A 288,358-nucleotide genomic window follows, 5' to 3' on the forward strand; every position below is an offset into this window, starting at 1 on the left:
ATGATTATTTTAACCAAATACAACTGGAACTCTGCAGTTTTGAAATGTATCATTTTCCCCCAAAGGAACTTCTGGGAACAGTGCCCAAATCATACTTTTATCTTCTGAAATGAAACTTGAAATTTAGCAAAGATGAATTTCTTACCACACATACATATCATTATATGAAAAAATTAAGGACATCACATCATCCCTATACTGCCTGGATTGGTTGACTTACTGTTTAATTTTAAATGAGAAAAGGAAATTTTCTTAAAACTGAGAGTTTTCCCCCAAAGACCTAGTTAAAAAGCCTTCCAAAGGTAAGGGGGAAATGTCATTAGATGACAAATAGAATTTTCTTCAGAGAAAGAGATATTCATGATCATTATTTCTTAACCTTACCAAAAAGTCTCTTAATTTTTATCCAGATTTAGATAAGCAAAGATAAAAAATAAATTAGGAGACAGTTTACTTCTTTCATTTATAATGATAATTCTGTATAAACAACCATATTTGTATGTATTTATGTCTTTATCCATATTAATCTTTGTGTCAGTCAATACACCTTTGAGCATTTTGTAACAATCTCATAAAAGCAACATGAGCATTTTGTAACAATCTCATAAAAGCAACATGAATAATTTCTATACCTTTAAATACAAGTATCTTTGGTCATATGTAATCTGGGAACTCATAGGTGGTAATATCATTAAAATGAATTATTTGGAAACTTAACATTTGTAGATGAATTTCAGGGAAGGCTCAGTTTACACTAATTCTACTGCATGGAAGCTATTGAAAATTATTATATATAAATTCCAGCATATATGATTCTTTTAGGTTATTTCTGATTCATTAGGGACAAAGATTGATGTGTACAAAAGTCCTAGTGGAAATAGGTTATGTTCTTATGGATTCTGTGAATTAAAAATAATTCCCACAATTTGTACTCTATATTAACACAAATTAAAATTCTTAAAGTACTACTTTCATCATGCTGTACCTCTGCTCAGAAAAAAAAAATTGCTAACCCCCAAGATTCTACAGAAAAATTATTGCCCTGTATTGAAGGAACTTATTTTACCATATGCCCCAATTTGTCTTTTTTATTTAAACTTTGACCACGTTCCTACATAAATTATCACAAGTAGTCATATTTGTTTATTAACTTCCAAACATTCAGTCTCTTCATTCCTGGTCCTCCAGTTCATCATCCCTGGTGAATCAAGTGTAGAGATTGGCATTTCAGCACAATGGATAGTTTTGTATTCTTGAAGTCCTTGGCCTCCTTTGATAAAAAATCAGTCTTGATAACTTTATCTTTAAGCCCTTCAAAAAGCTGAGCCTTGTAACTCTGAGGGATGCTCATGGTCATTATCACTGAATATAGATAATGTTAACATTCTTGAGAAGGATATGAGTCTACTCTATGGTGTCCTGAGTTCCCATTCATTGAAGTCTTCTTCTCTGAGGTTTTGGGCCCTATTGGACCCCAGGAAATAAGTGTAGACATACATTAGGATTCAAGTCCCTTAATTTTTAGAAATGACTCTCTTCACAACACCAAACTAATTTAATAGTTTTTCATCATTCTTATGCCTAAACCAGAGACTCAAAATGAGATGAGGATGGAAATGGGTGAAGCTTCGTTGAGAAGTTGGAACTTTAACCATTTGCCACTTCTCTCTGCTTTTTCCACAGTAGGCAGCTGTAAATATCATAACACCCTGAATCACACAGAAAGAAGAATCATAAGTTACAAACTAAAAATGCATGGAAGGGACTGTAAAATTACATACTTATGTAATTAAACTTTGTATAAATTCTGAAGTAAGTTTTAGATTTTTTTTTTTATTTCTGGATGGCTCTGTTCAGTTGCCCAAGGCTAAGAAATCTCAGTCCAGAACTTTTGTGAATCCCAAAAGTCCAATTTATTTTCTTCTCTTTACCTTAAGTTTAATCCATGAATGTCACGAAGGCCTATTTTTCTTGGTGTTTGCATTTTAAGTAATCTTATCAGTAATGTGTCCCTTTTACACACATAACGTCTTCATCTTCATTGCAATCTCTGTCATTTTTTCAAAGAGATCTATAGTTTATAAAACTTTATTAATTTATTGGGAGAATCCAATTACATATGTGTAATGTTGGACATAACTGGATCCATTTTCCTGTTTCAAGATGAAGAATTTACCTACACAGCATTTCTCAGTTTTCCAGTCTGTATTTACATCTAACCTGGCTGCATCCATTTTTGTAGTCGGTTTTGGTTGGCTAACAACTCTTTATTTATTTATTCCTCCTGATTTATCTCTTCTTCTTCTTTTTTGTCTTTTGTTTACTTTATCCCTTTCACTGGAACCTGGATTCAATCTGGTATCCACTTATTTTCTCTTTTCCCCAGTCACCCTCTTAATTAGAACAAGTTAGCAATTAGAAACAGGTTTTGACATTAAGAATTATCAAGTCTTTCCTACAGCCAAAATCATATAAATAAAATAAAGACTTTAAAACTTCATACATTTTAAACTAATTTTACAATAGCAATATCAGGGATTTTAAAGAAATATAAAGTACATGATTTATCATTCAGTAACTTGCAAACTAACCAGAAATATAAGGAAGCAAGCACATGGATAGACAAACAGTAACATAAAGCAGAATAAAGACTGGATATTATTAATAAATGGCTCTTGGGTAGGTCCTTTTTGATAATGGAAATTTTTAGTTCTCTTCATTTGCTGAAATTTCTAATATCTGTCTTCCCTTACATGGAACTGATTAAATTAAGCAGGCTTACCATTCAGGCTTTAAAACCAAAGCCTATATATAGGATTTCAGAAGTAAAAGAGAAAGAGTGCAGTTCTGCTTTTCTCATCTTCCCCTGTCCTATTTCACACCTACTCCCTGATCCTAGACCATTAGGACTCCTCAAGATGATGGCTTTTAGGCATGTGAATCCCACAGTTAAGGACACTGTGTATATAGAGAGATTTAGTTGATTTAGATGTGAATGGATCTCCCTTGGCAAGTCAGAGGCTTCCATATAGAATCCTTCTAATTGGGATCCTTCCATACGGGATCGTCCCATCAGCTTGCATGGGGTCTTTCTGTTTGACTGCTCATTTCTTTATGTCAAAGGAATTGTGTAGTACAGATAAATTTACAAATTGTCCATCTTTTACCCTCTTCAAGTTTTTCTGTGGAATCTGTTACATATTTACCCATTATTAGGCAACTGGATCATATTGTACCTGGACAGAACAGGGCCTCTGAACACACTGCTCGGGCAAGACATTACAAGATAGTTGATGGTTCATTTTTATTATCACTGATGAGTTTATGTTTGCAACTAAAACATCTTGTGGTTTTCAGTCTTTAAAAAAAGCCTTGTATCAGGAAAGTACTCATTAAAAAAACAATAGCGAGGGGCTTCCCTGGTGGCGCAGTGGTTGAGAGTCCGCCTGCCGATGCAGGGGACACGGGTTCATGTCCCGGTCTGGGAAGATCCCACATGCCATGGAGCGGCTAGGCCCGTGAGCCATGGCCGCTGAGCCTGTGTGTCCGGAGCCTGTGCTTCGCAACGGGAGAGGCCACAACAGTGAGAGGCCCGCGTACTGCAAAAAAAACACACAAAAAAACCCAATAGCGAGGTATACCTTTAAAGGTGAACTTTTTGAAAGATCTTAGTGCTTAGTATGTGAGGTGATGCCAAGTATTAAACTTAGAGTTAGCAGATATAAAATTAGTTCTGCACAGTAGCTCATCTTTACCTGAATGTCATATGAGTGCCATAATCTTTAAGTGATTTTAAACTATAGAGTGCCATAAATGTAAAACACTGAAATTATTGTTGGTCATTGATAGTAATACGTTTTTATTCAGAAAAAGCTATTTGGTGCAAAGTATATTGGTAAGATTTAGGAAAATCTCATTGTGGAAATAGGTCTTGACATAGGCTGCAAAGGAAAATAAGAGTTGGATAAGCCATTCAGAATGGAAAGATATTAAAGACAGAGAAAACAGGATGATCACAGTCTCATAGTCTAAACTGAGCGGATTGAGCAACAGCGAGATATATCGTCAGCTGGTATGAAGAATGTGTCAAAAGAAGTTAGAAAACATATACCATACCTCTGATTAAAGAGATCTTTTTTTCTAAAGAGATTATAATGTTACATTAGATTGCTATGGCCAAAAATAAAAGAGGGATGTATGAAATATATATTAAATTGTTCCTAATATCAAATATCAGTCAACATTTTAAAATGCTTTCTTTTCCAAGGAAGAGAAGCCATTTATTGCCTCTTGGAGCACTTTTAACAAACCTAGAATGTAACGTATATTATTTTCCCAGATTTACATATAGACTAAAGCTTAAAAATGTTAGTTAACTTGCTTAATGTTACAAAAATGGTTAGGTATAGAGCTGGGATTTGAACTCTGACGTTTTTAGTTTGGAGTACAGATTCTTAATCATAAAGCTATACTGGCTCTCTTGGCCAAAAAACTAAATGATAGTATGCAGGAAACATGAATATTTAGCAGAACTCCCAAACTAACATCGCTTTAATCATTCTTAGGATAAAATATTTCAAATGCATAAACAATAATATAGAATATTTTAACAATCACTCCCATACCCAGGGTTAAGAAATTTTAGTATTGTACTATATTTGTTTTATATCATTAAACTAAAGAAAATATTATAGCTATAGTTAAGGCCTCTGGGAATCTTTCCTGATGCTAATTTCCTCACTTCCTAAAAGAAAGAACTACCAAGAATACAGTATTTATTATTCCCATGCAAGATTATTTTCTCTTTAAAAATAAATTTATTACATAAATTATTATATAAAAATAATATATGATAACTTTTACAAGTTTAAATATTATATGAATGGCATACTAAACTCAGTAATTTTGAGGATTATACATGATTATACATATAGCTTTTGTTCATTCATTTTAGCTTCTGTTGAGTCTTCTATATAACTTCTCTTAACCACTCACCTCTGATGGATAACTAAGCTGATTCCAACTTTTCTGTTTTATAAAGAATTCGGTCATGCATACAAGGAACGCTGCCAACAAAATTTTTTTTTATTGGCAACATTTGCAAAAGCTTCATGGACGCATATACCAAGAGGTGAAACCCCTGGATCCTGGAATATGAGCATCTTCAGCTTTACTACATGTTGCCAGATTACTCTTCAAAGTGAGTGGACCTATTTACACTCCCATCAGCAGTGTATGAGTGTTTCCATTTCCCTAAACTTTAGTCAACACTTCCTATTTTTAGCCTTTTATTTTTTAATCCAATGTAATGGGTATATTATATCACAGTTTGCATTTTCACTTTGACTAATGAGATTGAGAATCTTTTCATATATTTGTTGGAAGACAATTATCCATGGGTCTTTTATGTTTTTGAACATCCTGCAAGTGAGGCACTGACTGCTCTTTATTTAGGACTTTAAATCGATGTTTCTAAAGATCATTATTGGGCATTAGAGACACCATTTCCCTCTGGAGCAAAAGAACAGGTTTTCTTACTTTCCAGTATAATGTCTCCCTCTAGAGTGAAGGGCAGGCATGTTTACTACATACTATAAGAATTTGGGTTCCCTAAGCTCAGGGTTCCTCTCCTGTAATGCAGTCCATTGTATGTGTAAGTGTCATCTGCTCCTCTTTCATTACCTGTGGAAATTTGAGCTCAGGGAATTAGCACAAAAATACTGGCATTCTGATACTTAAATCATTTTCTAAACTTTCTTCCTGTCCCTTCTGTCATGGTCCAAAAGAAATGATATGGAATCCCGTGAGAACAAAGGAAAACCTTTATTTAATTAGTGTTTCTGTTAATTAAGAACTTAAAGGCAAAGAGAAAGTGAGAAATGCATATCTTAATACAGCCACTTAAAAAGACTAACAGGAGCTGGAGGCTTATAGTGGTTTATCACCAATAGTATTCAGTTGTATCTCCCAATGCCCTGGGTGTTTAGACACTGAGACTGTAACTTTATCTATTGCAGAGACTGATGGCACTTGTTACACAGTCTTAGACATGGCCAAAGTGACTTCTTATTTTTTCCTATCTCATTAGCACCTGTTTACGTGGCAAGATGTCAATGACATATATGTTTTCAGTACTCCCTGGGAATATCCAAATTCCCCTGCTCTTTGCCACCAGTGGATAGTTGAGGGTTTAGCCTCTGGCTTCATGCATGTTGATCTGTACCAATGATAGGAGTAGAACTCTGGCAAACTCTGCTTGTTTCGGAATTCTAAGACTCACTGGCTTTCAGGTCCTGTCTCACACAGTGTTTCTGTTCTATGTCTTGACCGCAGAGCTGCTTATCTTTTATTTGATCTCAATTATGTCTTTTAGTTTTCTCCTTTTCTAGTTTGCCCATCCTTGCTATGTGATTATAGCATAGGGGAATATCAAAGCATAAACTTATTATATTATCTTGATTAGAAGCTACCCCAAATATACTTTTTATACAAGGGATATGTGGTTGAAATAACTCCAGTCAATTCTGAAGACAAAGGAAAATAAATTACGAAAGGGGAGTCTGAGGGGCTTTGTGACTATTAAATGAATTTAAAGTCCGTAGACATGTCAAACACACCATCTGAAATATGGAAGGTATTTGGTAACTTTTTGTAATTTCTCTTATTCTTTTACCCCTCATTCCCTCCTTTCTACCTTTCTTTCAGTAGGTTGTAATGGCAGAGGGAGGAGGAAGTGGGAGGTATGCCTAACTGGAGATATATTAACCCCAAGACTCTGAAAATTAGGGTTCTTCTTAGGATTAAATAAAATAATGTAGGTGTATAATATCCACTGTTATTAATTTTTATTTCTGATGCTTCCTTTCTCATTCCCTTTTCAATTCCATCTGATTCTATCTCAGCAAAGGCCAGGTGGATCTTTTCCCCTAAAAGGCAATTCATACCTGAAGAGTAAGTCAATGCCAAGTTGTAGGTGTTCCCTTTGTCTCTGAGGACCTCTAAATTGGGTTGCTCCACTGGATTCCTGTTCTGCATGTAAGAAGCTTGAAGTCACCACTTCATCCTAACAAGAAGTAAAAAGCTGAACAGACAAAAATCAGCAACTCCTCTTGGATCTGGAAGAGAGGGGATGACAAAGGGTAAATCCTTGTGTCCAAGACTGGAGAGACAGACGGGTAATACAAGGAGTTACAGCTTCCCGGAGCATAGACACATGAGTGGAAACTGTGTGGGAACCAGTGTCAGGGTAGGAAAACCTGAACTGTAATTGACAAATTGCTGGAGGCTCAGTGTAGACAACTCTAAGAGTTAAAGACTGTAGAGGACCCTGTCATAGGGGGCCTCTATTCTATTGTGGGAATTACCTCCAAGAGCTTGATGCTGTTTTCAATAGTAAATACTGGAGAAAATTCCCCATATGCTTTCAGCAGGGAAAGAGGAAAAGGAACTATTATGAAATACACCAGAGCACTCTGTTCTTAACAAGGCCTGCCCTCACCTGGAGCTTGTCCTGCTGGGGTTTTATCAGAGCCTAACTTACTTTGCAGGAGGGAAATAATTCAATTCCAGTCAGCCCTAGATTCTATGTGAGAGAAGAGAATTATCTAACTTTAGCCCACTCCAGCAATCCTGTCCCACCTGAGGGGTGGGGGAAGGGAGGATTGAGAAGCATTTGTGAAGTTCGTAGTCTAGGGTTACAACCTCACTAAAAGACTGAGACCTAATTATGGGACTATCGAATGATTACCCTCCTGCCACAACTTCCTACCACATTTCTAAAGGCCTATTTACAACAGTTCCTTTTACCCAGTACATCATGTCCAGCTATCAAGAAAAAATTGCAAAGCATACTAAAAGGAAAAGCAACATAATTTGATGAGACAGAGCAAGTGTCAAAACCAGACATGGCAGGATTATGGGAATTATCAGATTGGGAATTTAAAACAACTCTGATTAATATGCTAAGGACTCTAATGGATAAAGTAGACAGCATACAAGATCAGATGGGTGATTTAAGCAGAGAGATGGAAATCCTAAGAAAAGTCCAAAAAGAAATGCTAGAGGTCAAAAACACTGTGACAATAAAGAAGAATGCCTTTGATGGGCTTATTAATAGACTGGGTTACTTCTCTGTTTATGTGGTCTTTATAAAGACTTGCTGTAAAGACCCGGACATTTCCTTGTTGACAAGATGTACCAGAGCAATGAGGTAGTGAGTGCCAAATGTGTGTCGGAGGGACTTATCCTTGAACACTGGTATATGTTAAGGTGACCTTTCCATCCAGTGTCAGAACTGCAGTGTAGGGTGGCTGTTTAAATACATCATGCTTTTAAAAGTCCTTTTTAAAAGTCCTTCATGTAGGGTAAAGAACCTTTGAAATTGTGAGCAGCTTAACTTTTATTCATGTACTCTGGGGTAATTCATTTCCCAGAGAATTTCTAAAGTTGATAATTCTAAGAATTGGTGCACTTCTATTGGACTAAACCTTGATTACTTGATTTCAACACTATGCTTTGAGTTTGTGAAGAATGAATGCAAGTAAAGCAGTGAAACCTTGAGTTTCTCTCATCACCCATTTGTAGCACTTCTATCTGACCTGAGCCCAAGTGAGCTGTATAGCTGGCTTTCTATGCTTTTTATGACATATAATGTGTACCTCAATGGCAGCATCCTTATCTCCTCAACTGACCTTGAAACTTAGAGGAAACGTTTCATATGCTTATCTTGTCATTTCAAGACTTTGTTGCTTAAAAATTACTTAACTGCTTTACAGAGTTGGCTTGATTTTCTTTATTCACTAAGATCTAAAGACCTGCCAAGTTTGAATGTTATGGCTTTAGAAGATTTTATGTATATTTTTTCTCTGCATTCTAACAAAAAAGGTCAATATTCTTTCCTAAGTTTACATATTTGATAGATAGTTGAGTGGCTTAGTTAAAAATTATAGATAAACATAGGTTGAAACCACAAAATTCTGGAGTAATCACATTAGCTAATTTCTGGAAAAGCAAATCTGGGAATCAAGCTTTTAAACTTTAACTATTGTCATTTGCTTTCCATATTACATAATAATTGGGGTAGGGTGAGCCTTAGACAGTAAGAAAATAATTGGATTCAGTCTTATAGAGTGGACTAGGGAAGATACTAAGAATGATTTTTTTTTTTTTACTGTGCTTCGTTAGCATATGTGATTTATAAACAATTGTATAATGTTGATGTGATTCACTTTCTTTTATGCTTCCCCATGAATGTAACTAGTCATGTGTTGGTAAATATTTAATATTCGACTCTTGGGGTGGGGGCAACTTTGTTTTGTAGAATTTGCCAATTTCTGTGGTGTAAATACTTTTACCATGGCTGATGTCAACAAGTTTGCAAAAGTTCTGAAAATTTATCAGTAAGCTCTCAGAAGCTAAGCACACCACTAAGTGTAACTGGTCTACTTCCATGAGGTGATATAAATCTGTGAAGACATCTTATTTGGTAATGTTATTTTTAATGACATGTTTGTAGATCAAAAATAGATTTGAAGTATTATGAGATCTTTAAAATGAGGTAACTTAAACTCAAAATAAAGCCTAAATTGTATCTCAGTCTATCATTATCTTATTTTTTTGTTCAGTAAAGACAAAGAGATTTTTTTTTTATCCTCACAATGGACTTATTTTATGTTAAAAATGACTTTAGTATAGAGATCAACTTTTTAGAAATTTATATTTAATCTTTTAATTTGGTGGATTCTATATAATTTTGTGATTCAAAATATTGGAGAAGAAAAGAGGACTCATTGTTTTTTGAGAGATAAGAAGATTTGGAACAAGGCTCCTTAGACTGATCTAGTTGTTTAATGGTAGGCTGGCTCAGTGATTCTCTAAGGGTCCAGAATTTTAAAGAAATGAATCAACCCATTATCTTCAGACATGTTCATATTTAGTCTGTACCTCTCAAATTTCTGTATCAAGATTGAATGAACATCAGTAGGACTTGATTCCTTTGGTCAGTAGGTGATTGCAGATGTGGCTTTATTTTCCTCCTTTAGTACTTGCCCAAGCTTTGGTCCCTTCCTAAATAATTATAAGAAAATAATTTTATTTCTTGAACCAAGGAAGAATTACTTTAGCAGTAAAAAGCGTTAGCTGTAGTAGCCAGTAGGATATGAAAAAGTTGAATTTTCTCTACTTCCCTCTACCTCCCTGGTATGGTTGCCTTGTTCTTTTTTTTTTTTTCTTTCAGTATAGTAGGACATAATCCACCAAATATAGTAAAAGCCTGGCTGATCCCATTTTGTGAATTCTTTTAGGTTCTAGAAGTTTCCTGATTGTACCATGCTCCCTAGATTCTAGGCCTTTGCATATTCTATTCCTTCTTTATATACAATTATCCCTTTTCCTTGGTTGGCTAACTGTAATCACTGTTTATTTCTCAGCTTTGATATTGAAAATTTTTTGAAAAATTTTTCTAGGATAGCTTCTTTAATTCTATAATTCCAAGTTAGATACCTATACTGTGTGTTCCCATTATTTCATGTTACTGCTGGTATTGTTATTGCCTATTTGTTTGTCTTTCCCAACTAGTCTCACCTGTACTGGAACAGAAACCATAATCAGTCTTAGTTTTGTTATTCACCCAATATCTTGCATCATGCCTGGCACATAGTAAACTTTCAAAAAGAATTTGTTAAATAAATGAATGGAGATCTGGATAAATTATCTTGGACATTACTTTGAAAGTGATATAGCTTTCTTGATCAGTTATGAAAATTTGTTTCCTTATAATTCTAACTTTCCCTCAATGAGCTTTACCAAATGGAGATCCTCTCATTGAGGATTCCTTATAATTAGACTGCTGTTAACTGAAACTTATAGATATATCTTAATTTCTCAGAAGAGCATATTTGGGGAATCAGTTAACTCAGTTATTTCCCAGTTGAGAGCTGATGACTTTTTAAACAGTGGTTTGGTAGGAAGGAACAATATTAAATGACAAGGTGAGAGAAAAGTAGCTTCAATTTTGTCATTTCCTTGAGATGTGTCAATAAATAGGAAAAAGAAACTGAGATAGACTCAACTTGATAACATTTTCTGAGATAATGTTATCTAGAATGTATTTTACAATTTAAAATATGTTGGGTAACATAGTCTTGCAATTTTGGTAGCCAAATTGTTTTAGAAAAGCAACAAAAATGAACTATGAGATGGTCATATCTATATGCAAGTCATTGATCTAGAGAGTTCCAGATTTTCTTGAGTGGAAGATTTTAAATAAAATAGCATTCAGTATCTCTACTATACTGTCTGGTTTAAATTATTACATGGGATGGCCTATGTGACTATGTTGTCAAATCTCCTTTGAAAATATTGTAAAAATAAAAAATGCATGTGTGTGTGTAGTTTCTGTATAATTTTTAAATTCAATTCAATCTTGGTAGGAAAGTGTAATTCCAGCAAAAGCTACAAGCCTCAGTTAATGGTTAATGCAGCATCTTGCAAGAATAGGAGTCTGTGTTCATAGCTACTTTAAAGAGATAAGGTGTGTTTAAGGCACTGCATCTTATCATCTAAGGTTAGACTGTTCTAGAAAATATGTTCTGTGTTTCACACTTCTCTGTTTGAACTATTTCTTCCACTAGAGTGCCTTACTCCTCAATCATGCAAGCCAAAATATCTTCACGCTCATCCTTTCAAGGCCTTTTTCCGATTCCTTTCCAGAACAATACAACCCCCATATATCCTTGTGTTGTTCTGAACTATAAAATAATTATTTTATTTACCATTATTTCAGCAATTGTAAATTAAAATCAATGCATGATAAATCAACAAATATTCATAAAAAACAAAACATATGTAAGACTTTACCCTCCATAATTGTAATTGTTCACAATATTTTTGTTACATCACTCTTATTGACTTCTATTGTTACTACTTTTCATTGTTATTGTATTGGCTACTCTCATAAAACTTGTAGTTTCCTCCCCAGCATACATTTGAGCCTTCTGCCTTTGTATGGTATCCATGGGATACAGGTGATATTAACTCCACCTCCAGCCTCAGTGATTAACTCTGATTGATTTTTGTGTCATTATAATCTTATTGATTGGTTCAAGGATGGGAAGTAACTGAAGCTTAAGCAGATCAGTACACAATATATTCATAGCTGTAGTGATTGTTTGGGTTTGGTCAGATCATGTCCAAATAGGACTTTGATGGTTGAATATGTAGAAGCCCTCTTTTTTGTGACGTGCGGATATGAATCTGGAACCACTGCAGCCATTTTACCACCACGAGAAAAGCCAGCATGAGAATTAAGCCAACCTAGGTCCCTGATCAAAATTGAAATCTGCTTATACTCTCTATTGGTATTAATCAATAAATTATCTTAATTTTTAAGCTATATGAGTTTTCTGATTCTTGCAAATGAAAACAGCCTAATTGATACAACTACCAAATGGACAGTAGGTAGAACAGGGTCTGTGTCTCATAGTTCTTTATGTCTCCAGCACCTAGGAAATGTCTACTTACCAGAGTTTTACAGTAAATATTCAGTAAAAGTGAGAATATTGGTGAGTTCCAGGCCTCCAGTTTCTAAGTTTATCATAGCTGACATCATTTGGGAAGTTGTCAATTTCCAGCAGCCAATTTCACAAATTTTTCAACTGAAAAGTTTGCCATCTTGCCTGGGACATGTGTGATACAACCTGAGATATGAGAGACTCTATCTCTAAACATATTCTGGGAATGTTCATTTCATGTTTTTCATCGTAGGATTGACAAAAAGAAAAAAATTTGTTGTGATTCAACCTTAATGTATAACTTTCTTATTATGAAACTATGAAGATAAATTTAGTAAAAAATTATGAGAAGTGTGGCCTTTAAGAAGGAACTAATCTTGCCACTTCTAATGAACATTTCTGGTTCACCAGATAGATTTTGACATGCTCTCCTTCTTGAAATCCTTTTAAGGTATTTTAGGTACTTCAGTTTGGGAATGGCAGGCTAGAACTAGCTTATCTTTTTGAGAAAATAATTTAAAAAGAGTAAAACCATATCCAATGACATATTTTTAAGACTAATATTTAGAAACAGTAACATTTTCAATGTTTCAAAAAACATTCTGTTAGAGACATAACGTTTTCATTGTAAATGTAATATATCTATGTTAAAGAATAGAAAATAAAGAGAAAAGGAACCACAGTGAAACTAGCATTATTTGTGTATTTTCTGTTTTTCTTCCTACTGAATATGCTTTTATTGCTTTCTTTTTTTTTTTTTTCAGTACGCGGGCCTCTCACTGTTGTGGCCTCTCCCGTTGCGGAGCACAGGCTCCGGGCGCGCAGGCTCAGCGGCCATGGCTCACGGTCCCAGCCGCTCCGCGGCATGTGGGATCTTCCCGGACCGGGGCACGAACCCGTGTCCCCTGAATCGGCAGGCGGACTCCCAACCACTGCGCCACCAGGGAAGCCCCTTTTATTGCTTTCTTGTAATCAGAGGTAAGTTACAAAATTTAGGTTATATTTTTTGATGTAATCATTCATGTAAATGAACTGTGGTACCAGCAAATTCTTTAGGTCGTCAGACTGCAGATTTTAAGTATGATAGCCTTAGAGGTGAAATCTGAGAAGGACATTTGTTTAGACGTATGAAGATCTTGTTTGCCTTGAGCAACTTTATGGAGCTATGGAGGCTGAAAAAAAAATGGATGACTGGAAAATAAAACACAGAGCACCTCCTTATACAGGTTGCAACAAAGGAAGAAAGCAGAGAAGGCTTTAAATCCTAATAGTCCATTTTTAACTAAAACACGATTTTTATTCCCTTTTCCAAATTTAAATTAAAATAAGCATGCAAAATTATTTTTATTAACTGTATTTTGGTATGAAAATAATTCTATATTTGAAAAACTACCTTCGGGTGGCTATTATATTCCTCCATTTCAGATTGTATAATTTTATAAGGCATAGTAATACTACTGACAGTTTTTTATCCCTAAGAATTCTAAATCTTTATTTAGAATAGGATTAAAATACTTTGTGCTGTATGTTCCTTGTGATGATCTGAACTTTGAAGAAGTACACACACACGCACACAAACAAACAAGTAGGAATAAAAATTTAGTAATGCTGGTATTGTTGATGAAGTAGTAACCTTAGGACTAAATTTGATTGTTCTTTGTACTGGATCACAATTAACTGTTGTTCTTCCCTGTTATTTCCAAGAGAAAAGTAGGACTGTGTATCTCTAGTTTTTTTTTTTTTTTTGGAATGTTAAATCAGCATCTCAAAAATTCCATGGTTAGTTTTTCAATCTTTTACTGACCCCTCTTGTCTTTTGCTGGTTAGTCAGTTATTTCATGAAGTGACTGATAGGTTCAGCCGATTAAAATAATATAAAAATAAAATCAGTGTAATGATTTGGTGTGTCAGCAGGAATGATAAATAAGTTGTGCTGTGCGTTTACTATTACTCTCCTCTCCTGAGTTCCTGAAAGACAAAGATTATCAGTTATGGAGCGTTTTTCAACTGGGCTTGAATATTGAGACATTTCAGTTGGCACTTGAGTCAAGACATATTTGCTGGCTTGATGTGAACCGCAAATTGCCTTTCCAACCCTGGTCAGCTGTCTTGCTTGGGAGAGAAAGTACAGCTGGGGTTAATATGAATGTATTGCCTCTACTAGAAAAAATCAATTCAGAGAGCATGTACGGATGATATATAATCAGAACTGCTGCTGCGTATATAAAGGACACAACATTATTAATGACCTAAACTGAGGGGGCTCTATTGGGGCCAGCATATATGCATGAGCCTAACTGAGAGGACTCTTAGCTAACCTCACTCCTAGCTCTGGCAAAACACTGGGTGAATGCCAGGGAGCAGGGATTTCCCCAGTTATCAAATGATTATATTGAGATTTGAGGCAAGTTATTGAAGTAGAAGAATAGAGAATCTTTATGGTGACTAAGGTCAGTGTCTGAATTCCTTTTTAACCAGAAAAAAATCAGCTTAATACTATACCAGATCCCCTTTTTAATTAGTAATATTTTACACTCTTGTGCTAACGGTACCTATGCCCTTATGCTAATGGTGACCATACTCAATAGACATTTAAAAAATTTTTTATTGGAGTGGAGTTGCTTTACAATGTTGTGTTAGTTTCTACTGTACAGCAAAGTGAATCAGCTGTACGTAGTCATACATCCCCTCTTTTTTGGATTTCCTTCCCATTTAGATCACTGGAGAGCACTGAGTAGAGTTCCCTGTGCCTTACAGTAGGTTCTCACTAGTTATCTATTTTATGCATAGTATCAATAGTGTATATATGTCAATCCCCATCTCCCAGTTCATCCCACCCTCCCTTCACCCTTGGTTTCCTTATGTTTGTTCTCTATGTCTGTGTCTCTATTTCTGTTTTGTAGATAAGATCATCTATACCATTTGTTTAGATTCCACATATATGCGTTAATACATGATATTTGTTTTTCTCTTTCTGACTTCACTCTGTATGACAGTCTTTAGGTCCGTCCACGTCTCTGCAAATCACCCAAATTCGTTCCTTTTTATGGCTGAGTAATATTCCATTATATGTGTGTACCATATCTCCTTTATCCATCCACCTGTTGATGGACATTTAGATTGCTTCCATGTCCTAGCTATTGTAAATTGTGTTGCAATGAACATTGGGGTGCATGTGTCTTTTCAAATTATGGTTTCTCTGGGTATATGCCCAGGAGTGGGATTGCTGGATCGTATGGTAGTTCTATTTTTAGTTTTTTAAGGAACCTCCATACTGTTCTCCACAGTGGCTGTATCAATTTACATTCCCACCAACAGTGCAAGAGGGTTCACTTTTCTCCACACCCTCTCCAGCATTTATTTGTAGATTTTTTGATGATGGCCATTCTGACCGGTGTGAGGTGATACCTCACTGTAGCTTTCATTTGCATTTCTCTAATGATTAGTGATGTTGAGCATCTTTTCATGTGTTTATTGGTCATCTGTATGTCTTCTTTGGAGAAATGTCTATTTAGGTCTCCCACCCATTTTTTGATTGAGTTGTTTGTCTTTTTGATATTGAGCTGCATGAGCTGTTTGTATATTTTGGAGATTAATCCTTTGTCCGTTGATTTGTTTGCAAATATTTTCTCCCATTCTGAGGGTTTTCTTTTCATCTTGTTTATGGTTTCCTTTGCTGTGCAAAAGCTTTTAAGTTTAATTAGGTCCCATTTGTTTATTTTTGGTTCCCAACAGACATTTTAAAATACTTTTCCTTTTAGAAATGAAATCTCAGGACCAAGAGCTATCTGTGACTTAGGTACTTTATGGCCTTTATTTAAGTCCTTACTGGTGAAATTTTACATGTTCTGACCAGATGATAGTAGACTCTGTGTACTTAATTGGGATACCTGAAAGAAAACAATGATAGTACTGTACTCATGTTCACTTCCTTTTGGCTTCATGCTTTCCTCTTCGTTAAAGCTTTAGCACATTCTCCTAGATCAACTAACCAGGACAATTGCATTATCTACAATCATTAGTTTCTCCCTGATTCATTGCTTTTAATTGACATCACCACATTTTGTTAAATTAAATTTGAAAAAGTGTTGTGATTAAAAATAACCAGTTAAGTGAACCAGCTAGAATGAACAGTGATTAGTAATAAAAAAGGTAATGATATGCATTGTGACAGTTATTGCAATGCTTTCTTATCAAATGATCCTTTTAATTTCTCTCCCCCCCCTTTAAAAACTAATTAGCATTCTTTCTGTATTTTTAGAATTGAGTGTTTATTTTAAAACTAGTTGAGTCAACCTGGTTGTGACATTCATTTTTATTGATCCTGACAATGAATTGAGACAAATGGATTAAGGAGCTGTATTTGTAAAAAAAAAATGTAGTCTTCCCCCAGCCCCCGTCACAGTTTCCATTCCCTCTGTGAATCTCCCTGATCCCTAAACATCACCTGGCAGTTTTGGCATTGGCCCATAACAAAATTTTCCACAATTGATCCATCTCATCTTCCAATGAAATATTAATAACAGAGCATAAAGCCAACTCAGTAGAATATGTCCTTCCATAAAATAAAGTTTTTTTTTTATCATTTTTCAATGTCATTATCAATGTCATGGATGTGGCTTACAGCTACACTGCAGAACTATTTGTGATATCAGAATATAGCATTCTTCTCAGGTAACCTACAAAAAGGCAACCTGTCTTTGTTATTCAATCTAATTTTCTGCTTTCAACCTTGAGTCCATCTAACAATTGGGCTGTTATTGTTAGGCACAGTTATTTTCAGAGTATTTTCACCCATTTCGTTTAATTTCTCTCACAGTATTTCTGTAAGTGTTAGCAACTTCGGGATTTTACAGTTATTCTTGGCATTTTAATTTGATGGCATTAGCTATGTCCCACAAGATCAAAACAACCTACTAGTAAATGAATAATACCTGAACTTTGAAAACTGGTTCTAAAGTCCAAAGACATGCGTTTCCCTCTGGATTCTTACAATTACTGGATATGTGACTTTGGATTGGGTTCGTTGGGCCTTAGTTTATTTAGGTTTAGTAGTATACATTTAAGAAGGTGATTTTGGGACTTCCTTGGTGGCACAGTGGTTAAGAATCCGCCTGCCAATGCAGGGGACACGGGTTAGAGCCCTGGTCCGGGAAGATCCCCCATGCCCCGGAGCAACTAAGCCCATGAGCCACAACTACTGAGCCTGCGCTCTAAGAGCCTGTGAGCCACAATACTGAGCCTGAGTGCCACAACTACTGAAGCCTACGCGCCTAGAGCCGAGCTCCACAACAAGAGAAGCCACGCACCACAATGAGAAGCCTGCGCACCACAACGAAAAGCAGCACCCGCTCGCCGCAACTATAGAAAGCCCGTGCACAGCAACGAAGACCCAACAACGAAGACCCAATGCAGCCATAAATAAATAAATAAATAAAAGGTGGTTTTGAGAATCAGTTAAAATAATGTGAAAATGCTTTGTAAAGAATTATGTTTAGCAGCTTTGTTGACTCTCCTGCATTTCACATGCATATGCTCATCTGAGGAAAATTGAGAGAATTCCCAATAATAGATTTATAATTTGTCAGAGTTGCAAACAGTTGTTCTAATGGTGATATACTGATAAAAGATTTTGGATTTTTTCCCCCTCTTTCTGAAAATTGGTTTCCATGTGAATTTCACATTTTTTCTAAATATCCTGATTATCTCTATGTTTACTTCTGGTAAAGATTAGGGACAAAAGAAGGGACCATTTTCTAGGGTAAATACTTACAACAGAGTACACATGGCTAAGCCTGTCCTAAGCTTCCACTCCCAAATTGTACTTTTTGACCAGGATAAAGTAGTTGAATTGAGGTGCTCTTCACTTAACTGGTACCTTAGGATTTGATCCCAGAAAGAACCCGAAAGATCAAGGAGTGCCTTCCAGAAACATAAGAGCATTCCCCTGTGGGGCAACAATAAACCTGCTACAAAAGAAAAAAATTTACAAAAGTTCAGTATATTTACGTACTTAAAATAGTGGGGGGTGGGGGGAGGCAACCAGAAAATGCAGTAGCCCTTCAAAATATTACTGATTTTCTATCTAGTCCTTGCAATTAGTTCTGGTCATGGTTCCCAACTTGACCATGCAATTTAGAGTTGTTACTCATTTTGAGAAACATGTTTGCTTCTCTTCCTAGAGTACCTTTTATCCCTCTTACCAATGGCAACGAATTATCTCATCTTTGATCACTTGTGTCAGCATTCTAACATTTTCCAACTCTGCCCTGAAAAATAGCCCCCGTACGTTCAGGATTTTAAAATCTCTTCTCTTTTTCATTGACTAAACTCAGAGCACTTCAGGATTGAATGCTGTCTGCTCTTGTGACTGTGATCCCTTTCATGCTAAGTATGTTCAAAGGGCTTTAACATACATATTTAAAACGTTGTTACTCTAGCTTTTAAGAGGGTATGCAATATTTTACTGTCACTGCAATGAATGCAAGCTTCTTTGAAGGACTACCAATATCAGTTACTTTTGTCAAGACATATTTATGCACTTACTCTGCTTATGAGAGTCTGTTATGCTCATTCTAAAAAAAAAAGGTCATCTACAAATGCTTTTATTTTTTCCCCAATGAATCAAGAAATTTTACCCCCATTTTAAAGGAAAACTCTGTTAATATTAGAGGTGGAGAGAGGAATAGGTCATTGGAGTGTGTCCCTTGTGAAAGCTGGACAGTGTCTTAGTTTGCTATTATTTCTTCTTTAAAATGGGTGAAAATGGTACATACAGATTGGACTTTTATTTATATGACTGATACAGATGATCCGAGCATTTATGAAATTAAGCTAGGTAAAACTATCTCTCATGATATCTCTAGTTATTTTGCCACAAATATAAACGCTATAATATTTTCCTAGAAATGTGATGGCAGAATTCATTCTTCTATTAAAAAGTACTGATGGGCTCTGTAGAATGTGACCTGAATAAACATAAAAATATATCCACGTTTTAAAATGCTGAATATGGTTGTGTAAATTTCCTATGGCTGCTGTAACAAATTACTATAAATTTAGTGGCTTAAAGGAACACATTTATTCTCTTACATTTCTGGAGGTCAGAGGTCTAAAATGGATTGGCAGGACTGTGTTTTTTCTGGAAGCTTTAAGGGAAAATCTGTGACCTTGCCTTTTACAACTTCTAGAGGCTGCCTGCATTCCTTGGCATGGACTGACCCACGTCACTCCGACCTCTGCTGCTATTGTCTCATCTCCTTCTCTGACTTATTCTTTTGTCTCCCTCTTGTAAGAACCTTATGATTTTATTGGGATAATGCAGAATAATCTCCGTACATCAAGGCCTTTAATTACATCTGCAAAGTTGCTTTTGCCATGTAAGGTAACGAATTCACAGGTTCTGGAGATTAGGATGTGGACATCTTTGGGGGTCATGTTTTGTTTACCACAATGGTAATTTAAACATATGTGTTTATAAAAGATAAAAACACTAAATCTAAGAGGGAAAATTTTTTTGGTCCTTTTTGTGAGACCATTGTAGTAACCAGTTTAGACCGAGGCAATTTTACTTAAATCAATCTTGATCTAAAACTAGGGGAGAAGAGACATAATCATGGCTTATTCCAGGTGTTGTAAATCAGAAGGAGAACGACTTGTCACTTCTTTTAACAATGACTAGTAGCAAAGTGCATTTTTACCGGATATCTAATCTCCAGGTGGAAGGAAAATGTACGTGATTGGGGTTTTGTGAAAGATTGCTTTTTTCTGACTTAATGGAGACGCATGAACATGAACTATCCCCTTCACAGGGCAGGATTGTGTTCACCTCACTGACCACTAAGGAAGCATTTGCCTCCGGTAATTATATGAATAAAAACACACATTCAGTCCTCTGAAAATATCTCCAATAGCGTTTTTAAGATGATTCAACTATATCTTATAGTTGGTATTTTTAAAAACCTGAGTATTACTCTGCCACTATGGCAACTCATTGTGGCACCTCTAATAATGACATCCTGAAGAACATGATTAATGAGTTTTATTTTTTTCCTTTGTCTGGAAGGAACATAGTCCAAAGTTTTAGATCTGTTTCATAAAAGCATGTAGAGTGATTACTGTCACTGTTCAGTTTTGAAATGATATTGGTAAGGAATGAACTAAAGTAATTCAGTGATATTTGGAACCCTAAATCTGAGCATTTGATCATATCCCTATCATCATTCTAAAAGATGAAATATAGATGTACCAGTTAGATTTTCATTATAATTTTTGATCAGAGGAGGGACAAAAGATAGAATTTTAGATATTTGAACTATTATTTTGAGAGAGATTTTTGTAGAAACTTAGGACAATATAAGCACAGTGAAAAAAAACATGAGATTGATGTGTATAGGGTGTGAGGTTCATCTTGCTGGAGGCAGTTGGGTCAAGGTGGTCAGAGGAGGTTAGCCTTCCCTTGATGATGCACAGTGACACCCCACCCTGAATCTCTTTTCCACTGGTGAATAATGTTCCTGACACATGAGATGCAGTTAATAAACACTTCTGAAAATAAAAGAAGGAAAGAATATAAAATTAGGGGATGGAATTACTGGAGCTTAGGTCACTCTCAATTTTATTTTTATACAAATATGAGTATATTAAGCTGAAGGATGAGAATGAGCATGTTTAATTTGACTAAAAATGATTAAACCTCTAAAATTATGTTATTAGGACAAATCATTTGTTTCTAATTTCTAAATCTCTATATGAAAGAGAGGTAAGATTAGAGGCTAGATGGAGAAGGATGGATTTAAAAATAAATTTAGTATGACTTATTTTTTATTTTTAAATAATATTACTAGATATTCTGATTGGACATAGTCACAATTGATGAACATAAATGAATTATATCTGCTTGTCATCCTGATATTGGGTATACAAGTGTTTGTATAATTCAAATCTGTAGTAGGTGAGACAGTAATGCTACAGATATTGGGTGTTATGGGGTCACTCAGATGACTATCAAGGGGCTCTGGTCCTTAAAATCCAAATGAAATGTACCTGAATCCCAAGGGGGCTGTTTACCTTTTTCCTAGATGTCTTTGGCTACAAACTCTTTTCCTAGCAAATTAGTCTGTTTCTGTATCTACTTTGAATTCTCACATATGCTGATATGCTCAGAAAGGTCTCTATCCCTTTCCTTAAATCACACGCATTCACAGTCTCATTAGGTCAATTTTCAAGTGTAGAGAGTGAGCCTTGATGTTTTTGAGCTATGGAAAGGATTTTAAATCACAGGGCAGAGAACTTGTAATTGAATATTAGACGTGCCTGTTCTTAAAAAAGTGTTTTAGTTATTTTTGCCAACTTTAGTCTCTAGCCTCATTAATTCTTGTCAGATCAATTCAGAACCCTTTAGCCCAGTCTTCCAGCTCAGTTTTGGACTTCTCTTCTCAATGGCCCTTTGGCCCTGAATCTCACATTTTCTTTTTCTTTTTTTTGCGGTACGCGGGCCTCTCAGTGTTGTGGCCTCTCCCGTTGCAGAGCACAGGCTCCGGACGCGCAGGCTCAGCGGCCATGGCTCACGGGCCCAGCTGCTCCGCGGCATGTGAGATCTTCCCGGACCGGGGCACGAACCCGTGTCCCCTGCATCGGCAGGCGGACTCTCAACCACTGCGCTACCAGGGAAGCCCTCACCTTTTCTCTTTTTCCCACTCATCTCTCCAAAGAAAAAGGAGCTTGTTTTCCCATTGATATGAATTATGTTTTCCCCCACAAAAAGAATCACTACAGGCAGTTTATGGATTGAAATAACATTTTTGTCTGTATCTTGTCTACTATTTAAAATATTAGTTGAAAAAAAATAATAAAATAAAATATTAGTTGAAGGTATGGTACTGCTGTCAATGTTAGATTATAACCAGTAGAGATAAGAAAAAAGCCTGGGAGATTCAAATGGCTTAGAGCTTGTGACACATGACAGCTCTTTCCGTGTTCCTTAAATAGTGTAAAGATTAAATAAAAATGATTTTGTTCATAATGCTTGGGAAATTGAATAATAGAATATATGTGCAAGACTAATAGAGAATCAAGTTAGAGTTGTTTGGCTGGGAGCTCTCAGGAGCCTTGGTTGCTCGTATTCCTCCAAATATATGAACAGGATGATCACCTTGTACAGAGAGCTCAGCTCCCTCCTAGCTAGTAAAGGAAACACCACAAAAACTCAGCTTCACGCTCACAGAAACATTGCTTTGGGTTCCATTGTTACCAAGGCAGCAATGAGCTGGGACCTTTCTTTAGGTACGTGAAAACATCTGCCATTGAAAGTTGGTATTTGAGAATTTCACAAGCTTTTCCCCAGAAAGGGGTTAACATGGTATAGATACACAATGAATCAAGTATTAGATTCTCTGTTCAGATACTTCCAAGGAGAGGTAAAGTAAATTACTTCTTCAGTATATTTACATGTTAAGTGATAGTCCTTAGATCTTGAAGGAGTTCATGCAACCTTCATAGGAACGTGAATTCAAATCCAAATAGCTGCTTATTGAAATGAGAAGTTTTTTTCAAGTGATTGTCCATTTGTGGCCTAGAAAAGGTTTTGCCTACACAGTTTCAGATTATGCAGTAATTTGACTCAATTCAACAGCCTATTTGAAATTAGGTAGAAAAGATTGATTATTTGAATAGTTTTCAATGCATTGTTTTGGTGACACTTGAGATTAACCTGAGGCAGAAATTTAACCCATAGTCAAAGCCAGTGAAGATAGAATAGCACAGTAGACACAATGCCAGACTTGGGAGCCAGACAGCCTGGGTTTGAACCCTTCTTCTGTCATTCATTAGCTGTTTGAGTTTGGGAAAATTAACCTCTTTTTCTGACTTTTTCATCTGTAAAATGGAGATGTTACCAAACCAAACTTGGGTCTGCTTGCCTGTGCACAGTAAAGCCAATCAACTGACACCAGGTGGTGGTGAAGGAAAGTACAGTTTATTGCAAGGCCAAGCAAGGAGTATGGGCAGCTAATGGTCAAAAGTCCCAAACTCCCCAATAGTTTTCAGGGGCAGGTTTTTAAGACAGTGTGAGGGAGAGGCTTGTGGGTTGCATGATCAGCTCATGGACATTATTCTGATTGGTTGGTTGTGATGTGGTTAAGAGTCAACATCATCAACTGTTTGGTTGCAAACAGTCTGGGGTCTATGTGCTTGTGGTCAACATACAGTTAACTTTTTCCACCTAGTAGGTGTTTCAGTATCTGAAAAATAGCTCAAAGATATGGCTCTGAATATTATCTATAACCCTTGAGGAGGAACTAAAGGTCCTTGACTTTGTTTAATGGCTATATGATTATTATTTTGTCTCGTTTGTTTTCCTTTCCTTTTGCATTTTCTCACTTCTCTTATTAAATTTGTTCTTTAGAACTTGGGGAAGGCCCAGGAGGATAAAGTTTTTCTACAAACAGGAGGCAGGTGAAGGACCAGGTGGGGGAGGTCTGTCCTGGGAAGGCCCCATGGGGTCCTGCTCAGTTACAATCCCCCCTTTTCTTTGGTACTTCTCAACTTTGAGGGGGAACAGATACAGGGCAAGAAAGGGAGTAAGTTTTTAGACAGAGCAGTTAATCATAAACTTGTCAGAGGAACTTGGGTTTAGGGGCAATCAGTTTCACAGATAATAACAGATTCCTCTTCAGATAGTTGTTGTGAGGAATAAATGAGTTACTAAGTAAAGTGACTGGCAGTAGAAGCTTTAAAAACATTTTTTTAATTTATATAGTATTTTATCTATGAAACAGACATGCAAAAACATGTATGGAGAACATGCTAATCTTAAGCTATTTAGATTTCAAAATGCTCATTTCTTTTAAATATAAGAAAGTGAGTGTTAATATGGAATTTTAATTAGACTGTCAGTTGAGTGAATTTTTACCTTTTGGTTATATTTCTAGTTGGAGTAGCATATAAAGTACCTATTAATTTTAACAAGCATTATAGTATAATAAACACTGAATATAGAAAATCTGTCTCTTAATTATCCAGGGCTAAATAAATTCACATAGCAGTGAGTAGAGTTCAGCCTTAGGTTGTTTTCCTGAGACTTACACTGTGTAATAAAGTGTTGCTCATAGTCTGTATTTTTGTTGGGAAAAATATTAATTTAAGAAACAGGAGAATGAAAGCTTTTAATGGCAATAAATAGTGAGAAAATTGGTTTTGCAGTCTTCATGGAAGTGAAGCTGTTTTTTCTCTTTTAAATTCTTTTTACATTAACACAACAATTCATCTGTATTTAAGGGATAGTTGGTTAAATCTTAAAATAGCCTTGAACTGTTGAGATAAAACTGACTACAGAGTTTCCACGAAGGTTAATTTATCTTGTAAGATTAACCTTGTGACAACCACTATAAAATTTCAAATCTATTAATATTTTTGCTGTTTAAACTAAAATAAAACATAGTATGTCTTGAATAGCATTAAGTTAATAAAAATGCAAATGAAAGAGTTAAGTCAATTAAACATTGTAGGTATTCTTCATTACTGCTGAATCATTCAAAAGAAAAACAGAGGCTGATCCTACAAACTTAGTTATATATATATATATATATATATATATATATATATATATATATATATATATATTTATTTATTTATTTTTTTACATCATTATTGCAGTATAATTGCTTTACAATGGTGTGTTAGTTTCTGCTTTATAACAAAGTGAATCAGTTATACATATACATATATTCCCATATCTCTTCCCTCTTGCGTCTCCCTCCCAAACTCCCTATCCCACACCTCTAGGTGGTCACAAAGCACCGAGCTGATCTCCATGTGCTATGCGGCTGCTTCCCACTAGCTATCTATCTTACATTTGGTAGTGTATATATGTCCATGCCACTCTCTCACTTTGTCACAGCTTACCCTTCCCCTTCCCCATATCCTCAAGTCCATTCTCTAGTAGGTCTGTGTCTTTATTCCTGTCTTACCCCTAGGTTCTTCATGACATTTATTTTTCTTAAATTTCATATATATGTGTTAGCATACGGTATTTGTCTTTCTCTTTCTGACTTACTTCACTCTATGTGACAGACACTAGGTCCATCCACCTCATTACAAATAGCTCAATTTCGTTTCTTTTTATGGCTGAGTAATATTCCGTTGTATATATGTGCCACATCTTCTTTATCCATTCATCCGATGATGGGCACTTAGGTTGTTTCCATCTCCGGGCTATTGTAAATAGAGCTGCAATGAACATTTTGGTACATGACACTTTATGAATTATGGTTTTCTCAGGGTATATGCCCAGTAGTGGGATTGCTGGGTCATATGGTAGTTCTATTTGTAGTTTTTTAAGGAACCTCCATACTGTTCTCCATAGTGGCTGTACCAATTCACATTCCCACCAGCAGTGCAAGAGAGTTCCCTTTTCTCCACACCCTCTCCAGTATTTGTTGTTTCTAGATTTTTTGATGATGGCCATTCTGACTGGTGTGAGATGATATCTCGTTGAAGTTTTGATTTGAATTTCTCTAATGATTAATCATGTTGAGCATTCTTTCATGTGTCTGTTGGCAGTCTGTATATCTTCTTTGGAGAAATGTCTATTTAGGTCTTCTGCCCATTTGTGGATTGGGTTGTTTGTTTTTTTCTTATTGAGCTGCATGAGCTGCTTGTAAATTCTGGAGATTAATCCTTTGTCAGTTGCTTCATTTGCAAATATTTTCTCCCATTCTGAGAGTTGTCTTTTGGTCTTGTTTATGGTTTCCTTTGCTGGACAAAAGCTTTGAAGTTTCATTAGGTCCCATTTGTTTATTTTTGTTTTTATTTCCATTTCTCTGGGAGGTGGGTCAAAAAGGATCTTGCTGTGATTTATGTCATAGAGTATTCTGCTTATGTTTTCCTCTAAGAGTTTGATAGTTTCTGGCCTTACATTTAGGCCTTTAATCCATTTTGAGCTTATTTTTGTGTATGGTGTTAGGGAGTGATCTAATCTCATACTTTTATATGTACCTGTCCAGTTTTCCCAGCATCACTTACTGAAGAGGCTGTTCTTTCTCCCCTGTACATTCCTGCCTCCTTTATCAAAGATAAGGTGACCATACGTGCATGGGTTTATCTCTGGGCTTTCTATCCTGTTCCATTGATCTATCTTTCTGTTTTTGTGCCAGTACCATACTGTCTTGATAACTGTAGCTTTGTAGTATAGTCTGAAGTCAGGCAACCTGACACTTCCAGCTCCGTTTTTTGTTCTCAAGATTGCTTTGGCTATTAGGGGTCTTTTGTGTTTCCATACAAATTGTGAAATTTTTTGTTCTAGTTTTGTGAAAAATGCCAGTGGCCGTTTGATAGAGATTGCATTGAATATGTAGATTGCTTTGGGTAGTAGAGTCATTTACACAATGTTGATTCTTCCAGTCCAAGAACATGGTATATCTCTCCTTCTATTTGTATCATCTTTAATTTCTTTCATCAGTGTCTTATAATTTTCTGCATACAGGTCTTTTGTCTCCTTAGGTAGGTTTATTCCTAGATATTTTATTCTTTTTGTTGCAATGGTAAATGGGAGTGTTTTCTTGATTTCACTTACAGATTTTTCATCGTTAGTGTATAGGAATGCCAGAGATTTCTGTGCATTAATTTTGTATCCTGCTACTTTACCAAATTCATTGATTAGCTCTAGTAGTTTTCTGGTAGCATCTTTAGGATTCTCTATGTATAGTATCATGTCATCTGCAAACAGTGACAGCTTTACTTCTTTTCCGATTTGGATTCCTTTTCTTCTCTGATTGCTGTGGCTAAAAATTCCAAAGCTATGTTGAATAAGAGTGGTGAGAGTGGGCAACCTTGTCTTGTTCCTGTTCTTAGTGGAAATGCTTTCAGTTTTTCACCCTTGAGGACGACGTTTGTTGTGGGTTTGTCATATATGGCCTTTATTATGTTGAGGAAAGTTCCTCAACAAAAAGTGTGCCTACTTTTTGCAGGGTTTTTATCAAAAATGGGTGTTGAATTTTGTGGAAAGGTTTCTCTGCATCTATTGAGATGACCATATGGTTTTTCTCCTTCAGTTTGTTAATATGGTGTATCACATTGATTGATTTGTGTATACTGAAGAATCCTTGCATTCCTGGAATAAACCCCACTTGATCATGGTGTATGATCCTTTTAATGTACTGTTGGATTCTGTTTGCTAGTATTTTGTTGAGGATTTTTGCGTCTGTGTTCATTAGTGATATTGGCCTGTAGTTTTCTTTTTTTGTGACATCCTTGTCTGGTTTTGGTATCAGGGTGATGGTGGCCTCCTAGAATGAGTTTGGGAGTGTTCCTCTCTCTGCTATATTTTGGAAGAGTTTGAGAAGGATAGGTGTTTGCTCTTCTCTAAATGTTTGATACAAGTTGCCTGTGAAGCCATCTGGTCCTGGGCTTTTGTCTGTTGGAAGATTTTTAATCACAGTTTCAATTTCAGTGGTTGTGATTGGTCTTTTCATATTTTCTATTTCTTCGTGATTCAGTCTTGGCAGGTTGTGCATTTCTAAGAATTTGTCCATTTCTTCCAGGTTGTCCATTTTATCGGCATAGGGTTGCTTGTAGTAATTTCTCATGATCTTTTTTATTTCTGCAGTGTCAGTTGTTACTTCTCCTTTTTCATTTCTAATTCTGTTGATTTGAGTCTTCTCCCTTTTTTTCTTGATGAGTCTGGCTAATGGTTTATCAATTTTGTTTATCTTCTCAAAGAACGAGCTTTTAGTTTTATTGATCTTTGCTATCGTTTGCTTCATTTCTTTTTCATTTATTTCTGATCTGATTTTTATGATTTCTTTCCTTCTGCTAACTTCGGGGATTTTTGTTCTTCTTCTCTAATTGCTTTAGGTGCAATGTTAGGTTGTTTATTCGAGATGTTTCCTGTTTCTTAAGGTAGGATTGTATTGCTATAAACTTTCCTCTTAGAACTGCTTTTTCTGCATCCTATAGGTTTTGGGTTGTCATGTCTCCATTGTCATTTGTTTCTTGGTATTTTTTGATTTGCTCTTTGATTTCTTCAGTGATCACTTCGTTATTAAGTAGTGTATTGTTTAGCCTCCATCTGTTTGTATTTTTTACAGATCTTTTCCTGTAATTGATATCTAGTCTCATAGCATTGTGGTCGGAAAGGATACTTTATACAATTACAATTATCTTAAATTTACCAAGGCTTGATTTGTGACCCAATATATGATCTATCCTGGAGAATGTTCCATGAGCACTTGAGAAAAATGTGTATTCTGTTGTTTTTGGATGAAATGTCCTGTAAATATCAATTAAGTCCATCTTGTTTAATGTATCATTTAAAGCTTGTGTTTCCTTGTTTATTCTCATTTTGGATGATCTGTCCATTGGTGAAAGTGGGGTGTTAAAGTCCCCTACTATGAATGTGTTACTGTCGATTTCCCCTTTTATGGCTGTTAGTATTTGCCTTATGTATTGAGGTGCTCCTATGTTGGGTGCATAAATATTTACAATTGTTATATTTTCTTCTTCAATCGATCCCTTGATCATTATATAGTGTCCTTCTTTGTCTCCTCTAATAGTCTTTATTTTAAAGTCTGTTTTGTCTGATATGAGACTTGCTACTCCAGCTTTCTTTTGGTTTCCATTTGCATGGAATATCTTTTTCCATTCCCTCACTTTCAGTGTATGTGTCTCTAGGTCTGAAGTGGGTCCCTTGTAGACAGCATATATATGGGTCTTGTTTTTGTATCCATTCAGCCAGTCTGTGTCTTTTTGTGGGGGCATTTAATCCATTTACATTTAAGGTTATTATTGATATGTATGTTCCTATTCCCATTTTCTTAATTGTTTTGGGTTTGATATTATAGGTCTTTTCCTTCTCTTATGACTCTTGCCTAGAGAAGATCCTTTGGCATTTGTTGTAAAGCTAGTTTGGTGGTGCTGAACTCTCTCAGCTTTTGCTTGTCTGTAATGGTTTTAATTTCTCCATCAAATCTGAATGAGATCCTTGCTGGGTAGAGTAATCTTGGTTGTAGGTTTTTCTCCTTCATCACTTTAAATATGCCCTGCCAGTCCCTTCTTGCTTGCAGAGTTTCTGCTGAAAGATCAGCTGTTAACCTTATGGGGATTCCCTTGTGTGTTATTTGTTGTTTTTCCCTTGCTGCTTTTAATATGTTTTCTTTGTATTTAATTTTTGACAGTTTGATTAATATGTGTCTTGGTGTATTTTTCCTTGGATTTATCCTGTATGGGACTCTCTGTGCTTCCTGGACTTGATTAACTATTTCTTTTCCCATATTAGGGAAGTTTTCAACTATAATCTTTTCAAATATTTTCTCAGTCCCTTTCTTTTCCTTTTCTTCTTCTGGAACCCCTATAATTCGAATGTTGGTGCGTTTAATGTTGTCCCAGAGGTCTCTGAGACTGTCCTCAGTTCTTTTCATTCTTTGTTCTTTATTCTGCTCTGCAGTAGTTATTTCCACTATTTTATCTTCCAGGTCATTACCCGTTCTTCTGCCTCGGTTATTCTGCTATTGATCCCTCTAGGGTATTTTTAGTTTCATTTATTGTGTTCATCGTTGTTTGTTTCATCTTTAGCTCTTCTAGGTCCTTGTTAAATGTTTCTTGCATTTTCTCTATTCTGTTTCCAAGATTTTGGATCATCCTTACTGTCATTATTCTGAATTCTTTTTCAGGTAGACTGCCTATTTCCTCTTCATTTGTTAGGCCTGGTGGGTTTTTATCTTGCTCCTTCATCTGCTGTGTGTTTTTCTGTCTTCTTATTTTGCTTATCTTACTGTGTTTGGGGTCTCCTTTTTGCAGCCTGCAGGTTCGTAGATCTCGTTGTTTTTAGTGTCTGCCCCCAGTGGCTAAAGTTGGTTCAGTGGGTTGTGTAGGTTTCCTGGTGGATGGGACTAGTGCCTGTGTTCTGGTGGATGAGGCAGGATCTTGTCTTTTTGGTGGGCAGGTCCACGTCTTGTGGTGTGTTTTGGGGTGTCTGGGAATTTAGTATGTGTTTAGGCAACCTGTGTTCTAATGGGTGGTGTTGTGTTCCTGTCTTGCTAGTTGTCTGACATAGGGTGTCCAGCACTGTAGCTTGCTGGTCATTGAGTGAAGCTGGGTGTTGGTGTTGAGATGGAGATCTCTGGGAGATTTTCGCTGTTTGATATTACGTGGAGCTGGGAGGTCTCTTGTTGGCCAGTGTCCTGAAGTTGGCTCTCCCACGTCAGAGGCACAGCACTGACTGCTGGCTGCAGCACCAAGAGCCTTTCATCCACACAGCTCAGTATAAAAGGGAGAAAAAGAAGAAAGAAAGAGAGAAAGAAAGAAAGAAAGAGAGCAGAAAATAGAAAATAAAATAAAGTAAGGTAAAATAAAATAAAGTTATTAAAATTAAAAAGTAATTAATAAGAAAGTTTTTTAAAAAAGTAAAAAAAAATAAAACCAGACGGATAGATCCCTAGGACAAATGGTGAAAGCAAAGCTATACAGACAAAATCTCACACAGAAGCATACACATACACAATCACAAAAAGAGGAAAAGGGGAAAAAATAATAAATCGTGCTCTCAAAGTCCACCTCCTCAATTTGGGATGATTCCTTGTCATTTCAGGTGTTCCACAGATGCAGGGTACATCAAGTTGATTGTGGAGGTTTAATCCGCTGCTCCTGAGGCTGCTGGGAGAGATTTCCCTTTCTCTTCTTTGTTCTCACAGCTCCCAGGTGCTCAGCTTTGGATGTGGCCCCGCCTCTGCGTGTAGGTCGCCGGAGGGCGTCTGTTGTTCGCTCAGACAGGACGGGGTTAAAGGAGCCGCTGGTTTGGCGTCTCCGGCTCAGTCAGGACGGGGGGAGGGAGGGGTACGGAGTGCGGGGTGAGCCTGCAGCAGCAGAGGCCGGCATGATGTTGGACCAGCCTGAGGCGCGCCGTGCGTTCTCCCGGGGAAGTTGTCCCTACCCGGACGGGAGGTGTGGAGAGTGACCTGTGCTTGCACACAGGCTACTTGGTGGCGGCAGTAGCAGCCTTAGCGTCTCATGCCCGTCCGTGGGGTCCGCTCTGTTAGCCGCAGCTCGCTCCCATCTCTGGAGCTCCTTTAAGCAGCGCTCTTAATCCCCTCTCCTCGCGCACCAGGAAACAAAGAGGGAAGAAAAAGTCTCTTGCCTCTTCGGCAAGTCCAGACTTTTTCCCAGACTCCCTACCGGCTAGCCGTGGTGCACTAACCCCTTCTGGCTGTGTTCACGCCACCAGTCCTCTCCCTGCGCTCCGACCGAAGCCCGAACCTCAGGTCCCAGCTACGCCCGCCCCGGCGGCTGAGCAGACAAGCCTCTCGGGCTAGTGAGTGCCAGTTGGCAGTGATCCTCTGTGCGGGAATCTTTCCGCTTTGCCCTCTGCACCCCTGTTGCTGTGCTCTCTTCCGCGGCACTGAAGCTTTCCCCCTCTGCCACCCGCAGTCTCCGCCCCCGAAGGGGCTTCTTAGTGTGTGGAAACCTTTCGTCCTTCACAGCTCCCTCCCACTGGTGCAGGTCCCATCCCTATTCTTTTGTCTCTGTTTATTCTTTTTTCTTTTGCCCTACCCAGGTACATGGGGAGTTTGTTGCCTTTTGCGACGTCTGAGGTCTTGTGCCAGCATTCAGTAGGTGTTCTGTAGGAGCTGTTCCACGTGTAGATGTATTTCTGATGTATCTGTGGGGAGGAAGGTAATCTCCGCGTCTTATTCTTCCGCCATCTTCACCCTCTTCCCAGTTATATTTTTGTATCTTGTCTTTGAGGGCAGGAACTCCCTCTCCTATTCCTATTCTGTTTTGACCTCACCTACAGGATTCTTGCTACCAATCTCTATATTTCTCTGAGACTTTCTCATCATATCCTTGCACCTTAAATTTCTTTTTTTCCTTTTTTATTTTTCAGCTTCAAAAGCTGCGAAAGACTTTTTGGCAAACTTCAGTAATGTATTTCTAGTTTTGTCTATACCTCAAGGTACCAAGGCAACTCCTTTCTTTTCTCACCTGCCAACCACTTTAATGGACGTTCTACACACTTTCCCTCTATTTTCTCACTTCTCATTTGCTTCTTAACACAGTTTGATTGATTGCCCCCCAATCACTCTCCTGTCACTGCTCTTAAAAGTTACCAGAGATCAGCTTACGTCAAATTAGATGGTCTTGTATAATCTGAAATCTACCAATTCTCTCTGCTGCATTGAACAGACTTTTTTTTAAATTGAGGTATAATTGGTATATAACATTGTGTAAGTTTAAGGTTTACAATGTGTTGATTTGATACATTTATGTATTGCAATATGATTACCACCAGAGTGTTAGCTAACATCTCTATTATATCATGTAATTATCATTTCTTTATTTTTTTGGTGAGAACATTTAACATCTAGTCTCTCAGTGACTTTGAAGTATGTAATGCAGTATTGTTAACTGTCATCACTATGCTGTGCCTTAGATCTCCAGAACTTATTCACCTTCTAGTTGCAAATTTGTATCCTTTAATATCATCTCCCCAATTCCCCGACCCCCCAGCCCCTAACTATTTCTATGAGTTTAGCTTTTTTAGATTCCACATATTAGTGAAAAACTTTTTACATGGTTTCTCTGCTGAGATCTCGTTTGCCTGTTTTACTTCTGGCAACTCTTTCAGTATTTCTTATTCCTCCTACTGTCCCTAAAATATTACTGTCCCCTGGGAATTTACCTGCATGTCTTAGAGGACACATAGACTTTATGTAACTGAAATTAAACTCATGTCTCTCTATTGCCCCATTTGTTTCTCTTCATTGTGACCTCATATTCTATGCTGTTCATTAAGCCAGCAACCTAAGCAGAATCATTGTATGCGTTCTTCTAGTGGGTCATGAACTTTTGGTATCAGCTCTTCTCTTCATCCTCTGCACACTTCACCCTTAATAACAGCCTTCCACAATTTGCTCTGTGTCTGTGGTGACATAGATGAAGTTCAGAAGTTTTTCTGTGACCCTTCCCAGTGGTCTTCTAACATTTTGGCTGGTTCTCTGATTCACTGACTTTTCTCTGATTGCTGTATTTGCCCTCTAAAGGTCCTTCAGAATCAATATTCAGACTTTCTCTTGGTTCTCTAGCCATCAATATCCGGAAGAAGTAAATACCAGCATCCCTTTGCCAAGGACCTCTAGGCCTACGCTCTGCCAAGGTCAGACTTTAAGTGTCTGCCTGCAGAACAAATGAGAGGGTAATGGGGCTATGATTAAAACACACAGTGTCTAACTCCCCCAAAGATACTGCCTCTCTGAAAGCAAAATTAATTATTTTCACTGAACAAAAAATTGGGCCTAGTGAAAAATTCTCTACATCTTTGTAAAGATTACATATGTTTAAATTAGTTTCTAAACTAATTTTAGTTTCTAAAGCCATGTCATTTTGACTCTTTAAGATAAAAATGTTCAAGTCACTTGTTTAGATACAGGATATCCTATGTTGGAGAAGAATTGTTAACATGTTAATTTTGTATAGTGATGGTAGGGTGATCTACTCTGTTTTTTTGAGAGTGAGAAGAAAAGACAATATTTCTTAGTTGTCTACTTTTTTTGATCCTTGAAAGTTAATTGTTAACTTGTGTTATCTTCTGAACATATTAACATAAGTAAATGATTACCTAACAAGTATCATATAGGGGAAAAACTGCAAAGGTGCTTTTAAAATCATATACTAGAAATGAGAATAGCTGCTGCTAAACATGCATAAAATCATGTTCTTTTAGATTATTTTAGGAGGCCTTCCTGTTGCCTCCAGGTCTGATTCCTATTCATCCAATTTTTTCCTTTATGAAAATATCTGAGTTTTTAATAGAAGTATTAGGAATAAATAGAAAGAGCCATTTTGATTATCACAATGGGACCAAGACTAATCCAACATTTATCCCCAGCTTTCAAAACTTTTTTTTTAAAGATTTTATTCTCTTCCTTTAGAACTTAGAACTCAGACAACATTGTTTGTTATTGTCAGTGTTTCTAGGGAGCAGTTTTAAATGCAGTAAATATATTTTCCATATTAATGTTCCTACTATATTTGTCATAATTTTCATGATTGCACAGGGCCAGTTAAAGATTTTCTGTTACTCTCTGGAAATTTATAATTATATAAATATATATGATTTGTACTTAAAGATGAAAAATAAATTTTTTAAATACATTTATTCATGTGACAAACATTTCATTTTATAGGACATAATAACAGAGAAAAACATTTTAAACTAAGAAAGTCGATTTGTAGGAGAGAAAGATCTTTCTGCACCCTCATTGCCTCTGATGATCATCAGGTGTGCAGCAACAGTTAGTGCTGAACTCAATACGTCTTACTTATTGATTCATTTATTAATTAATTTATTCCTGCCAACTTTGGAAAACTTAGTTGTCCAAGAGAATCCAATTCTCTTATATGAAGCTAGTATATATTTGTCATTATAATACATTTACTATTTTTGTTTCACTTTTTGGATTCATATTTATCAGTTCACTTATTGACATATATATGACATATACATACATACATATACATATATATATATATAACGGGGTAAGTCTTGACAGATTTCAAACTGTATCTTCATGGAAATAGGGAATCATTAAAAGAGAATAGCATTAAGAAGAGAACATAATTATAGTTATATTTTAGAAAGCTCAAACTAACTTCAGTGGGTGAAAGAACTAGTTGGGCGTAAGAGAGGAGGGTGAGTAGCCAATTAGGATTTATTGTGATACAGGCAAAGAAATGGTGGGAACTAATCTTAGAGGAGTGATAGTGGGATGCAAGGAAAATGGAAGCTACCTTGTGAGTACAACCAATGAGACAGTGTGAGTAGATATGGGACTGGAAGGCAACAATGCGTATTGTGCAGCTGGAGAGACTGCTCTTCACGTAGACTATGATGGCAGCCAGAGTGGACCCTCACAGATGATACCCAGGTTGCTGGTTTGAGTAATGGAGTGGATAGTAATCCTATTCACTGACTTAGGGAAAAAAGGAAGAGATATTCTTTTAGAGATATAGAAATATTGGGGAGGAGGGAGATAAAGACATAGAGATATTGGGGAGGATAAAGAGTTCAGTCTTGGATATGCTGATTTTGAGGTGTCTAGGATATCAAAAGGTTCAGGACCAGTAGGAAGTGGGATATAGGAGTCTGAAGTGCATAGCAATTTTGTTGACATTAGCTATGGATCCGACAATGTCAACATGTAGATAATATACAGGAATTGATGAATATTTTCAGGGAGAATAGGTAGTGTGAGAAAAGTTGAATGGCAGGACACCCATTTTACAGATAAAATTGGAGCAAACTGGCCCCTGTCACAGTGGTGTTAGGAGTATCTGCCCCTAAGGTCCATGTTATTTTTTATGAAGTCTCTTAGAAAATAGATTGGTAGCATCAAGCTTCTTCTCTTAATATTTAAAATAATTGGGTCAACTACAGTACTGGTTTTGAATATCTGTACTTATGCATAAAAATCGCTCACACTTGATTTTTGCTTTGCTTTGCAGAAAATGGCCTATTCTAGATTAAGTGTCCTTTTTGAAGTTTGTGCTGTGGACATTGAATTATAAGGGAAGATGTGGAATGAAATGATACTGTGTGACCTAGATTCTATCAAGCTACTTTCAAGAGTTTAAAATTTGGCAGCAAATTTTTGATTTAGGCCTTACCATGGCATGTGAAAATTTTCCTGCAGGGCAGATGTTAAAAATTAACTCATAGGGGCTTCCCTGGTGGCACAGTGGTTGAGAGTCCGCCTGCCGATGCAGGGGACGTGGGTTCGTGCCCTGGTCCAGGAGGATCCCACATGCCTCGGAGCGGCTGGGCCCGTGAGGCATGGCCACCGAACCTGTGCGTCTGGAGCCTGTGCTTCGCAATGGGAGAGGCCACAACAGTGAGAGTCCCGCGTACCGCAAAAAAAAAAAAAAAAAAATTAACTCATAAAATAATTTGTTTGACTTCTATTAAACTCAAGGCAAAATGTGTCAAGATAGGTCATGGTTGTTTTTTTTAATTAATTTTTATTAGAGTATAGTTGCTTTACAATGTTGTGTTAGTTTCTGCTGTATAGCAAAGTGAATGAGTTATATGTATATATATATCCTCTCTTTTTTAGATTTCCTTCCCATTTAGGTCACCACAGAGCACTGAGTAGAGTTCCCTGTGCTATACAGTAGGTTCTCATCAGTTATCTATTTTATACATATTAGTGTATATGTCAATCCCAATTTCCCAATTCATCCCATCCCCCACTTACCCCCTTGGTATCTATAAATTTGTTCTCTACATCTGTATCTCTATTTTGGCTTTGCAAATAAGTTCATCTGTACCATTTTTCTAGATTCCACATATAAGTGATATTATATGATATTTGTTTTTCTCTTTCTGACTCACTTCACTCTGTATGATGGTCTTTAGGTCTATCCACATCTCTGCAAATGGCACTATTTCGTTCCTTTTTATGGCTGAGTAATATTCCATTGTATATATGTACCACATCTTCTTTATCGATTCCTCTGCTGATGGACATTTAGGTTGCTTCCATGTCCTGGCTATTGTAAGTAGTACTGCAGTGAACGTTGGGGTGCTTGTATCTTTTTGAATTATGGTTTTTCTCAGGGTATATGCCCAGGAGTGGGATTGTTGGGTCATATGGTAGTTCTATTTTTAGGTTTTTAAGGAACTGCCATACTGTTTTCCATAGTGGCTGTACCAATTTATATTCCCACCAACAGTGCAAGAGGGTTCCCTTTTCTCCACACCCTCTCCAGCATTTATTGTTTGTAGATTTTTTGATGATGGCCATTCTGACCTGTGTGAGGTGATACCTCATTGTAGTTTTGATTTGCATTTCTCCAATAATTAGTGATGTTGAGCATCTTTTCATGTGTTTGTTGGCCATCTGTATATCTTCTTTGGGGAAATGTCTATTTAGATCTTCCCCCCCAATTTTTTGATTGGGTTCTTTGGTTTTTTTGATATCGAGCTGCATGAGCTGCTTGTATATTTCGGAGATTAGTCCCTAGTTGATTGCTTCATTTGCAAATATTTTCTCTCATTCTGAGGGTTGTATTTTTGTTTGGTTTATGGTTTCCTTTGCTGCTCAAAAGCTTTTAAGTTTAATTAGGTCCCATTTGTTTATTTTTGTTTTAATTTTCATTAATCTAGGTGGTAGATCAAAAAAGACCTTGCTGCAATTTATGTCAAAGAGTGTTCTGCCTACGTTTTCCTCTAAGAGTTTTATAGTGTCTGGCCTTACATTTAGGTCTTTGATCCATTTTGAGTTTATTTTTATGCATGGTGTTAGAGAGTGTTTTAATTTCATTCTTTTACATGTAGCTGTCCAGTTTTCCCAGCACCACTTATTGAAGAGACTCTCTTTTCTCCATTGTATATTCTTGCCTCCTTTGTCATAGATTAGGTGACCATAGGTGCATGGGTTTATCTTTGGGCTTTCTATCCTCTTCCATTGAGCTATATTTCTGTTTTTGTGCCAGTACCATACTGTATTGATTACTGTAGCTTTGTAGTATGGTCTGAAGTCAGGGAGCCTGATTCCTCCCGTTCCGTTTTTCTTTCTCAAGATTGCTTTGGCTATTCGGGGTCTTTTGTGTTTCCATACAAATTGTAAAATTTTTTGTTCTAATTTTGTGAAAAATGCCATTGGTAATTTGGGGGGTCATAGTTTTATACATATGATGTAGCAAAGCAAATGTTAAACCATTGGCAAACTACTCAATTTATTTTTTGACTGACCAATTTGAAGTTAGGTAAAAAGAATGGGTTTTCTGATGGGTCAAACTGTGCTGAATATTTTAGTTTTTATTGAAGATTTAAAAGTAATGGGATTGAAGAGACTAAAGAATTGAACTCTTGATTTACCTTTGATACTGCTTTATAGTAAAGGGGACAAGTTCATCTGACACAGGTAGAAATAGGAAATATGCCTATCATAACCTATTTGAAGTATTGAACTGTTTCCTTTTTTGAAATGCTAGTCAAAATAATTAGATTTAAGAAAATCAGCATTTGGGTATTTCTCTAATATTACTCTATAATTTTGTCAAAACTTGGTACCTAAAACTCCTCTCTGAAACTGAGGGTTATACAAGGGTTACCCTCATTGATGATGTTCCCCAAAGCAAACTATTTGTTCCCTCTAATCTCTGGATGTATCTTCCTTACCGTTTACCACAGCTGCCCTTTCTTTTCTTCTGCCAAAGTTAATTATTTCTATTTTTCCAAATACTGATAAGAACGTATCAGTTCTTATCCTAATCCGTTTGTCCAAAATGTATATATTTATTTACTAAGCACATATTCAAGCTGGTGACAGAAAGAGGAAATGCACAGATTCTGTCTTTTAGAAGCCAGTGTATAAGGAAGGACAGACAAGAGTAAGGAAAATTATAACAAATAAGATGGGTAAGAGCCATGACATAGACCCCTGCACACAAAGTTTTGTGGTTGTACAGAGAAAACATGCTCTCCACGAAGCTTTCCATAATTTATGCAAATGATGATAAAAATAATAGTATATATTTATTGATATCTATTATGTGTAAAGGTACCTGGTAAAAATACTCTCCAAAGTGCCTTATGTACATTATTTCATTTAAATCTCACAAAAACCTGGGGGTTAGAAACTATCTACCTCCCTTTTATAGATGAGGAGTCTGGGGCTCAAGGAAGTCAGAAGAGCTTCCCTAGGTCACACAGTTAGTGAGTGAGGTAAGTGTGAAATAAGCACAAAAGGATGCAGGTTTGTCATCCCCAAAGGCTGACCTCTTATCATAGGCAGAGCTGCCTCAAGACAGTGCTCCTTAGTTCTATAGCCAGTGAAGAAATTGCTCTGTTCAGTGCATGACATTTGATACTGGGTTTTCTGTACATTTCTTTGTATATCTTTCTTCCATTATGTTCTGCTGCTTCTCTTCAACAGTGAACTTCTTGAGGACATCACACATTTATTTTGGTCAATTGATTTTGATTACTAAATAAACCTGGACAGAGAAGGATAACAAAAGGAAAAGAGATCAATTATTGGTGAAACTGACTAAGCGAATGAGAAAAATGTGAAGTTACTAAATTTATAAATTTTAGAACTTAAAACGGTTCTCATTTTGGATCAGACTGATGTTTTATCCAGCTCTAGTTCTGCCTTTAACACAGGCACTTTATGAGCCTGGTGCATTAGGATTTTGTGGTAGGCAGAATTCTAAGATAACCCCTAAGATTGTCTGTACTCTGGTGTACACACATCTTCTCCCAGTTATTCAATTAGACATGAATCTAGGTTCCACTGTGAAGGGATTTTGCAGAAGTAAAGTCTCAATTCTTAAAATGTTCGTAGGATTGGGAGATTATAATTAGCGAATGTAATCACATGAGCCCTTAAAAGGGACTGGACTCTTCTTGGAAAGAAATTGGAAGTGTGAGAGGGATTTGAGGCAAGGAAGGTTTTCTGTTGCTGGCTTTGAGGATGGAGGGGGCTATATGACAGGGAATGGTGGGTGGTATCTGGAAGCTGCGAGTGACTTTTAGACTACAGATAGCAAGAAGACAGGAACCTTAGTCTTACAACTGCAAGGAAGTGCATTTGCCAAGAACCTGAATGAGTATTGAAGCAGATTCTTCTCCAGAGCCCGATAAAAATCACAGCCTGGCCAATACCTTGAGTGTGAGTCCCTGAACAGCAAGCCCAGCCAAGCTGCTCCTGGACTTCTGACCCACAGATGTAGAAACAATAAATGAGTATTATTTTAAGCTACCAAGTTTGTGGTATTTGTTACACAGCAATTAAAACATATACAGATTGTTAAAAAACACAGAAAAATCTCAGTCTGTGCTGCTTATTGTGATGATTTTTTTTAACTCCACACTATAGAAAACTTAGCTCTTATTTTCAGTTCATGTGATTACCACTGATGACTTAGGAATTTGGTAAATGAATTATTCATAGTACTTAATATATTTGTTAAAACTTTGTATTTTTAAGCCCAAGAATTCTAATCACTTTAGTCTGTTTGCATACATCAGTGCATCCATCTCCTGGATTTTTTTTTTTTTTGCTGGTCTTTTAAATTTCTATTTTGCTGGTCTTTTAAAATTTTATTTTTCCTGAAGAGCAGTGATTAGACCTGAATAGGAATGCATGTGGTAGACAAAACGGGATTCTATACAAAAGGCAGGATGGTTTTTCTGAATCAAAGAAAGAAATGGAGGTTTAGGAGATTATGTAAAACATAGATGGCATACCACTTCCTATAACAAGCACATTTATTATTACATTTACTACAAAAGATATGTGTTTTACATGTACATATATTTTTTATATTTACTATTGTGCTTTTGGTAGGAAATGGTCTATATATGTAAGTTTTCTTCATTAGACTGTGGAATGATTATTTCAAATCCAAAGACTAGTATTAATGGCAGATTCTAAAAACCAGTATTGAAACCTTGAGAAGATACCTCCTTACTCCATGTCTCAAGAAAAAAGAAGTCTAATCTGTGTCAAGAACCTCCCATTTGTTCACTTTCAAAAGCTGTAAAGGAGTTACAGTGGAGCTGGCTCTGAAGCCTGGATGCTCTTGGCTCTCTTTCACAGGGTTTATTTCTTCACCATTTCTATCATGTGACTGTGCCTTGAAGCACTTCCTGATAAGAGGAGGCCTCTGTAGAAGGAGCCACGGAGCAGGCTTCTTCAGTTGGAGAAAACCCTAGGCCTTAAAGGAGAGGGGCAAAATAAATAAAGCCCACAAGCTCATTTATGGTCTATCTCAGTTCACTAGGGTTGAAGCTTATAATAAGCATGCAGTAAGAGTTCAATGAGTGACCAGATCAGGGGCCCCCAGGACCCTTCCCAGCCCAGGTTAGATGATTTGCTCAGAGGGCTCATAAGACTCAGCATATAGTCATACTTCTGGCTACTATTTTTTTTACAGTGAAAGAATGCAAGGCAAAATTAGCAAACAGAAAAGGTGCATGGAGGGAAGTATAGAGAAAACTAGGCATGAGTTCCAGAATTCTCTCCCAGTGGAGTCACACAGGACAAGCTTAATTGCCCTAGGGGTGAGTTGTGTTAACACATGTGAAATGTTGTCTACTAGGGAGGCTCATTAGAAACTCAGTTTCCAGGGTTTTTCTTGGAGATGGGCCACTTAGTCAGCCTTTGCCTGGCAATCCAGACTTCCAGAAGGAAAGCAGGTATTCTGCATAAACCATACTGTTTGCACAACCAATTTAGGCACAGTGAACCACTCTTTTCAATTAGGGTGGTGAGAAGTCTCCCAAAATCTAAGTTCCCAAATGCCAGTTGAGTGTCAAACTTGCAAGCAGGCCTTTCTAAAGATAAGTCTCAGGCCTGCTGTGTTAACTCTTTTTCTGCACAGTGCCAAAGTAGAGATTTGGAGCCAAGACCTGTCTAGTGTATGCTTGGTCTGTACCCTTAGGAATAGAGCATATGGATTGGTAGCCAGAAAAGTATTTGAATATTTTTATGTTTTAGCCACCTACAGCAATCCAAAGGCCAATAAATATATTTCAAAGGAAAATATGGACTATGGGAGATTAAAATAGGATATATTCATAATGTAGAGTGTCCCTCAAAGCTCTGAATAAGCCTATTCAACTATTTTTTCTTGTCGTGTGCCTACTACGTGTTAGGCATGTTCTTGGCACAAAATTATGGCTTGAGCAAGAGAAAAAAAATACCTTGCCTTCTGGAACTCATAGTGAGAGAAGGCAGACAAATACAAATGAATAAATAAGCAATAATTACTAAGAAAAAAAATAAGGCAGCGAAGAAGGATGGGGGACTGTAGGATGGTAGGGGGTAAATTTTTAAGTAGTTTATTTTGGAAAGACCTCACAAATAAGGTGAAATTAAGTAAAGACTTGAAGAATGTGAAGGAGTAAGCCATGTAGATATATAGGGGAAAAGCATTTCATGTAGAAGGAACCATGAATGCCAGTGCAAAGGTTTTGAGGCGTGAGCATAAATGATGTGTTCAGTGAACAACAAAGAGGCAGTATAGCTGAAGTAGAGTGAGCCAGGGAGATAAGAAATGGTGGAAGGGCCAGAGGGTATAGAACCCTGAAGGCAATTATAAGAGCTTTGGCTTTTACCTTGAGTAAGATGCGAGGTCTTTAGAGAGTTTTAAGTAGAGAAGTGACATGACCAAACTTTGTTTAAAAGAATCCTCTGGCTGCTGTGTTGAGGATATATTGTTGGGAGCAGTGGTGGAAACATAGAGACCAGTTCAGAAGCTAATGCACTGAGATACTGATGACTTGGATCAAAGTAATCATTTGGACATAGTGAGATGTGGTCATATTTTGGATATATTTTGAAGGTAAAGTCAAAATTCTATATTCTGCTTGACTTCTCAGCATTCAGTAGGGTTGAGCACTCTTTCCTCCCTCAAATATTGCCTTAATTTGTCTTCCAAGACACCACACTCTCTTGGCTGTCCTCCTCTCGCACATGTGATTCCTTCTCAGCCTCCATTGCCAGTGTCTCTGGCTTTCAAACAAAGAATGCCTAAGGTTGGATCCTTGGTCCTTTTCTGTGTTTACACACACTAACTTGGTGATCTCATCTGTCATGGATTTAAATACCATCTATTGGCTCACAATTCCCCAAATTAGACCTTCTGCCCAGACATTTTCCCTGACTCGCAGGCTTTTATTTCCAGCTGCCTACTTGGTACTTCCACATGTATATATCTAAAAAGCATCTCATATTCTTCAAAATTAAACTCCCAAGTTTCAACCTGAAATGTGCTGCACTGGCCCTTTTCCCCATCTAGCAAATGGAAGTTCTGTCCTTCCAGTTGCTCATACCAGAAGTCATGATATCATTCTTGACTCCTCTCTTTTTCTTATACCTCATATTCAGTTCCTCCCCACAAATGTTAGAATGTTTCTTTAGTTTTGCTTGTGTTGTACCAAATTGACCAAATTACTTTTTAGTCAAGTTTTTATAGCACTTATCTTCTAAGTTTAAGGACTATGTTAAAAGAAGAAAAAAATATATGACTTTTATAGAGAGTAAGATTGGATGCCTGTTTCCTTAATGCTATATGAAACACAGACGCAGGCATGGATGATTGGCAGAAATCACTTTTAAGTAATTGTACAATTCAGTTAGTGATTGGAACAGATTTAAAGGCTTTATATCTAATGTTAAATCATAATAAAATTTTAATGTTTTAATAAGTTGTTTAGAAAGAGTTCTTTTATTAGTTACATTTGTAAATGTTAGCTTCGATTATCTAGATGGCTTCTTACATCTTCATTGTTAGACTTTAACTTATTATAATGTGAGTCTTCTTCTAAATTGTAACCTTAATTGTCATGAGAACATTGATTTCTTAAAGCCTTTGGACTATAATTGACCTTTACATTTAAAAGAGAAATTTCTTCACCTTCTAAGAAGAAGGCGATACAGAAGGATATTAAACTACAGGAGAGAAACTTTAATTTGAAGTTCCTATATTAAATACACACTCAGAAAGTTAGTTGTGAGGCTGCATCATATATCTCATTCTTGTTTTATACAATTAGCTACTGTTTATTTTGCTGACTAAAGTTTAAAGAAAAGGAAAGCCTTAAATATGCATATTGTTCAACACTGATTTTGTTTTTGCTTTCTCATGCTGAGAGATTCTTTAGTTTTAAGGAAAAGGTCCAGTTATTTTAACCATTAACATTGATGTTTTGGTTAGAGTAGCTCTTTCTATGCTGTCTAAACTAAGGAGTAGGAGGAATCATTATCTAGTAAATTAGAAAAGATACGTAGACTATGTGAATAGTCAAATGAATCTGACTCCCTCCTTTTGAAGATTGATGACACATTTTGTACTCTTCACTAGACTAAATCGTAGACTTGAGGAGGATATCACCTGTCTGAATATTTATAAAGGGTTCAGACAAGGCACCCTTATAGAATCACAGAACCCAAGAGTTTTGGTGAGGAAAGGGTCTTTTGAGAGCATCTACTTACTCAGCTCCTCATTTCATGGGGTGAAGAAATATGCCCTAAAGAGATTCTGTGATTTCCTAATCTCATATATTAAGTGGCAGGGAAAAAACCAAAAACTGATCTCTTGATTCTTAGTCCAGCACTCTGTTTACTACAGAGAAAGGCTGTTGTTGAGGCTGGAAAGAAAAGCTTTAGGTCAAATTTTAAAAAGCTGTATTTTCTATCATAGAGAGTAATCATTTGCTTCTCTGTAAATGCATGCAGACATAGAATAATGAAAAGAAATGTATATATTAATGTAAATAAAGTAGAAAAATATAAATTTAAAGTATTTATGAGACTAAAAATTAAACAGTAACTGCATATTCATTGATATTGTGGAATTAATGTTAATTTATTTTAAGTACAAGTAATGGTATTGTGGTTATGATTAAAAAGAGCCCTTATAGAGATACATACTAAAATATTCACAGATCAAATGAAAAATAAATATAAAAAGTGTTTAAGAGAAAGTTTTGCAGGAGAGAAACATAATGCTTGACTGAGAACTTGGCAGTTAAGAGCTATGTGCCTGCTATGTAGGCAGAGACTCAAGGGAAACCACTACCTTGGTGGGCTCAGCAAGGGGTCAGGATCTGGTTCTCAGCATTCCATGTTCAGGAAGTTATTTTTATATACAAGATTCTGGGGACTTGATTGAAACTATCCAAGCTTACCAGTTTATTCATTCATAGTGAGATGCTTCATTTCCAGTGGTAGAAATAATTATATCTGCTACCCAGGGCATTACCTTTGCAATATCAGAGTACCTGGGAAACTGATTGGAAATCAGAAAGTTTCCTAATGAATATGATGCTAGAGCCAAAAGAGTTGAATAGATGGTGGGATGTTTCAGTCATAAGTTGAACTGCTGGAGACTTGCTCTTGCTTCATTCTATGTCATTGCTTTCTTAAAAAGTATTCCTTTATAAAGATGTTTCCCCCTTAACAAGCCTTTGAATATGCTGAAATGATTATTCTTCACTTCTTGTTGTTGCTTATCAAGATTAGCAGGACTTCATGCTAAACTTGAATGAACATAATGCAAAATTTTCAAGATTACATCTGACTGGTCTACCTAAAGTTAATCCTTGGTCGAGTAAAAAGGATTTGGTGGATACCTTAGTCCCATCATCACCACCTTTACAAAACTATCTTCCTCACTGCGGTCTCTCCAATGCCTGATGTTTAGGAGACCAGGGTCTCAGAAAACTATGGTTAGATGCCTGCTTTGTACAGCCTGTGGGCCAAGAATGGTTGTTATACTTTTAAATGATTGAAGAAAAGCAAAAGAAGAATATTTCACAGCACATGAAAATTATATGAAGTTTAAATTTGTGTGTCCATAAATAAAGTTTTATTGGAATATAGTCATTTATGGTGGAGTTGAATAGTTGCAACAGAGACCATATGGTCTGCAAAGTCCAGATGTCTACTGTCTGGCCCTTTAGGGAAAAAGTTTGCTGACCCCAGAGTAGATAATTAAAATTTATTTAATAAATTAAGGCATCTTTTGGAGTGGGCTACTCTTGCGAATGGCTAACCTCATTTAGATGTTGGTTCACAATTTCTTATTATAGAGGATGGGTGTTCTTATTTACAATATCTGGAGGGTATTATTTATTTTATTCATTCATTTAATCATCATTCCATATTCATTATATGCTTACTACATGAAATTATGGCTTATTGTCCCAGCTAGAGAAATTAGGGAGGTCAAATTCAGTCTCAAATTTTAGAGGTCAGTGTCATAAAGGAAAATATTCCCTTTGCAAATTATTCTAAATAGGACTGTGAAAGTCAGCATTAGACAGGATGGACCATAAGTTTGACTTGGTTTGTCTACAGTTCCTGAATTCATGAATAAGTTATGTAGATCCGTTGTGCTAATGATGCCTGCTCCTTCATTTTTCATTGGCTAAATCAGAGGTAGGGGTAGGGAGAAATTGGAAACAAAGAGGGATGTCTGAATCTCTAGTAGAGCTCAATTATGTGAGTCAGGTCCATAAAGGCTCTGACAGAATCCCATCAACACAGAAAATCAGTTGACACATGTTTGGTGCTCCTGGGTGTGACTGGAATAGTTTACCATTGCATTTGGTTTAATATAGTCAAATAAACTTTTAACTTTAATTAAAGTTTCTATACTTTTATCTTAGGAGACCAAATGCAAAGTAAATTTTCATTAGGGAAAAAATTCCTATCTTACATTTATTCCCAATTCTCTAAACTCCCAGTCACCTAATCTATATTTCTTAGATCTGAACTCTTTTAAAACACTTATATTTTCCAAAGTGAAGATTGAAAGATTGACTCCATGACTGCGGACCACCCTTAACCCCATCCAATTTACCTTCCTTAGAGCTGCTGGACTTTCTTTCTTTTTTCTTTTTTTTTTTTTGACCCAAACTAGGTCATATTTTTCCTTTGCTTAAAGCTTTTCAGTGGTTTCCCAACTCTTGCAATAAATCTAAGCTTTCAACCTTGGCCTGTAAGCAGTGTGACCTGGTCCCTGCCTGCCCATCAGTCTTACACCACTCTCTCTTCACTCCCATGTCACTGTCACCCTGGTCTTCTGGGAACATGGCGAGCTCTTTCCAGCCTCAGGGCTTTAATGCTTCTGGCTTCATCTGCCTGAAGTTCTCTTCCTTGATTCTACACATTGCTGCTGCTTTCATTATTTAGGTCAGAGCTTAAATGCCATCCCTTCATGGATGCCTTTCCTTCACTCTACTTAAAGTAGATGGCAGAGTTTCCCTCTTATTCATTTAATGAATAAGTATTAAACCACACTGAGTGGGAAAAATAATACAACAGTACATTTAATTAGTTCATATCATTCCTTTGTGTGCTGTTCCATATTCGTCCATGGCAGCTATGCTGCTAAAGTGAGACCTTGTACTTTTTATATCCATGGTAAACATGTCCATTCCAGGACTCAGAGAATATTAACATAATCAAATACAATTAAGAAAGATTCACTTTACAAGATTTTTTAATATTAGAGGTAAGACCCCTAAAAAACTCAGGTCCATTCCAGATTCATGAAATCACCAAGGCATCAATGTGACTGTCATAATTAACTAAATCACAACATCCAAGTTGTAATATATTCATTTGATGCAAATGCATCAGTAAAGAGCAAAATGCTACAGTACTGGAAAATCATGTTTTTCATGAAAAAACAAGGATGACTCATTAGGCATGCATCCCACAAAGTCTGTTTTGTATTCAGAGAGCCAAGAAAATATAGATCAGATCTCATTTCTGAAAATTTTATTTTATTAGAAACACTGGTTCTGGATGACTGGCTTTTGAAAGCTGAGATAATCAGAAAATGATGACATCCTTTTCTTAAGGTTAATTGTATTCTCAATTGCCTTTAAAAGATCATGATTTTATGGTAATGAGGTAAAGCTAATGTCAAAAATTCAGATCACTTACAGTGAAGTTTTTAACAAGAAGTGTAATGCCGTAAAGAATAATATGTTCTTTTAAACTAAATAACTTTCATGCATCATATGTTTTTTCCTTAAACACATAGTATGTTTGATTGAGAAGTGGAGCACAACCTTTAAAATCTTAAAATCTTTAATTAAAAAAAGTTAGAATCACATAATTGCTTAAGAATATACAAAGTGATTTATTTCTAATGGAAAAGCATACAGAATTTTGAGATATTTTCACCCTGTAAAGATTTTTTTCCCCTAAATATTCAAACACATACTAGTGCCCTGGTTATTCTAGACTCTATTCTTTTTATCATTTTTTTTTCTTTATACAATCTTGCTAGTAGATCTCACCTCTCCCTTAGTTTGGGATCCATCTGGGCATTTATTTTTTGTTTACGTCCTTATCAGAATAAAACAATCTCATCATTAGCAAGTCAGAGCAAATCAGATCAAGTATGAAGGATAGGAATTCTGGTGCTAGGGCGTAAAGCTACTTGTTCTGCAGGGTTTCCTTAGGTATGAGGGAGTTGAGCTGAATGGATGGAATATCTGGGAAGTTAGGCAGCAGACACTGTGTGAAAATCAAAAGTAGGCAACTGGCACACAAAAAGGAAAAGTGGTGGGTGTGGGGTGCAGCTGGCAGGGTGTAGAGTCAGGGACCTGTTCATGGGTACTGGCAATGAGGTCAGGATTCTTGTCCTCATTCAAAAAATATGTATGAAGCACTGTGAAAGGCACTGAATTCTCTTCATATGCTCTACCCCTCAATTACTCAGTTACCTATGAGTAATTCTCATAGGTTCAATTATATTTTATGCTGGTCATCCAGATGTCTGACTTAACTCAGATCTTCTCTGCTCTAGACTAGCCTATGCAACTGTCTACTTGACATCTGCTCTTGGATATCTCATACACTTATCAAATCATGGTAATGGAACTCTTGACTTCTTCCCACTCCACCCTCCCCAGCTTGTATCCATCTGTTCCTCCCACTACTACAGCACATATTCCCCATCTACACATTCTAAATAGTTTCTCAAGCCTGAGATTTATCCTGCATTCCTTACTCTGTCAATGCTTACATTCAGGCCTTCAGTACATTCTGTGAAATAAATGGCTAAAATATGTCTTGGATCTGCCTTCTTCTCTCCATCTCTGTTGCCTTCATTTTGGTCCAGGTCGTCAAAACCTCTCACTTGGGATCATTTAAATAACCTGCTAAATCTTTCCCACATACTAATCCATTACCCATAAAAAGTGCTCTTCTCAAAATCCAAATTGGGTAATGTCATTTACTTGCTTATAACACTGCAATGGTCTTCTGTTGTACTTAGAATAAAATCTGAATTTCTTACTACAGTTTCTAAAACTATCTACCTCCCTACCTCATTCTAGGCCATGATCCCCTCACATACTCCATTCGTACTCACTGGCCTTTTAAAATTATGTAAATACACCATTTCCTGATTCAGAGCCTCTGCACATACTCTTTATTCTGTTGAGATGTTCCCCCACCACAAAGGCACACACACTTTTTACATAGATATTTCTCTTCCTTCAGATCTCATCTTTTAATTTCACCCCTCAGAGAGAGACTTGCTTTGATTATCCTACCTAAAGAAGGCCCTCCTCTACTATTCCCTATTTCTGCCTCTTTTTTAATCATAGAAATTATTGTAACTTGAAGTAATTCAATTTTTTAATCCCCTGTAGAATGTAATCTCCAAAAGTCAGAGACTTTGTTAGTCTTGTTCACCCTTCTATCTCCAGTGCCTAGCATAGGGTCTGTCACATAGTAGATGCTTCATGAATATTTTATGAATAAACAACTCTTGGGGATACAGAGAAGAATAATGCAAGGCCCCTGTACTCAAGCCATCACTGCTGGGTGAGAGAGTAATCGTAGAGAAACAGCCCACCCATACCTCATTAGTGCTGAATACAGGCTTACACAAAGTTCTCTGAATGCTAAAGGAACTCAAAGTGTACAGAGGGAGGGGGCATATGGAGAAATATGCAGAAATTAGGAACATTTCACTGATTAACTGATATTTTAACAGAGAAGTAATTTCTCTGTGACTAAGATTCAGTCTTTAGGAAGAATATGAGTGATTCTCTGCCCGACCCCTCTGTCTGCTCTTCCCATGGCCCTGGAAATATGTATGTGTAGGAAATGAAATCTATAGGGATGGACACCCAAGCAAGTCACTGCAGGTTAGATATCTCTTCTATAATTTTTTTCTAATCCTCTCTGTCTTTATAAACTTTCCTAATGTGTGGGCAGCCATTATTTCTAATTTCATTAGTTTATTCCCTTTAAAAACTTCATGCATGGTTATCCTTCCTGCCTCAGAAAGAACATTCTTTCAAGCTTTTTTCAGGTCCAGTAATTGTGGACTCATATTTTTCTTCTGCTTAGAATATCAGGCATAAAAACTCAAACAATCTCTGCTGAGAGAGTTTGTCTTCTATTTGTTGTGTCTCCCTTACTCTGATGCCTTTGTAGGGCATAATTATCGATGATGTTGACTTCTTTTCACCTATCTTCATCTGTTGATGAGCCAATACCTGACTGTGTAAGACAGGGTAAAGCTAGTTGCTGTAACAGCTAAACCCTAAATTTAGAGTTTTAATGTGATGTGATGAAACACATTTTATTTTTCACAAACTTAATGGTTATATATGAATGTTCCCGGTGGGCACATCTCCTCTCTGTGGTAGTTCAGGGACCCAAACTCCTTCCATCTTGTGGCTTTGACATCTCACAGGGGCTCTTAGGTCAAAAGAAAAAGCATTAGTGGAGAATTAACATTTGTTTTTTAAAAACTCAAGCATGAAGGTGACAGACATTATATCTGCCCACATCCACTGATAAGAGGTAAACAAATCATTCTTGGATGCAAGGGATGTCTGGGAAATGTATAGTTTCTGGGTGAGTTAATACCTCCTAGCACTGAATCTTCCATATGTGAGGGAAGTATAACGTTTTGTTGGGTACTAGCCACATTGACCAATAGGATAATAGAAATATTCACTTCCTTACTCCAATCTGATTTCTGCATAACAAAATTATCCATAGTAAATTTCTTTTATTTAATGTAAATAATTGATCTTATTACCAATTCCCCAATAACTTTATGTCTTACTTATCTCTCGTGTCATTTTCTTTACAGAATTGATGAGTACTTTGCTTTTCTTCTCTTTTAAAGGATCATGGCAAGGAATGGTAAGCAGATTGGTTCTGCTTTTGGCACAGAGATGAAGTGCTCACTGTTAATGCATAATGCATTGGGTACATCAGACACATTTTAGCTCCCTTCCCCTAGGTAAAATAGGCCAACAGGGTAAGAGAACACACTTTTGGGACATTTTTTTCTGAAAGAATGCCCCTGCAGTGTTCCTTGGCGCTGCATTCCAGTTACAGGAGCATTTACCCGAAGTATGTGAGTCTGTACCCATGGAATTATTATGTCTTTCTGTGGTTTCCTAGAAAGTTATTGAATCAATTCAAGTATCACATGTTTATTTTGATGAGATGTATATTGTCATTGAGTTTTAAAATTATATTTGTATTACACCAAAATCTAATGAAATTTTAAGTATAAAATCTCATGATTTTGTATGAGAATTTAAGTATAAAATGCAAGACCAAATATAAGACAAATGACATTTGCAGCATCATTATTTTCAGACGTGATATAGACAAAGGGAAAGAATAGTATTTCACAAATGGCATTATATTTTTCTGGTCTCAGACTTCTTATCTTGTTAAAAAAAAAAAAAGGAATAATGCAGTCTCTTTCCCAATCTCAGAGAAGAGGATGAGATTGCTCCACTCTTCTTCCTTTAAATATCATTAGTGCAACAGAATATCCTTACATCAATATGTTCTTTCAGAGCTGCTAGTCATTTGCTAAATTCCTAAAATATTTTATTCCCAAATTCTTTGCATGCATATATATTACCAAATCATTTTGAAAACTGCAAAGTGTAATGTAAAAAGTGAGCAGTCACTTCCATCCTCTGCCCACCCCCCCAAAAAAATAGACACAAGCTAATCTTAACTTGATATTTGAGATATAAAGATATTTCTGTGTCTTCCTGAAAAACATTATGACTTTATAGTCCCAATGCATGGCCAGATATATGGTACTTATGGTTAAGATCACCTTCCTAATAACATTTTAAATCCCACTGAATAAGTACCATAGAAGATGAGATCATACCTCTATTTTTCTGAATTGGTCATCCAGTCCTGGATGATAAACAAGCAGAAACATGTACCCTGAGGGTTTGCTTCTTTGTGTCCTGACATGAACACTTTAAAGATTCTTGGCTAAATTTCCTCCACTGCTATTACCAGTGAGCTTGATGAGCTTGGTTCTAGCGGGATGGCTACTGTCAGGGGAGCAGTTCAGCTGTGTAAAATTACATAAAATAAAACCTGTTTTGGCAATAGTAAAGAATGCGATTGCTCAACAGTAAGCTTGCCTAAGCCTGAACAGACGGAAGAAAAGTAGAGCAGACTGCTACACAGATTGATAATAAGCAACAGTTATACTCAAAGATGGGTGGCCTGATCTGAAGAGAATTAAAGAAGCCATTTGCATCAGATGTAGGAACGGTTAAGCCACGCTTGAAGTCAATGAATGTCATTGGAAGCTGCTTTAAAAAGTGTGATGCAACACAGATATTTTATGTATTTGCAAAGCCAGATGGGATGAGGAGCAAGAATTTTAGAGGGAACAAACTGACCAGAAACACTTTTACAGATGTCACAATACTTTATGGAGAAGTGAGCTAATGGGCTTAGGAAAGAGGGAAATATCATGAATATTAAACAGAAATCTTAGATTTCATCAGGAGTTTCCAGTTTATGTGTGTGCATCTTGTTGTCCACACTAAAGCAGAACACACTTCTCATCCCTGCTATCTCATGCTTACCGAGGAAGCTAACATGTATGTGTGCTTATGTGTATGTGTGAATGTTTGTGTGTGTTTTTATCTAGATGCAGATAGATAGATAGATACCAGAACTGAACTTGCATCACTCTAGATATTCTATTTAAATATCTTAAATTAACAAATATATATAAGCTCTCATAGTTACAAGTTCATTTTTAAATAACCTCTTTTATTTCAAAATAATTTTAGCATTATAGAAGAGTTGCAAAGATAGCCCAGAATGTTTCTGTATACCCTTCACTTAGCTTCCTCTAATATTAATTTCTTACATAATCTCTACATTTATCAAAACTAAGAAATGAATATTGGTATAATACTATTAACTAAACTGTAGTCTTCATTCAAATTTCCACTGTTCTTCTACCATTCTTTTTCTGAATACCCAGGATACCACATTACATTTAGGCATTATGTTTCCTTAGTCTCTTCTGACATGTGATTGTTTCTTGATCTTTCCTTATCTTTCATAACTTCGATACCTTTGAAGAGTACTGGTCAAGTATTTTGTAGAATGCCTCTCAGTTTGGGTTTGCCTGATGTTTTCTCATGAATAGATTGAAGTTTTAGAGTTTGGAGAATACCACAGAGGTGACGTGCTCTTGTCACACCATATTGGGAGCGTATGCTATCAAAATGACTTATTACTTTGTTAACTGGATGTGTGCCAGTTTTCACCACTTAAAGTTATTACCCATCTACTTTAAACTCTCTGTATCTTTTATGCAGGAGTTACATATAGGATACAGTAATTATTATCAAGGTACCTTAAACTTTTTAAAGGTTTTTTAGTGGTTTATTGAGAATAACGTATATACAAAAAAGTACATATATTATCATGAACAAATCAATACATTTTCATTACTAATGTAACCTCCACCTAGATCAAGAAATAGAACATTACTAGAACCCTAGAAGCACCCCCTGTGCCAGTTACTACTCCCTCACCTCACAGGTAACCATTATCCTGGTTATTACATAAGTTAGTTTTTTTTCCCTGTTTTTGAACTTTGTATAAGTGGGATCATACAGTATGTAGTCTCTTGAGCCTGGCTTCTTTTGCACAATATGTCTTACCATATAGTAGTTCATTTGTTTTCATTGATGAATACGTCATAATTATTTATCCACTCTACTGTTGATGGATAATTGAGTTGTTTCCAGTTTTGGCTTTAGTGTACATTGCTATTATGTATGCATTACTTTTGGTGCATGAATGTAGACATTCCTGTTGGATTTATACCTAGGAATGAAATTGCTGGGTCATAAGGTATACACTCAGCTTTAATAGGTAGTACCAAACAATTTTCCAGAGTGGATTTTCCAATTGACACTTTCATCAGTAATGTATAAGAAGTCCAGTTGTTCTACATTCTTACTCACTTGGTATTAACAAGTGTCTGAGCTACCTTAAATTATTAGTCATGTTGGGTGAATAAGAAGAGATTAATTTCAATGACATTGACAATAGCACAGAATATGGAGAAAATATCCTTTGCCTCCTGAATATACAAATAATAGAATATGCATATAATCCCTAGATTAGCATTTTAAATGCGTTACATAGAAATCATCTTTTTGATTTTGACATATTCAACATTGCCTATTTATATACAGCAATATTAGGAAATGGAAAATGAGTCCTTTATTACTCTCTTAACTTTTTAAAGTTTGGCTCTTTTTTTTCTCTTTTAAACACAAAACCATTTAATCAGTTCATTTTGGCACAGGTAAACAAGCTATCCAAACAACTGATAACATTTGTCTTTAATTTATCACTTGTTTTGGTGTATATAGACACAGACCCTTGTCATAGTTTATTGAGACTGTAAAGAGAAAAGCAAGGATATTGTAAATGTGCAGAGGCACACCAGTCAGATTGCCAAGGTAGAAACAGAAAAGAAGGAAAAATGTATAAACATTTCTGTAATTCTAACATTTAGTTATTTAAAAACATTTTCAATGCACTTGACAATAAAGAAGAAACATTTATACATTACAGTAACACACAGGTAACTTTCTTTATAACTTCCATGGTTTAAACAGTTCCACAGTGGTGCTGGGGTAATGTGAAGCATTTTGAAAGCTTCGGTTTTAGGCAACTTCCTCTTCCCACCATTTTTTCTAAGCTTACGATGCTAAAGGTAATCAAGGCTTGATCTCTGGGCTTATTTGAGGGGAACTTGTTGACAGTTAAGAGACTTTAGGAAGAAAAACTCTCTTCAAAGTAGATCAGAAGAAACATATGGGGGCTTCCCTGGTGGCGCAGTGGTTGAGAGTCTGCCTGCCGATGCAGGGGACACGGGTTCGTGCCCCGGTCCGGGAAGATCCCACATGCCGCGGAGCGGCTGGGCCCGTGAGCCATGGCTGCTGAGCCTGCGCGTCCGGAGCCTGTGCTCTGCAACAGGAGAGACCACAATAGTGAGAGGCCCGCGTACTGAAAAAAAAAAAAAAAAAAAAAAGAAACATATGATTGGGAAAAAATGAAAAAGAATAAATGCAAGTAATTTAAAAACTATGAGAAAAGTGTGCATCAGCAAATTACTTTTTAATTTGTCCAAAAATCTCAGCTAGCTTTCAAGCCCACCAGTCAGCAACTGACAGTTCAGGATCCACTTTATTCTCGAGGAGAACAGCATGCCAGATGCTCACTGTTCTCAGAAGTTAGTCCCACTGTGAGAGGCAAAGGAGTGATGAGGAGGACAATTAGCCCCTCTAGCTTATTATCTAAGTTCCTAGCAATAGTGTAAGTCAAATGCCATCTTATGTTTCTGGAGTACTTTTAAGGGTTAAAAACATTCTGCCCAGATGATATTTTATTTCTGTTTATTCTCTTACCATCACCTACATTCTTATTCTTATGAGATACTGATTCTAACGTGAAAATTACAAAAATAGTGATTAGTTACCAATCACCATCACATGGTTTTAAACACATGGATTTCTTATTGGAAGGCTCTCTTTAAACTGCAGGGCTGTTAACCATGAACTGAAACTAGTTAAGTTGTTTATGAAGAGCCTCTGTTTCGAAGGTTTAGAGTTTTAATCCTTACTTAGTACCTGTTTCTCCTGATCAAGTTTATTTTTGGACCTACCTCTATTTTTTGGAGGAAGAATGTAAAAGTCAGTACTCTGAAGCATAGACAATCAGAAAGAAAGAGATAGAGAAAGGAGGGAGAGAGGGAAAGTATTAAAAATAGCATCCTTCGAGTGAGCCGGTTGGCGGTAGGAACAGCATCTGCACTTGGACCCCAGCCTAACACACTGTGTGTCTTATAGAGAGGAAATGACCATTGAGAATTTAAAAAGAAGAGGCACTTTACTAAAATCACATCAAGATAGAGAAAGCATAGGGTGATAAACCTTACTTGTTGATTATGTCACAAATGTTTACTTCAGGGTGGCAGACGGGGTACTGTTTGAGGACATGACAGATGTCTGAACAGGAAGCTGTGCTTATCTACAACTGGTATTGAGGGACAGTGGAACAGAGCAAGGAGGCACAAATCATGATACTTTGGCTTTGACATCAGAATCTTTAGTAGCAGATATTGCTCCAGGAAGTAAGGCCTGAGCAAGAGGGATGAAAATATTCCCTGTCTGGTAGCTGCTGAGAACAAAGGTTAGACGTGGCTTCCGGAAGTACTTAGAAGGGATTTGAGAGGCCTGGATTTTTTTATTTTTAATTAAGCAAATAGGAGCAGCACTAGAGAAATATTATTTTTGCCAATGTTATTGTGACCCTGTTTTTTTTTACCCATGGCTTGGGCAAACAAAATACATAAGATGTTTAATTTATGTGCAGTTTTTTAAAAAAATTTTATTGGAAATACGTTTCTCTCTTTTTTTTAATTTATTTTTGGCTGCATTGGGTCTAAGTTGCTGTGTGTGGGCTTTCTTTTTAGTTGCCGGGGGCTACTCTTCATTGCTGTGTGCAGGCCTCTCATTGCGGTGGCCTCTCTTGTCTTGGAGCACCAGCTCTAGGTGCGCGGGCTGTAGAGCGCAGGCTCAGTAGTTGTGGTGCACGGGCTTAGTTGCTGCGCAGCATGTGGGATCTTCCTGAACCATGGCTCGAACCCGTGTCCCCTGCATTGGCAGGCGGATTCCTAACCACTGCACCACCAGGGAAGCCCCTATGTGCAGTTTTGAATACTTTATTTGTATTCATAATCAATGCAGATTCTGTTTTACCTCTTTGGAGTTAGAGATTGAAATTCAGTTCACAGAGATACATGACACAGCATCTGAATCTAGGCTTTATGCATTTAGAGAAAAAAATATTAACAGTAGTACTCTTCTTTTTCAATTCATTTTTATTGGAGTATAGTTACAATGTTGTGTTAGTTTCTATCGTACAGCAAAGTGAATCAGCTAACTAGCACTCTTGAAGGGACCTGGGAGTTAAAAAATTATGCATATAAATTTATGTGACCCAGATTTCCTTCTCTCCTACAAATTAGTATGATTTTTTGGTAAACTGGTTTTAGTTGTTATGGCAAGAAGGAAGGAAAAAAGGAGGTGGGGAGGAAAGAAGGAGGACCAAGTTAGTTGTTTGGTTGACCAGCTTAATTAGTTTTGGACCACCTCAAGTATTTTTTAACAGACTTGACAAGTAAGTCAAAGGAGTAAAACCACTTTGTTAGTCCAAATGGCCCCAGAGGATATGACTTAATGTCCCTCGTGTGAACAGTAGAGTTTGAATATATATAGGAGTGGGGAGTGATTAGGGAAGCATGCATAGCGACTGATAATGGGAGAAAGAAAATTCTAAACCGTCAAACCATCCACTAGTTCTTAGGTGCTACTGAAGAATGAGACCCAGAGCAGAGGACCCTTACTTTAGTAGGATTTGCAGACATCTAGTGTCAAATCTTGGACTGAGTAGGGAGTGGTGAGCTAAATTGATGTACATAATAAATAGAGGGGTCTGAAAGGTGAAAGAGCCTTCTAGAAGAGAGAAAGCTGAGCAGTATCTTATGGCCTGTATTAAAATGTTAAAATGCCAAATTTAGTAAAACTAAAAGTCCTGGTCCTCCAAACCTTTACTGCTAGACATGATAACCCTGAGTGAGTGGGCTGGGAAAAATCAGAGAAAGGGCTAAATTCCATCATACCTGTGCCTTCACAGAGCAGAAGGAAGAGAATGGCTACAAGATAGAAGTCTTAGAATCCACAGGAAACTGAAGAAATTCAGAGCCAGAAGTGGCCATGAAATTTTAGGTCCTAGAAATTATCAGAAATATAGGAAAGACATTAAATTTAACCTTGAATTTTACTTACAAAGGCAGGATGACCTCAGCTGCCTTCTTGGTCTTTCAAGCAGCACACCAGTGGCAGTAGTGGAACAAAGTAGGCAGCCAGCAGCCCAGGGAGATGGTAGCCATCCGGCCCTGCTGCTAATCATTTAACTGCATAGAGTTGAAAACAGGAATTTAGCCAGGAATCGCAGTTTAAATCATTTTCCAATTTTATGTCACTCAGAATATTTTCCTAAAAGTGTCCCAGTCTCAGAGAAGAGAAGGAGCAGTAATAGCACGTACCCCATGACTACTGAGGGAAATGTAGGGTGACTGGTCTTATATGACATTTACTTTTCTTTGGAAAGAGCAATGAGATACCTTGGTTATGAAGATAAATGAGATCAACCACGATGTATCATTTATAGCTCACGTTACATTTTTTTAACAAGCCACATGGACCTGTTAAAACTGAAATTTAAACAAAACTGCAAGGAAATAATTATCTTAAGGTGAATTGCTTAAGAGGGAAATTGCAGTTTGACATGGGGGCTGGGTGGTTTATGAGTGTAGGGTCATAGAAATATTCTGCCCTGAACAAATGAAGCATTTAGCTGCCAGTCCTATTATGTATTTGATGTTACTGATCCTAGCAAAGTTAAGAATAAAAATTGAGCATTTATATACACCAAGCAGAAGAAAGAGGCCTTTAAATTACTTTTCAGACTGTGAGTTTAATTGAACTTTCTCCCATTTATTTCAGCCTAATGACAGCAGGTTTGTTGGGTGATGTCACCATTCTTTGAAAGCTGCTTTGTTCTTCCTAAGAGCACAGGACCTTCGTATTTCATCTTTAGAGAGCGTTCCCAACAATAAGTAATGCTTGCCTATAAATTGGAATGCACCAGAGTTCTATTTAAAGGCCAGCCTCACTGACAGCCTGGCAGGATCGAAAGGGAGAATGTATGCTTTATGTTCATGCAACTTCTTGAGGAAATGGAGTATATACAGTCAGGTTATGATTATGGTATGGTTATGCTCATTTATTTGTCAAGTGCCAAGGAATACACTTGACAAAGCAAAAAAAAAAAAAAAAGAAAAGAAAAGAAGATCAAGACAATATGCCTGTCTCATAAATGATGTTACTATAGGAAAAATAAAAGCTTCTATGAATCCTCAAGACAGATGTATGCCATTATTTCTTTATCAGTTGAGTATTATGTGAAGTTGTTTTCATATTTTTTGGCACATAAAGCTTTCCCCATTGAAATCATTGATTGTCTTTATCAGCTCAATGTAAAATATAGTGGATATTTGCTCTTTAGAGAGGATGCTTCTTATGAAAACTCCCAGAATCACAAGACAATATTGTTTTCCACTCCTGGCTTTCCTGAAAGTCGTATTTCCATCAAGGTATACACGCCTGCTATGCAAGTTGTCTTTTCACATGTTGCTAAGACTTTCTCTCACATTTAATGAGCTCTGTCCTGGCTGGAATATGCCCTGAAACAGTCATGCTAATTCTATCTGAATTTATTTAAACAAATTCTTATATAGTACTACTGTAAGCCCTTTATAAACGTTAACTAATTTTAACCCTCATAATAATCCCTTGAGAGGTATCATTACCCTCACTTTATATATGAGGAAACTAAGGCAGGTACTGCTGAGAATTTACCAGGAATCAGTTTGATTAAAACTCAAGAAGTCTGGTTCCAAAGTCTATATGTTCAACAATTATGCTATTCTCAGGAGTAGTATGGAACATAAACATAAACATTTCTTCTTATCAATGGTATGCCATTCTTTAATTTAAAAATTCTGCTTTCCTACAGAGATCCGTTTCTTTGACTTTTTGTTTACTTCTATCACCAATTCTAAAAGCTGACTTTTGGGTGTAAGGGCGATGGATCATAAGCATTATCACACATGTATAATTATGGTCATGTTTCCACTGCCCAGGTGCCTTGATGGACTGCAGAACTCACTCTGACATTCTGCCCTTTCAACACGTGTAATTCAAATTGTGCCTCATCAAAATTACAGATTACTGCAATGCGAGGGACACAGACATCTACAATAGACAAAACTATTAATGTTAAATCCATAAGTGCCAAGATTTTATTGCTTTCAGTGCTTAGGACTAGTGAAGTGTTTCATTTTCTTAAATGTTTTCTGGCCACCCCCACACAAAATGCAAACATGTACTATTTTCCTTTGTGTAATTCTACTATGGAAAAATATTTCAGGAAGACTTTTTCCTTGGAAGATATTACTCTGCAGTTTCTTCCCAGTAGATGTGAAGAACATGTTTCCAAGTAAACTTACTCCTTTACTTTCATCTATTTCCCTTTCTATCTCCTCTCACTTTCCCACTCATATTGCCTTGTTTGTTTGTTTTTGTTTATACACTATATTTCTATTTATCTTAACTCAGGCCAAGTATTCATGTTACTCTTGTTTTTTTGCGTAGAACGTGTAATTTTATTTATTTATTTTTACATCTTTGTTGGAGTATAATTGCTTTACAATGGTGTGTTAGTTTCTGCTTTATAACAAAGTGAATCAGTTATACATATACATATGCTCCCATATCTCCTCCCTCCTACATCTCCCTCCCTCTCACCCTCCCTATCCCACCCCTCCAGGTGGTCAAAAAGCACGGAGCTGCCCTCCCTGTGCTATGCGGCTGCCTCCCACTAGCTATCTATCTTACGCTTGGTATTGTATATATGTCCATGCCACTCTATCGCCTCGTCACAGCTTACCCTTCCCCCTCCCCATATCCTCAAGTCCATTCTCTAGTAGTGCTGTGTCTTTATTCCTGTCTTACCCTAGGTTCTTCATGACATTTTTTTTCTTAAATTCCACATATATGTGTTAGCATACGGTACCTGTCTCTCTCTTTCTGACTTACATCACTCTGTATGACAGACTCCAGGTCCACCCACCTCATTACAAATAGCTCAATTTCGTTTCTTTTTATGGCTGTGTAATATTCCATTGTATATATGTGCCACAACTTCTTTATCCATTCATCTGATGATGGACATTTAGGTTGTTTCCATCTCAGGGCTATTGTAAATAGAGCTGCAATGAACATTTTGGTACATGACTCTTTTTGAATTATGTTTTTCTCAGGGTATATACCCAGTGGTGGGATTGCTGGGTCATATGGTAGTTCCATTTGTAGTTTTTTAAGGAACCTCCATACTGTTCTCCATAGTGGCTGTACCAAGTCACATTCCCACCAGCAGTGCAAGAGTGTTCCCTTTTCTCCACACCCTCTCCAGCATTTATTGTTTCTAGATTTTTTGATGATGGGCATTCTGACTGGTGTGACATGATATCTCGTTGAAGTTTTGATTTGCATTTCTCTAATGATGAATAATGTTAAGCATTCTTTCATGTATTGGCAGTCTGTATATTTCTTTGGAGAAATGCCTATTTAGGTCTTCTGCCCATTTGTGGATTGGGTTGTTTGTTTTTTTCTTATTGAGCTGCATGAGCTGCTTATAAATTTTGGAGATTAATCCTTTGTCAGTTGCTTCATTTGCAAATATTTTCTCCCATTCTGAGGGTTGTCTTTTGGTCTTGTTTATGGTTTCCTTTGCTGTGCAAAAGCTTTGAAATTTCATTAGGTCCCATTTGTTTATTTTTATTTCCATTTCTCTAGGAGGTGGGTCAAAAAGGATCTTGCTGTGATTTATGTCACAGAGTGTTCTGCGTATGTTTTCCTCTAAGAGTTTGATAGTTTCTGGCCTTATATTTGGGCCTCTAATCCATTTTGAGCTTATTTTTTTGTATGGTGTTAGGGAGTGATCTACTCTCATACTTTTACATGTACCTGTCCAGTTTTCCCAGCACCACTTATTGAAGAGGCTGTCCTTTCTCCACTGTACATTCTTGCCTCCTTTATCAAAGATAAGGTGACCATATGTGCATGGGTTTATCTCTTGGCTTTCTATCCTGTTCCATTGATCTATCTTTCTGTTTTTGTGCCAGTACCATACTATCTTGATTACTGTAGCTTTGTAGTATAGTCTGAAGTTGGGAGCCTGATTCCTCCAGCTCCGTTTTTCACTCTCAAGATTGCTTTGGGTATTCGGGGTCTTTTGTGTTTCCATACAAATTGTGAAATTTTTTGTTCTAGTTTTGTGAAAAATGCCAGTGGTAGTTTGATAGGGATTGCATTGAATCTGTAGATTGCTTTGGGTAGTAGAGTCATGTTCACAATGTTGATTCTTCCAATCCAGAGACATGGTACGTCTCTCCATCTGTTTGTGTCATCTTTAATTTCTTTCATCAGTGTCTTATAATATTCTGCATACAGCTCTTTTTTCTCCTTAGGTAGGTTTATTCCTAGATATTTTATTCTTTTTGTTGCAATGGTAAATGGGAGTGTTTTTTGGATTTCACTTTCAGATTTTTCATCATTAGTGTATAGGAATGCCAGAGATTTCTGTGCATTAATTTTGTATCCTGCTACTTTACCAAATTCATTGATTAGCTCTAGTAGTTTTTTGGTAGCATATTTAGGATTCTCTATGTATAGTATCATGTGATCTGCAAACAGTGACAGCTTTACTTCTTCTTTTCCGATTTGGATTCCTTTTATTTCCTTTTCTTCTCTGATTGCTGTGGCTAAAACTTCCAAAACTCTGTTGAATAAGAGTGGTGAGAGTGGGCAACTTTGTCTTGTCCTGATCTTAGTGGAAATGCTTTCAGTTTTTCACCATTGAGGACAATGTTGGCTGTGGGTTTGTCATATATGGCCTTTATTACGTTGAGGAAAGTTCCCTCTATGCCTACTTTCTGCATGGTTTTTATCATAAATGGGTGTTGAATTTTGTGGAAAGCTTTCTCTGCATCTATTTAGATTATCATATGGTTTTTCTCCTTCAATTTGTTAATATGGTGTATCACGTTGATTGATTTGCGTATATTGAGGAATCCTTGCATTCCTGGCATAAACCCCACTTGATCATGGTGTATGATCCTTTTAATGTGCTGTTGGATTTTGTTTCCTAGTATTTTGTTGAGGATTTTTGCATCTATGTTCATCGGTGATATTGGCCTGTAGTTTTCTTTCTTTGTGACACCTTTGTCTGTTTTGGTATCAGGGTGGTGGTGGCCTTGTAGAATGAGTTTGGGAGTGTTTCTCCCTATGCTATATTTTGGAAGAGTTTGAGAAGGATAGGTGTTAGCTCTTCTCTAAATGTTTGATAGAATTTGCCTGTGAAGCCAGCTGGTCCTGGGCTTATGTTTGTTGGAAGATTTTTAATCACAGTCTCAATTTCAGTGCTTGTGATTGATCTGTTTATATTTTCTGTTTCTTCCTAGTTCAGTCTTAGAAGGTTGTGCACTTCTAAGAATTTGTCCATTTCTTCCAGGTTGTCCATTTTATTGGCATATAGTTGCTTGTAGTAATGTCTCATGATTCTTTGTATTTCTTATTGTCAGTTGTTACTTCTCCTTTTTTGTTTCTAATTCTATTGATTTGAGGCTTCTCCCTTTATTCTTCATGAGTCTGGCTAATGGTTTATCAATTTTGTTTATCTTCTCAAAGAACCAGTTTTTAGTTTTATTGATCTTTGCTATTGTTTCTTTTTCATTTACTTCTGATCTGATCTTTCTTTCCTTCCACTAACTTTGAGGTTTTTTTGTTCTTCTTTCTCTAATTGCTTTAGGTTCAAGGTTAGGTTGTTTATTTGAGATGTTTCTTTTTTCTTGAGGTAGGATTGTATTGCTATAAACTTCCCTCTTAGAACTGCTTTTGCTGCATCCCATAGGTTTGGGATCGTTGTGTTTTCATTGTTATTTGTTTTTAGGTATTTTTTGATTTCCTCTTTGATTTCTTCAGTGATCTTTTGGTTATTAAGTAGTGTATATTTAGCCTCCATTTATCTGTATTTTTGCCATATTTTTTCCTGTAATTGATATCTAGTCTCATAGTATTGTGGTCAGAAAAGATACTTGGTACAATTTCAATTTTTGTAAATTTACCAAGGCTCGATTTCTGACCCATGGTATGATCTATCCTGGAGAATGTTCCGTGTGCACTTGAGAAGAAAGTGTTTTCTGTCATTTTTGGATGGAATGTCCTATAAATATCAATTAAGTCTATATTGTTTAATGTATCATTTAAAGCTTGTGTTTCCTTTTTTATCTTCATTTTTTTGATCTGTCCATTGGTGGAAGTGGTGTGTTAAAGTCCCCTACTCTGATTGTATTACTGTCCATTTCCCCTTTTATGACTGTTAGCATTTACCTTATGTTTTGAGGTGATCCTATGTTGGGTGCATAAATATTTACAATTGCTATATTTTCTTTTTGGATTGATCCCTTGATCATTATGTAGTGTCCTTCTGTATCTCTTGTAATAGTCTTTATTTTAAAGTCTGTTTTGTCTGATATGAGAATAGCTACTCCAGCTTTCTTTTGATTTCCATTTGCATGGAATATCTTTTTCCATCCCCTCCCTTTAAGTCTGTATGTATTTGTAGGTCGGAAGTGGGTCTCTTGGAGACAGCATATATACGTGTCTTCTTTTTGTATCCATTCAGCCAGTCTGTGTCTTTTGTTTGGAGCATTTAATCCATTTATATTTAAGGTAATTATCGATATGTATGTTCCTATTACCATTTTCTTAATTGTTTTGGGTTTGTTATTCTAGGTCTTTTCCTTCTCTTGTGTTTCCTGCCTAGAGAAGTTCCTTTAGCATTTGTTGTAGAGCTGGTTTGGTGGTGCTGTATTCTCTTAGCTTTTGCTTGTCTGTAAAGGTTTTAATTTCTTCATCGAATCTGAATGAGATCCTTGCTGGGTAGAGTAATCTTGGTTGTAGGTTTTTCCCTTTCGTCACTTTAAATATTTCCTGCCACTCCCTTTTGGCGTGCAGATTTTCTGCTGAAAGATCAGCTCTTAACCTCATGGTGATTCCCTTGTGTGTTATTTGTTGTTTTTCCCTTGCTGCTTTTAATATTTTGTCTTTAATTTTTGATAGTTAGATTAATATGTGTCTTGGCATGTTTCTCCTTGGATTTGTCCTGTATGGGACTCTCTGGGCTTCCTGGACTTGACTGACTATTACCCTTACCATATTAGGGAAGTTTTGAACTATAATCTCTTCAAATATTTTCTCAGTCCCTTTCTTTTTCTCTTCTTCTTCTGGCACCCCTATAATTTGAATCTTTTTGTGTTTAATGTTGTCCCAGAGATCTCTGAGACTGTCTTCAATTCTTTTCATTCTTTTTTCTCTATTCTGCTCTGCTCTATTCTGCAGTATTTATTTCTACTCTTTTATCTTCCAGATCACATATCTGTTCTTCTGCCTCAGTTTTTCTGCTATTGATTTCTTCTAGAGAATTTTAAATTTCATTTATTGTGTTGTTCATCATTGTTTGTTTTCTCTTTACTTCTTCTATGTCCTTTTTAAATGTGTCTTGTGTTTTCTCCATTGTATTTCCAAGACTTTGGATCATCTTTGCTATCATTATTCTGAATTCTTTTTCAGGTAGACTGCCTATTTCCTCTTCATTTGTTTGTTCTGGTGGGTTTTTACCTTTTTCCTTCATCTGCTGTGTGTTTCTCTGTCTTCTCATTTTCTGTAGCTTACTGTATTTGGGGTCTCCTTTTCACAGGCTGCACGTTCGTAATTCCCATTGTTTTTGGTGTCTGCCCCTAATGGCTAAGGTCTGTTCAATGGGTTGTGTAGGCTTCCTGGTGGAGGGTAGTGGTGCTGTGTTCTGGTGGTTGAGGCTGGATCTTGTGTTTCTGCTGGCCAGGACTGCGTCCAGTGGTGTGTTTTGGGGTGTCTGTGACCTTACTATGATTTTAGATAGCCTCTCTGCTAATGGGTGGGGTTGTGTTCCTATCTTGCCAGTTTTTTGATATAGGGCATCTAGCACTGTAGCTTGCGGGTCGTTCAGTGGACCTAGGTCTTATCGTTGAGCTGGAGATCTCTGGGAGAGCTTTCTCTATTTGATATTATGTGGAGCTGAGAGGTCTCTGTTGAACCAATGTCCCGAACTCAGCTCTCCTACCTCAGAGGCACAGGCCTGACACCTGTTCGGAGCACTAATACCACACGGCTGATCCCCAGGGGCCGGCAGGGTGCGCATCCCCAGTCTGGCCACAGGTTGGTGTGCTGCAGAAGGGCGAGAAGTGGGCAGGCGCGGGTCACCAGTGCCGTCGGGGATGGGGCCGGCTGAGCAGAGGGTGCAGAAACAGTCCGGTCCGAGCCGCGACTGTTTGCCCCTGCTGTACTTTGTATTTGTACTATAGTTAGATTGTTTAGGCTCTTGCTACACTGAACACTGTTTATGTAGTGCTTTTGCAAATAGCTCCAGTGACTTCTTTTACTGTAATTTTTTCCTTTTTTAACTTTCTTTAAGGCAGTGAGCAGAATGAGAGTTATAAATTACCCTCCAACAAGTCAGTAGTTCTGTAGCATGTGAATCACTCAGGAGCCTATTGACAATGCAGGTTACTGGGTTCCAGCCTTGGAAAATCTGGTTCAGGTGGTTTAGTCTGGGACCCAGAAATTGGATACCACTATCCAAATAGTACTTGGATAACCACTCCAGTGATTCTGATGCACTTGCTCCATGGGAGACACTTTGCAAAATGTTGTTTCACAGTGTTCAGTGCTGAGTCTCCTCCACAATATTATTTCCTAAATAGGTTCCAATGTATGACATGTCAGTTGACATGTACACTAAAGCCATGGGAGTAAGAAAAGAATAGATAGACTTAATTTGAAATTATCTTCTGCCAGTGATCAAGAAATGACTACAGGGACTTCCCTGGTGGCGCAGTGGTTAAGAATCCGCCTGCCAGTGCAGGGGACATGGGTTTGAGCCCTGGTCTGGGAAGATCCCACATGCCACGGACCAGCTAAGCCCGTGTGCCATAACTACTGAGTCTGTGTGCCACAACTACTGAAACCCTCACGCCTAGAGCCTGTGTTCTACAACAAGAGTAGCCACTGCAATGAGAAGCCCGTGCACTGCAACGACAAGCAGCACCTGTTCGCTGCAACTAGAGAAAGCCTGCGCACAGCAATGAAGACTCAATGCAGCCAAAATTAAATAAATAAATTAATTTAAAAAAAAAAGAAATGACTACATCTGAAGTGGTACAGCCACTGTGGAAAACAGTATGGAGGTTCCTCAAAAAACTAAAAATAGAGCTACCATGTGATCCAGCAATTCCATTCCTGGGTATATATATGAAAAAAACCCAACAACACGAGTTTGAAAAGGTACATGCACCCCAATTTTCATAGCAGCAATACTTACAATTGCAAACATATGGAAGCAACCTGAGCGTCCATCAACAGATGAATAGAGAAAGAAGATGTGGTACATATATGCAATGGAATATTACTCAGCCATAAAAAGGAATAAGATCATACCATTTGCAGCAACATGGATGGACCTAGAGATTATCATACTAAGTGAAGTAACCCACACAGAAAGACAAATATCAGATGATATTGCTTATATGTGGAATGTAAAAAAAGGTTACAAATGAACTCATTTACAAAACAGAAATAGACTCACAGAAAACAAACTTATGGTTACCAAAGGGAAGAGGGGAGAGGGATAAATTAGGAGTTTGGGATTATATATAAAATAGATAACCAACAGGACCTACAGTATAGCATAGGGAACTACACTCAATATCTTGTAATAACCTGTAATGGAAGAGAATGTAAAAAATATTTATATATCTGTATAACTGAATCACTTTACTGTACACCTGAAACTAACACAACATTGTAAATCAACTATGTTTCAATAATAAGAAAAAGAATGAAATTTTGCCATTTGCAGCAATGTGGTTGGACTTGGAGGGCATTGTGCTAAGTTAAGTAAGCCAGACAGAGAAGGACAAATACTATATGATATCATTTACATGTGGATTCTAAAAAATACAGCAAACTAGTGAATATAACAACAAAAGGACAGACTCACAGATACGGAGAACAGAACTAGTGGTTCTGGGGTGGGATAGGCAATATAGGAGTTGGGGAGTGGGAGGTACAAACTATTGTGTGTAAGATGGGCTACAAGGATGTATTGTACAACACAGTGAATATAGCCAATATTTTGTAATAACTATAAATGGAAAGTAACCTATAAAAATTGTATAAAAATTTAAAAAGAAAAGACTATATCTGTAGGCTTTTATCTTTCCCTGATCTGTGAATGTAAAGGGATAAGGTAGAGTAGTTAAGAGAAAAGTGTCTCTTCTTTTGAGTATTGGTATTAATAGTTCCCCTTCAAATATTCTATGTGATTTTTACATTTTTATTATTTATTTATTTGTTTATTTTTTAGCATCTTTATTGGAGTATAATTTCTTTACAATGTTGTGTTAGTTTTTGCTGTACAACAAAGTGAATCAGCTGTATGTATACATATATCACTGTATCCCCTCCCTTGGGAGCCTCCCTCTCCCACCCTCCCTATCCCACCCCTCTAGGTTGTCACAAAGCACCGAGCTGATCTCCCTGTGCTATGCAGCGGCTTCCCACTAGCTGTTTTACAATTGGTAGCGTATATATGTCAATGCTACTCTCTCAGTATGTCCCAGCCTCCTCTTCCTCCACTGTGTCCTCAAGTCCGTTCTCAACGTCTTCATCTTTATTTCTGCCCTACCACTAGGTTCATCAGTACCATTTTCCTAGATTCCATATATATGTGTTAGCATACGGTAGTTGTTTTTCTCTTTCTGACTTACTTCACTTTGTATGACGGACTCTAGGTCCATCCACCTCACTATGAATAACTCAGTTTCGCTCCTTTTTATGGCTGAGTAATATTACATTGTATATATGTGCCACATCTTCTTTATCCATTCATCTTTCGATGGACATTTAGGCTGTTTCCATGTCCTGGCTATTGTAAATAGTGCTGCGATGAACATTGTGGTACATGTATCTTTTTGAATTAAGGTTTTCTCAGCATATGTGTCCAGTAGTGGGATCGCTGGGTCATATGGTAGTTCTATTTTTAGATTTTTAAAGAATCTCTATACTGTTCTCCATAGTGGCTGTATCCATTTACATTCCCACTAACAGTGCAGGAGGGTTCCCTTTTCTCCACACCCTCTCCAGCATTTATTGTTTCTAGATTTTTTGATGATGGCCATTCTGACTGGTGTGAGGTGATACCTCATTGTGGTTTTGATTTACTTTTCTCTAATGATTAGTGATGTTGAACATCTTTTCATGTGTTTGTTGGCCAACTGTATGTCTTCTTTAGAGAAATGTCTATTTAGGTCTTCTGCCCATTTTTGGATTGGGTTGTTTGTTTTTTTGATATTGAGCTGCATGAGCTGCTTGTATATTTTGGAGCTTAATCCTTTGTCAGTTGCTTCTTTTGCAAATATTTTCTCCCATTCTGAGGGTTGACTTTTAGTCTTGGTTATGGTTTCCTTTGCTGTGCAAAAGCTTTTAAGTTTCATTAGGTCCAATTTGTTTATTTTTTTATTTTCATTACTCTAGGAGGTAGGTCAAAAGGATCTTGTAAGATAATGTTAAATAAGAAAGTTATGTTTTGGTTATAATGTATTTCTTGAAAACACAACATATCCTGTCTGCAGATCACTGCCTAAAATAAAGACACATTTTGGGACCATTTTGATCCCTGCCTCCTGAAATTACATGGCAACACATCTAACTGCAACTCCAGAGAATTGAAGACATGACCCAAATCTCCAAATGAAGGTTTAATAGGAATTTAATTCAACCTACTGGTAGCACTCATAGTCCACAGTAGCTAATGTGACAGCAGTGACCCATGTTAACAAATGGCAAGTGTAAAGGGAGGATTAGGAAAGGGAAAAGATGCTTTGTCTCTGGCTTGTTTAGTGATTCAGTCTGGAGTATTTTAACACTGATTTAGTTTTTCTGCCTTGGTTCCTCTATTTCCTTAGCCATTAACTATTTCTTAGAGTCTTCACTGGATTAGGAGTCAAAAATAATGAAATAAAATGTTGGCTTTAAAAACATGATGCATAAATGCAGGCTTGGCTTTGATTACCTCAGTCATCATAAAATATCTATAAGAAAATTTCATGATTTATTAATTGTTTTTAAAAATCCATGCCCTTCACCAAGAAACCTTTGTGTGATAAAAATACATTAAAACATTAAAATATTTTAGCAACAACAAACAGCATTACAAAAGCAAAGACGAGGGCTTCCCTGGTGGTGCGGTGGTTGAGAGTCTGCCTGCTGGTGCAGGGGATACGGGTTCGTGTCCCGGTCTGGGGAGATCCCACATGCCGCGGAGCGGCTGGTCCCGGGAGTCATGGCCGCTGGGCCTGCGCGTCCGGGGCCTGCACGTCCAGAGCCTGTGCTCCGCGGCGGGAGAGGCCCGCCATACCGCAAAAAAAAACAAACAACGAAACACCTATTAGGACTGTAGGCCCAGGCCTTTCTAATTGGATAGGTATTCCTGGAACTAATTACTTGGTGCACTGCTGATTGCTGCCCAGAATGCCAGGTCTCAATTTAAATCAGTTGGTTAGAAAATCCTATTGTACGGATTTAAAACACTTGGCCACTTCTGGATTTTATGTAATTGCTGGACCTTACATAATTAATTGAATATTAAAGAAAACATATTCTGTGGGTCATGAATAGAGCTAGGAATTTGTGGGTGGATCAAAGCAAATCCATCATTGTTATTGGAATAGCAGCTCAAAGTGTGAATCCTGACAATGGTAGGTCAGTAATGTCATTCCTGCATATGAGAATAATACAGCACCAGGAGCCCTCCGTCATGATCATTGGGTGTGATTCATCTACCTTTTGTCACTAAACAGTTCTGTGACCTTGATTGACTCACTCCACTTCCCTATAAGAGGGCCCAAAGAAACTTGGTTAACCATATGAAAGTACTTTCAAAAGTTCTATAAAAATGCTCCCATTGCCTATAGAAAAAGTGTCAGTTTATTATGGCCTACATACATAGAAAGTTTCTAGGAATTCTAGACCAGGAAAAGACATGAAAAACATGGGAAGAATAGCAAGGAAGCTGTAAAGCAAGGAAACTCGGTAAAAACATAATTGTAGAGACCTAGAAACCTTGTAAAATTCTCCTTTAAAGTTTGTTAGATTTCTGTTGAGCCACAAAAATCTTTAATTAAAGAAATAATACATGACTTCATAGTATCCACTATATTCTTGACACTCTTCTAGTTCTAGATATTTAACAAAAGCTAGATCTCAATTCTTGAGATGGTTAATTAGTTTTCTGTTTTACCTAGTACCTAGCACTGGGGAGATGACCTCCTGGAAGTGTAATTTCAGGCTTGACAAGACTAACATAAAAAATTTTAGCTCCTGCTCTTTCCTGCTGGTGTTTCATAATCCACATTTTTCTATTTTAAGACTTTAATCTCTGGCAAAATTCAAATCATCTCAAGATTTAGCATGCATGAGTTTCTGATGCTTCCTGAGAAAAGTCTCTAAAGTAGGAAGAAATACAGAAGCTCTTTTTTGAGAGTGTCTAATATAGAAGAAAGGGACCAGTGATCAGAATGGGGTTGGGGGGAATCACTAAGAATTCCAAACTGGGGAGAAAGAATACAAAGCACTCACTGCTTGAAATGAGAAAGGAAAATGGTATGAGTGGGAAAGGTGATGTATATAGGAATAAAAAACTGAGGCTCAAAGACCAATTCCATACTGTATAAAGTTTCCTAAAGCCCTCTACCTTCACGCTATAAAAAGAATAACCTCCTAAGTATGGCTCCTCAACTTACATATGTTTCTCAGTTTTGTCCCATTCCAGTTTTTCTCTGTTAAGGAAAGAAGGGAAAAGCAATAGGGGTAGCAGAAGTTAAACCAAAACTATTAGCCAGAAAGAAGAGAATATTCTATAATAAGCATAATGTTAAATATATTAACTTATTAAATGCACACTTATCAATTGCTTATATACAAGTGGGAAAGACAAGCAATAGACAAATACAAAAGTAAATATAGTGAATACAAATAAGATGGAGATGAGTGCTAGGAAGAAAACTATAGGAGGATAAGGGAGTTGGGAGAATTGGGGCATGGTTGTTGTTGTTGGGGTTATTTTATATGGATTGACCAGAGAGGGCTCTAAAATAAATTGATATTGGAGCAGAGACTCAGACAAAGTGAGGGAAGGAGCTGTGCTGATAGGTGAGTGAAGAGCTTGCCAAGCAGATAGAACTGTTAACTGCAAAGGCCGTGTGGCAAGTGCATGCTTAGTATGTTCGAGGGATGAAAAGGGGGCCAGTGTGAATGGAGTGATGTGGTAGAGAATGAGAGTCAGAGTAAATGAGGTTCGTGAGGCAATAGGGTCCTGATCACTCATATCCTGAGGTAATTGTAAGGGCTTAGGCTTTACTTTAAAAGGGATGAGAAACCATGGGAGGGTACTGATAGCAATCTGGCTGTTTTCCTGGGAATAGACTGTGGAAGGCAGATGCGTGCCGAGAAACCAACTTAGAGATTGATTTGGATCAGGGTGGAGCAATGGAGGTGGTAAGAACTAGTAAAAAATCTTGATAAATACATATGGTCATTAATTCATTCATCAAAAGAAATATTAGTGCAGGTACACTAGTCAAGGAGCATGTTCTATACCAGAGAGATAGCAAAGAGAGCAAAGTCCATGCCTGCCATCAGTAAACTCATAGCTTAATATAGGAAGACAGGTAAACACATGTTTTTACTGCCTGGTATGATAATTGAACCTAGTAGAAAGGAAAGAGCTATTACTTTTGCTTAGAGAATGGGAAGCATCAGCAAAGACTACCCAGAAGAAAAGATTCATGAGGTGGGTAATGAAGGAGGAGCACAAGTTTGGCAGGAGATTAAAGGAAGGCAAAAGAGAAGGCCTTCCACACAAAGGGAACAGCATAGACAGAGGTACAGAGACATGGATAGCATGGCATATTCAGGGGCTGTATGACAGTTGCATTTATTCAAGTCAGGAGTAGTAGTAGATAAAGCCGAGGAGATGTGGGGCAAGGAGAGAGATGTGATGAAAGAACTTATGTATCATGACAAAGCGTTTGCATATTGTCATCCAGATTATGGGGAATCACTGAAGGATCTTACGCAAGGAAGTAGAATCAGCTTTATAATCTAGAAATGTCAGAAGTCTTCATTGATAGGAGCATTTCCATTCAACTTTAATTATACATTTACATTTCGGTAATAGAGCAGTATATAGTAAAAATATTGTATGGCTTCCTTTTCAAACATGTTAATAAGCAGTCATTTGTTGACCACCTACTCTATCAGGTATGGGGCAGAGGGCACTGCTCACATTAATTCATCAGATCTCACTAATACCCACTGAGGTAACTATTGTTATGACTCCCTTTTAGAGGTAGGAAAATCAGTGCTTTGAGAGGTTCAGCAACTCATCCAAGTTCGCACATGACTAGTGATATGTGGGGGTTGGGCTGGACTTTCAATCCAGTGTCACAGGCTGTGCTCTAACCCACTTCAGATACTGGTTTGATGTTCTTGAAAGGACAACAGAGGCTACTAGGAAGCGGTCTCTTCTAAAGACTGATCATGTTAAATCAAGTCTCTTTACAGAAGGCCAATCTAAATTATAATTTATTAATTTAATTATGTATGTTGCAAAGAATAGAAGGAAATGAATAATGTTCTAAGCATTGGGACTGAATTCATTCAGTGTTTAGAATGAATTTATAGATAGATTTGTTGAGTAGTGCAGTTTTCATTAGAGCATAAATTTTGACTTGCAAAGACAGACATCCAAATCCACTATGTCCACTCAAGACAGCGAAGTTTTCTTGAATGATATTTTCCCACTTCTTTACAAGCTGGTTTATTGATACTCTGTAGGGTTTGGCTACAGTCTAAGACATTTAGCCCCTAAACTTTTCTGTTTACAGAAATTCATGGGATAAAGGACTGGTGTTGGAGGGAAGGGGGAAAGGGATTCTCAGAAGTTTGAATTCCACTGGGAAGGATTTATTAGGGGCTGAGGTATAATTACTGATATATTGGATTTGTTATTAGTAATCCTTTCGAATATATTCTTCATTGGCAAAAAAAATTCAGACTGAAAAATTTTCAGAGAATTACCAAGCTCTCTGGAGAATGTCCAGAAATGTAAAATCAAAGATCAAGTCCAAATGTCTCGGAGTTATATTTTCTAAAAAGGAGATCAGTTGGGTGCAATGAGTGATTTTATACTGAAAGATAAAATTCCTAACTGGCAAAAATCTCAGTAAACAAATCTCCCAAATAAGTTCACCTTGCATTAAAAAAATAAATATAAGAAAGCTGTCTAGATTGCTTTGAAAAGTTTTTGAAGAGAATGTTAAAAATACTTAGGGAGACCAATCATGTCTTGAAAAAGTGTAGTTGAAGGTTTAATTTCAGTTTCAATATTTCACTAAGGTAGAGAAAAGGAAGAAAATGTTATTTCAAAATGTTATTTAGACCCTAATAGCAAGTTATCATTTATAGTACCATATCTAAGACAAGATGCATCCTTGATAGTACAGCTAAGTTTTGACAGTGTACCAATCTCTTAATATTTACTAGTATATGTTGCTGTCTGATCTTTAATACAGTATATACTGCAATTAAATTACTTTTAAACTCTCATTCTGCTATTGTACATTATTCTTGCAGTAGTTAGCTCAGTCCTTTCAAGGTTTTAGCTGGTTCAACAAATCTGTCCAAGGATAGAAGTCTTCAGTACTCTAAAAAATGAACGTTTTTACCTGGCTCAATGTCCTATGTTATTCAGACATCAGGAGTAGTTTGCTATGTCACTCCTCATTGCTCTGAAGTCAAAACTGCTTTTATGGAGGTGGTTGGCCAGGGTCTCTTGTAATTGTTCTCTTCTCTGTCTTTATGGAGATGGAGCACACGCAATTTCTTCCCTGCTTACTTTATCATGCTTCATATCCAACAGCACAGTAAACAACTGATTAGGTGACCTACTTAGGTCTGCCAGCATGAATTCATAGACTTCTATTATTTAAGGTGTGCAATTACTTGAATCTTCTCCTATGGTCTAGCTTTTTATTTACATTTTCCTTACATTTTCAGTGTGTTCTTTTTAGGTGGATTTATTTGGTCTAAATACTTTGTTCAATACCTTCTATTAAGGAAGAAGTAGTAGAGTGGGTACCTCGGCTGAGAAAGTGAATTTTAGATTATCACTATTGACACAATACCAAAATCCATACTAATTGAAGGACACAAGTGCAGCATGCCAAAACAGTAGCCTGATATTGTCAGGGACACAACACCAGTTCTCACAACTCTGAGCAGCTGAAGAAACAAAGGGATAGGAGGAAATAAATTTAGTAATTTATTTTCCTACCTTGCTTACTGTTAGAATGAGAGGGAAGAAAGTATAAAAGATTGAGTTATGCTACACTGAGTAGGAAAAGAAAAGTAAGCTATGGACAGCATTATATATATATGTTTGCTCAAAAGAAGGTATGTAGCAGTCTGGAGACCTGAATGCTGAATTTAAATTATGAATAATTAATTATTATTCAATAATTAAAGGGATACAAAAAAAGATGTAAAATGTGTTATCAAAAGTATAAGGATAAATCTTTGGAATGTGTTCAAATTTAAGTTGCTACCAACTTAAAACAGACTGCTGTTTATATAAAATGTTATATGTGAACCTCATGGTAACCACAAGGAAAAAATCATAGCAAATATACAAAAGATAATGAGAAATGAATCTAAACATAACACTAAAGAAAGCTACCAAAATGCAAGGGAAGAGAGAAAGAGAAGGAGAAAGGAATGGAGAGGAACCACAAAAACAGCCAGAAAACAATTAACAAAATGGCAACATACCTCTTAATAACTACTTTAAATGTAAGTGGACTAAATTTGACACTCAAAAGAAATAGAGTGGCTGAGTGGATAAAAAACAAGACCCATCTATATGCTGCTGACAAGAGACTCACTTCAGTAGTAAGAACACACACAGACTGAAGGTGAAGGGATGGAAAAAGATAGTCCACGCAGATAGAAATTAAAAGAAAGCTGGGGTTAAACCTGTATCAGGCAAAATCAACGTCCATGCAGATGGAAATTAAAAGAATGCTGGGGTTAAACTTGTGTCAGGCAAAATCAACTTTAAAACAAAGGCTGTAATAAAAGAGAAATAAGGGAATTACATAGTGATAAAGGGGTCAATCCAGCAAGAAGATACAAGATTTATAAATGTATATGCACCCAACATAGGAACAGTAAGATATACAAAGCAAATATTAGTGAACCTAAAGGGAGAAATTAACAGCAACACAATACTACAGGGGACTTAAACACCCAACTTACATCAATGGATAGATCACCCAAACAGAAAATCAACAAGGAAGGAGCAGACTTAAATGACACATAAGACAAAATGAACTTAATAGATATGTACAGAACATTCCATCCCAAAGCAACAGAGTATACACTCTTCTCAAGTGTACATGGAACATTTCTAGGATATATCACATGTTAGGTCACAAAACAAGTCTCAATAAATTCAGAAGATTGAAATCATACCGAGCATCCTTTACCACAGTGGTATGAAAATGGAGACCAATCATAAGAAACAAAACGGAAAAACCACAAAAATGTGGAGATTAAGCAACATACTACTGAATAATCAATGTGTCATTAAAGAAATCATAGGATAGGGCTTCCCTCGTGGCGCAGTGGTTAAGAATCCACCTGCCAATGCAGAGGACGCAGGTTCGAGCCCTGGTCTGGGAAGATCCCACATGCTGCAGAGCAACTAAGCCCGTGCGCCCCAACGACTGAGCCTGTGCTCTAGAGCCTGCGAGCCACAACTACTTAGCCCACATGCCACAACTACTGAAGCCTGTGCACCTAGAGCCTGTGCTCCACAACAGGAGAAGCCACTGCAATGAGAAGCCCACACACTGCAACGAAGAGTAGCCCCTGCTCACTGCAACTAGAGAAAGCCCGGGTACAGCAACTAAGACCCAAAGCAGCCAAAAATAAATAAATTAATAAATTAATTTTAAAAATCCTAGGATAAATCAAAATATACCTAGAGACAAATGAGAAAAAAACATGTGACATACCACAATCTGTGGGATGTAGCAAAAATGGTTCTGAAAGGGAAGTTCATAGCAATACCGGCCTACCTCAAGAAAAAAGAAAATCCTGAATAATCTAACTTTACACATAAAGGAACTATGGAAAAAAGGACAAAGTCCAAAATTAGTAGAAGAAAAGAAATAAATAAAGATTAGGGTGGAAATAAATGGAGACTAAAAAAAACCCAAGACAATAGAAAAAAATCAATGAAAATAAGAGCTGGTTCTTTGAAAAAGATAAACAAAATCGACAAGCTATTAGCCAGACTTAATGCAGAAAAGAGAGAGAGGGCTCAAATAAAAAAAATCAGAAATGAAAAAGGAGAACTTAAAACTGATACCACAGAAATACAAAGGATCATAAGAGACTACTATGAACAATTATATGCCAACAAATTGGACAACCAGGAAGTAAAAGATAAATTTCTAGAAACATACAGTCTTCCAAGACTGAATCATGAAGAAATAGAAAATGTGAATAGACTGATTACTAATAAGGAGATTGAAATAGTAATCAAAAAGACTGCAACAGACAAAAGCCCAGGACCAGGTGTCATCAGTGGTGAATTCTATCAAACAATCAAAGAAGATTTAATACCTGTCCTTCTCAAACTTTAGGAAACCAGCATTATCCTGATAGTAACAGCAGACGAAGACACCACAAAAAAAGAAAATTATAGGCCAATATCTTTGATGAACATAGATGAAAAAATCCTTAACAAAATATTAGTAAAGCAAATCCAGCAATACATTAAAAGGATCATACACCATAATCGAGTGGGATTTATTCCAGGGATACAAGGATGGTTCAGCATTCACAAGTCAATCAACATGATACATACATTAACAAAATAAAGCATAAAAATGATATCTCAATAGATGCAGAAAAACATTTGACAAAATTCAACATCCATTTATGATTTTAAAAAACTCTCAACAAAGTGGGTATAGAGGGAATGTACCTCAACATTATAAAGGCCATATATGACAAATTCACAGCTAACATACTCAATGGCAAAAAGCTGATGGTTTTTCTTCTAAGATCAGGAACAAGACAAGGATATCCACCCTTACCATTTTCATTCAACATAGTATTTGTAGTTCTTGCCATGATAATCAGACAAGAAAAAGAAATAAAAGACATCCAAATTGGAAAAGAAGAAGTAAAACTGTCAGTCTTTGCAGATGATGTGATACTTTATGTAGAATACCCTAAAGACTCCACAAAAAGCCTGTTAGAACTAATAAATTACTTAAGTAAAGTCTCTAGATATAAAATCAATATATAGAAATCTGGCATTTCTATATACTAATAATAAGCAATCAGAAGAGAAAACAATTTCATTTACAGTTTCATCAAAAAGAATAGCAAACCTAGCAATGAATTTAGCCAAGGAAGTAAAAGACCTGTACACTGAAAACTATAAGACAGTGTTGAAAGAAACTGAAGAAGGTACAAAAATGGAAAGATATTATGTGCTCATAATTGGAAGAATTAGTGTTGTTAAAATGTCCATACTACCCAAAACAATCTATAGGTTCAATGCAATTCCTGTCAAAATGCCAGTGGCATATTTTACAGAACTAGAACAAACAATTCTATAATTTGTATGGAACCGCAAAAGACCTTTAAATACCAAAACAATACTGGGAAAGAAAAAAGCTAGAGGTGTCATGCTTCCTGATTTTAAATTATACTACAAAGTTATAGTAATCAAAACGGTATGGTATTGGCACAAAAACAGACACATTGATCAATGGAACAGAACTGAGAGCCCAGAAATAAACCCAAACATATATGGGCAATTAATCTATGACAAAGGAACAAAGAACATACAATGGAAAAAGGACCTTCTCTTTAACAAATGGTGTTGGGAAAACTGGAGGGCTAAATGCAAAAGAATGAACATAGACCACAGCATCTGTGTTCATCTATTTTGCAGCGTGCACAAAAATTAACTCAAAATGGATTAAAGACTTGAATGTAAGACCTGAAGCCATAAAAGTTTTGGAAGAAATCATAAGTGGTAACCTCATTCACATCAGTCTTAGTGATGTTTTTGTAGATTTGACTCCAAAGGCAAGGGAAACAAAAGCAAAAATAAACAAATGGGACTACATCAAACTAAAACCTCTGCACAGTGAAGGAAATCATCATCAAAATGAAAAGGCTACCTAAGGAATGGGAAAAGATATTTGCAAATAACATCTGATAAGGGGTTAATATCCAAAATATATAGATAACTCATACAACTCAACAACAAAAAAATGAACAACCTGATTAAAAAACATACAGAGGTTCTAAATAGACACTTTTCCAAAGAAAAGACATACAGGTGAACAAAAGGCACAAGAAAAGATGTTCAACATCACTAATTATCAGGGAAATGTAAATCAAAACCACAATGAGGTATCACCTCATAGCTGTTAGAATGGCTTACCAAAAAGACAAGGAATAACAAATGTTGGGAAGGATGTGGAGAAAAGGAAACACATACACTGTTGGTGGAACTGTAAATTGGTGCAACCACTATGGAAACCAGTGTGGAGATGCTGCAAAAAATTAAGAGTAGAACTACTGTATTTCACTTCTGGGCATTTATTCAAAGAAAACAAAAGCACTAATTTGAAAAGATATATGCACTCCTGTGTTCATTGCAGCATTATTTACAATAGCCAAGATTTGGGAACAACTTAAGTGACCATCGATGGATAAATGGATAAAGAAGATGTGGTATACATACAAAGGAATAATACTCAGCCATAAAAAGAATGAAATCTTGGTATTTGCAGCAACATGATGGCTGTGAGGGTATTATTCTAAGTGAAATAAGTCAGATGAAGAAAGAAAAATGCCTTATTTTTTTAAAACATCTTTATTGGAATATAATTGCTTTACAATGCTGTGTTAGTTTCTGCTGTATAACAAAGTGAATATGGGGATATATGTGTATGCCTTATGATTTTACTCATCCTCTTTTTAGATTCCACTCATAGTGGAATCTAAAAAGAACAACAACAAAATAAATCCAACCAACAAAGAAAATAAAACAGAAACATCTCATAGATGCAGAAAAGAGATTAGTGGTTACCAGACGGAAAGGGGGTGAGAGAGGGTGCACAAAATGGGTGAAGGGGGGTCAACTGTGTGGATGTAACTAGACGGTGATGGTGATCACACTGTAGTGTATACAGATGTTGAACTACAATGCTGTATACCTGAAACTTATATAATAAAATAATAATAATAAATAGAATCATGGCATACGATACAATAATACAGTTCAGTTCAAATCCTTGTCAACCAGAGTCCTTTCTAGTGAATAATGTGAACATGTGTCAACATATGACATCCTCTCTGATTTTTAATAGCCTCCAAATAAGAGTTTTGAGAGTGGAATTGTGATATCTGCAAGCACAGTCTTTGGCAACACAACAACTTTGACATCTAGTGGGAAATGTGCAGAGATCTCTATCTGGCACAGGGTATTCAGAATATATGGCCTCTTGTTAGATAACAAGAATGAGACACAGTTGTATGCATCTGGCCCTCCAAAATGGTCTTGAGGTCCAGAATAAAGATCTGTGAGTGATGTCTGAGATGACTCAATTGAACAGACTAGCAATTTCTTCAAATCCTCAAGGCAATATAATAGACATAGATGCACATACACTTAAAAATGATGCATGGTATGTACATGCACACAAACTCCTCTTTGGGGTAGTATATTAAAAATGTCTAAATTCCTTTGAAGCTTCATAGGCACTTCAGTTTTTAATGAGTGGAAGAATATCTTATTGACTCCTTACAAGTCATAGCATATTGACATATTTGATTCTCGTTAACTATTACTGCTGTAACTGCTTCTGGACTAAAAGCTTAGTCTTAATACAGTCTTACAGTGTGTGCTGTTTTTTCTCTATGTGCCTCTCTCCCCTATCCCCAATCCTCTTTCTGCTCTTCTCTGTGCCTGAGAATGCCAAACTCTGTAGAGTAAGTTGCCAGGGCTCCTTGCCTTTAGGGTTCCAAGTGAAGTGGGCCAATAGGAGGCACTGATAGAAGACAAGAGAGCACGAGAAGAGAGAGACTGGGCATTACTTCCCCTGGTTCCTTTCCTCTGGGTCTCCAATCTGCCAGCGGCTGCCTGACCCATAACTCATGGTGAGCAACCCCTCTTCCATGGCTACAGCTCCTACTTTTAGACTCTTAACATAATTTCTCCCCTTACCCTGCAGGTGGTGGTTTCTTACTAATATTAGCTGCTGGGTGCCCACTCCTGTATAAATATTCTGTTACTTATGTACTCTTAGCAATCCTACTTGAATGTGCCTTGTTTTTTGCTGGGCCCCTGGCTAATGTGTGAATTCTCCTTCTCTTCATTATTATATCAAACTAAAATTAGGAACTCTCAGTTTTTCTCAGATACCCACTTATAGGGACAGGGATCAAGATGCAGAGTATAGAAGAAGAGAGGACTAGTTTATCACAAGTAAATATGTTTGAGAAGAGAATCATTCTGCCCCATTCACCATGCATACCCCCTTGCCTTTCCGGCCTTCCCACATTCTCATTCTTTCTCTGATACACAGGTCTTCATGTTTTCTCTTTTCTTTAGATATTCCTCTGAAATATCTGGTGGAAGAGTGGTTTGCCTCCTCACTTCTTTTGGACAATGCCCCAAGTTATATTTTCATAGAGGCCTTCTTTGTTCATCTCAGTTAAAATCACAACTCTTGAGTCTATCCCTGCACCCTGCTTAATTTTAATCAGTGGGATTATTTCCAAGTGACATTATTTATTTATGTGTTTATACTCTGTCTCTTCTCACTAGAATATTTTTTCAATGGTGGTATTTTCAGCACCTGGCATAGTTTTTGGCATGTATTAGTAGCTCCATTTTTTTTTTTTTTTGCATGAGTGGATAATGAGAAGAAAGCACATAATAAGATCAAGTGAACATCTACATTCTTTTTATTATGGAGACATCATAAGTCCTAACTCATCTACAAGGTACTTTGAATTCCTTAAAAAGAGGAGATAAAAAAACTCAATTGCAATTAAAATTTCACCAACATACATCATGAAAGCTACTTTAATTTGTAGATGAAGTAAACTGTAGGTTTTCTCAAGCAATTTAAAAAATATTATGTCATTATATTTCTGCACATTCTTCTAGGTAAATATGAAGAACAACAACCAAAAAAAACTCACTAGCTCTACTTCAGGGCTAAATTGTACTGAGTGTAATGATATGAAGTATAGAGGGAAGGACATAAGCTAGAATCGTGATTTTGACTAACCAGTAGAATTTCCTCTTTTCTTAATAATGTAGATAATTGGTGGATTTGGGGAATTTGGAGAAGCTCATGAGCAGAAACCCAATGAAAATCATACGATAGTAAAATTGTAGCACACTATGGCTCCATCAGACAGATGTGAGTCTACTTGATTTTTAAACATTTCAGTGCAAGAGAGTCACAGTTTTCAGTATTTTTCGTTTAAGAGCTGAAGATTCTTCGTCCTCAGATGTTTTCCCTAACATTTGCCTGCATTCCCTATGACATACACTCTGCTCATTTCATCCTTTGTTTAGGAAGTGTATGTAAATGTTGGTCACTGTCCTTGGTAAAGTAATTCTGTCTAGTGAGATCTTTTATTTACCTTATTTACCTCTCCATTTATCATTCAACCAAAATAGAACCTGCTTACTTAGTGGGTGTTCAAATAATCATTTGCTGAAAGTCAAGTTCAGAGTTGTTTCTCCTACAATTCCTTTACTTTTGCTTTTTGTTTTAATGTCTCACTTTTTAACACACATATTTTTATTTCAATCTCTGAGCCACTCAAAATGCCCTGTCTTTTTTTCAAATTTGGTTGAAATCTGACAAGATTTGGGCACACTTACTATTCTCAAAAGCTTTAAACAGTGGTTCTCAAATCTAGTTGCACTTTTAGAATCACTTGGGAAACTTTTAGAAAAACAATACTGATGTCCAGACCCCAAACCCAGAGAGACCTTTTTAATTTGTCTTTAATAGTACCTGGATATCAGCATTTTTAAAAACTTTCCCGTGCAATTCTTTTGTGCATGAAGGGACTGGTACCGCTGCCTTAGAGGATTCAGGTTCATGGATTTATTTTTACATTAACTTGCAGCAAATTTATTTAATCTGAAAGGACCCCTGATAACAAGATGACCTAGTGGGCAGACAGTATTATGGATGCCTGGATGCTTGTTCACGTGTCTTGAATCTCTGTATGTCATATGGATGCAGCCTTATGTTATCATCCAACAAGGAGGATTAGCTGGGAAAAATATGAACATATTTATCTCTGTCAGAGTGGGAGGAATTATACAATTGCTGAAGTTTATCTTTGACATCTGGAGAATAGGTCACACAGTTTTAAGCCAGCTTTCCAGCAGAGGTGGAAACATCAGACAGACTGCTTATCTGACTTACCCATAATGCTTTAACATACTGTGCTTTTCCCCACTTTTTTGTTCATTTGCACCGCCAAGCATGATGAGTGACAAAGACACACTGTTAGCATTTAAATATTACAATGCATCCCTGTCTTTAACATGTGTTTTCTTTCCATCCATCTCTCTTTCTTTTTCTCCATTCTACCTCATTTTATATCTTTCCCTCCTCCACTTTAAGGAGCTTTTATGATAATAAGGGTTATTTTTAAATAATAAGTTTTAATAAGCAAGTGACACTGTGATGAATTCCTCCATATGATGTATGTAGTGGCACATTGCCTTACTCAAATGATTAATTAAAATTTATCATAAAAGAATGCTGATTTACTGAGACCTCTTTAATACCTCTGAATCCTCTGTTATGAGGGAAAATCACAATGATGTGCAGCAGCAAAGACATTAGTCTTTGAGTGAGGAATCCTTTGAGTTATGGACAGCTACAAGCTTCTCTGAAATTTGGTGCTTTTAAAGCAAGCAACCGAATGTCCTTTGGGGACCCCCTGACAGATTTCATAGGATTTGTTTCCTTTTTCTTTTGGGAAATATAGCAAATACATCTAAGGGAATTGGGTAGACATAAAAATGTATCATTCTAATTATGTCTATATGGATGGAAGATTTATTCTAGTTCTTTGAAATTTTGAGTATATTTCTGGTGTTATATAACAATTACATGACACTGTATGAAATGGTACTGCCTTATCATGGATCCCAGGAGACAAAAGAAATATTGCTGAGGACAGGATTTCAGGCCCAGCAGATCTCATCTTTACCTATCATCAACCCCATTGTTCTAACCAGTTGACTAGAATCCAGCCATTAACATTATCCAGGAATAAAAACCACAAAGTGATTGCTGTAAAAAAAAAAAATGGAAAAAGAAGGAATGGAAAAGTAAATATAAAGAGATGTAAACTATTGAGAGCAAGGATTAAACTTAATTCTTATGTCAGGTATTTTAAATATAAGTCAATAGAAGGGGGCATGATCCTAGTATTATTAATTTATACAGAGGAGAGAAGGCTAGAACTTCATAACCTTTAGGGTGTGCTTCCTAGGTGAGACAAAAAAGTTACAGTAGGGCTTCCCTGGTGGCACAGTGGTTGAGAGTCCGCCTGCCGATGCAGGGGACACGGGTTCGTGCCCCAGTCCGGGAAGATCCCACATGCCGTGGAGCGGTTGGGCCCGTGAGCCACGGCCGCTGAGCCTGCCCGACGGAGCCTCTGCTCCGCAACAGGAGAGGCCACAACAGTGAGAGGCCCGCGTACCGCAAAAAAAAAAAAAAAAAGTTACAGTAAATTCAGGGTGCAAAATCAGTTTTACTGATTATTAGGCAAGTCAGTCCAAAGGGATGATCTAGTGTTCTATTTATTAAAGATATACCCTGAAGAAATGACACAGAGATGGAGGATAATCAAGGGCTCCTCTGTTTTGGATACATAACATCATAATCATCATCAAGCATTAATTGATGTTTGGGTGCAGTGGTAATCACTGGTGTTCTGAACGGTAATGAAGAGGTGTTAGACATATTGGAATAACAATGTGAACAGAAGGTTGAAATCTTATTTTCCAAAAGAAGAAACAAATATTCAAAAAAGTATAAAGGATGGTGCTGTAAGGTTGCAGAATTCTACGTAGTATCCCTGGATTTATAGATGAAGCCAGGACATACTTGGATCAGAATTAAACATAATGACTAAGCCTCTAAACAGAACTACCTCTGCCTCCCATGCCCAAAGCACCTCTTGGTTCACATTTACAAGAAGGAAGACATAATACACTTTTATTTTTTTTTTGGCGGTACGCGGGCCTCTCACTGTTGTGGCCTCTCCCGCTGCGGAGCACAGGCTCCAGACGCGCAGGCTCAGCGGCCATGGCTCACTGGCCCAGCCGCTCCGCGGCATGTGGGATCTTCCCATACCGGGGCACGAACCCGTGTCCCCTGCATTGGCAGGCGGACTCTCAACCACTGCGCCACCAGGGAAGCCCTAATACACATTTTGAAGTAGATGAGGTCATGGGAAAGTATTTTAATTTTTCATTTTCACATACTTGTGATTTGGAAAAAGAGGGACTCATGCTTTTGCTGGAGTACAAGAGGAATTGAAGGAGGAGCAAAGGAGTATCTGGATCTCTTTTTCACTTGAAAAACCTGTAAAGTAAATGTCTTTGAAAGTATAAGTAAATATCCCTAGAAACAGAAACATAATCCTAAGGATAATAACTAATATTTATTGAATGCTTTTTATGTGCAAGGTGCTGTTGTTCTAGGCACTTGGCATAAATTAACTGATTTAATCCCCATTGCAGTCCTATGTGGTAGATATGTACTATTATTATCACCATTGTGCAGAAGAACTAAACCAGAGAGGTTAAGTAGCTAGACCAGGGTCACAGAGCTGATAAATGGCAGAGCTGTCATTGGCACCTGAGAATTTTGGGTTCAGATTCTGTGTACAAAAACCATTATACTAGAGTACCTGGATATATTAGGGTGATTTTTTAAAATCATCCTTGCCCCTGGCTAAGATTTTATCACAACCTTATAAGTTAGTTACTTTTTATTACGTGAATTTCATATAATTAAATGTTCAATGACTACAGTGAAAAGCTGAGCCTGTGTCAAAAAAACAATGAGATGATCATCAGCCATTAGAGGGCACATTTGTATATGGTTCTGAAAGCCTTTGGAGGGAGGGGGCAGGGTGGAGGAGAGGAGGACTAAGGGCACACAGCCTACCTGAATTTTCTTGGACTGTAATACCAGGTTGAGCCATAGAGAGTGTCAGGCAGACTACAGCTTCACAAATCAATGATAAAATTTCCTGGAGAAAAGAAGTTTGATGTGTACCTATGGGGAAAGACTTTATTTTTCAAGCTATCTGAGGCAGCAGGGCCCTCAGGCTATATAGGTTGGTTCAAGGACCAACACAGGACTGAATAAATGGGGCCATAAATGGCTGCTTCTGGTATGTTTTCTCACTATATTACAATGACATTTATTCCAGGCTGTGCTCTGATCCAAGAGATCAGGGTAGTAGCTCTCATTCTCAGGATCATTATGAAACAAACCATTGTATCTATCATATATATACAGAGATGCTAAAGGGTGAATTCCTGGTGTACATCTCTTCAATATAACTAGTCAGTGCTCTCAAATAGTTGGTGGGGAAGCTGCTGTAATTTGTCCAGAATAACAGCATCTAAAACCCTTTAGAGAGGAGGTAATACAGTTCCCCTTATCTCATAAGTTTCAGAAGTCAAAAGTTCTCTCTAGTGTTCAACCAATAACCCTTTGTATAACAAATGTTTTGTAATGCTCCTTTTTAATCTCAAGATTAAATTGTAGATACTATATCCTATGTGTAATATTAAAAAACCAATATAATGATCTGTTTTTATTATAAAAGAAAAACAAATGAAATAAATTTAAGTGAAATAATATGCATTGTAATATGAAAATAGTCATGACTACACAAGAAAATAAAATGAAGTTGTGGGATGCTTGCATCTGTACATGGAATTCCAGACATGTGACTGTTCCAAATACAGGTTGATGCAGGTGTGTTGAACTGGTTATATTGGTGACTCAAAAGTCACAAGTGACATTGCTGTCAGGGATATGATTTTGTGAAATTATGAACAATTCTTTGTTAAAGACCAGATAAAGCAAAATAAAATATTTCCACAATTTGCTTAATACTGGCATTCCTGGAAAAATCTCTATAGGGAAAACCATGTAAAATACACTGTGCTTACTGTAAAATTTACTTAGATTCTAGGCTCAGATTATAAACAGATTTTTGTCTATGTAAATGACCAGCAGGACATTTGAAAGTCATGTGGGACGTAGAACAATTCTTGGTTGGTGTACTGTAGAACACACAGCATTTTTGTCTCTCTCTCATGAAAAACAAGTGGTGCCCAGTCTTGTTATGACAACCCAAAATAGCCCATGCTTAAAAAAATTTCCCCTGTAGGGTAATGCCACCACCCTGAGAAACATTCGTCTGGCTCACACTTGCTTCAATAGAATTTAAGTCTTTTTTTTTTTTTAGTGGAAATAACGTAGTTATTCATCTACTCTCATGTACCAATGACTGCAGGCTGTAGGTACTGCACACAAACGTTATCGTTAAGGTCTTCTTTAACCTTATGAAATGCCAAGGAAGAAAAACAAAAATCTCTTTGTAAAACTGAAGTTGCTTTAAGAATGATTCAGTCATGGCAGGAGTGAAATTCATTTCTTAAAAAGAAAGTGTTCTTCAGTAAAAGTAAATTCCAGAAGGGGAAAAAAAAAGCCACAGATACCATCATGGTCATTTTGAAGGGCAAAGAAATCTAAACTATGGATTTTATCCAAAACAGAAGCACAAATGCAAAGCAGTTTTTCAGAGGGTCAGCGGCTCTTACACAAGATTATACAGTCAAGTCCAGATAGCATGAATCCAGCCACAAAAATCAATGTTACATATGTCCTGTCATAATGACCCACACATAAATCTCTTAAGTGCCAGACATATTGATAAATCCACCAAGCGCTAATGTTATCTGACTCTTTCACAGATAAGATGCCACATTTTTTGTGGTATCATATATTATCTTAGACAGGAATAAATTCCTAAAGGAAAAGAGGATAAGAAAATGAAGATAAAGTATATGCTATTAAATATGTTGATATTTCTTTTTTCTGCATTGTTTGAAAAAGCACAAACTTAGCAACCTTGCATTTTGTCAAAGTAGTTCTAAAGCTTACTTTATCCATGAAAACAAAATAGAGAATATGTATGGGAAATTCAGAAACCCATATGTTCCAATGACTGCATTGATAGACTATCAGGACAATGCCCAAATGGATAAGGACTTGGTCAGACACAAACAGGACAGATTTTCGTGCTTTTATCTTGGCAAACATTGCTATTATTAAGAACTGTGTGAGGGCTTCCCTGGTGGCGCAGTGGTTGAGAGTCCGCCTGCCGATTCAGGGGTCACGGGTCCAGCCACTCCGCGGCGTGTGGGATCTTCCCAGACCGGGGCACGAACCCGTGTCCCCTTCTGGGAAGATCCCACACGCCGCGGAGTGGCTGGACCCGTGAGCCATGGCCGCTGAGCCTGCGCGTCTGGAGCCTGTGCTCCGCAACGGGAGAGGCCACAACAGTGAGAGGCCCTCGTACTGCAAAAAAAAAAAAAAAAGAACTCTGTGAGTAAGATTTCTGAAAGGTTTAAGATGCAGATAGATGCTCCCCCAATATGTCATATATTGACATAGAGTAACCATATATATTTAGTTTACTAAATGTAGTATGTCTTCAAATACATAAAACTTGTATTATTTTTGTATTCAACACAGTAACAAGAATTCAAAAAAGTGAACCTCTTGCACAACAATTAGAATATACCTACCACTACTGAACTGTTAATAAAATGTAATTAAGATTTTAAAAAGTGAACCTCGGCAGTCAGAACTCTGCACTTCTTAATAATTATTAGCCTTGTGTGGTACTCTATAATCATTGCAAAGGATACTGTCCCTGTGAGTACTGGGAAGTGATTTCTTTTGTTCACAGATATATCTGCAGAGTCTAGAACTTGCCTCTCACAACAGGAGTTCACAATACTTGTTGAATTTATTATTAAATATTAGTTGCTCGCAAGAGCCCCAGTGTCTTTAAGTGTATAATGCAATCAGTAATAAAATATACTTATTGTTGGGATCAAGTCAGATAATGTATGTGGAAGTAGCTTACCAACTGTATCTGAATTATTATTACTGTTACATGATGTTATTTTGATAACATGATTTACCTTTTAAAATAAACCCCCAGGTGTTAATCCATAAATGAGTAAAAGCCAAGAGTACTTGACTTCTCAGTAATACAACACATATCCTGAAACAGTCTCTTCTTTTAATTTGCATGATGTCTGGTGTCCCAGATTTCACTGGCCACTTCTTCTCAGTCTCTTACTTACTTTTACTTTTTGCCCTGGAACTTGGGCTTGGATCCCCTTCTCTTCTCTCTTTACCCTTTCTCTTCTGGTGATACTGCTTATTACTATCACTTTATTCATCATTTACAGACTGAGGACCCCTCAATTATGCCCATTTCAAATGTATCCTCATATACCTATTTAACTGCCCACCTGACATTTCAAAAAGAATATCTCACAGGCATCTCAAAATCTCTGTGACTACAGCTGAATTCCTCTCTATCCCACCCCACCTTGCTTTAAATTTCATTCTACTTTCAAACTTCCTCAACTCAGTAGATGTCAGTAGTATCCACTTAGTTGCTTAAGCCAGAAACCTGGGCGTCATCCTTAATTTACTTTTCTTAATCCTCTGCATTGCCCCAGCCAATCTAGCAACAGATTCTTTGAGTCTAGATTTGAAATCTACCTCAGGTCTCTATTTCTCTATCTTTCTCTCTAGTACAATATGCTCTCTCTTCTTCCTTGGAGGGCAGCAAGTGTCCAAGTGGACTTCCTTTTTTCACAGTCTATTTATTTGCCAAGAGGAACAATTTAAACTTTAAATCATTTTTGTCCCCCATTATGCTCTCCCATTGTACATAGGATCTAATTCAAATTCCTTGATACTTCTTATATGGTTCTGATGATCTGACTGCAATCTATCTTTTATAAACTTATTTCATGTCTCTCTTCTCTTCCATCCTCTGTTCTAGCTACTGTGGCATACACTCTGATCTTTGAACAAACTGACCTTTTTGTTTGTTTGTTTTAGGACCTTTATACATGCTTTTGCGTCTCCCTAACACCTCTTTAAATGGCTGGATCTTTCTCACACTTTAGCCCTCAGCACACGTGTCTCTCCTAAGAAAAGCACCTCTTAACTCTTTGTCTAAATTAGTCCCTCTCCTTGTTGTTCTTCATCACTGTACACTATGTTTTCTCCATAAGATCAACTGTGATTTGGAATGATGTATTTGTTTGTTTACTTACACAGTACTGTCCCTCCCTAACAGTAGCCTAGTTCCTTGAGGGCAGAAACGTGTCTAATTTTGCTATTACTTTCCTGGTACATCATGTCAGTCTTCTCCACAAACCTGAAAACTCTAGGACAGAAACTGTGTCTGATTTTGACCACTTGGCACCTAGCACAGGGCCTGTGTTTCCTTGTTGGATTTTTTTTTTTTTTTTTTACTGAAAAGTAACTTTAGATTATATAGAAGGAAATTCTTATCAGATCAACAACCTTAGATTAAAAGTAGCAGATTCAAACCTGATCATCTGACATGTGTAATTGCACTATATTTTTCTATTTACCTAAGAATGGGTCATTTCATTTGGTGTTCATTATCTTAAATCTTCATAAAATGATATTTTTAAAAATTATGCTTAAAATCCTTAAATATAAGAAACTTTCCATAAATAATTCTGACAACTGCCTGATTTCATAAAACCATAGTGTGGAAAACCTTTGCTGAACAATGACTGTCATTCAAAACTAAAAAGTTGTATGACTTTGATAGTTACGCTTACTTGTAATGCCTATAAAGAAAATATGAACTATTATGCTTAATCTCTATGAGTTTTGTTCTGAATTATAGAGCAGTTTTGGAGAGCAGTCTCCCTTCATGAAAAGAAAAAGAAGGTGGATATTTTATTTACCCCTCAAGTTTTATTTATCATGGAGATGGTAGCACCGTAGATTCAAATACTGTGTACTGACTGTATTTCAGAACTTGATAACTTTAAAAATGGAGTTTGTCAAGCTTATGTTCAAGTGTTCAGTGGAGGATTAAATGCCACATTGTTGACCTAAGGTCTCGTGAAAAATGCTACCCCTTAAATTCCAAAGGACTTAGAGTTGTAATTTGCAATTCAGCTTCAGCTATGCGTTTTGCTTTATTCTAAAGAGATAAAGCCTCAAAGCTTCCTTTGCCATAAATGTCCACTGACTTCATTACAATGTCATTGTTTTAAATCCATGCTTTGTGAATTACTGTATTATAGGTAAGATCATGTTACAACATGACAACAACAAAAGTCTGTAGCATTTCTGCTCACTGAACTCTGCTAAATGATGAACTGTGAAGGGATCCTTGAAGAATTGGTGACAATTTGCATAGGTGACAGAAGAGGAAAGAAAGAACCTTGGAGGTGGCAATGAGGATATGTTTACAGGTCAGTGCAAATACTGATCCACGTTGCTCAGAGGGAATATGTGGGAAAGAAAAAGAAATAAGACTGGCTGGGTAGGGAGACCAGTGAGGACTTTGAAAAGCAGGCAGAATTATTCAAACTTGATCCAGTGGGAGATAGGGAGCCACTGAAAGTTATTAAGCAAATAAGAAAGTGCTCCAAAATCATCTAGAATCCTATTTGTGTTATACATGGTACCAGATTTTGCTTTGAAAGAGGTCAGAGTTACAGACAAACAGAATTGCGATGCAATGCTTACAAAAGATGTATCTTTATCTGTATCTATAGAGTGAGAAGGAGAGAGAGACCTTATTAACACGTAGTAGATCCTCAATGCATGTTAGCTTCTAGCCCTCTTCTCTAAGGCTTAGCATCTTTGGACTAGTTAATTCTGCTCCAGCAACATTGTCATTTTCTCTAAAGTATGACAGCTATAACACAATACTTGCCATTTGTGTATCTCACAAAAGCTTTTAGTAAGAGAGCATCCAAACATGCATATGATTATCAAATTTCTGGAGACATATTGCCAAGAGAGATGTATTTTGTACAGGTCTTAACTTTCTGCCAACAGATGACTGGTAATTCTGTACTCATCACACTTTAAGAAAAATGTTGAATAATTGATGCAATTCAAGCATAATTTGGAGTTAGTTAGATATCCAGTTAAGGTTCAGGTATACTTGGGAATCATTAAGGCAAATGAAATTTTCGGTAGTAAATAGCAATCTACCTAGACTCTGTTCCAAGTCTAGTGTTTAGGATTCTCACCCTGGAACGATCCTGAAAGTATAATCCAATGTGCAAAAATCAGAGGTTTTACGAATCATATCCATCCAGATAGGCTTTAAAACTCTCAAATCTGTTTCCAGCCTGCCTAGAGATGACAGTGCAGTCTTGAATACAGTACTGTTTCCTGGGAAGATAGTGACCCAGTTGAGACTTAGAGGTCCAGTGTGGACAGGTAAAGGCTCTTTAAGAGTGACAGAATTGCCACCAGGGTGATGGTGACTAAGCAAACACAAGCCATCTCACCCTAGGATCGATCCCACTGCTCTCTTGAATGTCTCTCTCAACTATTTCAAGTTGTTGTTTTCTTTCTGTTACAGTACATCTGAGGAATAAGATGGCCTGCTCTGCTCAGGAGCATCTGTTCATTGCAGTCATTCACACTCAGCCTGGGGAACAGGGGTTGTCAAGGCAGGTCTCCCTAGAGAAGGTGGAATAAGAGAAATGTTTCTGAGTCCACCTGCCAGCTCTCTCGCCTTTTATGAGTATCAGCCACAAGGCCTGGCTCTAATATTGCCAATATGTGTGAGGCCCAACTTCTCTCTCCAAAATCTGAGGGTGTTTGACTTCTGGTTGTCGGCTTTCACTTGGGTTTCCCCCTGCTGACATCTATGGGATGACTTCAGCCTCTGGCCTGTTCTGACAGCGAACTTAACCCTCTTGTTGTAGAAATGCTGCTTTCTCAACTTGCCAACATTATTACTGACATAGACAACCACTGCTATGTGTAAAATGGCTTAGTAGCGACAGCACTAAATAAAACTGCACCATAAACCGTGCTGTGGCTTTGGCTAATACCCAGTGGCATGTGTATATTCTCAAATTACCAATCTAATCTAGAAATACTAATTGGCCAACTACTTTATGCCATCAGTGCTGGTTACTCCATGGTGTACCAGTATGCCTTCTGGCTCTTCAAAGGTCATTGACAGTATTTAAGAACTGAAAAAAAAATCATTGATTCCAAAATATTAAAAAGAAAATAGCCCAGAAAAATTAAAAATAATAAATGGGTTTTTTTTTACATCTTTATTGGAGTATAATTGCTTTACAATGGTGTGTTAGTTTCTGCTTTATAACAAAGTGAGTCAGTTATACATATACATATGTTCCCATATCTCTTCCCTCTTGCATCTCCCTCCCTCCCACCCTCCCTATCCCACCCCTCTAGGTGGTCACAAAGCACCGAGCTGACCTCCCTGTGCTATGCAGCTGCTTCCCACTAGCTGTCTATTTTACGTTTGGTATTGTATATATGTCCATGCCACTCTCTCACTTTGTCACAGCTTACCCTTCCCCCTCCCCATTTCCTCAAGTCCATTCTCTAGTAGGTCTGTGTCTTTATTCCCATCTTACCCCTAGGTTCTTCATGACCTTTTTTTTTTTTTTCTCTTAGATTCCATATATATGTGTTAGCATATGGCATTTGTTTTTCTATTTCTGACTTTTCTCTGCATGACAGACTCTAAGTCCATCCACCTCACTACAAATAACTCAATTTCATTTCTTTTTATGGCTGAGTAATATTCCATTGTATATATGTGCCACATCTTCTTTATCCATTCATCTGATGATGGACACTTAGGTTGTTTCCATCTCCGGGCTATTGTAAATAGAGCTGCAATGAACATTTTGGTACATGACTCTTTTTGAATTATGTTTTTCTCAGGATATATGCCCAGTAGTGGGATTGCTGGGTCATATGGTAGTTCTATTTGTAGTTTTTTAAGGAACCTCCATACTGTTCTCCATAGTGGCTGTACCAATTCACACTCCCACCAGCAGTGCAAGAGTGTTCCCTTTTCTCCACACCCTCTCCAGCATTTATTGTTTCTAGATAAATGTTTAAATGTCTACCAAAATTAACATTGTTCCAACCTCATTAATTGTTAAGGTTCATTTCCATTAAAATTTCATGACCATTGAAAACAATTTGTTATTTAGATTATTTCACTTTGCAAGAATTCCTGGGTGTGCATTATGACACTGTGGAGAATTTAGCACCAATCATAAAGTATTTGACTTATAGCCAAATTCCAAAAATAGAATTATAAATATCTTTAAAATTTTATAGTGAAAATAATCATTTTAATGAGCCATAATGTGGCTCTTAAAATTTAACATGTTTCAAATGATGTGAGGTGGTGCTTCTAAAAAGTGTCTAAGTCCTACAGTGGCCCTAAGGCAGCTCTGCTTGTGCATAATGTTAAGAAACACAAGGGTGAGCAAAACTGTACCTGCCTTCAGGGAACTCACAGTTAAGTGAGTAGTCACAGGCACTGAAACAAACACATAAAATACAAGGTGATGTGTTAAGATACATAATCTGGCCAGGCAAAAATGAGTGTTATTAAAACATGATTCTGTAAAAGGTACTGCTTACTCATTCTGCTCATGCTGGACTCCAGAATTTCCGGGGTCTCTTTTGAGGCTGTCTCTGTATGTGGTTATCTAACATGGAATTTTATGGAGATCAAGAGAAGATTCCTTGAGAATTGTGGATCCCATACTTCAGAATGAAACAATGCATATGTTATTATACCTTAACATGAACATAAATTCAAATACCTGTAAAATATATATTGTGTACTCAGATACAAATTTCCCATTTTCCTCCCTGAGGGACTAATTTTGACTAAGAGCTTAGGGGAGAGCCTTCCCTCCCCACCCTCATGCATACTAAGGTTCTCTTTCCCAAGTTTTATTCATATTTTTCTGTGTTCCACATTCTTGCCCCACAGTGTTCTGTCCTGAAAATGTCACTTCTTTGTGTCAGGGTCTTCATTTCTATCTAAATATATTTTAAAGTATCTGTTATATTTCTCTAGGTTTGCTTCAATAATAATAAAGTAACAAACCATGTCTTATTGAATAGTTACCATATGTGGCCCTGTGCTAAACATACACATTTCAAATAGTTCTGACATCTTCTCAAGGTGAATATTATTATATCCTTTTTACAGATGAAGAAAAATAGTCTCAGATTTTATGTAACTTCTCATGGACATGTAGAAATATCTCAACCAAGATTCAGCTCCCTGATGTTAACTCCCACCATCTTTTCACTACAGGATACTTCTTTCCAAATCTTTATCACTTGTTTCTTATGGGATTGGCTTTTCAATATATTATATAGGGTGCCAGCTCCGTATGGAAACTTCCAGTAACTATGATGTATGATAAGTCACCTTCCACTCAGTGGCTCTGCCTGCTGCATTTTGGCCATGATGAGAGTTCTTTCTGTGCATGAATTTCTTTTACGCTTTTAATACAGGGAGAGTTAAATAGATTTCCTCTGGACAGGAATCATTGTTTACTTGCTGGAGTCTCAACTGGAGACAAATATTCTCCCACTGCAAAGTGTCAGGGCACTTCCTGCTTAATGCCATTAAATTATTTCTCATAACTGCAATCATAAGTCCTATTGTTCAGTAGTATCCTTTCTGATACTAAATATACTACTGAATAATAGAGATAAGCCCAGAATGCTGTGGGCACAAAAGGAAGAGACACGGATCCATGTAGTTCCTTTGTTGCAGGGTCCTTACTACTATTTACACATTATTCTAATTATTTGCTAATGTAATTGCTCAAAGTTTGTTTTAGTTGGCAAGTCTTTATCAATTGATTTCTACAGCAGTCTGTTCCCTTTAATGCACTTTGCAAAATGCCTGCTTCTATTTACTTAGTATTGAGGGGGGAATGGCTCCTTTCTAATCTGCATGCTCTGTCCTATGTCTGTTTTTCCTCTTTCTGTATAATCAGCAGTCTGTTTTCTATTTACTGCAGCAGTTGAAAGGATTATAATTTGTTCCCTTTAGTGGGAAGAGAAGCTTGCTGATTGGGATCATAGTTGAATATAAATCTTTTACAGGGCAGAAATGTGTTCAACATGTTTAGTGATTAAACGTTCCTTAGAGGGTGGTCTGGTTTATCCATTTTGTATTCAAAATCATGTGCATTATACAAAATTAGTTGATTATTAGGAAAACAATTAGTGTCCTACTTCCTACAATAGGTCAGAAAGAAAAAAAACAATTTGGTAATTTCAATAAAATCAGAAAAAATCTAGAAAAAATTTACACTCATTTATTTTTAACTATCTTTTTGAACTCACATATAAAATTTCACTAACATATGTTGTTTCTGTAACAATATTCATCTCAAAGCAATGGCGGACTTCATTTTTAATAATATCCAATTAAAATCATGTGGAAAACAAAAATGCCTATTATTATCATTGTTATCTAATTGTTCTGAAAGCACTAATCAAAGCCATAAGGTATGAAACTGAAATAAGAGGTATAATTATTAGAAAGGAAATGCAAAATTATCCTCATTTGCAGATGGTATAATTATATACTAAGAAAAAAGAAGAATGAACTGAAAAACTATAAGAATTAATAGGAAACTAAAATAAATGTACTGATGCAAGAAGAATACACAGCCCCCTCATCCCATAAATGACCCACCAAGACAGGCTTTTTACTACTACTACTATTATTATTATTGTTATTATTATTAAAGGTGAACTCTCAGGGATTCCCTCGAAGTGATGCCCCTGCTTTTGATGAATATGATGAAGGTGGATCATGTCCTGAGCATCAAGGCACAGGCACAAGCTCAAATTCTGAGGCCCTTCATCAAAGTTGTCACCATCATCCTAAAACTTGGCAATCTGACAGATTGAAAGCATGTTTTAAAGTAAAGATCTTGACACCACATTGGTACAGAAGAGGGTTTGATGCATCTGTGATGTTACATCCTTCCAGTTAGGATCCCAGTGAGCAAAGTAAACACATATTTAGGGTCCAGTCTGTGTCTGCTCCCACTGACACTTCTGATAGCAATAGAAGCAACATGACCAGAGCCAAAACCAGAAGACATGGATCCAAAACTTAGGTGTGTTTGAATGGTTAGCAGAAAATAATAAATTACATGTTGCAGAAATAAAAGAAATGCACAACTGCATTAAAGACAGAAACACCACAATGTCTAAATCTCTGATTTCCCCAACTTGGGAGGACACTGATGTTAAGAGATGGGTGAAGGTAGGAAGTTGCAGGTGAAGTTCAGAGGCTACAAGAGGAGAGCAAACAATTAAAAGATGACCTTCCATATTAGTCAGCTCAGGCAGCTGTAACAAAATGCAACAGAGTGGGCAGCTTAAACAACAGACCATTATTTTCGAAAAGTTGTAGAGCTAGAAGTCCATGATCATGGTGCCAGCAAATTTGGTTTCTGGTGAAGGCTGTCTTCCTGGCTTGTGGATGGCTACTTTCTTGATGTGTGCTCACATGGCCTTTCCTTTGTGGTTGTGTGTAGAGAGAGAATCTCTGGTGTCTCTTCCTCTGCTTATGAGGACACCAATCCTATAAGGGCCCTACCCACGTAACCTCATTTAACCTTAATTATCTCTCTAAAGACCTATCTCCAAACACAGTTGCACTGGGGGTGAGGTATTCAATATATGAATTTGGTATGGGGGGGACACAGTTCAAGTCCATAATAGCTTCACATGAGGAAAACAGTGCAGAGCAATAACTCAGCTTCTGCTTTAGTCACAGCTCCTTGCTCTGACGGTTTCTTTCTTTACTACTGGTGTATTATAAAGAAAATCACCTTGTAGAGGTAGCATGCATAGAATGGAATACTGGATTAAGGAATCTACTATATCTTGAGGTTTAAATTTATCTTAGCCATATTTAAAAAGACATTAATGATTGATGATATCTCACAGGTCTTGCCTTAAAAATTACCCCTCCCTGTGCACAAATACACACACACACACACACCATAATCCTTTAGACAGTTTAAAATGTGCAGTAAATTATTTGGTCAGCGGGAGGTGAATGTTCTTTATTAAATAACAAAGGGAACTGTAAATAATACCACAATGGAATATTGTAAAGGTAATTTTAACCATTTGTAGACCTTGGTACATGTTGCTGGATTACCAAGGCATTCTTACTTTTATTGGTGATGCTGACCTTGGGAACTGGAGTCCATCATGATATCCCCATCACAATGTGATCACGTCCATAAAGGAATCCACCACACTGTTCATTAACTTCAGAGGTTTCTTTCCCATGTCTTCGATTTTTCCAAGCCATCAGTTTCATGGGACCAATGAACAGACTTTGAAGTCAAAAATAATTGTATTGTGGCAATGTGAGATGTGAGATGTGCAAGTCATGAATGAAATGCATATAGTGCCTAATTTACCCAGTACACTGAAATCAGTCGCTACTTTGTTCTCTTAAAGGGGACCAAACTATCAATAATTTACTGTTGGTTCACTTAGTGAAATTGAACTGTGATTCAGAGATGTTTAATGCATGTTTAATTTATTTAATGTATTTCATCTCACATTTTCTTATAGTCACGGATTATAATAAATGCTGTGCCCTAAACTCCTGTGTCCTAATGAATGTAAGTGGGTTAAGCTGAGCATTGCCAGCTGAGAGCTCTGCTGGCCCCTTATCTCTACATTATTGTGGGAGGTGTGACTTATTTAAATGTTCAAAAACAGCTGTAAGGAAATGTTTTTCTGTGTAAATAAATAACGTATCATAGGCAGGGACATTTTCAGTAGCAACAGTCAACTCTGGATTTTCCTTTTAATGGAAAAGAAACAGTAAAAGGCTGATCCTAACAAGCAGCACATATTATTTTTCCACAAATCCTCACCACCACTCATACTTCTAGCATACTTATCCTCCAGTTCTGATCTTTCTCAGATGGGCTTTAATTTTGAATCAGGAAGCATGAATCAGGCTGCAGAATGGTTAGGAGAGAGGGTAACCAGCTTTGGGTGGTAGAAGAAAGGAAGAGGAATCTGAGAAGCAGTAATTGAAAATTTGGCTATGAATTTTTTTATGCTGTAAGACTAAAGCAATTCTGTTTAATTATGTAGCATCTTAAGATAGAGAAAAATGAAAATAAAGCTCCAAAATTGAGTTCTTCCATTTTGAAACATTTGCTAAATGGGAGTGGTTATTATTGTTATTACTTTGTCATTATTATTATTTGTCGTCAGAAACTTGATTTTAGAATAGGCCTTTCAGTGAGAAAGAGATATATTACTTAATGAATTAACTGCATTTTCTTTGATTGACTTCAGCTGAGGGTATGAAAATAACACTACTGAAAAATCTTTTTAATTTTATTTTACTATTTTTTATTGAAGTACAGTTGATTTACAATATTATATTAGTTTCAGGTGTACAGCTGAAACTATTGTGATTATATGTTTCTATAGATTTTACTCTATTTAAAGTTATTATAAAATATTGGCTATATCCCTGTGCTGTACAATATATCCTTGTAGCTTATTTATTTTATACATAGTAGGTTGTATTGCTTAATCCACTACCCTTATCTTGCCCGTCCCCCTCCCTCTCCCCACTGGTAACCACTAGTTTGTTCTCTATACATGTGAGTCTGTTTCTGTTTTGTTATATACAATCTTTGGTTTAATTTTTTTAGATTTCACGTATAAGTGTTAACATACAGTGTTTCTTTCCCTGTTGACTTATTTCATTAAGTATAATACCCTCCAGGTCCATCCATGTTGTCACAACTGCAAAATTTCATTAATTTTATGTCTGAGTAGTATTTCATTGTGTATATATATCACATGTTCTTTATCCATTCATCTGCTGATGGACCCTTAGGTTGCTTCCATATCTTGGCTATTATAAATAATGCTGGTATGAACATTGGGGTGCACATACCTTTTTGAATTAGTGTTTTCATTTTCTTCAGATATATACCCAGGAGTGGAATTTCTAGATCATATGATAGTTCTATCTTCAGTTTTTTGAGGAACCTCCATATTGTTTCCCATAGGGGCTGCACCAATTTACTTTCCCAGCAACAATGTATTAGGGTTCCCTTTTCTCCACATCATTTCCAGCATTTGTTATTTGTAGACTTTTTCCTGATAGCCATTCTGACAGGTGTGAGGTGATATCTCATTTTTTATTTTGATTTGCAATTCTCTGATGATTGTCGATGTTGAGAATGTTTTCATATGCCTATAGGCCATTTATATATCTTCTTTGAAAAAAGGTCTATTCAGGTCTTCTGCCCATTTTTTAATTCAGTTGTTTGGTTTTTTTATATTGAGTTGCATAAGCAGTTTATATATTTTTGGTATTAAGTCCTTATCACTCATATTATTTGCAAGTATTTTCTCCCATTCAGTAGGTTGCCTTTTTGTTTTGTCAGTGGTTTCCTTTGCTGTGCAAAAGCTTTTAAGTTTAATTAGGTCCTATTTGTTTACTTTTACTTTTAGTTCCTTTGCCTCAGGAGACAGATCAAAAAAAAATATTGCTACAATTTATGTCAAAGTGTATTCTGTCTATATTTTCTTCTAGGAGTTTTATGGTGTCCAGGTTTACATTTAGATCTTTAATCCATTTTGAGTTTATTTTTGTATAAGGTTTGAGGAAATGTTCTAATCTCATTCTTTTATGTATAGCTGTCCAGTTTCCCCACCACCATTTCCTGAAGAGGCTGTCTTTTCTCCATTGTATATTCTTGCCTCCTTTGTCATAGATTAATTGACCAGAGGTGCATAGGTGTATTTCTGGGCTCTCTGTTCTGTTCCATTGATCCACGTGTCTGCTTTTGTGCCGGTACCATACTGTTTTGCTGACTGTAGCTCTGTAGTATAGTGTGAAGTCAGGGAGCATGATACCTATAAATTTTAGAACTGTTTGTTCTAGTTCTGTGAAAAATATCTTGGGTATTTTGATTGGGATTACATTAAATCTGTAGATTGCTTTGGGTAGTATTGAACATGGGATATCTTTCCATTTATTTGTATCATCTTTAATTTCCTTCATCAGTATCTTAGAGTTTTCAGAATATAGGTCTTTCACCTCCTTAGTTAAATCTATCCCTAGTTATTTTATTCTTTTTGATGCAATTGTAAATGGAATTGTTTTCTTAATTTCTCTTTCTAGTACTTCATTATTAGTGTAGAGAAAAGCAACAGATTTCTGTATCTTGTATCCTGCAATTTTACTGAATTCACATATTAGTTTTAATAGTATTTTTGGTGGAGACTTGAAGGTTTTTGATATATAATACCATGTCATCAGCAAATAGTGAGTTTTACTTCTTCCCTTCGAGTTTGGATACCTTTTACTTCTTTCTCTTTTCTATTTATTTATTTATTTTCTCTATTTATTTATTTTTCTTTGGGTGCGTCTGGTGTTAGTTGTGGCTATGGGATCTTTGTTGAGGCATGCAGGATCTTTCATTATGGCGTGCAGTCTCTTCAATGCAGTGCTTAGGCTTCTTTCTAGTTGCAGCACTTGGGCTTCTCTCTAGTTGTGGCGCGCAGGCTCCAGAGCGCGTGGCCTCTAGTTTGCAGCATGTGGGCTCTCTCATTGAGGCATGCGAGCTCAAAAGTTGTGGTGCGCAGTCTTAGTTGCCCTGTAGCATGTGGGACCATGCTATATTCAATCCCCAACCAGGGATTGAACCTGTATCCCCTGCATTGGAAGGCAGATTCTTTACCACTGGACCACCAGGGAAGTCCCCTTTACTTCTTTTTCTTGTCTGATTGGTGTGGCTAAGACCTCAGATACTATGTTAAGTAGAAGTGGTGAGAGTCTTGTCTTGTTCCTGATTTTAGGGGAAATGCTTTCAGCTTTTCACTGTTGAGTATAATGTTAGCTGTGGGTTTGTCATAAATGGCCTTTATTATGTTGAGATATCTTTCCTCCATACCAGCGGTCCTCAACCTTTTTGGCACCAGGGACCAGTTTCGTGGAAGACAGTTTTTCCACAGCCACGGTGGGGGTGGGGGAGGAATGGTTTTGGGATGATTCAAGCACATGACACTTACTGTGCACTTTATTTCTACTATTATTACATAGTAATATATAATGAAATGATTATACAACTCACCATAATGCTGACAGGAGGTGGAGCTCAAGTAGTAATGCAAGTGATGGGAAGCAGCCTTAAATACAAATGAAGCTTTGCTCGCTCGCCCACCACTCACCTCCTGCTGTGCAGCCCTGTTCCTAACAGGCTGTGGACTGGTACTGGTCCACAGCCTGGGGGTTGGGGACCCCTGCTCTACACCAATATTGGTGAGAATTTTTATCATGAATGGATGGTGAATTTTGTCAAGTGCTTTTTCTGAGTCTATTGAGATGATCATATGATTTTTATCTTTCATTTTGCTTCTGTGGTGTCTCATTGATTAATTTGTGGATATTGAACCATCCTAGCATCCCTGGAATAAATTCTACTTGATCTTCATTTATGATCCTTTTTATATATTATTTAATTTCTTTTGCTAATGTTTTGTTGAGGATTTTTAAATCTATATTCATCAAAGGTATTGGCCTTGATTTTTTTTTTTTTTGTAGTGTCTTTGCTTTTGGTATCAGGGAAATGGTGATCTCATATAATGAATTTGGACGTGTTCCCTCCCCTTTAATTTTGGGGAATAATTTGAGAAGGAGGGGTACTAGTTCTTCTTTATGTGTTTGGTAGAATTCCCCTGTGAAGCCGTCTGGTCCTAGACTTCTGTTTGTTGGGAGTTTTTTCATTACTAATGATCTGTCTCTTCAGATTGTCTATTTCTTCCTGATTTAGTCTTGGGTGTTAATATGTTTCTAGAAATTTGTCCATTTCTTCTAGGTTGTCCAATTTGTGGGCATATAACTGTTTGTAGTATTCTCTTATGATTTTTTTGTATCTCTGTGATATTGATTGTTATCTTTCCTCTTTCATTTTTTATTTTGCTTATTTGGGTCCCCTTCTTCTCTTGATGAGTTTGGCTAAAGGTTTATCAATTTTGTTTATCTTAAAAAAATAGCTCTTGGTTTTATTGCTGTTTTCTAGTGTGGTTTTTGCTTGTGTCTATTTTATTAATTTCCTCTCTGATCTTTATTATTTTCTTCTTTCTACTGACTTTCAGCTTTGTTTCTCTTCTTTTTATAATTCCTTTAGATGATAGGTTAGGTTGTTTATATTTTTCTTTTTTCTTGAGGGAGGCTTGTATTGCTATAAAATTCCCTTTTAGAACTGCTTTTGCTGCATCCCATAGATTTTGGGAAGTTGGGTTTTCTTTTAAACTTTTATATATCTCAAGGTATTTTCTGATTTCCTGTTTGATTTCTTCATTGACCTGTTAATTTTTAGTAGCATGTTGTTTAGTCTCTGTGTGTTTGTGTTTTTCCCATTTTTCTTCCTGTAATTGATTTCTAATGTCATACCATTGTGGTCAGAAAAAATGTTTGATATAAGTTTTATCCTCTTAAATTTGTTGAGACTTGTTTTGTGGCATAGCACGTGACCTATCCTGGAGAATGTTCCATGTGCACTCTACAAGAATGTGTGCTCTGCTGTTTCTGGATTGAATGTCTGTAGATATCTGGTAAGTCCAGCTGGTCTAATGTGTCATTTACGACCACTGTTTCCTTATTGATTTTACATCTGGATGATCTGTCCATTGATGTAAGTGGGTTGTTAAAATTCCCTACTATTATTGTGTTATTGTCAATTTCTCCCTTGATGTCTGTTAATATTTGCTTTATATATGTAGGTGCTCCTACATTAGGTGCATATGTTAATGAGTGTTATTATGTTCTCATCTTTATGTATCATTATATAATGTCCTTCTTTATCTTTTGTTATAGACTTTGTTTTAAAGTCCATTTTGTCTGATATGGGTGCTGCTACCCCAGCTTTCTTGTCATTTCCATTTGTGTGGAGTGTCTTTTTCTATTTCCTCACTTTCAGTGTGTGTATGTCTTAGTCTGGCGAATATGGTGTAAGCAGCATATAGATGGGTCTTGTTTTTTCACCCAGTCAGCCACTTTATGTCTTTTTATTAGAGTATTTAGTCTATTGACATTTAAAGTGATTATTGACAGGTATGTATTTATTGCCATTTTATTGTTTGTTTTATGGTTGTATTTATAGTTTTTCTCTCTTCTTTTCTTTTTCTCTTAGTTTCTTCCCATGTGGTTTGATCATTTTCTTTAGTGGTATGCTCGTGTTCTTTTCTCTTTAGCTTTTGTGTATCTATTGTAGGTTTTTGATTTGTGGTTACCATGAGGTTCATATATGTTGACCTATATTACTTGTTTTAAACTGGTTGTCATTTAAATTCAACCACATTTTAAAGATCTACATTTTTTAACTCCCCTCCCCATGCTTTGTTTTATTTTAATTAATTAATTTATTTTTTGAATTTATTTTATTTTTTATACAGCAGGTTCTTATTAGTTATCTATTTTATACATATTAGTGTATATATGTCAATCCCAATCTCCCAATTCATCCCACCACCACCAGCCCTCCTGCCACTTTCCCCCCTTGGTGTCCATACGTTTGTTCTCTACATCTGTCTCTATTTCTGCCCTGCAAACCGGTTCATCTGTACCATTTTTCTAGGTTCCACATATATACATTAATATATGATATTTGTTTTTCTCTTTCTGACTTACTTCACTCTGTATGACAGTCTCTAGATCCATCCACATCTCTACAAATGACCCAATTTTGTTCCTTTTTATGGCTGAGTAATATTCCATTGTATATATGTGCCATATCTTCTTTATCCATTCGTCTGGTGATGGGCATTTAGGTTGCTTCCATGACCTGGCTATTGTAAATAGTGCTGCAGTGAACATTGGGGTGCATGTGTCTTTCTGAATTATGGTTTTCTCTGGGTATATGCCCAGTAGTGGGATTGCTGGGTCACATGGTAGTTCTATTTTTAGTTTTTTAAGAAACCTCCATACTGTTCTCCATAGTGGCTGTATCAATTTACATTCCCAGCCACAGTGCAAAAGCTTTTAAGTTTCATTAGGTCCCATTTGTTTATTTTTGTTTTTATTTCCATTTCTCTAGGAGGTGGGTCAAAAAGGATCTTGCTGTGATTTATGTCATAGAGCATTCTGCCTATGTGTCTGCCCTTACATTTAGGTCTTTAATCCATTTTGAGTTTATTTTTGTGTATGGTGTTAGGGAGTGTTCCAATTTCATTCTTTTACATGTAGCTGTCCAGTTTTCCCAGCACCACTCATGCTTCGTTTTTTGATATCATATTTTACATCTTCATGTTTATCCCTTTACTGTTTATTGTAGTTATAGTTGATTTTACAATTTTTTTGTCTTTCAGTCTTCATATTAGCTTCTTTTAAGTGGTTGATCCACTTTTCTTTTTTTCTTTTTTTTTTTTTTTTACTATAGATTTGGTTTTACTAGTGGGATTTTTCCTTCCCTATAGATTCTTACTTCTTGCTATTGCCTTTTCTTTTTCACTTAGAAAAGGCTCTTTAACATTTCTTTTAAGGTCAGTTTAGGATTGATGAATTCTTTTAGTTTTTGCTTATCTGAGAAGTTTTTTATTTCTTCAATTCTAAATGATAATCTTTCTGGGTAGAGTATCCTAGGTTGCAGGTTTTTCCCTTTCAGCACTTTATATATATCATGCCACTCCCTTCTGGCCTCGAGAAAAATCAGCTGATAGCCTTATGAGGGGTTCCCTTGTATATGACTCTTTGTTTTACTCTTGGTGCCTTTAGAATTTTCTCTTTAACTTTTGCCATTTTAATTATGGTATGTCTTGTTGTGAGTCTATTTGGATTCACCTTGTTTGGGACCCTCTGTGCTTTCTGTACCTAGATATCTGTATATTTTCCAGGTTCAGAAGTTTCCAACCATAATTTTATTAAATATATTTTAAACCCTTTTCTTTCTCTTCTCCTTCTGGGACCCCTATAATTCAAATGTTGGTATACTTGATATTGCCCCAGAGGTCCCTTAAACTCTTTTCATTTATTTTATTTTCTTTTTGTTGTTCTTATTGGGAAAAATGTAAAAATCAATAGCCTTTTTACATTTCAACAATACAAATTAATTAATTAATTCAAACAACAATAAGTGAAAATGTATAATTTGGAAATCTCATTTTCAATCCCAGTAAAAAGATAACTGACAAAAGAATGACCTTAATATTAGAAAATACGTGACATTTACATGGAGAAAACTATAACAATCTACCTAAATTGTTTTTAATAAAGAGATGCTTATCATACTAGGAAGAATAAGTATTTTAAAGTATCAGTCATTCCCAAATCAATTATAGTTTTGATAAAAATTCCAGTGATAGTTTTCCATGTGACAAAGTACTTCTAAAGGTATTTTGAAAGAATATAAAGTTATTATAATGGAGAACTTTCTATAAATCAGAATAACAGGGAAGGATTATTCCTATAAAATATCAAAGTGTATCATAGAACTATTTTTAAAAGTTCTACGGGTAGAGGAACCAATGAAATATATTAGAGAACCCCCAAATATAACCTATAAAATAATTTAATATGTGATATAGGATGTGTAATAAATCACTATAAGGGAAACAGCACACAGTAAACAGATTTTATAAAGTTAATTAGCTATATTAGAATAACAATGTTCAAGTTCTTATATTACACCATATACTAAAATAAATTCCAGTTAGACTAGAGAGCTATTTATTGAGTGCCTATTACATCTTAGGCTGTGTTCTTGCCACTTGGCTAAAGGATTAAACAAAGTAGAAAAAAACTTCTCCCTTATGATCAGTGGAGGAGAAAGAAAATAAAAAAGCAAATACATCTGAAGTATAATACCATGTAGTTGTAAGTATCAAGAAGAAAAATAAAGCCAAAGAAGACAATAGAAGCTAATGGAGATTCTATGTCAGATATAGGGGTAGGGAGTAGTGACACTTTCTAAGGGAAGGGGACATTTGCACAGAGATCTGAATACAGCACAGGAGCAAGCCATCAAGATATCTGAGAGAAGGCCATTCTTGGTAGAGAGAATAGCAAGAGATGAGACCTGGAATTGGGAATATGCAGGTGATGATATAGGAGCAACAAGAAGACCAGTGTGCTGCCACAAAGAGAAAGAGAGAGAGCGAGTTGAAAATGAAGTTGGTAATTTTTCAGGGGTCAGATCATGTAGAGTATTGTATGCCATACTATGGGATTTGGGTGTTATTCTAAGTATGATAAAAAGCCCTTGGAGAAAGAGAGTAAGCAGCTCATTTGAAAATGATTACTCTAGCTTTTGTCTGGATGATAAACCATAGTTCATGGAATGGGGGGAGGTGGTAGTGGGCTGGAGTGAAAGAGGAAAATCAGTTGGGAGGCTATGGTGAAAGTCCTGAAGACAAATGCTGGTGGCTTGGATAATGTTGAGAGTGGTGAAGATCATGCTAAATGGTCAGATTCTGAATTTTGAAAGTAGGGCCAGGTGAATTTACTGGTGGATTGGATGTGTACTGTGAGAGAAGAGTATTCAAGGACAACACCAAGGTTTTGTCCTGAGCCAATGACAGTGCTATTTGCAAGAGAGGACAGACTAGAGGAAGAGCAAGTCAGAGGTAGTTGCGGATGGCTAGGGAGGTATCAGTAACTCTTTTTTGGGTATCTTAACTTGTGGTGCCTACTAGACATGTGAGGAAGACATTCCGGTTGTAGTATATAAATTCTGGAGAACAGAGGACAACTCACCAGTTTATAGACTACATTTACAATGGACAATATTATCTAGGCATTGAGTGTAAATAAAACGGAAGAGTGATCCACAATTTATGTGGGATGAGAAAGTGGATCTAGCAAAAGATTGAGAAGGAGCAGAGAGTAAGGTACAAAACCAGAAGAATGTGATTGACCTAGAAGTTAAGTAAAGGAAATTTTTTTAAAAAGGGTGATTGATTCACTCTCAAGTAAATGAATACAGAGAATTAGATTTGATAATCTAGAGGTGATGGGTGGCTTTGATCAGAGTAGATTTAGTGCAGTATGAATGAGTGTCTTATCGTGTGGGTTCAAGAGAGAATGGAAGATGAAAATGTGGAAAATGAGTATAGACAACTATCTTGAGTAGTTTGCAATAAAAAGGAGCAGCAAATGGGTGGAAGAGAGATTTTTATCTTACTTTTTTTTTCAAGAAAGGAATTATTACAGCATGCTTTTTGCACTGATGTGAATGATCCAGTAGAGAAGGAAAAATTAATGGTACAAAAGAGAAAAAGGATAATTACAGGAGCAAAGTCTTTGAACATGCTTAGGGTGGATGGGATGCTAGGCAAAAGTAGAACTATATTAAATTCATGACAGAGGGTTATGGTTATATGATAAAATTAAGGTAAAAATAAGCAATGAAGATAATTAAATTAATGTAGGTAAGGAAAGGGTAATACTTTTTTCAGTAATATATACATTAATGAGAAAAAAATACACACCTGTTAAATGTGTGATGAACAACCAGAAATATAAATTATGGTATATCCATTATAACAATCTTAAGTATTTAAAATAATGCATACAGGCATTTCTGACCCATTCTCTAGTGATGCTGATGCTGCTGGTACCAGGATGACACTGTGCAAACCCACTGCTCTGAAATATGCCACGTGGCCGACGGGGCCTTGGTGCTGACTGGGTGACAGGCCTGAGGCTTTGAGGTGGGAGAGCCAAGTTCAGGACATTGGACTACCAGAGACCTCCTAGCCCCATGTAATATCAATCGGCAAGACCTCTCCCAGAGAACTCCATCTCAGTGCTAAGACCCAGCTCCACTCAATGACCAGCAAGCTCCAGTGCTGGACACTCCACACCAAACAACTAGCAAGGCAGGAACACAACACCACCCATTAGCAGAGAGGCTGCCTAAAATCATAATAAGGGCACAGACACCCCAAAACACACCACTGGATATGGTCCTGCTCACCAGAAAGATCCAGCCTCATCCACCAGAAGACAGGCACCAGTTTCCTCCACCAGGAAGCCTAGACAACTCACTGAAGCAACCTTACCCACTGGGGGCAGACACCAAAAACAACGGGAACTACGAACTTGCAGCCTGTGAAAAGGAGACCACAAACATAGAAAGTTAAGCAAAATGGGAAGACAAATACACAGCAGATGAAAGAGCAAGGTAAAAACCCACCAGACCAAACAAATAAAGAGGAAATAGGCAGTCTACCTGAAAAAGAATTCCAAGTAATGATAGTAAATATGATCCAAAATCTAGGAAATGGAATGGAGAAAATACAAGAAACATTTAACAAGGACCTAGAAGAACTAAAGAGCAAACAAACAATGATGAACAACACAATGAATGAAATTAAAAATTCTCTAGAAGGAATCAATAGCAGAATAACTGAGGCAGAAGAACGGATAAGTGACCTGAAAGATAAAATAGTGGAAATAACTACTGCAGAGCAGAATAAAGAAAAAAGAATGAAAAGAATTGAGCACAGTCTCACAGACCTCTGGGACAACATTAAATGCACCAACATTTGAATTATAGGGGTCCCAGAAGAAGAAGAGAAAAAGAAAGGGACTGAGAAAATGTTTGAAGACATTATAGTTGAAAACTTCTCCAACATGGAGAAAGAAATAGTCGAGTCCAGGAAGCAGAGAGTCCCATAAAGGATAAATCCATGGAGAAACACGCCAAGGCATATATTAATCAAACAATCAAAAATTAAATACAAAGAAAAAATATTGAAAGCAGCAAGGGAAAAACAACAAATAACATACAAGGGAATCCCCATAAGGTTAACAGCTGAACTTTCAGTAGAAACTCTGCAAGCCAAAACGGAGTGGCAGGACATATTTAAGGTGACGGAAGGGAAAAGTCTACAACCAAGATTACTCTAACTAGCAAGGATCTCATTCACATTCAACGGAGAAATTAAAACCTTTACACACAAGCAAAAGCTAAGAGAATTCAGCACCACAAAACCAGCTTTACATCAAATGCTAAAGGAACTTCTCTAGGCAGGAAACACAAGAGAAGGAAAAGACCTAAAATAACAAACACAAAATGATTAAGAAAATGGTAATGGGAACATACATATCGATAATCACCTTAAAGGTAAATGGATTAGATACTCAAACCAAAAGACATAGCCTGGCTGAATGGTTACAAAAAGAAGACCCGTATATATGCTGTCTACAAGAGGCCCACTTCAGACCTAAGGACACATATAGACTGAAAGTGAGGAGATGGAAAAAGATATTCCATGCTAATTGAAATCAAAAGGAAGATGGAGCAGCAATTCTCATATCAGATAAAATAGACTTTAAAATAAAGACTATTACAAGAGACAAAGAAGGACACTACATAATGATCAAGGGATCAATCCAAGGAGAAGATATAACAATTGTATATATTTATGTACCCAACATAGTAGCACCTCAATACATAAGGCAAATGCTAACAGCCATAACAGGGGAAATTGACAGTAACACAATCATAGTAGAGGGCTTTAACACCCCACTTTCACTAGTGTACATGTCTTCCAAACTGAAAATAAATAAGGAAACACAAGCTTTAAATGATACATTAAACAAGATGGGCTTAATTGATATTTATAAGACATTCCATCCGAAAACAACAGAATACACTTTCTTCTCAAGTGCTTGTGGAACATTCTCCAGGATAGATCATATGTTGGGTCACAAATCAAGCCTTGGTAAATTTAAGAAAATTGAAATCATATCCAGTATCTTTTCCGACATCAATGCTATGAGACTAGATGTCAGTTACAGGAAAAAATATGTAAAAAATACAAACACATGGAGGCTAAGCAATACACAACTAAATAAACAAGAGATCACTGAAGAAATCAAAGAGGAAATCAAAAAATACCTAGAAAGAAATGACAATGAAAACACGACGACCCCAAACCTATGGGATGCAGCAAAAGCAGTTTTAAGAGGAAAGTTTATAGCAATACAATCCTACCTCAGGAAACAAGAAACATCACAAATAAACATTGTAACCTTACTCCTAAAGCAACTAGAGATAGAACAAAAAAACCCCACAGTTAGCAAGAGGAAGGAAATCATAAAGATCAGATCAGAAATAAATGAAAAAGAAATGAAGGAAACAATATCAAAGAACAATAAAACTAAAAGATGGTTCTTTGAATAGATAAACAAAATGGATAAACCATTAGCCAGACTCATCAAGAAAAAAGGGAGAAGACTCAAATCAGTAGAAGTAGAAATGAAAAAGGAGAAGTAACAACTGACACTGCAGAAATAAAAAGGATCATGAAGTATTACTACAAGCAACCATATGCCAATAAAATGGACAACCTGGAAGAAATGAACAAATGCTTAGAGAAGCACAACCTTCTGAGACTGAACCAGGAAGAAATAGAAAATATAAACAGACTAGTCACAAGCACTGAAATTGAGACTGTGATTAAAAATCTTCCAACAAGGGATTCCCTGGTGGTGCAGTGGTTGAGAGTCCGCCTGCCGATGCAGGGGACACCGGTTCGTGCCCCGGTCCGGGAAGATCTCACATGCCGCGGAGCGGCTGGGCCCGTGAGCCATGGCCGCTGAGCCTGCGCGCCCGGAGCCTGTGCTCCGCAACGGGAGAGGCCACAACAGTGAGAGGCCCGCCTACTGCAAAAAACAAACAAACAAACAAAAAATCTTCCAACAAACAAAAGCCCAGGACCAGATGACTTCAAAGGCGAATTCTAGAAAACATTTAGAGAAGAGCTAACCACCTATCCTTCTCAAACTCTTCCAAAATATAGCAGAGGGAGGGATACTCTGAAACTCATTCTATGAGGCCAACATCACCCTGATACCATAACCAGACAAAGATGTCACAAAGAAAGAGAACTACAGGGAAATCTCACTGATGAACACAGATGCAAAAATCCTCAACAACGTACTAGCAAACAGAATCCAACAGCACATTAAAAGGATCATACACCGCGATTAAGTGGGGTTTATCCCAGGAATGCAAGGATTATTCAATATTCACACATCAATAAATGTGATACACCATATTAACAAATTGGAGAAAAACCATATGATCATCTCAATAGATGCAGAAAAAGCTTCAATAAAATTCACTCATTTTTGATAAAAGTTGTGCAGAAAGTAGGCAAAAATTCACTCATTTTTGATAAAAGTTGTGCAGAAAGTAGGCAAAGAGGGAACTTACCTCAGCATAATAAAGGCCATATATGAGAAACCCGCAGCCATCATCATTCTCAGTGTTGAAAAACTGAAACCATTTCCTCTAAATTCAGAAACAAGACAAGTTGTCCACTCTCACCACTATTATTCAACATCGTTTTGTAGGTTTTAACCATAGGAATCAGAGAAGAAAAAGAAAAGGAATCCAAATCGGAAAAGAAGTTATAAAGCTGTCACTGTTTGCAGATGACATGATACTATACATAGAGTATCCGAAAGATGGTACCAGAAAACTACTAGAGCTAATCAACGAATTTGGTAAAGTAACAGGATACAAAATTAATGCACAGAAGTCTCTGGCATTCCTATACACTAATGATGAAAAATCTGAAAGAGAAATTAAAGAAACACTCCCATTTACCATTGCAACAAAAGGAATAAAATACCTAGGAATATACCAACCTCACGAGACCAAAGACCTGTATGCAGAAAACTATAAGACACTGATGAAACAAAGTAAAGATGATACAAACGGATGGAGAGATATACCATGTCCTTGGATTGGAAGAATCAACATTGTGAAAATGACTCTACTACCCAAAGTAATCTACAGATTCAATGCAACCCTATCAAACTACCACTGGCATTTTTCACAGGACTAGAACAAAAAATTGCACAATTTCTATGGAAACACAAAATAGCCAAACCCTAATAGCCAAAGCCATCCTGAGAAAGAAAAACTGAGCTGGAGGAATCAGGATCCTGGACTTCAGACTATACTACAAAGCTATAGTAATCAAGACAGTATGGTACTGGCGCAAAAACATAGAAATATAGATCAATGGAACAGGATAGAAAGCCCAGAGATAAACCCATGAACATATGGTCACCTAATCTTTGATAAAGGAGGCAAGAATATACAATGGAGAAAAGACAGCCTCTTCAATAAGTGGTTCTGGGAAAACTGGACAGCTACATGTAAAAGAATGAAATTAGAACACTCTCTAACACCATACAAAAAAAAAAAAAAAAAACTCTGACTGAATTAAAGACTTAAATGTAAGGCCAGACACTATAAAACTCTGAGAGGAAAACATAGGCAGAACACTCTATGACATAAATCACAGCAAGATCCTTTTTGACCCACCTGTTAGAGAAATGGAAATTGAAAAAAATAAACAAATGGGACCTAATGAAACTTAAAAGCTTTTGCACAGCAATGGAAAACATAAACGAGACTAAAAGACAAACCTCAGAATGGGAGAAAGTATTTGCAAATGAAATAATTGACAAAGGGTTAATCTCCAAAATTTACAAGCAGCTCATGCAGCTCAATATCAAAAAAACAAGCCCAACCCCGAAATAGGCAGAAGATCTAAATAGACATTTCTCCAGAGAAGATACACAGATTGCCAACAAATACATGAAAGCATGCTCAACACCACTAATCATCAGAGAAATGCAAATCAAAACTACAATGAGATATCACCTCACACAGGTCAGAATGGCCATCATGAAAAAATCTCCGAACAATAAATGCTGGAGTGGGTGTGAAATAAAGGGAACCCTCTTGCACTGTTGGGGGGGAAGGTTAATTGATACAGCAACTATGGAGAACAGTGTGGAGATTCCTTAAAAAACTAAAAAGAGAGGCCAGAACAGTGAGAGGCCCGCATACCGCAAAAAAAAAAAATTAAAAAAATAATAAACTAACTAAAAATAGAACTACCATACGACCCAGCAATCCCACTACTGGGCATATACCCTGAGAAAACCATAATTCAAAAAGAGTCATGTACCAAAATGTTCATTGCAGCTCTATTTACAATACCCAAGACATGGAAGCAACCTAAGTGTCCATCAACAGATGAATGGATAAAGAAGATGTGGCCCATATATACAATGGAATATTATTCAGCCATAAAAAGAAATGAAAATGAGTTACTTGTAGTGAGGTGGATGGACCTAGAGTCTGTCATAGAGTGAAGTAAGTCAGAAAGAGAAAAACAAATACCATATGCCTACACATATATATGGAATCTAAAAGAGAAAATAATGGTTCTGAAGAACCTAGGGGCAGGACAAGAATAAAGACTCAGATGTAGAGAATGGACTTGAGGACACGTGGAGGGGGAAGGGTAAGCTGGGACGAAGTGAGAGAGTGGCATGGACATATATACACTACCAAATATAAAACAGCTAGTGGCAAGCAGCCGCATAGCACAGGAAGATAAGTTCAGTGCTTTGTGACCACTTAGAGGGGTGGGATAGGGAGACACAAGAGGGAGGAGATATAGGGATATACGTGTATGTATAGCTGATTCACTTTGTCATAAAGTAGAAACTAACACATCATTGTAAATCAATTACACTCCAATAAAGATGTTAAAATAAAATCATATATATATTTTTTTCCCTTCCTTCACCCTAAATGCCTTACATTCCTTCCATAACAGTATATTCATCATTTTCTGAACATATTCCATTTTCTCATGTTCAGTGTCTTAGCCCGAAATATCCTTCTCCTATATCTCCACCTGTCACGGTTCTACCCTTCGAGGAACTATCGCATGTCATCTGTTCCACAAAGCTGCCTCTAATTTTAGATTATGCTCATTATTCAGGTATTTTAAGGCATTTAAAATATTTTTGACTGAGAGGGTGGAGTTTTTTAAATAAGAAGTAGATGACAGTGACCTCAGTGTTTACAGAATCTCTTTAGATGAGTGATACTCTTAAGCAACAAAAGCAAGAACAGTGACTAACATGACATTCAGTTTCCTTCCATTTAGTAAAATTTTCTACATTGTCACACTGGTGATTTTTATGAGCCTGTAGGAAACATTTTTAATTCACTATGATGCATATCTTATAACAAGGCAAGAAGAAATAAATCCAGCTAGATGTCTATCTAACATGACATTGTTGTCTTCTGAGGTAAAATTGGAATTAAGGCTGCAGACCAGAAACTTTATCATGCATATGATGTACCATTCTTCTACAAGTATTTGGATGGAAGAATTGGCATGAAATCTAGCTAACAATATTACTCATACTACTCTCACTGTGTTGGGAATATAACAACCACACAGTTTGTTGGATAAAGTACATCCCCATTCCTTATGTCAGTGATAAGAATATTTTTTTTCATTCTGTCCTGGAAATGAATAACTGTAGTTAGCAGAGCTCTACAACTAGAGGCAGCCTGAAGTGACTTCCAGATCCAAGGTATACTCAGGTTGGAAGATCAGTTCTATGTCTTTCTAAGATGACTTATAAGGGTTGTGTGATTATGAGGTTTCAAGGACTTTCTTCAGTAGGTAGATATCAGAGCGCTCTGTGATTTTCAGTGTTTCTAGAACTGATCTAGTTCAGTCCCACCTCCAGCTCATTCCTGGCAGTTAGCTATATAGGGAAAAAAGCTCTAAGGACAGTGCAAGGAATGATTCTTTTATAATGTGTATTTTTGTTGTCCGGTCACTTCTTAAGCTAATGATTCAGTGTTAATGAATAATTGCTAAATATCTAATCATTAATAGAGACTTTTTAGATAGTTTATTATATTTAGAATTGTGTTTTTATGAAATTATAGGCCTTTTTTAATGCAAGACAGTAAAACAGATGAACATTTGGGGTTTCTAATGCAATTATTCACCACAGTATGAATGAATAATTAGATTTACAGTATTAACATATCATTACTTATGAATAATAATAATAGTTCATTTTTCCAGAGAGTATAAAGGCATTTATCGTATTGAAATTACCAATTTCAGCCATATATTTATCGATTAAAATTTTGAATCATAAATCTATATATTCATTAAAAAATTTTTAAGGCAAAGCATGAGCATGCTTTTTTTAAATATAAATTTATTTAGTTTTGGCTGCTTTGGGTCTTCGCTTCTACATGTGGGCTTTCTCTAGTTGCAGTGAGCAGGGGCCACTGTTCTTTGTGTTGCGCGGGCTTTTCATTGCAGTGGCTTCTCTTGTTGTGGAGCACAGGGTCTAGTCACATGGGCTTCAGTAGTTGTGGCACACAGGCTCAGTCGTTGTGGCTCGCAGGCTCTAGAGCGCAGGCTCAGTAGTTGTGGCACACAGGCGTAGCCACTCCATGATATGTGGGATCCTCCTGGACCAGGGCTCGAACCTGTGTCTCCTGCATTGTTAGGTGGATTCTTAACCACTGCACCACCAGGGAAATCTGAAGCAAAGCATGCCTTTTAATAACTAGAATGTTTTAAAAACAAATGAAAAACAGAAAAAATAATTAGGAGGCATTTGACTAAAAAAACCCTAAATTTTAAAAATATTTATAAAATTACTATTTTCATAACAGTTTAATATTAAGTCAGAATAAACACACACCCTGTAGAATACTTTTTTCATGGTAATACTTTAAGTGTATATTAGGTATTGTTTTGAGTTCATTGTTTTATTCATTTTCTAGGATATGTGAACAATGCTTAGCAATTTAAGGAGAGATTCACACCAATTTACTAGTATAAAATTTGCAAATTCTATATACTTAGAAACAATACATAATGATGTTATTTAGTTTTCTTTGGGCGTTGTTAGTTGGGGGTTAAAGGGAATTCTAAAGCAATTCATATACTGTAGTTTGCGATTAAAATAATCTTTCTTTGAAAAATAAGAATTCTGTAAATGATGAGCCTTACTGATGTTATTAGGGATATAAAGCAGAGGATATACCATTAAATTCCAATCTGTTGTGGGGCCTTTAGTTCTAGTGGGGAAGATTTATTTTCCAGTGTCTATTATTTTTGTTCCTTGATCTTCTTCATAGACTTCATTGACATATATTTTCTGAATACATACTGTGTGCAAGTCTAAAATTAGGTAATAAGAATGCCAGTTCCTATTTCCACAAGCCCCTCATCTGTGTCCCTTCATGAAGTCACTCTTTTAGTAATAAGGTTGATGACAATAGGTTCAGGTATAAGGGCTCAGACAATAATTTCACTTGAAAATTAAAATTGGTTTACTTTAATGTTGTGCTGTGTCAACATTTACACTAAAAGATAATCTTAAAATTTTAAAAAATTGTGCCAGATTTGCTTGCCAAAATTTATTAAAAACAACTTCGTTTTGGTATGCTTTAGTTACAGATTTTCAGCAACTAAATAAATTGAACAATGTTTAGCTTTATATTCTTCAACTGCTCAAACATTTTTATTATTAAATAATAAACCAAGAAATATTTATCCGTGATCAATTATGTCAAACTCAGTTTAGTTGAGCATCAAAGATATTCTACGTAAAAGCACCTGGGAAATCACACAACTCAACATCAAAAAAACAAACAACTTGATTACAAAATGGGCAGGGGACCTGAATAGACATTTTTCCAAAGAACGTATACAGATGGCCAATACACACATGAAAAGATGCTCAGCATCACTAATCACCAGGGAAATACAAATCAAAACCACAATGAACTGTCACCTCAGACCTGTCAGAATGTTTATTATCCAAAACACAACAAATAACAAGGGTGTGGGAAAAGGGAATGCTCCTGAACTGTTGGTGGGACTGTAAATTGGTGCAGCCACCATGGAAAACAGTGTGGAGGCTCCTCAAAAAATTAAAAATAAAACTACCATGTGACACAGCAATTCAACTCCTGCGTATTTACCCAAAGAAAACAAAAACACTAATTTGAAAAGATATATGCACCCCTATGTTCGTTGCAGCATTATTTACAATAGCCAAGATATGGAAGTGCCTATAGATAAAAGGATAAAGAAGATGTGGTATATAAATACAGTAGAATATTATTCAGCCATAAGAAAGAATGAAATATTGCCATTTGTGACAACATAGATGGTCCTAGAGGGTATTATGCTAAGTGAAATAAGACAGGGAAAGACACATACCATATGGTTTCACTTATATATGGAATCTAAAAACCAAAACAAATGAACAAACATAACAAAACAAATAGAGTCATAGATACAGAGAACAAACAGGTGTTGCCAGAGAGGAGGCGGTTTGGAAGGATGAGAGAAATAGGTCAGGGAAATTAAGAGGTACAAACTTTCAGTTACAAAATAAATGAGCCACAGGTATGAATTATGTAAATTTGGAAATATGGGCAATAATATTTTAATAACTTTGTATGGTAAGAGATGGTAACTAGACTTACTATCATGGTGATCATTTTGTAATATATAGAAATAGCAAATCACTGTGCACCTGGAACTAACAGTGCTATAGGTCAATTTTATTTCAGTAAAATTTTTTCTGATTAAAAAAAAATTTAAGTGCCTGAGGAAACTTAAAAAATTTGAAGCATGCATGGAATGAAAATCCTTGGTTTAATTCCTTGATCTGGGTTGGCCAAGTATTTTCACGTAGATGGCATAGTAAGTATATATTCTACCTGAAAAAATAAATTTAGCCAAGTTATCACATTCTCTGACACTTGGTTTACATTTTATTAAATTCTTAATACTCAGATTTGAAAAGATCTAATACTTAACATGACTACATAAAGATCATTCTGACAACCATATTGATTTCTTTAGTGGTATAGAAAAAAAATCAAATGATATAAATCTGGAAGTTTAAGTCATTTCTCTGGGTATGATCTTCTTTCAATTGACTAGTCTCAATAATCCAGGCCTGCTATTCTAAGATCAAAAACTCTTCCAGAAAAGATCCTCTGCAAAATCAAGTGGTGTTTGATAATTAAATATGTCATGTTCTTTATGACTCAGTGCTCAGTACCGCTGGGAACTGCTGTTCTGCATTTGATCATTCATTCAGTGCATGTTTATTAAACAATTTTTATGCCAAGCAAAGTGCAAGGCTTTGGGATGTCAATGGGAGTCCTCTTTGCTCTTGAGCTGCTTTCAAGTAGAGCCAGACATAAATTTCAATTATATATAACTGCTACAGTAGATATGTGAACAAAGTGCTATGAGATCATTGAATAAGGAGCAGCAAGGGATACCTTTCAATAAATGAGATGAAGCAAATGTTCAGGTGCTTGGTCGCTAAAATAGGCTTGTTTCCATCAGAGAAAGTCTTACTTAGAAATAGTAATTAAATAGTTGTTCCTTGGTATGGGAAGTGGGGAAGGTTGGTCCTAGGACCCCTGATACCAAAATCTGTGGACGCTCAAGTTTCTTATATAAAATGGCATAGTACAGTCAGCCCTCTATATCTGCGGGTAAGGAACCCACAAATACGGAGAGCTGACTGTAATAGGTAACAGTTATTAGGTATTCGCTAGGTGCCAAACATTGTTCTAAAAATGTTATAAATAATATTAATCCGGCTATTCTTATCCAATTTAAATCAATGGGCTAGAAGAACATAGCTTCTATACTCCAAGATTCCCAGAGCAGCAACCTGGGGACATATTGGCTTTTTATGGGAAACACAGTGATGCCCAGTAAGTATCAGACATCAAATGAAATGCTAGCTTGAGGTACTTCATAATTTCTACATTAAATCACACTAAATTATTTCTTTGCAAAGTTGGGTTTTCATCAGTTGCTGTGATAAAAAGCACGTACTATGAAAAAATCACATGGGACAGAAATAGATGGTGACTGGTCATATCCAATCTGAAGGCACAGTTTGAGAAGTTGTGCAGTACTCAACAGGCATACACATCTCGTTAGTAGGTAATTGTAGTTATTTAAAGGTAAAGTAAAAATTTTTTTTCAAAAATTTTTGCATTACTTTTGCAAATAACAATGGTTTTGTTAGGATATAAAAATGTATTATTAAGTTGTTGGCCCTAACTACTTAATAGAAGGAACTGTTATTATTTTTTTAAATTGTTTTGTTTTGTTTGTTTTGGTTTTGGTCACTTGTTTAAAAAATTACTAAGACTCTAAAGGTGCTTTGAACTAAGACAGTTTAGGAATCTCTGATCTACAGCATTCTATTTAGAATATGATCCCAAATGCCTATTTTAAAGTTTATGTAAATAAAAACAATTTAAGTAGAATTAATTACATATACTTTACATCTGTTCCTTACCTTCTGTTAGGAACACAGTCATTCCAGGGTTGTATTGAGGGGCTACAAGATATAAATTAATGCAATAACTATTTTCCTTTATTAAACAATAGGGATAGAATCTGGTTCTATAAATTCATAGCCAGTTTTTGCATGTATGCGGGACAACTTTACAAAATTACTCACACCCCACTCATGTAAATGATGTGGATAGCAAAAAAACAAAAAGTACATATAATCTAATTCAGTTTACAGTTTAGTCCAAGGTAGTAATTTAAGTGGTCCCTTTAGTTTTCACTCTGTTTCATTTGTACTCTTGCTTAGTCTTCCATAAGCCTCCATTTCTTTCCCCTTATTCATCTCCTAGGAGTGTGGAAAACTGACTGTGTCCTTGCTGTAGCAGGGGGAGCTGGCCATCTCCATGGAATCCCCTGGTCTTTCTCGACCATGTGGATGTTCTTCATCTGCCTGTGCTCTGATCAGCCTACCAGCACTCGAACTGAACTTGGATATCAGTATACACATCTGGTCTGGCCTTTTGGCATGGTAGGAGCTTGGCAGCCTTTCCTCATCTCATTTGGCCCCCACCATTGCCTTGTACCCACTGAACCTCTGCCACATTTTCCATCCTGCCCGTGGCCTAGTAAACCCCATGCCAGGCCTGCTGGCTCACAGAGCAGCTGCTTTCATCTGCTCCTTCTAAGATCAGAGACCTTCTGAGTGCTGTCCTCAACACAAGCAAATGAGGAGCACTACAGGAAAGCTAAACCCTGTTCTCCTTCATAAGAACATGTATATATTAGTTCCTGTCTCTCTTTCCTCTTACTCTGTTCTTCCCTTAATACCTTTGGATCAGAAGATGAGAACCTGCCTTTACCTTATCCATGTCCTGGTGTCCTGTTATAGTCTCTGGCCTCTTAGTGAAGTATTAATGGAAATCAGGGTGTTGCGGGGGGAGAGAGATAGGCTTACAGATAAGGGACCTTAAATTGGGAGTAGCTTAAACATAGTTAACACATATGTAATAAGGAATTACAACACTAAAGACAAATATTTGGATCCCAAGCCTTTGTAGTTTAGATCTTTGCAAAATGAGCAAGTTGGGGATAGTTACAGATCAAAAGGTTTTGATTAAAAACTATCTGTCCATATAGTAGGACACAGAGGACTGAAATTCATGTGGCTAGCACTGATAACTCTAGGTGGTAAGGTAGATAGTTTTATTCAGCATCCTTGGATTCTTCTTTCATGCCAACCAACCTTGGGTACCCAGTGCCTTATTCTGTTGACTGAATTACCCGCTTCCTCCCAGTCATCTACCACCATTCCTGACTGTAGTTACCAACCTGTATTTAAGTTCCATGGACACCATGTTCCACGATCAGAATTTTTCTGCAGCACTCTTGACACTAGGCATTGTGTCCTATCTAGTTACCATGTTCACAGGTATGTTCTGTAATGGGGGATAAACAAATTTGCATATTAACTAGAATTTTTTTCAATAATGCCTTAATGTTTAACAGTGACTATAATGATGGTATATTCATTTAACACACCAGACACGGAGAATAAATTTTTGGACTGTGAACTCATTCAGTTACTCTCAAAATGCACCGTATAGAAAACTGCACATTTAACTTATGCTGACCCTATTTACTAGTTCATTTTTTCATGAAGTATCAGTATACATGAAAATGTGGCTTCCGGATGGAGATGAGAGATCCAGGAAACCAAACATTGCATTTCACTGTCAGCCAACTAACTTGTATAAGAGAGGCAATGAAGTGTGATAGAACACCGGTCACAGAATTAGACAGCTTTTTATACAGCTGCTTGCATGCACTTGGATAAATCCATTCCTCTTTTGGAGTGGCATTTTCCTTATTTGCATAAGACAAAGTTCAACCAGATGATGCTTCTTGTTGAAACAGCTGTTATTCTAATGATGCATATTTCTACCATATTTTAACATTTTCTTCAAGAATACAATCTTTATAAAATCATTACAAGAAACTCACTGTTATTGAATAGTCTATTTAAGTTATGTGTCATATATTGAATACTTCTATTAAATAGATAAAGAGAAGCCATCACCTGAATTCTGTCCGTCATGGTCACTAAACATGATAAAGACCATTGAGCAATACAGTTCTTAGCATTTGATCAAACAAATTAAACATTTGAAACCGAGAGGCCTTGTCTTTATTAAGCCAGGCTATAAAATAAATCTATCCTTTATGTATCTTGCTCTGGCATTGTGGTTCCCTGCATATGGGGCATTGGTGCATGTAAACAAAATAGTTCCACTTAGCGGAGCACATAGCTCAGAGCCTTCTGTCCTGTTTTCAGTGACCTGGAAAGTACAAAGAAAGCAGTGTCACAAAAATGGCTTTCTAGTATATTTGTAGACATATGAGACCTTCATTATCACCATAAATTTAAGATCTATCCACTTCCTCCAAGAACGCTATTACAGGAGAAATAGAAATACTGAGTTCTGTTTTATTACAACTATTTCATTTGGGAGATTGTGAAAAATAAGAGGGAAAATGGATTGGGAACATCTTTACTCCTGATATGAAATAATAAATTAATAACCTAAAAGAGGAAGAAAATTCTACCAGTAGCGTATTGAAAAGAATTCTATTCACAGCCATACTACTTTTGTAAACAATATTTTACTTATTTGATATACCTACAAATTACTTTTCTGTACCAAACTCATTTAATCACTGGTACTGGTGCCTTTCGTCTTCATAAGTAGAAAAACAAATATATAAACCCAAATGCATTAGACGATTTTATTGCTTACTAAATAGGTAATGGAGAAAGAGCTTATTGCAACATATTTGTATGTTAAAAACTTATTTATGGTCATCACTTTCAGTGAAGTAACTTCTTTTATGTACAAATTAAAGATATAATCTAACTATCAATACATAAATATCCACTTTTTTAGAAATTCATGAAGAGGGTTTAATATTTCTTAATGGAAGTAAGTTAAACTGATTTGGAAATATGTTCTTATGGAATTACACTTCAGTTTTGTTTAATTTTTAATTCACAGTTGTATTTTCCCCTGCAACATCAGACATGGTAGAATATACTTATATTAAACAAAATATCTATTCTATATTCAGGTAGTTAATAAATGAGAAGATTCAGCTGTAAACGACTATTTTAAAAAATCTAGATGTCAGTGGGATTGAGGACCCAGGTACCTGTATCTAGCTTAGCAAAGTAAAAGAAGAAATCTCAAGAAGAAATCAAAGCCAATCAGTTCAGTTGATATTTTAAGGCTTTATAGTTTACACCTAATGCTGTAGTTTGTAAATTTGAAGAGATTATGTAAATACCCAAGACATTTATCTTCAATGTTCCCATTTGTGCAGAAGAAGGACGTTTTACATGTTTTATTTTATACACAAATTTATGACACTTGAAATAGACTTGAATTGTTATATGCTACCCTTTAAGATACCACTTTAAGAAGCTAGAATTCATTTCTTAAAATTTTATTTTTCATTAATAAGTAGGACTTCATTATTATTGTGATCAGTAAACCTTATTTTCTATATTAAAGCAGACCATAAAGCATTGTCTATATAAAGCAGACTGCTTTATTTCAGTTACTGTTATGTGATAGATTGAATTCTCTCATGTTGTTAGGGCTCTTTGTTCTGTATTTCTGTTTTAGTAAATTTTAGTGTTTGTCCTTTATTAAATTAAGCTATAGCTGTGTTTTCAAATGAATGTCTACTGTATTTAGAAACCTAGTGAAGACCCTCTTCCTTCCCACTTTTATCAACCCAGTTGATTTTTCCCCTTTAATATTGAACCTCTATAAATATTTATCTGTATTTTAAATATATTAGTATTTTAAATATACTACAATTAAAATATCAAGGCTGGCCTAATTAGCAAGTCAGTCCATGTAAACACATCGCTCATTTTAATTGTATTAATTCGCTTCCTCAGAGAAAGAAGGCGAAGCTTCCATCTGTCTCTGTCAATTTTCTTTCTTTTCAGGAGATGACAAAGACATTTTTACCATATAGGTATGAAATGCACAAGTATGGTAACCCAAGTTCACTCCCACGCCTACTCATTTTCCCATAAAACATTTTATCAACAAGTTGAGAGCTTAAAGATGAGTGACACTAGTGGGCTCAACATCCTTACTTTCATCTCAGTCTCTAGTTACAAAGCAACAACCCCAAGCCAGAAAACTTCAGTGAGTCTCTTATCCTTTTCCACTGCTACAGGATTCAGAGCTGCACTATTAGTGATGACCTGTCCTTCTGGTCATAGCCCCTTCATGCATGAAATTAATTCCTCAGTAAAGGCAAAATAACATCATATGAAGCCCCCTCATTGTAATTTCCAAAGAACCAAGACGGGAAATATTTGAGGAAGAAAGTGTGTTATGTGAGGTACAAAACATAGGTTTATAGATTTGACTAGTCTTGAAATAAATAAAGATTTAGGAAATGTCTTATATGGGCTTTGCTATAACATGTTAAATTAGTAAAACTGTCCAACGGTGACATACTTTTCTACTTAAAAGGTAACAGGATCCTTTGTCTACACAGACTTTCTGCCTGGGGCAGCAAGACACAATGACATTGCTTCAGTTTGTGGCAGGGAGAAAAACTCTCCTCTTCCTGACTGTTTTCCCACAGTGTCCACACTTATTCCTAACTTTTTTTCTATACAAAACCCTGACCTTCAACTCACCATTTCTTGTGATTCTCTTGATTACCACAGCTACACTTTTAGCAGTTTGACAACCCAAGATATACTTTCTCTCCCACTTATGTCTTCACAGACACAGTCTGGTAGTCTGACAATTCACAGAGTAGGGATGTATGGAGAAAAATCTGTCTACCTACTCTTGCTCTGGCCACATCTTTCATTAGCTTTAACGTATTTGGAACAAGGAAGCAGGACCATCCCCAGTCAAGTTTCTGGCCTTTCAGCTTATTTGTAAAGCATTGGTTGATAGCAGGCTCCCAAAAGCAATTCCTTTTTCATTCAAGGGAGGAATTTTGTATAGAGAATTGTGAAAAAAATTATAGAAGGTTTAAAGTTTAGCTTAGCAATAACCTTAGGAATAAAATATTTGTGTCTATCCCAGTGATTCTACTTAAGAAAGAAACCAAGCGCCAGCATGTCAGTTTATTAGGGGAGGTCTCACTCTTAATGGTTAAAGCAGAATCCCATTTCCTCCTTTTCTGATCACTGAGAAACACTCCATTTGCACATGTAATTACCTACTTGTACTTACTATCATAACTAATACTTGTAGTGTTAAGTCAAGTAGAATGATAAATAATAAATATTAAATTTTCAATAAGAAGAATGAGTATCAAGAATGCATCCTATAGGCCAGCTAGTGGCAATTACACAATCTTACAATTGTGTCATTTAGGGAAAGAGTGGTTGGAAATTTAAGTAAGGAAAAAAATATTTCTGTGATGTTTTACATTCAACTCTTTAATTTTAAAATGTTAACAGTAACTTGTATCACAACTTGCTTTTTTTAAATTAATAAGCTTTATTTTTTAAGCATTTTAGGTTATCAGCAAAATTGACCAGAAAGTACAGAGTTTCTGTATGTTCCTCACACATGCACAGCTTCCTCCACTATGGACACCCCGAATGACAGTGGTACACCTATCACAATTGTTGGACCTACATTGAGAACTCATTATCCCCCAAAGTCCATAGTTTACTTTAGGATTCACTCTTGGTGTTGTATGTTCCATGGATTTGGCCTGATATATAATGACATGTATACACTATTGTAGTATCATGTCTATGTACATAGATTCACTCCCCTAAAAATCCTCTGTGCTCTCCCTGTTCATCCCTCCCACCCCCCACCAACCCCTGGCCATCACTGATCTTTTTTACTGTGTCTATAGTTTTGCCATTTCCAGAATGTCATATAGATGGAGTCATACAATATGTAGCCTTTTCAGATTGGCTTCTTTCACTTAGCATGCATTTAAGATTCCTTCAGGTTTTCTTCTTCTTTTTCTTTTTTTCCCTAAGTTTTGGTAACATAATTTTCCCCAACTCTCTTTTTCTACTGTCACTGAAGTATAAAATCATTCAGAGATGAAAGAGTAAGGTTAGTAGGGTGCAATTAAGCATATGCCTGAATCACTTGTTTCTGATGCTATAAGTTACCTTTAAGTTTTGAGAGAATTCATAAGAACAGTCTGGTCACAGAGAAACTGAGCACATCTGGGAAAATATAATAAAATATCTTGGATTTTACAAAATCCACTAAGTATGGCTTTATAACATCTATTCACAAAACCTCATTAAAAGGGATTCCAGTAGGTGCTGAGGCATCATCCAAAATAACGTGCTACAAAATTACAGTAATTTAGTAATTTCCTAAATTACTATTTAGGAAATTCAGGAATCAAATCAAAGAATTTCTTCCCCAGTAGGGACATACCTTTCCACCTAGGTTATTCATTTTTGCTCTTGTCTAGATGATTCTGCTTGTATAGGAGAATCATCACAAAATCACAGCTTTGCCTTTCTGTTTTTCTGAACAGGAATTTCAACAATCAAAAGAAAATCCTAGTAATTAGAGATGAAATGTGGAAAATGAAATTCTAAAAAAGCCATATGGGAGCTCATGAAGCTAAAATATTATAAACATTATATTCTCAAAAACAAATCCAATTTTGAAATTGCAGCTTGAGTTGGAATATTTTAGGACTCAGTTTCCTGAAATTTACAAGAAATATTGAAACCTGATTTTGAATTGATATATGTCAGGTTTAATTTTGCCAGCTATAGAAACCAAAATCAAGCTTAAAATATATAGAATTCAGTTCTCTTTCTCTTTCCCCTTTTAATATTTTTTTCACAGTAATGCGTGCATAAAGTTTAAAAGGATCAAACAGTGCAGAAGAGATTATAATGAAGAGTAACTGTCCACCATCCCACTCAGTTCACCAACTTACACTGCTCCTTGTTCTTCCTACCATAAAAATATCTCTTTTTAACTTTTATGCCAGTTATTACCAAGCAACTAAATATGAGACATAATTTATTTATTGATGTCAATATAAGAGTCTGTTTACCTATTGATTCAGCATTTTGAAAGTTGAAGATTTATTTCAATAAAATCCTTTCCATTTTAATAGTTACTATAGGCTTTTATTTGTCTGTTAACTACTTTTGTAATGTTAAAACTCTATTTCTGTACTTTCAGTTTCTGGTCCCACATGTGAGGTTCTTGGAAGTTGCCACTCCATCCTAACAACGAGTAAAAAGCTGAACAATCTGAGAAACCAACTACTCTTGTGGATCCATAAGAGAGGGGAGGACAAAGGCCAAACGTCTGCCCCTGGGATTGGAGAGATAGACAGACCAACACAAGGAGTCATGGCTTCCCATAGCAGAGACTCACGAGTGGAAACTGCCAGGGGAACCAGTGCCAAGGTAGGAAAACTTGAACTGTAATTGATGAATTGCTGGAGGCTCAGCACGGACAACTCTGAGAGTTAAAAATTCCCAAGGGACCCAGTCTAATGGAGGGCTCCTATACTTTTGTGAGTTTTACCTCTTGGAGCTCAACCAGATTCTTTTGGTAGATATTGGAGAAAAATGCTTATGTATGCTTATATGTCAGTGAAATAAATGACAGCAGTGACACAAGGCCAGGAAGGAGGAATTAGGATTATTTTGTTATTATAATGTACTCACACACTTATGAAGCAATATGATATTATTTGAAAGTGGCCTTGGATTAGTTGTAAATGAGTATTGCAAACTCTAGAGCAACCACTAAAAAAAGTTTTTTTAAAAAAGTATAATTGAGGGCTTCCCTGGTGGCGCAGTGGTTGAGAGTCCGCCTGCCGATGCAGGGGACGCGGGTTCGTGTCCCAGTCCGGGAAGATCCCACATGCTGCGGAGCGGCTGGGCCCGTGAGCCATGGCCGCTGAGCCTGCGCGTCCGGAGCCTGTGCTCTGCAACGGGAGAGGCTACAACAGTGAGAGGCCCACATACCGCAAAAAAAAAAAAAAAAAAAAAAGTATAATTGATATGCTAAGAAAGGAAAGAAAATAGAATTATATAAAATATTTGATTAAAACCGCAAAAGACAGAAAAACAAAAGTAGGAGACAAAAATAGGAGCAAAGAACAAGGGCCACAAATAGAAAACAACAACAAATATGGTAGATATTAATCCAATTATATCAATAATTACTTTGAACATCAATGTTCTAAATGCACCAATTAGAAGACAGTGATTGTTAAAGTGGATCCAAAAAAACAAGACCCAACTATGTATTGTCTACAATAAAACCACTTTAAATATAAAGATGCATATAGACTAAAAGTAAATGGATGGAGAAATGTACGCCATATTAGCACTAATCAAAAGAAAGTAGGAGTAGGTATGTTAATTTCAGACAAAGTAAATTTCAAAGCAAGGAAAATTATCAGGGATAAAGAAAGGCGTTACATAATGATAAAGGGGTCAGTTCACCAAGAAAACATAACAGTCCTGAACATGTATGCATCTAACAACAGAGCATCAAATTATGTCAGGCAAAAACCAATAGAACTGCAAGGAGAAATAGATGACTCCATTATCATAGTTGTAGACTTCAACAACCCTTTCCCAGAAATGGACGGATCCAGCAGATAGAAAATTAGTAAGGATACGGTTAAACTCAACAACACCATCAGTTGACTGTATTTATGGGGGTCTATTTCTGGGTTCTCTATTCTGTTCCATTGATCTATTTGTTATTCTTTTTCCGATACCACACTTTCTTGATTACTTTAGCTTTATAGTAAGTCTTGAAATTGGGGCATGACAGTCCTCCATCTTTGTTCTCCTTCAATATTGTGTCAGCTACTCTGGGTCTTTTGCCTCCCCATGTAAATTTTAGAATGAGTTTGACAAAAGAACAAAGGCAATTAATTCAATGGAGCAAAGATAGTCTTTTCAACAAATTGTGCTGGAATGACTAACATCGACATGCAGAAAAATGAATCTCTACACAGACCTTCACCCTTTACAAAAGTTAACTCAAAATGAATCACAGACCTAAATGTAAAATGCAAAAGTGTAAAATATACTTCTATAAAGCTCCTAAAATTCAAATTAAAACAACAGTGAGATACCAATACAAACCTATTAGAATGGCCAGATCTGGAACACTGTCAACAACAAACGCTGGTAAGGATGTGGAACAAAAGGAACTCTCTCTCCTTGCTGGTGATGATGCAAAATTGTACAGCCCCTCTGGAAGACTGTTTGGCAGTTTCTTAAAATACTAAACATACTCTCACCACGTGATCCAGCAGTCACACACCTTGGTATTTACCCAAAGGAGCTGAAAACTTATGTCCACTCAAAAACCTGCACACAGATGATTACAGCATCTTTATTCATAAATGCCGAAAGCTGGAGGCAACCAAATGTCCTTCAGTAGGTGAATGGATAAAGAAACTGTAGTAAATCCAGAAAATGCAATATTATTCAGGACTAAAAAGAAATGAGCTATCAAACCAAGAAAAGACATGGAAGAACCTTAAATGCTTATTACTAAGTGAAAGAAGCCAAGCTAAAAAGGCTACATAGTGTATGTCTCCAACATTCTGGAAAAGGCAAAACTATGGAGACAGTAAAAAGATCAGTGGTTGCCAGGGATGCAGGGAAGATGGCACGGGAGGGATGAATATTCAGAGGGTGGAGGATTTTTAGGGCATTGAAAATGCTTTGTATGATAGCATAATGATGGATGCATGTCATTATACATTTGTCCAAACTCATAGGATGCAACACTAAGAGTGAACCTTAATGTAAACTATGGACTTTGGGTGATTATGAAATGTCAGTGTAGGGTCGTCAGTTATAACAAATGTTCCACTCTGGTGGGAGGATCTTGATAATGGAGGAGACTGTGGTTGTATGGGGGCAACAGGTTTATGGGATATCCCTGTACCTTCCTCTCAATTTTCTTTGAACCTAAAACTGCTGTAAAAAGTAAAGTCTTAAATGAAAAGCTCTATTTCTTGTTCCTTCAAACTTTAGAGAGCATCTGTTGACCACTCACCACCCCAACTATTTGATGAGACTATTAGTGTCCCTCTGTTCTCTCCACTTCACCTTTCCATCATACCTCTCAGTTTCTATCAGCTATACCTTTACTTCCACAGATCTATGGCTGAAAACATTAATGTTCTGTTTTATAAGTGTATTTAAATCCTGTGTCAATTTGTTAACCACTATTGACTCTGTTTTGGTCTTCCTCTTAATATAGAGTGTCATCATAATACTGGGTTGGCCAAAAAGTTTGTTCGGGTTTTCTGTAAGAGTGTATGAAAACCTGAATGAACTTTTTGGCCAACCCAATAAATAGTGGGCAAAAAGTAGTGGGCAACTTCTACTGTCTGCAAATTTTATGTTTTTTTTTAAGCTTGCAAGACTTTCCTTCTTGATAAATGATTAAGCTGAAGTTATTGAGACCAGTATTTTATGAGAGGGGTAGATGATGATTTAGGCTCTGTTATTGTTTTTGTCATCTCTGGGACAAATTTGTCAGGAACAACATAGGATTGTATGTAGCTTTTATTGATCCTTTTGTGGCCTTTGACTCTAATTACATGAATCAGTTAAAGGTCTAACCAAATGAATTCAGTATGGGCCAGTAGCTTAAGGTATAACCTGCACTTAGAAAGTCTCCTGATGAGTCAGATAATTTGCAGCAGATAAAACATGGCTGTGTACTGGCTTCCCTCTCTTCAACTGGTTATTTAATAACTCCATACTTTTTTTTGAGTGAGTTTGGCATAAACACCTTCTGGCTCTCCAACTAGAGAGAACAGGAAAATAATCTCTTTTGTGTGTTTTGGGAACATTGTATTACTGTCACAAATTAGGAGTGGTGTTAGCAGTGCTATCTAATTAATGTCAGATAGAATGGCTAATCATCAACTATTGCAAGAAGAGAGTTATCATTTTTGGTAATGAGCATCCAGCTTTCATCTAGTTTATAGTGAACAGGCTTGCAGCGTTCCCTAAATCTGGATGCATCAGAATCAGTTAGGAAGCATTTTAGGCATACAGTCTCTTGGGACCCACCCACAGAGATTCTTGGTTAGTGGATGTGTTGGAGTGGGGCCTGAGGATTTGTGATTTAGAAAATCTTCTCAAGTGATGCCAAGGCAAAGCCAGGTTTTGTAACTACTGTATTCAGCAAGCCAGCTCGCTCATTATTTAAAGATACATTGTGTAATCAACTTACATTAGAGGGCCATCAGGAAGTCACATGATATATATATAAATATAACTAATCTTTAGAAGGATTTTTGAAAAAAAATTTCATATCTATAGCAGGTGTTTAGTGGCACTTACTTAAATGTTCTTTTTTTTTGCATTTTAAATTTATCATGGCCATGCTCTTGATGTATCCTTTGGAAACTTGATTATCCATTTTTATATAAGTTGGAATGGATGCAAAGTTGTTTTCCAAGGATATTTTGTCTCTCATGGTTACCCATAGAATCATTTACACTAAAGAGAGCTTTCTCGTAAGTTTCAGCTCATTTCCTTGAAGAGCTAGTGTATCTTTCTTTTTAGGAACAGATGCTTTATGTCTTCGGTTCTAAATTTGGTTAACCTAAATTTCTACCTAAAAATTTAATCATCAGTGTATATAAATCAATCACTAACTGGTAATATAAAATATACTGTAGATACTTATTAAATGATATAACCTTGAACTCTGCTGTCGAATACTTATAAAGCTTCTGTTGAAATAAATATTACTATTGACGGATTATGTAAAATATATGCATTCCAACCCTTAATAAAATTGATTCTTGAATCAAGTCAGTCCAGCAGAGAATTGAGTAGTATTCTGCATTGTTTTGGTCCCTAGCGCATTGCTTTTGTTAGCATTAGACCACCAGACTCCACTGAGAGAACAAAACTCTATATAAAATCATAATGATAGTTATTATTACGATCTTATATATCCAGTCTTTAAATTAATGGAAAAATTTGAAAAGCAGAGTATCTAAAACCTTCAAGAGATAGAGGAGAATGTGTCAGTATCTCTCAGTTACAGGATCTAACTGCACATGTAGAAATTAATTGTAGACTCACATTTTGTCTTAAATGCTTACCATTTTTTTTCTGCTACTACATACCTATCAGTGTCGATTTTACAAATAATGATTTGTATTTTCATCTAAATTTTCAAATAAAGTTAAAATTCCACAAAGGTGAACTGTACTTATCTGGTCTAGGTAGCACCAGGTATTTGGCATGACTCTTAGAGGTAAGCATACCCCAGTTTAAAAAGCAAAGTCAGTGTCCTCTTTTGAGAACCATTAGAGAAAAATTTTTATATCCTATAATGATAGAAATCTGGGCTCCTGATGAACAACTCTTTGGTTTGTATCTTCTAGATACTGTGAACATTGTAACTGATTCTGTTTCTACGTTTATTGTGTTATTCTCAAAGTTTCAGGTAGAATTGTCAAGAACATATGTCTTGAACATATGTTCAGAACCATTGGGTATCTAATATTTTTCATTCTTGTCTTTTATCTGGCTGCATTTATTTTTTTCTACCTTTTTATTCTTCTGTAATATGTTGTGATCCATTTCATTGTTTAGGAAAACTCCCACTTTTAACACCAAATTCTAATATCCTGCTTTCAGACTATAAGCTTCTATACTTCCACCACTTCATCTACCATTACACCCACTCTTTGACCTCATGAAACCCTTCATTTTATTTATTTTCTATTGATAGACTTACTTCCCATTTTGGTAAAATGGCATCAAGATCCATCTGGTCACTCAAGCCTGTGACCTGGGAACAATCTTAAATGTCTCTTTCCATAGTCCTCTACTTCTGACTGTCATTAAATTATTTCATTTCCATTTCTACAATCTTGAGAATTTGTCTTTTCCATCTTCTTTATTTACACAGCCATCACCTTAGTTCAGACCCTCAACACTTCTTGCCTATACTATTAGAATAGTCCCCTAATTGAGCCCCTTACTTCAAGAATTATCCTCACCAATTCTTTCCCATACTGTTGCCAGAGTTATTTTTTCAAAACATGAATCATCACGAATCATATTGTATCATTCGTCTGATTAGAACTCTTTAGTCTTCCCACTGTCTACAGGATAGAGCCCGTATTTTGGCACGCCAAACATAGTCCCTCATGATTAACTGATCCCTAACTACTCTGTAGAATGTTTTCCTCCGTATCCCACAACACCCTCTATTCCAGCCTGGTTAAGTACTTCAGTGTTCCAAGGGTACTCTACTGCTCCTTGGCTCTGGGCTTTTGTACATGAATATCTTTTCTCTGGGATATCCTGCCCAGTTCCTCTACCACCCCAGTTATACATCATGAATGTTTAATTCTTCGTTCAAATATTATTTGTACTAATAAGCGCTTTGTCTCCTGACCTTTGTATCCTCAGTACTTTTAATAAAACTTCTTCCTCCCTGTCTAGCCTCTTTTCCTGTCACTCCCTTTTGTGTCCATGTTTCACCCATACAGGATCTCTGGTACCTTGGCCTCTTCCCTTCCCATGTAGGACCGTCACATATGCTATTTCTCTTGACTGGAATGTTCTTTTGCCCTTCTTTTTCACCTAAACTATTCACACTCATTTTTCAGGTGTGTGCCTCTGTCACGAAAAGCAAAGACGTCCATGTGACCAAATCAAGTGGAAACTTTTCTGCTCTTATCACAACATGACCTCTTAGCAGTATCTAATAAAATATGCAATCCCATTATTTTAAAAGCACTCTCCCTTTTCCTTCCCTGCAGAAATATACTCTTTTTTCTCTCCTACCTCATTGACTTCTTTTTCTGGTTCTCTATTTGCTACCTAAAAGCTACATGCTGGATTTTCTCAGGATTGAGTCTGTGGTCCCCTTTTCTTCTCTTGCTATGGTATCTCCCTAGGAGATTTCATCAAGTTTCATGACTTAAAATACCAGGTGAGGATCTTCATCCCTAAACATCCACTCTAAGATCCAGAGTTGTAAGTACAACATGTTACATGACATCTACAGTTGGATGTGTCAGAGGCATCTCAAACTTAATTTGTTCAAAACAATTATTTTAGTTCTCTCTTCCCAAAATCCTGATATCCTCCACTCTCTTGACTCAACACATGGCACTGCCGTCCATCCAGTTACTAAAGCAGAAGCTTGGAAATTTCATTGTTCTAATGCCAAACATATTTCAAATTCATCTAGTTCTCTCCATCTCATTTACTGTGGTCTTTTCCTCTTACATCTTTAACATCCCCTATACTGGCCTCCCTGTTCTTCTCATGGCTCCCATCTATTCATTCTCTATGCAGAAACCAAAGTGACCTTATTAAAACCCAAATCATATAATATCATTCCGCTTAAAATCTATCAGTAGTTTCTCAATTACAGTAAAATATGCACTTCTTACCACGACCTGTGTAGGGGCATGACCTCTCCAGTTCATCTAATGCCACTCTCCCCATCTCTTGCTCATTAGACTGAAAATGCCAGTGTTCTCTCAGTTCCAAGAGGAGGCCCAGCTCTTTCTTGCCTCAGGGCCTTCGCCCTTGCTACTCCTATTGCCAGGAACTCCTCTTCTCCAAACCCAAAACTGTTTAGGTCGTTATTCTTCAGATCACAGCTTGGATTTTGCTCTTTCAAGAGTACTCTTCTGACCACCCTTAGAAGGCCCTGTTTTCCTTATATTTTGTTTATTCACTACTTATCACTTTATATAGTTGCTAACTTATTATTTATTTGTTTACCACCAAATTTTTGACTTCATGAAGATAGCGACTATGTCTGTTTACACCTCCAATTCTAACATGGTGCCAGAGTAGGTACTTAGTAAATATTTGTTATATAAATGACTCTCTCAGCTTAAACATCCTTCCTTCCACCATAGGAAGCCTATGATCCTTCACACCAGAGTAGATGTACTTATTATATGGCCCTGTAGCTCTCTACACTTCTTAATAATACTTTACCTATTTATAACTGCTGTTTATCTTCCATATTAGACAGTAAAGACATGGAACCTTACATGTTTTTTTCACTGTGGTATTCCCAATACCTTGCACAGTGGCTGCGATGTGGCAAATGCTTCAGTAATGTTTGGGTGGTAAGGAATATCTGACATACTTTAGAAGCGTATTAATTTTTTGTTGACTGGATGAATTGAATCAAAATGGTTAATGGTGACTTAGAAACTTTTTTAAAATGTAGAAATGAGTTAAGTATTAACAAGAAAATAGATCTCTTGTTGAATTAGAGCTTAGAGAAGATTGTTATTTGATCATTACAATCCAAATAATGTTTTCTCTATCTCTAAAAATAATCCATATGAAACTGAAAAAGTTATTTAATAATTTATATACGAGAAGAGCATTGGTTCAGACAGAGTAAGAAGTAAGGCAGAATACTACAATATACCTGATTAAGCAACAACTGTTTTTATTGATAGTGTGTCCAAAGAACATAGGCAAAGCTTAGCAACATAGATAATTGATTCCCTTTGAAAGGAGAATATTAGATCTAAACCATTCATCCAGAACAGTAAATAAAAGCCTATTACAACAAAGAGTAATACTGTGGAAATACAAAATCCTAGATCAAGAAACTCCAAAGTGTTCTACTGGTAAAATGGATTGGGGAGTGGGAGCAGGAAAAGAGCTCCCAGGTGAAACAAGTGTGAGAAGCACTGGACCAGAGAAAATCATATCTGTGTCTTTCCTGAGAATTTCTGAAAGCCTCTAATAGTCTACAGTGCCTTGGGGCCCATCAAGGGAAGTATATGGGATGCATATTTTTCCTAGATTTATTTGGCCATCATTCTTGTACAGAATATCTAGTGGGATTGATCTGGGAAGAATTAGTTTTAGTCCTGAAAATTAGCTCAGTTTTGTTAGGTGAGAACTATAATACTCATCCTTAGATTATTAACAAGGGACTTTCTCAACTAGGCAATTACTTGAATGTATTGCCTGTAGTTATTTAAGGACAGCTCCTGATGTTTCCCTCTGTATGTTTCCCTCTATATCAAGAGAATGCAAGTTGTTCTGTGAGGGAATAGCAAGGGGAGAATTGATTGTTGGAAAGGAAGGAGGAAATAAGAATGGTGAAAACAGTGTACAGATATACCTTAAATGCAAAAAAAAAAAAGCTGTGGGAATCTTAGTCCAGTCCTTGACAGAGCCTGATGCATTCACTTCAAAGTCATTAAAGGGGTCAATAGTCAATATAAGGTAAGTTAATGGAGGCTTCATGATCTATTGACCTTATTACATCATTAAGAGATCAAATTTTGGACTGAAACTAGCAGATTCCTTCCCAGTGATTCACATTACCCAGAAGCCTAGGCCTTACTGGAATTCTTAATAAAAATTACAAATCTCCCTGCAATAAATTTCAAATGCCAGTTCTTGATAACTTTAAGTACAATTTACCATTAAACTTGCTCATTTTCAATTATTGCTTACCTTTCATTTTGTTTTGCTTTTAATCTTTTTTCTGATGGTTTCTAGGTGGTACAGAACCTTCTGTTCTCAGTTCATCCATGGTCACCCAGGAAGTTGATTTTTGTTTTTGGCATAAAAAGTCCATATGGTGCTTTTCACTGTTGCTTATTTATACTGCGAGTGCTTCATTGTGGGGCTTCCTCAGACAGAGCCAACTCTCATCAATTAGCAAATTCTTCCTCTGGAAGAGAGCTGTCTTCTAATCTCAGACCAGATTGTAAACTCCCTTTCCTCATGCTCATTTCACTTTTTTTTTCCTTTTGGAGGAATGGAAAAGTAGGAAAAAGTTTAATTCTGGTTCTTTTCTCCTTTGCAACTGTATTTTTTTTTAAGATAATGGCTTTTTTTCTAGATAAAATGATATGTGCTCATCTTAAACATAGATCCAACTATATAGAGAAACACAAGGAAGAGACAATTCATCCAAAATTCTACAACCCTGAAGTGACCAGGGTCACATTTGGGAAGCATTTCCCCATATATGTCTCTGTATGTATACACAGAGAGAAAGAGAAAGTGAGCCAAATATAGTTTTATAATAATGGAATGATAGACCACATGCTTTTTAAAAATAAAAAGTGTTAAATTTAATTCCACTTGAATCTACTAGCAGGACAAGAAACAAGTGAAACTGGAGAAATTGTTAAACTTGAAATAAATGTTTCTTTTTACCAAAGGATTATCAATTATAAAAAAAGAATAAACCATTTGAGGTTAAGGCAGAATATTATAAGTTTGAAGACTTTTAAATTCTACATCTATACTTAGTGTAGATGGACCAGTAGCTCTCCGTGGAAGATGGAGGGGTGACTCTTTTACACTTGCTTCCCCCTCCTATTCCTTCCTTATGAATGTTGTTGTCCATGTTATATTTATTCCATAATTATCTTAAATGACAGTTGAGCTGAGTATAATACAGTTGTGTCATACTTTCTTTCAGAATATCTAGACCTTGCTGCATTGTACTCTGGGATTGAACATTTGGGGAAAATTCTTAGGCCAGCCTGCTTCTCCACTCTTTAGAAAACTTGTTTGATTCTTCCAGGATACCCTAAAGAATTCTTTTCTTATCTTTGAAGTTCAGTTATTTAACCAGGATATGTTTTGCTATTGTTTGTTTTTGTCAGCTTTTCCTAAATCTGAAGATATAGCTCTTGAAAATAGTCTGTAACACATCTTTAAGTACTTTGTTCAATTTGTTGAGCTTTCTACTTCAAATCACGTTTACCTTTATGTTGTATTGTTTTGTACAAACAAATTGTACTGTGTTTTGTTACAAAACACAAGTTTTGTAAGAGGCTCTGCAGGAAAAAAAAGGTTAACTTCATGAACAAATGATTTCAAAAGCATGGAGTATCCCATGGCTTCTGAAAATTCACACTTTACATTGATAAATGATAAAGAACTGTATTAAAATATTTGTGCAATAAAAAGTATAGTTAACCTAGTTTAACCCAGATTTTTTCCAAACTTATTTGACAATAGATACCACCTTTTTTGGGAGAACATATACTGACATCTTACAGAACTTGTATTTCTTGGAATTCACTTGGGTCAGGCCAAACACAATACTATATGTTGGAAACCACCTGCAGCTATACTGTACAACAGTTGAGAGAAGTGTTTTCTTTTAAATATACCAAGGCTAGAATGAAAATAATTCTTTTGAGGTGTCCTATGGTTGAATGGCCTTTTTGTCAGAGTGCTAGATCTCCTTCCTTCATTTCCTTGAGCACCAATCCCTCCAACTCAGGCTCAGTGTGGGTACCTTATCCGATAGTGGTACACGTGGGGTTGAGAATAATTTTCTCATCTGTCTCACTGAGCAGACACACAGTTAATTCAGACCATTTCTCCATAGCTCTGACAGTGTGATTTTCCAGGTGCTGTTTTCCTCATACGTCTTTAAGAGATGTATTCTGAAAGAGAGTGCATGATAGCCATTAAGTAAGTGATGGATCATTTTTATGAATTCACTGAAATTAAGGAAAATAAATTTCGTAAAATCTTGATCAATAAAAATGCAACTGATTAGAACAAACAATTACATAGAATCTTTTCCCACAATATTAGGAAGAGTTAGAGACAGAAGACAACAAAATGAATTGATATCAGGAAAATCAGCTTCAAATCAATTTTCACTTCAGATACACACTAAATTAAAAAAATTTTTTTTAACTTATACAACTGTGACATAAAATTAGAATAGAATCATTTTTATTAATTATAATAAACATTTCAAGTTACTATTTTGTTTGTAATTAATATCAAGTGGTTTTGGGAAAACTTGACAGCTATATCTAAAAGAGTGAAACTAGAACATTTTCTCACACCATATATGAAAATAAACTCAAAATGGATTAAAGACCTAAATGTAAGGCCTGAAACCATAAAATTTCTAGAAGAAAACATAGATGGTATGCTCTTTGACATTGGTCTTAGCAATATTTTTTTTTGGATCTGTCTCCTCAGGCAGGGTAAACAATTGCAAAAATAAATAAATGAGACTTAATCAAACTTAAAAGCATTTGCATAGCAAAGGAAACCACCAAAAAAATAAAAAGGCAGCCTACTGAGTGGGAGAAGATGTTTGCAAATGACGTGTTTGATAAAGAGTAATATCTAAAATATATAAAGAACTCATACAACTCAATATCAAAAAAACAAACAACCCAATTAAAAAATGGGTAGATGACCTGAATAGGCATTTTTCCAAAGAAGATGTACAGGTGGCCAATAGGCACATGAAAAGATGCTCATCACTAACTATCAGGGAAATACAAATCAAAACCACAATGAGATATCACCTCACACGTGTCAGAATGGCTATCATCAAAGAGACGAGGATATGGAGAAAGGGAATGCTTGTGTACTGTTGGTGGGAATGTAGATTTCTACAATCACTATTAAAAACAGGATGGAGGTTCCTCAAAAAATTAAAAACAGGACTACCATATGATCCAGCAGTTCCACACCTGAGTATTTATCCAAAGAAATAAAAGCACTATTCAAAAATATATATGCACCCCAGTGTTCATAGCAGCATTATTTACAATAGCCAAGATGTGGAATCAACATAGGTGTTCGTCACCAGATGAATGGATAAAGAAGATGTGGTATATATATACAATGGAATATTATTTATCCATAAAAAGAATGAAAGTTTGCTATTTGAAACAACATTGATGAACCTGTAGGGCATTATGCTTACTGAAATAAGTCACACAGAGAAAGACAAATAACATACGTTTTCACTTATATATGGAATCTAAAAAATAAAACAAATGAATAAATATAACAAAACAGAAACATACAGATACAGAGAAAAAGCCAGCGGTTCGGTTGCCAGAGGGGAGGGGGGGGGGAGAAGGGCAAAATAGGTGAAGAGGAATAAGAGATAAAAACTACTAGGTATAGGGCTTCCCTGGTGGCGCAGTGGTTGAGAGTCCGCCTGCCGATGCAGGGGACACGGGTTCGTGCCCCGGTCCGGGAGGATCCCGCATGCCGCGGAGCGGCCGGGCCCGTGAGCCATGGCCGCTGAGCCTGCGCGTCCGGAGCCTGTGCTCCGCGGCGGGAGAGGCCACAGCGGTGAGAGGCCCGCGTACAGCAAAAAAAAAAAAAAAAAAAAATGCAGACACTGGAATCAGTAGGAGTTGCTCTTTCCACTCATTAGTTTTGAGACCTTGAACAAGACCATGAATGTCAGTTTCCTCATATTAGAATGGGGATAAAATATCCATCTTATTATGTTGTTGTAAGATATAGAGACTGTATGTGCGTAAAGCTTAGAGTTCCTAACACATAATAGGTGCTTAACAAATGTTGCTGTTAGACTAACAGATCCCTGAATTCCATGCTGGTAAGAATCCTTTAAAGGTATTTTTAAAACAAAATAAGACAAACAGGTCTCCGGGCCTTTCCTTGAAGATTCTGATCCACTCACTGTGGGAAAAGACCTGGGAATATCTTCTTTTCTTTTAAAAATTTCTTTAATAAATACATCAGGTGTTATGATCACCAAAAGTGGGCAAACTTTTAACAGAGCATCCACTGCAGCATGGGTCTCTTAAGGGGGAGGTTACCAGGACCAATGAAACTAATACCCATAGGATCATCATGCCCATGATCTATTTCTGATACTTTTTCTAAGCTCCTGTTGCCCTATTTCATTGCTGTCTGTTTCTATTTCTGTGTTGTACATGCCTTCGAAGCTGGAATATCCAAATTGAACTTGGCCTTTCCTTCACTATTCACCTTTCAAAGAAGGAAAATTCTCCTCCTCTGTGTTTCCATTTCCAGGTTTAAGCACAGCCATCTTTCCAGTTTTCTAACAGAGATAAAAGGGGCATTTTTCATTCCTTCTCTGCTCTTCCTAAGTGGTTTTCTGCCTCCGGTCTTGCTCAGCTTTTAATACCAGAGTGATCTTTCTAAAATACAAAACTAGCTATGATTGAAAATCTTTAGTGACCTCTTACAGATCTTCAGAATAAAATTCATATTTCTCCTGGAAGCATTTGAGGACTTTTATGATCTGACCCTAGCCTCTCTCTCTCTCTAGACTTGCCTCCTACAATAGTCCTGGTTTCTTACCCTTCTCTCCAGATAAACTACACTACTTGCCACTTTCCACAGGTGCTAATGCTTCAAATCTACTTGACTTTGCAGTTGCTGGCCTTTTTCTGGAATTATCTCTAGCAATTGCTGGCCTTTTTCTGGAATTATCTCTATGTCAGCAGCCACATTTTGCCATAACTCCAGGAGACTGCTTCACCCTTTGTCTCCGAGATAGCTGCGAAGTATCCTTCAAGGCTCAGATCAAGCATAACGTTCTCCTGAAAGCTTTTCTGAGACCCCTTTGCTCACATCTACTAACCCTTCTATGACCTTCCTTTTGCGTCCATAGCCTTGATAATGCTATATCTTAAGCATCAATTTTCAAATTTATCTTCTTCTAGAGTGGGATTACTTTGAGGAGGATAATTACATTTTAGTCATCTTTTTTTCTCTGTTACTTGAAAAACTTCTGCTATATGGAAGGCATTCACTAAATATGTGTTAAGTGAATGAATTGGGAGCCAAATAACTATTTCTTTTTTTATCCATTAACAATTCACATTTATCCACTAACAATTCATATTTAACAGTTAGGCATAGTAATATTTACCAATTATTAAGATCTCACCCTAATTATAATTACATAGATTTATCCTTATCTCAGGCACATCCTAAGAGTAGAGTAGGATGTTTCCCAGGGGATGTGATTAGGGATAAAAATTGTCTCTTAAAGATCCTGCAAAATATAGGTTATTACCATTTTTCATCCACATAAACTTAAGAAATGAGAAGTGGGAATATCTCAGAGATTACTCCTTACTTCTATTCCAGCAGACGTGGAGAAAGATAGCCTGGATTTCATCTGCCCCACTTAGTGTGCCTTACTTCATGGATCATCCAATCACTAGTGACAACTTACAGTTAATTATTTCTTTCTGTCACTAATGTGAGTAGACAAATTCTGTCCGTAGAAACTGGCTCAGGAGAAATGATTCAGAAAGGAAAAAACCACAACTTTTAACAAATATCCAGGCAATGTTTTTCTGTTTTTTACTGATGAACAAAATCGCTAATTTGTATAGTCACTGTCCTTTGTATGTAATGGGAACTATATGTAGACCCTGATGATTTGCATGTCAATTCCTGAGGAAAATCTCCCAGAAGAATGAAGAAGTGGTGGTGAATTTACAGTGTTTTACAGGTCATTTTCAAGAAATCCATTTTCGTTTTCTCCAAGTTAAATGTAATTCATTTTCTGAAATAAACAGGAGTTTCGTTATAACAGTATTCATTATGTCATAGACTTCAGCATAGCAGGGGTACATTTTTGATCTATTCAAGGAGGTTTAGACTACTGAGTACATCGTGTAACACACCATCTTACTTATTGCATTAATTCATTCTATAGAAAGTATTTTAGAAGAAGTCTTTCATAAAGGCTTTCCTGTATGAGGGTAGAGGTAAAGATAGTATCTGTCTTATTTACTAATGAACTCATGTATTAATAGTACTGTAGTGCTAATGTAATATGTGCGTGTGTGTGTGTGTGTGTGTATACAAACATCTATCAGAATAAAAGAATGCAAGTTATAATGTTAAGGATAAGGAAGAATAATTAGGAAATTTATTAAGCATCTTCTATGTAATTCTCCAACTAAAAGTAATGGTTTAAGTATTAATGAAACATGTTATAAATTAATACTGACCAGCAGTGAATATCAATAACTAACCTATGTTTACATTGCACAAAAATGTGTACATTTAAGTTTTACATCAGGTTGCTAACATCAGACACAACACTTCCTCCAGGAACCTCTTACTAAGACAAAAAGCTTGATTTAGGCGCACTTAGTTTTGCTTTTTGATGAAAAGAAGGATTAATTTATTCCTTCCTCCCTGCTGTTAGTCAACACAGCTTGCAGCTTAAAAAATGAAAAATACACTTACATAGCAGAGCTATCAAATGATAAGAACATTTCTTTACTAATTCACAAAGATATTTTTAATGAATAGAGTGAATGTCTTAAGACCTTTTCTCCTCCACAAAAGTAGATCAGCTTTAACATTCTACCAGAGACTCAGGTTTCTGATTTTTCCAAGCTCATTAGACTTTAATGGTCCCTTATCACTGTTGGCATTGTCAGGGATTGGGTAGAAGTCCAGCAAAGCTGCGCATTAATTAGGCAAAGGTGTGAATATCCTCCTCACAGCTTCTGCATGTACTGCTGTGTGCCAGGTCCTACAAGAAAGCAGAAGAGTAAGAGTTAAGACATTTTATAAGCTTTACATTTTAAGTAAGGACATGGGAAATGTTAACACTTTCAGTAGCTTTAAAAATTGTGGAAGGAAGGTAGTTTCTCATTCCTCCCACCCCCGCCCCCGATTTTGTTTCCTCTATAATCATCTCCTCAGCAGTAGACAGAGGTGGCTGGCATATTCTGAATTCACAAAATCAAGGGCATCCTTGTTCATTTCTGACTTAATGCTTTTGCATTAATTAATTGAATTCTGAGAGGAAAACAAAAATTTTTTATTATTATGGTCAAAGACTGAATAGCATTAATTAGTCAGTAGCCTCAACTGCACGGAATAGAAACCACATTCAAAGTAGTTTTGGGTGAAAAGCAGAAATATTGGTTCACATTCTAAAATTATAAAGAAGGCAAGAGTGAAGTAGCCACGGGGAATGACTGCAACCAGGGATTTGCGTGTTTCAGGATTTGCACTCTTATCCTCTCCCTCTCTCTTCTTTCCTCTACACCCCCTTATACCTCTCTCTCTTTTGTTTCAGTTTTAAATCAGCGTTTGCTATAAAGTAAAGGATTTGCCCTCCAGGATCTCCAGACTTACCTTATATAACTTTGCAACTGGAGAGGAAAGATGCTTCTCTTTCAACTCTAGTGGGAAATGTTCAAAGGAAAAAACAAAGAACAAGAGAATAGGCATGGTCTCTTACTAGACACTTAAAAATGCCTTGGGCCAGAGCAAATCTTGACAAAGATAAATAAATGTTCATATCATGCTTCTATTCTGAGGGATAATCTTTTTTTAGTTTATAATCTTATGTGATGCTTACAAGTCACCCTAAAGAAAACCATGATCTCAAAATACACAGAAAGACACATTTTCTTTAATTTAGGGAAAACTAATGACTTCATAAAGAAGCAATATATTGCTTTTAAAAAAAGTGAACAGATGAATAATGAGATAATGAAGTATAAAAGAATTCCTCTAATTGAATTTGCTTGTTGTTGGAAAAACTGCTAGAGATCTTAGTCATTTGTTCTTGACATATCCTCCTTCTTACCCGCTGCCCTGCCACACAAATTCATTAATCATTCTTCAGTCTGTTGAGAAGTGTTAACAAGTTATAGGGTTCCAGAGGCCTAATGTTACAGAGGCCTGATATCAATCATGTGGAAGCTGAATACACAAATAAAAATCAGAGAGAACTTAGAGTGGCAGCATAATTCTGAGGGTTTCTGAATCTTCCTCATCCCAGATTCTCTACTAAGCATCTGACATTACATCCTCAGGAAAGAAATATGACTGATCAGATCATTGCCTAATGGCTCTCCTACTTTTAATTTCATTGCCATTTAAAAATATCTCCTTAGGTTTGAGAATATTCCTAGTTAGTCAATTTTAATCTTCCCATGTTACCTCCCCCAGAGACTACAGATTAGTAAAGGCAATAAATGGAAAATTAATGTAGGTTCTTTTTATAATTGTATATAGCCTGGATCATGTAGGAGTCTGAACATGATCTATTTTGAATATCAAAAGAGGAGACCAGATTCCTGGCATATAAACACATGGAACCTCTCTTAATTCTTCTTTTGAGTATGCTGCCTTGATGGAATATGGAAAGGTTGAAATTTGAGAACAGACTGAAAGATACTGTAATAATGGACCTCTTAAAACTTAAAGAAGGAACGGTGTTGTGTTTTTGGTTTTGCCTTTTTCCATGAAAGGTTAGGCCAGGACAGTGTTCAGGTGTCAAGGCATGGGGACGTTTTATTTGTCATCAAATTTCCTATGGACCTTCCGGTAAGATTGATCCTTTTTACTCTAATCCAGGATTTAAGGAGACATTGTTATTAGAGAGATGAGTCCTGGTATATTTAGTGAAGGCTTATTTTGTGGCAGGCGCTAAGGTACTTAAAGGCAATCCAAAAAAGAGAAGGTGCAATCCTGTGTTTCAAAAGCTTAATTTCTTAATGAGCGAAGTAAACAAAACAAAACAAAAAAACATAGTAAAGTAATACAAACATATACAAGGTACAGAAGGGGCACAGCTGAGGAAATCAGTTCTGTATGTGGTAAAAAGAGAGATCAGGAACAATTTACAGACGTTATTTTTGAGCTGAGTTCAAAGATGAGTAGGCATTTGCCAGAGAGGCCAGGGAAAGCATTCCAGGCAGGGTGAGCAGAATCAGCAAAAGTGTGAACTCTTGAGAGCAGTTTGGAGGATTGATTGGGAATGACAAGAATTGAAACAGGGAGAAGGTTGGGAGGCAATTGTCCTAGTCTAGGTGTGACAGTGATTTGGTCTGCACTGGGTTGAAGTGTAGGGATGTGTGGTGAGGCCTATTTACCTGCAAATATTTTTAGCATTTTTTAATTGTCAATGTCGTAGAATTGTCTGGTGTCTTGTTATAATTTCCATTTTTTTGATTATTATTAATGGCCATTTGTATTCTTTGTAATTCTTCTCATATCCCATGGCTTTGTTGTTTTTGTTGTTTAGTTGGGGCAGTGTTTGACAGAGACTGCCAGCTATAACCCAATATCTTCTCTCCTTTTTCAGTTGGGAATAAGTCCACACATTTTATCTGGGCACATTGTCACTGAGATAAAAACAACAAGTTCCAGCATCCTTGGTAGCTGGTGTAGTCCTATGTCTGCTTTCTGGCTAGTGGGTTGTGAGCAATATTGATGTATGCAACATCTGGGCAGTGTCCAAAAAGAGAAAGAGGGAAGGATGACTTCTACTCTCCTTTTTTCCTTCTTGCCAGCTGGAATAGGATGTAATGGCAGAAACTGGAGCAGCCGTTGTAGCTCACAAAGTGGAAGATGCATGTTAAGAATAACAGAACCACAAGTTAGAAGGAGCCTGGTGCTTACTACCACCAAATGGAGCTGCCATGTTTGCCCGTATATGCTCATGCTAAGATTATCATATGAGGGAGGAAATAATTTCTATGTTGTTTAAGTCACTGTTGTTTGATTAACTGGCGTAGACGCTACACCTTTATTCATATATATATATGGCGTATAAATATCTGTGAGGCTTAGAATTGTTATGTGTATATGTATATATAATTTTATATGTACGTAAAGTGTTTGAATCATTTTTTATTATAAATGTGAAAAAATTTTCTCCATTTTGTCCTTTTCCTTTTACATTTAAAAATTTTTTTAGCAGTTAAGACTGAAAAACTATTTCTTCTGGAAACTATTATAATTTTTCTTCTAAGATGACATTTTTGTCGTGTCTCTTCTTTTCTTATCCTTAAATACATGTATTTCTTAAAGTCCTGTCCTTGAATACCTTCTTATTTTAAAAAAATTCTCTTCCTGAATCTTTATCTACTTACACAATTTTTATATTGTTATTGCTTGGGCATATCTGAGTCTGAGGTATAATTCTCTAGCCTCGATCACTCTTCTGAGCTTTAGACCACTAACTGTTCACTTGCCATCTCTCCAACAGTGTATTGCTGGGACTTTGTGCTTAGTATGTGTGTCCAATATCATGTTCATTGTCCTTTCTCCAGATCACATCCTTCTCCTTACACCCCAGTTTTCACTAACGGTACCAACATTCTCTAAGGTACCCAGACTTAAAACCCTGGAGTCATTTCATTCTCTTCCTTTATTCCTTATACCCAGGAAGTTGTCAAATACTATATATTCTGCCTCTGGATGATTTCTCTACTTCTTTCATAGCCTACTGCAATTCAGGCTCTAAAATGTGTTACATCCTTGACTAGATAAGTGGTTTTTATTTTGTTTTTTGTTTTATTTATTTTTTGTAACAGATTCAGTTACCTTGGCATCCCATAAGTCTAGCACATGGATGGCAAATTTTTTCTGTAAATGCCCACATAGTAAATATTTTTGACTTGAGGGCCATATAGTCTCTTTTGTAACTACTCGACTCTGTCCTTACGGCGTGAAAGCAGAAATAAACAATTCTTAAATGAATAGGTATGGTTGTGTTCCAATAAAACTTTGTTTACAAAAAAGGTGGTGGGCTGGGTTGGCCCTGAAGTGATAGTTTGTCATCCCCTGGTCTAGACCAGTTTACAAGAGGACAATTCCTGGACCTCAAATAACTACTAATTTAGACAAATAAGGAGACAAAACATAAAGAAGCAAGTAAATAAATGACCAAGTTTATGACTCATTTCATTGCTGTAGTAAATGTTATGAAGCCAGTGAATTGGATGATATGACAGCAAAGGACTAAGAATTCTCTTTAGACTGCATGACAAGGAAAGATTCTCTGAGGAGGTGATATTCGAACTGAAACCTAAATAATGTACAAACTCTGAGGAAGGTATATCCAAACAGAGGCAGAAATAAGTCAAAGGCTTGTACGGTGAAGGAGATTGGTTTATTTAAGGAACTTGTAAGAGAAGAGCTAAAAGAGGTTTCTGGTGTTGGGGGGACCTCATGGAGGCCTTCTTCACAGGCCAAGGTAAAGACTTGGGACTCTACTCTACATCCAATAGAAAATTGCTAGAATGTTTTAAGGAGGGAAGTGAGAAGTTCTGATTACCTTAAAATGGATAACAGACAGGGGAGAGGCATGTAGGCGGGAGACCAATTAGGAGGGTATTGTAGTAGTAGTAGTTTAGTAGTTTTAAGTGACTGTCATTAATATGGTTGCAGTCGAGCTGAGGGGAAATAGACTCAGAATGCATTTTTTAGGAAGAACTCACATAACTTGGTTCTGTGGTTTAAATGCAGGAAGTGAAGGAAGGAAAAAATTAGAATAACTTCTAAGTTTGGGGCTTGAATAATTGGGCAGTGATTTTTACTGAGCTGGAGAAGAATTGGGGAGATGTTTAGAGAAGTGTGTAGTGGGCACAGGGGAAATCAAGAGACCCCTTCTTATGTTGTGGCAATGCTGCTAAGCTGAGACTAGAGATATAAGGGTTAGGTTTTGCCAGAGGGAGGTGATTGACCTTGACAAGAGTGATTTTAGCAGAGTGGTTAGGACCAAGGTCCAATTATAGTGGATAAAGAAGAGAATGGAAGTAAGGGAGCATAGGCAGCAAGTAATAATACATTTTTTGAGAGCAATTGCTTTAACTATTTGTTATAGTATCTAGCCAGGTACTCTACATGTATGAGATTCTAAATAGTATTTATCAGTTGCTACTAACTGTATAAGTGCTTGAATAACAGAAAATTGTAGCTCTCAATGTTTTAAAGAAAAAAAGAGGACAATCATAGATATTCCATTCCTGGTAAGAAGCTATAACAAGTCTATGAAAAATTAATGTGTAATCATAAAGAAATCACAAAGTACTGGGTAGAAAATATTATGGCCTTTAGGACAGTATTTATATTGAATATGTTTCTTTCTTTGCAATAGTGATATACTATAGTGGAAAAAAAAAAACCAGCCTATATCCTGCACTTCATTGAGGCCTTTAACTCATTCCTTTATTCAAAAAATAATATATCAACATCTATTCTAAGTGAAAGATTTTAGTGTCTCTGATAGCCATATTTTCAGGGAAGGCATGGGTTAAGTCTGTATTATGTAAGTCTTAAATTAAGAAGGCATCAACATTTATTAGAGGTGATAGCAGAATGTTTCCTCTGGGACTGTGTTATTTTTATGATTAACTGTTTGATGATGCAGTTGAAATGGTGTGCAATAGAGTTGTTTGGGAATCACTAACATTTCAGAAGACTAAATCAACATTGAAAATGATGACAAATCACAATACAAATTTTAGAAGGGGCAAGAACAAAATCAGCAAGCCTAGAAACTGCCCATACTGATATTGACTGGGAAGGACATGAATCGTTACAGTGTAGTAGATATTAAGGTTACAAAGACAACTAAATGAAGACCTCTGACTTTGAGAAGTTTAAAATCTAGTTCAGTTTGGCTGAAGCATAAGATTTATAAAGGGAAGAGTAAGGGATAATGTTTGAAGGATGAGTTAGGGCCAAATTTGTGGAAGACATTGAAAAGCAAGATAAGTTCAAACTTTATTCAGTGGGCAGTTGGGAATCCATGAAGATTTTTGAACAAGAGAATAACAAGATGGTAATTGTTCGTTGGGAAGATTAATCCAGCAGAAGCTAAATCAGAGAGAGAAGACACAAAAGTTGGGAAGTAAATGAGAATGTTAATTCCTTTTAATACCACTATGTGTTCAAATAAATACCTGGTTACATTATTACTGTCTTCTTTTATAAAAATGAATTTTTTTTTTTTTGCGGTTCGCGGGCCTCTCACTGTTGTGGCCTCTCCTGTTGCGGAGCACAGGCTCCGCGGCATGTGAGATCTTCCCGGACCGGGGCACGAACCCGTGTCCCCTGCATCGGCAGGCGGACTCTCAACCACTGCGCCACCAGGGAAGCCCCAAAATGAAAATATTTTTTAAAAATATTGCAGGGAGCTATGAAATATATGTTAAAATGAAAATAAATTTTCTTGTACTGTCTCATTTTTTGTGAGCTTCTTTATTGATTAATACCTTCTAGCCAGCTGCTTAATCTAATGCATCACTGCTCTTTTTCAGCTCTTGCTTTGTGCCAGGCACTGTCCTGTGTGCTTGACAACTTTATCATTGATACTTATCATAACCCTATGAGGAAGGAATTTTCACCTCTTTTCTACTCAGAAGGAAATTTAGGTCTATAATAATTATGTAACCCATCTGCGTTCACACAACTAAGGACTCAAACACAATTCTGTTTCACTCCAGACCCTGTGCATTTGCTCTTAAGCACTTTACCGTTAGATTTCATTTAAGTGGTAATTTGTTCTCCAGCAATTTATATTAAAAATTAGCTTTTTTAGTAGTATGTCACTAACAGCTCTGGGAACACCAAGTCATACAATTTGGCTATTGTTATTTGGTTATTATAGTTTCTTGTTTTCTTCAAATTTAGTTTCGAAATTAAAATTGATTTTCTTTTTCCTCATCAGATTGTGAAGTTATAGCACACAAGTGAGGCATGACGTGGTGTTTAGAAATGTATCTGAAACAATATCAGTGTCTGCCAATTTATATAAATAGAGCCTACAAGTCTTTGTGACATTAAACAGTGGTCAGATTACACGGCTGGTTTCTTCAGGAGATTATGGCTGCCTTTTTCTGCAGAGCATGAAGGTTATATTTAGAACTGGTGTTTATTTCACTGTTAGGAATCTTTTTTAAAATATAATTTTGTGCTGTGAAAACCTTTTCTAAGTGGAAGTTAAGGAAAATAATGTATGATGAAAAATGAAAATATTCAGTGAAAATCTGTGAATACAAATAGACTATCCTTTTTTTATAAATCTTTATGTTGTGTGTATGAAAACATTCTTGGAGTTGTTCTGAAAGAAAGAGCATAATGCTAGGTGTTGCAGATGACTTAAAGCTTTCATGCACCTCTTTTCTCCTTGTGGGTATCCTTTGAAGCCATGCTTTACATAAGAAATGATAGCCAAATTCATTTCTTAATTCCTAGGCAAGCTAGAACTTTCTCAAAGCAAGGCTTCTCTGATAAGTTAGACACAGAAGCTTCCCGCTCCCTACCCGCTGGATTTAGAACACATGGGTCTTTCAAACAGACTCCAAATCCCATTGCTCAATCAGTCTCATGGAGTTAGGGGTACCCACCCATCCACAGGCAGAGACACTGGAACAGGGAGGACCTGTGTAGGCAGCCTTGCATCCACACTTTGATGGCTGCTTCCCATCAGAGGGATTAAAAATCAAGATAAATGGCACGAAATAAGGTCTAAATCTTAGCAGACAATAGAATGAAGGGGAAGAGAGGTTCCCATATGGTTGCCGTTAAGATGCAATAATGGCTTCCCTGGCGGCGCAGTGGTTGAGAGTCCGCCTGCCGATGCGGGGAGATGGGTTTGTGCCCCGGTCCGGGAAGATCCTACATGCCGCGGAGTGGCTAGGCCCGTGAGCCATGGCCGCTGAGCCTGCGCGCCGGAACCTGTGCTCCGCAATGGGAGAGGCCACAACAGTGAGAGGCCAGGGCCCCGCAAAAAAAAAAAAAAAAAAAAAAAAAAAAAAAAAAAGATGCAGTAACATTCCCCACTTGGAAAGCATAGTGACTGTTATAAGCTCTAATGAATTGCATTATCAGCCCTCCTTTGGTGAGGAGTTAGTAAGGAAATGGATATAGTGTTGAAAGAAGGCTCTCTAATACTCCCCTAGGTGGGAAAAAAGGTGCCAAAAGTCCCTTCTCACTACAGGCAGAGCCACTTTGTATTCTTAAGGCTGAAACCTGAGCAAAAGGGAAGAATGGTCCCTGTTACACAACTGTACCCGATGAAGCATAGTGAGAGTTGTCTTAAAAATTAGGCTCAGCATAAAAAAAAAACTGTCCGTATTCTTAGATTTTGCCTGTTTAAGAGGTAATACACAATATAATTAAGAAAAATAGGAAAAATGTGAGTAAAAAGGGGTAATTATGGCATTTAAGCATTGAAAACACAACAAACTTTCTGCAGAAATGTATAATTAATTTACAATCAAACATATATGTTAGACACAAATAATTAAATAAAGGAACTAGGCATCAATATTGCTAATGATAGTAGTTACCATATATTGGACACGTAGTGCCAAGCCCCCAAGTTAAGGCCTTTACTTGCATTAATCTCAGTTAATCCTGGAGAATCATATGCCATAGCAATTATTAGAATTCTTTTTTACAATGGGAAAAACAGAGGCTTACCAAGGTTAAAAAACTTGGCTAAAGGCACATAGCACACAGTAAATGTAGGAGTGAAGGTTGATGGATGTCAGTTTCCACACTAATATCAGCCAGTTTGAGCTACTTAACACATTTATCAGACCTGAACAAAGTTTCAGCAAAAGGTGTAAAGGTGAGAAGTGCCTGTGAAAATTAATTCTGAGGAATCTTTAAAAAGAGAGAAGACAAGCACTCCATTGGTTAACTTCAAATTATTTCCTAAGAAATCTTTTTGGGAGGAAGACTCTCTTGAATTCTCTTTCTGTGCATAAATTTGAGTAAAGTTCACGTGTTTGAAAAGTCTAATGTAAAGTTTCAACCACCACAGGTACAATTTTGAGTAATCTGCAGATATTCACAATATTCACAATGATACAAAACAGGATGAAGAAGTGAATGTCAAAGCAGCTATTTCTAGGCTTTCATCCGGAGATAAGCTTCTGGCTGAATTCAATATGCTTGAGCCAATAGTACTCCCAGCAAAACAAATTAAATTTCATTAGGTCTTTTTAGGTCTCAGGACAAGTGAAAATTCTGGATGATACTGGTCTCATGCAATATCATGCTTCATGGCCCAGCACCATAGAAATGCAAAGGATATCTGGACTGTTTTATCAGAGCTTTGGGCATAAAATTTAGATCTGCATGGTTTACAGACAAAGTGCACATTCCAAAGTAGTTACCGATTTATGTATAGGAGCTATACATTTCTTCCAAGTGAATGTAGGTTATATCAACTCTCTGAATGACTGAAGCTTCAAGGCAATCATCATCGCTAGCTCCTAAAATGCTCCTGGCAGAGTCCTAAGTTAGAGCAGCAGATATGACCAACACTCCAGTAATTCTTACCATGTCTGCCCAGTCGAAGCACCATGCTCTTGTTCCAAATATCTGTTGGCAGCAATGTTATTTTATTATGGAATGTTTAAAAGACAACATTGTAGTGATAAAATAGTTGTAGTATTAGTAGCAATAGAAGTTTTAAATGACTAAAACCACATTATGCCAACTGTGGAAGGCATTGTATAATTTGAAAGTAATTTTTAAGCATAACTGACTGTATGTTAAACTACAACATATAGTGTGATTCATTCTTCCATTCCACTCAGTAAATATTAAGTGAGAAAGATACAATAGTAACAGCACAGATAAGGTCCCCATCTATGGAGCATGTAACAAAGGGGAAGACAGACAATAAACTAGTAAAATAAATAAGCACATTAATTAATGATATAATGACAAATTGTGATAAATGATGCAAGATAAAAAAAGGTGATGTGATAGAAAGCAGAGAACTGAGTTCTTGCCACTCTTGACAATGTGATCAGAATCCTCTCTGATGAAGTGACATTTTAGCTTGCTAACAGCCCAAGTACACAAAATAGTGAATTGCAGAGGCTCAAAAGCACATAAGACCTTGTCTTGCTCAGGGAACAGAAAAGAGATCATTGTGGCTGAGAGTGAGTGATAACATTGGAGATGTAGCAGGAGCTGGATCATACATGGCTTGTACAATAGTTTAACCTCAGTTTTGATGTTACGGGACAAGATTTCATTCTACATGCATGGGAGCCATCAACAGGTTTTGAAGGAGATTGAGAATTTGATTGATATTTTCAATGTCAGTCTGGCTGCCAAGAGAAGAACAAGGTTGAAATGACACAAAAAGTTACTTCAGGAGTCTAGTCAAGGCATCGTGAGGCCTGGACCAGAATAATGGCAAGGATGATGAAAAGAAAAGGATAGATCCTAGGTATGTTTTTAGCAGAGTTGATAGGCTCTTCTGATGATTAGATGGGAGAGGTGAGGGAAAGGGAATGACTCCTGGGGTTTGGGCTTGAGAAACTGGGTGATAATGGGGCCATTCATATGAATGAGGAAGATTCAGAGAGGAATAAAACTTGAGTTCTGTTCTGGACATTTTAGATTGTGATGCTTATTAGATAGTCACATAAAATGTCAAGTAAGCACCTTGATATACAAATCTTGAGCTCAGAGAGCATGTCTGAGCATCACATAAAACACCAGAGAACACCATGCAAAAATACCCCAGATAACTCACTCTTCAGAGATCTCATGAAGCTCACATTCCTCTCTTTATGTTCTGAGACACTAACTTAGGGGAAGAGTCGAGGAAAGAAGACCTTCCAAGGAACTGTGCTAATCCTAGGAAGTCTAACATTACCTTAGCTTAATTATTATTTAAATTACGATAAATGTAAATGATATTGGATATTTAGTTAATTTTAGTTAAGTTTTCCCTGCTAAAGGGTGGGTGGGGACTTGTGTAGAAGTATATAGATAATCTATAAAAAAGAAAAAGGGGTTTGTTTTTTCTCTAAATATCCAGATTGTAGTATGAGTTAAATTTGTAACCTCACTCTACACTATAGAAAAATTACTCTGGTTGTGGAAACTTCTTTTCTTTCATAGATCACTTCTCGATGAAATATAGTTACCAGGTGGGCACTCATACCGTAGGAAAAGGCATTGAGCAGGGTGGAAGGATGAACCTAGAAATGACTACATTTGGTATGACACTACCTTGCTTTTGGCACTCCATGATGGTTAGAACCACATGATAAATTAATTCTTAATAACCTGCACTACTGATCGTCAGCATATGCCCAGAGTCTAGTTAATGCAGTTTTTCTAGGTTGGCACAAACATTATGGAGCTTCAGATATTTCAGATAAGAATCTAAATGTCCTTGTGAAACAGCAAAGTCGTTGGGCTGCTGCATCACAAGCCTATTTCTAATTTATCTGGATTCTAAAACACCATGTCAAAGCAAGTGCTCTTGGGCTGGGAATGTATAGCCATGCATTTTTTTTTTTAACATCCTTTTAATGTGTTGTTGGATTCTGTTTGCTAGTATTTTGTTGAGGATTTTTGCATCTATATTCATCAGTGATATCAGTCTGTACTTTTCTTTTTTTGTAGTATCTTTGTCTGGTTTTGGTATCAGAGTGATGGTGGCCTCATAGAATGAGATTGGGAGTATTCCTTCCTCTGCAACTTTTTGGAAGAGTTTGAGAAGGATGGGTATTAGCTGTTCTCTAAACGTGTGATAGAATTCACCTGTGAAGCCATCTGGTCCCGGACTTCGTTGGAAGATTTTTAATCACAGTTTCAATTTCATTACTTGTGATCGGTCTGTTCATATTTTCTGTTTCTTCCTGGTTCAGTCTTGGAAGGTTATACCTTTCTAAGAATTTGTCCATTTCTTCCAGATAGTCCATTTTATTGGCATAGAGTTGCTTGTAGTAGTCTCTTAGGATGCTTTGTATTTCTGCGGTGTCTGTTGTAACTTCTCCTTTTTCAGTTCTAATTTTATTGATTTGACTCCTTTCCCTGTTTTTCTTGATGAGTCTGGCTAAAGGTTTATCAATATTGTTTATCTTCTCAAAGAACCAGCTTTTAGTTTTTTTGATCCTTGCTATTGTTTTCTTTGTTTCTATTTCATTTATTTCTGCTCTGATCTTTATGATTTCTTTCCTTCTGCTAACTTTGCGTTTTGTTTGTTCTTCTTTCTCTAGTCCCTTTAGGTGTAAGGTTAGGTTGTTTATTTGAGATTTTTCTTGTTTCTTGAGGTAGGGTTGTATAGCTATAAAATTCCATCCTAGAACTGCTTTTGCTGCATCCCATAGGTTTTGGATCGTTGTGTTTTCATTGTCATTTGTCTCTAGGTATTTTTTGATTTCCTCTTTGATTTCTTCAGTGATCTCTTGGTTATTTAGTAACGTATTGTTTAGCCTCCATGTGTTTGTGATTTTTACGTTTTTCTCCCTGTAATTGATTTCTAATCTCATGGCATTGTGGTCAGAAAAGATGCTTGATATGATTTCAGTTTTCTTAAATTTACTGAGGCTGGATTTGTGACCCAAGTTGTGATCTGTCCCGGAGAATGTTCTGTGAGCACTTGAGAAGAAAGCGTAATCTGCTGTTTTTGGATGGAATGTCCTATAAATATCAATTAAATCTATCTGGTCTATTGTGTCATTTAAAGCTTGTGTTTCCTTATTTATTTTCATTTTGGGTGATCTGTCCATTGGTGTAAGTGAGGTGTTAAAGTCCCCCACTATTATTGTGTTACTGTCGATTTCCTCTTTTATAGCTGTTAGCAGTTGCCTTATGTGTTGAGGTGCTCCTATGTTGGGTGCATATATATTTATAGTTATATCTTCTTCTTGGATTGATCCCTTGATCATTATGTAGTGTCCTTCTTTGTCTCTTGTAACATTCTTTATTTTAAAGTCTGTTTTTTCCATTATGAGTATTGCTACTCCAGCTTTCTTTTGATTTCCATTTGCATGGAATATCTTTTTCCATCCCTTCACTTTCAGTCTGTATGTGTCCGTAGGTCTGAAGTGGGTTTCTTGTAGACAGCATATATATGAATCTTGTTTTTGTATCCATTCAGCAAGCCTGTGTCTTTTGGTTGGAGCATTTAATCCATTCACGTTTAAGGTAATTATCGATATGTATGTTCCTATTACCATTTTCTTAATTGTTTTGGGTTTGTTTTTGTAGGTCCTTTTCTTGTGTTTCCCACTTAGAGAAGTTCCTTTACAACAAATGCTTTACAAGCATTTGTTGTAAAGCTGGTTTGGTGGTGCTGAATTCTCTTAGCTTTTGCTTGTCTGTAAAGCTTTTGATTTCTCCTTAGAATCTGAATGAGATCCTTGCCAGGTAATCTTGGTTGTAGGTTCTTCCCTTTCATCGCTTTAAGTATATCATGCCACCCCCTTCTGGCTTGTAGAGTTGCTCCTGAGAAATCAGCTGTTAACCTTATGGGAATTCCCTTGTATGTTGTCGTTTTTCCCTTGCTGCTTTCAATAATTTTTCTTTGTCTTTAATTTTTGCCAATTTCATTACTGTGTGTCTCGGTGTATTTCTCCTTGGGTTTATCCTGTATGGGACTCTCTGTGCTTCCTGGACTTGGGTAGCTATTTCCTTTCCCATGTTAAGGAAGTTTTAGACTATAATCTCTTCAAATATTATCTCAGGTCCTTTCTCTCTCTCTTCTCCTTCTGGGACCCCTATAATGCGAATGTTGTTGCATTTAATTTTGTCCCAGAGGTCTCTTAGGCTCTCTTCATTTCTTTTCATTCCTTTTTTCTTTATTCTGTTCTGTGGCAGTGAATTGCACCATTCTGTCTTCCAGGTCACTTATCTGTTCTTCTGCCTCAGTTATTCTCCTATTGATTCCTTCTAGTGTAGTTTTCGTTTCAGTTGTTGTATTGTTCATCTCTGTCTGTTTGTTCCTTAATTCTTCTAGGTCTTTGTTAAACATTTCTTGCATCCTCTCGATCTTTGCCTCCATTCTTTTTCTGAGGTCCTGGATCATCTTCACTATCATTAATCTGAATTTTTCTGGAAGGTTACCTATCTCCACTTCATTTAGTTGTTTTTCTGGGGAGTTATCTTGTTCCTTCATCTGGTACATAGCCCTCTGCCTTTTCATCTTGTCTATCTTTTCTGTGAATGTGGTTTTTGTTCCACAGGCTGCAGGATTGTAGTTCTTGCTTCTTAGCTGTGCATTTTATGGAGTGTATCCTCTTACTGCTGTTCACTGAGCTCTTACAAGTAAATGCTACTGTACTTAAAACACTTAACCTCATTTGGTTCTTACAACAACCGACAACCACATGAAGTGGATAGTGCTATACTCACATTGCAATGCACCGAGGCTGAGATTAAACCCAAATTCAAGCAAATAATGATGTCAGTATTGGGAGATAAATCCAGGTCTTTCGGACTCCAAAGCCACGTCGAAGACACACTTTAGTGAAGGAAATATTATGAGGTCAAATTGGGAATTTATCGAATGGAATAGCAGATAAAGAAGTTTCAGAATATCCTTTGCACTGAGCTTTAATTGAATATGTAATCATTAGGCACATCATATCTTATATTGCTTTGTCAATGAAGCTTTGGCCAAGTGGTCTGAGCAGATGTCTCAACTGCTTTGTTGGAAGTTCAGTCCAACTTATTCACTGGTTTATCTGTACGCAATATAGAAAAATTAGTATAAGGGCAGTCACGTTTTGTTGTAAAGAGAGAAAAAGTGCTCACTAAGTTCCTGACTTTGTATGTTCTGTATCCTCTACCACTCCTTCTTTGCCTGATTAGTTCCATTACTTCTTTGTACAAACTTTACTGAGCTCACCCCAGTCCACTATCCCAGGATAGGTGCACCTGGATGTGTTTACCCAATACCAAGTGCATGAATTCTGTCACAGTGCTTATCAAATCATGTTTTCTATTTAGTTTCTAACTTCAGAACAGATAGCAGATTTATTGGCCGCAGGACTTTTCTGGGTCTTACTTGTCTTTAAATCCTCATTGTCTATTCTAGTGTTTGATATATATTGAATATTCAACAGTATTGTAGGAATATATGAATGAATGAATCAACCAAACCAGTGAGCTTCAGTCTAACTGTCTCTAATTTCTTATAGAAAGAAGTCAGGCAATTTAATTACTCGTTGTGTCAGTGATCAGTGTGTGAGTGATATAGGTCTAGTTTAGGAATTTTAAATTCTTTCAGTGTTTCTGATTAAGTGATAAACCAAGAAAAAGAAAATTTCCACATCAACAATTGCTTATCATCATGAAAGACACCAAATATACAAAGACAGTTTTTTTTTTTCTTTAGAATCAGAAAGAATATTGATACAGGCTTCTCTTGGAGAAATCCACATTAAAGTTACTTTATCAGTGAAAAATAACCTACTTTAAATGTGTGCATTGGGTAAGAGTGTTCCATATAAGGCTTTGTCGAAATTTTTTCTAGGTATATATGTACATTTTAAGATGCTGTGCCTGCTACAGTGATTTCTAAATTTTCTGCCACCTGTTGCTACTACATTTTACCTACAGAGAATTTTGCAAGCCTTCAGACCAATTAAAACTCAATAATTGTCGTCTGAAATGTTGCCTGTGATATGATATTTAAACACATTTTTCTTAGGTAACTTCTTGAACTACATTTCTATTTTTTCTTTTACTTGACTTTCTTAAGATTGTGTTTGGGGAAAGGATATTTTTCTGCCACTCTGTAACTTTTCAGGTTATCAGTCCTACAGCTAACATGAGAGTTCTCACTCCAAAAGGTATAGATTTTTACCTCATTAGAACCAAGAATTTTTAAAGTATTGGCTTTCTTAGCAGAGCAGATAAGGAACTTAGGCCAAATGTTTCACAAGCTAAGTCTCTGAGATAAAAGAAGACACAACTGTATTGATTTTAACAGTTTTATTGAGGTATAACTACAAACAATAAATTGAATAGATTTAAAGTGTGCAGTCTGATGTGTTAACACACACATATATGTTTAACATATACATGAGATCCTCACTGCAATCAAATATTAAACATATCCTAATGTCTTTTCTTTCTTGGCTTTTAAACAGTACTGTTTTTACTAACTTTTGTTTTGAATCCTTCTTTCATCCTTCCTGTTCCTTTCTTGAGCCATTTTCAGGGCATTTGTTCATGACATTTTTCTCTACTGACATTCTAGGTATGTGAGCTTTGATCAGACCTACCTGCTATTCTCACCTCACTGGTTTTAGATTGTCTCAACACATCATTTAACTAAGGATGTTGGCTCATTATTGCTGCATCCCTACTGGGGTGTGATTGTTTTTTTATTTTCGAACTTCCTATTTTATTCCTAGTCTTTTGTTCTTTCAGGGCACGTAATAGGAGTCCAGAAACATCCTGCAATTTTGGTCAGAAATTCAGGAAAATCAGTCAAAACTTTAGTCAGAGCTCTGTGAGTTGTGAAGATACAGATAATATGTTGTACTCAAATGACAGAATAGACCAGATGGCTTGGCATCTGAGGCCTTGACAAATCTGTGGTCATCATTACTCTGTTCTTTTTATGGCACCTTCTATTGTCCTTGCTGTTTATAGTGTAGGTTAGATTTGATTTTCTGTCTTAACTGCTCATTCTTTGGCTTACTGTTTTTGCCATATACGGTACTTCCTGGTACCATCTGGCCCCCCTTCCCTAGTAATCAAAATTTGAGAACTACCATGGGCCAGCTCAAGGCAATGTTTCAAATATATGACATGGTGCCCTTTACTGTGGCACTCAGATCTGGATGTATTGTTCTAAAACATCACAAGATAACATATAGGCCAACAGTATAAGTTTGGGTTGCCAATGTAAAAGAAGGTTTGGCAAATTAACAGTGTATGATTGAAATGAGATATATTTCTGAGGAGAACTGACACAGGCTGAGGAGATATATTTCTGAGGAGAACTGACACAGGCTGAGGAGAGTTAGCTAACACATAGATCTGAAGCCTAGAGAAGGCAACAAGCCTGGAAAAACTACCCAAACTAAGTATCAAATACTCTGGCATGTGTTCATACAGTTCTTGGGGCCATTATTTTAAAGATTCTATCCAAGAAGAGTAGTCATTCAAATTCAGCTTCTTGTATAACTGCTATATGCCTAATGGTCCTGCATTTTCTCTTCATTGATAGACCAGCACATTTTGGAAACAACTCAGTGTACCAGCCTGGAATTTTTTCAATAATTATTTGTTGGTAAATCTGTATTTCCATTTCGTCTTAATTATAAATCGTTCATTCAGCAAATACTTACTGAGGGTTTACTATGTGCCAGACATTCTACCAAGTCCCAGGAAGCATTCTTGAGTAAAGTAATCATAGACTTTTCTGTGGTGAAGGTTATAGTCTTATGCATAAGAAAATATTATTGTCAAAAAATATTGAGAAAACTAGGTGTGATAGGTCCCAGGTACATAAAATCTGGATGTGACTATATATACTATAATTCTGCTCCCAGTTACCATGTGTGTGTTCTTTTTCCACACCACCAAGCAATTCTCCTACACACAAGCCACTGATAATAATTCATTCATGATAGAATAAAACTGCACATATATACAATGGAATATTACTCAGCCATAAAAAGAAACGAAATTGAGTTATTTGTAGTGAGGTGGATGGACCTAGAATGAAGTAAGAAAGAGAAAAACAAATACCGTATGCTAACACATATATATGGAATCTAAGGGAAAAAAATGACATGAAGAACCTAGGGGTAAGACAGGAATAAAGACACAGACCTACTAGAGAATGGACTTGAGGATATGGGGAGGGGGAAGGATAAGCTGTGACAAAGTGCGAGAGTGGCATGGACATATATACACTACTAAACGTAAAATAGATAGCTAGTGGGAAGCAGCCGCATAGCACAGGGAGATCAGCTCGGTGGTCTGTGACCACCTAGAGGGGTGGGATACGGAGGGTGGGAGGGAGGGAGATGCAAGAGGGAAGAGATGGGAACATATGTATATATATAACTGATTCACTTTGTTATAAAGCAGAAACTAACACACCATTGTAAAGCAATTATACTCCAATAAAGATGTTTAAAAAAATAAAATTTATTAGCATAATCTAAACTTCCCTTTACAACCTGCTTCTGACCAAATTCCTTGCTTTAGTCTGGTCCCTATCTTGTTGTACATTTTAACTATATGAACTCTCTGCTGTTCTATGGAGTTCCCACTCTCTCACGTACTTGCATGGCACTTGGCCTTTCCTCATGATAATCCCTCTGATTTCCTCCTCAACTTTGCTTGCCAGGAAAATTCTTATTCATTCCTAAAGCACAAACACAAAAGCCCCTCCTTCCATTGTTTCCCTAATCTCCTCAAGCAGAATTAGTTTCTTCTTCATAGTTTTTTATCACTTTTTTAATACTTAACTTATAGAATATATAATATTCTATAACTTTTATTATTACCTTTTCATCAGGTAAAATGCACATTCAGTAAAATGAATAGGTCATTGGTGAGGGTTTTTTTTGACATTTCTTTTTTTTTTTTTTTTTTACATCTTTATGCCCATTTTATTTCTTTTTCTTCTCTGATTGCTGTGGCTAAAACTTCCAAAACTATGTTGAATAATAGTGGTGAGAGTGGGCAACCTTGTCTTGTTCCTGATCTTAGTGGAAATGGTTTCAGTTTTTCACCATTGAGGACGATGTTGGCTGTCGGTTTGTCATATATGGCCTCTATTATGTTGACGAAAGTTCCCTCTGTGCCTACTTTCTGGAGGGTTTTTATCATAAATGGGTGTTGAATTTTGTCAGAAGCTTTCTCTGCATCTATTGAGATGATCATACGATTTTGTTAGTATGCTGTATCACATTGATTGATTTGGGTATATTGAAGAATCCTTGCATTCCTGGGATAAACCCCATTTGATCATAGTGTATGATCCTTTTAATGTACTGTTGGATTCTGTTTGCTAGTATTTTGTTGAGGATTTTTGCATCTATATTCATCAGTGATAGTGGCCTGTAGTTTTCTTTGTGACATCTTTGTCTGCTTTTGGTATCAGAGTGATGGTGGCCTCATAGAATGAGTTTGGGAGTGATCCTCCCTCTGCTATATTTTGGAAGAGTTTGAGAAGGAAAGGTGTTAGCTCTTCTCTAAATGTTTGCTAGAATTCTCCTGTGAAGCTATCTGGTCCTGGGCTTTTGTTTGTTCGAAGATTTTTAATCACAGTTTCAATTTCATTGCTTGTGATTGGTCTGTTCATATTTTCTATTTCTTCCTGGTTCAGTCTCGGAAGGTTGTGCATTTCTAAGAATTTGTCCATTTCTTCCAGGTTGTCCATTTTATTGGCATACAATAGCTTGTAGTAGTAATCTCTCATGATCCTTTGTATTTCTGCAGTGTCAGTTGTTACTTCCCCTTTTTCATTTCTAATTCTATTGATTTGAGTCTTTCCCTTTTTTTCTTGATAAGTCTGGCTAATGGTTTATCAATTTTGTGTATCTTCTCAAATAACCAGCTTTTAGTTTTATTGATCATTGCTATTGTTTCCTTCATTTCTTTTTCATTTATTTGTGTTCTGATCTTTATGATTTCTTTCCTTCTGCTAACTTTGGGGTTTTTTTGTTCTTCTTTCTCTAATTGCTTTAGGTGTAAGGTTAGGTTGTTTATTTGAGATGTTTCTTGTTTCTTAAGGTAGGATTGTATTGCTATAAACTTCCCTCTTAGAACCGCTTTTGCTGCATCCCATAGGTTTTGGTTCATCATGTTTTCATTGTCATTTGTTTCTAGGTATTTTTTGATTTCCTCTTTGAGTTCTTCAGTGATCTCTTGGTTATTAAGTAGTGTGTTGTTTTGCCTCCATGTGTTTGTCTTTCTTACAGATTTTTTCCTGTAATTGATATCTAGTCTCATAACACTGTGGTCAGAAAAGATACTTGATACGATTTCAGTTTTCTAAATTTACCAAGGCTTGATTTGTAACCCAAGATATGATCTATCCTGGAGAATGTTCCATGAGCACTTGAGAAGAATGTATATTCTGTTGTTTTTGGATGGAATGTCCCATAAATATCAATTAAGTCCATCTTGTTTAGTGTATCATTTAAAGCTTGTGTTTCCTTATTTGTTTTCATTTTGGATGATCTGTCCATTGTTGAAAGTGGGGTGTTAAAGTCCCCTACTATGATTGTGTTACTGTCGATTTCCCCTTTTATGGCTGTTAGTATTTGCCTTATGTATTGAGGTGCTCCTATGTTGGGTGCATAAATATTTGCAATTGTTATATCTTCTTCTTGGATTGATCCCTTGATCATTATCTAGTGTCCTTCTTTGTCTCCTAATAAGTCTAATAGTCTTTGTTTTAAAGTCTATTTTGTGTGATATGAGAATTGCTATTCCAGCTTTCTGTTGACTTCCATTTGCATGGAATATCTTTTTCCATCCCCTCACTTTCAATCTGTATGTGTCCCTAGGTCTGAAGTGGGTCTCTTGTAGACAGCATATATACAGGTCTTCTTTGTATATCCATTCAGCCAATCTGTGTCTTTTGTTGGAGCATTTAGTCCATTTACATTTAAGGTAATTATTGATATGTATGTTCTTATTAACATTTTCTTAATTGTTTTGGGTTTATTATTGTAGGTCTTTTCCTTCTCTTGTGTTTCCTGCCTAGAGAAGTTCCTTTAGCATTGGTTATAAAGCTGGTTTGGTGGTGCTGAATTGTCTTAGCTTTTGCTTGTCTGTAGAGATTTTAATTTCTCCATGAAATCTGAATGAGATCCTTGCTGGGTAGAGTAATCTTGGTTGTAGGTTTTTCTCTTTCATCACTTTAACTATGTCCTGCCACTCCCTTCTGGTTTACAGATTTTCTGCTGAAAAATCAGCTGTTAACCTTATGGGAATTCCCTTGTGTGTTATTTGTTGTTTTTCCCTTGCTGCTTTTAATATTTTTTGTTTGTATTTAATTTTTGATTTTTTGATTAATATTTGTCTTGGTGTGTTTCTCCTTGGATTTATCCTGTATGCGACTCTCTGTGACTCATGGACTTGATTAACTGTTTCCTTTCCCATATTAGGGCAGTTTTCAACTATAATATCTTCAAGTATTTTCTCAGTCCCTTTCTTTTTCTCTTCTTCTTCTGGGACCCCTATAATTAAAATGTTTGTGCCTTTAATGTTGTCCCAGAGGTCTCTGAGACTATCCTCATTTCTTTTCATTCTTTTTTCTTTATTCTGCTCTGCAGTAGTTATTTCCACTATTTTATCTTTCAGGTCACTTATCCGTTCTTCTGCCTCAGTTATTCTGCTATTGATCTCTTCTAGAGAATTTTTCATTTCATTTATTGTGTTGTTCATCACTGTTTGTTTGCTCTTTAGTTCTTCCAGGTCCTTGTTAAACGTTTTTTGTATGTTCTCCATTCTATTTCCAAGATTTTGGATCATATTTGCTATCATTACTCTGAATTCTTTTTCCGGTAGACTGCGTATTTCCTCTTCATTTGTTAGGTCTGGTGTGTTTTTGCCTTGCTCCTTCATCTTCTGTGTGTTTTTCTGTCTTCTCATTTTGCTTATCTTACTGTGTTTCGGGTCTCCTTTTTGCAGGCTGCAGGTTCGTAGTTCCCGTTGTTTTTGGTGTCTGTCCTCAGTGGCTAAAGTTGGTTCACTGGGTTGTGTACGCTTCCTGGTGGAGGGGACTAGTGCCTGTGTTCTGGTGGATGAGGCTGGATCTTGTCTTTCTGGTGGGCAGGTCCACATCTGGTGGTGTGTTTTGGGGTGTCTGTGGCCTTATTATGATTTTAGGCAGCCTCTGTGCTAATGGATGGGGTTTTGTTCCTGTCTTGCTAGTTGTTTGGCATAGGGTGTCCAGCAGTGTAGCTTGCTGGTTTTTGAGTGGAGCTGGGTCTTGGCATTGAGATGGAGATCTCTGGAGATTTTCGCTGTTTGATATTACATGGAGCTGGGAGGTCTCTTGTGGAACAGTGTCCTGAACTCGGCTCTCCCACCTCTGTGGCACAGCCCTGACGCCTGGCTGGAGCACCAAGAGGCTGTCCTCCACATGGCTCAGAATAAAAGGGAGGAAAAAAAGAAAGAAAGAAAGAAGATAAAATAAAATAAAATAAAGCTATTAAAATAAAAAATAATTACTAAGAAAAAAATTTTTTTCAGTAATAAAAAAAGAAAAAAACGGACAGACAGAACCCTAGGACAAATGGTAAAAGCAAAGCTATACAGACAAAATCACACATGGAAGCATACACATACACTCTCACAAAAAGAGAAAAAGGGAAAAAAAAAAAAATATATATATATATATCGTTGCTCCTGAAGTCCACCTCCTCAATTTGGGATGATTCGTTGTCTGTTCAGGTATTCCACTTCCACAGATGCAGGGTACATCAAGTTGATTGTGGAGATTTAATCTGCTGCTCCTGAGGCTGCTGGGAGAGATTTCCCTTTCTCTTCTTTGTTCGCACAGCTCCCGGGGTTCAGCTTTGGAGTTGGACCCGCCTCTGCGTGTAGGTCACCTGAGGGCGTCTGTTCCGGCTCAGACAGGACGGGGTTAAAGGAGCAGCTGATTCGGGGGTCTGGCTCACTCAGGCCGGGGAGAGGGAGGGGTACCGATGCGGGGCGAGCATGGGGGGCAGAGGCCAGCGTGAAGTTGCACCCGCCTGAGGCACAACTCCCCGGGGTGGGGGGGGGAGGTATGGATAGTGACCTGTGCTTGCACACAGGCTTCTTGGTGGCGGCGGCAGCAGCCTTAGCGTCTCATGCCCGCCTCTGGGGTCCGCGCTGATAGCCGCAGCTCGCGCCCATCTCTGGAGCTCGTTTAAGCAGCGCTCTTAATCCCCCCTCCTCGTGCACCATGAAACAAAGAGGCAAGAAAAAGTCTCTTCCATCTTCGGCAGCTCCAGACTTTTTCCTGGACTCCCTCCTGGCTAGCTGTGGCGCACTAGCCCCCTTTAGGCTGTGTTCACGCAGCCAACTCCAGTCCTCTCCCTCTCCGCAGCCTAAGCCTCAGCTCCCAGCCCCTGCCCACCCTGGCGGGTGAGCAAACAAGCCTCTCTGGTGAGTGCTGGTCAGCACTGATCCTCTGTGCGGCAATCTCTCTGCTTTGCCCTCCACACCTCTGTTGCTGCGCTCTCCTCTGTGGCTCAGAAGCTCCCCCCTCCACCACCCGCAGTCTCCTGCAAAGGGGCTTCCTAATGTGTGGAGACCTGTCCTCCTTCACAGCTCTCTCCCAGAGGTCCAAGTCCGGTCCCTGTTCTTTTGTCTCTGTTTTTTCGTTTTTCTTTTGCCCTATCCAGGTACGTGGGGAGTTTCTTGCATTTTGGGAAGTCTGAGGTCTTCTGCCAGCGTTCAGTGGGTGTTCTGTAGGAGTTGTTCCACATGTAGATGTATTTCTGATGTATTTGTGGGGAGGAAGGTGATCTCCACGTCTTACTCTTCCGCCATCTTGAAGCTCTCTATCTGGTATTGTTTCCTGAAAATACTTTTTCTCCTATTGCATTGCCTAGGTGACTGTCAAAAATCAGTTAACTATTTATTTTGGTGATTATTTCTACTTTCTCTGTTTTGTTTCATTGATCTATTTGTGTATATTTGCACCAAAACCACACTATCTTGATTACTGAAGCTTTATACTCAATCTTGAAATCAGGTCGAGTCATCCAACTTTTCCAAGATGGTTTTAACTCATTTGTATAGTGTATTAGTTTTCTATTCCTCTGTGACAGATTACCACATACTTAGCAACTTAAATAATGCCATTTATTATCTCATAGTTTCTGTGAGTCAGGAATCCAGGCATGGCTTATCTAGGTGCTCTGCTCAGGCTCTCACAAGGTTGCAGTCAAGATGTCAGCACAGGCTCAGTATAATCCTAGGTTTGGCATCCTCTTTCAACATCACATAGTTATTATCAGAATGCATTTACTTGCAGCTGTAGAAATTATGGTGTCTTGCTTCTTCAACACCAGCAGAAAAATCTCTCAACTCAGGGAAGGCCTAAGCCCTCTTTAGTTAGTTTAGTTGCATGACATTTTCTTCTCTTTTTCCTGCCTCAGGACCTTGGCACACCCTCTTCTCTTTGCCTATAGTAATCTCCGTACAGGTAATATCCATTCTTCCATCCATCAGGTGTATATTTAGTAAATAAAAGTAAATAGCAAGTAACTTGTGGGGATATAAGCTTAAATTTAACTTTCTTGACTTCACATTCTAAACTATGTCCCTATGGTATTGTAATTTTTGAGACAACCTGGTATTTGTCTATATATTAATTATAATTTCCAATTATTTATTCATTGTGTCTGTTTGTTGTGGCTGTCTATCTGAATGAATTGTGTCTATTTTGTTAACCGTTATATTTGCAGTTCCTAGCACAGTGTGTGGTAAGAGTGGATGCTAATAAAATAATTATAAAGGAGTCAATGAATAAATTCATAATTACACTTAGAAAAATTATTTCCTAATTAAAGAATCATATTAAAGAATTAAAGAAATTACAGGATTTCTTCATATGGATGGTAGAAATAAAGCTTGTAAGACTTCATTCTAAATCCTGTCTATGTTTTACTGGTAATTTGCCATCCTATTCCTAGAGTTAGAAAGAAGATGATGCTGTTTCTCTAAACTGGGCATTTCTCTCTAATGCACATATTGTATTCTGAGCAGCACAGACCTGTAGGCAGAAAGACAGCAATGGAAATGAAAATCTTGTCTCTTGAATAATGGGCTCAGATGTTTTCTTGGAACAACAAATCCACTTGATTGGTAGTCACACCTCATCTATAATGATCTATCCAATGTTAGACAATCTTTCTGCAGATTGGTACAGAACATTGGACATGTTTTTAGACTCGTAGTTTGTCATTCAGTTCAGAGAGGTAGACTGTGTAGAGGGCTGTCAGAAATTATTTTTGGTAACATTTTTTAAAGTCACATATTATTAGGTTTTGAAGTAATGAAATTACTTTTATTTTAGTCTTGAATTTTTTGCAGAAACTGATTTTTTTGCATACAGATCATTTTTTTCCTGTAATAATGAATTCTTCATTGCCTTTCCACTGCCCTCCAGGGTCACCTGTTTCCTTCTTACCACCTCCACTAAATATTTAGTTATACCTCAGAATACAGTAATGAAAAAACATGACTTTTACTAACAAAAGATTTTTAACCTTTTTTTCTGCAAAAGTCTACTATTTTCCATAAAAGAGCAACCTTCCATTTAACAACTCAGAATTATCTTGGAAAATTCAATAACGGATCTTCACCATATTCTGCTAATGCACTTCATTGTAATTGCAAAGCCCTATAGGATCTGATGAGTTTTGAGATATAAATGCTACATTTTATAACCTTTGATTTTTTTTTTATACTCCTAGCGAGGCTGTCCCCCTACTCTCAACAGTCTCTCTCTACAGAACTGGATTAGGGCGTAGAGTACTCCACGTTCTTGGTAAGATCAGTTTCATCACCATCAGGTACGCTTGCTGACTTACCACTACAAACAGCTTGAGAACTAACTGTCCCAAGATAGAAGCTAAAATAGGAACTTCCCTCTAAGAGAATTACTTCATGATGCCTCCCATTTCTGGTTACTCTAGTCAACAGACTTAAGAAGTCCAAGACTCATAGGCATCTCTCGTTACTCAGAATCTTTTTACCACCTGGCTCTGCATATTCCATAAATGGATCCTTGGTTTTGCTCTAATTGAAAGCTAGTTTCCTCTGCAGCCTTCTCAGGTCGTGACATTCTACAGATTACTAGAGGTGTGTTAAATCCACCTTTCCTCATTTCTCCTGTTCCTTCATCCTCTATAAAAAACCCAGTTTTGATTCTCATGTTATTACACCTCCTTTTTCCAGTCGTCTTCATTCCTAATGGCTCTTTATCCTCATTTATTGATGATAATAGCAAATGTCTCAAGATCGTTTTCTTCACCATTATTCCCATTCTCAACCTGAGTAATTTCAATTTCATGTCCATCATCAACAAAATAATTAAAGTAATCATCAAAGAACCTCTACATCTTCCTGAAAGTGACCTGTATGTATAATACACTGTATATACTTCTTTTTCTTACATTACAATGAATGTACTCTCTTCACCCAGCCTCCCCCGCCACAACCCCCAGTCGAAAGTCACTCTGTTTGTGTACTGGATTCTGTCCCTCATCACCTACTTAAGACTTTTATACTTCAATTATCCTCCCACTCATTAAGTCATCAGTGTTTCTCACTATACCGGATCATTTCCATCACAATGGAAACATAGTATATATCTCCCATTTTAAAACAACTATAACAAGTGCAAATCCTGAAACTTTATCTTCTTCCCACAGGCTTCTCCTTTCTCTGTTTCTCTTTGTACTAGTACTCCTAGACAGAGCTGTGTATATTCACTCTCTCCAATTCCTTACTTTCTAATCTGTATTGAATCATTCCAAACAGGCCCTGTTTTCCATTACTCCACTGAAACCATTCTTATCAAGGTTACTGGTGATACACTTGTTGCCAGATTCGAAGGGCAGATCTTAGTTTGCATCTCACTTGATCTGTCTGTAGCATTTGAAACTTCTGATTTCATCTTTCTCCTTTAAACATTTCTTCACACCACATTCTCCAGATTTTTTTTAACACAATGACCACTCCTCCCAGTGTCTTGCTGGAACCTTCTCACCTTTACAGTTCTTAAGTTTTAGAGTGGTCTCTGTCTTAGGCCTGGAACCTATTCTCTTCTGTCTAACCATTCATTCTCTAAGAGACCCTACCCATTGATTATGGCTTTAAGTTTTACATCTATGTGCTGTGGGCTTCCAGTGTGTATCTCCAGTTTTTAACCCCTCTCTTGACTGTTAAAACCAAATTCCTTCTTACCATCTCTACTTAGATAGCTAATAGGCATCTAAATTTGAGATATCCAAAACTGGGTTGTTAACTCTACTTCTGAATCTCCTCCTTCCTGAATCTTCATTATTGTAAATCCAGTTTTTTCAGACCCAAAATGTGAAGTTATCTGGACTCCACACTTTCTCTTACATCCTTGTATAACCTATTAGGCAATTTGGTGAGCTCTGTTTTTAAACTATACACTTTGTCCACTGTTTATTAATTGCCAGGAGTTTTGGAAAGAAAGCAAACTAACAAAAACATAAGCATGACATTTTAAGTGTGATTTCCAAATTTACATTGTCTCTTAAGTGTGAAATTAAGCCAAATGAGTCAAATTTGGTATAAACTCTAGTGTTATGGTAAGTGAAACTAAATACAAAAGATAGTAAAATAAAATTTGCTTTCATTGTGAATATTTTTCCAAAATCTGTCACCCTATGGTCTAATTGTTATTTCTAGTCAGTTGGTAAAATAGAAACAAAGTCCAGAACTAAAAACATTGTTATCAGTTCTATTTACTTCCTGTAATCTTCAAAGACTTATTAGAACTCCTTAGTAACCCAGATGCTCTCATCACATTTTATATCAAATGTCTGGCTGGGGTCTTAACCTGCTAAGGGAAATTGTGGGAAAGCAGTATTATAGGAAATGGTGTATAATAGATTTATGAGTTCATGAAAGTACTTCTGTCACAGAGAAACTGCATAATTGCAATGTTCTACTGGGATGAATCTTAATGCCTCAGATAAATTGTCTTTTTGTTTATTTATGGCAAAGTCTGTTGTCAAAGTAACAACTATATAGAACCGTCATATCCATATGGTGTGACCAAATCTTCCACTTATAGTAAAGTGTTTTCTATCCAGCCCGATAGTAAGTAATCAACGGTCTCATACACGAAGTTTCTGTTTCAGTTGATTGCTCAACAATTGACTTTCACTCAGGGTGACTTCGTTTCCTAGAGCATTGAATTCAGTTCAGTTCAAAGGCTCAGCTTGAATAAATGATAATTCTTACTGGGAAAATTCTAGATATTAATGTGGTACAGAGACCTTGGAAATTAATCCCTGAAAAATGAGCCCTTAAATGTGTATTCAATTAAAATGATCACAAAAATTCCATCTATACCCCAGAATTGATTTCACTGGACTCAGTTCCTTGAGAAAATGTTTCTTTTGTCTACAAGCCAAGTATTTGGTTTAACTGTACTTTTCTATTTTCACCATTTACTACTCTATCCACTTCTTGAAAGGTTAATAGGTGCAAAGAGCAATTCTCCCTTCTCAAAGTTGAAAAGTTTTACAGTAGCCATACAGGGAAGTCTTCATGGAATTCTTTGGCTCCTACTAACACATGACTGTAAGTTTTTATCTTTTGTGGACAAATTAATCAATTAGAAGATTGAAAGTAAAATAAAAAGATCAATTAATCAATGATTCTGAGTCATCACTGATATGAGAGATCTGGATTTGCTTTCACATCCATTATTTTCTATTCCTTGGAACATACATTCATTGAAATTTTTGTAGCGTACTAAAAGAGTTAAGAGAAAATGCTTAAAATTTTTTATGATCTGCTAAGATATATACCTCTTTATAATCCATTAACAAACAAGACAAGTTAAAAGTTAAATTTAAATTTTTTAAGCACATCATTGTACAAACTGTTGTTGCTTAGTTTAGGTAAGAACACTTAGGTCTAAGGTGGACTTTGACTGACTTCATTCCATATATTAATCAATAAACAACTGTAGACATGGAATACTGGAAAGAAGGTAGATATCTGAATCACTGATATAAACACATGCAACTTTATTGTTAGTTGCTTGAATGATCACCAGGCCCAGAGTTGCCCACAGTTTGGCAGTTAGGTTATGCTAGCATCTGTAAATGGACAGCTCTAATCATGTGTGATTTAGTGGCATCCCCAGTAATTCATGTCATTTCAAATAGTTGAGTATGAAGGAAACTTAAAGATCAGAAATTACTATAAAGCGATGTAGAATAACCTCTGATTTCTATTAGTTACAAAGGTATAGATACCATTAATACTACTCTGTGCTGTTACCTACCTTCATAGTTGAAGTAAATGCTAAATTTCAGTAGAGATTTATGAAAATAAAAATGTTAGCCTTTTCCATATCAGAATATATACCTTCCTGAATTCTGTTCATGAGCCTCAGTTTAAGAACCCCTGATTTATGGAGTTTGAGAAATCAACTCAAAGATAACCTGGGAAAGTGCTATGTTTCAGGAGGAATAGAGTCACCAGTGTTTATTAGGAGGCTGCTGAAGAAATAATGATGCTGTAGGTAACACAGTGAACAGAACAGAGGGTTAGGAAACGATGTCTTTACCCTTGAGGAGCTAACAATTAAATAGAGATGTAGCACATGCTGACATTGCATAACATTCGTAAATGATCTAGGTCCATTTTAAATTGTGGGGGTGGGGGATTTCCAAAGGTTGTGCAATGTCTAAGCTTAAATAGAAGAAATGGTCAGTTACCACTGTCCTGTAAGCAGTAGAACTTGTTAATGACATGGCATTAATGTAGTCATTTTTCAGGTCTCCTAAGAGCTATACTGATGCTTAGTGAAGTCTTCAACTGGGATTCAAAATATAAGGCATATCCTTGGTAAAGCAATTTCAGTAACTCCGAGGTAATTGATATTTCTTCAAAGTAGCGGTGCATAGGAATGTCATTCATATTTAAAGATATAAACAGATTTACTTCCTATGTGTTTGATTATAACTAGAACAGATCTAATGCACATTTGTACAACTCTTCCAAGTAGGCTGCTTTTTGGTTAATGTACTTAGCTAGATCTAGGAAAGCCTTTGGCTATGTGTAATGCTGTCTCAGCCTTTACTACCCAGTGAATATGGCATTTTGATCTATCTAACAGATTTCTATTGTCAAAGCTGTATTCATTTTCACACACCAGTGACACAACAACTTTCCTCCTTTATTCCCCCACCAAAAAAACTATTGTCATAAAAAAGTTCAGCACATTTTCCAGAGATGTCCAATTTTCAATCAGGTTGTAGCTCAGCCAAAGCCTTGGGGAATGTGACTCAAAGACAGAGTGTGACAGAAATCGATGAGAAACAGCTGCAGAACAGTGCAATTCTGTAATAAAATAAAGTAATTTATTATTGGTACTGACTTCAGAATCACCAGCAAACCTTCATCAGGCACCTACTATGTGCCTGCCATCACATGTTTGGTCACTAAACTTCCAAGGCTGGACATGCACAGCAATGCCAGCCTGTGGCCTCTGGGGGACAGTTAAGGAAAAAGGGCCTTAAAGCCTATTCAGAATCAGAGCATTGTCTGAGAAATGTTAAACCAGAAAGAGTAAGTTAAAGCAGTTGGTTCTGCAACTAAACATGGGAGTACAGCAAATTGGAGTTCAGAAAGCCAAACCCAGTTTATGTAGAGAGAAGCTGGGAAGGCAGAACTGCAGACTTTATTTATTCTTTATTCATTACTTTTGCAATGTATGTTTTCTGGCCAGAGACTGGACTTCTAACTGAGCTGGAAATGAATTACTGTTTCTGGAGCCTGTGGGCCTGTGACCTTACTGGTGTTCATTTGCATGTGGTGTTCTGCTTGGATGCTTTAGATTTTGTGAGGTTGGAAAGAGATTTGTTTTGGTGCAGGAACATCGGCCAGCAAAACCAACAGAGAGAATGAAAAGGCTATCATTACAGACACTGTTTCATTCTTGAGTTGGTTTAGGGGACTCAGTAGGGAGATGAATTAGCATCATAAACATGAGCTGTGTTCATAAATGACTATGGGAACAAGCATTAGTACTTTGAAGTTTCAGGACAAGTGCCTGAGGAGAGAGCCATCGGCTCCTCCCCCTCCCTGCGTTGCACATCACCCTGTAAGGAAGCTTTGCTGCCATGGTGTCGTGTCCGGAGGAGAAGCAAGAATAGTTTCTGTTGGGTGTATAGGAAAGTGCTACAGAAGAGCCAGACATGACTCTGAAAATAGCCAGCCATCACTATTGTCAAGATTACCAAAGCAGAAAAGCACTAATAATAATGTTCTTGTTCACATTAGTAAGTGTTCAGGTCCTAAGGATACAGAAGCTTGTAAATAAAACCAGAATAGCTATTTATTTAATTTGTTGTGGTTCAAGCAATACTGCTTTGAAATTACTCTAACATAAGACATAAAAGGAGGCCCATGTTCTCTAGTACTATTATAGACTACCTGTCAGGTTTGGCATCCTAATGTGAAACGAAAGAAGGGGTAAGACAGAGGCCCTGATGGCACAGACCACAAGAAATACTGTGCTTGGTGGAGGAGGCAGAAGGGCTAAGACATCCTGAGGCCGGTTCTGATAAGTGATAGCTCCTGGCGCAGCCTCACAGCTACTGTGGAAGTAGGACATAGATAGGACACCTTCTCTGGACTCTGAGATATACCTGGTGTAAGAGGATGTAACACTTGCAGGGGGCTGGACAGCCTGTTGCTGTGCTGGTCAAGCCAGCCAAACTAGCTGGCCAAATTTGAAATTTATGTCAACTTATGATATGCTCTGTAGGAACTGGTGACACTTGGATTACACATATGATGTATCTCAGTGGAAGTTTAAACAACACCTAATCAAAAGTCAAATACAAAATTCTTTTTTTATGTTTTAATTTAATTTAATTTTATTATTTAAAAATTTTTTAACATCTTAATTGGAGTATAATTGCTTTACAATGGTGTGTTAGTTTCTGCTTTATAACAAAGTGAATCAGCTATACATATACATATATCCCCATATCTCTTTCCTCTTGTGTCTCCCTCCCTCCCACCCTCCCTATCCCACCCCTCTAGGTGGACACACAGCACCAAACTGATCTCCCTGTGCTATGAGGCTGCTTCCCACTAGCTATCTATTTTACGTTTGGTAGTGTATACATGTCCATGCCACTCTCTCACTTTGTCCCAGCTTACACTTCCCCCTCCCTGTGTCCTCAAGTCCTTTCTCTATAAAAAATTCTATAAACCATCAAAATTGCATGGTTCAGGATTGTAGCTTGTTGATGGCTCAATTTGATTCAAAGATAAAAGTTAAAATGCCTAGAATTAATGGACTGCTTTTCCTTTAGGCAAGTTTCCATGAAACAATTACAGATCATCTAAGCTGACAATTTAGGTCATACACATTTGCTTTGGCAAACAATTGATTTATTGAAGTTTGGAATGAAATATTATGAAAATAAGATGCCCTAATCAGGATACGTGCCTGAGTAGAGGGCCATCTCACATATGGTACAAGATAAGACAAGGCTGTGTTTATGGGCAGGGCCAATATTTCCTCAAAACATAACTCTGAAGCTGCTCGAATCCTGGGCTATGTGTCAATCAAAACCTCAAAGTTTGGGGCTCTATGGTGTTACATGAACATTTTAGCCTTGAAATGTCAAAAGCATTTCCAACATCCAGTGCAATCATTAAAAATTCTTAACGTCATACCCAAGAGTTGCAAAATGTCAAGCAGAGAAACAGTCTAAGAGGAACAGGTTTCAAAATATATCTCCAAGTATCTAAATGATTTTACCTACTCTCTAGGACTCATAAATACATACCAGTTAAATGTTAGAGGATAGCTGCCAAAAATGATCATTTGAGTTTTAAAATTATTCTTTCTGACAGTAATTAGCTGGAAGAGCATTTTTTATTGAAACTACTTTTATATTTGACAATAAAAGTATACCATCAGCATGTTTTTTCCCCCTGTTTTTTAGAAAGAGATGACAGAAAATGATAATTTTCCACCTAGTCAAGAGTATCCAATCCAAGCATGACAACGCTAGCACGTTATGATACAATGATATAATTGTACAGGTTTATCAGTGTTGGAAGAGTTCATTGAGAGGATGTGACTGCCCGTTGACCTAAAATCTGGACCCAGGGAATCAGGGGCTCCTCACCCCTGCCCCTGTCCTTGGAATGTGCCCTCCACTTGCCTTACACGTGTTAGAAGCTGCCCAAGGACACAGCCTTGAGACAGTGATGTGGTGTTGAGACCATCTGGATTGTATAAGTGACTGAACCCACTTAAGACCTCTATATAAACTTTAAGATTCTGGTAGGTGGGTGAGGAGATCTACTCATCTTGCTGCAGCCTGAGACAAGCCTTGTAAGTAAATTCCCGTATTGAAATTGCCACCTACCAATCTGGAGTAGTCTGCTTCTTTCTTTGGTCTCCCCTTACCCTGTCTGTACAGGGGTCAGTTTTCAACCCAACAAACAAAAGCTGGAGGGACATATACCTTTTATAGGTGACAAGGGGCTCTTTGGGTAAGTTTGATAGAAATCAGAGTGCCCATTCTTCCTTTACCTACATCAAGCCTTATTTTTAACTTTTAGCTGGAGAAATAAATAGATTTAAAACTCAAATATGATTTTTAAGACATGAGTAAGTAGTCATTAATATTAAAAAAAGAGAAACCTTTTCTCTTTCAGACATTATCCAGACATGTTCCAGATGAGGAATCTTAGTAATTGGAGGGACAGTGTGGTGGATTTACTAAATCTGAAAGAAGCCAAACAGAATTTTCATGGAATTTTCATGTGGCTTGGCACCAGCTAAAATGCAGTAGCTGTTTCAGAAGTTTGAACTGAAACTAGCAAGCTGGTATCATCTCATCTATGCAGTGACATATTCAAGTCAGTTCCTGAAACACAGTAGCCTGCACAGTTTCTAGACCAAGTCACCTTATTTGCACTAAAAATAATAAATGTCTCCTCCACTTTTCCCATCCTTTGAAAGTGTATTGAGAAGCTTAATAATACCACTTGGGTTCTTAGCAAAGTCATCTAAGGGTGGAGAGTTTCTCACCAGCAGACATTTCTGTTCATATTCCCTTCTTGAGTTGTAGCATAACATAAGGTTGGTCCAGATCCCACTGTTATATATGTTATAGTTTATTTTGGCTTTAGAACATATATAGCTGTTCATATGAGTATTAAATGTTGAGAAATGTTAAGACAATATTATTTAAGTAAATTAAGTATGCCACCTTCCAGAAGAGAAAAAAAAAATTTGCTCTGTTAAGGATTAACCACTAATTTTCCCAATGGGTGTGCTGTTTAAAAGAAAAAAAAGAAGTAAGTAACTTTGGGAACTAAATAAGTGAAATTGAAGTTTTTAATAGGTCAACATATTAAATATTAAATATTTTATATATTTAACCTAATATATCTTTTTCTTAAATGGAGAAATTCAACATTTTAAAGAAGATATTTCCCTCAAGATAATTCAAAATTTAATGCTTTTTGACCAAACAAAAATTTTTGGACCAATATGATAGTGAGTCCCTGGGTTTTCTTTCTCTCTCATATATTCCATGATTGGAGCTGAAGATGCAGGTAACTTGGAAATGCCAATGGACACAGACCAAAAACAAAAAAACAGCGAAGCCTGCTCTCTCTAACTGAAGGACCAGGGAAGGAGAAACTAGCAAGACAAAGCTTGTAGATAATGACCACTCTACTCAGGCAAAACACCGCAAAAAAGGCTGTGGCCTGACCCCCATCCATGCCAGCAAGGACAAGTGGGGGCACCTTGTGCTGGGTGGTGTCAAAGAAAGCAAGTATGGGACCAGGACTTCCAACCCCACCAGCTAGTATAAAACCTCACTCTCAGGGTCAGTGGAGACCAAGTCCAAACTATGGACTTTCACCTCCACCTAACAGTAAGGAGGCACCCTTTCCACTCCTTGCTGTGGCTGTGCAGAGGAAGCCTAGTGGAGACTCAGAACTTTCACCACACCTCAGCACTAATGACGACAACCCCTCATCTCACCCTGTGGTTTCAGTAGAGGCCATGTGTTCTGTGCATCACTAAATGGGTAATCTGAAAGTCGTTCAAGTGAGAATGAATGAACATATTACTAAAATATTAGACTGTTGACTGTGCTGACCAACTATATTGGTGTTATGACAAGTCTGTTGTTAAAAAAACATATACTCAAACTTAATTTTTAGGAATGAGAGGTAGGTCTGAAAGAAATATTGGAATTAAGTCAATTTACTCTTCTCTTAAGAGAAAGAAAAAGAAATTTTATTGGTTATCTAATGCAATTTATTTCGATCTATCAAAAAATGTGTGACTGTATTATAACTTCCCTTTAGTGAATACAGTAATCTTAACATTACCATAAAATATGTCATTACATCTTACAAAACATTGAAACTTGTGGTAATTTTCCCTTATGTCATATTCATTCTTCTTAATGTGCTATGAAGTCCAAGAAAGCTTTCCAAAGTTAAAACACACTGGAGAATATCATACAGATATAAGTACTTCTGATATTTCTTGTATGCTGTATGGAGGATCTCTTTTCAAAAATTAAATATTCCTTTAGTAGCTTTAATTGAATCATTAGCTGAGTTAACCTCTATAATCAGTGAAATATGTTGCTTGTATGAGTAATGTTAAGATTGAAAATCCATTAGTTGGATGGCTGTGGATAGGAACAGTACAGTCTGTAAAGCTTGAATGCATGTTAAAATCCATGCAGTGATGATGGGAATAATGAGCAGCATAGGGGAAAGAGAGCTGTTACCAATACTTATATTAGTTTTCAGCTATTTAGAATAAGAATTTAATAACTAGGGAGAGTGATTATAAACCATGGAGGCTATTTCTATTAAGCCTATTAAGTAGATTATCAGTTTTATCTATGCATAAGGGAGTAAAATTGTTAACATAGTCAAGGAACTTTGTGCCTTTTGCTTTCCCAAAGATGAGAAAAAGAATTATACAGCATAAATCAATAATTAATAACTTCACTATTTGGATGTTCTTTGTTAATTTTCCTATTTATTTACATGTTATGGGGAAATTATATTTTATGGTAAAAATAATAACCTGGCATATACTAAATGCAAATAAATTAAAAATAAGAAGCCTAATTCTCCCTGTTGAAAAGAAGGTAAGACACCTATCCCAATTTTTTCTTAGAGCATTTATTTTAGAAAACTGGTAATTATAAGCACTTTCTCCTTCCTTTAAAATGTATATGAATCCTTTTTTCAACTAGATAGGCCTTTTGTTGGCTTTCTTCCCCAGCTGTGTTTTTCACAATGACCAGAGAACCCTATCTGTGAAATGTAAACATCAAGGGAGGTTGTATTCCTATATACAGCTTCTGTGGTAAGGTAGGAGCCTAACTTCAATGGGTGTCTTGCTCAAGTTTGCCAAACTACCTCCTATCATAAAGACATGAAAAGTTTGTTTTCTTCTGGCTGAATACACCAATTACCAAATAAAGTTAGGATGAACTCTGTGTGACAAATGGTCCACTTACTTGAGGACTAGTTATTGTTTATCTTGGAAATGTGTAATTGTAGTATCTGCTTGGTTATATACAAAGATGAGATTCCTTTCTGTCTTTGCAATCTCTTAGCAGATTTCCTGTGATGAAACCACATTCTGGTTGAATGCTCATTCAATAATAAAAGTGTCTCTTTCCTTTACTACCTCTGTGGAGAGGATTTCTGGGTTTGAGAGAGAGTTTATTGTTAATTATATTCCCCAACAATTTTGGCAACAAGGGCAGGATGAGTCTGGCAGTTCCTAAATTGAGTGGACAATTGAAGCCCTGTGGCCACATAACAGTGAGGGAAGAGACCCTGAATTATAAAAAGTCTTCCTTCCTTTGACATAGGAGACAGATCCAAAAAAAATATTGTTATGATTTATGATGAAGAGTATTCTAACGTATGTTTTCCTCTAGGAGTTTTATGGTTTCCACTCTTTCATTTAGGTCTTTAATCCATTTTGAGTTTATTTTTGTATATACTGTGAGAAAATGTTCTAATTTCATTCTTTTACATGTAGTAAGAGAATGGTCAGTTTGCCCAGCACTGTTTATTGAAGAGACAGACCTGTCTAAGGTAAAGGGAATAAAAGCAAAAATAAATAAATGGGACCTAATTAAACCTAAAAGCTTTAGCACAGCAATGGAAACCATCAACAAAACAGAAAGACAACCTATTGAATGGTAGAAAATATTTGCAAATGATATGATTGATAAACAGTTATATAAACTGCTCATACAATTCAATATCAAAACAAAACAAAACAAAAAACAAACAACCCAATCAAAAAATGGGCACAAGACCTGATTAGACATCTTTCCAAAGAAGACATACAGATGGCCAACAGGCACATGAAAAGATGCTTATCATCGCTAATTATTAGAGAAATGCAAATCAAAACTATAATGAGGTATCACATCACACCAGTCAGAATGGCCATCATCAAAAAGTCTAGTAATAATAAATGCTGGAAAGGTTGTGGAGAAAAAGGAACCCTCGTACACAGTTGGTGGGAATGTAAATTGGTACAGCCACTATGGAGAACAGTACGGAGGTTCCTTAAAAAAATAAAAATAAAATTAGCATATGATCCTGCAATCCCACTCCTGGGCATATATATGGAGAAAACTATAATTTGAAAAGATACATGCACCCTAATGTTCATTGCAGTACTATTTACAATAGCTAAGACATGGAAGCAACCTAGATGTCCATCAATAGATGAATGGATAAAGAAGATGTGGAGAGCATCGGGAAAGATGCTTGGAAAAAGGTGCAGTAATCGTCATTCTGCACAGATGTAACTACGCTACAGGCCTCTGCATGTTAAAAAATGAAGGTGCTTAGGAAGATCTGAGGACAGATTTTTCTGTCCTCTGATGTCAAAAGGTCACCAAGAGGACACTTGCTCATGCCTGGTTGGAGGGTCAGTGATCCTACCAAGTCTTAACCAGCTCGGCTTGAACTAGACATAGCTGACACCAATTTCCTAGAAAACAACCTGGGCAAATATCTTATTATTTAGGTTATACTGCTTGGAGGATATACAAGTTTTAAAATGGCCATGATTAGTGAAGGCAGGTGAAATGGATCTGACCAATGATTACCCACTGGTTTTAAGAGGAGAGCTAGAAGGAAGACTTTTTTCTTATTGAGGTATAATTGATTTATATTAGTTTCAGGTGTACAACATAGTGATTCAAAATTTTTATATATTATACTTCATTTAAAGTTATTGTAAATTATTGGCTATACTCCCTGTGCTATACAATATATCCTTGCAGGTTATTTATTTTATACATAGTAGTTTGTATCTCTTAATCTCCTACCCCTATCTTGCCCCTCCCTCCTTCCTTCTCCCCACTGGTAACCACTAGTTTGTTCTCTGTATCTGAGTCTATTTGTTTTGTTATATTCATTCCTTTGTTTCATTTTTTAGATTCCTCATATAAGTGATAACATACAGTATTTGTCTTTCTCTGACATTTCACTAATCATAATACGCTAGGTGTCCATCCATGTTGCTGTAAATGGCAAAATTTTATTATTTTTATGGCTGAGTAGTATTCCATTGTGTGTATATATACCACATTTCTTTATCCATTCATCTGTTGGTGAACACTTAGGTTGCTTGGCTGTTGTAAATAACGCTGCTATGAACATTGGGGTGCATGTATATTTCAAATTAGTGTTTTCATTTTCTTCAGATGTATACCAGGAGTGGAATTGCTGAATCATATGGTGGTTCTATTTTTAGTTTTTTAAGAAACATCCATACTGTTTTCTGTAGTGGCTGCACCAATTTACATTCCCACTGACAGTGTACAAGGATTCTCTTTTCTCTACATCCTCACCAACATTTATTTGTAGTCTTTTTGATGATAGCCATTCCGAATAGGTGTGAGGTGATATCTCATTGTGTTTTTGATTTGCATTTCTCTGATGGTTATCGATTTTGAGCATTTTTTCATGTGCTATTTAGACCTTCTGCCCATTTTTTGATTGGGTTGTTTGTTTTTTTGATATTGGGCTGCATGAGCTGTTTGTATATTTTGGAAATTAATCCCTGGTTAGTCGCATCGTTCGCAAATATTTTCTCCCCTTCTATATGTTGTCTTTCATTCTGTTTATGGTTTTCTTTGCTGTGCAAAAGCTTTTAAGTCCCATTTGTTTATTTTTCTTTTTATTTCCATTACTCTAGGAGACAGATCTGAAAATATATTGCTGTAATTTATGTCAGTGTTCTGCCTATGTTTTCCTCTCGGGGTTTTATAGTATCCAGTCTTACATTTAGGTCTTTAAATCCATTTTGAGTTTATTTTTGTATATGGTTTTAGAGAATGTTCTAATTTCATTCTTTTACATGTAGCTGTCCAGTTTTCCCAGCACCACTTACTGAAGAGACTCTTTTCTCCATTGTATATTCTTGCCTCCTTTGTTGTAGATTAATTGACCATAGGTGTGTGGGTTTATTTCTGGGCTTTCTATCCTGTTCCATTGATCTATGTGTCTGTTTTTGTGCAAGTACTATACTGTTTTGATGACTGCAGCTTTGTATATAGTCTGAAGTCAGGAAGCCGAATTCCTCCAGCTCCGTTTTTCTTTCTCGAGGTTGCTTTGGCTACTCAGGGTCTTTTGTGTTTCCATACAAATTTAAAAATTCTTTGCTGTAGTTCTGTGAAAAATGCCAGTGGTAATTTGATAGGAATTGCATTGAATCTGTAGATTGCCTTGGGTAGTAGAGTCATTTTAACAATATTTAAGACAGTTCTTTTGATTTGGATAAAGTAACACATTGGCAGAGATTCTTGGAAGGGCCTCATCCCAATCAACTGGATATTTATGGGATGAATATCATTCTAAGAGGAAAGTAAAAATGATTTTTATAGACAGAAAGAGAGACTGGAAAAAGTAGAAGGGGAAATGAGAATTAAAGGCACTTTCTATTTCATAGAAACCTCCTCCTCCTTTCTCTGCTGTCTCTGCTCCCTCTGCTCCCTCTACCTCAGAAGGGGAGGTGATGATCTTATAAAAGGGTGCTTCCTGTCATTAGTGGATTTCCTTGTAAAGAAGGATGAGGAGGTACTTTCTAAGCTGTTAGTGAATGACCTGCTCTGTTTGAGAGCACAAGATTATATACCTCGGGCCTAGTTCTGGGTCCACTTCATGTTATAAACCAGATTCCACCTTCAGGAGTCCCTTAGCCTTCACGCACCACTTAGGGCAGACATGATAAAGAGACAGAATCATGGAATGATTATGAACTTGTATGTAAGACAGTGTTCCTTTATGAAGGCAACTGGATGGAGACTAGCTGCCCTAGTCACTTGGGAAAAAGCAAACAAGGTGTTAAGCTGATGAATGCCAACCCAAGAAAGAAGACCAAAGTGCCACGGAGTTTATGTTTTTCTTATCTCGATGAGAGGAAAATTAGCCTTTCCTATTTGGACAGCCAGCAAAGCTAATGCCACTTAGAAGCTATCTAGGGCTCCTGGGTAATTTATGTGCCTTTCTCATCAGCTGATATAACTTATTTAGAGACTTCTTTTGGGCTTCCCTGGTGGCGCAGTGGTTGAGAGTCTGCCTGCCGATGCAGGGGATGTGGGTTCGTGCCCCGGTCCGGGAAGATCCCACGTGCTGTGGAGCAGCTAGGCCCGTGAGCCATGGCCGCTGAGCCTGCACGTCCGGAGCCTGTGCTCCGCAACGGGAGAGGCCACAACAGTGAGAGGCCCGCGTACCGCAAAAAAAAAAAAAAAAAAGGCTTCTTTTCCCTATGCCCTAGTAGTTTGCAGAAGTACTTAGAAGCATCTTTTCAGCTTACAGCCCGACACATGGAAGATGTGTACAAACTACTGCCTGGGTTTCTGCAACAAGAAGACATTTTTCCTTTGATAGAGCAAATGTTGGGGTCCAGACAATCACCATATTAAGTGGAATGGTGGCCAAGCAAAGTCAACCGTCTGCCACTCCCCTTGTCCCCCATCCCCCTCGCACCTATGGAAGAGCTGTGAGTGTTAGAGATCCTTTGAGAGTGGTTGCTAACAGCCATACTTGATATCTTTCTGGTAAAGATAAGCTGAGAGAAGTTGCAGTGGTGTGCTCAGAAGATACATGAGATCCCCACTGATTTCCATCATTGGTTTGTTGAGACTCTCAAAATTTTTTGGCATAAATCCAAGGGCAAATCACAATTGCCCTCTGGCCCTAAACCACTTTTGTCTTGGCTCAATTGCCAATTATCCAAATACAAGTTAAGGAAAAAGTGGTGGGATGGCAAGGACAGACTATTACTCAAATTTTAGCAGTAGCTACTCATTTTGAGTATAATCTAGAGAAAGACAAAGAAGAGATTAGACTGTTGCCTTGGCTGCTCAGTTAGAACTCTACTGGTCCATTTATGAAGGGAAGAAAGCGAGAAAAGAGATGGCAAATTCTAATTGCAAGAGACTAGGACATTGGAAGAGGAACTGCAGAAAGAGACTCTGAAGGACGCAGGAATTGTAAGGATAAGAGAGTCAAAAGAGCCTAAAAGGACAACCCTCAGCTAGGAAATACTTGACAAGTGGCTCAAAATGGACAGATTGAGAGAATCTTGGAGGTGGGAACTGATGAACTATGTGAGTCAATAACTTTTCCTCAGGCTAATCTATTTTTGCCTTTTCTGATAGCTGCTTATTATGCAATTTCCTTGGACATTACTCGCTTTGCATCTGGCGACAGATCAGGTTGTTTCTATTTTGGGTCATCCTTTACTTGTTCCTTGCCCTCCACAATTCCCATACAGATAGGTTCTCTGACTGAGAAACAGGCATTCTTTCTGCTGAATCTCCTGTAAATCTACTGGGGAGAGAATTGCTATGCAAATTTAAGGCTGTCGTATTCTGTACTCCGGATGTAGTGTTTCTGGAGCTCCCTTGGGAGAAAGATAAGCCATGGCCATGTGTAAAACAGCATCCTTTGTCAAGAGCTCAATTAGAAAGAATAAAACCAGTTATAAAAGAATTAGAACGACAACAGATAATTTTCAAAAGGGGCATTCACTCTGTAATAGTCCCATATTTCCAATAAAAAGGAAGGTAAATTTGACAAAGATGGTTGACCACTATATAGATTTGTATGAGATCTCAAAGAAATAGATTTGTTGTCTCATTAACCCCTGTAGTTTCTAACCCTGCAACTATTCTGATTTTGATACCATTGTTTGCAGTCTTTTCTGTGATTGATCTGTATTCTACTTCTTTTTCTCTCCCTCTTGCAGACCGATCTGTTTTTATTTGATTTTACTTATGAAGGACCCCAATAACTATGGTAAAAAAATTCCTCACGAGTTTTGAGACTACCATTTTCTCAAGTCATTTATAGGAAAACTTTGAGGAATTTATCCTACCAGAGGGATCTATAACTATTCAAAAGTAGATGATTTGCTGGTAGCCTCTGAAACTAAAGAACAATGCAAAATTAATACTTTGGCTTTGTTGAAATTTTCTTTGCTTTATAGATGTATAAGACCTCAATAGACAAATGGCACTTTTGTGCCATTATTATTGGCACAAGTAATATATCTTAGGTAAAATATTTAGGGCATCTGTTGTCAGCTGTAGTCGACAGTGTTACAATCTGGAAATCAGCCCATTTTGTGGACAAAATGGCCTACGATGAAAAAAGATTTAGACAATTTTTGGGACTAGTAAAACATCATAGCATTATAGACAGAATATTCTAGCTTTTGCAAATGAACCAAACCTCCAACGGAGCAATTACATGATAATTCCCCTGATCTTCTGGTTAGATCCTTAGTATCTGAATAAGCTTTTGAACAACTGAAATTGTCTGTGGTCTCTCCCCCAGCTTTTTATTTTTTTAATTTATTTTATTTATTTATTTTTGGCTGCATTGGGTCTTCGTTGCTGCAAGCAGGCTTTCTCTAGTTACGGCAAGCAGGGGCTGCTCTTCATTGCGGTGTGCAGGCTTCTTACTGCACTGGCTTCTCTTGTTGCAGAGCACGGGCTCTAGGCACATGGGCTTCAGAAGTTGCAGCTCATGGGCCCAGTAGTTGTGGTGCACGGGCTCTAGAGTGCAGGCTCAGTAGTTGTTGCGCCCGGGCTTAGTTGCTCCGCAGCATGTGGGATCTTCCTGGACCAGGGCTCGAATCCGTGTCCCCTGCATTGGCAGGATTCTTAACCACTGAGCCACCAGGGAAGTCCCTCTCCCCCAGCTTTGAGGATAACAAAATTTAAAAAATCCAACCTGAAGTAACTGATATTCCAGTTTATATTGAATACTTGCTAATATTTACTGATGGGTTATATACTTGAGATAAAATGGCCAACTTAAGGCTCTCTATTCTGTAGTGATTTATTTTAAAACTCTGGAAGCTTATGTTTTGTCTGAAATTGTGTCTGCATAAGCAGGCAAGTTCATAGCAGTTACTAGAACTGCAAGTCTTGGTTCTTGATTTGAAATAAATACATAATATATATACTACCAATAAATATATTCTTGATTATAAAAGGGACTAGAAGAAATTTGGGAACCATGGGAATTACCTAACAAAATAATTCCTAAACCATAGTCTGATTTGCTTGGTTAGTGTTATTGTGATATCAACAAAATTATCTGAGTAAAAGAAGGATATTAGAGGCCCTAGACTCTTACTATGCCTGCCAAAAAGGTGAAATAATTCAAAACATATTTTTTAAAATGTACTATTTCCCAATGTGGGTGCAGGAAGCCCCAGCCAACTTTGCTAGGAACCAGGTAGCAGTTGACTTTTATGGAATTCATGCCTAGGGAAAAGTAAGAGACTTTTGTCTACTTCTGGTTTGTATGATGTCTGGATGGCCTGAAGTCTTTCCTTCTTCAGAAGTTGGTGCTCAGGCAGTGGTAAAAGCTCTCTTAATATGTATAATTCCCATTTGGGGGATACAAGAGCACATTGACTAGGATAGAAAAGATCATTTTATTTCTACCATTGCCCAGGAACTATGCAAATGTTTGCAGATGCCTATAAGCTTCAGTCCTCTGAATAAGTAGAGCAAATGAATCAAACTCTGAAAAAGACTCCTTGGCTAAGATTCAGCAATCTACTAGGTTAAGATGGCCTAGAACTTTACCACTAGTCTAATTAAAAATTAGAATGACCCCTGCAAGCAAGCATGGGATCTCTCCTATTAAATTTATGTTTGCAGGCCTATGACGTTGAGTCTGTGCTCCATTTAAATGACTCCTCCTATAATCATGTTCAGCACTTAGAATGGCTTCTCTAATCCCTAGAAACCCTGAGATTTAAAGTCACATGAAAGTACCTGTCAGAGGAAGTTAGCTCCCCCAATCAACTGAGAAAAAAAGGTGTTCCTCATGAAGATGTTCCAGAGGAAAGAGAGACTGTCACCATGCTGACAGGGAACCTTCCAAGTGCATATCTCTCATTATGGCTTCCTATCAGATATTATATAGTTCATTTAGAGTTTCTTCCTTTTAGATACAATTCACCAAGCATGGGTCATTTCCATCATAATCAGTGTTGTGTGGTTGACATTTTACTCCTTTTTTGATTACTAGGGGAAACAGAGCTAGAGAGTTAATCAAAGGTCTTTTTCACACAGCAGACAAAAATCTTAGTCCTTTTTCCCCTCTGCCTATGGCAACTTAGTCTTGAAGTCATCTTTCCTCAAACTGAAGATTTGGGGTAAAAGAGGGTAGTTGTTTAATACAACCACAATCTAATCTACTTAAAATAGAACTTGTTTTTTGAAAATTGTTTGACTATCGTAGCTGTCATATAATTTTCAGTGGATACCTATCTGCCATCATGTTGCTCAAGTCCTTACTCTTCATACCTCCATACCTTCTCCACTTCTCATGCTGCTCCCCATCTTCTCTTCTTCCAAGTTTTCTTTCCTTTCGTAAGCAGAGATAAGTTGTCATCTCCTCATTTGGACATCACTTTCCAGACTTAACCATACTGTGAGTTGAGGGTGGGAAGTCACCTTTCAAAAATTCAAAATACTTTACTAAAGAAAACAATTTTCTGTCAAGAAAATGTTGCTGCTTGGAAGGCAGAATAGTGGAAGAAATTTGATTTATAAGCCCACCCCTCTCTCCCCAGCCTCTCTCTCTCTCTGTTTCTCTGTCTCTCTCTCTCTCTCTCCTGTCAATTTCTACAATTTCTAGATTATTGGCTTTACTTCATTATCACCCAGATTCCAGCTTATTTCTCTGTCTAGTTTCAAAACCACTTTTTCTTAGAACACTGACCTCAGGCTGAGTTGTTTCTTAGAACGACTGAAATTGACTTCTACTGTTCTACTTTGACAAGGCTGTAGTGTAGTTTCTTTGAAAGCTGCATTCCCTGTGTTAGTAATCATAGTCTATGATACATCATTCTAGCATTCATCCAAGAAAGAGAAAGACTGTCTTAAAATAAGAAGTTTCAGAGCTTTCCTCTCCTGAATTTAGTGACCTACAACCAATTTTTTATTTTACCAATAAGCGTGTGTATTTTGAAATTTTCATTATAATTTTATAATGTAGATGTTGTAATATAAAAGCAAGAAGGGCACAGAATAAAAAGATGAATAAATTTAACTTTGTGAAGCACTTACCACATTTTTCAAATTTTCTCATTTTCTCTATGGCTCCAACAGTTTATTGTGCAGAGGTCATTGAAGACAGCATTTGAAGACAAGCTTTCAGACTTTTAGGTCTTCATTGTTCCATCCCTGTGATGTTATGATCCTGGAACTACCAGTACAGTAACAAGATGGAAGAGAAGGCAAGATCTGGTTAGGATTAGGATTAAAGCTACCATGAATAGTTGTAGTGATAGCATTCCTATCTCTTCGAAGTGTTGGTCTGAGTTTTCAGGCCCTCGTTTAAAGAGACACTTTCCCTACTAGTATAAGGATGGTTTTGACAAAAGATCATGCCAAGTGAAACACACCATAGGTTGTTCTTTTATAAACTTGCTAAGTACCAATTAGCATCTGGTATTAATTTTTTGTTTGTAGTTTGTCTTGCTTTTCATATGGTTTGAGAATTAGATATTAACCAAAAAAATTACTGAGATTGCAAGATTATTTATATGAGAATGCTACCTTTCTTAGCTACTTTTCTGTTTTATTTATTGGATTAGCTTCTTAAGAAATTCCAAAGAGTGAATTCTTAATATGGCATCTCAATATTAATTCTATTGAAAAATTATTTCATAAAAACAATTTTGTAAATACTTTTCAAACACATTTTCTCTAAACTCACAATGCAATTTTGAAGCATTCGTAGCAGAAAGCACTCTATATCTGAAATTATATTAAGGAATCATATAAGTTACGATAGCTGTTAACGAAATTTAGAAATTCTATGGTACCTTCACTTTTCCAGCCAATATATATTCCTATCAGTGTATAAATTTGAAAAGATTAAAGAAGACTTCATTCAAAGGTTTCAGGACTAATTGAAGAAAGTTTTTCCTAAATTTAGATGAACATAAAATTTGTCCTCATTTTACTTTTTGTGGTTTATCTTGTTAGAAAATGAAAGGTAACAGGTAATGTAAATTCCATCAGCATTTCTTTTTTTCAAGTAGAAATTAACCAGATGATCCTAAAATTCTTATGGAAATGTGATAGATATGGAATAGCCAAACAATCGTGAAAAAGAATAATACAATTGGAGGAATTGACTAAACTTACTTCAACCTTTATAACAAAGTTGTCAAGACAGTGTAGTGTTCACACAAGGATAGGGTTCAGAAGTAGATTCATACATATATAGTCAATTGATTTGAAATAAAGATTCATAGCAATTCAATGGAGAAAAGGAAAATCTCTTCAACAAATGGTTCTGGAAGAACTGGAGATGCACATGGGAAAGAAAAAAAAAACTTTGATGTCTATCTCATATATAAAAAGTTAATTTGAAACGGATCATAAATCTAAACACAAAAACTTAAGAAAAAAGGGAAATATCTGTTTAAATGAGGTGGGGATGTAGGCAAAAATTTCTTGAATAGGACACAAAAAACAATAACATTCAAGGTTAATGTTAAAAGATAGACAATGTTAAATGAGGTGGGGTTGTAGGCATTTCATAAAGGTAGCATGTAAACATCCAACAAGGGTATGAAAAGGTCTCAACATTATTAGTCATTGGGAAATGCCAATTAAACCACGTAAGACCCCTATTTAACCACTGGAATGGCTAAAATCAGAAGAAAATGGCAACATCAAATATTGCTAAGGATGTAGAGCAACTGGAACTCTGAAGTATTCTAGTGGTATGGTAAATTGGTAAAACCACTGAGTTACAAATAAGAAAATGTTGAGGAATCATATGCTATGATGTTGGATTAGAAATGAAGGTATCAGTAGAAACACATGCCCAGATAGATGGTAGGTAGGTAGGTAGATAGATAGGTAGCTAGCTAGCTAGCTAGAAAGACAGAAATTACATATGTATGAATGCCTGTTTGAGTATGTGTTACAGTGAATTTATGTGTGTATTTCCTACACACATCAATCAAAAGGACCACACTAAGTGCCCAGACCTTGATTTCTAAATATTCTTCTTCACTAAAAGGAGTCAAGACCCCTTGGGGAAGTAGCTGATTCCAAGGCTAGGGACAAGGAAGTTTCAAAATGTATCTGGAAATTATTGTGACAGAACGTGAGGAAATAAAGTATAAGGGAGATATGTCAAAAAAATACAGGACACAGTTTGAAGGGGCTGCAGCTTCTCAAATCTGGGACATTTGTACATTAAAATAAACAATGAGATTAATGGACTATAGTGAGTAAAGTAGAAATCCATGAATATATACTGATATAAATAAACAAGGAGAAGTAAAAACCCCTATTTGTATTAGAAAACATACTACTGAATGACCAAGGAATGATGGAGCTAGAAAATCATCAATAGAAGTGGAGGAAAGTTTGATGAAGAATAGGATAATTATATCATGTCAAAATATCTCCCACAAATAAGTTATTAATTACAAAGCAGATAACAGTAGCTTTACTGTATGTACACCTGGTATGCACCATCTGATCAAAGTTAAAATCAATAATATTGTGACGAATCAACAGCTTGTACCTCATAAGTTGCACTGAGAAGAACACAAAACCAGATATTGCTATTTCTGCCAAAATTCACAATCTACATCTAATAATAAGGAAATCCTCTCAATTTTGTTGTAAACCTAAAGCTGCTCTGAAAAAAATAAAGTCTTTAATAGAAATGAAGTATTTGAAAAGATTTTAAAAAAGAAAGTCCAAGGCAATTATGAGTGCTGAGCTGTGGCAAGGAAAGATATAGGTGCTTCTCTAGCTGTTCTGTTCTCTAGTGCTGTTCTGTGGTGGCAGTAATACTAATTCACTCCTAAATTGAGTTAGCAGCCATACCACTGCATTGTATGTGCATCAGGCCACATCCTCCTGAAAAGGTATTTATTAGATATTTCCAGCAGTTGCCTGGGAGCCTACTATATTGCCTCAGATCTGAAGTGACAGCTGATGGGTCAATGATTTCCATTCTTCTAATAGGTGAGGAAGTGTATTTCCTACAGTAAAAAACAATGTTATTCTCTGATATAAAACACCTTGCCTTCAAAAATAACATAAGAATAACAGCATCTACACTATTACTTGGTTGGTAATTTGTAAAATTTCACTAAATTATTCTGCTTTCTATGTTGTTACTCCTAGATTTTCTTGAAATACTTTTCTTATACTCTTTCATATACTTGACTTCGGCTTATAAAGTCTGAAGAATGCATGTTCATTATTATTTTATATATTCACATTTGGGAAAAATGTATAGTCTTATAAAAGCACACTTAACAGATAGTTCTGTTTTTAGTAACTAATTCCACTGGGAAAGATAATACTTTACATAGGATTAATAATTAAATGTGATCATCATCTAATAGTAAGTTATTAAGTATTTTAAATTTTAAGTATTTAAAATTCAGTTAATTTTAGAAGTTTTAAGTTATAGCATCAATAAAAAGACAGTTTCTTTAATAAAGTTTGGGTTAAGACATAAAAAAATTTTAGGCTATTTACAACCCTATAACACAGAAGCTTATTTCAGTTTAATTCAAAATCAGTATATGAATGTTGTGTATACACACTTACACATACACACATATGCGTCTGCATATACAGACATGTATAATCATATAATTCTAAGAAGTCTGTTACATTATTTGTTATTCTGCTTTTAAAATTAACAGATACTTGTTGAGAACTAAGTGCTGAGGGTACAATTGTAAAAAAGACTCAACTCTACTGCTCAAATGGGTTACAGTTAAATAGGAGGAGACCACCAGTGGCACAAGAGGGTAATATGTGCTACAATGAGAGTAATGTGAGAATTTATGTAAGAAGACTTTAATATAGTCTCAAGGCTGAAGATGGAGTGTCAGAGAAATCTTTGCAGGAAAAGTGATGTCTGAGTCTACCAGTTAGCCTCAGTGGGATGGAGCTATCAAATAATGTCTCTACCTTTTCATAGACAACTATTTAAAAAATTGCCTATACAGCCTGTCTATACATCTGCAATTTCTACTTCTGATCTTACCTGTCTTGCATCAGCTGCCATCACTGCATTTAGCAGGTCTCCCTTGGGCCACCAATGATTTCTGTTGTCTTACTTTCAATGAACTTTTTGCTCAGTGCTCACCCACTGTTGATGACTCTGCATTTCTTAAAACATTCTTTTTGCTAAATTTCTCTGAAAGCAGGCTTTTTCTTTCTATATTTCTTTAGTACATTCCCTTCCTGTTTCTCTTTATAGGGCATCCCATTCTACCTAGCTCAGAAACGTTGGTGCTCCTCAAGGCTTGCACTAAATTTCTCCTCCTGGGCAATGATATTTTTCTAGGCAATCTTATCCACACCTATGGCTCCTATTCACATATAGTCACAGACTTCTATCTCTACCTGAGATTTCTTGTCTGAGCTCTAACCCCAGCTGAGAACTTTGTATCTTTTCTTGGATGTTTCAAAGACAACTCAAACCCAACAGGTTCAAAACTAAACTCATTATCGTTCTCCTAAATCTGGTACACTCCTAGTAAATGACACTACCATCCATCTAGCAGTACAAGACATAAACATAAAATTTATCCTTAAAACTTTCCTCTGCTTCATGAACCATATCCAATAAATCATTAATTTATGTCCAGCTTACTTCTTAAATCTCTCTCAAATTCATCAGTAGCTCTGTATCTCTGACATCAGCACCACTTAATTTAAGCTTCCATCTCTGGCCTGTACTACTAAAAACAACATTCTTTAAACTGATCTTTTCATATCCATTCTTGCTCCCTCAAGTACATTCTATACCCAGAAGCCACAGTAATATTTTAGAATGAGGGTTGGCGAAGTTTTTCTGTAAAGGGGCAGATGGTAAATATGTTTAGCTTTGCGGGCTATGTTTCTGTTGCAACTAGCCAACTCTGTCATTCATTATAGGTCAGAAGCATCCATAGAGAATGTGTAAATAAATGGGTATGGCTGTCTTCCCATAAATGGGATTCCATAGATGGAATTAAATTCCCAGTCACCCCAATTTCAGAGCCTAGAGTATAATCCAACCAGATGCTTTTTCCACAATAGCATTTATCCTTTATGTTTTTATCTTATTGGTTACTTCTGTTCTTTCAAGGGCATAACATTCTCTGCCCTGAAATCATTTGAATTTCAAACACAATATGAACATGTCCACCAGAACTTGACTAATACTTTATTTTTATTCCAAACAAACTTGTTGGGCTTTTATTTTCCACATCCGTTTTCTTGAGTACCAGTCCTCATGCTCTCTCTCCTACACCAAGTGTCTAAATGCATTGTCACTCCTTCTGCAAGAGGTCCAAGAGAATGTTTAAACCAGGTTTTCACAAAGGAATATATTTAAAGGCTCAGCCAAAACCTATGAGTATTTGTTTTAGAAATCTTCCTAAGTTAGTGAATCTTAATCATTTCTTTTCATTATCAAGAACCTTTTGGTTACTTTGTCAGAATGGGCTTTATGATACTTGAAAGTTTTTTGTCTACCTCAAACTATTTAATTAAACTTTTTTTGCAAAATATATTTTATTAATTACATATAAATGCCAATAAGAAATTCTAAACAGCATGAGTTTAATCAACATAGCATTAGCAAAGCCAAAAATATTAGTGCTTAGCTCATATTGACTTTACGTAGGCAAATGTATATTTTTTCTTAAGCTCTTGGAAATATTAAAAATATTTCCCAGCCATCCCACTGCTATGTTCTTGTGACACTTGAGACTTGGGGAACCAAGTTTAGAAAATGCTGGGCTGGTGTAAAGGCTCTGTTGGTGCACTTCATTATCTTGCTCTGACCCCAAGGAATGCCCTCTAACATTGTGCTAACCCCAATAGTACTCCAGTGCACCCTTATAATAGTATTATGGCTATCATTGGATGGGTAAGCTCCTTTCTCTGGAAAAAATAAGGTAATTGTTTCTGTTTATCTTCTAGTGTGAAGTATAAATAAGTTAAGTATTGCACTCCAAACTTGGAGATGTTTTTATAATGTTACAACTGTAAGATTTTAAAGCATCATGATCTGAATTATAATACATGACTATAATGCAAAGCCAGACAGCCATTATAAATTACTGAAAAAATTGCAGGATATAAAACATGATGTATATGACATGTTGTTTTTTTAATCCATAAACATGTTACTTTTACACCAAGGGAAAACAATTTGGAGAGAAAATAAAGACACCATTATTAGTCTTAGTGGAGAATAGAATGAATTGCTGAACTTCTGACTCCTATACTCTTTCACGTTCAATGTCCTCAATTTTGAGATGGTCAAATACCTAGAGTGATGCAAGGAGATGGAAAGGCCTTTCCAGATTAGAAGAATGAAATTAGAAGGAGGATAAGGAGATGACAGTTGAGTAGGAAAAGAAAGGGATCCCAGATGGAAACTTCTGGGGAACATAGCTACTCCAGGTCCCTGAAAGTACAGATGAAGCAGATACAGGGCAATGACTCCTGAAAGTAAACTTCATGGTACAGTGTTTCCTCAGTCGAGACTGTTCCTGCACCAAACCGAATTTCACATCCAGCTCAATTATTGTAAAATTATTTTCAAAACTGATCTCTTTTTTCCACACCCACTCTGAATGTACTGTTCCACCTAGTGTTAGTTTTAGTGTTGCACAACCCCAAACTTGCTTTCTTGCCTTCTCTATTCTGGATACCTTGTGGAAAAGGGCAAATGTGTCAAGAGCTGTAAAGGAGGATGTGTGTGTGTGTGTGTGTGTGTGTGTGTGTGTGTGTGTGTGTATTTGAAGACATTTATCAATATATGCAGCTCAGTTGCAGAAATTGCAGCAAGCCAGATGCTTTGGGTAATGTTTATCTCACCAACCAAACTTATTCTACAGCTGATCTTTGTAAAAGAATGGAGCTAAGTATTAAGAAGGGTATTCCTTTAAAACCCTCTAGGAATTATTAGTGAAGACAGCCTTTATTCCCTACGATGGGATGTTCCTGTAGTGTCTTTATTTGGTACTGATTTCTCCTGACTTCCATCCTTTAAGCAGCTACCCTCTCTCCATGTCTCTTGTGTATCATTCATCCATTCCATATACTCTAGCATCAAAGGACACATGGAGATGGGTAAACTACTTGATTTGGGAATTGTATGCCTACAGGATTTAGTTAAAGGACCTTCAGTGATCTCTGTATCTGCACTGTGTTTTAGTAAACACTTTGAACTAGTGTCATCTTGTTTAATCTGTATGTGCTTATGAATTTTAAACAGCCTTTTTTTTCATTGAATGAAAGGTTATTTAAATTCTCTAGAGCTTTACAATTTTCAAAAGTTTCACAAACATGATTTCATATAATCCCATAATAATCCTGTTTTTAAATCCTCTACCCCTACATTGCCCCTCCCCCCTTCCCTCTTCTCACTGGTAGCCACTAGTTTGTCCTCTACATCTGTTAGTCTGCTGCTTTTTTGTTTTATTCACTAGTTTGTTTTATTTTTTAGATTTCACATGTAAGTGATATAATACAGTATTTATCTTTCTCTGTCTGACTTATCTCACTTAGCATAATGCCCTCCAAGTCCATCCATGTTGTGCAAAATTTCATTCTTTTTTATGTCTGAGTAGTATTCCATTGTGTGTGTGTGTGTGTGTGTGTGTGTTTGTGTGTGTGTATGCCATCTCTTTATCCACTCATCTGTTGACGGACACTTACATTGCTTCCATACCTTGGCAATTCTAAATAACGCTGCTATGGACATTGGCGTGCATGTCTTTTTTAGAATTTGTGTTTTTGTTTTTTTTTTCAGTTATATACCCAGGAGTGGCATTTCTGGGTCATATGGTATTTCTATTTTCAGTTTTTTGAGGAACCTCCATACAGTTTTACACAGTGTCTGCACCAAATTACATTCCCACCAACAGTGTTGGAGTGTTCCCTTCTCTCCACATCCTCACCAACATTTACTTGTATCCTTTTAAAACAGCCTTTTTGGTTTAATATTTTACATGTTTAATTGTTCATCTGTATGGTTCAAATGTGTATTGTTTTTTAATGAATGCATTTGCCTACTTAAAAATTAAATTGATTCTGTTTGAAATATTCATATTGTCTGTACAGAAAAGTGAAGGATGATTATCCCAATTTCTTGCAGGCTACATAGGAGCCTAGGTGCTTGATTAGACAGATTTGGGGGAATAGGGCAAAGAAGCTTGGGGTATGATGAACCATATGTCCTAGCTTCTGGCTCTCACAGTAAAACAGTTTTTTTTTGAATTAAAATCCTTATTTTATTGTCTTTGTTTGTTTTTAGTGAACCATTCTGTAAGCAGCTTCAATAACTCATCTGTAGTTACCCTCAGGGTTCTAGGATGTGATGCATCAGGGTTAAGGGACCAGTATACACCTAGTTCAATCTCTGAAAATACTCCTCACACAGAAGACAAGCAACACAGGCATCACGTAATTCCTCTCCTTTTTTGCCATTTATTCACATAACACAGACTTTGTTGTTCATCAGACTTAGAACACCTTTGCTCTTTGTATGCAGAATATACCTCATAAAGCACATTTTGTAATTATGGGCATTTGAGTTTTTCTAACAAATGCCATTGTTTTAATTTCCCATCAGTCATTTTTAGTGACTCTGCTTACAGAGATAAATCCAGGAATTTTTGTGACCTCTAACTTATGAAGTTTAGAGGAGTCATTTTATGGTATATATTACAAAAATCATAACTTCAAAAATAAGGTACAGTATGAAAAAAGGACATAAAAGGATTTATATAAATATATATTTATAAAAATAATCCAAAATTGAGAAAATAAACATTTTTATTATTGCCATCCCATTTCCATAATGCTTTTTTTAAAAACATTCAATATTAAAGTACTTATTAATTGCAAATATTTTTCATCCAAGTGAAAAACTATAAATACTTCAGAAATATAGTGTATATATTTTTATAAAAGGTGATTTTGCAAATATTTGGGAAACCAAAGGTACGTAACATTACATTAGTTTACTTAAAATAAAATACAACTACAGAAATTTTTTAAATTAATCATCTCCATTTCTTTGATAAGAAACTTAATGAACTTTTTTTCTCCTTTACCATCGATGGGTTTTTTTTTTTTTTTGCAGGTTCTTATTAGTCGTCAATTTTATACACATCAGTGTATACATGTCAATCCCAATCGCCCAATTCAGCACAGCACCGTGCCCACCCCACCACGGCTTTGCCCCCTTGGTGTCCATACGTTTGTTCTCTACATCTGTGTCTCAACTTCTGCCCTGCAAACCGGTTCATTTGTACCATTTTCTAGGTTCCACATACATGCGTTAATAAATGATATTTGTTTTTCTCTTTCTGACTTCACTCTGTGTGACAGTCTCTATATCCATCCACATCTAAACAAATGACTCAATTTCATTCCTTTTTATGGCTGAGTAATATTCCATTGTATATATGTACCACATCTTCTTTATCCATTTGTCTGTCGATGGGCATTTAGGTTGCTTCCATGACCTGGCTATTGTAAATAGTGCTGCAATGAACATTGGGGTGCACGTATCTTTTTGAATTATGGTTTCCTCTGTGTATATGCCCAGTAGTGGGATTGCTGGGTCATATGGTAATTCTAGTTTTAGTTTTTTAAGGAACCTCCATACTGTTCTCCATAGTATCTATATCAATGAACATTCCCACCAACAGTGCAAGAGGGTTCCCTTTTCTCCACACCCTCTCCAGCATTTGTAGTTTGTAGATTTTCTGATGATGCCCATTTTAACTGCTGTGAGGTGATACCTCATTGTAGTTTTGATTTGCATTACTCTAATAATTAGTGATGTTGAGCAGCTTTTCATGTTCCTCTTGGCCATCTGTATGTCTTCTTTGGAGAAATGTCTATTTAGGTCTTCTGCCCATTTTTGGACTGGGTTGTTTGTTTCTTTAATATTGAGCTGCATGAGCTCTTTATGTATTTTGGAGATTAATCCTTTGTTGATTCGTTTGCAAATATTTTCTCCCATTCTAAGGATTGTCTTTTTGTCTTGTTTATAGTTTCCTTTGCTGTGCAAAAGCTTTGAAGTTTCATTAGGTCTCATTTGTTTATTTTTGTTTTTATTTCCATTACTCTAGGAGGTGGATCAAAAAAGATCTTGCTGTGATTCATGTCAAAGAGTGTCCTTCCTATGTTTTCCTCTAAGAGTTTTATAGTGTCCGGTCTTACATTTAGGTCTCTAATCCATTTTGAGTTTATTTTTGTGTATGCTGTTAGGGAGTGTCCTAATTTCATTCTTTTACATGTAGCTGTCCAGTTTTCCCAGCACCACTTATTGAAGAAACTGTCTTTTCTCCATTGTATATCCTTGCCTCCTTTGTCATAAATTAGTTGACCATAGGTGCGTGGGTTTATCTCTGGGCTTTCTATTTGTTCCATTGATCTGTGTTTCTGTTTTTGTGCCAATACCATATTGTCTTGATGACTGTAGCTTTGTAATATATTTTTCCCTCAAGACCGCTTTGGCTATTCGGGGCCTTTTGTGTCTCCTTACAAATTTTAAGATTTTTTGTCCTAGTTCCATAAAAAATGCCATTGGTAATTTGATAGGGACTGCATTAAATCTGTAGATTGCTTGGGTAGTATAGTCATTTTCACAATATTGATTCTTCCTATCCAAGAACATGGTATATCTCTCCATCTGTTGGTATCATCTTTAATTTCTTTCATCAGTGTCTTATAATTTTCTGCATACAGGTCTTTTGTCTCCCTAGGTAGGTTTAGTCCTAGGTATTTTATTCTTTATGTTGCAGTGGTAAATGGGAGTGATTCCTTAATTTCTCTTTCAGATTTTTCATCATTAGTGTATAGGAATTCAAGAGACTTCTGTGCATTAATTTTGTATCCTGAAACTTTACCAGATTCATTGATTAGTTCTAGTAGTTTTCTGGTGGCATTTTTAGGATTCTCTATGTATAGTATCATGTCATCTGCAAACAGTGACAGTTTTACTTCTTCTTTTCCAATTTGTATTCCTTTTATTTCTTTTTCTTCTCTGATTGCTATGGCTAGGACTTCCAAAACTATGTTTAACAATAGTGGTGAGAGTGGACATCCTTGTCTTGTTTCTGATCTTAGAGGAAATGCTTTCAGTTTTTCACCATTCAGAATGATGTTTGCTTTGGGTTTGTCGTATATGGCTTTTATTATGTTGAGGTAGGTTCCCTCTATGCCTACTTTCTGGAGAGTTGTTATCATAAATGGGTGTTGAATTTTGTCAAAAGCTTTTTCTGCATCTATTGAGATGATCATATGGTTTTTATCCCTCAATTTGTTAATATGGTGTATCACATTGATTGATTTGCGTATATTGAAGAATCCTTGTGTCCCTGGGATAAATCCCACTTGATCATAGTGTATGATCCTTTTAATGTGTTGTTGGCTTCTGTTTCCTAGTATTTTGTTGAGGATTTTTGCATCTGTATTCATCAGCGATATTGGTCTGTAATTTGCTTTTTTGTTGTATCTTTGTTTGGTTTTGGTATCAGGGTGATGGTGGCCTCATAGAATAAGTTTGAGAGTGTTCCTTCCTCTGCAATTTTTTGGAAGAGTTTGAAAATGATGGGTGTTAGCTCTTCCCTAAATGTTTGTTAGAATTCACCTGTGAAGCCATCTGGTCCTGGACTTTTGTTTGTTGGGAGATTTTTAATCACAGTTTCAATTTCATTACTTGTGATTGGTCTGTTCATATTTTCTGTTTCTTCCTGGTTCAGTCTTGGAAGTTATACCTTTCTAAGAATTTGTCCATTTCTTCCAGGTTGTCCATTTTATTGGCATAGAGTTGCTTGTAGTAGTCTCTTAGGATGCTTTCTATTTCTGTGGTGCCTGTTGTAACCTCTCCTTTTTCATTTCTAATTTTATTGATTTGACTCCTCTCCCTGTTTTTCTTGATGAGTCTGGCTAATGGTTTATCAATTTTGTTTATCTTCTCAAAGAACCAGCTTTTAGTTTTATAGATCTTTGCTATTGTTTTCTTTGTTTCTATTTCATTTATTTCTGCTCTGATCTTTATGATTTCTTTCCTTCTGCTAACTTTGCGTTTTGTTTGTTCTTCTTTCTCTAGTTCCTTTAGGTGTAAGGTTAGATTGTTTATTTGAGATTTTTCTTGTTTCTTGAGGTAGGGTTGTATAGCTATTAACTTCCCTCTTAGAACCGCTTTTGCTGCATCCCATAGGTTTTGGATCGTCATATTTTCATTGTCATTTGTCTCTAGGTATTTTTTGATTTCCTCTTTGATTTCTTCAGTGATCTCTTGGTTATTTAGTACCGTATTGTTTAGCCTCCATGTGTTTGTGTTTTTTACGTTTTATTCCTGTAATTCATTTCTAATCTCATAGAGTTGTGGTCAGAAAAGATGCTTGATATGATTTCATTTTCTTAAATTTACTGAGGCTTGAATTGTGACCCAAGATGTGATCTATCCTGGAGAATGTTCTGTGCACACTTGAGAAGAAAGCGTAATCTGCTGTTTTTGGATGGAATGTCCTATAAATATCAATTAAATCTATCTGGTCTATTGTGTCATTTAAAGCTCCTGTTTCCGTATTTATTTTCATTTTGGATGATCTGTCCATTGGTGTAAGTGAGGTGTTAAAGTCCCCCACTATTACTGTGTTACTGTTAATTTCGTCTTTTATAGCTGTTAGCAGTTGCCTTATGTATTGAGGTGCTCCTATATTGGGTGCATTTATATTTATAATTGTTATATCTTCTTCTTGGATTGATCCCTTGATTATTATGCAGTGTCTTTCCTTGTATCTTGTAACATTCTTTATTTTAAAGTCTATTTTATCTGATATGAGTATTGCTACTCCAGCTTTCTTTTGATTTCCATTTGCATGGAATATCTTTTTCCATCCCTTTACTTTCAGTCTGTACATGTCCGTAGGTCTGAAGTGGGTCTCTTGTAGACAGCATATAGATGGGTCTTGTTTTTGTATCCATTGAGCAAGCCTGTGTCTTTTCTTTTCCTTTTTTCTTTATTTTTTGTTAAGCCTGTGTCTTTTGGTTGAAGCATTTAATCCATTCACGTTTAAGGTAATTATCAATACGTATGTTTCTGTGACCATTTTCTTAATTGTTTTAGGTTTGTTTTTGTAGGTCCTTTTCTTCTCTTGTGTTTCCCACTTAGAGAAGTTTCATTAGCATTCGTTGTAGAGCTGGTTTTGTGGTGCTGAATTGTCTCAGCTTTTGCTTGTCCGTAAAGCTTTTGATTTTTCCATCGAATCTTAATGAGATCCTTGCCAGGTAGAGTAATCTTGGTTGTAGGTTCTTCCCTTTCATTGCTTTAAGTATATCATGCCACTCCCTTCTGGTTTGTAGAGTTTCTGCTGAAAAATCAGCTGTTAACCTTATGGGAGTTCCCTTTTGTGTTATTTGTCGTTTTTCCCTTGCTGCTCTGAATAATTTTTCTTTGTCTTTATTTTTTGCTAGTTTCATTACTATGTGTCTTGGCATGTTTCCCCTTGGGTTTATCCTGTATGGGACTCTTTGCACTTACTGGGCTTGGGTGGCTATTTCCTTTCCCATGTTAGGGATGTTTTGACTATTATCTCTTCAAATATTTTCTCTGGTCCTTTCTCTCTCTCTTCTCCTTCTGGGTCCCCTATAATGCAAATGTTGTTGCGTTTAATGTTGTCCCAGCGGTCTCTTAAGCTTTCTTCATTTCTTTTCATTCTTTTTTCTTTATTCTGTTACGCAGCAGTGAATTTCACCATTCTGTCTTCCAGGTCACTTCTCCGTTCTTCTGCATCACTTATTCTGCTATTGATTCCTTCTAGTGTAGTTTTCATTTCAGTTATTGTATTGTTCATCTCTGTTTGTTTGTTCTTTAATTCTTCTAGGTCTTTGTTAAACGTTTCTTGCAACTTCTTGATCTTTGCCTCCATTCTTTTTCCGAGGTCCTGGATCATCTTCACTATCATCATTCTGAATTCTTTTTCTGGAAGGTTGCCTATCTCCACTTCATTTAGTTGTTTTTCTGGGGATTCATCTTCTTCCTTCATCTGGTACATAGTCCTCTGCCTTTTCATCTTGTCTATCTTTCTGTGAATGTGGTTTTTGTTCCACAGGTTGCAGGATTGTAGTTCTTCTTGCTTCTGCTGTCTGCCGTCTGGCGGATGAGGCTATCTAAGAGGCTTGTGTAAGTTTCCCGATGGGAGGGTCTGGTGGTGGGTAGAGCTCCATCGATAGTTTTGTTCTCCGATGAAGTACAGACTACCATTGTCTCAACAGGCTGAATGTGGAAATAAAAGCAAACCTGCTAGGGTTGAAGGGTCTCCTGCAGAGGCAGGGGGTGATTGTGGCTCACTGTGGAGACAAGGACCTAAAACAAATTTTTAATGGCATTTTTATTCGTGTGCATGTAGGTGATAACTTATTAAAATATCTGTTGAATATTCTCAGTTAGCCAGATCTATTCAGCTCTTCCAAAGCCAGACAGTAACATTTCTTCCACATTAATACCTCATTTCAGAACTGTTCTTGTCCTGATTCAATTGTGTGCTCTCTCTCTGTAGGCTTTTTCTTTAAAACATAAACCTATGCTAGTCCCTACTTCTCTGTCCCAGCTGGCTGCTTTTTTATGCCATAACTTTTGCTCTAACCCTAAAAAAGTGTCTTTATTAAGATACATTATTTCTTATAATATTCTCTAAGAATACTTTTGTCTGTGAAACTAGAATAACCAAATTGAAAAACACTGTTTTTTTTTCGTTGCTACTGTTGTTTTTCCATCTTAAGAAAATATAGTAATTTACTCTAGTACAGTGATCATAAGGCAAAAAGATAAATTGGAAGTTTGTTTTAGTGTATAACATGGAAATTTTCATTAAGATGAAGTCTAAAAATTATCGTAACATCAGGAGTTTAGGCAAGCATGTATCAATATTGAAAGTAGATTAGTGAGCACAAAAAACAAGTATTTATTTTTTTCTGTAAGATTTATCACCAAATCAAATACTGAATTATTGGAGGCAAGGTGAAAAGGAATCTGATATTGGGAAGACCTGGTCTTCATTTCTTCTCATGCTTCTGCCTGAATCCAAGAGGAGAGCAGAGGTTCAGCACAAGTCCCTCCTATCACTTGCCGGGTGTTGAGAGGACAATAAGGAGAGCCTGGCACTCAGAAGGTTGCCTGCCACTGTAGGGAAGGATACCTAATTGAAGAAAAACAGTTATTTGCATTAGCCCCTGCTCCATATTTTCCATCTCCAGAAGGGTTGATAAGTCAACTGGGGGCAAAGAGTGGGAGGAATAACAAGATCCACTCTGGCCTCCTTTTTTCCAACACAGTTCATAGGAAACCTGAATTTTCTGGGTTGTTAGGATGAGTGCTCAGATTAATGAAGTGTCCTTTAGTTCTCATTTGGCTATAAATCCTTGTCTGTATATTCCACAGGCCATTACCTCAGAAGGATGGAGGGGAAGAGGCATCAAGAACCCTTGTTTTTGCCCAAATGCCCTTCAGATTTCTCTCTGCCAAGATTTTGCTCATCCTGTGTCCTCTAAGTAGAATTCCTGTTAGTCCTATCCACCCATCATGAACTCTTTTCAACTCTTCCTCCCATAAAGTGACTAAACCCTGATAGAATTTTGCTGGTGGCATTTATATAACTTTTATTTTATTTTATTTTATTTTGTGGTATGTGGGCCTCTCACTGTTGTGGCCTCTCCTGTTGCGGAGCACAGGCTCTGGACGCACAGGCTCAGTGGCCATGGCTCACGGCCCCAGCCGCTCCGTGGCATGTGGGATCTTCCTGGACCGGGGCATGAACCCATGTCCCTTGCATTGGCAAATGGACTCTCAACTGCTGCACCACCAGGGAAGCCCCTATATAACATTTTGTTACATGTATTTTTGTAGACTTTTTTAGAGCAGTTTTAGGTTTTCATAAACTTGAGCAGAAAGTACAGAGAGTTCCCTGCTCCTACACATGCACAACCTCCTCTACTATCAATATCTTGAACCAGAATGCTACGTTTGTTACAAAGGGTAAAAGTTCATTGACACCTTATCATCCAAAGTCCACAGTTTACATTAAGGTTCACTCTTGGTGTGGTACGTTACAATGGTTTTAACAAGTATACAGTGTATCCACCACTATAGTATTATACAGAATAGTTTGATCGACCTAAACGTATGTAGTTATTAATTGTCTTACTCCCCTTATATTTTAGTAATATAAAATTCTAAAGGAGAGGGGCTGAATTTTTTTTATTGTAGTCTTCCCTGTTATAAAACGAACAGTGTTTTGTGTGAAGTTAAGGATTAAAAAAATGTTAATTGAATGGGTAATTTTCAGTGATTATAATATAGAAAGACAATTGAGCATCTTGTATGCAGCTTAGTTCTATCGAAATGCAATCCTGTTTTTTTTTTTTTTTTTTTTTTTTTTGCGGTACGGGGGCCTCTCACCATTGTGGCCTCTCCCGTTGCGGAGCACAGGCTCTGGACACTCAGGCTCAGCGGCCATGGCTCACGGGCCCAGCCGCTCCGCAGCGTGTGGGATCTTCCCGGACCGGGGCACGAACCCATGTCCCCTGCATTGGCAGGTGGACTCTCAACCACTGCACCACCAGGGAAGCCCACAATCCTGTTTTTTATAAGAACTGCCCAATGATCCCTGTCAACCAGGGAGTAAAATGTTCCCACACTCAATTAAAACATGAATGGGACTCTCATAGACTGGGATGAGTCAAAGAATCAATATTGTCAGTTTTTAAATTAAACATTTTATGTAACTTTATTCATATTTTAAGATTGTTGAGGCTAGTCTATAGAAAGGGATAAAATCCTCAAAACTTTGCATTATCTGTTACATTTTACTTTTTCCTTCCTTACATCACCGTAGACCTGACTCTGACATTTTATATACCTTAAAATAGGAAACAGTACATGTTGTATATCTTCAGTAGTGGCTTAGGTACATAAAGATGATACTCAAAAGGTGATACCATTATGGAGTTTACTTGGATGTACCACAGGAATCTGTCCTTGTTCCATGTAATTTAATATTTTTACCAATTATTTGTGTAAAAGTCTGGGTGTTCTGTACCTTTATAAGAAATTAATTTGGGAAAAAACTATCTTCCTAAAGTTGTGAGGGGTTTTAAGTAAATATAGATAGTTGGTTGCCTATACTCAAGGCAATGAAAATGTCTTTAGCTTTTGGATATTATAAATGACAATTTAGGGCTTCCCTGGTGGCGCAGTGGTTGAGAGTACGCCTGCCGATGCAGGGGACACGGGTTCGTGTCCCGGTCCGGGAAGATCCCACATGCTGCGGAACAGCTGGGCCTGTGAGCCATGGCCGCTGAGCCTGCGCGTCCGGAACCTGTGCTCCACAACGGGAGAGGCCACAACAGTGAGAGGCCCACATAACGCAAAAAAAAAAAAAAAAAAAAAAGACAATTTAGTAAACAAAATCCTATATAGTACTTACAACCAAATTAAACAAACTAAGCTAAAAAGAATAAATATAAGGTCCTGTATAGAGGGCCAAAACTTAATGCAGGAACTGTTACTTAACATTTAAAGTACCACTAACTTTTTAAAGCCTAGATATTATGGTTAATGATACACCTGAACTGAGTGAACTGCTTACTCTAAAGAAAATGTAATAATAAGTCCCTAGCAATATATTAATTATATCAAAATTTACTTCTCTACTAAATATTATTGTACACTTAGTAGATGCAAGTCAATGTGTTCTGCAATGCAGTTGTGGTAGGCAGAAATAAAGGCTGCCCAAATATATATCTACATCATATTTCTAAGATTAGATGAATATGATACTTTACATGGCAAAAGTGACTTTACAAATGTGATTAAATTAAGGACCTTGTGATGGAGGGATTATACAATCCAATTCTTTGTGTCCTTAAAATTGGAGAACCTTTTCTGGTTGTGGTGAGAAAAAGTTGTGATGACAGAGGCATGGTCAGAGAGATGCTACGTGGCTGGTTTTAAAGATGGAGAAAGGGAGCCAAGGATGAGCCAAGGATGCAGGCAGCCTCTAGAAGCTGGAAAAGTCAAGGAAACAAATAGGTTTTCCCCAAGAGCTTCCAGAAAGGAAAGCAGCCCTGCCAACACCTTGATCTTGCCCACTGAGACCTCTGTTGGACTTCTGACCTACAGAACTATAAGATAATAAATTTGCATTTCTTTAAGCCACTACATTTGTGGTCATTTGTTACAGCAGCAATAGAAAACTAATTCCAGCAGCCCCTTATTCTTTAGTGAGGGAGGTCTACATAAAAGAATTATCTAATCACAAAGGTGAAAATTACTCTGAAGGAAAAATGACCAAAACTGTATGAGCCTGTCCATATCCAGTCTAATTATTGAATTGGTGACCAGGAAGGATTAGACATTCGTGAGTGATGAGTGATGATCTGGACAGTCATAAAGGCATGGTCAGGGACCACTGAAATACAGTGTTTATATGGGATAATATTGCAGTAGGGTTCAGTCAAGGAAGCAGAACCACTATGAATTCAGGAGTAGAAATTGATTATAGCGATTGAATATCAGAGGACTTATGAACCAGTCAAGCTAAGCCAAGCATGTTTAACCACTAAAGAGGGACCATAATGGAGGAGTCAGTGGGAAGTTGTTGCCTCTGTGTGTCTGTAGCTAAGGGTCCAGTGAGAGGTCTGGGGCCGTTGTTGAACAACAGGCCATTAGTCAGGGAGAAGATCTTTTCCATGGAGTGGAAAAGACAAGGAATACCTGAACCTTGGTAGTACCTTTGCATCTATCTGTCACCACATCTAACCACAACAACATTCGGAGAGTAGGGGCTGCTGTGTCACTTCTGCCTCCATAGCTTATGCAGATTTCTCTCGACCAAATCAGAACCCATACCCATACAGGGAAGGGGATTCTGGGAAGTGCAGTTGCCAGCTTCATCAAGTTGACAGTAGAATTATTCATCACTACAGGAACCATACTTTAAGAGTAGCACAGATAATTTTTGTATTGGCATGGAAGGCATCTAGGATGGTTTGGGAACATTAAAACAGAGCAATGTGAGAAATTCTACTTCGTCATTTTTTGTGCATCCTTTCATATCTACACATTCAGGTGTCAAGGTCAACTAAAAATTACTGTTACACATTTTTTTCCCCAGATTTTTTAACTCCTTGACTTTCTTCATAGTAATTGATTTTACTCTTTTAGGGGCATTAATGAGAGAAACATCAATTGTATTTGCATTGTGAGTAGGAAAAATCCAGTCGTCCTATGTGTTTTTCCTTTACTCTCATACCACTACCACACTCACAACTTTTCTGATATCAAGTTTTTCCCACACCAAGCAATTTTTTGTGACACCAGCTATGTGTCATACAATTTAACTCAATTCCGACACTGTCTACCTGAAGATAGCCTCAGATCCCACAGGTTAAGGGCTCAGTCCCACGAGACTGCCCCCTACTTCGGATGCCAGTTGCAAGTAGTAGTCCCCAGGTTATCCACAAATTCTGAGTTGGCTAAAAATCGGAGGTTCCCATGACCTCCTCCCGCTCGGATTCGGTTATTTCCTAGAACAGCTCACAGAGCTCAGGGAAACACGTACATTTATCAGTTTATTATATAATATTAAATAATAAAGGATGTGATGAAGCATATAGATGAACAACCATATGAAGAGATACACAGGGCAAGGTCTGAGAGGATCTCAAGCACAGGAGCTTCTGTTCCCATGGAGTTGGTTGGGGTGCATCACCTTCCCTGTATGTGGATGTGTTCATTAACCTGGAAGCTCTTTGAACCCCACACTTCGGGGTTTTTTATGGAGACTTCATCATGTGGGCATGACAAATCACTAACTCCATTTTCAGCCCCTCTCCCGGCTGTGGAGAATGGAAGTTGGGGCTGAAAATTCCAAGTTTCTAATTATGACTTGATCTATCTGGTAACCAGCCTCCATCCAGGATCCCACAAGAGTCACCTCATTAGAACAAAAGATATCGCTATCACTCAGGAAATTCCAAGGAATTTAGGAGATTTGAGTCTGGAAACGGGGTCAAAGAACAAATATTTAGAATAAAACATGCTCCTAATGCTCTTATTACTTAGGAAATTATAATGGTTTTAGAACCTCTGTGCCAGCGACTGGGGACAGAAACCAATATAAATATATTCTATACTTTCACACATTGAAGGAATAACATATACTGAATGAATTGTTCCAAGAAGAGCAAGTTAACAATATTTTGATGTAATGGATATTTCTTTTCATTTGCCTGAAGATGACCATATTAGAGTATTATTTAGACTTTAAAAATAATCAACTTATTAGAAAATACCACCAATTTCTTCTTAGAAGAATTATTTTGTTTTTGAGATTTTTATATTATTGTTCTTGAAACTTTAATCATGTACTACTCAACTTAGTGTCTTAAACAAGATATTTGAAAAAATTTTAAAATATATTACTGATCTGTTTTCTATAAAATATTCGAGAAATTCCAATTTTAGTACTATGCAAGTTATTGAAATACAATATTTCCAAGTTTATTTTGTTGTATTTCAGTTGCTATGGTGGCAAATATTGTACATATTTAAATGTGGGATAGCATTTCATATAAGCATCAGTAAAATCCCTAAAGTATTTTAAGTAGTGGAGACTGTCGATGTCAGTTACTTTATAAATTTTGTCAGTGATTTGGATTGCCATGCACTGATGTGTAGAACACGTGAAGGATATCTCTAGGGTTTAACTTATACATCACAAGTGAAGTCGCCATACAAATTATCACACTGTATATTTTTCAATCCATAAATAAGCCCTTATTATCTATCTTCTTAATGTTATAAATCATTTTCATAAAATAACTATACTGGTAAAAGAGAAAAATATGATGTCATAGTTGAGTTGAGTTTATATTTTCTATCCTATCATAAAAATATTTAACAACCCACATATAATGGCCATTTTTCTCAATGCCATAAATATTAATTCAAGTACAAGTTATTTATATCTTAAGATATACTGCTTTCTATTATAGTTCACCTATTTATCTATATCTATATCCATACATATGTCACACACTCGTATGTGTGATATATATATGGATATAGATATAGATAAAACTGTAAGAGAACAATCACCCACACTCCTCTTGTAGCTTTGTAGCTTAATATAACAATTTTTAGTTATGTTTTGTTTGGCTGGCACAGTATTTACAGAAATGTCTTTGAAAGGCTTTAAGTAGTGCAGGGACTCCCCAAATCCATCCACAGGCTCCCCTCCTCCCTATTACCTTTTGCCTGCTTAAGTCACACATTTATATTTTCATTAGCCATCTGTAGGCATTTCAATTAGCTGATTCCTTATCCACAACATATTATATATCACTCTCTCCTGTAGCTTAGTTTTATGAATCCATCTCATCTGCTATCCTTTAAGCATCTTGGGGATATGGGCTATGTTCTGTTCATCTTTGTATTCTCCAGAGTGCTTTCCACAAAGGAGACAGTCAATAAAAATTTATTGAAATATTCGAGGAAGTGGGAAATAGCTTCAGCCTATACACAGGATGCTCCCTGAACATTTAAAGAATTAAAGCAAATTTCATATTTTATAAAACTGGTGTTTTTAGGAATGTAGCTATCTCTGGTAACAAAATAAGTATACCTTATGGAATAAATTAAACCTTCCCCAAAATAATAACCATCATTCCTTAGTCTTATTTCTTCCTGAGATCTAGAATTTTATTACCTGAGTCTAAGACTGCTAGGTTTTCTTTAATTTTTATGTTACTAAGGTATCAAATGTACATGCTTTAAAAAGTCATATATTTCAATGAACATGTAACAGAAAATAATAGCACCCTGATGTGTGTGTATGTGTATATTTGTGCCTTAAGTGATGATAAAAATTTAATAAGAATGTGAGATGGACTATAATTATTATTAGGATAAGAAAAGATTTTAAAAACTGAGTAAAGTGCATCTGAATCTCAACCTCTGCTCCATTCATTCACACTCCATAATAATAAATCAGTGATCATCTGAAAATGTCGCTAGTGGGTATAAGAATCATCATTTGTCTTAACAAGCAAATAGTGTTCATATGTTATTCACGTGAGGTCACTAATAACCTATGAAAAATGGCTTTGGGTACCAGAGAATTAATTTAGAATAACATAGATCTTTGAATGACTTTTTTACCCTTAAATACTTTAGATTACAAGGCCAGAAATGATCATGGATATAGTCTCCAAAGAAAGCCCTTGAACAAAGATTTACAATTCTCTTAGAACCAGATATGGAGGAAAACCTTTCTTAATACAACTTATTTTGTTATTCACAGAAATTTGGCATATCGTCTTATTGGCTTTTACATCATTCAAATGACTAAACAGAGGATGTTGTATTAGCAATGCTTCAAAAAGACATTTCTTAAACCCTGGGACAGATAATTATTTTCCATGACTATAATGCCAACCTGTATCCCTCACCCATAAAAGAATCATCTGGCATATTTAAGGAATAACCAGGATTCAGTTTGTATATATGACACCAGTGTAGCCAGAAAAAATGTGAAAAAAAATCCATCAAATGCTTTGTCACACTTCATAAAAATAAATTTCTTGACTCAAATGGAAACATCTTAGTTACTTTATAATTAGCATTGTTGGGTTATAAAATCAGGAAAATTCAAATTGTGTAAACAAAACTAAAATGCTTTTATATTTCTATTGTGTCAGAGAGCTGATAGTTCATACCATGGTAACACACTATGGTTTCATACTGTACTTTTGCCTAGAATTTTTTTGTTTGTCTGTATTTTGGTATAATTTTAGTTTCTCATATCTGGGAGGGATCTCAAGAAAAAAGGTTTTATAAAGAAATGTGAGACCTCACAGTGGATTTACAGTTATCTCGCATGCTTTTAATTCAAAAGTTGGGCATTGAAATAGCAAGCAAAGGATTTTTAAAGTCATATTATTATTACATTAGATTATAATAAAGGTGATGAAATCTCCATGGAAACGCTTGCAGTAGCCACATAAATATCATGCTAATTTCTTTTCTTTATTATCATTAATCAGACATGAACTCTTAATGAGAGAATACTTCTAATGATTTTGATTTGCAAGCCTTTGTAATTTATTAACTTCTTCAAATTAAAAATCTCCAGGGTGAAAAAAAATATCTCATTTTTATGTATATTCTGTCACTTTACCAAGAGCACTTTACCAAGTCCATCTACCAGGAGAATGCAGCCAACTTGCAGACGAATTTTTTGATCTATAGAGCTGATTACAGCTGCATTTTATTTCCAATTAGAGATAGGAGTTAAGTTCAGTGATGGATCCTTAGATAACTACCTTGAAAAGCCTAAATCCAAGGCCAACTTCCATTCCATTCAGGAGATATGTAGCATTTCAAATTCCCTCAGATGGAGAAGGCTCTACTGTGGCCCTGGAACAGTTTGCCTGGATTTAAATTTTGGCTTCACTTCTTGCTATGGCTATGATCTCTCCAGGCCTCAATTTGATTATCATTAAAAGTTGAATAAAAAGTATGCTGCATAATATTGTTTTGAGAATTAAATCCAATAATCCACGTAAACTGCTTGGCTTAAAGTGATGTTCAGGAAGGTTAGCTCTAGCCTGAATAAATGACCTTGAGACAATTTCTGAACTCTGAATAATTTGTAGTGTATCTTGATGGTTTTCCCCAGTTCTTCTCCATAAAGTAGAGACAAATAAAGGGTCTTGGTGGAATACATATTTGTTGGTTGTGTTCTTTAGGGCAAGGTTTCACAACCTCCATCTATAACGGGCCATAAAATAAAAACAGGCTGTAGGCTGGATTTGCCTGCTGGTTGTCATTTCCCAAGCCCTGCCTTGAAACAAAGAAATGCCATTTTTAGTGAATGATAGATTCATCTTTTAACAGGTTCTATTTTTTTCTAATTAAAGTTTAATCCATACTCAGTGTGAAAGAAAAAATAAAATAATTTGAAAAATATAGAAATGTTTAATAGAATATACAACTTTTAATCACATAATTCATGAGTAACTGCTTTGAACAGTGTATGATTTTATAGAATTCTATTTATCTGCTCAACAAATTAGAAATACACTATGAACATAATTTTAATTCCTGTTCTTTCTATTTAGTGTTATACAATGAATGCTTTTTAAAAAACCTCATATTTATGTATCTTTCATTATACTGTACTAATTATACCTCATAAGTTAGTATCTATTAATAATTTACCCCTTCCACTAGATTGCTTTCAATTTAAGACTAGATACTGTCTTATCTTTGTAAGTCTTAGTACCATGACTGGTACATGGTAGGTGCTAGAGACTGAACCAGTTTGAAAATTAAAGAACATAATTACCCTTTACTCGATGTTATAGCTTAGAGTCCTGGCCCTAGTTCAAAGAGGACATTATCACACTCATTACCTGCTAGCCAGTTATGCAAAAAGCAAGAGTAGCATAATTTTTGATTACCAATTCATTTTAGAGAGCTCATTATTTGAAAAAAATAATATATTTAGTCAATTTCCAAAGTTGTTCCAATATTTCTTTCATTGCCTGAAAAGCAGTTTCACTTAAAATAATTTCCTCCAAATTGTTTCAAGTCAAATACTTCTGAATGACATTTCAGTTTGTACCTGAAATTCAATATTCAGTACTACAGAGGATAGTATATAATTTACCAAAAAAAAAAAAGAAAGAAAGAAAACATTTGAAGACAATTTTATCAGAATACAATGAACCATTTTTCTATGAGAAGCTACGTTTTCACATACATCCTATTCCACAAAGTAAACACCAAGAAGAAAGATAAGTGTAACTTCTTTGGTGAGAAAAGGTATATCTGAGCTTATGTTGCATTTAGGAACACAAACTAGTTCACATATTTTTGCTGATGAAAAAATTCACTCACTAGTCCCAAAATAGTCAAAAAAGTATTTTAATTCATCAGCTCAGTTAAAATGTTTGATTCCCTGGTAGTTTTTGGATTAATCTCAATATGCTTTTCTCAAAATAAACTCTATCTTGGAAATCTGGATAAAATATCACCCTGAGCACAGGCATCAAACTCTATTTTTCTCAGTTCCCTATTAAAGTGGTCAAAAGTAAGTAAGAAAATAGGTGCAGGGTAAATTAGCTTTATCCCTGGAAACTTGAAAAGTTGGCATCTGTGCAAGGCTAACTGATAATTTTCTTTCATATCCATCCACCCTCACATACACACACTCTGTAACATAGGGAGCTACATTTCCCATGCTCCCTGCACATTGGCTTCTGTGTTGGATACTTGAGATATTGGTGGGTGGAAGATGAACAGAAACCAGGGCAGGTCTCCTCAGTATGATATCTTTGTAGTTTCTGGGGATCATCCATGACTTCTGCTCCTGCTCAGATACCACTTCCCTACTTATGTCCTGACTCTCAACAGGTGGTCTTCGCTGTGATTCTAGCTCTCAAGGGACATCCTGGGGTTCTAGGCTGTGGTAACACCACATGTTCTCTCTTCCCATTCTCTTGTCCTCTTTTCTGTATGTTCCAATTTTTTTTTTTTTTTTTTTTTTTTGCGGTACGTGGGCCTCTCACTGTTGTGGCCTCTCCTGTTGCGGAGCACAGGCTCCGGACGCGCAGGCTCAGCGGCCATGGCTCACAGGCCCAGCCACTCCGCGACATGTGGGATCTTCCTGGACCGGGGCACGGACCCGCGTCCCCTGCATCGGCAGGCGGACTCTCAACCACTGCCCCACCAGGGAAGCCCTGTATGTTCCAATTTTTTGTCTCTCTGTGATTTGGCATGAATATTTTTTCCCTTCTGATCACTAATCCAGTTCACTAATTCTTACTTTGGGTCATCTTCTGTCAAACTCATTTACTGAGTCTTAATTTTAGTTTTCTTATTTCTAAATTTTCCATTTGTTTCCATTTCAGAGTTTCCAGTCCTCAGCTGAAATTCTTAATTTTTTTCTCTTGTTTATCATGTTATTTCAGTATACCATTTATTTTAGAGTTGATGTCTAGTTAAATCCAATGCCTGGATCATATGGTCTATTTCTACATTATGTTTTTTTCTTTCTCTTTTGGTCATTTGGTCTTGTTTCCTGGAGTGCAGCATTTTTTGCTGGAGTGAAAAACACTGATTATCAATTCTTATAAATATAATTTGAGGTTCTGATGATGCTATAATGCTCCACATAGGATTTTCTTTGTGTTGGTAAAGATTAATAAAGGAGTTGATAATCTTAAATCAATCAAATCAATTGCCCTAATTCAGAGACATATTTCAGTATTTGTGAAGGGGGTTTCATTTCTGTTTTGCCCTTACTCCTTCCAAGATGTAAATCTTCAATGGTCTCAGTGGAATCCTGGGCTGTTAACCAATGTCCCATCTCCTTGTGATTTCTAACCTCTAATTTTTGTTCCTCCAGCCTCTTATGACCTCTGAAAGCTCTGTTCAGCTTCTCAGCCTCCTACCTACTATTTTATGCTCAGCTTCTCAGTCTCTCAGCTGTGTTTTATAGATTGGAAAATGCTTCAGAAGTAGAATATTGGATTCACTTATCTATGTTCATCTTCTTTGGAAACATTGACTCCTCTGGTCCTTGCTGATTTCTTAACTAATGCCTTCAAACAGATTTTTTAAAAATGTTTTACACAGATTTAGCAGTCATTCTTGGTGGAAGGGTTGGCTTAATATAATCTAGTCCAAAAAAATGATCAAAATCAAAAGGAAAAAATTGAATAACAACTGAAGAGCAAAAAGTGGGAAAAAAGGAATATTTTTAAAATCTAGAAGCAAATCATAAAATGATAAATGCAAATATAAAAATAATTTTGAAAAATAAGAATTGTGGAATTATAAAATAAAAATCCAGCAGATTTTTTGAAGTTTCTAAAGAGCCAAGAGAACCAGCACCATCTCCTAGTTTTGACAGCGAAACCATTTTCTTTCCCAAGACATATTTTTCCCTTGCTCTTCCATAGGAGTTCTCAGAAGGCTGAAGATGAGACAGAGCCTCTTTGTGAAACGTCCACAGTTCCTGCAGAGGTGCTCTGGAATTTCTCTGAAGTCCTGGCCCAAGTAGGTACATCTTTTTGGTTACCAAAGGGCACTTTGGAGGGAAATAATTGATTCCAGGTCTGAATCATGGAAGATACAAAATGAATCTGGAATATCTTGTTGTGTTAGAAACTAATAAAGTGTTAAAAATATGATAGAGATATAATTAAAGGGCAAAGGAACCAACTTATATGTCTCCCGTTGGACAAATCTGGAATAATTTGAGATAAACTGAAATAATGATAGGAATAGATTTTGAAGTAATAATCCATTTGTCCAAGCTGATATAAATCAGAAAATACAAATAAGTAAATAAAGGAGTGATAAAAGAAAGCTCTTCCTTGAGTAGAGTGGCAACTAACAAATACAGAAGAAATAATACAATTAGAAGATCATTAATGGTTGCTGAAACTAGTGGGTGAAAGCTTGGTGAAAAACAGGATATTTATGTAATACAAGATATTTCCCCCCAAATAACTCATTAATTACACAGGGGAAAAGTAACCTCACAGTGAAAAAACCTGGTGGATACTTCCTTAAGTAAGTGATATAAGGTAACAATGCCAGTAATAGGACAAACCAACCTCATATTTCTCCTGATACTGAAAAGTATATATATTTTCTGTGGTGATCTTGCCCAAAATGCGTAAGTTTAATCTAACAAGAACGTGCCAGATACATTAAATGCAGGGACATTCTACAAGATAACTGGTTTGTAGTCTTCAAAAAATGTTAAGATCAAGAAAAACAAAGACAGAAAAGCTGTGCAAGATTAAATGAGGCAAGAGACATGACACCTAGTGGCAATCCATGATCCTGGATGGGATTCTATATTGGGCAGAAGAAGTAAATGTTAGGACAATTGACAAAATTTGAATATGAACTGTGGATTAGATAATAGCATTTTATCTATGTTACAGTTTCTGATTTTTGATAGTTTTACTGTGGTTATACAAAAGAATGTCTTTGTTCTTAGGAAATATATATTGAAGTTGTATGTATGTGTGTTTGTAAGTAAATATATATATATATGTGGAGAGAGAGAGAGAGAGAGAGAAAATAAGTGGGACCAAATATACCAACTGATGATCTAGGTAAAGGGCAAATGGGAATTCCTTGTGCTATTTTAGCAACTTTTTTTATAAATCTGAAATTATATCAAATTAAAAGTTTACAAGCAAACAAACTAGATGACAAGAAATCCTCAAAACTATAAAGTATATGTGGATGGAGTCCAACCACTGAGAGTAGAAAGAAGCCAGTGATATTTATAACTATGTAAGAGGAAGCAGAGGACAAGAAAATAAAGACAACATCCTGATAGAAGAATAGGCAACAGATAGTTCATAGGGAAAAAATACAAATGGCCCTTGAACATATTAAAATGTGTTCAGTTTCACTGATGAGAAAATGAACGTCATTGAGAAATTTGGTATGTTTAAACAAAATACTTGCCAAGGTTCTGGGAAAATAGGTATTCTTATATGTTTTTGATAGAAAAGTGATATGCAATGTCTAGCAAAATTGTACCTGAGTTTACCTAATTACCTACCAATCCCATTTCTACAGATCTATCCAGATGATACACTATAAAAATATTAAAAGACGTATGAACAAGGCCAATAAGTGCCAAATGCCCATAAACAAAGAAATGGCTGAATTTAAATGAGAATACATTTAAATGTAGTTTAATTAAATACACTAAATACACTACATTAAATACACTCAATGTAGTATTATGCTCCTTTAAAAAAAGGAGATAGATCTCTACACAGTACATAGTGGTACCCAGGACAGCTTTTTAGGTGAAGAAAATGCAAGTTGGAGAAAAGTGTGTATAATAAACTGCCATTCATCTAAGAAAAGAGGGAAAGAAATAGCAGTATATTAACATATTTGTTTATAGTTAAAAACAGGAGGGGGAGAAGCCAAAAAGTGGAAGAAAAATGGTTGCCTACAGTGGAGTGGAGGGAAGGGGGGAGGAGGAGACAGAGAACTTCTCTGAATATACCTTATTTTATACATTTGGCACAAAGATGTGAACAATTATTTAAGAGATAAAATATAAAGAGTAAACGTACATTTGGAAACATTTAATTCTTTAATAATCAAATAAATGCAAAATAAAGCAACAGCTTGGATGTGGAGAAGGAGAGTAAGAAGGGTGAAGGATTACTCTGAGGTTGTTGCCCTGAGCAACTAGAAGAATGACTGGTCATTGATGACATGGGAAATACCTTGAGGAGGAAGATGAGAAGCCTGATTTTAAGTTAGGATGCCTTAACACTCCACCAATGCTGTTGGTGTCTGTTTACCTCTGCAATTTGTGGGCTCTATGACCTTGGCCAGAGCTTTCCTGAGCTTCAGTTTCCACATCTTTAAAATGAGCTTAATAATAGTGCCCTGCACTAGGGTTATGGTAAAGATTGAATGAGATACCGCACATAAAAGCTCTCAATACAGTGCCTTAGACAATAAAAGCATTCAATAAATACTCAATTTTAAAACAAACCTTATTTAGTATTATTAAAATAATGGTTTGTTTGAATTCAAGCACTCTATATTAACAACTTTTAGTTATGGAATGAAACAGTGATTTAAAAAATTATTAATGTTCATACAGATTTAAATATGTCCTAAAATAATTCTTACACCTAACATTCATTTTAATTACTTTAGTCATTACAAAGCCTGCAAGCTTCCATTTCTGCTGCTGACACTGATTATGTATACTTCTGTCAAAGAATCAGGAAAGAAGGAAATAATAACCAATATTCATTGCATGTTTACAATATGCCAGGTGCTTTTCTAAATGCTTTAATTTATATATATATTTTACATATTTTTTTAACACATTCAGTCTTCATGACACCCAGTAGGATAGCTTCTATTATATCTCCATTTTATAGATGAGGAAACTTGAAACAAAGAGTAATGTTTAAGGTATTTGGAACAGAGACCAACCACCCATTTCATTTGTGGAATCTGCTATAAAAGACAACATATACTGAATCAGTAAATACATAAACTTCTTGAAGAAAAATCAAATGAAACATTTTCTGCAGAAAACTTTGAAGTTCACATGCATTTGCTCATACAGTATTTCTGAACATGTGCTGTCCAATACAAGAGCCACCAGCTACATACAGAGTACTTGAAATGTGGTTGGCAGAAATTGAGATGTGCTGTAAGTGTGAAATACACAACAGATTTTGAACTTAATGTAAAAAAAATGAAAAACATCATGTTAATAAATTTTGTACTGATTGCATGTTAAAATGATAATATTTGATAATATTAAATAAAATATATTATTAAAATTAAAAAAAAAAAGTTGCCTTAAGACATCCAAATGAGAAGCCAGCCTGTCCTTTGGATATATGAGCCTGGATCTAGGATAAAGTTCCAGACTGGAGCTGTAAAGGCTAGCGTTGCCCACAAAGAGATAATATTCAAAGTCTTGAAATTAGATGGAATCATCCTGCAAGTGACTGTATATATAAAACAGTTCTAAGGACTGAATCCTATGTTCAGTCCTAATGCATGCTAATGTTTATGTGTGGGGGAAAGTGGAGGAATCAGTAAAGGAATTTGTGAGACAGACGAATACTCAGGAGATTGTGTTTCTTCTGAAACAAAAAAAGTTTCAGGAAAGAGAGAAATAATCTAAATAAGATCTGGTCTTACTAAGAACTGATCATTGGATTCATCAATATGGAGGTTACTGAAAAGAAAGACCAGTTTCAGAGAAGTGATAGGGGTGAAAATCATTCAGGTGGGTTCAAGAGAGTAAGAGAGAATAGAAGGAGAGGATTTGTGGAAAGTGGTGTTACAGAACTTTTTTTGAGGAGGTTTTCAATAAAGGGAAGTAGTGAAATAGGGAAATAGCTAGAGGGATTTGTGTCAAAAAGGGCTTTTCTTTTAAGAGGGGAGAAAGTATTGTATATAGGCTAATGAAACTTTATTAGCTGAACACGTTTGTATATTTATTTCTCCATGTGGTGAAAGAACCAATATTATTGTCACTGAAGCAGTGATATATATACATGGCTATCTTCAGTCTTTGAAAATCTAAGTAAATTATTACATGATTAAGCTAAATATTTGGGCATTATAAATGACACTGTAACGTTTTCCACCCCTTTATTTTAATATCAAACATATTGATGTTTTTATTATCATTTACAGATAAATTTCCTTTGATTCAAACCCAGAGTGTCAGAGAGAGAATATGAAGGTCTAGTCTGATTTTCAAGAGCAAATCTTTTGTATTGCCGATGTTGACTCTCCAGACCATACGTGGAGGAACTCACATTCACATATTATCTAAATCAAAAGCTAGTGTAATTTGCATTTCTTTATGCAAGATGGGTCATACAGAAGGATCTTTGTTCTGACAGATATTTTCTCCCACAGAAGTGCTTCATTTTGGTTACGGTTTGGATTTGGTTTAGAGTTCTTCCTTCAATGTTTTTCTTTAGTAAGGCTAATGGGAAGTGCTAATGTGTTTACCTCATGTGAATACTTCAACATGACAATCCTTTAAGTCTATACTACCCATTATGGTAGCCAACAAATGGCTATTCAATACTTGTGATGTGCTTCATGCAGCCAAGAAACTGAATTTTCAATTTCATTTAATTATAATTAAATTTTAAAAATGAATTATTTAAAAATATTTTTCTATTAAACACAACTTTACTGCTTTCATAGGACTGCAGTTCACTTGAACCATTGAAAATTTAGTGTACAGTCGAGATGAGCTTTTTGTAAAATAAACAATGAATTTGAAGATTTAGTATGAAAAAAGGTGAAATATCAACTTGATAAATTTTTATGTTGACTGTTGAAATGATAATAAGTTGATTTAGATAGAATAAATAAAAATTAAAATATTTTCTTTAGTTATAAAATATTTTATGTAAAATAAAATTTGAAATATTAAGAATAAATATGCTTAATTTTTTTAATGTGGCCCTTAGAAAATTCTAGATTACAGATGTGGCTCACATTATATTTCTACTGTGCAGCATTGCTCTAGGTTATTAAACATAAACTTTATGCCAGATGAATAGGAAGGTCTATAGGTTGCTTCTGTTGTAAGGCATCTTTCCGTCTAGTGAGGCCAAGAGTATTAGTTCACCCTCTTCATTTATTTACTCTGTGGCTTCAGAATTAACATGGAGAAGCTTTGGGATTAGGACTACTTTTTTAAGATAATCATCTAACAATGTAAGGGTGCCAGAGAAGATAAGGGATCTTTCTTTTGGGATGGTTTTAAGAAGAGCTTGAATCAGTACTTTTTGATAGAGAAAATACAGGGAGGTGATAGAGAAATAAATGCTTGTCGTGTGAAAGCTTTCCAGTAAGTTTCTTAGTTTCAAAGTCAGGGACAAAACTGATCTACACAGGTACCTTGCAAGACAAATTGGTAACATGTACATTACAGGTCAAGAGTTAAAATACATACTGGCCATTCGTGTTTTGAGTTTTGTTTTATTTTGTTTGGTTGGTTAATGGTAGTGTTTTTTGTTTGTTTTTTTGATCATTACTTTTTCTTTTTCTTTTCTCTTTCTTTGCTTGTCTTATTTTATTTTTCCAAGAAAATAGCAGGGCAGCCTGACCAGCCCTGGGCAAATGTATCAGAATGGAGAAGTTTTATTTGGCATTTTCTTTTTCTCTTGGTGATATCCTTTCTCCTTTTGGCAGTATGTCCAATGCCTAGGGCTATCCAAGATCTCCATTTGATGCCCCAGCCAAAGATTTCCTTTTTTCAAGAGAATAAGTCAATCTGTGTTAATATATTTAATGACCATTTATTACTATTTCATGGGCATGATGCCTTATCCCAATAGAATAGATATTTCAGGCTCCATGACAGGTAATTTGTTGATACATTCCAGGAAGGTCGGAAGTTTTGGACCAAATTTGAATTTTACTATTTGACAGCTATCTATTTCTCCTACTGGGCCTGTTAAGGGTGTGTTGCTGGGTCCTATTAAAAGCAATTTAATTTATTGAATCTTTTATCTTTCTGGCAAAGGAAAGTATATAATTTTCCAAAGCTCTTGTAGAATGCAGTACTCTCTATGCAGAGGTAAATCATTCATTTTCAAAATTCTCATATTCTCAGAGTTCCTTAAAAAAAAACTCATAGTCTTTGATGCAGCAATGCTGCATACTCTTCACCTAACCTGTGTAAAAGTTTCATGTGAATATTTGATGGGAGGCATTCCTGAGTTAGTGTAACTTTATTTATCCCTTGGTGCGTGGGATTTCATTACTTTGGTCCATGTGGGATAGTCCTCAGAGTGATGGATGACTCACTATGAAACAGCTGTGACCTGAAAGAGTACTTGCTGGCATTGCATTTTCTGTGTAAATTTGATTTAAGAAAAAACAATCACCATTATGTCATCGCATTCTTCTGCTTCAGTGTTGGTTGCCACACTCCTTGAGGATGGAGTAACACCCTCAGACAGAAGTGGGGGCGGGTGATGGAACAGTTGGGCTGGTGTGGACAGCCTGAAGATGAAGGAAGAAAGATGACAATATATATAAGCATTTGCAGAACTAGACAGCATACAAGCTGGCCTATTTACTATTAAAGCTAGGACAGGCCCATTATGTGATGCTTTGAAATTCCGAGAAATGGGCTACTGGGACTGGTAATCATCAGTGAATGCTGTGTGAGTCAGATCCTAGGCAAAACTACACGGTGCCTAATCAGTCTCATACCCTCTTTCCTGTAGTGCTCTTTTGCCTCATAGCACACTCGCCTGCAGTCCATTTCCATCCCTTTCTAGAAGTGGGATCTTGGGCACATCCATAGCTTATCTGGTTTTCAGTTCCTTCATCAATAAAAAGAGACAAAAATTGTATCCATTTCTTGAGGCAGTTTTAAATATTAAGTAAATATGTGTAACATTTTTAGAACAGCGTCTGGCCTATGTATGTACTGAGGATGTGTGATTTTTATTACTTTAGAAAAACCAAACAGAATCATTTGGTATAAAGCTCAAGACCTTGGATCTGCTCTCTTTGAACAAAATTAAATAATCCAAATTTCTTTCTTTCTGGTACCCTCATCAAAACTTATTGGTCTTGTGTACCATTTCATCAGAGCCTTTCCCCCCAATTCCAGATTTTTAAAAGTCTCACACCACAGTTAACATCTGGATCTGGGGTGTAGATGATTCTTTTGTACCTCTACAGCTTTTTAAACAGTTTAATCAAATGCCAATATTTACAAATTCAGATATTTCTTATAAAATTATGATCTCTGACTTCCCTTGGAAAAAAGTCAAAAGATCTGTCAACCATAGGACAGCAGCCCCACATGAGAACACTCAGTTGGAATTAAATAGCAGCAGCCCTCTTTTGATTCTGCATATATCTCCCAACTTTCCAGTCCTCACTATCCCATATTTTTCCTTACAATCCAACTTAATTCACTTTTCATTGCCATTCCAGGCCCTACGAATAGAGAGCAAAAGGAAGTTGGAGGGATACAGTAAACAAAGAGTTCATGGTTTTTCATTGGCTGAGTCCTTGCTTGGAAAGAAGAGGAGTTTTTCTTTTTTCTGTTGGGCTGTGCTATAATCACAGAGCATGAGATCTCCCCTTTCTTGTCTCCTGACTTTATTTAATTGAAGTTTCTGTTTATTAATTTCTTACATTTTCCCCTTTTGACCAAGATCTTTCTCTGAAAGCATAGCCGATCAAGAGTGAGGTTTTCTAGTTTCAGTGGCTTTTTGTCCCTTAATGCCAGGAAGGACCTTTCCTTGGTGTAGCATCTCACATCAGAAAGAGAGTACACAGATTGGAAACCTACTGAGGTCACATTTGAGTAACAAAGAGGAGTACGAGGGATAACTCTCAGGCACTTTTTTTCTAAAGTCCATATGTTATCAAGATCATAGACACTGGAGATCATCTGAAGTGTTGTCTTCATCAAAGATTTGGTGACAAACTTCCAGCAGACCTGGTCCAGATATCTTGGGAAAGCTGTCTTATCAGATGTCATCAGTTCAATTCTGGGAAGTCTTTACTTTCAGGTCACCAAATGATGTGCAGATCTGGTCAGAGTTCCGTGCTTTGTTTAGGTATGTCGCATGAATCCAAAAGTCTATTTTTTGGAGTTTGGTGGCACTAGGGTTGGTTAGCAGTACCTGATAGGGGCCTCTCCAGGGAGGTTGAAGAAAGTTCCTCTGGAGGGTCTTTTCTGAGAGATGAAATTTCTAGGTTGCAAGGTGTGATGCTTAAGGTCTTTGTCTCCAGAGAGCGCACTATGAAAAGATTGCTTTACAAAAGCATGGTTACTTTTAATAGAAGCATAAGGCCTTTGCAATATTGTAGTATCTCTCCTTTTATCCATCAGTTGTGGGTCAAAAGAAGTAGAATCCAAGTGCATTGGGCATCCTGTGACTATCTCGAAAGGTGAGAATTCATGGGTTCCAAAAGGGCGGATCTGAGATTTAGAAGGACCAACAGCAATGCTTTTGGCCAGTGTATTTGGAGGGCCTCTACAGATTTTTCCAACTGAGTCTTAATAATGTTGTTAGTGTGTTTGACTAAACCAGAGGATTGAGGGTGGTAAGCACAGTAAAAGTGTTGTAAAACCAGCCAAACAGTGTAGACTTGTTGAAGTATCTAGCCAGTAAAGTGGGTTCCTTGATCTCTATGAAGTTTGAGAGGAGTTCCCTAGGAAGGAATCATTTTTTCCAAAAGGACATTAGCCACAGAAGAGTCAGTAACCTGAAGGGAAAGCTTCAGTCCAGTGAGAAAACATGCAGACCATAACTAAAACATATTGATATCCATGAGACAGAGGAAATTATATTGAATCCATTTGCCAGATGTCAAATTGTCCATTAGGCAGTTTAAAAAGTCTGAGAGTAGTGTGAACAGGTTTCCCTAGGTTGTACTTCAGACACATCAGACAAATGAGCTAGGCATTTTTTGTAGTCTTATTAATGTTCCCCTGCCAAATATTGATTCATGAAGACTATCATTTTGTCAGTAGATCAGTGGTTTAACGCATGTACAGTGGTGAGGAGTGAGAATTTTAGTCTTCGGTGGGACTTGGCTGTTATTTGGTCCAAACCTAAGCCATATCTTTTTATCAAACCAAGAATTGTTGAACTTCTAGTCCTGTTTTCTCTTTTCTGAGGCCAATTGTTGGGTGTCTCTAGTTAGTGTTTCTAAATTATCATTTGCAGAAATACCCTTTGAACCATGACAGAGGTTTGGCTGCTCTTGGTCCCTTTAAGGGCAGCATTCCTTGCAGAAATATCAGCAAGATGATTTTTCATAACTTCCATAGAATCAAGTTTAGAATGCCCCAGAATCTTAATAATAGCTAGAGAGGCAGGTAAAAATATTGCATCCAATAATTCCTGAATATAGGGGCCATTTAAAATTTTATTTCTGATGGAAGTAAGGAAACCACGTTGCTTCTACAACATTCCAAAATCATGAGCTACTCTGAAAGCATATCTACTATCAGTATAAATATAGGCAGTTGTGTCCTTGGCTAAAGTACAAGTCTGTGTAATAGTGTATAATTCAAGCCTTTACCCGTAAGTAAAGATGCTGCCTCAACAACATCAAAAGAGCTTGCAAAAGCATACCTAGCACAATATTTGCCATTGTCACCTTTTAAATAAGAACTGTCTGTGAACCGTGGGAAGTCAGCGTTGCCAAAAGGAATTTCCTGCAAATCATCATGAGCAGTCAGGAGGTTGTCTGTCAGCATTAAAGATGGAGGGGAGAAGAATAGCAGGGTTAAGGTTATTATGTAAGAGAGTTATGTGAAGAGCAGTTAACAAAAGGACTTCATTAGGAGGTGAGGCAACTGAAAAATGTTGAGCATGATGAGAATTTAGGAGAGCTTTTACTGCATGAGGTACAAAAATGGTTCAAGGGGGATCCCACAATGATTTTCTCAGTGGTCTTAACCAAAAGGGCAGTGGCCATAATGGGTCTAAAGCTACAGCGGTATCCCCACGCCTCAGGGTCCAGTTGCTGGCTATAATACTCAGTGATAGTCCCCATATATTGGGGTGACAACCCCAGGGGCATTCTCTTCCTTTTCATATACAAAAAAGGAAAAAAAGGAATCTGATAATTGGGATGCCCAAGGGCAGGTGGGTTCATCGAACTCTCCTTTAAGGTCTCAAAGGCTGTCGTCTGGTTCTTCCCGTAAAGTTGGGTTGGGGTTATTATTCTTGAATAAAACATACAGAGCTTTGGCTGTAAGAGATAAATTTGGAATCCAATTTCAGCAATAATCAACGAGCCTGAGAAAACCTCACAATTGGTGCTTAGTTTGGGGTTTGGAGAAAGTTAGGACACCACGATGTCTATCTGGATCTAGGTGTAGCCCTTGTTCTGATATTAGATGCCCTAAATAATGGGGAGATTGCAGTTTTTCTCTGATGACCTTATGCCCTTTTAAGAGTAAAAGCTTTAGCAAGTGGATGCTCTCTTCTTGTCAGGATGCTGGAGGAGAGCAAAGAAGCAAATCATCCACATATATGCAACAAAGTAGAACGTCTAGGAAACTTTATATCATCCTGATCAGCCTTCAGGGTTTATGAGAAATAAGAAAGACTTTCAGTATACCCCTGAGGCTATACTGTCCAGGTGAATTATTTTTCTTCTCAAGTGAAGGCAAAAAGGTATCCGTTAGCTTCATCAACTGGAATACTAAAGAATGCATTGCATAAATAATTACAGTAAAGAATTTACATCTGGTGGCAATGGATGTTAGTAATACACGAGGATTAGAAATAACAGGGTGTCCAGGGATAACAATGTTGTTTATTTTTTTTATTTTTGCGGTACGCGGGCCTCTCACTGTTGTGGCATCTGTTGCGGAGCACAGGCTCTGGACGCGCAGGCTCAGTGGCAATGGCTCATGGGCCCAGCCGCTCCGCGGCATGTGGGATCTTCCCGGACGAGGGCACGAACCCGTGTCGCCTGCATCGGCAGGCGGACTCTCAACCACTGCGCCACCAGGGAAGCCCGACAATGTTGTTTATTGCTCAGAGAGCCTGGACAAACCTCCATCCTTGGCCCTTCGGTTTTCTCACCAGTAAAATGGGGGTGTTACAAGGCCAGTACAAGGGGTAATGAGGCCTTGAGTCTTATTCTATTATGGGCTTTATGCCTTGAGGAGCTTCTTATAGAGTATTGATTAATTCTGGGAAGAAGTTTTGTGGGGAGTCTTTTTGAATTTTGATGGGAGGTACCCTGTGAATTGTGATGTGGTTAACATCAGTTGGAGATTTTGCCCATAAGGAAAGTGGTAGCTGATTTAATAGGGACAAATGATCAGTATTTCCAGAATCTGCTTTAATACTGTCAGAGATGGAACAAATAAAAGACATCAAAGGGTCTTTTAATTCACCTGGTTGGTTGCAGGCATACCTCATTTTGTTGCACTTTGCTTTATTGTGCTTCAACAATGCAAAAGAGATTGTTGCAAATTTAAGTGCTTTAGGTGGCTTTGGCCTGAAACTGTTTTTCTACAAGTTGAAAATTTGTGGCAACTCTGCATTGTCAGATGACGGTTAGCATTTTTTAGCAATAAAGTATTTTTTAATTAAGGTATGTACATTGTTTTTCTAAGATATAATGCAATAATAGACTATAGTATAGTGTAAATACAGCTTTTATATGCACTGGGAAACCAAAAAAATATGTGACTCACGTTATGGTTATACTTGCTTCATCGCAGTGGTCTGGAACTGAACCCACCATATCTCCAAAGTATACCTGTACTTTGATGACTACTGTCAAATTCGAGAATTATTTCCCCCTTATGGGAGAAAGAAATTCCAGCATCATACTTCTCTAAGAAGCCTTGGCCTAATAAATGGATAGGGGCAGAGGAACTAAGGAGAAAAGTGTATGTATCTTTCAAAGAGCCTAAACAAAATGGAATAGGTTCAGAGATAGGGTACTCTTGTGGTTCGTTAGAGATCCCCGCTAGGTAAACTGTTTTAGGACTCTAAGGCAGGGGCTTTTTTATATGAGTGGGGTTAAGTACCAGCAATGTGGCTTCAGTGTCAATTAGGACTAGAAGAGATTCATCCCCAATCTGGAGAACTGTTTCTCCAAGCCAATTAAGAGGAAGGATTGAGAAGAGACCCTGTAGTCCCTCAGAGCCTCATCATTGAAAATTGGGAGGAAAGGCTGGTTAGAGGGCTGAAGCCACCTTAAGTACTTAAATTTGCAACAATCTGTTTTGCATTGTTCTGGCTCTTTGCAATAATAGCAGAAACTAGGAGAGTTTTGGTTTCGTTTAGGAACCTTCATTTGCTGGAGTTGAAGATTAAGAATTTTGTCAGTAATATTTGGCTGATTTATCTACAGTGTGAGAGAGCTGGTTTGCCAGATAAACTAAATATGGAGTGGACATAGTTTTATATTATATCCTGGTCCTTTTTACTAGAAGGGAAAGGTCTCATTTTCAGTCCATTAATAAGCATAGAGTTAAAATTACCCAGGTGGAATTAAAATCTGAAAGAAGACCAGAATATTCTTTAAAAATACAATCTAAAGTTGATTGTAATAGTCATGAACAGTTTCATTAGATTTTTATACAAGCCTGAAATTTGTTCTAATTAACAGTCTTTGGAAAAGCCCTAGGAATTGTTTGATGAAGTCACCTAGGGATTGCTCGAGCCTGATCAAATAAGTTAGCAAGCTGGTCTCCTGTTGTAATTCTAGAGACCTTTCAGATTTTCCCAATTAGTGGTTTTCATCCAATGCTGGGCCTGGCCTTCATGAAAAACATATGAACTAGCTGATATAAGTTAGAGAATCCAGGTTGATAAGTTTGAATGATTATATTAAATTCGTCAGCAAATCTGTGAGGAGTTTTTGGTTATTTTGGGAAAATCTTTGACTATGCTTGCAGTTCAGCTTTAGTCTAGGGAATATAAAACAATTAAGGGTTTAGCCTCTGGATCCTCAGAAGGCTTAATTTTAACAGGGCAGGTTCTGACAAGTTCAAGCACGGAAGTTCAATGGCTGTCGCTTCCCCAGCCAGGTTCCACTCAGGGACTGGGTCTCTTCTGTGTTCCATGGTCTAGTCTTAGACCAGGTTGAGGCCACCGCAGATCCAGTGACATGCTGTGACATGGAGTGAGCGAGGCCAGAGCTTTTGCTCTGTTTGGGCTGGGACACGTGCCAAGGTGATAGTGGGAAACTGACAGCTGCTAGAGTAGACCCCTCTCCGTCCGGCCTTGGGGGTAGCCAGCTTGTGCACATTCTTCGCAAATGGAGTCCAGGCATCTCACTGCCCTCTTGTTAGTCCCAGTGGTCCTCCAACCAATCAAGGGGTCTCGTCTCCCCCATATAGGACCCCAGGACTGGGGTGCCCAGTCTGTGGCTCTTACCACTCACTCTCCAGGGCAGGTGTCCACATGTGTATTCTCCCTTTTTCCTCTGAGTCCTCTCTTGGGCATATGCCTTGATTTGATAGCTTTATTCTCCTTCTTACCTGATTACGTGTGTATCTTTCTTACAGCCTTGGTTGTATGGGAGTCCTTCTGCCAGTTTTCAGTGATAATTGTTTCACACGTAGATGTATTTTTGATGTGTTCATGGAGGGAGGTGAGCTCCATGTTTTCTTACTCTGCCATCTTGATCTGTCCTGCTTTTGCTAATCTTATTTTGCAGAGAGGCGATTACAGGCTCCTGACAACACTTGGAAGCCTCAAAATACCCATTGAAATAGGGATACCATTCAATTATGGAAATCTCTGAGCTATTGTATTCCAATTCAGTTTTAAGAAAATTAACTTTGGGGATTTCAAAAGTTCCCCATAATGTCCATTGATAGTCTAAATTGCCTTTAGTCAGGTCATCCATTAGTTAGGAATGCACATGCAGAAGGACCATGGTTTTCAAACATTAAAATTGCTCGAAGTCCCTGTAGGGGTGTTGTCCTCAAAATATTTAGATAACTTAGATCCCATTTCTCAGTTTTTCCTCTAGAGTAAAAGAATAATTTTCAAACAGCTCAAACAGCTTACAGCTCAAACAGCTCAATCCAAACAGCTTGCAAGCTAATCCTAACCAAGTCTAAGAAAAACAGCTTGGTCCTAGAGGCACCAGGCCAAAGGCTTTTCCAGCCAGTTTCCAGAGAACAGCTCCTGTTCCAAAGGAATGGGCTGACAGTTGAACCAGCACGGTTTCAGTGAAGCAGCCCTGTTCCTGACGGAATGGGCCAACAGCTCCTCAGCTAGCTCCAGTTGAAACAGTCTCAACTCAAAATCAGATTGAAGTGCCAAATGAGTACTCACATACAGAACAAGGCCTTAACTGGAAAGACAAAACCTTAAAGTAGATTCCAAATAAAGTCTGGAGAGCTTCAAATGCAAAGAGGGTGTGAGCTCAGATCCAGAAGAAATATGTACCTTCAAACTCCAGGGTCAGTGAGAAAAGCAGGGAGCAGTAATGGACTCAATTGTGCGTCCTGCACTTGTTTGCTCACCAGACCCAGAGCCTTTGGGGGTCTTCTCTGGTCCCCATGTGAGTCACCAAAATGTTGAGCTGAAACAGATAGACTGCCAGATATTTCTCTAGCAAAAAAGGGTTTATTTGGGATCAGCAGAGACTTGCAATTCAGGTTCTCCAACCATGGCGAGTCACGTGCAAGTCTCCCACATGGCAAGGGAAGGAGAACACTTTTATAGAGAAGTAAAGAAAGTTGAGAGGTCTCTAGTAAGCATAGAGCCCATGGCTTTTCATTGGCTGAGTCCTTTCCAGGAAAGAAGAGGAATCTTTCTTCTTCCTGTTGGATCTGCTATCATTGCAGGGCCTAAGAGCTCCCCCTTCTGGTTTCCTGACTCTATTTAATTGCGGTTTCTGTTTATTAATTTTTTACAACCTTAACTCTAGTCACAGTAATGTGTTAGAATGTATTCTAAGCACAATAGGAAGTCACTGAGTGATCTCTAAGTAGAGTACAGTCTCAATCCAATTTACATATTTAAATATAGCTGTAGTTTCTGTGCAGAGCTTGGAAGGGGAAATGAGAGCCAGTTAGGTAGTTTTTAAAGTAGTCAACAGAAACGAAATTGAGTTATTTGTAGTGAGGTGGATGGACCTAGAGTCTGTCATACAGAGTGAAGTAAGTCATAAAGAGAAAAACAAATACCATATGCTCGCATATATATATGGAATCTTAAAAAAAAAAATGGTCATGAAGAACCTAGGGCAAGACGGGAATAAAGACACAGTCCTACTAGAGAATGGACTTGAGGATACGGGGAGGGGGAAGGGTAAGCTGGGACAAAGTGAGAGAGTGGCATGGACATGTATACACTACCAAACGTAAAATAGATAGCTAGTGGGAAGCAGCCTCATAGCACAGGGAGATCAGTTTGGTGCTGTGTGTCCACCTAGAGGGGTGGGATAGGGAGGGTGGAAGGGAGGGAGACGCAAGAAGGAAGAGATATGGGGACATATGTATATGTATAACTGCTTCACTTTGTTATAAAGCAGAAACTAACACACCATTGTAAAGCAATTATACTCCAATAAAGATGTTTAAAAAAAACAAGGCAAAAAAAAAGAAAAAAGAAAAAAACCCTCACCAACTAAGCATTCACAGTTGAATATATCTTCAGTGGTTTTTTAGTTTTCTATTATCAATTACTTTTATTATTCTTTGTCTATTTTTAATCGGGCTTTTTTCAAATTATTAGTGTCTTTTTTTATACTCATGATAGTAAGCTATTATTTAATAGGATGAATATATTTTAACCTTTTTCATCAGTATTTTAACTAGCTATTGTGTTGCTTACAGGCAAGTTGTGGATTTTGCATATTTACTTTATGTTCTCTTTACTGAATGAGACAAAGATGTTGTGAAAATGTCATACAATAGCAGTCAGTATAAAAGGATAGCTATGGTAATACGATTATAATTTATGACAGTATTGTATGAAGTGATTGGATATATAGTGTAAAATTAGAATTATGCAGAGTAGTTTAAGAATCTAGAGGGGTTTTTGGGTTTTTTTTGGTTTGTTTTCATTGTGTCTGTTGCTGGGCGCTGGCTTTCTAAAGTTGCGGTGAGCGGGGGCTACTCTTTGTTGTGGTGTGCAGGTTTCTCATTGCGGCGGCTTCTCTTGTTGCAGAGCACAGGCTCTAGATGCATAGGCTTCAGTAGTTGTGGCTCATGGGCTCAGTAGTTGTGGCTCGTGGGCTCTAGAGCACAGGCTCAGTAGTTGTGGCGCACGGGCTTAGTTGCTCTGTGGCATGTGGGATCTTCCTGGAGCAGGGCTCAAACCCGTGTCCCCTGCATTGGCAGGCAGATTCTTAACCACTGTGCCACCAGAGAAGTCCAAGAATCCAGAGTTTTGAGCAGACCTACAAGGAATAAAATAGAGAATCTATTATTATAACTAAAGAAGAAAGAACAAAACCTGCAGCAGATTTGTGATTTAATGCTGAGTTATAAAACCAGAGATCTTTAGATTTCCCCTACTTAGGGTTAAGAGACTGAGGCAGATTTGGACTGGGAGCCCACAGGGTCCAGGGAACTGATGATTAAGCTGAATTCTTCCTAAATTAATCACATCACATCCAATCAGATAGGTGAAGAATAGTGATAATAGCATTTATATAGATTTTACACTTTAGAAAACCAAATGAAGTGGCACAACCATGTGACTTGTTTACGTAATGCAAATTAAGTCTTTAAGACTGAGAATCTTTGAGTTCATTATTCTTACATTTACCTTCATGGTAGAGTCTCACTTATATGACTGACCTTAATAACATTATTAATACTTGCTATCTGATTATGTAAATGTGGTAGAATAAACCTAACACTGCTTCCACTTTTTCAGTTGCTGACCCTCTGGCTAATTAATCATTTCAGATCTCAAATTTTGTTTCATACTAATAAGAACATGATTTTTAAAAATATTTACCTCTATGCATAATATTTGAATTATGTGAATGTCAGAAAAATTCAACGAATACCACAGAGAAGTTAGCAGAAAAGGTAATTTCAACTTGAGAAGCAGTCAATAACAGACATGGTGACATTTACGGTTCCAAGAGCAGATTATGCTTTTTTAAATGATATGTCACTGCTTTGACAGGTATAGGACAAAGATAATAACTACACCCAAATTGGTCACTTCCAAGCCAAATTATGTCAAAGTAAATTTAGCTATTTGTCTCATTATAAAAGAAATGTAATTGTAAAACTTAGATTAGTTTTAGGATTATTTTTTATGTAAACTTTTTCTACCCTTTCTGTCATCCTAAATGGAACTCTCATCCTTAAAAGGCTTCATTAGTTCTCTGAACATTTAAGATGACCAACATGATTTGAAACAGAATTTCCAATCTACTTTATGGTTCCTCATTATACATTATACTATGCTATGAAGTTCACTTACTCAGCTTCGTAAAAATCTATAATAATGCCTCATTTGGTGGTCCTTTGGCCAGACATTAAATGAAAATGATGCTTCATCTTTTGCTTCTTGCCTATAGACTATCCTGAAGAATGGTAGCAAAAATTATTTCCTTTTTGCAGTATCCAATGTAGTGAGTAATCTATGACTTAGCCTATGAAAATGGCACCAATTTACGTAGTTTATTCATGCAGAGGTTACTAAATTACTAAAAGCTGGAGAGTCTTTTTAAAGCAAGTGCATTGTTTTCAGACATTTCAATTTACCAGTTTTGTACTTTACAAGAACATCTCCCAATCAAATCAGAGATTATAACTCAAATTAGAATAATCTGGGGATTTTGTAAACTCTTAAAAATGTGTTATTTACTATCAACTCCATTAAGCTGTCCCCAAAATCTGGCTTGATGCAGAAGAAAACATCTTGTCACTATTTCATAGCTGAAAGATAATTAGCCTCCAATTTTCACAAGTTATATCTTCACCTATGCCCCTTGCAAAGCCCAGGGACTTCAGACTTGTCCAATTACTCTGACCCATCTTCCCAGGTGAGTGAAAATGGAAAGCAATTCTTTCCTGTAACAAATTAACTCATCACCTGCTAACCTCTAAGGCTGTATCTCAGGAGATGTTATACTGTCATTTAAAAATTATTTTCTTATTATTAACCCACAGATGCCCAGTTGGTCACTATAATATCAAGAAATATTGATCACTAATACAGAATATATTTGCACTGTTGAAGAATGCCACAGCAAATTTCTTCAGACATGATACTTTAAACTGCTTTCATCTAAAAAATGGGCAATTGTGTAGCTATATTACGTTTATAATTTTTGATTGCATTCCTAGTTTTATTTATAGGAAAAGCAATAGAATAATTGAAGAAGGATTGAATTGTCACTTCATCTTTTGAGCATCTCAAACACTTCTGCTTTAGCAGCATAAAGATATTCCCTAACGCCTTCCACTCTCCCCTCATCCTGACACTCACCAACTGTGGAAATATATTTCTTTACATTATATTTTCTTTTGAGAAGCTTTGTACTATTATAAAAGAAATATTCCTGAACATAAGTGAAACTTGAAGTTAGCTCAGTGATAGAAAGAGAATGCTCCTCTATTTTTTTTTTTTGAGAAAATAAATTAGAGAATGAGAGGATATGGCAGCTGAACAATCGCAGATAAAGAAATAGTTGGCCAGGGTGCCTTCCCTAGAAGAAAACTAGCATATATTTCTAAGCATAACTCACCATACAAATTAGCAACTGAGAGCAGTCTGAGAGCAACATTGATGATTCAGAACTGAGAATAAATTGTTAGAGACCCTGCAAATGGTCTAAAAATGACAAATCATCCTGATTAGTACAGTGCATTATTTGGGACCCTAAAATGTTTCTGTTCCTTCTAAAAACTTGCTCTACATGACTATTTCTTTATAAACACCTATTTTCTGCAGAGTAATGCTAGAATAACTGTTCTATATACCATTTTGATTCTTTCAAACTATTTGTTTATCCCACACTGCCTCTCAAATATTCCCTTTGCCTGCCACATACGTACATAATGTCTACTGAGTTGAATGATAGAAATAATAGAGTTCTGTTTTTCAGAGTCAGCAACAATGTGACCATATGGCCTCATTTTACCTCATCTTATTTCCTACTGTCCCTACAACTGGTTTCCCTGAAATTCAGTTAGACATGTTTCTTCACCTGTCTACAAGCATGGCTTGCACTTCTTTGGTTCCTTGCTTTAAAAACCATTGTCACTCTCCCTGTGTAAATTCTATTCATTCCTCAAAGTCAATTTTAAGCCTCACTTTCTCAATGGAGCCACCTTTCATTTCCCTTGCCCTCATTGATCATTCTCTCTTTTCAGTGCCTACACTTGTAGTGCACAATTTTCAACCTAGATATTGATATATGGGTATAATATCTGGCACTGTACACGATTGTCTTTGTGTATTAGTCTGTTTTACAAATAAAATGTTAAACAACTGAAGGATCAATGTCATGCCTTTAATTTCTTATGCACATACATATTACCTGGTGAACAATTGAGAATATAATAAGCCTACAGTAATGTTTATAAACAGATAGGAATATGTGATCAATCATAAAAGATGCCTAGCAGTTAGATCACTATCTCTTCCAAATTCTATATATTTTTTTATCATTGGTGTCTACAAACAATTTCAACAACAAATTTAAGCATTGCAAAGGGCAGTGGATAGAGACTGGAGAGGTGGAATGAAAATATCAATCCACAACCAACTGGCAACGTATGATGTTATATTTGGGTGATTTAAGATTTTACACAATGTAGTCAGAGGATGTTAGAATTTTGAATCATGAGTCATGAATCACAGATCATTTCAGTGTATCTCATAAAAAAAATTTAAATGACTCTTTCTTGAAGTAAATAATGTGATGTCCCAAAGAAAATAATATGTATGGTGTGAAGGACAGAGTTCAGAGACTTTAAAACTATTCATATTCAAAGAAATATAGCTGTAATGTAACTATATGGTAAAATATTTTATTAACAGAAGTGATGATTAGAAAAGTCATAGACCAAGACATGTAAGATAATTTACTTCTGGAGTATTGAAATCTTATTTCATGTGCGTTTGTTGTTGTTATTTGCTTGTTCATGCATGTTTTTGCTTAGTCATTGTGTTTATCAGGATTTGCAGATTGTACCTAAAAATAATTTCAGAGCTTGTTCACTTTTAGGCAAAGACATAAGAAGATAGGAGCCTCAGGGTGAACTGCTTCTTCACAAATAATAAAATTTTAAATTTAAGCTCCTATAATCACCTTTGCAGAATAAAAAGATTTTGATTCCCTCTTTTATCTAATTTAAAATGCACAGTAAAAAAAAAGCTTGTCCATGTTTGTGTAAATTTATAATTTTAAAATTTAATTTAAAAGCAGGGAGAAAAATATTTAAGTTCATTGTTCCCATTCATTGAAAATGAGCCATAAACATGTTTTGACTTTCTTTTTTTTTCACCCCTGAAAATCAAAAGAACAAATCAAACCCAATCAACTATTTGATTAAAAAGTAAAAGAGCATTTCCATATCCCAGGACCAACATTAATCTCCTGTTAGTACTCTCAGGCATCTTGAGCAACTGACATATGCAATCATCTCTTTAGATGTTCTTTATAGTCTCACCACAAACTAAGGAAATAACCTAAATATCTCCAGCCTAACCTTGGCCCTTCAACCTAAGATGAGCTGAAGCATTTGAAGCTGAGGTGACAGGACCAGAGCCTGCTTTTCATCAGTGAGAGCACTCAGCTGAACTAGCCCCCCCTGCCTCCCCCTCCATCTTTGCTTAATTCATGCAGTCTCTAAAGAGATAATCATAAAGTGGCTATTGGTATTAGAGTCAAAACTTATATAGCACTTATCCTGATGCTAGTGTTTGCATCAGAGTACAAACTTCCTTTATCAATACCTTTCACCATCTTCTTTCCTCCCATATCACATACTTTCAGAGCATCACAGGTCGCTGCTGACAGATATCAACACCATGGACTACTGTGACCTCTACTCTGAGGTCTCTTCTTGCAGCATAACCATACCACACCTACAGTGTGTGGAGCCCTGCCCGCTCCCTTTCCCAGAGCTATTTTATGGCGTTCAAGAAATTCTAGTAAAGAATTTAATGCAAAATTAGCCATGACATGATTCCTGGAACAAGCCACTGGTTTCAGCTTAATATACCTTTTAGCAGGTAATCTAAAGGACTAACAAAGAATTACAGAGAAAATAATAATCCCAAACAACCCCTCTCTCTAAACTATACTCCCATCGAAATCCCCTCTCTCTATCTTTCAGAGATCTTCCCTTTTTTCTCTTCTTAACCCTCTCAACAGAAGAAGGGTGGTAGTATTCTGTTGTGTCAGATTCCAAGGCACCATATGGCTGTGTTTACATGTGGAAGAAATTACTATTTTTAAAATTTATGTATGCCCTCCTCCTTATGATTTCTGTTGACTACGTGCCACAGGCTTAGTAAGGTGTAGCAGGGCCCCCTTGGCGACTTGCCACCAAGCATTCTCTTACTTTCTCTCTATCCAGCTTGCCATTTACGTCCTGGCTAGTCTACTTCCAGTTACATGTCCAGTTACTTATGTCCCTAACTCCTAGTACCTTAGATCAGGTTCTCCTAATTTCTCAGCTAAATTACTGCTACAACCTCCTACGTGGTCATTCTGCCTCTGATATTACCTCCAATTCAATTTTCTCATTGCAGCCAGAGCAGCCCTCATGCTTAAAATCTTTTAGTAGCTCCTGTTGCCCTGAAGATAGTCTGTATTCTTTAAATATGGGCTATAATGCCCTTCAACATCCAGTCGCTGTTCACTTCTACAGCCGTTTTTTTTGGGAAGTGTGGGTTACTGTTCACTTCTACAGCCTTCTCTTTTTTTTGGAGGGGGGTGGTAACTCCTTGCTCATATTCTATTTCCCACACTAGGAGGAAGGAGTTGAAGAAGCAGGTGGCCTATGATGCATTTACTCTTTTTTACTGTAGGACCACTGTCGGGGTGACAAAGAAGGTGGATGACCTAATCTATTCTTGTTAACTGGACCTTTGGGTATTGAGAAGCAGTGTGACATGGGCCTCTTATGTTCCTATACTTCTTGCTGAGTATGCCACAGTCAAAAAGTTTTGACCATTTTTTCACCTGGGCCACTTTTCAGAGTTGTTATACATCTGGAAATTCTTGGACGTGAAATAATGCATTGAAGGGATACATTTCTTACCCCTGAAATGCTGGTTGCTCACTGCCTATGATATAAGTGGCCAATTCCTACAGTCAGAATTCCTTCAATTGCATTTTCAACTTTCAATTAAGTTGCAAAATTACATTTCACAGGAAGCCTTCATAGGCTTTGAAATCTAGGTTAGTACCCTTCTTGTATAGCTGACATAGCTGACCTTACTTCAGTAGGAGTTGTTGATCTTATTGTAAGTGCCTATTTAGCCAGTTCATTGCACAGAGCAAACTTGTTAAAGTACAACTATAAAACAGCTTTATTTCTACCTATTTACTGCTTGCAGGGGTCCTCTCTGCTAGATCTCAACTGTCCCTTGGCTATTTCTCAGGCAGATCCTGTAGCTTGGCATTCATTCCCAGCTATAGGTATCGCCTCAAATTCAGGTAACAAAAATTCTAGCCTAAACTAAATTAAACTTTCAAACTTTCATCCAATTCAAAGCTGTTTCCCTCCCCTGGCTTAGGCCTGACTTTCAGCTGGGGGACACATAGTGAAGAGTGGGGGCATGGTCAGTTTTTCACTTCTCCTCCTATTGTTCTTCCAGCCTTAGAGAAAGAAGAATTGAAAGAAAAGATAGAGACTTCTGAGACTGGTGCTATTGTAACTTGGCTGGTGGTACTCTTTATTATGGCAGGCATCACATGCCAGTTCTCACTCAAGGGGTGTTTTTGTGGGTTCTTTTGAGACTCCCTTTGCAGACTTTTGTACTGTATACATAGTTCCCTGAAACACGTGAGTCACTCTCCTACTGTCTGCATACAACTCCCACTTCCCTCTCGGCTTTGTTCCTACGTCCAGTAGTTTGCCTCCAGTCTTTCTTTGTTAGGGTCCTCTCAGCTTTCAAGACAGCTCTTGGCCTTCTTCAGCATCATACGGCTCACAGAAAATATCAGACACCCTGTCCTAGTCAGTATTAGTAGAAGTGCCAGCTGCTCCCCTATGGCTCTCTCCTCATCCTGCCTTGGTAGGTAGCTGTAGCCAAACTCCTTCACACTTCACTGAGTGAGATGGAACCACACGCTCTAAGGGCACACATTAAGCTCTCCCAACTTCTCTAGCACCGTGATTCATAAAACATGTACACTAGTATTACTCAGTACCTGACACATAATAGACATTAAATAAATATTTGTTGAATAAATAAATGAATTAATCATCCTTGACCTAGTGGAGGTAAACCAAAAACTCATGCTCACCTGGTGCAGAGTCTCTGGAAAGTACAGTTGTTCCTCAGTTCCCACGAATACCAAAATCCGAGGATGCTCAAATCCCTTATATAAAACACTGTAGTACAGTCAGTCCTTATCCACATATTCTGCATCCACAGATATGGAGAGCCAACTGTACTTTGATAGTTTTTTATCAGAGACCTTTTTAAAAATTTTCTTTTCTTTGACCTAGAAACCCCAATTCTAGGAATTTGTCTTAAGGAAATAGCTGAGCAAGTACTCACTGATATATGTAGAAGGATAAGTAATACCTAAGATTAAAATGAAAATCATCTATGTCCAAAACAATAGTGGATTGGTTTAAAAGGTGTGGTTCATTCAAACATTTGGAATATTATTCTGTCATTAAAATTTTTTCTGTAGATGTATATTCATTGATGTAGAAATGAGAGTTGAAGCAGAAAATGACAACCTGAAAAAGGAAAAGAAAACAACTGTGACTTGCTAACAGATAAACTGTATCAAACTGTTATCTGCAACACACATAATCTAAGCACAAATAAAATGTAGTAGCTCATTTTGGAATTCATGTGTCAAGCTCAGGTAATAGTAGCAGTAATACCACCCAGATCCATATGTTCCAAAGACCACTGACTAGTTCAGCGAGTCACCTAGTTTACAGAGCTGACAAATCTCTGCCCAGACCATACAACGCTTACTAACTTCTGCCATAAAGCCATCCATGACTGACTCCAGTTCTTGAAATACTATAAATATTCTTCCCTAACTGACCCCCTTTTTGAGTCAGACTAAAACTCTGTCAAAATGATGTCCCTTTCTTAGCATGTTAAATAAACCCATTTTTGTATGTGCAACAGTTTACCTAGTGGATCAACCAAAGAACTAAATTCGCTCATTTTTTTTTCTCTTTTGTATTTTGTTTTTACTACAACGTAGAAAAAATTTAGCCTGAGTATTTTCTTGGATGCTATCCTTTTACCTTTATTGGGAGTATTTTTGTTTGTCAAATTCTTTTAAATTATGGAACAAGTTGTTTCAACTTATGAATATTTTGAAATGTTCAGGAAATTAAGAAGTTGCAAAATTGTAGATTTTATCAGTTTTATTTCATTCCCATATAATATAAATACAGTTGGCCCTTGAATAACAGGGGTTTGAACTGTGTGGGTCCAATTATACTCAGATTTTTTTTCCAGTAAATACATACAGTACTACACTTATCTGAGGTTGGTTAAACCCTCGGATGCAGAGCCTTGGATACCAAGGACTGACTATGAACTTTGAGCATCTGCGGATTTTGGTATCTGGGGCAGATCCTGGAACCAATACCCCATGGATACCAAAGGACAACTGTACATCTAACTTTAAAAAGGAGCTTTATCAAAATATTCTTTCCATAAATTCAAAAATAAATCTTGTATGCTACCTGAGGCCTCATTTATTCTGGTCTACCATAGATTTTATAAAGATGAGCTTATTTGCAAGCTGCTCTTACTAGTTTCATTTTGCCCAGATCCTCAAAACCTGAAGTGTTCCTTTGTGGAATACTTTGATTAAAGATTTCCAAAAGATTTTGAATAAAATATAACCAAACTTTAAAAGACAAATTCATATTAAAGTTAAATATCTTTTTAGGACATCTAGTTTGATTGAAATAGGTATTCAAAGGCTTTAATATTTCTAAGATCCATTTAATGATGGTTAACAGAGAGAAATCATGTACTGACAGTCTGAAGTATTGTTTTATTCAATATTTGCATCATGACATTTTGTCATTCAGCTATTTTTGCACTATAACTAATTGTAGTCTACTTTTAATGTTTTATAAGCTTCTTTATTCTAGTAAGCACACAATATAATTACTTTTTACGTGTACAATACAGAATTGTTAACTATAGGCTCTGCGCTGTACAGCAGATCTCTAGAGCTTACTCATCTTGTGTAACTGAAACTAAACCAGTTGGACAGCAACTCTTATTTCCCCCTCCCTTCAATCCCTGGCAACCACCATTCTGCTGGGTTTTTTTGTATGACTATTTTAGGCACTTCATGTAAGTGGAATTATACAGGGTTTTTCCTTCTGTGACTGGCTTATTTCACTTAGCATAATGCCCTGCAGGTTCATTCATGTTGCCGCATATTGTAGGATTTCCTTGCTTTTTAAAGCTGAATAGTGTTCTGTCATATATATGTATCATATTTTCTTCATCCATTCATTGGTCGATGGATATTTCAATTGTTGTGAATAGTGTTGCATTGAACATGGGATGAGGATACCTTTTCAAGTTAGTGTTTTCATTTCTTCAGATAAATACTCAGAAGTGGAATTGCTAGATCATATAGTAATTCTATTTTTAATTTTTTCGAACTTCTATACCATTTTCGGGTATAGAGACTGCACTGTTTTACATTCCCATCAACAGTGTGCTTAATTTAGTAAGAACATTGTTTACATTGCTCTGTGCTTCACAAAAATTTGTCTTCAGATTATTATCACAAATGAGTAATATTATTTATATTCGCTATTGATTATTTTAACTGAATTTATAATAGTAGTAAAAATAAGATCTGATGCTTTGCCTCAGACAGAATGAATTTCCAAAATTTCAATTCGATTTCAATAACACGATAAAAATTAAGATGTTATTCAAATTAAATTAACTGATTCTCTACTTGATGCATTTGATAATACTGGAAAGAAAAAACTGCAAAATTTTACTTCTGCCAATTAAATACATTAACAGATATTGATGCACTTTTTACACATACATGAAGAAACTTGGCTTAAGAATGAGTTAATTAATGAGTTATTAATTTAGAAGAATAGTCATTTGATCTAAATGAAAAATCAGTATTTGTAGAGTGAAACATAATCCACCTTCTGCATCTACACATCTTAAATTGTCATCTTTAGTCTTTTCTGATTACTCAGTTTTTAAGTAGATTTTTTAAATTTTTTTATTTTTTATTTTTTTTATTTTATTTTATTTTATTTTTTTTAAGTAGATTTTGATACTTCTTCAGCAGATTTACATCTTCTGGTCTTCTCGTGGTTGGTGTTATTACTAGGGTCTCTATAGTGAATGGCAAATGTTAACACATTTATCCTGCAAATCATATGTTTCATCATCAAATTTATTGAGAAACAGAAATGTAATACCTAACTTTTTATTAAATATGTACTTTTTATGTTGAGCTCACTGATGCAAAAAGGGTTTACTGAAAAATTAAAAGCCAAACAACAAACAAATAGTTGTAGGTTTATATCATGTAATAAATTACAAAGCCACTCAAGCAAGAGAATGCAGACTACTCTCTACATACACTAGAGCAGGATTTCTCAGCCTCTATCTTCCACACATATATTTTGCAAACACCTATTATATAATCTCCACTGAACCCAGTGATGGACAGCCTGAGGACACTGTGCATCTCACAGGCCATGAAACAACTGGCTGGTGCACCAAATGGCTAGCAAGGACAATAGAGTATAATATTTTACAAACACAAAGCACTGGAAGGAGTCAGTTGTTCTTGGTTCCTCATGTCAGAGAGCACTTCATTGCCATGCTACCCAGGAAAAGGAAAAGTTGGTATCATTGCACCTGGAAAAGATTGGGAAAAGAGAGAGAGTTATCATTGGTCATCTCTTAGATTTAATCATGACTTAAAGTTTGAATTCTACCACTACACCTGAAGAGACTTACCAGACAAGACATACGGCAGAAGTTGGAAATCTAAAGAGGAGGTCTGCCAAAGAAGTAATGGGTTATTTGAAGGCAACTATTATCATAATACTTCACTATGCAATGAAATATCTGGGATAAATTCTAAAACATTTGAGACTCTGGCAAAATGGGACATATTGTCTCCCTAATTAAAGACCTAAATGTAAACTACAAATTAAAAATTCTAGAAGAAAGTATAGAAAAATATCTAAGACTTTGGAGTACAAAGTTATCAAACAGCACAGGAAAACACAAATTATAAAAAGACTTACTGACAGATATAAATAAAACAGACACAAAAGAAATGGTGAAAATATAAGACAGATAGCAGATATTTTCAAAATATGTAACAGATAAATTTGCAGTATCCAGATCATATAAAAACTCCTGCAACATATATCTTAAAAAAAATCAACAACCAAATACACCAATTTAATATGGGAAATATACGTTTGTAAACTCATACGTAGGATTCTTATATATAACTGGTATAAACTGGTACAGCACCTTTAAAGCCTAATTTGAATTAGGCTTTAACTAATTCAACATTAGTTGAAAATGTTCCAACATATCTTCTACTAGGTACATACACTGAAGATGTATTCACACAGAGAGATGTGTACAAAGATGTCCATTATATAATTACCTGTAATAGAAAATAGCTGGAAACAAGCTAAATATCCTTTTATCAAATAAAACTGGATAAATAACTTGTGGTTTATTTATATGGCAGAAAACCACACAGCTGCAAGAGTTATTAAATTTGATTTATATGTATCAACACTAGATTATTACAAAAGCCAGCTTTTATACTGTGTAATATGTTTCTAAGATTTACTTATGTTAGTACACATAAGTCAGATTCATTCATTTTAACTGCTGTAGGATTTCCATAATTCTGCAGTTTGCATTTTTCACTCAGTATTGTTTAAAATGATACATAAATCATGATACATTCTATAGAATTTTAAAACACATAAATCAGTTTTCTACTTTGGTGAAGGATGAAAACATGTTTGGTAACCATAAGAAACAATGCAGGCAGGCAAGTTACACTTCAGGATTGTGATGGAAACTGGAAAGGGAGGTGAGTGAACGGATAGGGGAGGGATACAAAGAACCATGAACTGCTTCTTTAATGTTTTATTTTAAAAAATAAATAAAGCGAAGGGGAAGAGGAAGAGATCTGAAGCAAATATAACAAAATCTCTTTAATCTAGGTGGTAGGCACATGGATGTTTTATAACTCTCTATGATTTTCTGAATGTTTATACTACTTCAATGGTTTTTAAATGCTTTGATATGAAAATTTTAAATTATCCAAATCAAAAATAAAACAGTATCTTCTAACATCTCCCTGTATGATAGGATGAAATTAGTGGCCATTTAAAAACAAAATTATCTACCCTCCCTCCATTTTCAACTTTAGTCTTTGTTTTAAATCCTGAGTTTTAGATGGCAATTATTCTCAGTAAGTGATGATTTTACAGCTTAAGGTTTCCTTTCAAAAACTTTTAAAAATACTTAGTCAGTTGCACAACTGTTCCGATGGTTTTAGTGAATGCCACTAATCCTCTTCTGTCCACGTGACAAGGTTCTTGGGCACTTTGAACCAGTACAGCAGGTGAAAATCTCCCACTCCCATCATGCCTTGTTGTCCCCAGGTTTCTGGCTCTTCCCTCACCCAAGGAGACGAGCCATCCAAAAATGCCATTTCTAGCCAACTTCTACGCCATTCATTGGCAAACAGAGTATCTGAATAGCTATAGAAGTGTAAGTAATAATGAGGTGTGGGTGAGTGCAAGAGTAAACCAAATCTTTGTGGAAGCAGTATTCATGCAGTTTTAAGTAAGTGAGCCCATCATCTGTTTAGATATGTGCCAAATATCTATTTTAAGATGAAATCCAGAGAAAATAGAATAGCTAAAATTTCTATCTACCTAGTTCTTGGCTAGTGGACTGCTGTGTTTCAGAGAATGTGCAAGCCAAATTTGTGCTTTTTAATTAACTCCTTGGTATTTTTATTAAAATAGAAGTTCCTTCTGGATTTTAGCATTCTTATTTCTTTTTACAAGTTCACAGGAAATGTTGGGAGAGTCAGAATCAGAGATTGCCAATTTGACCCCTTCTTAGACAACAAAGGGAAAGTATTAAGTATTCAAGTAATTTTGCATGTGTTTAAAAAATAGTTGATATATATTAAAAATAAAGTGGTCTGAAAACAGCATTTTAAAATAATTCCTACAAATCAAATATCTCCTCTCTGCTTGTATATTTGAAACGTGACCAAACTATGTTTGGTATCTATAACTACAGGTATTCAAAGTTGTAGAAAAAGTTATTGGTGAAAATCTGTGAAAGGTCAAGTTCACTACTTCATTAAAATTGTACAAGTTTTTAAGAATGTTAGTAATTGGTATTGTCATGGTAATAGCTATGGTCATGTCATTCATATAGATATAAATATATAGATTTGGAGGGATATATATTATAGACATATCTATATCATATCTGTATTCATACTATCTATGAATTTCACAACCATGAGCATTTTATAGTTCAACTCAACTTGTAAAAGGTACTGAACAATTATCTAATATATTCTAGGTGCTCTAAGAGATAAAAAGATGAATAAGATAATAACTAGATGTTTTTCATCTTTTTACTATTAAGAGAATTGTTAAATAGGAGAAGTATAGCTTTCATTCACTGAATCATTCATTCACAAATATTTGATGCCTATCATGTGCCAATAATATGCTAAGACCTGGATTTACAACAGGAAGAAATCATAGTCACTGCCATTATAGGTAAGAAATAGGCTGGCAAGGAGGAAAAAGCAAATACTGAGAGTCATTTGAGGGGAGTCACTAATAAGATGATATATAAAAGATCCAAAAATCCTAAGGAAGAGAAAAACTGTGACTTGAGGAAAAGCTTAGGGCAGCCACAGAGTCAAATACAGCATAAAGAGTGGGGAGTAGGGAGCATCATAATAGATGCAGTTGAAGAATCTAGCTGCAGTCAGACCATACATGGCCATCTAATCTGAGGGAAGGATCCTGGCATTCTTTTTAAAGTGTAATAGGAAAACACTGAAAGATTTTAACAAGTAATGATGCAAAGAGACATAATTTAAAATAATTATGGTTAGTGTATCCATTTACTGGATTAAAAGGCAAGATGGAAGTTTTCAGAGAAAATTGGAAACTAAAAAACAACCAGAAGGATATTCTAGAACTGAAAAATATAGGAATTAAAATAAAGACCAATGGAAATGTTCACCAGCAGATTAGACAATGTTGAAAAGGGAAATAGGATAGGAACAAAGGATAGGTCAGGAGAAAATAACCAGATGGAAGCAAAGAGACAAAAAGATGAAAAACAGAGGAAAAGGTATAATGGTACATATGGGATATATGTGTAGTCTAGAAAAAGAGGGAAGAAAAGTCTTAGAGAAGAAGCGATATTTGAAGAGATGATGGCAAAGAATTTTCTAAAAGCAATTGAAGACATCAAATCATAGATACTGGAGCATCAAAACCCTGTGGATATAAATAATATCACACCAGACACATCACTATGAATCTGCTAAAAATAAAAGACAAAGAGAAAATCTATAAAGCAGTCAAATCTGGCAGCAATGAATCATATTACCTGTAAGAATGCAATAAGACTGACAGCTGATTTATTAATAGAAGAGCACAAATGAAGTCAATGATAACAGAATGATATCTTTAGTGGTTGAAAGAAAATAACTGCTAACTAAAATTCAGTAATCAGTGAAAATAGCCTTCCAAATGAGGGAGAAATAAAGACATTTTCAAAAACGAAAACTCAGAGTACTCCTCACCAGCAGACCCACACCAAAGGATCTACTGAATGACATTATTCAAGTAGAAGGAAAAGGATACCAGAAGGAAGCTCAGAGATATAATAAAGACTGAGTAAAGAGGAATGAAAAGGGTAAATCCGTAGGTATACACATAGTCAAGAAAGGGTGAATATCTAAATACTTGAAAAAATATTAACCATAGTGATTTCAATATATCAAGCATATATGGTATAATCTCTTGAGAGCCTACTATTAAGATTCTTCATATGTAAAACTAGCAAATCAATAGAAGGGATGCATGAAATAATAAAAATGTTCTTAATCTATCCAAAAGGAGACAAAAAAAAAAGAAAAAAGAAAAGAAAACTACATGAGTTAATTAGAAAGCAAGTAGTAAAATGATAAATTTTAAAATCCCAAAGCAATAGTAATAATAACAAGATTGTAATATTGGAATAAAAGAAACCCAACTCTATATTAGTTATAAGAGACTATCTTAAATATAAGAACACAGGTGGAGGGAATAAACTGTGGCACACCCATGCAATGAAATACTATTGAGCAACAGAAAGGAATGAACATATTGATATAAGTAACAACATGGATGAATCCCAAAATACATTCTGTGTGAAAGAAGCCAAGCCCCCAAAAAAGTACATACTATATTATTTTATTCATCACAAATTCCAGAAAATGCAAATGAATATTAACAGAAGTTGCATAGGATGAAGGGGGAAGAAAAGATGGATTGCAAAGGGCCATGAGAAAACTTGCAGAGATGAGGGAAGTGGCTATCTTGAATGTGGCAATTGTTTCACAGGTGTATACATATACCAAAACAGATCAAATTTTGCATTTTAAATATATACTGTTTAGTGTACTTCAACTGTTATCTCATTGCAGTTGTAATAAAAAAATACAATAGGAAACAAATATGCAATAAAAAATTAACAAAACCAAAATGTCCTTTCTTAGAGAAACTGATGCAATTTATAAATGCTTGGCAGAGAAGGTGAAGAAAAAAATTCTGAGAAGATGTTACAAATTCTTAATATGAAGAATAAAAAAGAGGACATCACTGTAGATCCTACTTGTATTTAAATGCTAATAAAAAGACATGAACTACTTCATAAAAGTAAATTTGAAGTTTTAGATGAAATTTATAAAAATCTTACTAAACCTGTCATGGGAAGAAACAATATATTGCACACACCTGACTTTAGTAGTGAAATTTCTAAATACTTATGGACAAAGTAACACCAGCCTTAAACAGATATTTTCAGATAATGGTGGAAATACTCCCTAACTCACTTCTGAGATTATCATAATCTTATACCAAAACATCTAAATATGACAAAGATATTAAGAAAGATAATATATCATGACAAGGTTGTTTTAATTCCAGGAATTAAATGTTGGTTTAACATTAGAAAATTAAGTAGTGTAATTACTCAGTAAAGGAGAAAATTTATCCATTTACAATATAAACTCTTAGTAAACTAAAGAATATCTACACAAAATAATTCAGAAAGGGTAGTACTTACTTATGAAAAGATGAATGTATTCTCCCCTGAAAGCAAAAATAAGACATGCATTTCCTGCTATCATCCCATCTCTTTAACATTACCCTGGAGGTTTGTGCCAGTGAAATAAATAAAGCAATTGAAAAATATATACAAGAATTTTATAGGGACAAATAAATTACAATTTGCAGGCATCATTATGTTCATAGAAAACCCAAAGTTCCTACAGATTGTTTGAATTAATAAGTAATTTCATTAAGATTTCTGAATGTAAGGTCAATATACATTAATTGTATTTCTGTATATCAGCAACAAAAAGAAGAAATTTAAAAACTTGTTCCTTTATCACAAGATCAAAAGATCACAAATATGTAGGTATAAGCTTAATGTTATGTTTAAAATTTCTTCGTGGAAAACTAAAGAAAATTAATTGCTGACATATAGAAAATATAAATTCATAGATGAAACATGTTTATGGTTTGGAAGTCTAAGTAATGTAAAAAATGTCAAGAATTCTACTCAAAGAGATCTTTAGATTTTATGCAATCACAATAAAACTCCCAATAGATTATGTGTTTATGTATAAATTGACAAGCTTATTGTACAATTTCAATAGAAAACAATGGGCCAAGAATAGCCAAGTTAACTTGAGAAGGGCATACTCTATTAGATATTAAGACCTATTAAAAAGCTACAGAGTAAAAACTATTGATGTACTATTGGTGCAAGAATAGAAACATTATCAATGAAATTGAATAGAGAACTCAGAAACATACCACACATATAAGTATGTTGATTAAAATAAAGGTGGCACTGCAGGAAAGGGCAGGGTCTTTTCAATTATTGGCACTGTATTAACTGGGTATTGACGTGAGGGGAAAATACTTGACCCCCTGCCTCACCTCATATACAAAAGTCAATTCTTAGTTGATTGTAGACATGAAAATGAAAGGCAGAACAGCAAGTCTTCAAGAAGATAACAGGGGAATATCTTAATCACTGTAGTACAGACACAATTTTCTTAAATTGGACTCAAAAAGCATCACCCATAAAGGAAATGATAGTCTGACAAATTGAAATTTAAATTACATTAAAATTAAAGAATGAAATGTCCTGAAAGGATATCAGTAAGAGAAAGAAAAGGCACAGCACTGAATAGGACAAGAAAATTGCAGCACAAAATAACTCATAAAGGGCTCATATCCAGAATATATAAAAAATGCTACGATAAAAAAATGACAGTGCTCCCTCAAAATAGGTAAGTGATATAAACAGGCACTTCATGATTGATATATGATATATACAAATAGCCAATAAGCACATGCAAAGTTGCTCAACATCATTAGTAATTTGGTAAAAAAAAAAAAAATGCTGCTACATACTCAGAGATGGGATAAAGTTCAAAAGGTCTGCAACACCAAGTGTTGGCAAGAAAGGGGAGCAGCTAGAATTCTCAGATACTGTGGATGGAAGTGTAAATTGGTGCTGCCACTTTGAAAAACTGGCCATAAAAGGAACACATTCCTACCATTTGACTCAGCTACTAGACAAGAGAAATGTATATGCACAAAAACTTGCACGGAATGTTTAAAGCAGTATTATTTGTTATAATTCCAAACTAAGGACAATCCAAATGACTGTCAACTGTAGCATGGCAAAAATACTTCTGAAGGGTCTTCTAAGAAGCAAATAATGTTCTATTTATTGAATTGAATTGTGGTTACTCATTTTGTGTTTAATTTTTTTATAATTTTTCTAATACTTTTTTGCATGAATTAATGTTACACTTAAAAATATTTTAATTGGAGAAGCAATTGCAATAATCCCTCTGCAGGATGCCAGAGGCTTGGGCTAATTTGCTGTCAGTGGAAATGGAAATAAATGGTTGGATTTGAGACTATAGTTTAGAAATAAAGTAATAGAAGCTACAAGAAGTAAAGATGGATTGCATGTGAGAGAGGGATAGTAAGGAGGATTTTTTTTTTTTTAAGTTAGCTTTAATGGTATTGATTATAACATGGTTCACTAGTTACTAGTTTCAGACCAGGCCAGATAAGAAAACAATTTTATCCTTGTGTCAGTGGTTATTTTTCACTTCTAAACTGAGTTAAGATTTGAGAGATCGTCTAAATATTCTTTTTTCATTTCAGTGCTTTGGTCATTTTATTTGAATGTTATTCTCCTTGGTGTAGGGGAAAATTGGAAAGGAGACAGCAAAATGTAATTAGAGAAGTTCCCCTTCTCAGCAGTTCACACTAGAACTCAGAATGAATGTGCCAGGTATTACACAGAAAATCAAGGAAATTTTCAAGTCAGTCTTCAAATTCGAAACTACTAGAGAATTTAAATAAGCTTTGGTATTACCTTAAATTTCAATTCATATAACTCTAGCTGTTAAAAAAAATAATAAAGTTGTTTGTCTTACCTCTTTATGGAAGTGATTCAGATGAGAGTGACCAGGTGAAGTTTTTGAGACCTGAAGTTGTTAGACCTTAGATTTGTGTGTCACAGCAGATGAAATAGCTGTTTCTCAACCAATTTAAGATATTTCACTCAAATTTGCTGTGAGACCTTTAGTTGATCATATCAAAATAGGAATGTTCTCTCTCTCACTTTGCCAGTGAACTTAGGAGCAGCTCAAGATATACTCTGACATTAGGGGCAGCAGTTATCTTGTCCTGCTGTAGTGGAAGAAATGTTGGAAGGATCAGAGCCTCTTTTTTTTTTTTTAATCTTTATTGAAGTATAATTGCTTTACAATGCTGTGTTAGTTTCTGCTGTAGAACAAAGTGAATCAGCTCTATGTATACATATATCCCCGTGTCCTCTTACTCTTGAAGCTCCCTCCGGAGTCTCCCTCCCACCCTCCCTATCCCACCCCTCTAGGTCTTCACAAAGCATCGAGCTGACCTCCCTGTGCTATGCAGCAACTTCTCCTTTCCCTGCTGTGTCCTCAAGTCTGTTCTGTACATCTGCATCTTTATTCCTGCCCTGCCAGTAGGTTCATCAGTACCGTTGTTTTAGATTCCATATATGTGCATTAGCATGCGGTATTTGTTTTTCTCTTTCTGACTTACTTCACTCTGTATGACAGACTCTAGGTCCATCCACCTCATTACAAATAACTCAGTTTCATTCCTTTTTATGGCTGAGAAATATTCCATTGTATATATGTGTATTTGGTGGTCTAGGATATGTCCTAGATTGGTTTACCAGGAGATGAGCAATAGCTAGTACTGATTCTTAGACTTACATAAACATGCCTTTGCTATATTTAAGAAAGCAGGACACTCTGTATAGGATTGGCCAAGCAACTGGAAGCACTGAGCATTAGAGCTAGTAATATTGTATCTGTAACTAGTGTTGGAGAAGCTAGGGACAATTTGATTACACTAATACAAATGGAGAATCTAGAAGGTGTGCTGGGTGTATTTAATAAGTAACCTTAATTCACCTGAACAAATATTGGCATTTGTTCATCAGTTTTAAGAGATGCATAAAACATTTTCTCCTTAATTTTATGATTTTAATTGTTTGATGAATATAAATTAAGATGATGTTCACAGTGAAGGTTATGGTAGCTGATTTTGTTTCACTTCTATGGAATGAACATTTATTTATTTTTGTTTTATTTCTATCAAAAGAAAAAAATAGTAGTTTTATTGTTAAGTTTTAATGCTAATTTCTCTGTGGATGTTTAAAAACCACTTATGCTCTTGTTTTAAGTTATAGTACAGTGTAAACAGGAATCATTACTTCATTTTTATTTTAAATATATCTGTGCCCTACAGATTTTGAATGGCATGGCATACAGGGGAAATGAGAATGAATACCTTGGAGTCAGAGTATTTGTTCTATTTAGGTGGCACAGATATTGAATGTTCTTGAAGGACTTGGACGCAAGGATGTAAAGTATACTAATCAGCAGATTGCTTCTTAGTTATTCTTAAAAGAAGCATATGTGCTACCAAGGCTTGCCAGGAAATAATTTACATAGTCTTCTATAGCACCAAGTGCTACTGATTTTCAATTGCAAATCAATACAGCAAAAGAGAAAAATTAGAATAAAATGAACACAAACGTATCAAAAAATAAGTTTTCCATTGAAAATATAATGGTTAATATTTTCAAATTGTGGCTGATATTTAGAAATGCAGCTGAAATTTTAAAATAAATGAATCTTCTTTGATCATTTTTGAAATAGGTTGCTAACTAATGAAATAAAGATAAAATGTGTCTTGTTTTTAGTTAAAAAATTACTGTAAAATGTATGTGCTTTTAACATAGAAAATTATAGTAACTGGAGAAAGTAAAATATTTTAATGTTAACTTCTTAGTTTAATTGAAAATATTGATATAAACTCTCCAATTTATCTATAATTACATGTGCAAATCAGTTTGATTATGACATTATTACAAGTTTAAGTAGTGTTTTGATTGGGATTCACTTTCAATCCAAATTGGTTGATACTACTGAGTGTCTACATTTTTGTAGTGTAAGAAATCACACTACAAAAATGTTTTGCATGTTAGAACAATTAACCTCCAAAACAACTCTAAGAAACTAATATGATTTTCAGTTTTAGCAATGTGAAATCTGAGGTCCTGTCCAGCTAAATGACTTGACAGGGCTATAATGGCTATAAACAGTAAAACTAAGAACTAGAACCACATTTTCTGATATATCATGGTTTTCTAAAATTGTAGTAAATAACTGAAACAAAATTTTAATATTTTGATGAAACTGTAAATGCAGTTATACTGGTGAGCAATTTTTGTAAACTTTGACGCTCCATCTTCAACACTTTTAAACAGATACAACTGGCATTAATAAACTGAAATGAATAAACTTAATACTTAAGCTCAGTATACTAAAATAAGACAAATTCCAAAATAGTAAATGTAATTTTTCTTTTCTATGATTCTTTTTCATATTGTATGATTTTACTGAACAAAATTTTGCAAATTATTTTGAAATGTTTGATTTCTTTATACTATGGACAAAATATTATGTAAATTCTTTTTTTATACTATCAGTATTTATTTATTTATTGTTATTGAGAAGTAATTGACATATAATATTGTATTAGTTTTAGGTGTGAAACATAATGATTTGATATATGGATATATTGCAAAATGGTTGCCATGGTAAGTTTAGTTAAAATCCGTTACCACACATTGTTGCAGTTTTTTGTCTTGGGATAAGAACTTTTAAGATGTACTATCCTAGCAGCTTTCAAACTTACAATGCAGTATTGTTAACAGAACTATAGTCACCATGCTATACATTACACCCCCAGGACTTACTTATCTTCTAACTGAAAGATTGTACCTTTTGACCACCTTCACTCATTTCACCCACTCTCCCATATTTAAATTCTTAAAAAGGGTCTCACTTTGTTTTTTCTACACAGAGTTTTGCATAATCTTGACCTATTCTTGAATAAATAGTTCATTTAAAATCGTATTTTCTGAGTGTAACCATATGTCAAGCACTCTATGAGACACTTTTGAATGTACAAAAATAAGTAAAACAGTTCCTACACAAGAATGTCTTCTGGGGTCACATACAGAATGAGAAACCATGAAGTATAGCAAAGAACAGCTGATGGGGGTATAGAGATCTAGTCAGAGGTATCATAAGCCATGCAATCCTGAGAGAAGTTGGAGCTGCAGCCCAGCTAGAGTGGAGAGATACTACTGAGCTCTTTATGTGTTCAAGTGAAATCCTAGGAGGCCATGCTTAAAGTAAGGACTACACATTAGGATTAAAGAAAAATGCAAAGTAAACCCATCTTAATAAACATAAAATAAGCATGACAGAAGTTTTAAAAATCTGCTGGTAAGCTACTACAAGTCAAAGTAAAATTCAAAACACTTAAAAAGAATAGTAAATAATGGGGACTCTCTCAAAAATAAAATAGAATGCAAAGTTACCACACACACAGAAAGAAGAAGGAATAGTGCCTTGTAATCAACATAAAAAGCAGTTAACAGGAAAAAAAACAAGCAAGCAAAGTCAGAGTTTAGAATGAATAGACAGAGACTTTAAAACTGCTATTATAGGGCTTCCCTGGTGGCGCAGTGGTTGAGAGTACGCCTGCCGATGCAAGGGACACGGGTTTGTGCCCCGGTCCGGGAAGATTCCACATGCCATGGAGCGGCTAGGCCTGTGAGCCATGGCCGCTGAGCCTGCGCATCTGGAGCCTGTGCTTCGCAACGGGAAAGGCCACAACAGTGAGAGGCCTGCGTACTGCAAAATAAACAAACAAACAAAAAACTGCTATTATAGAAGGCAGGATCAAGATGGCAGAGCAGGAAGACACTGAGCTCACTTCCTCCCATGAGCATAGCAAAACTACAACTACATATAGAGCAACTGTCTCTGAGAACGACCTGAAGACTAGCAGAATGAGTCTTCTATGACTAAGGATATAAAGGGGGAAAAAAACCCACAGACACACACACAAACTGAGATGGGTAGGATGGGAAAAGAAGTGATCTAGTCAAGATCTGCACCCCAGTCTGGTGACCCAAAAGGGAAGGGGATATCACAAACTCAAAGATCCTCCCTAAGGAGTGAGAGGTTCAAGTTGCACATTGGGCACCCAAGCCCTGGGGTCCAGCACTGGGAAGATCAGCCCCCTCAACAGGTATTGAAAACCAGTGGGGCTTACCACTGAGAGAACTGGAAAGCTATAGGAAACTGAGAATCCACCCTTAAGGGACATGAACACAAACTTATTTGCTTCCAGCAACAGCACAGAGGTAGCTGATTGAAAAGCTCCTGGTGTTCTAGAGAGGCTGACAAGACCACCTGAGCACACCCACCAGCCCACATCGGGCTGAAGCTCCAACTACCACTCCAACAAAGGTATCAGCCCTTACACATCCCAGGAGAAGCCCCTGGACCAGACTCTGCAGTCTTCAGTCTATTCCCTTCATCCCCAGCCTCCCCATCAAAGGAGCACATGCCAGTGTGCCCTGAGAGAAACCCCAGCTTGTGTCAGATTCCATCTCTAGCCTCTCTAGCTTCAACCCCTCTTGCTCCAGCTCCAGCCCCCAAAAGGCAGCAGCTGCCAGTGTGCCTCAGGAGAAACCCCAGCTTGCACTGAGCTCCCATCTAGACCCTAAAACTCTAGCCGTACCACCAAAATGGTAGCCACCAGTGCACCCTCAGAGAAGCCCGATCCATATCTAGCCCACCCCTGCCAAGTTGGTGGCTGCCAGCATATCCTGGGAAATCTCTGGCCCATGCCAGGCTCCAGCTCTAGTACTTCTGGCTCTTCCCCTACTCCCCAAATGTAACAGCCACGAGTACACTCTGGGAGAGGCCCCAGTTTGAACCAAACACTGATCTAGCCCCCACCACCTACCCAGCTTCAACTCACCCCCACCAAGTTGGCAGCATTGGCATGCCCTGGAAAAAGCTGTGGTCCCTCACACTTAAGCTCCAGCTCTCTTGTCAAAGCCATAGGAACATGCAGGCTGCATAGGGATGCTCCTACACAAGGACACACATTCAACTCCAGGAGAGGTAACTGTTTTGCCTAATTTCATAGAGACAGAGAAAGTCAAAGAAAATTAAAAAACAAAGGAATATGGTCCAAACAAAAGAACAAGGTAGAGAGGGCAGACAGCAGAAGAAAGAAGAACTACAGTCCTGCAGCCTGTGGAACAAAAACCACATTCACAGAAAGATAGACAAAATGAAAAGGCAGAGGGCAATGTACCAGATGAAGGAACAAGATAAAACCCCAGAAAAACAATTAAATGAAGTGGAGATAGGCAACCTTCCAGAAAAAGAATTCAGAATGATGATAGTGAAGATGATCCAGGACCTCGGAAAAAGAATGGAGGCAAAGATCGAGAAGATGCAAGAAATGTTTAACAAAGACCTAGAAGAATTAAAGAGCAAACAAACAGAGATGAACAATACAATAACTGAAATGAAAACTACACTAGAAGGAATCAATAGCAGAATAAGTGATGCAGAAGAACGGAGAAGTGACCTGGAAAACAGAATGGTGGAATTCACTGCTGTGGAACAGAATAAAGAAAAAAGAATGAAAAGAAATGAAGACAGCCTAAGAGACCTCTGGGACAACATTAAACGCAACAACATTCGCATTATAGGGGTCCCAGAAGGAGAAGAGAGTGAGAAAGGACCAGAGAAAATATTTGAAGAGATTATAGTCAAAAACTTCCCTAACATGGGAAAGGAAATAGCGACCCAAATCCAGGAAGCGCAGAGTCCCATACAGGATAAACCCAAGGAGAAACACGCCAAGACACATAGTAATCAAATTGGCAAAAATTAAAGACAAAGAAAAATTATTGAAAGCAGCAAGGGAAAAACGACAAATAACATAAAAGGGAACACCCATAAGGTTAACAGCTGATTTCTCAGCATAAACTCTACAGGCCAGAAGGGAGTGGCATGATATATTTAAAGTGATGAAAGGCAAGACCCTACAACCAAGATAACCTGGCAAGGATCTCATTAAGATTCTAAGGAGAAATCAAAAGCTTTACAGACAAGCAAAAGCTAAGAGAGTTCAGCACCACCAAACCAGCTCTACGACAAATGCTAAAGGAACTTCTCTAAGTGGGAAACACAAGAGAAGAAAAGGACCTACAAGAACAAACCCAAAACAATTAAGAAAATGGTAATAGTAACATACATATCAGTAATTACCATAAATGTAAATGGATTAACTGCTCCAACCAAAAGACACAGGCTCTCTGAATGGATACAAAAACAAGACCCATCTATATGCTGTCTACAGGAGACCCACTTCAGACCTAAAGACACATACAGACTGAAAGTGAAGGGATTGACAAAGATATTCTATGCAAATGGAAACCAATAGAAAGCTGGAGTAGCAATACTCATACCGGATAAAATAGACTTTAAAATAAAGAATGTTACAAGAAACAAGGAAGGACACTACATTATGATCAAGGGGTCGATCCAAGGAGAACATGTAACAATTATAAATATATATGCACTCAACATAGGAGCACCTCAATACATAGGGCAGATGCTAACAGCTATAAAAGAGGCAATCGACAGTAACACAATAATAGTGGGGGACTTTAACACCTCACTTACACCAATGGACAGATCATCCAGAGATAAAATCAATAAGGAAACACGAACTTTAAATGACGCAATAGACCAGGTAGATTTAATTGGTATTCATAGGGCATTCCATCCGAAAACAGCAGTTTACATTTTCTTCTCAGGTGCACATGGAACATTCTCCACAGGATTGATCACATCTTGGATCACAAATCAAGCCTCAGTAAATTTAAGAAAATTGAAATCATATCACGCATCTTTTCCGACCACAGTGCTATGAGATTAGAAATAAATTACAGGGGAAAAAATGTAAAAAACACAAATACCTGGAGGCTAAACAATACATTACTAAATAACCAAGAGATCACTGAAGAAATCAAAGGGGAAATCAAAAAGTAACCAGAGACAAATGACAATGAAAACACAATGATCCAAAACCTATGGGATACAGCAAAAACAATTCTAAGAGGGATGTTTGTAGCAATACAATCCTACCTCAAGAAACAAGAAAAATCTCAAATAAACTATCTAACCTGATACCTAAAGGAACTGGAGAAAGAAGAACAAACAAAATCCAAAGTTAATAGAAGGAAAGAAATCATAAAGCTAAGAGCAGAAATAAGTGAAATAGAAATGAAGATAACAGTAGCAAAGATCAATAAAAGTAAAAGGTGGCTCTTTGAGAAGACAAACAAAATTGATAAACCTTTAGCCAGACTCATCAAGAAAAAGAGGGAGAGGACTCAAATCAATAAAATTAAAAATGAAAGAGGAGAAGTTACAATGGATACTGCAGAAATACAAAGCATCACTAGAGACTACTACAAGCAACTCTATGTCAATAAAATGCACAACCTGGAAGAAATGGACAAATTCTTAGAAAGGTATAACCTTCCAAGACTGAACCAGGAAGAAATAGAAAACATGAACAGACCAATCACAAGTAATGAAATTGAAACTGTGATTAAAAATCTTCCAACAAACAAAAAGTTCAGGACCAGATGGCTTCACAGGTGAATTCTATCAAACATTTAGAGAAGAGCTAACACCTGTGCTTCTCAAACTCTTCCAAAAAATTTCAGAGGAAGGAACACTCCCAAACTCATTCTACGAGGCCACCATCACCCTGATACCAAAACCAGACAGAGATACTACAATAAAAGAAAATTACAGACCAATATCACTGATGAATATAGATCCAAAAATCCTCAACAAAATACTAGCAAACAGAATCCAACAACACATTAAAAGGATCATACACCATGATCAAGTGGGATTTATCCCAGGGTTGCAAGAATTCTTCAATATATGCAAATCAATCAATATGATACACCATTTTAACAAACTGAAGAATAAAAAGCATATGATCATCTCAGTAGATGCAGGGAAAGCTTTTCACAAAATTTGACACCTGTTTTTGATAAAAACTCTCCAGAAAGTGGGCATAGAGGGAACCTACCTCATATAATAAAGGCTGTATATGACAAACCCACAACAAACATCATTCTCAATGGTGAAAAACTGAAAGCATTTCCTCTAAGATCAGGAACAAGACAAGGATGTCCACTTGCCACTATTATTCAACATAGTTGTGGAAGTCCTAGGTACAGCAATCAGAGAAGAAAAAGAAATAAAAGGAATACAAATTGGAAAAGAAAAAGTAAAACTGTCACTGTTTGCAGATGACATGATACTATACATAGAGAATCCTAAATATGCCACCAGAAAACTACTAGAGCTAATCAATGAATTTGGTAAAGTTGCAGGATACAAAATTAATGCACAGAAATCTGTTGCATTCCTATACACTGACAACAAAGGATCAGAAAGAGAAGTTAAGGAAACTATCCCATTCACCATTGCAACAAAAAGAATAAAATACCTAGGAATAAACCTACCTAAGGAGGTAAAAGACCTGTACTCAGAAAACTATAAGGCACTGATGAAAGAAATCAAAGATGTCACAAACAGATAGAGAGATATACCATGTTCTTGGATTGGAAGAATCAATATTGTGAAAATGACTATACTACCCAAAACAATGTATAGATTGAATGCAATCCCTATCAAATTACCAGTGGTATTTTTTTACAGAACTAGAACAAAAAATCTTACAATTTGTATGGAGACCCAAAAGACCCCAAATAGCCAAAGCAGTCTTGAGGGAAAAACGGAGCTACAGGAATCAGACTCCCTGACTTTGGACTATACTACAAAACTACAGTAATCAAGACAATATGGTACCAGTACAAAAACAGAAATATAGAATTCAAGAGGTAGACCCACGTTCCTGTGGTCAACTAATCTATGACAAAGGAGGCAAGGATATACAATGGAGAAAAGACAGCCTCTTCAATAAGTGGTGCTGGGAAAACTGGACAGGTACATGTAAAAGGATGAAATTAGAACACTCCGTAACACCGTACACAAAAATAAAATCAAAATGAATTAGAGACCTAAATGTAAGACTGAACACTATAAAACTCTTAGAGGAAAACATAGGAAGAACACTCTGACATAAATCACAGCAAGATCTTTTTTGATCCACCTCCTAGAGTAATGGAAATAACAAAAATAAACAAATGGGACCTAAAAACTTTTGCAAAGCAAAGGAAACTAGAACAAGACGAAAAGACAGCCCTCAGAATGGGAGAAAATATTTGGAAACGAATCAACGGACAAAGGATTAATCTCCAAAATATATAAACAACTCACTCAGCTCAATATTAAAAAAACAACTCAATCAAAAAATAGGCAGAAGACCTAAATAGACATTTCTCCAAAGAAGTCATAAAGATGGCCAACAAACACATGAAAAGATGCTCAACATCACTAATCATTAGAGAAAAGTAAATCAAAACTGCAATGAGGTGTCACCTCACACCAGTTAGAATGGGCATCCTCAGAAAGTCTAGAAACAATAAATGCTGTAGAGGGTGTGGAGAAAAGGGAACCCTCTTGCACTGTTGGTGGGAATGTATATTGATACAACCACTATGGAGAACAGTATGGAAGTTCCTTAAAAAACTAAAAATAGAATTACCATATGACCCAGCAATCCCACTACAGAGCATATACCCAGAGAAAACCATAATTCAAAAAGACACATGCACCCCAGTGTTCATTGCGGCATTATTTACAATAGCCAGGTCATGGAAGCAATCTAATGCCCATCGACAGATGAATGAAGAAGATGTGATACATATATACAATGGAATATTACTCAGCCATAAGAAGGAACGAAATTGGGTCATTTCTAGAGATTTGGATGGATTTAGAGACTGTCATACAGGGTGAAGCAAGTCAGAAAGAGAAAAACAAATATTGTATATTAACGCATATATGTGGAACCTAGAAAAATGGTAGAGATGAACCATTTTGCAAGGCAGAAATAGAGACAGATGTAGAGAACAAACGTATGGACACCAACGGGGGAAAGTGGCAGGGGGTTGGTGGTGGTGGGATGAATTGGGAGATTGGGATTGACATATATACACTAATATGTATACAATAGATAAGTAATAATAACCTGCTGTATAAAAAAATAAAATTAAAAAAAAGAAAAGCCAATGATAGAGACCAATGAATATATCCATAAGTAAAAATTAACTACTTTAATATAACAAAAATTGTATCTATTACCTGCACATAGTTTAAACGTTGAATTTCTAAAATTTCTTTTGGCTTTGTATAAAGCATGTAATCTCCTATAGAAAGAAATTGTAAAGTTGCCTTTTAAAAATATTTTTTTTCTAATTACAAAGGTAATATATTTTAATTATAAATTGCAGCAATAGGTAACATAGAAAATTGACACATACACACCCCCATTCAGAGAAAATCAATGTTAAGTGTTAGCTAAGGTCTCACATATTTTTTCAGTGTACATCCTATGTTTTTTTTTGTTTTTTTGTTTTTTTGTTTTGCGGTACGCAGGCCTCTCACTGTCATGGCCTCTCCTGTTGTGGAGCACAGGCTCCGGACACGCAGGCTCATCGGCCATGGCTCATGGGCCCAGCCGCTCTGCGGCATGTGGGATCTTCCCAGACCTGGGCACGAACCCGTGTCCCCTACATCGGCAGGCGGACTCTCAACCACTGTGCCACCAGGGAAGCCCACATCCTATGTTTTGAGCTTTCTTTTCATGTCACTACAATAAAGCTCTAAAAGGTTTAAAAAAAACCAAACAGTTGAAAAGATCAGTGAAACTAAGAGCTGGGTTTTTTTGTTTGTTTGTTTTAAAGATCAATTAGTAAACCTTTGGCCAACTTCATCAAGGAAAAAGGAGACAGAGAGAGGGGACAAATAAATAAAATTAGAAATGAAAGAAAAGTTACAACTTCTCATTCTGATATCACAGAAATATAAACTATTCTAAGAAAATACTATGAACAATTATAGGCCAACAAATTGAACAATTTAGAAGAAATGGATAAATTCCTAGAAACATACAATCTTCTCAGATTGAGTCAGGAGGAAATAAGAAGTCTGAACAGACTAATTACTAGTAATGAATTGAATCACTGACCAAAAAATCTCCCACCAAATGAAAGTCCAGGACCAGATAGCTTCACAGAGGAATTCTACCAAATATTTAGAGAAGAGTTAATACTTGTTCTTCTCAAACTATTCCAAAATATTGAAGAGGAGGGAACACCTCCAAACTGATTCTACAAGGACAGCATTACCCTGATACGAAAACCAGACAAAAACACTACAATAAAATTACTAGCCAATATCCCTGATGAACATAGATGCAAAAATCCCCAACAAAATATTAGCAAACCAAATACAATAATACATTAAAAGGATCATATACCATGATCAAGTGGGCTTTATTCCAAGGCTGCAAGAGTTGTTTAATATCCACAAATCAATCAACATGATACACCACATTTACAAAACTAAGGATAAAAATCGCATGGTTATCTCAATAGATACAGAAAAAGCATTTGATAAAGTTCATCATTCATTCATGATGGAAACTCTCAACAAAGTTGTTATAGAGGGAACAATACCTCAACATAATAAATCCCATTTATGACAGACCCACAATTAACATCATACTGAATGGTGAAAAACTAAAAGCTTTACCTCCAAAATCAGGAAAAAGATACGGCCACCACTCTCACCACTTTTATTCAACAGAGTGTTAGAAGTCCTAGCCATGGCAATCAGATGAAAAAATAATGATAAAGAGCATCCAAATTGGAAGAAAAGAAGTAAACTGTCATTATTTGCAGATGACGTGATACTATCTATAGAAAACTCACTCAAAACACTATTGGAACTAATAAATAAATTCACTACATTTTCAGGAATCAAAATTAATACACAGAAATCAGTTACATTTCTATATAGCAATAATGAACAGTCACAAAGAAATCAAGAAAATAATCTCATTTACAGTCAAGTCAAGAAAAAACCCCTAGGAATAAATTTAATCAAGGAGATGAAAGATCTGTACTCTGAAAAATATAAGGCATTGATTAAACAAAGACAACACAAATAAATGGAAAAGTATTTCATGTTCATGGATTGGAAGAATTAATATTGTTAAAATGTCCATACTTCTCAATGTCATCTACAGATTCAATGCAATCCCTATCAAAATACCAAAAACATTTTTCATGGAACTAGAACAAATAATTTAAAAATTTTTATGGAAACACAAAAGACCCCAAATAGCCAAAACTATTTGAGAAAGAACGGAGCTGGAGGTATCATGCTCCCTGACTTAGACTATACTACAAAACTACATTCATCAAAACAATATGGTACTGGCACGAAAACAGACACATATATCAGTGGAACAGAATAGAGAGCCCAGAAATAAACCGACACACATATGGTCAATTATTCTACAACAAAGGGGGCAAAAATATACAATGGAGAAATGACAGTCTCTTCAATAAGTGGTGTTGGGAAAACTGGACAGCTACATGTAAAACAAAGAAACTAGAACATTTTCTCACACCATATGCAAAAATAAACTCAAAGTGGATTAAATGCTTAAATGTAAGACTTAAAACTTCTAAAAGAAAACAGGTGGTAGCTCCTTGACATCAGTCTTTTTTTTTTTAATTATTATTTATTTATTTTTGGCTATGTCGGGTGTTCGTTTCTGTGCAAGGGCTTTCTCTAGTTGCAGCAAGTGGGGGCCACTCTTCATCGCGGTGTGCGGGCCTCTCATTATTGCGACCTCTCCTATTGTGGAGCACAGGCTCCAGACGCACAGGCTCAGTAGTTGTGGCTCACGGGCCCAGTTGCTCCGCAGCATGTGGGATCTTCCCAGACCAGGGCTCAAACCCGTGCCCCCTGCATTGGCAGGCAGATTCTCAACCACTGCACCACCAGGGAAGCCCTGACATCAGTCTTAATATTTTTTTGATCTCTTTCCTCAGCAAGGACAAGAGAAAAATAAACAAATGGGACCACACCAAACAAAAAACCTTTTGCACAGTGAAGGAAATCATCAATAAAATGAAAAGCCTGCCTCCTGAATGGGAGAAGATATTTGCAAATGATATGTCTGATACGGGGTAAATATCTGATTAAAAATGGTCAGAGGACCTGAATAGGCATTTTCCCAAAGAAGATATACAGATGGCCAGCAGGCACATGAGAGTATGCTCAACATCACTAACCATCAGGAAAATGCAAATCAAAACCACAATGAAGTATCCCCTCACACCTGTCAGAATGGCTGTCATCCAAAATACAAGAAATAACAAGTGTTGGCGAGGATGTGGAGAAAAGTAAACCCTCATGCACTGTTTTTGGGAGTGTAAATTAGTGAAGCCATTATAGAAAACAACATGGAGATTTCTCAAAAAATTAAAAATATTATTACCATACCATCTAGCACTTCTACTCCTCAGTGTTTATCCGAAAAAAAGAAAACACTAATTTCAAAAGATATATGCACCCCAGTGTTCATAGCAGTACAATAGCCAAGATATGGAAGTAACCTAAGTGCCCACCAGCAGATGAATGGATAAAGAATATGTGGTATATATTACAAATACAGTAGAGTATTCCTCAGCCATAATAAAGAATGCAGTCTTGCCATTTGTGACAACGTGGATGGATCTGTAGGGTACTATGCTTAGTGAAGTAAGTCAGGCAGAGGAAGACAAGTGCTTATGCTTTCACTTAAATATGGAATCTAAAAAAACAAAACAAAGAATAAATATAACAAAACAGAAACAGACTCACAGATACAAAGAACAAACTAGTAGTTGCCAGAGGGGAGGGGGTGGGAGTAGGGGCAAAGTATGTGAATGGAATTAAACTGGTACAAACTACCAGTTATAAAATAAAGTCACAGGCATGTAATGTTCATCACAGACAATATAGTCGATATTGTATAATAACTTTGTATAGTGTATAATCTATAAAATATCAAATCACTGTGTTGTACACCTGAAACTAATATAATATTGTAAGTCAACTATACTTCAGTTTTTAAAAAGCCTACATTATAAACATGTTTAATGACTTAATAGAACAGATGGATAAACAGATATGGAATTGAGCACATAAATGAAAACTACAAAAGAACCAGAAGGAAAATTCTAGAAGTGAAAAGCATAATAGTTGAAAATTAAAAGATGGGCTTTGTAGCACTTGGAACACTACAGCAATAAGATTCAGTGAACCAAATGAAATTAATAGAAATTATACTAACCAAGAAAAAAAGAGAAAAAAATTAAATTAATAAAATCAGAAATGAAAGGACCTCACTATTGACCTTAAGAAATAAAAGGAATTATAAAGGAATACTGTGAACAACTGTATGCCTGCAAATTAGATAACATATGAAATGGAAAATTTTAAGGAAACAAAGTATTAATGTTTATATAAGTTTTGTATATATCAAAATATTAAGAGCAACTATGAATATTTTGGTTGATTTTTTTCTTACTTGGAATTTTTTATTTTGCACAATGAATATGTGTTACTTGTGTTATGAGAAATATTTAAAGGAAATTTAGAAAATAGGGCATGTTAATCTGTTTAGTTTTGCGTGCTTCTCTTTGTTTTGATTGGGGTGTTAAGGAAATAACATTTGATAAATACGAGTAATGCCTTGCAGGAGAAACTCTGAAACTTTACATCCTTTTAATGTGTATAACCTGTGAAGGCTTAAATGTAAGTTTCCATGTATTCATTACATGCCAGTCTATCTCAACAGTTCAGTGATTCAAGGCAGTAACTGAGCACTGTGAGGAGACCTACTGGCAGTCTGAATAGTCACACTTGACTAACCAGAGAGGAAGCCTTTTAGGTGTGAGCACACACACACACACACACACACCTTCCTCATTCTTTCCTTCTTTCTCTTTTCTAAGTTCATCTCTAAATAATTAGTAGGTTTGGAATCTCAGACAAACTGATTACCCGGAACTCAGAATCCACCTACAGGGCAAGTCCCCCTCCCTAATGATTATATTCATTAGATTTGCACTTCTGATGGAAGAACAATTTCCTGACTTGGGTTTTGTATTATCTGAAATTTTACTTAAATAATACCTGTTTCTGATATAACTTGAAAATATCTGGGTCGTATTATCTTGCTTCAAGTCCCTTTTCATTGCATTTTTAAAAATCACAAACCAAATTACAAAGTATTGGAAAATATTTCTATCTTCGGTAAGAAGTCTTTACTGAAATTTCTTAATAAAGAAAAAACAAAAAGGAGAATTAAAAAATACAGGTCAAAACTTCACAAAGTATGCTTTATACATTTCTCTCCACTCAAATTCCATTTCACTTGGCAACTCCAAAATTTCTTCTTTTTTGCTCTCTTCCTCTCATGCTTAGAGTCAAGGGTACTCTTTCTGCTCCACCCGCTTTTTGATGCCTGTCCTCCCACCTCCTCACTCCCTTCTCTTCCTCAGTGATACCTCCATGCCTTTCCCAATGTAAAGCAATTACAGCGCTAGTGTTCTCTCAATGTTCTCTCTTCCGTATACATCAAATCAGCAAAATCAAGGCTTAAGATTAAGTAATGGGGGTTGAGGGGCTGGGTGTGGGCATGAAGAGACCCTCCTTAGAAAGGATATGCATTCCGGTGCCTTTTTTTTGTAGCCCTGTTACAGCTATCAATTTGCATGAGCTCTATCATGCTATATATCTGGAACTTTATATTTCTAGGTACATGAATAGTGATGAGTTGAATTCTCTTACGCATATTCTTGGCCTTCCTCCTCTGCTTTTCAGGCAGTGGGAGGGCAGGTGCTTGGCTACAGTATAATTACATTGTGCATCCATCAACAAGTCTCCTCTTACAACCTTGAAACAACCCCAAGGAGTTTGGGAGCAATGGAACAAACATGAATTGGACCTAAATATAAAAGGGAGAAAATATTTGTTTTATTTATTTATTTATTTATGTTTTAAGGATAAAGTTATTTACATTCAACTGCATCATAAAAATAGTAAATTTCTTTAATATTCATAAATCATTAGCTTGGAAGGAAATTTTAAACGTCATGCATCCTACCTTTGCTTTAATTCTGATCCAAAGTAATAATATTATTAAATAATACTTTTGGGAAAAGATAAAATATTAATTGTCAAGAGCATTATACTTTCAATTGGTTCAACTCCTAATCATATAATGTTTCCAGTATCAAACAGAGACTACAGTATTCAAGTCATATGTTAAGGAAAATTTATTGACCCTCAGAGAGATGAAGTTTAGTGATTACAGTATAAATACATGTAGTGGAGGAGATTAAGGTAAATTTGTACTTATTCAAGAGTATATTCTGGAAGATTTCTAAAATGGTAAAACCTTTGCCTTGTGTCTGACTTTTTAAAATTAACACTTGTTAAATGGAGCACAGGGTGCCATATGGTGAGTGGAGGTTCAACAACAGACCGCAAGAGAAATTCAAATAGAGCAGTCTATTACTCACAGGTCCTGGAGGAAGTACACGGCATGTTTCAAGGGGCCACATTGGGAGGTCAAAGCAGAGTGCAGACAGAGGGTAGAACCTGGGGCACATGTCTTAGGGTCTGAGAGTAGAATGCTTTGAGGTTTATGGCCTTCTGGTGAATTGGTCAATTCCAACCAAAAAAGCAGGGTGCTGGTAAGCGCTACAGAGGTCTTTCCTAAGGGGTGCACAGGGGAGGCTGGTGATCACAAGGGCTGTTAGGGAAGTCACTCAGGAACCTGCATTTGCTTGTGACTCTGGGGCTGTTATCTGGGGCATGTGCTTGTGTGAGGGAGCTGACGTATAATGATAAAATTTATTGAAATTTAGTTTACACTGAACACCAAATACAGTGTGCAAGACCAAGACTGTGATGTTCTGTGTACATATTTTAAATAACTGTTATTTTTACAAGTAATGTAATTAAATTATCATACTAAGATTTTTCTTCTCTTTGAAGATCATTAAATATTAAGGAATAATTTGTCCATTAGATGCTTGAAATCATTGTAAATTATTTTTATCATAAATCTGCTAATTGTTAGACTATGTATCCAGATATGCGGGCAAATGGTCCAAACCATTTGGGCATATTATTGTAACATGTTATTGGGTTCTTTTTTTTTCCTATTTGAGATACAGGCTTTATAGCGGTTTTTTTCTTCCTTAATGTGATGCCTTGAACTCTTGCATCAGAATCACCTGATGTTTTCGTGACAAAAATGTAAATTTCTAGACCTTCCACGGACCTACTAATTCAGAATAATTAGAGGCTAGGAGTTAGAACTCTCCAGTTTTTAACAAGCTCCTTGGGTGAAATTTATGTCTCTAAAGTTTGAAAACTACTGCTCTACTTTGTAGCTCTTATTTTGTTTTTCATTTGCAGTATTGTAGATCACATTGAAAAATTGGTGACTTTGCCTAACTTTAGTTAATTCCATTCTGGAGACTTTGGAAGTAGAATTTATGCTCAAGTCTCACCAATCCCTATTTGTAAATCTGTCTCACTCTCTTGTGGTTTCAGAGGATATCAGTGTCTATTAAAACCCATTCATTTGTGTTATTAAGCTCTTAGAGCAAATATAGCATCAAAATTCAAATCATCAGGGTGGTCTCTGAAATTTTAGTGGGTTTTTTTTGTTTTTATATTTTCTTCCAGTGAATTTTTTATATATCAGGAACAAGCTGCTATTTTAACAGGCTGCCTCATGTTTTTCTCTATTGTTTTAGTAATAGAAGCAGAATATATCTTTAAGAGTATACTGTTCTTTGGTTTTGGAAAACATGCACACACGTTACAAAGAGACATTTTAATAGGATTTTTAGTCATGAAATAGTAAAGCAAAAATGCCATTCTAGAAGGGAGAAATTTGAGTCAATGAGAAAATTAGCTACTCTCCATAATAATGTGAAAGCCCACCTTTATTTTTAACTGGGAGAAAACTCGGCAAGTTTCTTAGACATCAGTGGGGTTTCAATATTGGCTAAGGGTATTCCCTTTTTAGCGAGGCAAGCTGTTTCTTGCAACAATAGAGAGAAGCAAGACCAAGGAGAAATATAAAAAGGATCTCTCTGTGGAGGATCAGGGAAAAGTACCCTAAACACAATGCTATCAAATATTCCAGGTGAAAATTTGCTGTTGTGGCATTACATTTTTTCCCCTCACATCCAAAAGATTCCAGTAAAGATTTCTTAATGCCATAACTTAATGTCAACTCTGCTTTGTGGCTCCTCATAAGGCAAACTGCTGTTATAATAGGCGCAAACCTTGAGAAGTGGCCCTATGATTTGTGTGAAGTCTCGTATCATCAGAAAGATGACAAGCAACAGTCAGTACTAAATGGTAGAGCATATGATGACTCCCTGGAAGTTTCTAGAATTATGTTCTTTGACTCTAAGGTGCCATTATTTTAAGGTGCACTGTTATTTTATGTGCCACAATGAAAGTAAAATTTCTGCCAATTAAATTATCATATAATGTGTTCTTATAACTTACATTTTTATTTTCTACTTAAGGAAAGAGCCCTTTTAGATTTACCTAAACATAGACTTTTATCACATATCACTCTTGCACATACATAAAAATAAAAATATAAGAAAATAAAATGAATAAAATAGTTCTAAAGCTTCTTTATATCTGACTCTGCTTTCTAAGTCTGACACTTTGAGTCACTTTTTGACCCAGTCATTGATATCTTGGTCTTTCCAACACTTTCTTGGTGAGGCAACATATCTTCAAAGAGTGCTCTACTATTGATTCTGATATTTTCTTCCAAGCCAATGATGCTAGTTTTGAAGCTAGTGCTTTTCTAATCTTGCTGTGGGATTCATGAGAAAGATTTTGTACAACAAATAGATACCATATTTCTTCCTTAAATTGTCCTTACATTCAAGTGTTCAGAATGTTGAGATGTTACATTAGCCAGTTTTGCCACCAGGAATATCTACAAAGTCACACGTGTGATGACAGTGATAGCTATTTCATAACTGTTGCCTGGTTGACAATGATTGAAAGATTACGTTCACTATAGGGTACACCCTACTTCAGTGATATCAAAATGTGAGCAGCTATGCTCCTCATACTTCATAAAATACAGCACTTAGATCATTGGACTTCTGTCATGATTATACAGGATGGAGACTTAGGGGTTTTAGTTGAATACTAAAGGAAGAGTATCCCTCCTGCAAGGCTAAAGAATTTGGGAATATACACAAGTTATAATTGTATTCATTGAAATATTTACAATTGTACTTACTAATACATGTATTTTTAAAATATGACTTATCCTCTTTACCAAAAATGGTTTCATCATAATAAATGAAATGTCAGCTTGTCACATTAAATTATAAATTACTATCTCCTTAGTCCTCTAAGTGTCCTTCACCCTCATATGACACTGCCCTTCAGAGATAAGGAACAGGAAGACTTTAATGGGAACTTCAGCTAATGTAATAATTAGAGAAAGTTGAGCTAATTAAAAATTATGCAAAGACTAATTTAAATGACTCATGCCTAAATCGTATTGGTTAAATGGAGGCAATAAAACTTTAAAAAACACAATATATTCTACTATTTAATTTTAAATCACATTAAATACTGAAGCACATGCAAAAATCATATCATTGATATATTTATTTTCTTCCACTTAGAACCAGAAATTAAAATATACTTCATAAATGGAGAGAACATGAAGATGTGCTTTACAGTCCAGTTATAACACTCAGAGCACACATACTTCTTTCACAAGTAATACTTTACATGATTTGTTGTCCAAAACACTGAGATAGTACATTCGCCCAGATTTGCCACCTGGAATGCCAACCCACACACACGTGATGACAATGACAGCTACTTCTAAACTGTTGCCTGGCTAATCCGCTATAAATAATCTAATGTACACAATCTAGATAAGTTTTCTTAAGGTAGTTGAGAACCAAAAAAGAAAACGTAACTTCAGGAAATCTGACTTCCAAGACGTTGACTCAATTCTTATATCCTTATTTACAGTGATCAAGGTAGCTGAACAGAATGCCTAGGTAGGTTCTTGTTCTTCCATCTCCTACACAAAGACAGTTGATACAGAGTTTTCTTCATTTCTGGCTGCAGGTTTTTATATTATTATTCTTTCTCCTCTTTCAGTGTCCCCACAAAGCTCAAAATACTAAATAATATGTACATAAAATAAGTTCAGCAGAAAGCAATCATCAAGATTGAGTTGTATTTGTATAGAGAAGAGAAAAATATACCATTTCCCCCTTTATTTCTTTAAGTCTTCTACTAGGTTGGTTTTGTGAGAACAAATTGATAGGACTAGAAAAAAAGGGTCATCAAAATTTCTGCTCAGAATCATCTCATTTAGATTATATGGGATATTTATTCACATGCAAACTTTTATAAGCAAATTGGATTAAAGTCTGTCTTTGAAATTATTATTATTATAATAAAATCAATTGCGAGAGGTTCAACATTAGCAATTAAGCACATCCAGGGGAATGCAGTGAGGATGATGAAGGATATATGGACACTATTGCATGAATAACTTTTAATAGATCTGGAGAGATGAATTCTGAAATAGAGAAAAACATGATCCAAGTTTGAAAATATTGGAAGGGCTGTTGAGCTGTGTTACTCTAGGAGACTTTGAGAAGGGCAATAGACAGGTGGGAATCATGAGGATGTGGATTCAAGGTCCACTAGAAGATCTTTGTTACATTGTCTCAGATTTTATCCAGTTATGTGTCAGAGAGTGAGCTCCCTATTCCTGGGGAGTGTTCAGGAAGCTCTCAGATCTCCTTAGAATTTTGTGAATTACTATAGCCAAGTGATATTTTCTAACAAGTCATTTGGAGCAGGTCATCGAGAAATGGGTGTTGAACAGAGCATATGACAGTCAGTAACAGCATGAGAGATAGTAAGGGCTAAATAAAAAACTTTTCCATCAGGGCAGCAGACCTTCATGAGCCCTAGACTCCAATCTCAGTTCTGCCACTAATTTGCTCTGTGACCTGTACCAGCTTCTTAATCTATTTTCACATAAATTAGGGCTTTGAATGCATGATTTGTAATTTTCCTTCCTTCTTATGTATACCTTCTTTACATTTTTAGATAAGGTTGACCCTGTTGGTATTTATCCATGGATACAGCACCCTTTGAGCCCCACCAGCACCAGCCCTGGATTCATTACAGATCATAGGACAGTGTGTCAACACCAGCTCTGACAAAAACATTCAGTGCAACTTGTAGATATCAAAGAAACATGGCACAATTCGGAGGGAAAAATAATGAGGAGTAGTTGAGGGTCTCCTTTAACCTAAATAGGACAACACTAGCTTTAAATAATCTAGCTAGTGTGGCAAAAACTCAGATTATACCTTTTAAAATATTATTATTATTACATTTAATAATCTTAAAATCATTTGCATAATGATATTTAGGTACAAATATCAGCAATGTCAATCAATTTGCTTAACAATGATTACAACACATGTCATTTAAATGGAGAAGTATTTGGTAGTCCTTACATTTGTTCTCTGGTAATGCCTGCATTGGACTGATATAACAAAAAGAGTGTTTAACTACATCTATTATTTTTAGTTCTATATTTGCTAATTAATATCTCAACATTCAGAGTTTTTTTTCCCTTTGTGCAGGCTGATGTTGACATTGTACATGGTACCTTTCTCCAGAATGACTAATAAGTTGATTCAGCACTTTTCTAATAAAAGGAGAAGCCATCAAAAGAGGAACTTTAGCAAGTTTCTCTAAATTACACTGTCTTTTTCAGGCTACTTAGATGAGCAAAAATAATGTAAAAGAGCATAGAAAGAAATTGTATTTCTGTCAGGTAGTCTAGATGTGTCATAATAAATGCCTTATCAGCAGGGTAGGACTAAAATAAAATTTATTAGAAAACAGGAAGTAGACTAAGAAGAAAACTTTATTTTATAGTTTCCAAAACATCGACTTACTATTTAAATTAGGTGTTACTCTCACTGGTTTGAAATTTAAAAAAGAAATGAAGGAAGGAAGGAAGGGAGGGAGGGAGGGAGGGAGGGAGGGAGGAAGAAATATCTTATTTAGTAAATAATTGATAAATAATAAAATATAATCACTTCGTGTTTATATATCATTTAAGGCAACTCTGAGAACTGGTAAAAGTATTTTTTATAAATCTTACAATTTTGTCTGAACATAGCATCATTAAATACAGAGTTTTTATAATTAGATATTTTATATTTAAAACTCATTGAATACAGGAAGTTTGACACTAAAATAATTCTTTAACTTCATCACTTATGAAGCCTGAATATCATGCAAGGAAAAATTTAAAATCTGAAGTAGAAAAACAAAAGTCAATGGTATTTTTCTCTTAAAGTAACTTTCCAGTCACAATGGAAAATAATGACAAGTCCAAATAATGTTATGTTGAAAATGTGTCCATATAAAAATATATGCAAAAAGAATATTTATACACATGTACACATGTGGTTTGAGTAAATAGGTCACAAGTGACACAGAAAAACAGTATTCTTTAGATATAAATATACAGCCAATATTTTATATTTATTTTCTGATAAAATAAATATAAATCTGCTTAACTCTGTCTTTGTACCACAGTCAATTAAGATTTATTTCTGAAAGAGGATTTATTTCTGAAAGGGTATTTCTGAAAAGTATACAATTAAATACTTGCTTCTCAGTATTTCCTAGCTGATATCAAAAAAATGATTCCATGACTATAACTATAAAATCCCTCTGACTTAATTTTTATGTCATGAATCATAGTAAAAAAGAATATTACTAGATTTGCATTATTAGGCACGCAAATAAATTGGATATTTGAATATACCAGTGGCAGAAAGGTTTTCAAAGATCTGTTATCACATCCCAAAAGACAAAGTTGGGAAATTGTACACAAAACCCAGGACCAAGGAGAGAGACTGGTTAAGGAAATCCATCAAAAGGATGCAAACAGGGCTTCCCTGGTGGCACAGTGGTTGAGAGTCTGCCTGCCGATGCAGGGGACACAGGTTCGTGCCCTGGTCCGGGAAGATCCCACATGCTGCTGAGCGCCTGGGCACGTGAGCCATGGCCGCTGGGCCTGCGCGTCCGGAGCCTGTGCTCCGCAACGGGAGAGGCCACAACAGTGAGAGGCCCGCGTACCGCAAAAAAAATAAAAAAAATTTTTAAAAAGGATGCAAATAGCATATGAATCCAAGTATGTAACTTTTCAAATATTTAAAACCAAAGAGAACAAAGAAACAAAGCCAATGGGAGAGGTTAATACCACTAGGTTCAGACAAAGCCAATGTGTGAACCAGAGGAAGTGGATTTTAGAGATTTCCCTCCTGTTCTTCATAGAGCCTTTCCTACCTTAGTAGCCAGACACCTATCTTGTCAACTGATACTGACAGACTTGGCTTCCAGTGAGAGCTTTGGCCTCGCTCCCCACACCACATTCCAGGAGCAGGAGGAGTTCAAGAGTCTTTGGGGCCACTCTGCTACAGGGTGAAGCTTTTTTTTGGACACTGGTCTTTTTGGATTCACCTTTCTCTGGCTCCTCCCCTTCTTTAACTTTCAAATCTAGATTGATTTTCCTTACATTTTTTTAATAAACTTTATTGAGAGGTACTATGTATATAATAAAATGAATATGCCCATTTAAATACCATGCAATTTGGTAAATTTTGACATAGGTGTATACCTATGTAACTGTCATCTCATTCAAGCTATAGAATATTTCTATCAACCCAAACACAAGTTCCCTTGTGCCCTTCCCAGTCATGGCCCCACCACCACCCTGTACCTTGCGCCTCAGGCAACCATTGATAAGCTTCTGGTCCCTATAGATTAGTTCTGCCTTTATCTAAAACTTCAAAAATACAGAGTCATGTACTATGTATCCTTTTCTCACTTAGCAGGATGTTTTTTAGATACATTCATGTTGTTTTGTTGCAGTGGATTATTCCTTTTTGTTGCTGAGTAGTATTTGTTATATTAATATAGAAATTATATTAATTATATTAATATAGAATAACCATTCATATGTTGCCAACTATCACTTAGTATAACAAATGTTGTTGAAGGTGTGGGGCAATTGGAACTCTCTACACTGCTGGTGGGGCTACTTAGACAGTACGACCACTCTAGAAAATAGTTCGGCAGTATCTTACAAAGTTGCATGTATGCTTACTATATGATCCAGCAGCTCCTTTTCTAGGTATTTATCTAAATAAGTTAAAATAAATGCCCACAAAAATGTTTATACATGAGTGTTCATAGCAGCTTTACTAATTAGATTTGTTTTACACACTTTGGGTAAGGTAAGGTAAATTGGACTAGGGCTACTTCCCACTTGGGAGGGGCTTCCTGTTTTGAGAAAGCTGTACAGGATTCAGATTATCACCAAGGAAAAGAAATCACCATCCAGGTCTGTCAGGGAAAAATTAATGACTTTAAAACAAACAAATAGCAGTCAATCTAAACCAAGTCTCTCGAGTGATCTAACCCAGCTATCTTCATATGGGAGTTTGGGTTAAAGCCTTTGCTAATAATAAAGAGGGAGATTTTCACCCACTCTTTCATTATCTTCCTCAAAACACAAATTTTGGCTTCAGGATCTTGGCCAAATATCTTGGCTGTCTCATTCTATCTATGAAGAGCCTCTCTCCTTTGCCTTCTAAGTAATCTGGTTTTGTTTTTTTTTAATCATTGAATTCCTAAAGTAGTGAAGTACAGTAGCACCTTGACAGATAAATAGAAAACTAATGTTGGATAGGTGGAAACCTGAGAAACCCTTCAAATCAAAGTGTGTATGCAGATACCTACTTGCATAAGGAAAAACAGCCATTAATCCCACTAGCTGGCATACTCTTGAGAAAAAAGTACACCTGTAATCCCTGAATCATCCATATTAATGTAGCTCACAGGCACCCTTAATATAAAAATTATTGGGTCATACTGGAAATCCTACTTTCTGATCCACAGTTGTTCTGTTTTATCTGGTTGTCAAACTTGGTCATTCACTGAAGGAGAAGGAAAGCATTTTATTGCATTTATTGAGGGCTTGAAGAAATAGACATTGTATTGACTTCTGTTCAGTTTTCTGATAACAATGTATTGTAAAGAACAGTTACCTCCTTTAGTGAGTCAGTCAACTTGACAGAGCATCTCTCTACCTCGTAAATCACAGTCCATCATTTTGAAAATTATACTCTTTCAAGAGTTATTTCTGTTCCACAAAAAGATTAATATAGATTAAAATAACAGCAAGGAAACACAGCTAGAAAAGGGAATCCTACTTATCTCAGACCTTGTCTCCTACCTATTTCCAAGATCAAACAGCAGACTACTCAGGAAACCTAATTTAATAGGTCACCTTTCCCTTATCTTCATTCTGGCTTTTTTCACTTGTAAAAGTAAACTCTTCCAGAGTTTTTGTTTGTTTGTTTTCTTGCTTGCTTCCCAGCCACCTCTGGTCTCTATTTTTCTTTACACCTTTGCTTCGCTTTATCCCTTTTCATCATTATTTTCATGCTAAAATGGCCTGTTGATTAAAGTGAGAAACAAATGAAATGGAACTCTTTGTGAATGGCTGCAGATGGGCAAATATAAAATAGGAAGTTTGGTCCACAGCTTCTTCTAACGTAGATAGCTTAAAGAAAACCAAAGAGCAGGATGGTTTCAAGCTTAACCAGATGAGAAGACCAGATAACAACAATGCTCTCTGTACCACCTCAAGCATCTCTTGTCTCTTTAAGGGTTTAACCCTAACCTTCCCCAGTCTAGCCATAATTGGCTCTATCCTGTAAACAACTCGCTCTTTCCTCTTCATGGTATTCTATCTAAATCAGTAAGTTATAGAGTTGGAAAGATTCTAAGTAATCAGGTAGCAATTTGAAAAGAGTGACTAATGGATTATATTTTCAGTTTGTTAGTAGGAAACAAGCTTCCTGCTTCTGTTAACTTTTTAATCTTGATCATTTCAGTAGAGATGGGAAACACATAATATGACTTTATAAGTTACCTGTGACTCTTTGGTTGGTAAAACTATTTTACTTGGGCACATATTATATTACATGGGTTATTTAAATTAATAGTCAGGTCATTAAGGCACAATTTCAGGAAACTTCAATGTCTCCAAGAGATTTTGGAAGACTTAAATGTCTTATCACTCCCCAAATAAAAGAAGTATGAAAAGAACCCAGTTTTTTTTTGTTTGTTTGTTTTGTTTTACTTTGATGTGTTTGATTTTAGCATGAGATTAGAAGCCACACTGATAAGAAATGTGCAACATCAAAACGTAATTAAGAGCTTTCCAGAGAGCCATGCCAGAACTGAAATACTGAAGAGAGAACTGATACTATCCCTGATCTGTTTTGGGGAAATGGATATTTTGAACTGACATTGGAATGGTGTGTCTTCGTTGAATTTAAAGAGCCAGTGAATGGGAGCAGAAATAGAAGTGGCACACATTCTGTTAGTACCAAGGAATTAGGGCTATTTTCATTTCTCATTCCTTCCTAAATAATAATAGCAGCCCTATTTTTAGGAACAAGAATGAGTCTCTTATTTAAGTTGAAATTATTTTTTCTTGTGAAATCCCTTATAATTCTAATAACTAGGAAAAAATAAATTGAGAAAAGTAAAACTTTGAAATGAAGTAATCAAAGGAGAAAACTGCATGTGGCATTATTAGAGCAGTAGTTAAATACATTAGAATTATATTTAAGGTGGGTAAATGAATTTCAACTCAACTTAATTTAAAACTGATTTGAGATTTGTTTGGGTTTTTTTTATAGATTCATGAATGCCAAGAATCAGAGGGGGAAGGATATGGATTGTGCATAGTTAAAACAAAGATATTTTTGTTATACTTTATGTTTCAGTGCTAAAGTCTTTAAAATGACCTTATTATGGATATGATTAAATTGTAGAATGTAACATCAAAGCTTTTGAGAGGAAAAACTCTTTCTATTAAAAATATAGTAATCATTTAACTTTTCCCTAGCTTCAATTAACAGAGGTAACTAGGGGGAAAAAACCTTTGAAACATTACTTCTTTATTAGTGTTAATAGAATAGTATAGACCTTTGCTACACAAAGTATGGTCTATGGACCAGCAACATCAGTATCACCCAGGAGCTTATTAACAGTGCAGGATCTCAGACCCTACCCCAGACCTTCTGACCAGAATTAACATGTAAACAAGATACCCAGGGAATTCATTTGCACATTAAAGTGAGAGGGACTGCTATAGACCATGGCACTGTAAATAAGTACTGTCCAACAGGACTTTCTGTAATGATGGAAATGCCCTGTGCCTGTGCCATTCAATACAGTAACCAGTAACCACATTAAGCACTTCAAATATGGCTAATGACCAATAAAGAACTGATCTTTTTGTTTTATGTAGTTTTAATTAATTCAAATTTAAATAGACACAGGTGGCCAGTGGCTACCACATTATACATTGCAGCTTTAACTTTTTATTCAGATGTATTTATGAGAATAACATGTGACTCCTGAAACTTTGGGGCATTTTTTCTTTTCACATCATTTGCCTTTGTAAGTCATAGGCTTATAATACATTGATACTTCTAAGTGTTGTTTATTTGTATATCACCTACACTATTCCTGGTATGTATTTATCATTTTCTACCACAGTTATTTGTTTACATGGCTGTTATCCACCATGTCCCACCATCAATCTAACCCCAAGAAGATTAACTGTAAGCCTCTCAAGAGAGAGATCATGTCTTAATGATCTTTGTATTCCCATACACCGAGTCCCAAGTTTGGCATGTATGAGGTATTCAGTGCAGTCTCATGGAATTGAATTGGCAAAGAAACCCATGGGTATTCATTTTAATAAGACTTAGAAAAGCATGGGATTAAATTTAATGTTACATTATCTTAGACAATATCCATTAGTGTTCATCCCACCAAAAAAGAAATAGTCAAATAAACAGAAACAATAACAACTATAACAACAATAAAATCTTGCATAGCCGAATCAGTTTTAGTCCTTTCAAGTCAGGCTGATGTAAGGAAAATGCTGATGCAGGTCGGTAAACATTACATGTCATGGCCAAGTTATTTATGAGTAACATGCAAATCAACATTTTGTACTGTCAGTTCTAAATTGGCAAGAACGTAGAGTTGGACTTGGGACACAGAAGGGATGCCTCCCTGAGCAGGTGACTTGCTGAGATGCCGAGACTGGACAGCTGAATTCTCTAAGTCCCAAGCTGATATGAGCTAAAAAAAAATTAGCTGCAGAAGAAAAATAACCCTGGGGTCACTAGCACCAGGTGGGTAGCCTGACCCTCATGCCATGGTGGGAATATCCAAATGCTATTCTGACAAGCAGAGCAAACAGCCAGGTAAACAGCGTGGGATGTGAGCAGATGGCTGTGTAATGCCAACTTTATTTATTTATTTATTTATTTTAAGAGAAGGGGCATACTGCTTGTGGCAATAATGGCTTCTGACTTTGAACTCAACAGTCCTCCTCATCACAGTTCTCAAATCATGTGGCTTGTGAATAAACTATTACTTTACTAACTCCTTGTACTTTGCTCATTTACATTGTCTTGTGAACAAAGATAAGTCTACTTTAAGTTTTGAATTATCTGTACCTTTATTTGAATTCGCCAGACATTAGGAGAATGCTATGTTATTTTGTTGATGAATTTCATACTCATAGTTCATTCTTTAGTAAGTCCCCAATATTGGGCTTCCCTGGTGGCGTATTGGTTGAGAGTCCGCCTGCCGATTCAGGGGACACGGGTTCGTGCCCCGGTCCGGGAAGATCCCACATGCCGCGGAGCGGCTGGGCCCGTGAACCATGGCCACTGAGCCTGCGCGTCGGAGCCTGTGCTCCTCAACAGGAGAGGCCACAACACTGAGAGGCCCGTGTACCGAAAAAATAAAAAAAATAAGTCCCCAATATTTATAAAGAATTCTGGCAAAAAGAGGCCTTTGCTTATTTATTTTTTTAATCTTTTACTCTGGAAAATTTCAAACATATTTAAAAGTAGAGAGAGAATTATAAAAATCCACATACCTCTCACTCACCTTCAAAAATGATCAACATCCTTATTTCATCTCTCTTTGTTATTTGAATGGAGTATTTTAATCCAAATTCCACCATGCTATTATTTCATCCATAAACATTTCACTATGAATCTCTAACACATAAGGATTTAAAAAAAAAAATTGAGCAGCAATACTATCACATTAACAATTTCTTCTTATTATTTAATATTCAGTCCATTTTCAACTTCCCCTGGCTATCTCAAAATTATCTTTGTACAGTTGGCTGGTTTTGAATCATATCCAAGCAAGGTACAAATTACATTTATTTGATGTGACTCTTAAAATATATGTATTTTTTGTATTCTTAAAAAATCTTTTTTCAAAGTTGTGGTAAGGACACTTAACATGTGATCTACCCTTTTAACAAAATTTTAAGTGTACAATACAGTATTGTTAACAATAGGCACAATGAGCAAATCTCTATAATTTAATCAACTTGAATAATTGAAACTTTATACCAATTGAATAGCAACTCTCCATTTCCCTCTTCCCTCCAGGTCTTGGCAACCACCATTGTATGCTCTGCTTCCATGTCTTTGACTGTTTTAGTGTATGGGGAAGAAAAATAAATTTCCTTTTACCTTTCTGAGTTCTTAGCTGTGACTGCTGTGTTTTAGATTAATAAGGGAAAAACAAACAGAAATTTATTAACCTGTATATTTTTTGTACACATGGGAGATGCCCAGGGAAGAATAAGTAACTCTCAGAGGTAGGCTAAGCCATCACTTTAAATATTATCTTCAGCTAAATAGAGAAAAGAGAAACTTTGAGGGGTAGGGACAGGAAACCGTTACCAGGAAAATCACAGTAAACAAGGAAGGTAATGTTTGTTATGCAGATCTAAGTTGATGCCTCCTCCATTGGTAAGATTCTCTTATGATTTAGAGTCATCCTTCTCTTCTTATTGTAGAGAGGGAGACACCCTCACAAACAGAGATTTCCTTTACACATGTAAATTTCCCTTACAAAAGGATAACTTCTACTCTGTTTTCAGAGCTTCTCCTGTGTCTGCTGTTTCTCAAAATAATCAGCCCAAATAATGCTTATGAGCTGATAATCCAAAATATCCAGTGAGGAATATTTTGGGGTGAAATATTCTGCTACCTTTCATTAAGTACCTGAAACCAGTGGAATCATGCAGTATTTGTCCTTCTGTGACCTGTTCATTTCATTTAGCATTATGTCCTCAAGGTTCATCCATGTTGTCACATATGGTAGGATTTCCTTCTTTTTGAAAGTTGAATAATATATCCATGTATGTATATACCACATTTTAATCGATAACAATTCTCTCTTTTAATTATGTGTATTTATTGCAGAAATTGGGTCATGTGTGCTGTAAAATTTCCTACATTTTGAATCTGACTAACTATTCTTGTGGTGTTCTTTAACATGTTCCACTTCTATCTTCTGTTTCTTATTAATCTGTGATCAGATGCAGAAATCTATTAGATTCAAGCTCAAAGCCTTTTTAGCAAGAATTCCACATTGTGATTCTCTGTCCTGTTACTGCATCACACCTGAAAGTTCTTCTTCGTAAAGTAGGTCTCTGAAAATGGAGGCTAATCAAAGTGGAAGTCCTCAATCAAAGAATATTTGAAGCTTACTGAAGGATTAAATGTGAAAATGGGTTCCCATGAGAGTTTTTCAGAATATTTTTACTATAAGAGAAGATATGCCCTAGAATTTTTAATTATCCCTAGTTTATAGGATTTTCATAATTTGGGAGAAAATTGTATTAAAACAATAACAAAAAAATGAATTTCCATATCCGTCAGATGAGCTTTCTATTTCAAAGGGAGCAAATGCATGAATGGATTTGGAGAAGTGCATCAGAAAGACAGATCTCAAACTTGGTCTGTGGTTGCTCCATGGGGAATGGGATCAACGGCCCACTTAAAAATTTGATCTGAATGTGGAGTGGTAATGCCACACATACACATACCAAGAGGGTATGAAGAGATTTATTATGCACAAAATGGGGCTTTCTGGGGACAGCAGGGAAGGCTCTCCAGCAGGTCTGAAAATGGCTTGCAAGAGTAGGGAGGACACTAACTTTGATTTCATTGTAGTTAGGGGGCAGCAATGGAGTGAGGATTCCTCTTGTGTAATTTGAACTTGCTACATCCTGGCTTTCTTATGGGTTTTCCCAAATGTGGGGCTAGAGGAGAAAAGACAGGGTTGGGGGTTGGAAACTGTTAAAATCAAATATCAAAGACAGAGTTAAACTCTTTACTACAAACCTAAATTTGTTGTTTAATTTTATGTTTGAAAAATACAGTGAATAAAAGAAACTAAGACATTTGGGGGTTTTGCTTTTCAAGATCTGTCTATGTAAATACACATATATAGACAGATATAGGTATATATCTTTTCAAGATCTACATGTATATATATATTTAAATAATAACCATAACTAACCTTTATGGCACCACTTCTGTGTGCTGGACACTAGTTCTTTATTTGTATTATCCATTTAATACAACATTCTTAACAACCATATGAATGACTATTATTAACCCCATTTTACAAATGAGGAAACTGAGATTCAAAAACATTAAGATACTTGCTCTAAGTCATATAGCTAAAAGTGGTAGAACCAGGGTTAAAATCCATATGGTCTGGCTGGAGGCAAGAAACCGTCTTAGCCATGATGTATATACTAGTGGTTCTCAAACTCTGCAAACATAAGAATCACCTGCAGGGCTTGTTAAAGCACAAATTGTCAGGTAGTTCCCAGCTCCAGCTTCTGAATCAGCAGGTCTGAGATGGAGCATGGGAAATTGCCTTTCTAGTGAGTTCCCAGGATGCTGCGATCTGAAACAGCACTTTGAGAACCACTGTTAAAATTTTCTCTTAACACAAATTTGTAGAGCACATGTGACTCAGTTACCTCCATGGTGATATATCCTCTTTGAAGTTTACGTGACACTGGACTTAACCAAAGGTGTTTAGAGCATACTGCTAATCACATCATAATACTAATCACTCCAAAACTGAGAGAAAAATAACATAATGGTTAAAGGCTTGGCATTAGGAAAAAAACAGAATTTCCTTTCTGATTCTCCCACCAAAGAGCAGTGAAACATTGACCATTTGCTTAATTTTATGACTCAGTTCCCTCATCTGTAAAATGAGGAAGGAAAATAGGACTGTTGTAAGGATTAAATGATATAATATATATGAAAAACCTGGCAAGTATTTTAAGTCTTTAGCATGATGTTAGAGGTTGGTTAATGTCCTTACCTTGGGTGCCTAGAGTTTGAAGTTTAATATCGCTTGGCATTTGCTGAATAGTTCTCAATAGTAGTGCAGGTCTTAGGAGTTTTGCAAGAACTATTCTTGAGAGTATAAAAATTCTATTTGGTTTATAATATGCTGTAAGTAGATTTAACTTGTAGCTTTGGAAAAGTTTTTGGAGAGCCATAAGCAAGAAAAAGTTAGTTCAAAAAATCAAGCGTGTACCTTCCATTGTATAGGGGAATTAGAGGAATACTTCTTTTTTAAGGTGCTCATACAATGTGAATCAAAGTCTTTAAGAGTCCCAGGAACATTTTTGTCAACTATCTTCTTTAAAAAAATCTACTGATGCTGTGTTCAACCAACAGAGGATCAACTTAGTCAATTTATTTTTAAAAAAATTTCCATTAAAGAAATTGAATTGATTGACACATTGTCAAACTAATTGGATGATTGGCAACACTTTCTATCTTGCAGTCAGGTGTTTTGGCATTATAGCAGATCCTAGAAATTTTGCTGTACTGTCCTTACCACTGGAATAAAATGAAATTACTTAATGTTTGGTTTTTTGGTGCACTTTGTGCCCTCTGAGTTTGTATTGCACTGCCCTCTGGAGGAAAGAACTCATCATAGCACATGCATTGTAATTTTAGGAAAATCTTATACTCCATAAGGACAAATTGTGCTTTAAGAATGTGTGATTCATGACAATAGCACCAGAATATAATCGAAAAATAAACAATTATAATTTGTGCTGATATTTCATTTGGCATTATTGAGTATTTTTTTATTCCAAGTATTTTAATTTCTATAACAAGCATAATTAAAATCTTTAATTATGCACGTGTCTTGGTTGGCTTTTAAAATAAGTCTAAATTTTTCTATATTTTAGTATATTAATATTTAAATCCCGAGTCAATCAAACATACTTTCCTGATAATCAGTTTGCCCCTTTTATTTTGAATGTGCATATGTTTTACTATTTAAAGAATATGTATGTCTTTTTATTCACTTGCCATAGATTTTTACACATAATCAAAAATTAGTCCTTCACAATAGATATGAGTGTGAAAATTGGCTGCTTGGTTTATAAAAATAAGCTATTCAGATATTTCTTTGGAAAATAAATCTGTTGAACTTGACTGATATAGTCAGTGAAACCAAGAAAGAAGGATGGGGAAATATTTTAAGCAGATCGAAGTGACTTTAAAATCTTTCTTGAACTTTGAAAATTATTATTTTTAAAAGATGACTGCCACAGAATGAAATTCAGGATGAATTTCACGAGACAAAATTTGTCAAAAATTACAGGGTGACAGTATTGTCCATGATTATCCTGTATTATTGTCTAATTTTATTTGGTCTGTATGGAGTTGGTATAAGAAAAGTTACTTCGTGTGTTTTTCTCTTTTACTTCAGGCTAGATATCTAAGATTTTGGGGGGCTATGGTCTTTGACCTGAGAGCTAAACTAATTTTACCACATGAAGGATGAAAAGAGAAAGAAAGTAGGAATCCTTGGGATTTCTTCTATTTTCCTTTTCTATTCTTATCTAGATTTTTCAACCAAAACAAAAGCATCTGCATGACCCTAGATTGTTAACTAAAGCCCCAAATGGGTAAATTCTTATTTAACACTTCTAAGCTGCCAGTTCACATAGGGATGGATGACCAAAAAAAACAAAACAAAAAAAAGAATGGAACTAAATAGTAAATGTTACTTGTCTCTCATAGCAGCTTTTCTCCTTCTGCCACCTGAAAACTACTCCACATTTCAAGTGTCAGAATCTATCAGTAAATAGGTGACTTTCTATTTACTTTTCAACTATAATTTAGGTACATGTCAAATGGCCAGTTAATAAAAACTAATCAAAACATGAGAATCCATTTCCAAATGACATTACATGCCAGCATTGAGATCTAAAAGAAAGAAGGGAGTGAGGGAAAAACTGAAGGGGAGAGGTTCACTCTTTTTAATTGTACTTCTTTTACTGGGATAGTCAGGTATTAAGAATACAAGTTAATTTCTAAATTAACAACCTTAAGGCTACAAAGCTGTGTTAGAAATAAGTGCTGCTTTTTACTTATCCATTCAATTAATATTTGTTTATTAAATGTCAGCTATGTGCAAATTATAGTGCTGTTATGTGCAAGTTATGGTACTGCCCCCCTTGATTAGTTTAAATAGGAATAAAATAGATAATGCCTTGCTTTTAAATATGGGACTTTAAATCTCTATTCACTGCTCCTTTCTCCTCTTCAACTGTCAATATCTACCTAAAATATGTGAGTATTTCAACATTCCAATGGAAATAGCAAGTTTATATAAATCAGAATCAGATGCAAGATTATACCTCATTTTTCAGGTTTACTTACATATTATAAAATTCTTATTTATTTAACCATTAGAGTATGTTTATCTCTTTTCTTCTGGATACAAGCCTTTTATAATAAATGCTCACTCTGCCTGTAGATTCTTTCAATTAATTTATTAAGTCAGGGAATCCCTGTGTCACTATTTCATTATATTGTATTGCCTTTCTAGTGCATTTTAGTTTTCTCATGATAAAGCAAATTCTGAACTCATTACTACCAATTGCAAATTAGCTTTAATCCCACTCTGACTATTGAAATATTTTAATGTGCCAATAATTTTATAACCGAATAGTCATGGACTTTATCTGTTAAACACCATAACCTGAATTAATCTAGCTATATATTTGATTTATTTGCATTGTTTCATGATCCCAGAGGGATTACAGCATATTTCAGAGTCCTATCTATGTTCAAATTTAGTTTTCTTGTTGCTTAAAATTTTAGGCTAAGACTCTGGCTTTCTGTGCTGATTTTTAAAATAAAATTTAAAAGAAATGTTTTGAGGTTGCTAAAACATGTGCTTGGCATATAATAATGTTGACTTCTGAATATGTGCATGTAAGATTTCTTATTTGCTGATTTCTCACTACAATAGAAATATTGCAAATATTGTCACCCCTACCCGCTAAGTATATATATATATTTTTTGCGGTACGCAGGCATCTCACTGTTGTGGCCTCTCCCGTTGCGGAGCACAGGCTCCGGACGCGCAGGCTCAGCGGCCATGGCTCACGGGCCTAGGCGCTCCGCGGCATGATCTTCCCGGAACGGGGCACGAACCCGTGTCCTCTGCATCGGCAGGCGGACTCTCAACCACTGCGCCACCAGGGAAGCCCTAGATAGATTTTTAAAACCAGAATAGGTGAACTTACGACTACTGAACTTCACATTCAGAGAAGTTGCAGAGTTAAATTCATGCATATATCTGTGCCTCAACCTTCTCGGTTAAATATACATTTTATTAACTGTTTAAAGTACAGTTACTCTGATAACAAACACAAGTGGATTGTACTGAACTGAACTTTGAAGTTTCCTTTGCAAGGGCTTACTGATGTATATTTAAAAAACTAAGCAGCTGAAAAAATGTACACAATTTCAGGTTCTCATTTTTTTCACTCTCCTTTCAAATACACTACCACCAATAAGCTTAGCAATAGGCAAAATGCTATGCTATCCTTTATTTTCTTAAACAAGATGAGACTCCATTGTTAACAAGGCAAATCATTTCGTCCTTTGAGGACAAAGTTATAAGAGCAAACATAGTCACTGCAGTGTCTCTGAGAGTAAAAATCTGGTAGACCAGCTGAACTCCATAAACTAAAATGAGGTTTGGTATATAAATGTCTGAGAAATAAATTTATTTAATTAATCTTAAGTACTCTATGCCTCTCCAATCTTTACATTTGGGGCAACTTAAACTTTTGATCAGTGGCTTTATAAAGCTTCTGCTAGAACTAGATATCATCAGCGTAAAGAGCTGTTGTACATCTGTCACTCTTTGGAATTATCTCTTAAGCTAATGATTTTATCATCTTCATTAATGGCTCTAGAGAGGGAGTATAACCCACTAATGCATTTTTGCAGATGATCTAAAGGTAGGAGTTTCAGTGTATGTTAGTTAAAATGAGAAAACTATTCTAATTGACCTTGAGAGCTTAAAGAATGGATTTGATAGAAAAAAAAAGATTCATAGGAAAAAAACAAGCTGAAAAATATGATCCTCTGAAAGTAACAAACAACAGTTAGGAGGATTCAGTTAAGTATGAAATAGACAATAATAATTTAGGAAAATATATGCACAATATTACCTATAGCTGTTTTAGAGCAAAAGTATAAGTGTAATATCCAGCATAAAATTGACACTAATTTAAATTACATATGTGATTGTTTTTTGACTGAGAAAAGCAATTAATAATTAGTAAGTTTTCCAATATCATTGAGAAGTTAGATCTTTTATCAGTTGGAAATTGGTCTTACTTAGCCTCAGGTTAGATTTCTTCTTGATTTTTCCACTTCTAAAATTCAACCCTGGGGTAAAAATCTTAGAG

At 36.4% G+C, this 288,358-nt stretch overlaps 2 long non-coding RNA genes across 2 annotated transcripts in view; both read left to right on the top strand.

Annotated features, from left to right (window-relative positions):
- The first annotated feature begins 13,347 nt into the window (after window positions 1-13,347).
- On the top strand, window positions 13,348-128,467 carry LOC114901894. The gene is made up of 3 exons (XR_003795315.1): window positions 13,348-13,487; window positions 91,763-91,933; window positions 127,964-128,467. It is a non-coding gene; the product is annotated as an uncharacterized LOC114901894 (long non-coding RNA).
- An 87,995-nt stretch (window positions 128,468-216,462) lies between these two features.
- The window catches only part of LOC114901893, a 179,571-nt gene continuing 107,675 nt past the window's right edge, over window positions 216,463-288,358 (top strand). Inside the window, exon 1 of the long non-coding RNA XR_003795314.1 lies at window positions 216,463-216,561. This is a non-coding gene — a long non-coding RNA (uncharacterized LOC114901893). The remainder of the gene's footprint in view (window positions 216,562-288,358) is intronic.

The sequence above is a fragment of the Monodon monoceros genome, unplaced genomic scaffold (genome assembly GCF_005190385.1).
Source record: "Monodon monoceros isolate NGI ecotype Baffin Bay Population unplaced genomic scaffold, NGI_Narwhal_1 Super_Scaffold_2, whole genome shotgun sequence".
Lineage (NCBI taxonomy): Eukaryota > Metazoa > Chordata > Mammalia > Artiodactyla > Monodontidae > Monodon > Monodon monoceros.